General features: G+C 42.5%; 4 protein-coding genes across 9 annotated transcripts; 3 read left to right on the forward strand and 1 right to left on the reverse strand.

Moving 5' to 3' along the window:
- The first annotated feature begins 26,701 nt into the window (after positions 1 to 26,701).
- On the forward strand, positions 26,702 to 62,582 carry PAQR8 (progestin and adipoQ receptor family member 8). 4 transcript variants are annotated; one of them, XM_037519861.2, is made up of 3 exons: positions 26,702 to 26,776; positions 46,829 to 46,971; positions 58,428 to 62,582. In XM_037519861.2, exon 3 carries the CDS (start codon positions 58,454 to 58,456, stop codon positions 59,516 to 59,518), a length of 1,065 nt encoding a protein of 354 aa, XP_037375758.1. In that variant the 5' UTR covers positions 26,702 to 26,776; positions 46,829 to 46,971; positions 58,428 to 58,453; the 3' UTR covers positions 59,519 to 62,582. The 4 variants fall into 4 exon arrangements, with proteins under 4 accessions (XP_037375758.1, XP_054554837.1, XP_037375757.1 ...); XM_054698862.1 differs by lacking the exon at positions 46,829 to 46,971 and adding an exon at positions 29,981 to 30,045 and having other exon boundaries at positions 26,737 to 26,776; XM_054698861.1 differs by lacking the exon at positions 26,702 to 26,776 and adding an exon at positions 35,094 to 35,566.
- A 10,359-nt stretch (positions 62,583 to 72,941) lies between these two features.
- On the forward strand, positions 72,942 to 73,590 carry LOC119251440 (non-histone chromosomal protein HMG-17-like). The gene is made up of 2 exons (XM_037518729.2): positions 72,942 to 72,948; positions 73,262 to 73,590. The coding sequence occupies exons 1-2, from the start codon at positions 72,942 to 72,944 to the stop codon at positions 73,555 to 73,557; spliced, it is 303 nt and encodes a 100-aa protein (XP_037374626.1). The 3' UTR covers positions 73,558 to 73,590.
- Positions 73,591 to 78,010: 4,420 nt separating this feature from the next.
- Positions 78,011 to 122,644, forward strand: EFHC1 (EF-hand domain containing 1). The gene is made up of 11 exons (XM_037519862.2): positions 78,011 to 78,201; positions 85,681 to 85,902; positions 88,864 to 89,151; positions 91,564 to 91,713; positions 92,855 to 93,047; positions 97,978 to 98,198; positions 102,895 to 103,035; positions 108,007 to 108,220; positions 108,623 to 108,770; positions 120,822 to 121,032; positions 122,402 to 122,644. Exons 1-11 carry the CDS (start codon positions 78,139 to 78,141, stop codon positions 122,471 to 122,473), a joined length of 1,923 nt encoding a protein of 640 aa, XP_037375759.1. The 5' UTR covers positions 78,011 to 78,138; the 3' UTR covers positions 122,474 to 122,644.
- Positions 122,645 to 129,985: 7,341 nt separating this feature from the next.
- TRAM2 (translocation associated membrane protein 2) lies at positions 129,986 to 222,911 on the reverse strand. 3 transcript variants are annotated; one of them, XM_054698864.1, is made up of 12 exons: positions 222,803 to 222,911; positions 219,040 to 219,150; positions 166,566 to 166,629; positions 144,823 to 144,932; positions 144,269 to 144,385; positions 137,592 to 137,650; positions 136,374 to 136,458; positions 135,712 to 135,782; positions 132,906 to 133,010; positions 132,473 to 132,616; positions 131,475 to 131,638; positions 129,986 to 130,284 (listed from the first exon to the last, which is right to left on the reverse strand). In XM_054698864.1, exons 4-12 carry the CDS (start codon positions 144,919 to 144,921, stop codon positions 130,211 to 130,213), a joined length of 918 nt encoding a protein of 305 aa, XP_054554839.1. In that variant the 5' UTR covers positions 144,922 to 144,932; positions 166,566 to 166,629; positions 219,040 to 219,150; positions 222,803 to 222,911; the 3' UTR covers positions 129,986 to 130,210. The 3 variants fall into 3 exon arrangements, with proteins under 3 accessions (XP_054554839.1, XP_054554838.1, XP_037375760.1); XM_054698863.1 differs by lacking the exons at positions 219,040 to 219,150; positions 222,803 to 222,911 and adding exons at positions 195,921 to 195,983; positions 207,013 to 207,049; XM_037519863.2 differs by lacking the exons at positions 219,040 to 219,150; positions 222,803 to 222,911 and adding an exon at positions 207,013 to 207,279.
- Positions 222,912 to 274,907: the final 51,996 nt, after the last annotated feature.

Raw genomic sequence — 274,907 nt, forward strand, 5'->3', positions numbered from 1 at the left:
CCTTTGATTATTTTGATTAGATAGATTAACATTCTTGTTGACTACCCACTTAGCCCACCTATCTTGCCCAGAGGATGCCTGATTCTATTAACCATCTTCATAGCTTTCTATTGGTCAATCCCCTCCTGCTGCCTCTCCAACCTCGCCTCCACTCTGCAGTGGAGATGAACATGCAGTTTTATTGAAGGGTACTCTTGGACCAATATCTGTAGGGGCATGAAAAAGCAAGATTGAGAGCTTAATGTGGAGGGTGTCCCAGTATTGGGCTCAGCAGATTCAGGACCTCTGGAACTAGAATGTCCCTGAGGAGTTGTTCTCAAGTTTGTTTCTATGGGTAAGCACTGCCATGTGACCTCTAATATCTCAGGCTTTTATCCTCATTATAATCAAAGAACCTAGTTCCATGCATTCTTGACTATAAAGGAAATCTACTAATAATACACTTCTCAGTGATGCTGATATCCCTTTCACCAAGTCTTTTTTTTCCCAAGTCCCTTCTGATTGCTTTGGGAAATGGAGTGTCCCCTGGGTCCTTACATGGAAAATAGTCATCTGGTGGCATTTTCTTCCTCATATAATATGTTGACTTAAGCATGACCCTTCTATGAGATATTTTGTTACTTTTTTCACAATCTGCAAAAGAAGTTTGGGCATTTACTCCTCACTGAGTGTGGGAATCACTTTCTCCAAGTACGGAAAAGCCATCCCAGCTATGTGTGCTGGAGTCCTTGCCAGGACCTAATAATCCTATGTACCAGGAGAATGTCACCATATCAATCAACACTCCCTTAGTCAACTTTATATTCAACTTCCCTGGGTTCGAGATCTTCAGATTCTGATCCCAAATATGTTCTCTTTGTTCGGCTGGTACATACTGGCCAGGTTCCTGCAGTTCCTTCAGGATCTAATCCCTTTCTTCCTTTATTTTTTTAAAAAGATTTATTTATTTTATGCATACAAGAACTGGGGTGTAGGCCAGAGGTGCGGGGGTGGGGTAGTGAGAGGATTCACAAGAGACAGAGTGGGGAGCAGAACAGGTGGAGAGACGGAATACACTGCTGAGGGGAGCAGCGGGTGAGACAGGAGAGGTGTGCTATGCTATGTGGGTCAGCTCCCTGGCCAGGATCGAACTCGTGCTGCAGTGGCTGGCGATAGCTTGATGGTGCTGTGTCTTTAACCCCTGCACCACCAAGGAAGCCCCCTCTTTCTCCTTTAGTAAATACAACACATCCCTGACTGGGTTTGTGTGTGACTTGATATGTAATCTTTTTGACGGTGATGGGCTATATGAGTCTAGTGGCAGGAAAGGAAATGGTGGCAAATCCTGATGGAGACACAGGTGATCTTGTAAGGCAGGGGCCTAGGGCACCATTCTCAAGTCAGTGATGAGAGCACTAACCTTTAACAGGGAAGAGAGGGTCCTTTCTGTCGGTCTAAAGGTTTCAGAGAAATATGCAGGTTTACAAGTTTCAGTGCACCAATCCAAACATCCACATTCCATTTTCAGAGCCCCGCTTTTTTCCAGTTGGAGCTTGGACCTAGGTAAAGCAGACTTGTGCCTATCCCCTACACTCTCCCAACCTCCCTCCACCCCCACCCCTCCGCCCAAAAGTCAATCTTCTGAATGTTGCTTCCTCCGTACTTAAATCCTGAATCTGAGATACAGCTTCATCTGCCCTCCAGCTATAGGAGATGATCGTCTCATTGTACTATGCCAAGAAGCCTATCTGGCTTATACATTTAGCCTTTAATTACTGATTAATCACTCTCAACCTTTCCTTGTCTTTCTCCAGAACATCTTTTGCCCCCAGCAACAGCCACCTGCTACCACTATGCTTATACTTACTAATTCCCTCTTGCTTCATTCCCTTCCAAAATTAAGCCATCCCAGAGAGTGCTAACAATCACACTGCCGCTGTGTTGCTGGACTTTATCCATGCTTTATCAACCAGCTGCGATGGGGTTCTTATTTCCATCCATGTGGTGGGAGAGTCAGATTCTGCATATGCACCACTCCTGCACTCACGGGAAGCATGAACTGGGTTTCCTGAAGGCAGACTCTGCAGTGGAGATGAACACTCAGGATTATTGAAGGGTACTCTTGGACCAACATCTGTAGTGGCATGAGAAAGCAAGATTGAGAGCTTACTGTGGAGGGTGTCCCACTATTGGGCTCAGCAGATTCAGGACTTCTGGAACTAGAATGTCCCTGAGGAGTTGTTCTCAAGTTGGGGACATTGAACAATCATTGGATGTGGAGTGCTAAGGATTTCAACCTTGGATGAAGCTGCACATTCATGGGAGGAAAATTTCAGGGCCAGGAACTTAGCTGGGATCTATCAATCATCATTTTCTCCACAGCTAAAGGACTATAGGCCTGAGAGGAGCCAGATGTGGGCAGAACAAGACAGTATCTACTACGCTCATTTTTAAGCTGTTATTGTTGTAGTTTAACAATAAAGGAAATCAAGTCATTAAAAAGCCTCAAGCAAAAATGGTGATATCCTTTGTATTCTTTTTTACAGAGACCTATTGGTTTGTCCTGAGGAAGTTTCCCCACCTGAAGAATGGCCCAGACCTCCTAGAAAACAAATAGAAACTTGGAAGCAGCCTGGTCAGTGAAACTACTGATGGGGGGGTCAGCGTGCCTCTTATGACACATCAGCCCCCAACCTACCCAACCCAGGTTGAAAACAGGTGTGTTGGGTGGAGACGCCTGCTGATCCAGAGTAGGGCAAGTGGCAGACCTGCGCAGCCTGAACAAACACATCTAGGCCTACGTGCTTCTGCTTGGAGGCCTGTTACCACATCACACCCACACTAAACAAACATAAATCTGATGCCTAGGACCTTGAAAAATCATTTACGTCTTTACTGAAGCCTGGTGAAAATGTAGCAAGTGTTTAGTCATACTTCCTTTAAAAATTATATTTCCTCAAAATCCTGTTTGGACAACACATGCCTAGGTTTCATTCATCCAAGCTGCTGCTTTCCAGAGCTCTCTTTTCTACTGTTGGCAAGACTTCAAAGCACCCTTGCTTTCCTCCACCTCTGGATTTAGTCCTTTGTTCACAAGTATATATGCAAAATCATTTATGTATGTGAAACAATTTAGCCTTTCTCTGCTCTTTTCTATTCTCCAGTCCTTATTACCCTCAACAGCATGTAAAGGGCAAAGACCCATTAACAGAGGGGGTGGGGGAAATGTAAAGCTTAGCCCTGTCACACTTGAATTGGTAAATACGTTATGTTTTTAATGCTGTATTTGATGGTGACATACTTCACCAGAGGAGAACAACCCAATAATAAATTAAAATGTGTCAACCAGCCCTTCTTTCCAGCTGCCATCTTATTATTCTGATCACCTATCCCCTCCTCAGTGTTCTCAGTGTCCATCAAAGTGTGGACATGATCCCTTACCTCATTCTGTTAGGGGGAAAGGATGTCCTGAGCAAATTCCATACAGGCTTTGTGGACTCCACCCCCACTCCAGACCAAAGCCATCAAGACACTGGAAATGACAAATCTCATCATCACCAAAGGGAGGGTTGCTGGGACCTGAGGACAGAGTTAAGCTGCCAGGTTTGGTATAAAACCAGACACGTGGGCCTTGGGTCTCTTTCTTGGCCTCACGGCTCTTGGCTCTTCACCAGCTCTCAGCTTGCCATTGGGAAATAACCTTTTATTCACCTTTTGTGTGTGCCTGCAGTTGAGTATTAACCCATTTTATACTGGGGTTTCTCTGTAACAATTCCACTTCTTTCAAAAACCCTTGTTGACCTGCCTCATAAGGGAGAACACACAAATGGGACATGCAGATTTGCACATTTACACAAACACAATTTTGCATACTACTTCTGTGAATTCAGACTCCTGAATAAGTACCAGTAAATGACTACTTATTTTATTAATAAAAGAAATCAAGTCATTAAAAAAATGACTTGCCTAACTCTTGGTTCCTAAACTTCTTGCCCCCAAATTTGAGCTAAACTAAAAATACACTTACATGTCCATGACAAGGTGCAGAATCCATTCTTTTTTCTAATATTGGCAAATGAAGTATCTTTATGAATCACATAAAATAGACATAAATTGTATACTAGCAGAGCCAATTTTTTATACATTCCTTCCTTCTGTTTGTTAGTCACTCATTCATGTGACGAACACTTGTGTACTAAGTGCTTACTATTTTGGAGTAACACGTTTATGTAAAATCAATTTCTGACTTTAGGAACCAAACCATTACTGTGGAGAAGTGATATACAAATGGAAAATTCCATGAGTGTGCTATGACAGAGGATTCTAGAAGCTTCAGAGAAGAGGTGAAGGGAGGGTGGCAGTGGGGAGGGCAGCTATTTCAGCTTGGGAGTTGGGTATGACCAAAAGTAGTTTTAGGGAGAGCTTTTGGAAAAGTGGCAAAATTCTTAGAGTTTTCAGAAGACAAGAGTGGGAAGAGTATGTCTTCTCCAAAAGAACTTAACAAGAAGGCAAGACAATAAGGCTTATGATCAAGCACAAGGGAGGCAGCACAGAAAAAGAAGTTTCCAGACTGGGCCCCTGAAGGTAGAAAAGGGTCTTATGGGGCTTGTCTACCAGAGTGGGGCAGAGGAGAACAGAGTCATAGTGTGTTTGGGGCTAGACTACATGGGCATGTACACATGGCTCACATGCATCTTCATATGACACAGTCTCATAGCATCTAAAACCTTTACCCAGGGGTGAGCATTTTAGCATGCTAATGTGACCTTGATTCCTCTAGGTCAGGATTTTTTCTGCACATGCGGGGACCCTCAGCTATTTGGCCTTCTGGAATACAGTACAACTATTAGTTGTTAAAACAACACAACAGCCTTTTATCAGCATATATAAATTACCTTTTATCAGCTTTTTATCAGCATATATAAATCAGCATATTATACATTACCTCCTGTAATGATATAGTTAGTATGGTGTACCATATGTCAGATGTGGCCATTTGTTAGTCTGGAGGGATGTATTAAGCAGGTGGTTAAAAAAAGATGTTAAGCATCTCCTGCCAGCTGTGATTTAGCCCATCTGTATAGGCAGGATGTCAGGCAGCTGCCTCCTGCTGCTTCACAATTTAATTCACCTATCTTAGCTCACTAAGGCTGGAGGGTGGACAGAGAGACTGTCACAGGAAGTGAAGCAAGACCCAGTCCACAGAGGGCCTGGAATGTGGTCTGATGAATTTTCCCTTATCCTCAGTGGGATGTGGAGCCTCCAAAAGCTATTTAGGAGGCAGGACATCATCAGGTTGCAGGTAGCATGGTCAGGTACGGTACTCACACCCATAGATGGCAATTGCTTCTACATCAGTTGCTTTTAAAATTTGAAAATAAAAATAAAGAATAGAAATTGTAAGTGATTTGCTTTTAATACATTAAAATAGGTACTTTGTTATACCTTTATATAATAGCATGCTGAACCATTTGCTTTTAAATGTTGTTTTGAACCCAAATTCACAAAAATAGATGACTGGTTCAAGAAGATGTGATAAATATACACAATGGAATACTATTTGGCCATCAAAAAGGATAAACTCTTGCCATTCATAGCAACATGGCTGGAGTTGGAAGGGATTATGCTCAGTGAAATAAACCAGAAGGAAAAAGAAAAATATTGGATGGTTTCACATAGGTGGAATCTAGGGGAACCGAAGAATGGATTGGGAAAAAAAATGATAATAAATAACAAAACAAAATTAGCAGGCAACTATAAATCAGAGACATTCTACAGGAGAGGGGGGAGGGAGAAGGGTCAAAACAGGGTAAGGAAGAGCACAAGGGACTATGGTGATGGTGCAGGGGTGAATTGGTGGTGGGAACTCTTTAAGAACTACACCTGAGAGGAAAAAGCATACATTGTACAAAGATGAACAATGATGTAATATATAAATAAATTATATAATAAATAAATAAATGGTTTGACTTGGAGTCATCACCAGAGCTGTGGGAGTAGCATGCATAACTCACATCCCAGCTTATCTGTTCCATATTTCAGAGAGGTACCTGATACAACCTCTAATACCAGTAGAGATTAAAATAATGCATACGTATATAATTTTCTATTATTTTATCTTTTTTAATCTTTTCTCATGATGATATTTTTACTTTAAAAAGAAGAAATAAATATAATGAAAGCCTGCACAGAGCATCAATATTATTAAGTGGATACTTTACATACTCATATATTTATAACATTTATTTATTTATTTATTTGTTTGTTTGTTTGTTTATACATACAAGCACTGGGTACAGTCAAAAGCGCGGGAGGGTGAGAGAATTCACCAGAGCCAGAGCGGGGAGCAGAGCAGGCAGAAGGACCGAGGTACACTGCTGAGGGGAGCAGCGGGCGGCAGGAGAGGTCTGCGCGCCATGCGGGACCTTCCTCCAATGGCCGGGGAGCAGGCGGGGATCAAACCGGCGCTGCAGAGGCTGCGGGCAGCTTCGCAACCCAGTGCTCAACCGCTGCGCCACCAGGGAGGCCCTATTTATAACTTTTTTTTAATTAATATAATGCCCCTTGGACCTCCCTGGTGGTGCAAGGGGTTAAGTCTCAGCACTATGAAGCTGTCCGCAGCCACTGCAGCATGAGTTTGATCCCCAGCCAGGGAACTGACCCACATGGCACAGCAGACCTCTCCTATCTCACCTGCTGCTCCCCTCAGATGTGTAGTTCAGTAGATCTGCCTGTTCTGCTTCCCACTCTGTCTCTGGGGAATCCTCTCACCCCCACACCTCTGGCCTACACCCTAGTGCTTGTATGCATAAATAAATATATCTTTTTTAAAAAAATACCCCTTCCCCATGTAGTCTATGGTCTATTTGCTTTACTTTCCAGCTCAATTTTCATCAGAATTTAAGTTGACTTAATGATGTGTGTGAATGTCACTTGTTAGGGTATATTGCAACAGGAAAAAAAAGTTGAAATCTAACTAATGTCAGGGTAGTAAAAAAAAAAAAAAAAAAAGATAATAGTTCATTCCAATTCTGTTAGTTACCAGTGATTACCCAGGCTGCTCTTGGCCCTTTTGTGCCACAAAGAGGTGGAATTAAACTCCATTCTCTTCAGCTCCCTTCCCTTGTTCCTCCTCAGAGGAACACATCCATAAAGGCAGCTGCCGGTGGCCAAAGGACCTACTGATGCCACCACCCCACTCCTATGCAATCCCCTACTTTATTAATTTACTTTATAATTATTCCTGCTGGAAACTAAACACAGTGGGGGAGTGAGCTTTTCACTGTGGATAATTTTAATTTTTTAGTTCACTGTTGTTCTAATCAGCAATCGTCCATTTTCCCTGTTATCTCATTCTGTGATGTGAAGAATTTAAAACCTAGTTAAAGAACAAGGTTAGGGTGCTCTCTGCAGCTGGAGGCAACTGAGGCAGCCCTATGCTTTACTCATATGACTAGTACTGGGGAATCTGAGGGGGTGGGCAGAATGGGCATGTGGGCAGATGCAGTTTAACGAGTTCTGCCACATAGGTATCACTGCTGGCAGTCAGTCAGCTAAGAGGGTAAGCCCTGGTGCTGGCCCAGGGGAGGTTTAATAAATCCCTTCTGAGTGCTAGCCTCTAAGACCTCACAGCCTATAATTTCCTCAGACAGACCTGTCACTACAACACTCTACCTAATAATCACTGCCCAAGACCAGGTACTCTGCAGATGTGAGGTGTGAGCTGATATGTAAAAAGGAAATGACAAGGAGTTATTTCCCTGGCAAAGACATTGTTTAGAGCAGGTTACTTATATTCTTCATCTGGCTTCTCACAGCAACCTACCAAAATCCCCCCAAGCCACCAAATTAGGATTATATTGTAGCTGTCTGCAGGATTAACTCAAGTTTGATAAAAGATATTTTAATTTATTCAATTCAAGCTACTGAGAATAAACTATTCATTTATTTTACATGATGCATTTATTTAACTTTCATTCTATTCTTGGGTATGAAACATGAATTAAAATACTGGAGCTGTCCTAAGGTACACTCAAGCGAGTTAGAGAAAAAAGCGCCTTCACAGTTTCAGATTAAAACTGTATACAGATAGTAAAATTTCAGTTAAGACTGAAAGGAGTAGATAAAAGTGCTTTCAGTTTTCCTCCACTCCACTGCAGTCTTTGCAAAGATATACTGTCCACCTTTTCTCTTGCTTTGGGTGATGAAAATTTGAAACCTTTATCTAAGTCTTATTCCTCCATGGAATTTGAACCTCCCCAGGGATTTTATTTCATTCATTAACTTTTTCTATCTTTGTCATCCTTTTTTCACTTGCCCTAGAAACATTTTAAAGCTAACCTATCTTGACATTTCTTTCTTTGTTTTCCTTTCCTCCTGGGATACAGTTTTTTCTTTTTCTTTTCATGCCATCAATCATATACTTATTACTTTAACTAAAGCTGAGTGATGGACACCATGGGTAAGGTCCTCTCCTAACCTGCAGAATGAAACAAAAAGGTACTTGCCTTTAGGCAGCCAATTTTATAGTTGGGGAGGCACATATAAACATTAAATATATGGTTCCACATTTCTCCTTTTGGTTGACAGATTTCCTGAAGACCAGTCACCCATGAATTACCCAATCCCATGATCCTCACAGCTTTTCTGAAATAGACATAAAGATCAGCTTCAATTTCCAAAGGGACTTCAATTTCCAAAGGTCTAGTCTTCATCTTAGTGGCCACTCATCCCAGCCCTCTTGCTGGGTTTGACATCTTGCTGAATGCTTCATGACATGATCCTCTGGAGACAAAGAGCTGCTCCAGCTACACCAGTTTACCCAGAGACTGTCAACTGGGAATTTAATAAGTGTATATTAGGGTTATGGATTAACTGAAATATTGTTTAAAAAGTTCCTATCTCATGGTAGATGCTACATAAATATCTTTCTCTTTCATGACACTATACATGCTTTTTAGTTATTTGTCCCTTTTAATTTAGAGTTTTTTGTTTTTTGTTTGCTGGCTATTTATCCTAGCCCCTTGAATTGTAGGCATTGCTTAGCAGATATTTTCTGACATGAGGGGGGTGGGGAAGCAAACATTGTTTAAAAATGAACAATGATGTAAAAAATATATAAAATTAATTAAAAAAGAAAAAAAGAAATTTTCTTACATGAGCCATTCAATTCCCTTTTTGCTTAAGCATAAATCCCTTTTTGAATTAAGTTTTCTGATACTTTAAACAAATGAATTTTAGCAAGGAAATGTGTTAACATGTCTCCTTATTCATTCAACAAATACTTCTGTGTGCTAGCAAGTAGAGATCACAGTGTGGGCTAGACCCCATCTCTGCCTTTAAGAAGTGTGTTAACTAGAAAGAGACAAGTAGATGAAAATGAAAACAAGGTCATGGCATTTGAACTACAGAAAAGTTTTGTACAGCATGCTCTAGAAGTACAAAGAGGAATATCTAAATTGTCTCAGGGAACAATGGACGTCTTTCCAGGGGATACAATTTACTCGAATATTCAAAGGATGTAAAGCCAGGGAATGATGGAGAGAGAAAGGAAAAGTGTTTCATGAAGTGGGAAAATAGAAAGCAAAGATTCAGGAAATAGAGGGCAAAGGACATTTTGGAAGTATGTGAGGAGTGTAAAAGTTCTGGGAAGAAGGCCTGTTAAGGACCTAGAAAGATAAGCAAGAATTAAGTCTTGAAGCAGCTTGCAAGTATAAGGATTTTGAGTGGAAATGTGAAAGGCTTTTAGCAGGGAAATATATGGGCTTAGTAACCTATTCCATGTACCCAAATGCCTCATCCATTCCCACAGCTATCTATAAATGTCGTCTACTTTCATACTGATGATGTACAAATCTATGTCTGAAGAGTGTTCTGAGCTCCAGGCACATAACTCCATGTGGACACTCGATGCGAGCTTTACGTGAATCTCTTCATCTTCGTCATCTCTCTCATCCTACTTAAGTCCCCAGATTCTGAAATAACATTGTCCTCTTTCCAGTCACTGGTTCTAAAACTCTGAGTCATCTTTCTCCCATTTCCTATACCATCCTCAATGATTGCCAAATCTCAGAAACTCCATTTTCAAAATGTCTCTTTCATTTTTATGAGAACTGAAGGAAGTATTTTTTTAACTTCTCAGAAAGCTTCCCCACCCCCCTTTTTCTGGTAACCAACCCTGGCTATTCAGCATGTCGATGGCAGACAGATGATAGGGTGACCCTCTCATCCTAAACACGGATATGCACTGAAGACTTCGCTTCTTTCTCCTCTGGATCTTGTTATGTGAGGAGATGATTCTTGGTAATGCAGCAGCCATCTTGCCCTTGAAAGAAAAGTCAAGAGAATAGGTGAGAAATCCACTGTGATCCTGATATCACTTAATCACTATCTTAACCATCAGTAACCTGCTTCAGAATTTCTTATAAGTAAGATATCATATTATCCCCATGATTTAAATCACTTGTAAGTGGAATTTTTAGGGTTTTCAGTGAAAAACATTCTACCTGAAACCTTATAAAAGGTTCAGAACAATTGGGCATGTGACCAGTGCAGGCTCCTGGTATGATTTTCTGACTCCCAGCAAAGTCCAGAAGGCTGGCCAAACTTAGGGAGCAGATTGCTAGAAGCTGACAACCTCAGTGCAAGAAGGAATGAGGGCAAGACATAATATTCACGAGTCCCCACACTGTCACCAAAGCTCATACCCTTTAGTTCTCTAATCTCATATTCTTCCTATCTGTGTTGCCAAAGAAACTTTTGATGACCTAGATTTGAATTGACTATCTCCACTTGTACTGAAAGAATCCCAACTAATGCACTCTCTTCTGCCCATATACTAGTACCTGCCTAATGTACTGCCTGCCAGTTGGTCTTCTTGCTCTTCAATCTGTTTCTCCTCTGAAAACTCCCCAAAGCACCTCAGGGAAGGCAGATTTAAGCCAGAATTCTTCAGCTTGACATTCACAATCTGACCCTCGCCCTTCTTTTCACTATCTTCTATTTCAGTGTTCCTTAAACTTTTCACTTTCTATCATCACCCAAGATTTAAAAATTATATAAATAAAATATGTAATTATAAATATTCTATATAATATATAAAAAAGAAAAGAAAGAAATATAATTTACTTTATAATATATATTTCATATACCATATAATACATACTTACACGCTATACATGTATTACCTTATGACCCAACACATAAAACTAAAGCAAGTGTTTTCAAAACAATACTTAGCCCTACTACATACATATGAGATCTTTTTTACCATTCTTTTTTAAAATGCTGGTTGCAGCCCAAATCTTTCTCTCCTCACAAGAGCGAGAAGCGTAATTGCTTTGTTGCTGTGAGTTGCAGTTGCTGTGGCTATAGGGGGTTCAAGATGTTTTACACCATAAGGAGGGACCCCAAGAGCAGGATTTTTCTTATAGGGACTGTATCTAGAGCCTAGGTGTCCTGCCACCCCCATTACAGGAAGTTTGTTAAGACTTTGCAAGGCTCTGTGAGCCCTGAGGGCTCAGACATGGATAACAATGAGCTAGGGAGGGTTCTAATCCACTTCTCTTAGCCACCCCCCAACCAAAGGCCTACCCAAGATACTCAAGTGCTGACATCTGCTCCTTAGGACCCTCCAAACAATTCTGGATAAAAGGAATGCAGAGGAGGCCATCTCTAGGAATCTCTCCCTAAAGGACTAGTCTCAAAGCAAGATAGCACTTGCCCTCATATCACAGGCGTCTACCCAACTTCGATCTGCCACTCTCCAAAGGCTTTTAAAGGAGTTCGCAAATGTACTTTTGACTTGAATGGAGAAATTCATTTGAAACAAAAAGCAATTTTTGAAGGCAGAAAAGTAGACATGTAGGTGCCTTCCTGGTGGCACAAGGGATTAAGACAAAATCTATGAAGCTATCCGTAGCCACTGCACCACAAGTTCAATCCCTGCCAGGGAGGTGACCCACATGGCGCAGGAGACCACTCCTGACTCGCCTGCTGCTCCTTTCAGCAGTGTCCTTCAGTCATTCTTCCTGTTCTGTTTTCCACTCTGTCTCTGGTGAATCCTCTCATCACCACCACCCCCCCACCTCTGGCCTGTACCCCAGTTCTTGTATGCACAAATAAATAAATCTTTAAGAAAAGTAGACATATATACTGAAAGGTTTGGTGCGGTAAAGAAAAGGAAAGCCAGGCTAAATTTCTCACAGGCAAAAAAGTTTCTTGTGCCCCAGTGAAGTTCACCGACCCCAGTGGGGGTCGGAGAAGTCAAGATCCTCAGGGGATGAAGGTAAACTTTTGTAGGACAGGGTCTGGCCTTCATGGGGGGGTGGAGTGAAGTTGCTTTTCAAAGAAGTTGTTCTCTCTTGGAGCTTATTGTTCTTTCATGGCTGCTTATCAGGCGCCTTGCAAACCTGGTAAAGCCAGCTCCTGGGATGCAAGTGGCCGGGATGCAGGTGGCAGCAGTTTCAAGTTCCTCCCTCTGTGCATCGCTGCCCCAGCCTCGACCTTACAATACAATAATCCCAAGTGAAAGCAAACAAGTGACTTGGGGAATTATTAGAATTATCAAATGAAAATGAAGAACTTTGCAAAGCACATCAAATAAAACATAGTATCTTCGGCTAGAAAAGATCATTTTGTATACTGGTATGTCATTCTTGAATTCTTTTGTATTTAAGATAGATTATGAAAATACCTCCTTAGACATAAACATTTTCCCCATTTTCTTAATGGGGGCAATTTGAGCTGATATTTAACATCATCTAAAATCATTGCTTTAAATTAATGATGGTCTAGAATAATGAGAAATTTTGGAATTTCATAGGAAAGTCATAGAATAACAAATAAAAAACATCATAATTTTTTTTAATTCCCTATGCCGTCAGTAATTTTGATTACTAAAGTTGAAAAAACACACAACTTCAGCTTCTTCACCTAAGAAGGTCCTTCAAGATGATGCATTAGTGCCAGCATTTAAAATTTTATATTCAATCATCACAAGAACATTAAGAGAAACTGCCTTGCTACCTTACCTTGAGAAACTCCATGATGTTTCCCCTTTATTTTTAATTCCCAAAGTCAGCCTTTTGGTGACTTATATAGAATATTTTTACAAGAGTCTCTTTTTTGTCTTTTACATTCATGAATGGGAAATAAGTTAACATACCCAATATAAATTAGCGCATTGGTAGATACACAGTTTTCCTTTGAAGAGTTTATTTTATAATGTAATTCAAGGGAAACCTGTAGAAGATGCTCTGTCAAGTTTGAAATAAAAGAGGTCCTCAAATACTTGAAACAGAATTAATTGAACATGCAGGAAGTTTGCAGTCCTGTTGATTCCAGTTGAAGTGATTTGGATTGCAAATTCAAGGCACTCCTCACCTTTATTATGAATAAATTGCTCTTTCTTTAACATCTGGTATCCTTTTCCCAAAGACTCTGTCAAGCTACTATGCTCTGTTTAAAATATTTTTAAATTTTTATTTTGAGATACTTGTAGGTACATATGCAAAAACCCACATGTTAGAAGTAATGCAGAGAGATCTTTATCCTTTACCCAGTTTCTCTCAATGCTAACATCTTGCATAACCACAGTGCCCTATCACAATCAGGAAATGATCATGAAACAGTCTATCTGCTAACTGCAAATTTTGCCAGTTTTTGTACGGACTCATTTGTGTGTGTGCACTTTGTTCTATACAGTTTATCATGTAGGTCAGGTCAGGTGGCCACCCCCCACAGTCAAGACACACAACAGTTCCACTATGGGGATTCCTCATGCTGCCCCTTTCCAGCCACAGCCACCTTGTGCCCTTCCCCACCCTAACCCTGTCACCTACTAATCTGTCTCCATCTCAATAATTTGTGAATTCAAAAACATTATATAGATGGAACCCTTCAGTGTGTAACCTTTTGAGATTGTCCTTTTTTTCACTCAGCCAAATGGCTTTGGGCTCCACTTAAGCTGTTGCCTATATTGATGGTTCATTCCTTTGTCCTGCTTATTGGTGCTCTGTCATAGAAACATATGATAGTTTGTTTAACCTCCCCTGGTTGAAGGACATTTGGGTTGTTTTCATTTCGGGCCACTATGAATAAAGGTGTTACAAACATTTGTAGGAAAACAAAACCAATTACAAAAAACTGGAGCAGCCAGTTGATTTCAGGATCCCACTACTGGATTATGACATACAATTGTAAAGGATGTCTTCAATTGCTTGGCCCTACTAACCTTGTTCTCAAACCACAACAGGGGTCTTATTTTCTTCACATATGGCTCATTAGCTGCTGTTTCTCTACTCTTGAGTCTATCATCCTTGTGCCAAAAATGTTCTCCTTGAAACATCTTCAACTAGTAAAGTTCTACTTACTAGTAGTGTTTGGGAATGTGTTAGTTATAAATAACAGGAAACTTGATAACAGCATCTTCACTAAAAGTGGAAAGGGGTTTGTTTTTCCCCATGTTGTAACAGGTATTGCCTAGAACAAGGACTGTCAAATGCTTTCTATAAAAGACTAGATAGTTAACATTGACTTTTAGACCAGAGGCTTGGTAGTCTGGAGAATATAAATAACAGGAGAGAAAACTTCTGTCCTGCCCCATTGGTTTAGGGTGGGAAATCTGGATGGTGGCATGGTTTGCTTCATTGCTGTTTGCTGCAAAAATTCTTGAGATAAAGGGCTTGCAGGGCCCCAGGGAGAGAGCCAGTCTCGGTGGGTAGTGAAGATGGCAGCCTCCATGGCCAATGTCATCCAGTGCCCCAGTGGCATCAAGAGAGAGTCCATTATTTAATCCTGGGAAACCCAATGTATCAACTTGTGCAGCTGGTTAGAAGTAGGGCATCTGGTATAGTCATCAACCTCCACACTGAGTGTCCATCAGTTGCCAACAATGGAGTCCCCCAGTGCTTTAGTGGCAAAGAGTTGGGCTCTGGGCACCAACAATACATAACTGTCCACTGGCCTGAGAATCAAGTACTGGGATCAGAGGGAGAAGAAGGAGCAAAGGAGGAAGCCTGACTTGGCTGTCTACTACTTATAGTGCTAGCCTGCTCAAGCAGTGCCCGCTGACACATACAAACACAAATCTGACCTGGGAATCGTAGTTTGCCAGCTTTTCACTAGAGAAAGATAATTGCTAGTTGTCTGGATGGCTTGAAGATGTCAGTACTGACTTTTTGTGATTCTCTTTGTTTTTCCTTCATGGTCTCAAGATCACTGCTTGCAATCATCATATTCATTCAAGTGTGGAGGGAAGAAAAATAGAAGGGACTGTAACTGTCTCCCTTACTAAAAGAAGTCTTCTCAGAGCCATTTCCAGCAGATTATCTTTAAGTTGCCTTAAGAACTGAGTTCATGGTTTCATTCTCAGGAGATACTCTCAAATTGGTGGTCAGTATCCAAAGTGCAGCACTAGATTTATATGGTTTTCATTAAAAAGATGATACAGAAAAAAGTATATCTCTTTACTAATGATTCCTGCCAGCCCCAGAGAAAACACCAAAAGGCCCACTTACATACTCATCCCTGTTGTCAATGGGCTATGGAACTCTGAATGACCGGCCTGGGTTCATTCCTCACCCACAGGCAGTGGGGTAATGTGATTGTTAGCAACGCCATGTGAGCAAGGGTGAGGTCTTAAAGGAAAAGGTGCAGCAGAAACAAATATCTACTACAGAAAGGCATAGTACATTGCTGCTGGATTGAAATAGCTTTATGAAGTAGCAATATTCAAGGTTTTAATAGTTTTTTATTTTTTTAAATTCTCTTTCATTACTGTGTTCTTTATTTTATTTTATAATTTTTATTTTAGCATAAAAAAACTGGAGTGTAGGCCAGCAGTGTGGGGGGTGAGAAGATTCACCAGAGACAGAGTGGGGACCAGAACAGTCTGATCTACTGAAATACACTGCTAAGGGGAAAGGAGGATGAGACAAGAGAGGTCTGTTGCGCCATATGTGGGTCAGCTCCCAGGTTGGGGATTGAACTCAGGGAGGAAAGGTGATAGTGTGATAGGGCTGAGACTTAACCCCCTGCACCACCAGGGAGGCCACCTTTAATTGCTTTTTAAATGCTGCTATTCTGGCAACATTCTGGGCAGTATATAAAATAATTGATAATATTGACAGTGTTTGCCTTCAGGAAGTTTACTACCTTGCATAGATAATAGTCATTTGGATAAATATAGTTCTTTGGTGACAATGAAAACATATTTAACAAAATACATAACAGACCAAGCCCTAAGAATTCTGAACAGCACAGACTCAGAAGTAAGTCAATACCGTACTCTTATATAAACAGACAGAGAGACATTTAAGTGATGTCCCTACAGCTGCACAGAAAATAATGACCAAAGTGGAGGAAAATATTACCTTGGAAGGGTCATTTAAACCTCCTGAGTTCATGTAGCTTGGTGTTTTGACCATGTCCTTAAATGAGAGGTGCTCCATCCTGGCAGACATGGGACTGTCCGCAGACAGGGGGAGTATCTCCCGACTTTGATCATGTTGCACCTCAGCAGACTCAAAGCTGAGTCTGGATCTAGATGTGAGGCATTTTATGTGCTTGGCAGGACACAGGCTACCCGCAGCCTGGCTGGGATTCAGCCAATCAAAGAAGTGCTTGACAACCAGCAATACAGGACCTCGATGACTTAAGACAATCTAGGCTTCTTCACTTTCCTTAGCCAAGTTTGGACCAGACAGAGAATGCAGAAAGTAGATAATGAAAAGAGAAGATGGTTGCTGGGTTCTAATATGATGGAGCTATCATGATGAACATGATTTGAGTTGTTGGCAGTTGCCTAGCAAAGAGCAGAAAACCCTCTTGATGTGTCCTAGCCAGTTCAGTGTTGTGTTTATTTGATAATTACTGAATTAAACCACCATTCCCCAGCATGCATCAATTCCTGTTTGTCATTCATGGTCAAACTCTCCTCAGAAATCAACATGGTTGGATTCAAAATGGCCACACATTCTCTCTAAATTACAGTTATACTCTTCTTATCAGTGACAACTATCAGGATAAGTAGTACAAGCACTAATCAATATTTCTCCTTCCATTAAATAATCCAATAAATATATGCATAATGCCAGAAGTGTGTGACTGAGAAGGACAAAGAATGTTGAAGGGAAAGTCATCTAGACTGAATACAAGGCCTATCATCTTCACTCTGACATGTCTGGGTGATAGCAGACAAGTCTGGATCTCAGTTTCCTCATCTTTCAAATGGTGGAATGATTTCTAATGTTTCTTTTAACTCTTTTTTTAAAATAGTGTCTATATGAAAAAACTCTGAAATAGAATTCTTTGGATTATTCTTACTTTGGATTATCAAGTTCCCAGGAAATTGAAAATAATTATGAATGATGCAGCTCATCTGAGAGTAGCCTATTAAGCGAAAGAAAAAAAGTCAAACCCATTTTAAAAACAAAGTAATAGAGTTCCTGGAAACATTTTCACCATTATAGAAATTATTAAGATGCTTTTTTGGATTCTATTTGACCATAAGTAAAAATTCCACAGGGCAGAGAAATTCACAGACTTAACCTAACAAGTCACCAAAGTTTTGTTTGCAGACCCTGAGGCCAGTGCATGGGCTCTGTGCCCCACCAAACACATTTGAAGCTCTGACCTAGTCCAGTAGCAGAAGCGGGAAGAACAGAGTGACTCCTAAAACTGAGCACAAGAAGAGGTGGAACACTAGGCTGCACAGGAATGGGGGGAAAGAAGGGGTTTAAATGGCCTAAAGAAATGGGGCAGGAGAAGAGGAGGCAGAGAGGGAGTCCCAGGAGGAGAGATGAGTCCTGAACAAGCCCTTGCTTATTGAGGGTGCAGACCAAAGGGCCTCTGTGAGCTGTTTTTATGAGTTGGCACACAGCCAAAATAAATGACCGCCTTCATTTTCTTTCATATTCCATGTATGTTAGTGGTGACTAACAGTAAAATATTTGGTTACAGCCCTCAGCCTGGGTTGCTTCCCCACCAGCACCTCCCCACCTCTCCCCCACTCCAGCTTGTCTGCTGTTAGAGCTCATCCTTTACCATTCACATGGGAGCTGGTGCTGACCTGCCCAATGTTCTGGTGGCACAGGGGTTAAAGACAGCGCTATCAAGCTATCTCCAGCCACTGCGGCACAAGTTCGATCCCCAGCCGACCAGGGAGCTATCCATGTGGCACAGCAGGCCTCTCCTGTCTCGCCTGCTGCTCCACTCAGTATATTTCAGTATATCTGTCTGTTCTGCTCCCCACTCTTTCTCGCGAATCCTCTCACTCCCTGCACCTCTGGCTTACACCCCAGTTCTTGTATGCATAAATAAATAAATCTTAAAAAAAAAAGAAAGAAAGAAAGGAGGTGGCCAGGGAGCCAGGCACCTCTCTCACAGCCCTGCAACACTGCCTCACAGTTAGGTCTCTTCCTCTGGATAGGAGGGTGAGGATTGCATCAAGCTCTCTCTCTTCATCCTCAGCATTTAGCAAAGTACTCTTTTCAATAAATGACCTGTCTCAGGTCATTTTTAATAAGTATTTTCTGAATAGATGAAAGAATTAATAATAGAATACTGCATATTGTGTAATAGTCGATATGTTCCTCTATCCCTAGACAAAATCGTCTTTAGTGTCCTCACAGCAGCCTAATAAGGTGCTTCCCTCCTGACCTAAACAATTGGTTGTCCCTCCTCCCCCTGCCCTTGTCAGAAATGTAGAAGGATCAGGGCTAATTGGATTTGTCTAAAGAGGAAGAGAGAGAGACATAGAGCAGCCAGGCCTCATCTTGTTGCAAAGGTTACTGTATTCAATCTCAATAAAATTGGATCAGCTGGCAGAGTCCTCTTCCAGCCCTGATTGAATAGAAGGGACAAGAGATGTTGAATGTGCCATTTAAGAGGAGTGTGGGAGGAAGGGAGACAGCTCAGATTTGAAAGAGCTGGTTGAGGAGACAGCCATGCCCATTAATGGCTGCTTGGAGAAGGGGCACATTGCCCATCACACTCAGAGTCCTCCAAGAACCCAGGCTTCCTGGAATCTAAGCACATGGGGTCTGACCTCCCTGCACCCAGGCTCTTCCGTCCTGCTGATAATGGGGCACCTCTGGCGGTTCACAGTTGCCTTCAGCAGGTGACCTCCTTCAACACCGACTTTAAAAAGAGAAGAAAGATTCTTTTTTTTTGTTGTGATGAGCTTAGAAGCACAAGGCAATCACAAAACATCCCACACATCACAATTGCTATAATTAACCTCATTATATTTTTGTCCTGCGATGATGTATAATTAGAGTCCATTAGAATTATACTTAGGTACAGAACAGTAAATAACAGTCAGTTTGTTTATGTATTTATTGCATGAAGGACATTTTGGAAAATATTAAAGATTATAAAAGAAAATTTAGTTTTGGAATATCACCCTGTCGAAATAACCACTATGGTTATACAATTCTCTCTCTCTCTCTCTCCCTCTCTCTCTCTCTCTCTCTCTCTCACACACACACACACACACATACACACACTGTATACAAACACACAAATATATATTTAAAAACTGGATCACACCGCATTCTATCCTTGTCTGTTTTACTAAACTACAGAACTGTGGAATGTTTCTCTATGCCATGTGTTCTGTATGATTTTTAAAGCCAGTACAATATTTTATCCTACATATAGACCCTAGTTCATTTTCTCAGATCTCAATCATCATCTTATTCCAGGGACCACTTGCCTTGCAAGCTTCCTGCTGGAGCTTCCAGTTAGCCCTTCCAAGATTTTAGGGCTCAAACCCAAATACCCAGTTGTTGGATAATTCTTAGAAGTTCTCAGGAACACTTTGGGGAATAAGACCCAGTAAGCTGAGTCTCTATTTTCCAGAGTGTCTCTTCTCAGGGCTGGAGGATCCCAAACTGGTCAGAAGAATAATCAAAGAAATGTAATATAATTGACACCAAGGCAGAAATTGGAGTGAGGCAAGAGCGGTTCTCTTCTGGAGCTTCCAGTGGGGACATTTTGACACCTTGATTTTGCTCCAGTTAGTACAGATTTTGGACTTAAGGTCTGCAGAACTGGGAAGGAATAAATTTCTGTTTTTTGAAAAAAAAAAAAAGAAATGTAATATAATTGTGAGGGAAAATGAAAGAGGAGAATTTTACTTTAGTTTGAACTTTTTAGGACATCTCCTTTGTAGGTCAAATTCCTGCAACTCAGTTTACATCAGTTTAATTCAATTTTACACTTTAAAAAAACTGAATGGTCTATTTCTGTAGTGCCTCCTGTTGGGGACCCAGAATTACCCTTGCTCATTCTTTTTCCTTCCCTCCATCCCCCTCTCCCAGATGGGAAAATATGCTTTACCTCCATTGCTTTACCTCCATTTCCTGTCCTCATTATTTCCACCTCTGGGTTATATTCTTTTGTAATCCATTTGTAGATAATTCTAGCTTCCTCTAAAGGCTCCAGAGTAAATGACCATGGACTCCTGGACTAACTGCATTCTGAGTATTCTGTGCTTTCACATTATTTGGTTCATTCATTCAACAATACGTTTCAAGTACATACCCTATGCTAGGTCATGGCAATGAAGCATCTACACAAAACTTTTCTTTCTAGGACATTACAGCTTAGTGGAGAAGCCAAAGAAGTGAATGAGGAACTATAAAATGATGCAGTGATGTAACAGGTTGACTTAGGATGCTATGTCTTATTCGACCAAACTTACAGTCCTGAGTCCATTCAGAGAGGTATAAATATGAATTGAAAAAGACTCCAGTTTATCTGCTCCGGGCGTGAGGTCTGGGCTGGGGAATAGACAGTCTTATCCATTCTCAGAAGCCTTCCAGATGGCCACATGGACAGGCTAGTTCTGGCCCCCTAGCTAATCTCTGTGCAGTGAAAACAGACTAGTAAACATGGGCTGAATTAAACTGGTCAATTGTAGTATTGATTTTGCTCCTTTTTAAATCATTAAAACCCTGAAAACAAGCCAGAGTCAGGCATAAATAATGCAAATGCTACTCATCTTGTCCAAGATTGCCATTTTCATCTTCCTATCCTATCTAATGGAACCAAGAGTCAAGGCAAGTCTCCTCCTGACAGACTTCAAATAAAAAGCTATGGTCAGAACACTCTGTTCTGCAGGGCATTCTGAGCCCCAGCTGTTCAGCAGAGGGTGGTGTATCTCTTTGCCCATTAGCCTAAATTAGATGATAGACTGAAATGGGATATAAGAGGTTGTGTACTTTCCTTTGCAACATACCAGCAGAGGGTGTGTCCAGAGGCACAAGTCTCAGTTTTTCATTCTGGGTAAATCCATATGGTTCTCCTTTTCTAGTTCTCAGTCTGAGAAATTTCCCTCCAACATCTTCCTTGATTTTTATTTTTCAGTTTTTTCAAAAATAAGCCCAGATTGAGTTGCAGACTGAAAAATGTTTACATATTAATTTTTTGACATCAGTCTTAGAAATTTAATTCTGATTTTCCATATGTTCAGGTATTACCCACCTCTCTTCCCTCCCACAGGATACAAAAATGAAGGATCAGGAGCAAAGTGAATGAAGAAACAAAATTGTCAGGACCTTTAAAGAGGGCCATTTACAATGAGGTTTTTAGCTGCAAATTTTGGCAACAGGAGAAGCTGATATTTTAGTTTTTAAGGAGGCCTGATATTTTAGTACCCACACATTTATTTGCCATTAAATTGCTACAATAAAACTGTGGGATAGATCCTCAAAAGGAGTCGGATGTCCAGAATAGGCCTTTTCCCCAATGCTTGTCACCTTGGCAGTTAGGACTAAGGGCCCTGAAGACTTAGGAGAAGTTCTTGTCTTTCCCTTAAAACTTTATACCACACCTAATCAAAGCTGTGATTACTGCTTCCTCTAATGATCTAGAAGAATGTAGATGGGGTGGGGGGGCTTTCATACAGGGGTAGGTTTAGCAGCGATTTTTCCTATCTGAAAAACTCATCTTTTTACCTTTACAGTAAAGACAAAGTCATCCCCTCATCATATGTGAAACCTCCTCCTTTTTTTTCTCAATGACCCAGGTCCCTTAGTATAAACAACCAAACTGGGTCTTTCACTCTTGCCCAGAAGGCCAAACTGTGAATTATGAGACTGTCTTTGCACAGAGGAGTTTATTGTATGAGATGGCTACCCAGGGAGTCAGCAAGTGGAATAGCACCCTAATGAAGCCAGCTCCCCAGATGGTGGGTGTGCTACAAATAAGAGGGGGAGGAATGTGGGGGAAGTGTGGGGCTTCTCAATCTAGGCAACATGAGTCAAGGTGTTTGACTTTCCCAGCAGGGTGTTTCACAGCAATCAGCAGATTTTTGTTTCTTATGACACTCAGAAGAGCGCAGTGAATTTTTATTAGAGCTGTAACACAATCCATTTTCAAAGTACCCAGGAATGGAGTTGGAGCCAGTTAATGGTTAATCAAAATGAAGAGGTAGGGGAAAGCAATGATAAAGGGTGTTTCCTAATTTTCAGTCTAGGGGAGTGTCTTTGTTGCTAACTGCAGGAGATCTGGCCACATTAGCATAGGATATAAACCCTGGGTTCACCCCATTTTATGTATGTTATTAAAATGGGTCTTTTTCTCCTATTAATCAGTCTGATGCTAATTAGTCCAGCTTCAAAAGAACAGAGGGGTGAGGGAATTTTGCTCTGTACCCCAACACAACTATATACTATGTTTTCTTAAAAAGGTATTGTTTAGAAAAGAGTGATTAATTAAAATGTTGTGATTTAGGAATTCATATTATTTTATTAATAATATCAAGGGTTCCTGGAAGGTCATTTTTTCATTCATCCAGGAAATTACCATCTGAAACTTCAACCAACAACTAGTTACTCCAGAGAATGGGGAATCAGATGCAAGGCCACAGAACCTCAAATTTGCCCAAATTTATTGAGGGTCCAGGAGCAATTCCCACAGCTTATCTCTCTTGTCTACATGTGTTCATTTATTTGCTTCCTAAATTGTTAATTGTTATTATTAAGACATAAAATGAAAAGGCATGAACCACTTCAGGTGAAATTAAATTACCATGACCCTTACCATTCCATCCTTAAATCAGATAACATAGACACACAGTACAAGAAACCCATTATTCTTGGGTTTACTTTTCATCTGAATCAACCTCAACTCGTTAGTCCTGTATGTGAAATTGATGAAACTGGTGTCATGGTTATTTTCCCAGTCGGGCAGTTGCCAGGGGGTCAAGTAGAAAAGTTAAGGTGGATGACTGTTTGATGGTGAATGTCAAGGAATGGATGGATTTGACTTTAAGTTTAGAAAATAGAGACATTCTGGACCTCCCTGGTGGTGCAGGGATTCAGGCTCAGCACTATCACTGTGACAATGGCCTGAATTCACCCCTGGCCAGGGAGGTGACCCACATGGAGCAGCAGACCTCTCCTGTCTCACCCGCTGCTCCCCTCAGCAGTGTATTTCAGTAAATCTGCCTGTTCTGGTCCCCACTCTGTTTCTGGTGAATCCTTTCACCTCCCCCTCCACCTCTGGCCTACACCCCAGTTTACACATGCATGAAAAAAAAAAAAGAAGAAAAAATAGAGATATTCAAGGTTCTTTTTATTTCTCACATACAGTCCCCTGGGATAGCACATCTTTTCTTCAAGTAGAAAGGGCTGGAATAATGATGTTACAAACAACCATTTATGTGAAGTTATTGCCTTTTTACCTATATTCGTCAGCCCCTCATTATGTGATAGGCACAATGCTGAGTGTTTAATTTATGCTATTTCATTGAATCCTAGCAATAACTATATAAAGTGGGTACAATTGTTATTTCCACTTTACAATAAAGACCCCGAAGCACAGAAAGGTTAAGTAACTTACCCAAAGCTCTAAGTGGTGGTAGTGGATCTTAGACTCAGGATGGTCTGACTTCCAAGCCCTCACTTTTAACCACAAATGCAAAGTGCCTCTGCTTTTCTCTTTCAAGATAATGAAGAAATTAATGGCCTCAGTTTTTCCGTAAAATATGAAAAACCAAAGTACAAATAAATCCCCCAAATCCCAGTAGTAACTAGAGTTTTTTTAAACAACTTTGTTTCTTGTATGAGTTTTCACATAGGTCTTTCGTATGTTTTCTTTAAAATGTATCATTATAAACCAATATGCCAAGATGTTCTAGGCAAAGGGTTTTACTACATCACACTTATGCTTCTCCATGTTACAACAGTTTCTGCTACTTTCTAACTTCACACAAAATATATGAAGCTTAGTAATATGATGTCATCACATGGGCTTTGGGTTTCCTGGAAAAGCAATGCAGTGTGAACACACAGTAGAAGTGATAGAAAAACAGTGTCAGTGTGGTATGTATACAATGTGATAGGGACCAAGTAATTTTCTTAGAGAGTAGGACAAAAATAACTCCTTAATCTTGCATCATATCTATTTTTTAATCTCATTGCTTATTGTCAGTGTCTGTGACTTGCAAGGGCAATCTGAAAGGGAACTGTGCCTGATAGAGTATTGATTGGATTTGCAGTTTAGTATTCTTTTAAAGGAAACACTGCCATATCCAAGATTTTGCCTGTCTCCAGCTTTTGGAAAAATCACAAGTCAAAATTTTGTTGCCAGATGAGTGTTCCATGGAGAGGTATTAGCTATGAATTTTCATACACAAAAGGTCATCCTGACTATCCTTTATGAGAGATCTAAGAGTCTTACGATTTAAAAATAGTAATGTCATGTTAGGGCTCTTTTTTTCCAGAGTTACTAAAATATCACTTGTACTGGCCAAACTGAAGTGGGCCATCATTTCAGAGTAGACAGTGGAAGAAGCTAGTGTAAGAGCCAAGTAGTTTTAAAAGGCATGAAGGATGTGAGTGTTGTTAACATTAATGAACTGTTCATCTAAAAAATGGTAAATTTTATATTATACATATTTTACCATAATTAAACCTTTTTAGAAGGTTAAAGTGGGAAACATTATGTGTACTTTATCAGGCATGTGCACACACACACAGAGAAGCACAAAAGATAAGAAACCATCACACACCTTGTCTCTGGACAGCACCATGTGTAAAGCACACCTTGGCCCCCACTTTATGATACTTTATGACCCACCTTACCCTTAGATAAAGGATTTAGGAAGGAATATTTACCATTTTCTGATAATGAGAAAGCATTTAAGGACTTGCTGATCTTCCTTAAGACAAGAGAACTCTTCTCCACACTCCAGGCAGATGAACTCTCAGGGAAAAACAAGCTTCAAGAATGATTAGCATGCATTTCACAGACTCACCAGCTCTCATCCAAGAACTTGCTTGAGTTGGATGGAGCCTGTTGTTGGGTCTTCATATTTGATGATTTGTAATTTTGTTTCTAGAATGGCAGAGAAAGAAAGGAAAGCAATTTTCACTTCTTCCCATTAAGTTCTATTGTACAATATGATCTCTGGCTGTAAAATAAATGCCTGTTAATATCAATGGCTCAAATTTTTGTGAATACAGTAGAATTCCCTGACATCTAGGGGTGAAGTAGAGCTAGAGATGGCAAATCTGCCACAGATCTGTTAGGACATTTCCACCAGTATGTTTGTGTACCTGGTGGCAGTAACCCTGAAGATCAGATCCCTGACTCTTTCCTACCTGACTGTTTCAAAGCCGCAACTTAATAGGCCAGAGTCTAAATGTCTTCATATATGGAATTCAAATAACAACACTGGTTACTGTCTTTGCTTTTTGATGTTTTGCTGAGAATACACGAAATAAATGACTTTATTACGTTTTGAATAGTGAAAAACAAATGTGAGGTGTGGTTAGACATGTCACTAAAACAGAATGGATAATGACAAAATGCTGGGTAGCAACTTATCAGAATTAGGCCTGATTGTCTTAGAAAAAGCAATGAGATGAATTGCATGGGCCCCTTACAGTGGCATTGCTGCAGGCTATCTTCCCAGGATCTGATCGGTTGCTCTTTCTCCAGATAATGAAGACCATTTTCAACAGCAAAGCCAACCTAATTTGTTAAATGCCATCTTCCGTGTATTTTTCTTGTGGTAAAATATAGACAGCATTGTGGGCGAGGAGCAAGTCTGGGACCAAACTTGGAATTTCCTCTTTCCCCTTACTGCTTTTATTGTTATTACCACCGGATGCAGTGCTGCTGCGGCTTGGGGACTTAGGGGTACAGAATTGGTTCCTGGCCTGCCAGCGCAAGAGGGGTGTTGTAGGGTACCTAAGTCATGGACGAGTCCTTCGCGATGCATCTCAGGAATGTGAACATGTGTGAGTCAGCAAGCACCCTCGTTGGTGAGCTAGAACATGCCTTCAGGAGCAGAATGACCCGGAATGTGCAGATGTGGGTGGTGGGGAAAGAAGGCCAGATTTGAATCAGTCTTGGAACAGATGAAGTTTGGTTTTGTTTTTTCTTTTCCTCCAGAAAGTCTAGGGGCCTGCACCTAGGGCCCCCTGGGGTGCGTTCTTAGAAAGGAAAGGACCAGGGCTTACGGTCTCTTTCAGTCCCAACCCCTCGACCTTTTAGCTCCTGAAAGGGAGCTGTCTGGGTCTGCGCCCTGGGTGGAAGGAAGAGGCGTCAGTCAACTTCCTCGGCCGCAGCGGCGGGACTGCAGCGGTGGGTGAGCGGGTCGGCGCATCTCGTCCCCGGGCCGGGAAGGGGCGGAGCCGGGCGGTGCCCGCCCCCGGCGGTCCCCTCCCACCCGCCTCTCCCCCTGGCTGCTCCCGCCGCGGCCACAGTCGCCTGCTGGAGGCTGGTCGCCGCGGGCTGGGCCGGGCTGCGCTGCCCGCAGAGGCTTAGCTGCCGCGCATCGGTGAGTTCCGCCGCGGGAGGCGCGGAGCCGGCCGGGTTGGAGATCCGGACCGCGATGTTGGGGAGCCCGGGAGGGCGCGCACTGGGGCGGGGGGCGGGGAGGGCTGGCGGGAATGTCTGGATCGTGAGGTTGGGGGGACCCCAGAGCCCAAAACCAGAGGAGTGTCCAGAATCGCAATGTTGAGGAACCCGAGCCAGGGGGGCAGGAGTCAGTGCTCCGGTGTTGGGGACTCGTAGTGCCGGCCCCCGAGGGTGAAGTGACGGGTCGGGATCGCGCCGCTGGAGACTCAGCGAGCCCGAGCCTGGAGGATGCGGGGCGGGGGGGTGCGGGGTGGGGAGGGGGCGGTGTCAGAGCCGCGGCGCTGGGGAGCCGGAGCTGGAGGGCTGGGAGGCAGCGCTGCGACTTTGGGAAGCTCCGGTGTAGGAGTCTCGGAAGGTGGAAGGAAGGGGTGCCCTATTGGCATTCTTGGGGCGCCCTCCGCAGGGCGGAGGGTACAGAACCGGTAGGGCAGTGCGGAGGAGGGGAAGCCCGAGGTGGGCGGGGGGGAGCTCGAGGGGGGGGCAGTCGTGGGAAGGAGGCTTCTCCCACCCCAGGGGTGGGCTCGGGAAGCAGAGTTTTGCGGGGCGCTGGGCCAGCGGGGCGCTGCGGGGGGTGGGGGGGTAACTGGAGCGGGTTATGGGAGATAGGGGGTTGGAGGGATGGGAGAGGTTGCGGGGCGCGGTGGGGGGCGGGAGAGGTTGGGTGGGTGTTGGGTCAGGCACCGGGGAGGTCTGGGCCAGGGATCGCAGCGTCCTGGGTAGAACGGGGTCATGGACACCTCGCGAGGGCATCCACTCGAGAGACCAAGACCTGGCAATCCCAGAGCAAAGACCCGGCGCCCAGTGAGTCCGGGAGTAATGAGAACTAGGGGGTGGGAGGGACTGGAGAGGGAAGCGCCTCTGGAACACGAAACGGGGACCTGCAGGTAGCGGGGAGAGCAGCATCTTGTGCAGCCCTGGACCCTCAGGCCCCGACCCAAAAGGGGGAGCTCGGAGGCCCGGACAAGTTTCCCTGCATCGCGTATATTGCTGAGCTGGGATAGAAGTGATTTTGTCCAGGGACCTGATGAGGAGAATCTGGGCTTAAAGGAATAGTTGTGGAGGGTGATTTCAAATGTACAGGTGAGATCTATGTGTGTGGCAGGAATACCTTATAATAAAGGCGTTTGTTATTTCTATTTCCATATGTGTTGCCTGCTCCCTACTCGCCTTTACTCTAAGAGGTTTTTCTAAGTGAAAACAGAAGGAAATTTAGCAATGCGCACAGACTGCCCACAGATGCACCGCATACCCACGTAGAATAATGTACAGTTTTGAATTGTGTTAGTGAGGCCACCCTTGACTGAAGTTATGGAAGTTACCTGAATAGAAAATGGCCTGCCCTTGACTGCCCTCTTAACATGTCCACAGCCCTACCCGTGAGCTGCTGCACCCTTGCCCAGGTCACACAGCAGGAAACTAGGCTGCCAAGACTTCAGTGGATGGATCCAAGTGTGTCTAAAGATAAACAAATGACCAGTGCATTGTCTGACTTTTCTGTTTGTCTTGTGACACTGCTCCCTTTGATAAGTTGAAGTGTTGAGTATTTTTTATTAACTTATCCAATATGATTAATTATGTAAAATAAGTTTATTTGTCTTAAAAGTTTTATCAGGGCTTCCCTGGTGGTGCAAGGGGTTAAGCACAGCACTATGAAGCTAACCGAAGACTCTTAAGCATGAGTTCCATCCACTCCGGCCAGGGAGCTACTCATATGGCGCAGCAGACCTCTCCTGACTTGCCCGCTGCTCCCCTCAGCAGTGTACTTCAGTCAGTCTGCCTGTTCTGTTCCCCACTCTGTCTCTGGTGAATCCTCTCACCCTCACACCTCTGGCCTGTACTCCAGTTCTTGTATGCATAAATAAATAAATCTTAAAAAAAAAAAAGTTACAACAGGAAGATCCAGGGCCCAGGAATCCTATTAAGTGAATTTCTCCATTGGAAGGTTCCTGGCTTTGGGGTGCAGGAGGGGAGGAGGTGCACCCCCCTCCTTTCCCTTGTGTTCTAGATATAGGTTCCTCTTCTGACAAACATTGAGATTTGAGCTTCCTGGGAGGAACAAGTACTATAATGGTGGCCCATTATAATTCGTTGGACCCTTTCTTTTCTTCTGTCATTAGTTATGCAAGTTAACAGAAAGATGATTTGTTAATTTTACAAGTATCATTTCAGGAAAAACTTTTTTTCATTAAAGGGGATATCCATAACCTAATTGAATGGTACTATAAGGAGGGGTTGATAATCTTACTGAGAATCTTGTACCAAAATCTGCATTATCTTTATTGCTGCAGCATAATTATTCACTGGGATATAAAGCTAGCTGATTCTTCCAATTCTTTATCCAAATGTTAAAATAAATATGCCAGTATTTATACATTCAAATGAGTATTTCTTCCTCTCAGAAACCTCATCTTGGCAAGCTGTGCACTAATTCTAGTGATGCTGTCATTGCTGAGAATAATTTTGGAGCTCCTGCTTTGGAGTTGCTTTCAGACTTTGCGACACATTTACTGAATTGCCTCCATGATGGCAAGCCTTCCTCAGTTGGAAAAAAGCCAAACACCATGTGTGGCCAACTTTGGCTTCTGCGGTGGGGAATTGAGGTTATAATGGGTCATGCCCATTAAAGTAATGAAAGTCCTCTTGAAGTGCTGGCAGTGCTTAAAGGGGAATCCAGTAAAAGGTATGGTGTATGTACAGGATGGAAAGTAATTGCTTTGAAGTGCAGTCTTCATTTGGGTGTTCACGCACTGGCATGTGTGTAAAAAAAATTGGTCCTATTACCTTACTGGTTTTTGGGGCTGGAGAAAGTCGCTCTTTCCTTCCCCTTCCAGGTACTCTTGACCAAGCAGTTTCCATCAGTGTGCATTTTTACAGAAAACAAAACAAATAAACAAAAGACTTGTTTTTGCACAAAAGATTACCCAGACGGTAACTTACCCCGTATGTAATTAATACTTGGTTTTTGAGTTTTTATGGGAAAAGACCTATACAGAAACATGGAGAAGAGAATGATTTATGAAAATCCATTGTGATTTTGGGATTCCATGGTACACATAGTTAAAAATTAACATTAACATATCCCTCTTATTTCATTGTTTTCCTAAATTCTCATTTTTTTTTTCAGATTATATAACATAAAGCTTCAAGCAAACATGACTTGAAGCTTGCTTGATCTAGCTGTGATGTCAGGCAAGTTATTCTATATTTTTGGAGCTCAGTTTTCTTACCTTAAAATGTAGATGCTATTGAGTATGTACTTCACATGTGTGTGATGAAGTGTATATAAAATTTAGGCCCATAGAACACCGAGTTCAGTGCCTCACATAAGCGTTCAATATTTCAGCTATTTTCGTTCTCAATAGCTTATGATAGTTTTATGTTAAAATTCCTTTGAAGCCATGTGCATATTTAAACTTTTCTCAGATAATGATATTCCCTTCAGCTGGGCTTTGCAAATGAATATGTGAGAGAGAACATTTTGTTTTCAATGGTTCTTAGGAGTGTCAAAGAGTGACCTTAAAAGCCACCAGAGCTAGCTACATTATTTGAATTCAGATTTTTAAAAAATTAACATTCCTGTTTTGATTGTGTGTTAGGTAAAAGCTTATTGAAAATCTGCAGGAAAAAAGTTTAAGTTTCTCCTATAATTTTTCCTTTACCCAAGAAAATATTACTTTAATGGAATAACTATAGTTCTCTTGGCTTGTGTTGAAAAGGAGAAAAATTTGTTTCCATTAGACTTGAATTTTGCTCTGCTTTGTTTTTCAAGTGATGGTGAAAAGTAACTTGATACTCAGCTCTTTTATAAATATCAACATAATTATTTTTAGATTTAGAAATTTTATTAATTGCAAACTGGGAAGATACAAAAATGTGGGGAAATAATTTTATCTTCATTTTAATCAAATGGTTGGGGTCGCTTTGAAATAGGTTTTTCATGAAATGTGCAACATTTAGTGAGAATCCTCTGCTTCAGGCAGGTAAGGGCAGAAGACCGAGAGAGGAAGAAGAGGCAGACTTTGTCTCCTGAGCTTCACGTCCTGTGCTCTCCTGCATTCTGCCCTGGTTCTGCTTGGCTGCTCTCTGTAGGCTGCACATCACTCCAGCCAGAACAGGACAGTCCCCAGACTGCTCTTGTGTAGAGGAACCAGATGCTCAGAATGGAGAAGCCCAGACATGGGCTCCTCCTCTGACTTGAGTCTATCTCCAGGCCCAGCGTGGTCAGGGCTTCCTCTGCTGCCTGAGCAGGCAGTGAGCTAAGGCAGTTTCTCTTTACTTTTCCTTCACCCCGCTGACTCTAGCACAACGTTCCTTTAAGGGTCCCTTCACTCTTAACAAAATACTCCAAATTCACTCCAGTTTTTACCCTGCATGGGGTTTCCTGGCCATCTGGAAGGAGAAAGGAGGCCTCCAGTTAAGCCCAGGGTCCCCTTTGATCTTCATTCCTTTCTGTGTTTTCCTCATGCTCGCTGGAGCCACAGGAGTGAGTAATACACTCCAGTAACCAGCAGCAGAGCAGTGGGGTGGCAGGGGCAGCATTCCTGGGGTAGAGTGTGTAGCAGACTGATGTAAATAATGCAGTGGTGTTTCGGCTGTGAGCCAGAAACCATTAGTTTTGTCATTTTTGGTGCTCACTGTACTATAGGCTCACATGGACTAAGAATAATGATGCCCCCACTTCACCCCAAACCATTGATTAAGAATCTTGGTAAGCAGGCCTTGGGCAATGGATTTTTTTAAATGGCCCTCAGATGTTTCTGATACCCAGTGAGAGTTGAGGGTCAGGACCATGCATTGTGAAATCAGTGACCTATATTTTTAACAAAAGAAAGAAAAAGGGGAAAAAAAGAAGCAGATCAAATCTGAAATATCAAAATAACCTAGGTATTGTTTTGGTTTTTTCTTTTAGTGATGACTGTCTGTCTGCTTGCAGTGTAAAATGTTTCTTCTAATGGACTGCAGTCCCAAATGTTTGAAAAACATTGTTCTAGAACCTTTTGGGTATTTAATATCTATTGATAACTTTTTACCTCTTTCTGTATTTCTTTGCATGCATCTGCAGAATAGTTTTCTACAAGTTTTTATATGCCTTGTTAAATAAGACTTTTGTAATACAGGGAGATCTAGAGGGCAGATATTATCATGTAGATTCTTTTGACAGATGAAGGAAACTTGGAAGGGAAGAGGGTAAAAAATTGTGAAAGTCACAATGAGAACATGGACTCAAAAAGGACTCAGATCTGGGGTTTCTGATTACTGCTATGGGTTTCTGGCCACCACATTTTTCTGTCCCTTCTGAGTAGCAGGTCCAGTGAAAATGTACAGCATGAGCATAAAGCAAGTTCAGCATCATAACTATTTTTATCATATTTATTATATCATAATTATTTTTTTCAACATCATAATTATCATTTTTATTACTATAATGACCGCCTGAGCAGTTACTAGTGTTAAGAAATAGATTCACATCATCTCATTTAGTTCTCAGAATAACCCTATGAGATGGGTATTTTTATTAGCCCCGAGCAGAACTGGCTTCTGACAGCAAGTCCAAATTCTTTGCTTATTGCCTCGTCATTGTGTTTGTTATTGCCTTGATACTGAATTGGTGGCATTTCCCTAGCTTCTAGACTTTCTCGGGCAATTTAAATAGGGAAATGGTTGCATGTCTTTTTTTTTTTTTTTTATGGTTGTATATCTTAGTCAGCTTATGGTGCCCCCCCCACACACACACACACACACATACAGCCATAGACTGTGTGTTTTAAAAAAAACTGAAATTTATTTCTCACATTTCTGGAAACAAGGAGTCTTTGAGTCTAAGAGAATACCCAAGATCAAGGTGTCAGAGATTCAGTTCATGGTTGCCTTCTTGCTGTGTCCTCACACGGTACAGGGAGGGAGGAAGGGCAGGTCCTGAGAGCAAGAGAACTCTCTTCCTCTACTTAAAAGAACACTGATCCCCTCAAGGGGACCCCACCCTAATGACCTCATCTAAACCTAACTATTTCCCCAAAGTTCCCTTTCAAATACCATCATACTAGTGGTTAGGGCTTAAATGTAAGAATTTAGGAGGGACACAAGCATTTAGTTTCTATCATCTTAGTACTTGTAGCTTTCAGTCAGTTTTACTTGTGGTGTGGCTGGAAGCCTCCACCTCCCAGTGGCTAGGGAGGAAATCCCTCTCTGCTGCCCAGATTTACTTTATGGAACACTGTCCTAGCTGTTTGTGATACTTAGTGCCATGAATTGCTGAAATTTGTGGCATGGCTTGAGAAGTCCTGGATGAGAAGGAACCTGAGCACTAATCCTTGTGGAATGAGAGCTTGACGGACTTCTTGGTAGTTGGGGAACCAAAGGCTGTCTCACGTTCATTCATCAAATTTTAAGGGCGAAATCTGTGTTAAATACCAGGGTTAGAATGATGAGCAAAAATGCAATCCCTATCCTTAGATACATAATTTGAAGGTAAGTTTTGGAGATGACTCTGCTTCAATGGTAAGCAAGGAAAGTGTCATGGTTTTGTAGCCTGTGCACAGGGTTAAAATCATCTGAACAAACTCAGGCTGTGTATGAATGCTAGTTGGTTATTTAACTCAGAAGCTTAGAGTGGAAGAACAAGATTTCGCATTATCCCACTTGACATTGAGAAACCGTATTTCCCCAAAAGTGGGCAATCTGTTGTAAGTCAGCTGGATTAGAGGGTCAGGTTGATGTAGCCTAGGAATTAAGGAAGACTTCTCTATGTGTCTGGAAGGTACAAACTTCTGAGCCATCTACAGAACTAATAAACTGTCCCTTTCTTCTTGTGTGAGGAAGATTCAATGCAGTATTTGTTGAATGAATGAATTAATAACTATGATGAATGTGAATCTATAATAATTAAATAAAGGAGACTTCAAGATTTCAAGAAGACCACATCTTGAGAAGGACCAATTCTGGTTTGCTTCCTTTTCTAGACTGAGCTCGTTCCTGGCTTTAACCAACACCCCCAGTTCTTAGGACTGTAAGAATTTGAAGGAGGTCAGAGGTGGGGTTATTGACTTAAGAGGTTTTGTTGATATGGAAATACAGCTAGCATTAGGCAGTGACATTTATCCTTCTAGTGTGATATAGTCCAAGATTAAGAAAAGCAATGAAGAAAATTTCTCTATTCTCGTAGAATGGAGAATGTATTGCTTTTCCTCAGCAGCTTGAAGCTGTGTATTTGCTCAGTTCTTAACACCAGATATTTGAGTCTAAGAGAATACCCAAGAGATTTGGGATAAATCTACATTCAGGAAACTGTAGGACTACACATCCCCAAACCAGTTAAAGAGGGAATCAAAACACACATACTTTACCGAACATTGCCTGTAGATTATACTTTTGTGAAAAATGAAACTTGTTGGTGAAAACTATCTTCTCATCATTTTCTTTTTAGACTTATTCTAAAGAGAATTGCTAATGTTGTATAGAATGTAGGGGAAAACAGGGCCTTCCCAGTGGTACAGGGGATTGAGCGCAGCGCTGTGAAGCTGATCGCAGCCTCTGCAGCACGGGTTCGATCCTGGCCGGCCAGGGAGATACCCACATGGTGCAGCAGACCTCTCCTGCCTCACCCATTGCTCCTCTCAGCAGCGTACTTTGGTCCATCTGCCTGTTCTGCTCCCCACTCTGTCTCTGGTGAATCCTCTCACCCTCCTGCACATCTGGTCTGTACTCCAGTTCTTGTATAAATAAAACTAAATCTTTAAAAAAAAAAAAGAGTAGGGGAAAAACAAAGGATAATATAAAATCAGTGTAGGAGTTAGAGTGGCTCTTGAACTAAGAATTTATATTTTTTATGGTGTATCTATATAACTCTGTCCAAATAATTCAGTCCAGGAGTCCCATCTTAAGTTTTTTATTCCTGTAATTAAGCAAGATAAAAGCATCAGTATTTTTTTTTTCTTGAATTGCCAGGAATCCTAAGTAATTTAGAAAGTGGATTTAGCCAGTCTCATGCCTGGGCTGATGCCAGGATTGGAACTGGCTGCAGGACCAGAATGTCACCCAGCAGACAGGTTCAGGTAAGGCCCCAAGAATGTCACTGAAACTGGGTGGCATTTCAAGAAGGTCGAAACTGATTTATTAAATCTTGGGTTAGTGAAGAGATTCAGGTTAATTAAAAATACGATAGGTATTTCTTGGATTGCATGGTCTTTCTTTCTTTCTCCTCCCTCTTTAAAACATCCTGAGGGCCTCCCTAGTGTCTCAGGCAATTGAGCGCAGCGTTGTGAAGCTGTCCACAGCTTCCGCAGTGCAGGTTCGATTCCGGCCAGCTGGGGAGATACCCCCATGGCGCGGCAGACCTCTCCTGTCTCGCCCGCCCTCCCTTTAGCAGTGTATTTCGGTCCTTCTGCCTGTTTTGTTCCCCGCTCTGTCTCTGGTGGATCCGCTCACCCTACTGCACATCTGGCCTGTACCCCAGTTCTTGTATGCGTGAATAAATAAAACATCCCGAATTTTGACTTATTGCCTATGGTTCACATTCCCAGAAATAATGTCACATTCTGTGTTTCTGGTGTCAATTCCCAGGATTATGACAACTTTCTACCACATCCGGGATGTTCACATTCTAGATCTTGGCACTGGAGAGTCATTTTGACAGGAATACTTCAGGAGAAGCAGGAAAAAAAGGAAATAGATGTTTGGGAGGAGTAAATGGAAGCATGTCAGAACAGCAGAGGTAGGATTCAAACAGGAAATCTGTCAGTTCATTATTGATAGGAATTTTCTGACCACTTAATAAGTGCTTAAAACCCTGTTAGTCACTTTGAGAGATACAAGAGAAGTATATGGTTTTTGTGTTTAAGGAGCATCAAATACATTTGCAACATCAAATTTTTTCTTACGTGAAGGGGAAAGAAAACTTCAAACCATGTATAGTGTGTGCTGGGTTGTGAAGCACTGCTGGTAGGTATAGGGCCACTCGGTTTAGAAAGGGTAACGTTGGGGCCTCCCTGGTGGTGCAAAGGGTTAAGCATCAGCACTACGAAGCAGTCTGCAGTACAGCATAAGTTCCATCCTCGGAGGTGACCCACAAGGCACAGCAGACATCTCCTGCTTCCCTCAGCAGTGTATTTCTGTCAATCCTCCTGTTCTGCTCCGCACTCTGTCTCTGGTGACTCCTCTCACTCCCACACTTCTGGCCTGTACCCTAATTCTTGTATGCATAAATAAATAAATCTTTTTTAAAAAAAAAGGGTAACATCAACGTGAGCTCTAAAAGTCAGAGTGGGATTCAGAAGAAACAATTTGAGAGAGATCTTGAAACAGGGGTAACATTTAGATAGAGAAGCTGGCATTTTCGATGAGAAAAATGGCTTAAGCTGCAATACAGAGGTCAAAATCAGAATGTGTATGTAAAGGCTCCAAGGAAATTGCTCCATTGTTCTTCATATCACATGACCTCACTTCATATGTTATGTGTTTATACTGTCTTCTGTCCTGAATCATAGTGGACAGCTACATGAGAATTACCCAGGGCAGGGTTGCAACTCTACATTCCTTTTTTGCAGTTGGATGTTTGAAGAAAGGAAAGAGAAACTAAATCATTCATTAAAAATATTTTTCAAGGGCCTACTATAACCTTGACACAACTGTTGTAGGTATTAGAGACACAGAGATGGTTAGGATCCCTGCTTTAATGTAGCAGATTTTCTCTTGGGGGAGACAGACCATAAAAAAGTCAATCAGGAAATAATATCAGGTAGTGAACAATGCTATGAAGAAAAATAAATCAGGAAAAAGAGTGTGTGCTGAGTTTAGATAAGGTTAAGGATAAAGATTTCAGAGTAGAAGGGAGAGATCTTATACTTCCAAAATAGTAACTACAATGTAAACTACTTCCATAAAAAATTTACTGAAAAAATAAAATAAAAGATTTTAGTGTGTCCCTAAACTTCCCCCAAGAAGCCTGGATTTCAACTGAAGTTTTTGCTAATAGAATTCCAACTTCATTGTTTACACTCATCTGTTGACCCTCTCAACTACACACACACACACAATTATTCAGTAAATGTTTCATAATGGTAATAACACTGGATGGCTGAATGGCCTGGTTAGATTTGAATTGGACTTCTTTTTATAATTTTGTTTTAAATTTAAAAGATGATGTCATCAGACATTTATGGAAGGAGAAGAGGGAATCACAGGTACTGTGTAGGTACTGATGTCAATAACATAGTTTTCTATCCATCAGCAATATGGAGGAGAAGATTGAATGCAGCTGCATTGAAACTGTCACATGAATGAGAAAGAAAATATTCAGCTGTTTATAATTATGTGGCTGTGCTACTTCTCATGATTTGGAGAGCCACAGAGTCTAAATATTAACCAGGTTCCACAGGAGATAATTATAATATATTCATCCTACATAGAGGCCTACAAAGATAGAATAGCTGTTATATATTAAGCAATTACTATGTGCCAGGCATTATGCAATGCTCCTTGTTTACATTGTCTCTAACCCCTGAAACAACTTTAGGAAGAAGGTATCCTAGTTTCCAACTGAGAAAAGAGATGTAATAGCCCAAGGCTATTACAATTTGTAATATCTGAGCTGGGATGGCAGAGGCCTTGTTTGTGAGAAGGCACAGGACAGATGAGCTTGGATTTAATTAAGGGCTCCCATAAAATGGAGATCTAGCCTGAAATTGTCCAGGGTGGGGTATCCTGTCCCTCCTGGTATCACCCAATGTAAGGAATTCCTTAAGCTAGGAGTTTCTAGCTGAAATTATGAAATTATGCATGTAGTTGCCTGAACCTACTGGAGGCAGAGGGCTGAAGATGGGGGCCAAGGGTGAGGGTGAGGGTGGGGGTGTGCATTGAGCATTTTTCATTATTTCATGTGGCTACAAAATTGTCAGACAGCTGCACAGGCCGTCAAAACTAAGAAGTGCTTTGCTTTCAGCTCAGTTGAGAGCTGCTGCATTTGGAGACATCCACCAGCTTATCTGATTTGAAATTTGACTTGTGATTATGTGTATCTGACTAGTATGGAGTAATTAATTTTGAATGGATGTGACTGTTTTAGAAAACTTCCAACGCATAGAAAACTAATAATAATCAGTTTGAAGCAGTTTTGATGGTGAAAGTTTGGGCAGTAGCGGATCATTTAGGGTTACAGTGAAGTTAGTGTGTCGGCCTTTCCTGCTCCCCCCACCAAACACTACTGGCCCCACAATGCACCCACAGTGCTCCTGAAAAGCAGACTGTGATCTCAGCGTTTGCCCCCAAGATCCTTTCTGATGTAGATAGAACCCATCATATTTATTGAGCACGTACCATGTACCAGCAGCTTGACGTGTATTACCTTCTCTCTCAAACTTTCTGTTATAGAAAATTTTAAAAAGACCGTGGTGGAAGGAAAGGTATAATAAAACCTTTGTTTTTATTAAGTGCTTATCAACCAGCTTCAACAATGATCACTTATGGCCAACTTCCTTTGATAATACCTTATCCAAATGATTTTGAAACAAACCTCAGACATCATATCATTATTAATGAGCATTTCAGAATGTTTTTTCAAAGATAAAGACTCTTCTAATTCTTTAAACTTCACGACAGTATTAGCCAGGTAACATTGTACCCTTATTCTACAGAATAAAGACAGAAAAGCACAGGAAGTTAAATTACTTGCCTGAGGTCACCCAATCTGTAAGTGTCAGAGTCAGGATTCAAACCCAGTTTACCTTAACTAAGGAGCCCATCCAGTTATTATATGGTTTCTACTCGACCTCTCTGCCGTAGTTAATCCTACACTGTGGAATTGGGTCCTGGGAGTAGAAGAAACTCCCAGGGACATGACTTTTGGTTTCTGTGACTTCAGCCATGTAACCCTTGCTACAAATTGGGTCTACTTCGGGCCGCAATGACTGTGAAAGGCTTGGTATTGTCATCTCCAGGAACAAAAGCACTCACCTGAAATATTAGTGGATTGTATTTGGGCAACACAACTGATAAAGCAGTCAAATCACTATTGTGATAGTGTTTGAAATGTTGAATCAATGCAAATGAAAAGGACCCGGGCAGAACACATGCCAAGCATTGGATGGTGGCTGCCAGGGAAAGTAAAAGGTTTCTTTTAAAATGAATTTTCCTTTGGTTTTTTCTTTTAGCTGAAAGCAGCAGAGTCTTCCCACTGAGTCTTTTCAGTTTGTTTCTAGCATAGCTAATTGTGTTTATTTGTCTTCAGAATCACATGCCTGCCTCCTCTCCCTTGCCTTTTCTTGCGGTCTCTCGCCTGCTGTGTACGACTGTGCTGCCAAAAGTGTTCTCCTCACCTGGGAGCCAGTTGGCTGACAACACAGAGTAGATGCTGGGAAGCCAACTCGAGCTCTCCAGAGAGCTGACCTGGCCTCTGGTGCCCAAGTCTATCTCAGGGGAGAGGGAGTGAAGCTATATAAACTGGCTATGAAAGGAACCAAGTAGGCACTCACTTGGTGTCCATCAGGACTAAGAACAGAGCAGAAAGCAAGTGAATATTGTGGTTGATTGATCAAGAGAGCTTTGCCAGTTCAAGTTCAAGAAATCGACTCTCCATTGTTCCTATCAAAATGAAACATCACACTGACTTTTCTGCTTAATACTTTCCTTTATCTTTGGGACCATGGACATTTGTATGACTCTCAAACCTCAGTTTCCTTTCCTTCCCCCTTACCTGTACAGTCGTGCCTCAGAAGCCATGTAAGTCCTGGCGAAGTACCCAACCCTTTTTTAACCCTTTCACCTGTGGAGTTACCAAAATGTAGCGTGGTGCTTGTCAGGTTACTGTTGAGGCAGAGCCTAGAAATTCCACCAGTGGCTCTTCCAGGACATGCCAGCAAAGATATCAGCCAGTTCCCTTTTCAGGGAATATGTATTGGTTGCTAAAAGCTAGGGACCAGCTCTCCTTTTTCACCAAAAAGCATTAGGGAGGGGAATGTTATCACCCAACAATGCCTTTCTGAAAAGCAGATGACAAGAAAGAACACTTTAACTGCTAGTTTACAGAAGGACTGGAGGTTATGACTCTCCCTTTTAACCCATAGTAGGTTTGCAGATTGGGTTGTTGATTGGTTGGTTACTCAGTAAGACTAATTAAAGACATTCTTTTCATAGGAGAAACAAAATGTTTAATGCTCATGGGTACTATAAAGGAAATGGAAGCCCAGAGCCTGTCCTTAAGGAATTCCTAATCTGGTCTAGCAGTTGTATTAAGCTGAATTTAGATTCAGTGTAGTTTAATGAGATGTGAAAGCAAGAGAAACCTAGTGCTAAGTTGTAATTAACTCACTCTCAGTTGACTAACCATTGCTTTACTGTTGAAGGAATTTGGAGGATTTTAAGACAATGTCTATGAAACTGCAGGACTTTCTTGACAGAAGATGTTCTAAGTATTCAGGACCCTGTTATAGATAATGTTCTGGGTTGTAAGAATGGCTTGGGTCAGTTATAGTGGCCAGAAATCATTACAACCTCCCTCAGGCCTAGCTGTCTTCAGGAAGATTGTCAGAGGCTACCAAGCTGCTGTCTGAGGGGTTAACATCAGGCTGTGCATGCCATCAGTGTGGTTTTCTCTTGTCATTTGAATAAACAGTACATTCTTTTGCAAGAAAGTCAAACCAAGACTCACTTTGTGACCCTTTCATAGCAAGGACCAACAGAGGTACCTTTCCTTTTTAGAAGTTTCAAGGGGAAAGAGTGGTGGTAGGGGTCAGGAGAGAGATATCTTATAGGTCAAAAACAGTATTAGATTGGCCAAGTACTTTGAAGATTTTTTTTTTTTAAATTGGGTTAAATTTAGAGCCCTCTTTCTTAATTGTGCACATTTATTTATCAATGCTTATATAAAATTCATACTTAGGCTGAAATTGCTTCTGACTTGCTATATTTCTTTACTTACTCTATTTCGATGTCCTGTAAAAAGAGATCAAAAACCTAATTAGCTGTTTTTTGGGAATGCCCAAAGTAATTGAATTCTCTGGGGGTGAGAGGCTGATAAGGCTGAAATAGCAAGATGGGGAATAATGGCAACTTCTCAGTACATACTACTGTTCTTTGTGGAAGGGGGCACAGGCACAATGAAAATGAAACTACAAGTACTGACCTTGACTTTTCTGGTAACAATAAGTGCTTGTCTCTTCCAAGGACCATATGATCTGTGAAACTTGCTGGAATTGCTGCTGGCTGGTGCTGCATCTTTTGTTTTCTCAAGGCACCCTGGGGACTTTAAAAAATACCCCTTTGGCTACAAAGTCATCTTATTTTGAAACATCTTATTTGAATGTTAACTTGATGGCAAACATATAATATTGGTTATTAGACACTGAATGAGCTTTAAAATTGGAGATGACACTTTCTGGACTTACGGTCATCTTGTCCTAGACTTATACCTATATATATGTATACATATTGAACTATATTCAGATATCTCGAGTTGCCTGCCTTTATTATTCTCAGTTTACAGATGGTACTGCTGGTGCCAGAAGGATTGTGGTTTAAGAATGGGATTCATTTAATTTGATGAGAGTAGGATTTGAATCTTCTGCCTTCCAAATCACTTTGTCTCCAAGATCAATACAACCTCAAAAAAGAGAAAGTTGTCTGTCTTACAATGGTGTTTATAATGGATGTGCATTGTTGATATTAATGACAGAGTATTTAGTACAGTATAGCTTCAATAAATCAAAGTCTTCAATTAAACCAATTGTAACTGACATACTCTACTTTGGAAAAAAAATGCAGCAAAGTAAAGTCCTATTGCAATTTTAATTTTACTTCCAAGTAAGTCCCTAGACCTCTTATAGAAACCATTCAATCTTTTGACCATTGGTGCTTCCATCTTCCAAGCTGCATAGAGATCACTAATATCCAGAGGGCAATGAAGGACTTGACAGCACTGAATTATCAAAATTATATGCAATTACACACTTAGGAAAATGCATGTTAGAATGATTTTCAATAAGTGATGTTGAAACAAAGCATTTTGTGAAAAGCGTAGATGTTCAGGGCGTGGCCACTGAAATAAAGTTCTTTGGTACATACTCTCTACCACTTCCTAGCTAGGTGACTTTGGACAAAGGCATTGGTCTGTTTCCTTATCTGTACTTCATTTCATAGAGTTATGAGGAGTAATGTGCAAAGAACTTGAAACTTCTCTTCACATCATAGAACAAGCATTCAGTATTTGTTAAGTCCTTATAATAACTATTATTGGCAACAGGATAATGAAAAATACCAGATTAAGGTGAAGGAAAACTATATCTCTGATGTTAACACCTTGGTGCTGCCATTTGCTGAGATAGAAGCAAGGCAGATGGGACAGAAGCAAAAGAAGCTCAATTCTCTTTTGGCTCTTTTTCAAGTGTCTTTGTTACAGCCAAGGAGAGATATCAAATAGGCATTGGATATATCCTATTCCAGATAATAACTAAGTTTTCTGTGTACTACAGATTATCTCCTTGACTTTCTTAAAGAGTTCTTGTGAACTCAAAAAAAAAAAACCAAAACCCCACCTAAATTCTATGTGCTTCAGAATTTCTATCTGAACAATATAAAACATAATTATGGCACACAGTGAACATTCAGTAAATATTTGTCAAAGGGATAATTGCTTTCAAAGGGTCCTGAGTAGCTTGGATAAAGGTAATGTGTGTGTGTATGTGTATGTAATGATCAAAGCCAGCTAGAGATTTTAACATAGAAAAAAGGAAATTAAATGCCAGTGTGCTTTCAGTATGTCTTTCTTTCATCTATCCATTTATTCATTCTTATAATGGATTTTGCTGAGCATTTACTGTATGCCAAATACTGTTGTAGGTGCATTAGTGAACAAACTAGACAAAGATCCCTCTGCTAATGGGACTTACATTCTGGGCCAGCAGTGTGAGTAGGTATGTAAGACAATAAACAAATAAAAAAGAATAATATATTAACCTCACACCCAAGATGGCTACAATTAAAAATTATAAATGTGCTAACAAGGAGCAATTGTAACTCCTGTGCATTATTGGTGGGTATACAAATGGTGCAGCCATTATGGAAAGCAGTGTGGCAGTTCCTCAAAAAATTACAAACTAGAATTACCTATGACCTAGTAATTCCATTTCTGAGTATATACACATAAGAATTGAAAGTAGGTCAAATTCATAGAGACAGAAAGTAGAAGGGTGTTTCCCAGAGACTGGAACAGAGGGAAATAGGAATTGTTTAATAGGTTTTGAGCTCCAGTTTTGCAAGATGGAGATTGGTTGCACAGCAATGGAAATGTCCTTAATGCGACTAAACTGTACGTTTATTTTTTTTAGATTATTATTTATTTATTTATGAATACAAGAACTGGGGTGCAGGCCAGAGTGTGGGAGGCAAAAGGGTCACCAGAGACAGAGTGGGGAGCAGAACAGGCAGATCTACTGAAATACACTGCTGAGGGGTGCAGTGGGTGAGACAGGAGAGGTCTGCTGCACTGTGTGGGTTATCTCCCTCGCTGGGGATTGAACTCATGCTGCAGTGGCTGGCAATAACTTGATAGAGCTAAGACTTTAACCCCTGTGCCACCAGGGTGACCCTAAACTCTACCTTTAATAATGGTTATGATAGTAAACTTTATATTGGGTGGATTTTGTACAATTGAAAAAATTTTGAGAAAGAAAATAATATAAGCCACAAGGTGAAAAGCCTACCAGAAACAAAAAGTAGAGCAGAATAAAGGAGCTCTAGGGTGCTGGGAAGTGCAAAGGTGGGATTGAGTCAACAGGGTGGTGGGGAAACCACCTGGAGAAGATGAGGTTTGAGCAGACTGGAAGGAGCTGTCTCTTGGCAACTATTACCGAGATCTAAATCTTTCCGGACCCAAAGGTGGTGTATGGCAGTGCCCAGGCAGTGATCAAGTGATATATATCTGTGAAATTGACATCCCTGGGCAGCTGAGGCAGAAACTGAGGATACTGAGCATTTCAACTCAATTGGAAAACCGATCCAGGCACTCAGGTAACACTGGCACAGAGTATAATCAGATGTCATGTGAGACTTGATTCTGTTACAGTACAGAGATATGGTTCTTATCCTTGGTCCTTTCTAAAATCAAACTTGGTAAGTTAGAGGCAACAGCACTTTGATTTTGTAGTTATTCCTAAGCTTTCTTCTTGTTGTTTAGTCCATTTCCAATGTGCATTTCAAACTCCATCATATGACTAGGTTTCTCAGGACTCAGGCTGAACTTTCTGTCAACCCATAACGAGGGAGGGCTGCTCGGGAGTACTTATTCAGTTATTCTCTATCTGGTAGATCATATGGCATGGAATGGTGAGCTGCTTATAAAAATCCTGTGACCCGGGCATGTTTTATTACTAATTTATAGGCTGGTATAAACAGGTATCAACTTGCCATCATTTAAGCCAATTCTTTGTCCTCACAAAAAAAAAAAATTGAAAGAGGTTTACAGCTTTGGAGGCTTTTCAAAAACTGATTTTTCAACATCTCATGTTTTAACTTTTCCCTTGTCTAATGAAAAATACATATCACATAATGAACATGAATCTCTACATTGGAATTAGGAAGAAGTCTCTCACCAAGCCCCCAGCCCCACCCCACTGAACTTGAAGGGGAGATGAATATAGATGGGTAGACAGGCACCTCTGTACCTCCATAATCCTGTCCCCTGGCCAGGGATCCTGAAGTCACACCAGCAGCCATTCAAAATGCACATCCCGCTTGTGACTTTCTCCCCAACTGTAAAGTTGTTCAATAATTGCTAAAATCGTGGGGACTAGGTAATGGGAGGAGGAACAGATTCCTTCTATAAATCCTGTCTGTACTGATGGCAACAAGAATTGGTTTATGTCATGTGACACAGTAATTGCCCTTAATAAGCTTTGGATCTGCTAGAGATATAAAAAAAGTACCCAAACAACTTCAGGTTGGAGCTAGAGGTGATGGTATCCTTTAAATGGTACAACTGCAGGTTGCAGGAGGACAGACAGACATACAGCTTTGACTGGGTGCAGTGGAAAGCATAGAATTAACATCCGAGAGGTCCCTTCAGGTATGGACAAGGTTTTCAGGAGGTTGACCTAGAAAAGAGGCCATTCCAGGTAAAGGAATAACTTTGACAAAAACCTGGAGAGGAATCCCCATCTGGGCATGTGCCCAAGAAGACGTGTAGGAACTGCACAGCTGCCTTTGTTTGTCATAGCAAATAACTGGAAACAACCTATGTGTCTGGGTTGGGATGGTGCACTGCTTATAAAGCTCAGAAGGATGAACAAATAAGTCATGGTATTTGAAAAATCTTCAGTGGAGAAGCAAGTAGGGAATCACATCCGAATGTGGAAAAAACATTAAACATATTAAATGAAAGAGAGAAGGCTACAGAATGTTAAGTGCAAAATTTATATAAAGGTTAAAAATATCCAAAACATACATGTTGTTAATGGATATTTGATTTCTTGATGTCTTTATTATATCATTACATGTAGTTATCTAATTTTACAGTGTCATAATGTTTTCATGTGAAAAGATTAATGGATACAAAAATTGCCAAATTCAGTGTAATGTGAATGGTGCTGGAGAGGGAGGGAGAGGAATGGGTAGACTTAGCGGGCTGCTGTTTCTGTTTTATAGCCCTGGAGATATGCATGCATACACACATGACATGCATTCATATACATGTCACATGGACATACATGCATGCATATATTTTAAAATCAGAAATATGACATGTTAAGAGCTGACAATTATTTATTATATTATCCTTCATACTTTTCTGTACTCTTGAGGTATTATAATTTCAAAATGAAAGTCACAGGACATGGTTAATAATAGCAAATGGTGTAGATCAGTGGTTTTCAAACTTTATCATGACCCGTGGTAAGCAATAGATTTTATTTTAGGAACCAGGAATTTCATGACTCTACTTATCCTTGATACGGGGTGTGCCCTGACGTGTTCTATTTGTTCTGCATGAAAACCCGCACTGGGTGATGTTGAAGATGCGCATGAGGGCCCAGGCTTGTGAGTCTTAGCTGGCAGTGAGGAGAGCTGGCTGCCAGCGACTTTGCAGTTTATCAGCGTCAGAGTTGAATTTTAGCCAAATGAAATAAGAGGGAACTGAGGCCAGAGGTTGGAGGATGCAAAGTTAGTTAAGAGGGTATCACCGTAGTGTAGCTGGGGCAGTTTAAAGGCCTGCAGGGGAAGTGAAAAGAAGGACTAAGGTCTAGCTAGGCCACAACTGAAAAAATAAAAAGATTAGATGGCTGAGATTTGAGGGAAGGAAGAGAAAAAAGAAATTTCAGTTTGATTTCAAGGTATATTGACTGGGAGATTGGTCACAGACCTACGTACATCAGAAGTTTGGTTTAAACACTGCTTAAAGCAGGATGCATACAGTGTCTGAGGTTGAGGTTCAAAGGTCTAAATTCCTAGTGATCTTACTTGCATTGTGACTCACTGTCACAGTACACAGCACCTGGGGAGGAAGAGAGAGCAGACAGGTGTAGACGGGGTGACCCTAACAGGTTGACCCAGGAAAGGAATGGAGGGAGGGGAGTCCTAGTGGGGATAGAAATGAAATGGCTGGTACTGGGCCCAGTTTCTGTTGGGATGGCAGCGGGGCCAAATGATTCAGGTGGACTAAGAGAAAAAAAGCTGGAGCTGGAGTTTCTGAGGCGCTCCAAGTGTGCTCGCAGGTGGGAGGAAAGGACACAGAAGTCAGGGGTGGTGTGACCAGAAGGGAAGACTTTCAAATCTGAGATCTTAGAGCTCAAGGAAGCCTGAGCGATAGATAGTCGCTACCTTTGTAGAATTTGCAGGCAAGACAAGTTCTAATGTAATGGAGATAAAAGCCAGTTATGCTTTAAAGTTATTCGTCTCAATTGGATAATTAACTTTTCAAATGAAGCTCCTCTATGGAATAACTAATGCTTTTTAACCAGATAAGCTACTGACTAAAATACTACTTCAATTGTAGGGGAAAAAAAAAAAACACCACACTGGGAAGTGAAGAGGACTCTTCAGGGTTCCCCTTAGTAGACTGTCCTGGGAGAAGAGGCTGGATAACATGCTCAGGATGGGCCAGGATTCCTAATCCATCATCAACTCAGAGGCAGACAGGTACCCACTTCTCATCTAGCTGCTCCTTTTCCATTCATGTTTGATGGACTTTCTTTTTTTTTAAGATTTTTTTACTTATGCATACAAGAACTGGGGTACAGGCCAGAGGTGTGGGGGGTGAGAGGATTCACCAGAGTAGGGAACAGAACAGGCAGACTGACTGACATATACTGCTGAGGGGAACAGCGGGTGAGGCAGGAGATGTCTGCTGCGCCATGTGGGTAACTCCCTGGCCAGCCGGGGATCGAACTTGTGCTGCAGAGGCTGCAGATATCTTCACAGTCCTGTGCTTAATCCCTTGCAGCATCAGGGAGGCCCCTTGATGGGCTTTCTTTTTCTGAGCCGTAGGTGACTGGGCTCTTGGGTCACAGAAGTCAGAAGCAATGGGGTCTGCTTAGACTTTTGAGATGATTGTTGTAGGGCTTCAGCTAGGTTACTCTGTGCCTCATTTATTCTCGCAATCAAGTAAAATAAACAAAAAATGAATTTATTTAATGTCTCGAGTAACTTTATGCAACTCAATGAATTTCACAATTTAATGTACAACCATTTACAACATAATGCTAAGAGAATATGACAGAATATGATTAATTCTGCTTGGAACTGTTGCCAGACCTCACAGAGGAGGTTATAGCTGAGCAGGGATTGGAGAGAAGTAGCTTTGCCAGACATAGAGGGGTGCCATGAACACTGGCGAGACAAAGCGTGTAGCTTGATCAGGGAACCAGGACAGTCTGTTCTGCCTCTTTCTATGCAACAAGAAAAAAAAACTAGGTCTCCTAACTCCTGCTCTGGTGTTATTTTACTTTAGTTTTTTCTGCCTGGCCTCTATTTCCTGTATCTTTCCTTAGGCATTATTGGGCACAAAAGTACCAATTGTAGGAGGAGATAGACCCAATGGGAGCTGGTGGTTGGAAATCCAGTTAGCACTCAAGTATTGTTATGGATACCTACCAAGTAGGTGAACAACACAAACAACAACCAACTAAACGTTTTCTTTTGAAAAATACCTCACATTGTCATTATCAGCTCTTGCTGGCTTCATTCACTCTCAGAAGCAAAGTGGTGTAGAGGAGAGTCTTCTTTCCCTTAGCCTTTGAACAATTATCCATTGATGCATTCTGGGGCACATTTACTCTGATAGTCGCTGATAGGAGAAACAAAGGAGGTAAGTCAGTGTTCCTGTCCCAGGTAGCTTGCGGCCCAGCAGACAGAGGAGATCGAAATCTCCAGACACACAGCAGTGAAATAGTGTGCAAATCCAGATATTCTGCTTACCCAAACGTGTGGAATAAGTAAGTGTTCATGGAGAAAAGCAAGCAGGATGACCTGGAGTAGCCTTCATGGCCTTGAAATGAGGCCTGGAGGGTATCTAAAGAGAAACTGAGGATGAAGTGACTTGCTGCATTCTTGGGCACAAAGGAAGGGCCAGATCTCCACACTACCAGAGGAGTGCACAGTATCAGCTGCAAAAGGTTAACGTTTCCTGGCTAGAAAGCACTGCATGCCTCCCGAGTGCTCCAGCCCGGGTTTAATTTGTCATCAGATTCTTCTGCTATGGAAAGTACATTTCCAAGGTTGACTTCCTGCCAGTAGAAATCTGCAGCCCTCTTCAGGCTTCACCTGGGCTGGCCCAGGTCCCAGCAGGTTTGCTCATAGATGAAGCTTCCTGCAAGCAAGAGGTTAGATTAGGCTGAGAGTCTGCGTGACTGCAGGCAAACCACATCTAACAAAGATGATAGTTAACATGCTTATGGAAAGTCCAGGGAGACGCCTGTCCCTAGGCTTTAATTAACAAGCATTGCAGACAGCAGCGCTTACCTTTACCCAAACAAGAAATCTCTGAAGAAAAATAATCGGCACACCCAGCTGCCTGTTGATTGACCTTAGACTACTCAATGTGTCTTCTAAACTGTTCCCAGCCCCTCCAAATGCTCCCACTCTGATTAAACAAGATTCTACTTACTGCAGTAGAAGAGGAAGTCTGTGTCTGTAAAATAGTATCTGCACATGAAATAGCAAGGAGATTAGCTGAGGTGTAGAGGGTATAGGAAGGGACAAGAAAGGAAATTCAGGAATCCCAGTTAAGGCATTCCAGCTGGAGAAAGAGGAAAAGACAGACGGAAGAGTGATGCTCCGTCCATGTTCCCCAGGACAGGGCAGCAAATTAAGCCTGTTTTTTCTCCCCCTATCAGTATGATGGGGAGCTGCCGAGGGAGGGTCAGGTGGAGAGGTCCCTGAGCCAGGGTTGCATATATGGTGGCACATTTATGGCATATGTTATAGGGTAGGCAGGGCTCAGCTACACGGGTTACCCACATAGGTAAGGTCATTTGGGCTTATGTGCTGTGGGAAAAATCTTTTGACGATATCGTGTATACTGCCTTTCCCAATCTAAGAGAACATGATTGCTCCCTTAATAGTAGCTGTGACATAATTTTTTCCCCTTCATCTTCCCTATAACCACCAGCTTACATAATGGAAAATATAGCTAGGTTATTCTTAATAATGATTTTATTAATATGATATCCTAACCAGTTGAATACAAGATCCACAGAATAATGCAAATAGTATGTATCCCTTCATATGCTGGAATTTTTTTTGGGGGGGGGGCGAAGGAAGATATGTTCATATCCACTGTCCTAATTAATCATGTTTTACCCATTTTTCATATTTATGTCAAATATTCCCATTAGTAGAAAAGCAATAACTTTATTTTCCAATTATAAGGTAGTACATGCTCACAGTTTAAAAAGTATTTTAACAATAGTATCTGCTCCTGAGGAAAAGTAAAATTACCCCATAAATCCTACTGTATAACAAGTATGAGGCATGTACTTTTCATTTGCTTCCTCCTTGTGACAATGTCTTTCATTCACTTTTTTAGCTAATTTTTGTAAGCACCTACTGTGTGCTAGACAATCACTATTTTAAGTGCAAGGGAGACTATGGTGGTGAAAAGAGTGGAACACCCATATATATTATTATATTATATATTATATATTATATATTATATTATATGTATCTTTCTATAACAATAAATGCAAATATATCTATGTAAGTATTTTAATAGGTATGTAGTATTCTATTGTATAGATTTATCAATTTATTAAATCAGATCTCCCATTTTTGGGTAGTTGGATGCTATTTATGTTTGTTCCATTTTCTTAAATATGGAAAAGGATATTATGCATTGACTGTTGATAAATATGAATCCACATTAAAATTATCTCTGCTAATTCTAGGATTCTGCTAGTAGCGCCACTCTTTAAAATATGACTTTATAAACAGTGATGTGGTACTTGGCAGATGTGGCCACGAAGATCCATGTGGGCCCAGCAGTCGCTCTTGGAGGACTCTGCAGCTCTGCGACGTCTGGGGCTGCTTGCAACCCCATCTCTGTCTCTGGCCAGACCACCGCTGCTGAATGCCGTTCCAGGCCTTATATATGGCACCAAGCTGGCATTTGGCAGCTGTTTCTTCTCAGCTGTTTATGGTTCTGTAGTAATTTGTAAGGCAGGGGGTCTGTGGATTCTGGAAGCATTTCTCCTGCCCTCTTTGATGGAATCAGCTTCCTGCCATCTGTGTGAGATGAGGTGTGATGTGAGGTGATGTCACAGGCTCTGTGGGTGATTGCAGCACACTGCTTGATCTTCAACACAAAGCAAAACACAGTCCAGATGAACTGTGGAATGTTACAGTGTTATAACTTGAAGAGGTTATACTCCCATTTTATGGACAAGGACAGAGGCATAGAGGTTGAGTGATTGTCTAAAACCCCATAGTTAGTAGTAAAACTAATTCTTCATGGAGTGCTTTTCCAGGCTATTCCAAGTATGTGGTCAGTTCATATGGGGTCCTTATTATAAATCAGGGAACACTCTTGCTTTGGAGGGCTTTTGTTTAGCCTCCAGATAAAATGACATTATTTCAATTTCCCAAATATGGAGATTTTAATTTTTATTTAAATAGCAAACTTCAGATATAAAACTAGTTTTAAAGAAACGTCTGTGGTAAAACTTTAAGACTGGACCCCTAATAATCCAAGACATAGTGTAACATTTTGTGACACTTATAAATATGAATAGAATTCTTGGTGAAACTATCATATGCAATAAATAGAACTTTCAATTCCATTATAATTATTTAATTAAATCTCTTTATAAAGCAGCTGGAGCGATATGAGATTCCTAAAAATGTAACCAAAATTTCTTTTTGGTTTTCAAGGATTGATTAAAGCAATTACAAGGTAGAATATGTATACACACACATAACTAAAATATAACTCTTTTGTGAGTTCTTAGTTCAAATATTATTAGTACTTTAATATGCATGTTTTGCTTCTTTAAAGTACTATTCAACTCTTGCACATTTTATTGTTATTTATTCTCTTTTTTCCTGAGAGGTAGAGAGACAGAAAATCACCTTCTCCCACCTATCCTTAATTATGGGGGAAAGTGACACTGAATAGTTGACTTTCTTGGGCATGGGCCCACAGCTGATTGGCTAGAGAGCAAATATTAACAACCAGACCTCCCAAACCATTCTTTATACCCTCAACTTTGCAGAACAGAAAAAAGCTGGTGCCATTCTTCTGGGCCTAAAGAACTATTTATTCACTAAATAATTATTAGATGTAAAATTGTTCTATATACTACATACCATATCGACATGGCATGACACAGTGTCTGCCCCCAAAGGAACTGGCCTAGGATGGGAAAGTGAGCAAGTGAACCAGTGATTGTGGTGCCAGGAGAGAGGCACACTGGGGAGGTGAGGCCGGGGGAAAGGGAGCTGGGGAGAACCCTAATCCCAGCCTGGGGGTTAGGAAAGGCTTCTTGGCAGAGCCGGCTGCTGGGCAGGGTGTTGATGAGCTGGAGTTGCTGTGCCAGAGGGTACTGAGGTTGTCACCATGTGCAGAAGCACACAGGAGTCACAGGGGACATGGGCCCTGGGAGAGGGGGCTGGGACTGGAAGGTCGACGAAGGACCTGTTTGCATGTTGAGGGCACAGGGTCAGTGCTGTAAATAAACAATGGTGAGCTTGTTAAAAGATTTTGAGGAGGACAATAGTTATCAGATTCCCATTTTTGAATTATCAAAGTGGTTTGGAGCAGAAAATGAGGGTTTGGGGGGTGAGGCAAGGGAACCATCCCTTGAAAAAGAAAGGTCAGTTGTGAAATTGCTATTTCATCATCAACGTAAGTTTATTTGGAAGGCCTGAATGAAGGGAGAGCTGTAGACGTGGAAGGATGAATGGATTCCAGAAATGTCGAGATAAAATCAATAGGTCTTGAGGACTGATTGGATGTAGAGGAAGGGTCAAGCCTGGGCCAAGTTTGGAGATGTGTTTGAAGTGCCCATGAGATGATCATTTGGACATCCCATAGGCACTAGAGCAGTTGCAATATCTGAATCAAACCTCAGGAAAGATCTGGCCAAAGACGAATGTTTGGGAATCATCTGATACAGGTCCTTGCTGAAGTTGAGGGAATGAGAGAAGTACCCATGTGAGAAGTACTATGGATGTGGAGGAGGGGGCAGACAATAGGACCCCAACACCTCAGTTGATATGGTGGTCAAGGAAAAGAAGACAGGCAAGGCCAGGAAGGGAAGTGCCATGTGAGCTGAGAGAGGAGGCACCAGTCAGTGATTAGGTGAGATAAGGATTGAACAAGCTAAAAGCTTCAAGGATAAAAATGAACTCCTGTTTCCTTCTGCAACATCAGTTCTAAACTCCTTTCTCTAAGGTACCTACCCCCCTTGCTTTCTCATTCCTTCCTAACAACCCCTTGAAAAGCCATACCATTCCTAAGCTCACATCTTCTCCTTTCCTGGAATGTCCTGCAACTGACCCCCTCACTTGTCTAAGTACTGTCCAGCCTTCTAGTCCAACAAGCCCTGTTTTCCCCAGGCCTGCCCTGCTCTGGAAACACCCGTTTGGATTCCACTCTATTTAACACTTGATTAGGTACAGTCTTAGGGTGTTGGCTGTTGATTCGTAAAGTTTAACTTTACTTGTGAGTTGTTTACTTCGTGGCCTGGCATATTGTTGACAGACAATCCTCGCTCTGAAAGTTTTCTGGTTGATCAAAACTATTAAGTCTTGAGCTTATCCAGTTCCTGAGACTCTGAAGGAAGATCTACATTTCAGCTATCACAGGGTTGGCATAGACCCTGCACAAAGGAACCCATTCTATTTTTTTAAATTATTTATTGTTTACATCATTGTTCATTTTTAAACAATATTTGCTTCCCCCACCCCACCCCAGGTGTAGACCCCATAGAATTTCCTTCACCAATGCACCCCTGCACCTCTTGGTCAGAGGATAGAGGAGTGCGTGGTGACAGGGGCCAGGCAAGAGGGAGGGGCCTAACCCTAACCCAGAGCAGCCACCTGGAATGTTGGGAGGTGTGTGCCTGCACCACCATCATGATGCCAATATGTGCTTTTGTCAAAAACATATTTTTAAACTTTACAGCTGGCCCTTTGAAGTCTATTTCTGGATGCACTGGTTTGGCAAATGTAAGGCCTATCTGGGGGGTGGTCAAACTCCCACCAGACAGTGCCTCTGAAGTTAATGGTAAAAGAATGACAACTCCTCACCACTGCTGTGGCCATGGTGCCTGTCTTTGGACTAAGGGAGAATTTTATGGCAGGGGAAGCAGAAGGAGCTAAGAAAAGGGCAAAGAAATAAGCCCTCTTTCTGACTACTAGTTTAGGTTTTTCATGACTATGAACTTCCAAAAGGAAATTTAAGTCTCTTTTTAATTGACAGATAGAGAACCTACATCTTTGCAACATATCGCTAAAGGTCATATCCTGTGTTGGAGGCCCTGGTGGCTGAGTCCCTGGAACTACAGGCCCCTCTATGGGTGTCAGGATACACCCTTGGAAGGGTGGGGCTATTAAGGAGACCCTGAGTCTGCTATGCTGCCTTTTAAAAATCTTGGGGAAAAGGAGACTTCCTTTTTTCAAGGAGAACAATGATTCTGCTAGGCTTTTTTTCTCCTATATACCTTTTCCTTTGAAGTTAAAATCTTTTGTATTGTGGGCCTCCCCTGGTGGCGCAGCGGTTGAGCACTTGGCTGAGAGGCTGCCCAAAGCCTCTGCAGCGCTGGTTCCTTCCCCCGGCCGCCGGCAAGGGTCCCACCAAAAAAAATAAATAAATAAAATCTTTTGTATTGTACATCTCTGCTTAGTTTTATAAACCTCTCCCTCATTTATTTTTTGATGAGTAGGAGAGTAGAAATAATTTTCTGAAAAGGACTTATCAGCATGAAACCATGAGGATGGGTAGGTGCTGCAAGGCCAGAGGAAGTGGTTGGGTCAGACCTCTGTAGATGGGGCGTCTTCTGGAGACTGACAGTAAGTGGCATCATGATATGCCTTTTCTACCTGAGAACCAACAGATGCCTCCCAGGTCTCTGCTCTACTTGATTCCAACAATTTGACAAGCAAAACCCAAGGCTTTAGGCTTTAGAAAATACAGTTGTGCTGTCTATTTATAAGAAGCTGCTATTGTACTAGGTACCTTTATTTTATATTTTATTTTATTTTATTTATTTGTCAGACTTTTCACTTTATTTGAAGTTGAGCAGTTGGGATCAGGGTAAGAAGCAGAAGGCTTGAGCTCTGGATGAGGCCTGAGTTGGCAGTCCCCCTGAGGAGGGCCTGTCAGTGTTGGTTGAGCAGCTCCTAGTGGCTAAAACCACAGCACATACTTCCAGAAAATCTGGTGTTCCTTTGGGATCTGAGGAAGCAGGACTCAGAGGCTGGGGTACACCGTTGGCAGGGAGCATGCAGGGCTGAGGCTGAAGCAAATAGAGACCAGGGCTCCAGTGCTTCATGATAGAAGACTGAAGAGGAATCTTTAGCTATTCCATCACCCCTCACCTAAAAGTTCATGCTGACCCTCATATTCATCCATTCTCAAAATCAGAAGGCCCTCCCCTTGGGAGCAGTTTACCCCACTGCTTCCAATTAGAATGGAGACCCTACTCTCCACATGGCTGTGGGGGGCATCACAGCTTTGATTAGCCTTGCTCCTCTGGGAGGGTGGCACACTCCAGGTCATTCACAGCCCAGTCTGTCTGCAGACACGACTGGCCTCCATTCTGTCTCTAGGAGGTCTTCCACGCCTCACCCACAGCTGTCCCAAGACATTTATTGAGGGAGGTGTGGAGAGCCTGATTGACCCTTACCTTGTACTGGAAATACAAAGGGCTTTGGAATCAGGACTCCCAAGTCATTTTAATCCTATTTACTAGCAACATAGGCACCATATTTTAGAGGCTACAAAGATGAGCAGAAATTGTGCAGTTATATGTTATTTAATTCTGGGTGCAAAAGGTCTCTGACAGTTGTGGGTACTCTGAAGCGATGGCACCCATAATCTTAGACAACAATACAGGGGGGAACGGGGGGTGCTACTGGGGACTGATCTTCTTTCACACTTTATGTTCACAGTGACTGACTTCTCTTTCTCCCAGCCACAAATCAGAAGGATACTTTCCTCTGGTTCCCTTGTCACAAGAGACAGTAGTTGTCTATGTCCAAAGAACAGAGCCCTTTAATTCCCCAGAGCTCCAGCAAGCCCAGCTTCCCCAGATTATGTGCTTTGCAGTCAACAAGAACAAAACAACCTGAAAAGTCATCCTAGATGCTGGGCCCTGCCACCCAGTCGGTCCACCTGATCCTAGAGCCAGTGTACCCCAACCTGTTCCCAAATCCCCAGTCCCTCTTCCTTACCATGCTATGCGTGCTCCATCACCAAGTGTCACCCACATCAGTTGGAGGAGTCTCCATCCAGAACTTGACTCCTAGGTGCTAAGTCCCCTCTGCTGGCTGAACTCAGAATCACTGCTTTGCTTTTGCTTTTTTTTTTTTTTTAATTAATTAAGGTATTTTGTTGACCATTTTCTTTCTCCCTCCCACTCTCCCACTCTCCCACTCTCCGCCTTTCTGACTGCCTCCATAATCCTTGCTAAGTTTCTTCTGGTGTCTGTTATTCCTATTGAGGTCTATTTCTGCTAGGGGACCAGGTCAGTGCTGGTTAAACAAGTGGCATGATGTAGGGTTACAGGGGCCCCTGAAGATGTGGGTACAGGCACGGCGGGGCACACATCTCCACACCTAAACCTTCCTGGCCTCTCCCACCAGCAGTTGTCTCAGAAAGACAAATGTTGTGGCTTGGAACAAAGCACTTATTTATAAACACATTGCAGGCATTATGTCATATAGTCCTTCATCAGGCCGTGAGGCAGCTTCTCTTTATTGCTAGCCCTGTCTCTCAGGTGACAAAGACCAGGTTGTTGGTGGCCTCCGGGCCAGGGTTCCCGTCTCTGGCATCAGCACCATACTATGAACCACGCAGGGCTTCTCAGGCGTTCCAGACTTTCCCAGTCCTATCTGGGCATAATTTCTTTGGCCTTGCTCTCCTCATCTTCTCTTGAGAGTTCTGACCTTTTATTTTTTTGAAGACTCAGTTCATGGGTTACTCAGAGAAGACTGCACACCCAACCCGCTCCTGCCTTCTACTTGGTTGTATTTGCAGAGACCCCTAAGCCAGTGTTCACCTCCAGTGGAGCAGTCACACCATGTTGGTCATGATTTCCTACTTGTCTGAGTCCACAGTGGCCTCTGACCTCCTTGAAGGCAGAGAGCATAGCTTCTGGGGCTCTGGAGCCCTCGCACAGAGTCTAACTGGTAGTGATAAACGGAGCAGCAGTACTTAGCATTTACTGGACACCTATCTTGGACAGGCAGAGTGTTAAGCACTTTATTTGTTATAGTCTCATTTAACCATCACAGCAGCCCTTCAGATATGTAATGTTATTACTCCCATTTTGTAGATAAAGAAAGGTTTCTTGCCCAGGGTTGCCCAGTAAGTGGCCAAAAGTGAGCTTGATTCCAGGTCTCTCTAAGCTTTTTTCACATCTTATTAATTTACATAGCCTACATTTTAGACCTGATTAGACATATTTTCTCTTGCCATATTGATTAAGAAGTACTGTAAATGACCAAACCACTTCTTTTGCTAGCTGCCCAGAAAGTCAAACTCTGAACCACTAGAATGTCTTTTCACAGAGGAGTTTATTCGAGGTGGCCAGCAAGGATTTGAAGGGCTAACACTCTAAAAGCTGGTTCCCTGAATTGTGGGAGTGCTGTGATTCTATGGGGCAGCGGAGACATATGAGGAGGCGCCAGGGTTATCTATAAGTGTTTATCTTCCGGGGCGGGCGGGTTGGGGTTTTTCCTTTGGGATTAACAGCACTTAAGAACAAGCTGATGCTTGCCCTTGAAGAAAAATGCTTTAGTTAGTATCAGGGAGAGAACTTGGGAGAAGGAAGGGGGAAAAAGGTTGGTTAGAATTTAATTCTGCTTATTTCTACTTTTCTAACAAAAAGTCTAATCTACGGGTTGGTGGTAAGAAAGATCCTGCTACAGTATGAATAGGACGATTACCAATTACATTTCCTTCATTAAAACTAGCAGTGCCTGGAGAAGAACTTGCTATATCTCTCCTAGCTGAAGGGCTTTGAGGGAAGGAGGCCATTTAGATAAACCAGGTTTTAAACTTTTCTCAGGAGAGGAATTTGGTGGGGCAGGGGGAGGTAACAGTAGTTAGGCTGAATGTCCATTTCTTCACCCACATAAAAATTTGCAGATTTTTTACAAAATATTTTTTGAAATAATTACTGTCTTCATCTGGCTCATGTGCCAACTAGAAATTGCCAGTGTAAGTTAAGTGGTTTTGAGGCCTGAAATTAATTAAGCACAAATTTAGCTATCCAAGACAGACAAGTCCACAATTACTTGCTTTCCAGAGCACAATTTATAAACAAAGCACACCTTTGCAATTAAATTTTATGATAAATTTAGGCCACATTTTAATTTTGTTTAACTATTAAAATATGCACTGATCTTTACCGACCTAATTTGTCTATCTTTACTTTGTGGTTCAAGTTACTATTCCTTATTTCAGATGGTCAAGTTACCAGTGAAATTAGTGGACAATGTACGATTACGTGCTAAAAAAGAAAAAGTAGGTTAATCACTTGTATTAATATTTATAATTTTCATATTTCAGTATAATACTTCATAATATTAGTGTCTAGTAATGTATTTTAATAATGTCTAGAAAACCCCAGACCCCTTCAAAGTAGCCTTCGAAGTATCACTGAAACAGGGTGGGTAACACCCGCATTTTACAGGATGTGACTTTGCCTCACAATGTGGCGGGGAGCAGAGACAAATTCAGAACGTCAGGGCAGTAAGGCATCTCAGTCTGCTACTACAGGTGAGCCTGAGGCTCCAAGAAGCTCTCTGCAGTTTCCTGCCTGCTCCACTGCACTAAAAAGCCACATCCATTAGGGAAGTCCATAGTACCTTCACTACCTTAGTTCAGTGCCCCTCTCAATGGATTTTTGCTGATTTTACTCTCTTACCCTTAGGTTGCATCCCCCTGTGCTGCACAGCCATGACGACCGCCATCTTGGAACGCCTGAGCACCCTATCTGTCAGTGGGCAGCAGCTGCGGCGCCTGCCCAAGATCCTGGAGGATGGGCTCCCCAAAATGCCATGCACCGTCCCCGAGACAGACGTGCCCCAGCTCTTCCGGGAGCCTTATATCCACACTGGCTACCGCCCCACGGGACACGAGTGGCGCTACTACTTCTTCAGTCTTTTTCAGAAACACAATGAGGTGGTCAACGTCTGGACCCACTTGCTGGCTGCTCTGGCCGTCCTCCTGCGATTCTGGGCTTTTGCTGAGGCCCAGCCCTTACCTTGGGCCTCTACCCACTCCCTGCCCTTGCTCCTCTTTATCTTGTCCTCCATCACTTACCTCACCTGTAGCCTTCTGGCCCACTTGCTGCAGTCCAAGTCAGAGCTCTCCCACTACACTTTCTACTTTGTGGACTATGTTGGTGTGAGTATTTACCAGTATGGCAGTGCCTTGGCCCACTACTTCTACAGCTCTGACCAGGCCTGGTATGAGCGGTTTTGGCTTTTCTTCTTGCCAGCTGCTGCCTTCTGTGGCTGGTTATCTTGTGCTGGCTGTTGCTATGCCAAGTACCGTTACCGGAGGCCTTACCCAGTCATGAGAAAGATCTGTCAGGTGGTGCCAGCAGGGCTGGCCTTTGTCCTAGACATCAGCCCCGTGGCTCACCGTGTGGCCCTGTGCCACCTGGCTGGCTGCCAGGAGCAGGCAGCCTGGTACCACACCCTCCAGATCCTCTTCTTCCTGGTCAGCGCCTACTTCTTCTCCTGTCCGGTTCCTGAGAAGTACTTTCCAGGTTCCTGCGACATTGTGGGCCACGGGCATCAGATCTTCCATGCCTTCCTGTCAGTGTGCACGCTCTCCCAGCTGGAGGCCATTCTCCTGGACTATCAAGGGCGCCAGGAGATCTTCCTGCAGCGCCACGGTCCCCTGTCTGTCTATGCAGCTTGTCTCTCCTTCTTCTTCCTGGCCGCCTGCAGTGCAGCCACTGCCGCCCTCCTGAGGCACAAAGTCAAAGTCAGACTGACCAAGAAGGATTCTTGAGGCTGGCAGGTGAGGTGAGGTGTCGAGGGGAAAACTCAATATAAGAATAGGAATTGACTTTTTGTTTTCAAGAGTTGGCTTAAATTACTACATATTTCCAAGGATCTGCTATGCCTGCAGCACTGGAAATCCTAAAGGATTCGTGAGTTTTTATAATTGTCATTAATAAAAGGAGTATTCCTTTTCTCTGTCATCCTAGCCTTACAAGGCACAGGAAAGGAAGGAGCCTTTCACAGAACACTGAGTAAAAGACAACCATCTTCACACCTGAAAATTTCATAGAATTCTGACCGTGGTCTCTGGGACAAGTCCTAGAGCTGAGGGACAATGAAATTGGACTGGAAAATAAGTAGGTGGCTGGTCCACACTGTATTGGAATAACCATCTTCTTAATCTGCTGGTATTTGGTAATTGACTATTTGACCCAATGACCTGATTTCATTTGGACTTCAGGTTGCCAGGGTGGAGAAGTCAGAATCTTCAAAATGATTCTGTGAAGCCCTTAGATGGACAACTCAGTTCATTTGATTTCTGGTCCCTCCTCTTAACCCACTCTTAACACTGACCTATTCTCAGAATGACATCTGCCTGTTTGAAATGCTCTTTTCTCCTACCTGTACCTTGCATGGTACTCTAGCGGACTATGAAGCAGCTACACTTCCAGAAAATGCTTGGATTCATGTGAACATTCAGGAAAGTTCTCTCCTAAACCAATAGAAATTATATCAGAAAATACAGTGCCAAGAGCCGGCAGGAGGCCCAGCCAAACACAGATGCTGTTGGTGTCAAGCCACCCTTCTTTTTCAGACCAGTGGATATAAAATGCACAGGATGCAGGCTGACTAGAAGTCTGTTAGAGCTGCCTTACAGGCCGGGAGACATGGAGCTTGCTCCGGGGAATGTTTTCCAAATTTGGACCAGCGTGTTCAAGAGCTACTGGTAAAGTGAATTAGTTCTACGAGTCCTTCTGGGAACATGATTCTTTCAGAGGAACCCAAGGTCCATGCTGCCCCATGCAGGACCCACAAAGGTACCTGGTTCAGGGCCCTCAGATAGACAGCTGGGTCTCAACTTAGAGCAGAAACCTCAAAATAGTCAAGTCCCATAACAAGTGTGCCTGTGTGCTCACTGCAGGACATCCCTGAAGTCGTCTTTGGGTCAGAAGGTGAACTGGAGCCAAAAAGCTCCATTTGGAACATCGCCCGCCGGCCAGCAGCTTCTATAGAGGAGGGAGTTTGTGACTGATGTGTTCTGCCCACACAGCTCGTCTGAGGACCGGCTTCTGCACTAATCCAGTGAAGGAGGCTGTGTTGACAGTAGGGTCATGGAAGCCTTCTCCGCAGAGGCTACATTTCCTATCAGTATAAAATCCCTAATTACTAAAAAGGGAAGTAGTTTGCTTTCACTCTGATTTGATGAACGCTATTACTAGATTACCGTCTTGTCTTCAAATCTTTTTTTTTCTTTCTTTGAGAGATGTGTAGATTTTGTGCCTTATAAATGGTAATGTCTGAACACTTACTATGTGGCCATGTGAAAATTTCAGTTTTGGATTATGGGATAGGAAAAAAGAATTCGGTTTCCAACCAGTAGATAAAGACACTTCAGAAAACTAGAGTACCATTGCATATCTGTCACACGACTTTTTCAAATTATATTCCCCCAATCCTAGAAAATGCTATTTAACAAAAGTTTTCCTATAATCTTTATATCGAGAAAGCATGTCTTGTCAGTTTTCCTGGATGGATTTCTAATGTGACTCCTAAAATCCCTGAACGTCTGTACTACTCAAGTGTCTTACACAAGCTTCTGGTCTCCAGGCCAAATTCATGGCACATAAAGTAAGCAAAACTGAACTGCATCGAAATAAACAAGAGAATGAAAGAGCTGTGCATGTACATTGCAAGTTTCAAAGGCAGACTAGAAAGTGTTTGAAATGTTTGTAATGGTGGATTCAGGATATATTCTTTTAAAAGTGGGAAGGATAATGTAAGTCAAGATCTTACATCTTGAATATAACTAGTGGTCTGATGGACAGAGATCTTAAAGCCAAAAGCAGGTTGTTGTTGTTTTGAGAGGCAAAGAGAAAGTAGAGCAGTGATGTTTAGATGCAATGCAGGGACCAGGGCTGGTTGCACAGTGCCCGCAATCTGTGGTGCAATAGTGCAGAGAGACTAAACTTTTAGATATTGGTCCCAGAAGTGATTGGAATTTAAAAAAAAAAAAAAAGGTTCTTCACCAGAGATATTTGAGAAGCATTAAGATTGGAGACTTTCTCATTAAAAATACCAGTATCTCATTAGAAATATATATAAACAAAACCCAGATGTCTTTTAACTACTGAGATTCTTGAGGGGTTAAATACTCCTTTTAAGATATGTAAATTAATGGGGTCTTGGTAATGTCAGATCTAGGTTATTTAAGAGGAATAAATTAAAAAGTATTTCATAAAGAAGATGGTTGTCTTACTCCATCACAGCCCACATTTGACATCTTTCAACCTACTAAAATGTAAATGGCTCTACAAAAAACTAAAGTATCAATCATTTACATTTTGTGAATGAAAATTCTGATGGAGTTGTGTGTGGCCCTACTCAGGGGAGCGGAGGGGAGACAGCAGGACACAACAAATTGGGGGCATATCTGCCCTCTTTTCCTCATTCCTAGTACTTCCTGACTTGTATTTACTTAACAGCTAATGTTAATGCTTTTCAGATGTTAGGGTTTCAGTCCCGACTCAGCTGAAAGAACCTTACTCAATAACTATTCTCAATCCTCTACTGAAAACAGTAGGAACCCAGGCCATGAAATAAAGATTGTTCCTGCCTCTGTTGCCCACCTGTTCACAAACTGTACCTTAAAGCTTAGGGTTCGGTTCTTCTGTTGCTGCACTGTAGTTTCAAGTAAGTCCTCCAGATGGCACTCAAGTTTTACTCAGAACAAGGCATGGCCTCAGTCTACTAATTGTGTTGATCCTAGTGTTTTGCTTGATTGCTTGACAAATGGAACTATTTTCTGTTTATATAAATCTACTTATATGAATGATCATTAAACAGATTTTGTATATGAATTGTTGTACTGTCTATAATTATCTTTGACAAGGCCCTCAACAAGGACAAACTTTGAAAGACCCATCTTAAAGAAAAGTTTTAATCCAGACAAACCTGGCCAGGAGGAAGGTGTCAGGACACTTGACATCCACCTAGGAGTAAGAACATATAAAATCTTGAAGAAATAAAACCCACCCACCCCCAATCTCCATACCCAAGTCCCTGAAATATATACATACACACACAAACACATACCCCCAAATCCCTACTTTTATGCAGATTACATTGTCCAAAAGAAAGCTATGGAGTTGATTTCTCTGAAGACTTCAATCTAACTGAATAAATATTTCTAATTTTATGGGCAGTAGTGTTAGAGAGTTCAAACTTTTGAAACCTTGGGCTACCTTTACTGAAATCAAAAATTATTAATTACACTTTAATTGCAACCTAACAGGTACTGTAGTGCACATGCTGTGAAATGTGGAACCTGTCAAAGGATTTTGTAGCATATTTGGTTAAAATACCTGGGGGGGAAAGCTAACTAGAGGCAACTCCCCCTTCAGGCGATTGTACTTCACAGTAACCAAGAAAACAGCATTTCTCTGACTGGAGCCTCCAGAGGTAGAATTATAGATATCCTCTTACCCAAAGGAACCGGAGTGCCAGCACAGGCCCTAGGCAGTTTGCAAATGTTTGTTTTGTCACTGTTAATAGTTTAACCTCTTCAGTGATTGCTTCAGCTGTTTTTACGAGCTCCTGTTTGTAGCAGGATCCACACTGGTGCTAGAGACACCATAGTGAGGAAAGCTCAGGAGCCCTGATGGGGACAGCCGGAGGCGACTAAATGGGGACCAGCATTTTTCCACCCTGACCATGGTCTTGTTCCCAATCACAGCCCGATGGCCGGATGACCAGACCCACAGGAGCTGGGACCTGCCTTGGGCCAGCATGTTTTCTAAAGGACTGAGCTGTCTCTCTTCTCCCCAAGAGACTAGAGACATTTCTTCCAATAGCGAGATTGCCCCAATGACCTCCTCAGCCTTCCTCGTTACTCCTGCTGTGTCTCCAGCCTACTCACTGCCCTCTGGTTGTTTCCATTCCAACTTGGGTTTCTTTGACACTGAGAGAAGCCGGAAGAGATGCTGGGTTCCAAGAGAGTACAGTCTTCTGATTTGTTCAGTTGGATCTGATTTGTTCTGATTTGTTCAGGATCTGCTTGCTGCCCTCTGGCTACCTCCTATAGAAAAAACAACCACCTTTCCCTTAGGGGATTCTCATGAAAGTAATATGGAAGGAAAAGTATTGTATTTAAAAGAATTCATTTAAACAATACTGAAAACTTGAGAGCCACGTCTAAGTTTAGGGCTTTTCTTACCCATCATGATTCTTGTGGAAAGAGATATTCATTGTTAGACTCTAGGAGCCTTAACCAATTCAAAGGCTACAGAAGAACACCTCGGATTTCATCCTGTTTTATGCTTTCTAAAACCTTCAGTATCAGGCCTCCTTGATAGCGAAGGGGTTAAGACGCAACTTATAAAGCTCTCCATAGCTGCTGCAGCCCCAGTTCGATCCCCAGCCAGGGAGCCACCCACATGGCGCAGCAGACCTCTCCTGGCTCGCCTACTGCTCCCCTCAGCAGTGTATTTTGGTCAATCTGCCGGTTCTGCTCCCCACTCTGTCTCTGGTGAATCCTCTCACCCCCACCCCACACTCCTGGCCTGCACCCCAGCACTTGTATGCATAAATAAATCTTTGAAAAAAAATAAAAATAAATAAAACCTTCAGTATCCATTTCAGCTTCTAAGTAATCACATGGGGTAAAAGCCAAAAAGATATCCATTAAACTAGAAATCACACTAAGAGTGGAGTGTGGTGCAGTCACACAACTAGTTGTAATATTTGCACTCAAACTCCTGTTCCTTCAGGTAAATTCAGGATCCACCTAATCAGAAACATCAACACCAAATATTTGCAGAGTCCTGTGCACTGTAAAGCATTTTACAGTGTGTAAACTTCGGCCTAACCCCATTTTAACTTTTGATCCCAACTACCTCGTGAGCAGTCAGGGTTGTAGCATTTCCTTTTGGGTCAAAATGACTATACACCATTTCCCTGGGTGCCAAAGCATTCTTGGTGCCTCAAGATCTTCTCAAAAGCCTAAAAGGTCCACTGGCTGGGTCCTTTAGTGGCCTAGATTATAAATTCAAATCTCACTGTCTAGTTGCTCCTGCTTGAAAATACCTTTGAATCCTTGAATGAGAACCTCATCTATTATTGGTTATTTTGAGGATGATACAAGCTCCCTTGTGTCTGGGATTGTCAGTTCTTCAAACAGTTGGCTCTCCCACAGATTTTAACAACGCGATTTTTTTTTAAAACGTTTTTCTGTCTTATAGAAGAGCTATGCAGACTTAGTAGAAAGTTAATAAGGGCCTCCCCTGGTGGCGCAGGTGGTTGAATGCCGCAATGTGTCGCCGTCTGCAGCCTCTGCAGCGGGGGTTCGATCCTGGCCAGCCGGCAAGAATTCCACGTGGCGAAGCAGACCTCTCTTGTCTCTCCCGCTGCTCCCCTTGGCAATGTGTTTCAGTCAGTCTGCCTGTTCTGTTCCCTGCTCTGTCTCCGGTGAATCCTCTCACCCTCCTGCACAGCTGGCCTGTACCCTGGTTCTTGTCTAGATAAATAAATCTTAAAAAAAAACAAATAAAAGAGAAAGTTAATAAAAAGTTATTATTATTCACTTTCAAGTTATATATGTGTATTAAAGGACATGCATGAAAATAGAGGGAAAGGATTGTCTGTGAACCCAACACTAAAATTAATCCCTCTAGTGGAAAAAAGTTATGTCAAAATGTTATCAGTGCTAGGTAAGTTAGCAGGATCATATAAAACTTCCTGAAAAACCAAACTCTGGGAACCAAACATTTTAGGCAAGCTGATACTTTCATTCTATAAAATACAAAACCAATAGTCTTTGGCTCCATTTACAGGAATGCTGACATAGTTAACATTAGACTCCATTTCTGACATTACATTATGTAGGTAATTTGATGCTGTGGTTGAGATATGAGCTCTTGAACAAGCCAATGATCCATTATCTCTTGTTGAAAGAATTTTGTGAAATGCTTCTGAATCAACTCCTCAGTACTCTTCTAGAAAGAACTTCACTGGAGACAAGGCCCAGCCTGTTGAACAGGTGAGTATGTGGATTCATCAATAGTCACTCCACAAACACTAAATGCTACTAGGTACCAGGTCCTGTTCTAGGTACCAGGGCACAGCAATGGAAGAAACAAATCCATGCCTGTAGGGAGCTTATATTTTGGGGTAGAGTGAAGCAGAAGGAGACAAAAGTTGAACCAAATAAATCATGCAACAGGTTGGAAGGTGATGGTGCTAAGGAGAGATGAGAGGAAGGAAGAAGGATAACCCTGGGGTAAGTGGAGTACAATTTTGAACAGGATCAGGGAAGAGGACCACAGAAAGAGGTGAGGGAGCCAACTGCTTCTCAGGCAGAGGACGGAAGTGCAAAGGCCCTAGGGTTAGAGCACTGACAGGAATAGCAGGAGGCCAGCAAGAACTGAGATGAATCCAGTTCATAAGAGACTTTGTAAGGACTTTGGCTTTTACTATGATTTCAGGAAGGAGCATGATAGGGAAGAATTCTACCCAAGGTAATTCAGGGTAGCTGTTTACCTATAGAAACTGACTACTATTTACACATTACTCTACCGTTAGAAAATAGAGTGAATTCTGCTTTCTGCAGTCTAGATAAAGGAGATTATGGCGAAGTGATTATTTGTGGGCCTGGTCCCCTGGAGTGTGTTTCTGGGAACATAGGCTCCTACTAGCAGGACTTTTGTCAGAATCTCCTCAAAGAGCCTGTTTCAGGGCCTGGAATGTGACCTCCACTTCCCAGACAGGCTTTAAATGTTTCCTTGTTCTACTGACAATGGTTTGTACTCTCGGTAATCCTCTGGATAGAAATGCAATGAAACATCCAGAACAGAGTCTATAAACTAGAAATAATAATATTAACAATTTACATTCTCTAGTGCTCAATCCTTGCCAAGTCTTTAGCTGAGTTTTTTTCTCAGATTCTTTCATTTAACCCTCACAACCCTAGGGGGGTAGATGCTATTATTGTCCCATTTTACAAGTGAGAGGGAACTGGATAGACTAGGTAAATTTGTCCAAGACTCCTTGGCTATTAAATAATGAAACCTCACAGAAACTCAAGCGTTTGAATTCAGAGTCCATATGCTTAACCACCAAGAAGAAGTGAAAGTAAAAGTTCCTTTAATCTAACTTTCCCATAGCCAACTGTGTGAACCAGAAAGAGCATAGGGTTGGGGGATGTGGGGGGTCAGGGAGAGAAATGGGTTTTTTTTTCACTCTGATAAATAAAGGTGTGTTCTCATTTCATTTCTAGATATATTGACCTAGCAAAAGTCCTGTTGCTGTTGAAGCAGCCCCAGTAATGAGATGCTTAAGTATATTTTGTCCCAGAATTCCACAGGGACCTAGATATAGTACAAAGATTAGTCTCCAAGGCCATCTATTATCAATGAAAAGAACTTGGGGGACTCAAGGCCACCCTTAAGAACCACTGACTCTCAAGTTATTTCCCCGTACTTGTCTAGTGAATTCTTCCTCATCTTCAGGAGCAATTAAATATACCCTATTCCTCATTAAAATAAACCTGAGCATTATTCCAGATTAAACAATTTCTTTTTCTCAAAGACCATTATGTCAGCAAGTAAAACTTTTCCACTCAATGTTTTGTTTTGTTTTTTTCTCTCTAAACAAGAACAAATTATCTTGGAATGTGATTCATTTTACTATGGAAAAAATACTTCAGCATAATGTTTGTGTTCAGCCAGTGCTAATGGCAATTTAGCACTATTATTTCTATCATTTCATACCAAGTGGGGTGCTCTGGGCTCCACACAAACATGTTCCCCTCTATGTGGGCCCCTCTCACCAGAGTGGAAGCCCTCTGCCCCCGAGAGGAATTTTTCTTCACCCATAAAAGGTTAAGATGTATTTTATTTTCCCAGAGAAATGGTGGGGAATCCTGCATCTGTTTTTGGTAGGGAATTTCCTGCTTTCCTCCACATTCCTTTGTTGACTCTCTGTCTACATGTCACAGATTATCGAGACATCATGTAGAAAATAGCTACCAAGCACTTACAATGTGACAGACACTAGTCTTAAGCTCTAATATATATCAATTCATTTAACACTCACAATAACCTTATGAGTTGGGGAGAATTATAAGTATCTTTGTTTATAGCTTAGGAAAGGGTTAGGATGCTCCCACAGGACCCCAGAGTTCATAAGTGATAGAATTAGGGTTTATACTTCGGCAGTCTAGCTCCAGAGTCCACACTTTTAATAATTTTTTTTAGATTGTTCAAATATATACAAGAGTAGACAGAGTTGTACAGTGAACTCCCACAGAACCACATCAACAATGATCAAGCAATGGACAATCATTTCATCTATACTTTCATTCATTTGTTTCCTCCCATATGACTTTGAAGCAAATCCCACACATTTAATCATTTTCACCACAGTACTTACTTGGGTATGTCTTTTTAAAAGATGAAGGCTTGGGGTCTGCTTGGTGGCACAAGGGGTTAAGACACATTACTATGAAGTTATCTGCAGCCACTGCAGCATGAGTTCATTCCAAGGCCAAGGAGCTATCCACATGGCACAACAGACCTCTCCTTTAAAAAAAAAAAAAAGTGCTTTTTAAAAAAATAAATAAAAGACGAAGGCTTTTGTTTCTCAAAACCACACTATTGTTATCATGTCTAAAATTTGAAGAACAATTCCTTAACATTATCAAATATCCAGAGTTTGAATTTCTGGTGATCTCATAAATATCATTACTTTTTAAGCATATATCAGCAGTATACAGCAGGGCCCACACATTGCAATAGGCTGATTAAGCATCTTTTGAACTTAGGTTCTCCTTTCTATGCCATTCTCTTCCTTCCTTGAAATTCATTTGTTGGAAAAAAGGGCCCTCTGCCCCAAGAAGCTTCCTATAAATCATGCTTTCAACTATTACATCTTTCTGCCTTTGGGGTACTATGATATGCATTTTTCATTCCATAAGATTTCACAGAAAAAAGACCATGAGACCTTAGACCCTCTCATTAACTTCATGCAATTGTAAGTAAAATCTGCATATGTGATTATGTGTATTTTGGGGAGACAGGATCTATAACATTCACTAGGCTTTCAAAACAATTTCATGGTACCCAAATGATTAATGATCATTAATTCTGGTCCAGGATTCTCATTTTCAAGATTAAGAAAAAGAGAGAGACTTGTGGAGATAAGTCACCCAAGCTGTCCAAGTTTTCCAAATGTTCATAACACACCGAAGACATTAAAAATATATCTCTAAAGGCCCCCAACTTGGTGTTTCATTTTCTCTTCCATGCTGCATATGTGAAAGGGGAAAAGGAAGAGTGGTTTGAGATGTGTGATGGGAGAGGAAGTATCAAAGGCATTTCCCCATCATTTCAAGGTTTCCATTGACGTGAATAAATGGATTCACTTCCTGTTCACAATTGGAATCTGAAACTGCAGTCAATATTAATGCCATTACACTGTCAGTAATATTGTTTCTTGATTGTATGGAACAGAAAGGCTTCATACAGCTAAAAGATTTACTAGTCCAGAGATTTCTCAGAGGCAGATGCCTCATTCAATGTCCCCTCCTGTGACAAAAAGGGACATCATCCCAATCTGTGAAAGGATTGAGAGACTGTTAAAAATACTCACTGACCCATATTTTCTTTTTTTTTTATTTTGAGGAATATACTTTACTTTGAATGAAGACAAACAGCTCTGCTTTAGATAAATATTAAGCCTAGAACAGAATATCAACTAATGCTGGGCCTAATCTGTAGACAGAGCAGGTACAAATCTAAGGAAAGATTTCTAACAACAGACAGAAATGGAAAGAAATAGGGTAAAAGAGAAAAGCATATTTGATCATTCAAAGGAATTCCGACTGTGAAGACAGCACAGATAATTCAAAAATAAGAAAAAAAATATGACTCTGGGAATGTTATAGCAGAAAATAACATAACCTAACTAGTCAAAAAAAGAACCACTAGTGAAAAATAATCTATCAGTAGCAAAATAACAACAGGAACTTAATCTCCATCTGTGCTATTATCCTTCTTAAGCAAATTCAACAGGTAAAGCAATGTTCAATATTGTATTCCTCTATATGTTCTTTTTAAATAAATTTTATTTTTATATTCCCCATACAATTGCAATCCCCTTATTTTGACCCCAATCCCTCCCCTCCCCACCCCCCAACTCCCATAGAGTGTCTCTGGTTCATAGTTTTTTGTTGATTTTGATTTTCACTTTCTTATAGTTTCACTTTCCTTGACCCATATTTTCTTAACCTCTTTTAGTGAACGAGGGGCTAGAGCGTGTCAATCACTTTCCAAGGTTTTTGATGGTGACCACAATAAGAAATACCTACCCATACGAATAGGTACACACACACACCCCTTGGAAATGTTTTCCCTAAATTATTCTTACCCACAAAGACCATAGAAATGAGGCATCTAGGGTGGGGGGGAATTAAGAGGGGAGAACATAAGGGAATGTGGTGACGGATTGTAGTGGCAGGATGGCCACAGGGCAGGTTCTCTATGACCCGGGCAGACGGGGTAAAGGAGAAGTGAGTCCTGGAGCCCTCAGTGGCTTTTCAGGCTTTTATTGGGATTTACCAGGTACATGGCTAGCAAGGGAGGCCTGTCAGCCCCTCAGCCCCCAGCTCTTTCTGGGCTCTCCTCCGGTGTTCTTTGGTGGTCTCTGCTTCTCTCCTCTCTGCTCCTCGTGGTTCTCTCTGCTTCTCTCATGGTTCTGCTCTCGTGGTTCTGCTTCCCGTGGTTCTGCTTCTGCTGGTGTCCCCGTGACACCACCCTTATAAGCCCAGTCTTAGCCCAGGTGAATCCACTTACGCATGCCCACACCCTACTCCAGGTGCCCGGCATCAGGCATGCATTCAGGACCGCAGGGATCCGTCATCTACCCTGATGGCGGGAGGGCAGAAAAGCCTGATATCATTTTTTACCTTATCCTACACGGATCATGGGTGCTTTGGTGGTGGGAGAAATACAGTGACCATACCTGAGGGGAGAAATCATATATTGTCCAAAAATTAACAACAATGTAAGAAAAAATTACTACATTTAAGTTTTTTTAAAAAAGAAAAATTAAAGAAAAATTATTCTTACTCAAGCAACATAGGATGTATATTCCATTCCTTTTTTAAAAGTTCTTCTTGGGGCCTCCCTGGTGGCGAAAGGGGTTAAGACACAACCTATGAAGCTATCCACAGCCACCGCAGCACAAATTCAATCCCCGACCAGGGAGCAACATACATGGCGCAGCAGACCTCTTCTGTCTTGCCCGGCTACTCCCCTCAGCAGTGTATTTCAGTCAGTCTGCCTATTCTGTTCCCCACTCTGTCTCTGGTGAATCCTCTCACCCCCCCCCCACCTCTGGCCTGTATCCCAGTTCTTGTATGCATAAATAATCTTTAAAAAAATAAAAATTTCTTCTTGTTGCCATCATCAATTACATGGATTTTAAGGGCTACTAATGGGATCCACCAATAATTAGCAAAACACTTTACTGAGTGATATCCTACTCATTATTTATTCATTGACTTGGTCAATTATTTCATAACCATTTGCTGAGTATGAGGCCAGGCACTGTGATGGGCAATGAACAGAACAAAGAACCTGCTGTTACAAAGCTTATATCCTTTGAAAACTCTAATTCAGTGGGGTCATGTTAGAGAGGCTTTTTTCAGAAGGAATCAAATTCCAACTGAATCAGTGAAATTAATCGAATGGGTTTCACTTATGAGGTAGGGAGGGCAGAGTAGCAGAAACACGAGTTTTTTCAACTCCCTAATAAGAGCCCACTGCCAGAATAAAATATTCTAACCCCAAATTGTGTGATTTTGTGTCAAATGAAGATTTCCTGTCAGTCCTAAATTAGTATCAAAATCTGCTTGGAAATCACTGTGGATCCTTCTTTCTCCTTTTTCCATACTTTGCAAAGATCAAAGTGGTTGACAAGGCACTCGTTTTTAAATGAAAGATTTCAGAAACCAAGGAATCATGGAAATGAATGCCATAGAGCACTTGGTCTGAGGAACAGTCAGAAACCAACGCTCACATGCCAGCCTCACACCAGCACTTTCAACCCCACGGGTCTGTAACTGGGCCTTTCAGAAACCATGTAGTACCATTTTTATCCAGCAGGGAGAAGTAGAATACCAAACCAAGGATATTTGACTGCAGAAATATCCTTACAAGCAGGATGGGGACACACACACACAGACACACACACACACACACACACACACACACACACACACGCCTGCCTGGCATTTGTTCTGTGATTTTAGTACAGAAGAATGTCACAGTATTGAGAACAAATTCTGGGGAAAGCCAGCTCTGGCAAAAGGTTTTTTTTTTTTTTAAAAAAGGAGGTGCTTTTTAGGCTACTTCTTATAGCCTCTGGCAATCTGACGACTCCCATTAAGAGCCCTAGAGAGACAACATCCAGCATGAGGCCCTCTTTGGGGCTGGCAGTCTGATCTCTCTGTTTCTTCCATTATTCAAGCTTCGAAACACCTGCTAAAGTCATGCAATGTCTCTGTGGTCTTTTGAGTTCAGGCTTTATGCACAGACTTCAAGCCAGGGTTCTTTCTACTTTACCTGTCAAGGATTGTCAGGCTCCTGTGCTCTCCTATATATTCTACAGAAGGGCAATCCAGCCTGAGTTGTCATGTTTGAGAGCAGTGGGATATAAACTCTTAATTATATTATATCAGGATGTAAGCAGTTGTTCAAAGTCAGCCTTTTTTTTCCTTTCCCCACCCCTACCCCCTTCTTCACAGAGCTGTGCTGTTCAAGATTAGTGCAACACTACATTGCTTCCCTGCCTCAGAGGTGATGGCATTTTTATGAGGCTATAGACTAAGAAGAGATGTTTTCTTCACCATGCATTTCTAGGGACAGAATGTAATTAAAATACACTCTGTTAACCATTTAACTAGCATGCTCTTAATGGAAAGAAAGGTATTTGAGCAGAAGGCACTCCTCAGATAGAAACAGATGCCACAATTGACAATAGGCTTAGGAATGACTCATCCTTTCCAGTCTTCCTTACCCAAGACTCCTTCCCTATGGAACCCAACCCAGGGAATATAGCCCGAAGTGCAACCACGAAGTTAGTCAAGAAGGGCTCTTCCAAGTATCTCCTAACGCTACGGGATTTACTTTAATTAAGAGAGGGGAGGGAGGGGTCACATGACTGGTAAGAGTTTAAGGTTATCACGAAAGTTGGCAAGGATTATAGTTAGTAATTCAATAATGTGGAAGAACCTTCTCTTTGAAGATTGAACTTACTATTTTGAAATACTCTCCCAATGGCTGGCTTCCACCCTAGAAAAGTGGCTAAGATAAAATTCAATGGACAGATATGTTTAAGGGTTTTCAGTAACTCAAAAGTTAACCAATTCATTACTTAAAAAAAAAAAGGGAGCAGTGTGAAGAAGAGGCGAGAACGACCCCCACACCGGCCCCCCGGTCCGACCAAAGCCCACCCACCCCTGCATCCCCGTGTCCAGCACCACATCCCGCCATCACCACCAGGCCCAAGAGAAAGGCTGAAGGGGATGCTAAAGGAGATAAAGCCAAGGTGAATGACGAACCACAGAGAAGATCCACAAGGTTATCTGCTAAATCTGCTCCTCCAAAGCCAGAGCCCAAGCCTAAAAAGGCCCCTGCAAAGAAGGGAGAGAAGGTATCCAAAGGAAAAAAGGGTAAAGCTGATGCTGGCAAGGATGGGAATAGCCCTGCAGAAAATGGAGATGCCAAAACAGACCAGGCACAAAAAGCTGAAGGTGCTGGAGATGCCAAGTGAAGTGTGTGCATTGTTGATAATTGTGTACTTCTGGTGACTGCACAGTTTGAAATACTATTTTTTATCAAGTTTTATAAAAATGCAGAATTTTGTTTTACTTTTTTTTTAAGCTATGTTGTTAGCACACAGAACACTTCATTGTTGTTTTTTGGGGGAAGGGCATATGTCACTAATAGAACGTCTCCTAAGCTAGATTGATGTGGGAGAGAAAACCTTTCCCTTCTAGTTTTGAGAGACTTCCTCTTGGTTCCCAGGAGGAGGGATTCCTTGATGTTAATGCACATTAGCCACCTTGGCACAGACGCCATGTATGGAAAAACTAAAATTCATTTTTATGTCCTCCCTTTCTGCCTTCAGCATAGACTTGACTCCCTTACACCCTGAGACCTGACCAAAAAAAAAAAAAAGTGGTTACTGGTATCAGGCAATCTGGACTTTCCACTGAGATGAACTGAGACTTTCCACTTACCACTGGACACCACTGAGACAGCACCCCTTAAAAGAACAGCAGTTCCTTTTTTAGATTGTGGATCTTCAGATCGATAAATCTGCCATTTTCATTTCATTACCTGAAAGTCAGGGTTAGCTTGTGAAAAGTTGTTAAACAACATGCTAAATGTGAAATGTCAGCCCTCACTCCAAACTTTCCCTGCTCAGAGCATTAAACGAAGACTTCATAGTGGCTTTCTGATTTTGGTAGTCCATTGAAGAGGGGAGTTTGAAAGTTGTTGTATACTGTTAATGATTGTCCATATCCTGCCTGAAATACCATGATTGTTTATGAAAAGTATCTTTATTCTTTAATCTTTATTTTTTGTATTAATTTTTTATATCATTGTTCATTTTTAAATATTTGCTTCCCCCCACCGCCTCAGGTGTAGTCTCCATAGAGTTACCTTCACCAATGCACCCGTGCACCATCACCTCAGTCCCCTGTGCTCCTCCCTCCCTCCCTCAGATCCCTCTCCCTCCTCCTCCCCTGCAGGATGTCTGATTTATAATTGTCCATTTTGCTTTGTTGTGTTTTGTACTGTTATTATTTTTTTTACACTGACATCTTATTTGGTTCCCCTATATTCCTGCTATAAGTGAAACCATCCGATATTTTTCTTTTTCCTTCTGGCTTATTTCACTGAGCATAATTCTTCTAGCTCCATCTACGTTGCTGCGAGTGGCATGAGTTTATCTTTTTTGATTGCTGAGTAATATTCCATTGTGTATATATACTACGTCTTCTTGATCCAGTCATCTATTTTTGGGCATTTGTGTTGTTTCCAGGTTTTATCTATTATAAATAGTGCTTCAATAAAAATAGGGGTAGAGATGTTCTTTTGAATAAATATTTTTCTGTCTTTGGGTAGATCCCTAGTAGTGGGATTGCCAGGTCGTATGGTAGCTCCATTTTTAGTAGATTGAGGAACCTCCAGACAGCTTTCCATAGTGGTTGTATCAGTTTGCACTCCCACCAGCAATGTAGGAGAGTTCCTTTTCACCACATCTTCACCAACATTTGTTGTTGCTTGTTTTTTTGATATGTGCCATTCTCAATGGTGTAAGGTATCTCAGTGTGGTTTTGATTTGCATTTCCCTGATTATAAGGGATGTTGAACATTTTTTCATATACCTGTTGTCCATTTGCATTTCCTCTTTGGAGAAATGTCTTTCAAGTTCTTCTGCCCATTTCTTGATTGGATATTTTATTTTGATTTTGTTGAGTTGTGTGAGTTCTTTGTATAGCTTTGTGATCAGTCCCTATCAGTTGAACAGAGTGCAAAGATATTTTCCCAATCAGTGGGATGTCTCTCTGTTTTGATTAATGTCTCTTTTGCTGTGCAGAAGCTTGAAAAGTATCTTTAATAAAGCTGGATACAGTTTGGCTTGGAAAAAATATTTTTAAAAAAAACATTGAACACCTGCACTAAATATAACAAAAAACAAACATTTTAAGTTTTTTTTAAGACAATGAGAGAAAGAAGTAAAATTAAGACAATGGGAAAAAGAAGTAAAATGGTAGAGGAAGTACTAGAAAAGAAACTCTTTGAGCAGAGTGTGGGAAACAGCCACCGATAACTGCTTTAGGTGCCACTAGTGGATTTGTGTTCCTGGCCCTTTGAGCTTCACACCCACTAGTGAAACCCAACAAGGGGATTTGCTCTGACAAGTAGCAATAAAACTTAAGCTGCTGACTTTGTTGGTGGTAAACTGCCCAGATCCTGTAGCTATGCCTTCTGTGTCAGGTCTGCAGCTGTGTCATGTCTCTAAAATTGGTACATTATCAGAAATAGCTGTATAAAAATCAGATTCCGGAGCCCCATTTCAAATCTACTGAATTCAGTCTCAGGGCACCTGGGTGTTGTTTGCTTTTTTTTTTTATTTAAAGTTCCTCGGTGCTGGGCCTCCCTGGTGGCGCAGCGGTTGAGCTCTGGGTTGCGAAGCTGCCTGCGGCCTCTGCAGCGCCAGTTCGATCCTCGGCTGCTCCCTGGCCACCAGAGGAGGGTCCCACATGGCGCGCAGACCTCTCCTGCCGCCCGCTGCTCCCCTCAGCAGTGTACTTCAGTCCTTCTGCCTGCTCTGCTCCCCGCTCTGGCTCTGGTGAATTCTCTCACCCTCCTGCGCTTCTGACTGTACCCAGTGCTTGTATAAACAAATAAACAAATAAACAAATAAATAAATAAATAAAATACTTGCCTCTTTAAAAAAATAAAAAAAAAAATTAAAAAAAAAAAAGAATAAAGTTCCTCGGTGCTGATTAATAGTTTTTCTTTTTCTTTCCAAAAAAATGCTTCAGGGGGGCCTCCCTGGTGGCGCAAGGGGTTAAGCACTGCATTATGAAGCAATCCACAGCCATAGCAGCATGGGTTCCATCCCCGGCCAGAGAGCTACCCACATGGTGCAGCAGACCTCTTCTGCCTCACCCACTGCTCCCCTCAGCAGTGATTTCAGTCAGTCTGCCTGTTCTGTTCCCCATTTTCTCTGGTGAATCCTCTCACCGACCCCACACCTCTGGCCTGCACCGCAGTTCTTGTATGCATAAATAAAGCTTTAAAAAAAATAAATCTTTCTATTAAACTTAAATAAGGGACCAGGAAAACGAATAACTATAAGAAAGTGAAAATCAAAATCAACAAAAAACTACGAACCAGAGACACTTTTAGGGGGGCGGGGGCGGGAGGGGAGGGATTGGGGTCAGAATGGGGGGGCTGCAATTGTATGGGGAATATAAAAATAAAATTTATTATTTAAAAAAAAATAAAGAAAAAAAAAATAAATCTTTCTATTAAAAAAATGCTTCAGGGACAGGATTAATTTCATTTAAGGAATTATAATTTAAGTAAGTTTTATAAAAAGCACCAAAGGTGAGAATACCTGTGACGCTGCTGACAAATAGTTCAGGTATTTGCTTCTTTCTTATGACTTAGCTCTCTCTTTGAAGGAACAGCCTTTGTCCTTGTTCTGAACTCTACATTGTAGTTGCAGGTAGGTATAAACTAGATTGGGGGAATTGAGGTGAGCTCCCTCTAAATCTTCAGCTGACAGATTTTGAGATAATCATATGAGGTAACTATCCAAGACCAGTCTTTTAAAACAGAGAGGGTGTAGAACTGCAGGGATTGGCTATGGAGAAAAAAGGAAGGTGATAGTGGAAAGATATCGAGACAATAGAAGAATTAGGTACCAGAAGGTTGCTCTGGTTCACTGAACATCACAAACACTAATACAAATACTCTGCAATCCCTGCCCCCAAGAAGCACTGGCCTGGTGAAGGTAATACTTGCACCAGGAACCAACCATTCGCACTTTAGTGTGAAACGCAACGGGAGTCATTTTCCCAGGGCCTGCAGAAAAGGTTGCCTGAGCTAGGGCCTCCCTGGTGGTGCAAGGGGGTAAGCACCGCACTATGAAGCAATCCGCAGCCTCTGCAGCACGAGTTCGATCCCCCACCCGGCCAGGGAGAAACCCACATGGCGCAGCAGACCTCTCCTGTCTCATTTGCTGCTCCCCTCATCAGTGTACCTCAGTCAGTCTGCCTGTTGTGCTCCCCGCTCTGTCTCTGTCTCTCACCCCTCCCATCTCTGGCCTGTACCCCAGCTCTAGTATGCATAAATAAATCATTAAAAAAAAAACTGTCTGAGCTCACAAGGTAGGCGGAGCCCCACGAGGACTGGGGTGAAAGAGAGGAAGGAACACTTCCCTTCCTTTGTAACACATCTAAGGTTGGGCTCCGTCTCCAGGATCCCTCAGAGGGTGCTACACCCTCTTCATACACGCCTCCGCCCACCCAGCCTACCACTTCCCAAGGCGTAGGGAGCGCCGGACGAGCGGAGGGGCGGGGCCAGGGGCGCAGCACCCACTAACCACGCCCCTTTCCCGGCGGCCACTATACCGCGAGACCATGCGGCGTTCCTGGGGGCGCATGCGCAATACGGGCCAGCCTGCGCCTCGGGCCCCGCCCTCCACTCTGGAGCGCACGGACTGTTTGGCGTTGCCATGGAGCTCTAGGAGGCCTGAGAACGCGGCCGGTCGCCCGGGTAACCCGGAGCACTAAATCCCACTGGGGCGGTGGTGGCTTTAGCGGCTGCGATGGTGTCCAACCCCGTGCATGGCCTGCCCTTTCTCCCGGGCACGTCCTTTAAGGACTCCACGGTGAGGACTTACCCGCCCAACCCCGACCTGTTCCCAACTCCGGGCGGCCTCGGGGGGCGCCGCTTAGTGCACCTCCGTTCTCCTCCACCCACGTTTGTCCTCTCTCCTTTCAAATCCTCTCTCTGCCCCGACCCTGTACTCTCTTCCCCGCCGCAGTGATGTCGCCCTCCACCACCCAGCCTCATTCTCTCCCTCTCATCCTTTGGCCTCTGCTCCCTGGTAGTCTGTGGGCCTCTTTCGTTCGACCCCCCCCCATAGGCCTTGAGCTCTGCTCCCTAATCCCTGCTGCTGCTTCTACGTCACTGTTTCCCCCACTTCACTCCCAAGTGCGTTCGATGTCTTCTCCCACACCATACCTTTCCGTGTCCAGCTCCGTCCCTCAGCACCCCTTAACCCGACCCTTCCCGCATTCAACCTCTCTAAACCTTCCACCTCATTCATTCCCTCCGCTCTAGCCCACCCATTCTCCCCAGCCCCTCATCCCCACCCTGCCTCCTTCCTCTTTTGAATCCCGGACCCATGTCCTGTCTTGTTTAGCATTCCCATGCCATGTCCTTTTCTGCAGTGTCTACCCTTCTCCGTTATGCTTCTATCCAGCTTCATCCCTTTTCTGTCCAGCACTTCTGCCTTTTCTACAATTTAGTCCCACCTCCGCATTCTTTTTTTTCTTTCTTAATTGCTGTTTTTCAGGAAGCTAAACTGTCCTGTTGCCCATCTTCCTCCCAAACTATCCTTCTCTGCTTTGTCGGAGCTAGGTAATTCCATTCCCTCAGCCTCAAGTGATTAGTTGTTTTTTCCCCTAGACCTATTCTTTTCTCTCTAACATTTTTTAAGTTTCCTGTTTAGATTTTGTTTTGCTCCTCGCCTAGGTTAAGTGTTTTTAGGTGCATCTTCTAGACAAAATTGAATAGGAGAAAAGAAAGCTTGTTTTTCCCCCCTTCTATCTCTCCTGACATAGTTTAGTCCATGGCAAAATTATTTAGTATGTCTTAATTCTAATAGGACTATTGAAATATGTATTAAAAGATTAACACCGAAAATTGATAGAGTGACTATCATAGATGAGAATTTGTTTTCATATAGTTTAATTATTTAAACTGAGTTCCTCTCCATGGTCATAAAAGTAAGGTAAAAATAGTAAATTTGTTTTCTTTGGGAGAATAAATTGGAGTTGAAAGTTTGGTGAGGGAATTTGGATTCTGAATCTATTTTTTATAATTATTCCTGCACTAAGACCTGGCATCGCAGGTATTTTGCTTCAGTGGACTTTTCAATTTTATGTAATTTATAAGATGTTCTGAGCATGTTCCTGCCCTGTGCAGGAGCAGTCTAAGCATTTGGTGACGATGAGTGTGGATACTGAGGAGGTAGGTTTGAGCTGATTTAGAAGATCACAGAGGTGTGGATTGGAGTGCCAGGCTCCGAGAATGTGTATTTCTATACTACAAGTAAGATGAACTGTTTCTTGGACGTATTTCATATATTTTTTAAAAAACTACATTAAAGTATTTTTATTGAGATAACACTGGTACAAGACTATACATGTTTTATGGAAATAGGTTCATTTACACCTCTTCAAATGTATGTTATCACACCATGTCCACCAGCACATCACCAGTAATCTTCTACTATCGCCCACTGGGCTCTCCCATGTCCCGGCTCCGGTAACTTCAGTCCTGCAGTCAGATTTCAAGGTTGGTTTTATCTAGTCCTTTTTTCTTTATATTCCAAGTATGAATACAATTACCCAGTATTTGTCTTTGTCCCTCTGATTTATTTCACTTAGCATAATCCCTTCCAGTTTCATCCTTTTTGTCACAAATAGCAAGATTTCATCTCTTTCAGCAATTGAATAATATTCTATTGTGTATGTATACACTACATCTTTATCCACCCATCTGTCTCTGGATACTTAGGTTGTATCTATAAGTTGGTTTTTATAAATAAATAAGAGTCCATATATACTTCTGAACTAATGTTTTTATATTCTTCAGGTAGATACCTAGGAGTAGAATTGCTGGGACACATTGTTGCACTGTTGTTAGTATTTTGAGAAATCTCCATACTCTTTTCCTTAGAGGGAGGACCAGTCTACATTCCCACCAACAGTGTAGTAGTGTTCCTTTCCTTCCCATCCTTCCCAATACTTGTTTCTGGTCTGTTTGATGTGGGTCATTCTCATAAGTGTGAGGAGGTATCTCAATGTGGTTTTGATTAGTATCTCCCTGATGATAAATGATCATGAGCATTTTTTTCATGTGCCTGTTGACCATCTGTATGACTTCTTTGGAGAAATGCCTATTTAGCTCTTCTGATCATTTTTTGGTTGGGATGATTTCTTCTTGTTGAGTTGTATGAGGTCTTTGCAGATCTTGGATATTAGCCCCATGTTGGCTATATAATGAGTAGATCTTTTCTCCTGTTCAGTAGGGTGTCCTTTCATTTTAATGATAGCTATCTTTGCTGTGCAGAAGCTTTTTAGTTTGATGTAGTCCCATATTACTTTTGTTTCCCTTGCTTTGTGGTCATGTCCTGAAAGACATTACTGATGCCATTGTTGTGGAGTGTTTTGCCTATGTTTTCTTTTAAGTGTTTTTTGATTTCAAGTGTCACAGCCAAATTTTTAGACCATGTTGATTTTGTAGCCTGCCTCTTCACTGATTTATTGTTCTAATAGTTTTTTTTTTAATGGCAGCTTTAGGATTTTCTATGTATATCGTCATGTTGTCTGCAAATAGTGATGGTTTTACAGCTTTTTTTCCAATACGGATGTTATTTCTTTCTCTTGCCTGATAGCTGTAACTAGGACTTCCAATTCTGTGAGGAGGAGTAGTGATGAGAGTGACTATCTTTGTCTGTGCCTAATCTTAGAGAAAAGTCTTTCAGGTTTTCAAGACTGAGTATGATGTTAGTCATGTGTTTGTCATATATGGTCTACATTATGTTGAGGTCATATTTTATATTTTAAGTACACTGGCCAAGTATTAACTAATTTGCCTTATTTGAAATTTGAAAAGCATGGGCACTGTCTTTAGTACTTGAAGGACTAGGTATGTTTAATTCTCAAAAGATGAACCATAATGGGGGCCTCCCTGGTGGCGCAAGGGGTTAAGATGGAGCACTACGAAGCTATCCGCAGCTGCTGCAGCACGAGTTCGATCCCTGAACAGGGAGGTGACCCACATGGTGCAGCAGACCTCTCCTCACTCGCCCGCTGCTCCCCTCAGCAGTGTATTTCAGTCAATCCGCCTGTTCTGTTCCCCACTCTGTCTCTGGTGAATCCTCTCATCCCCATACCTCTTGTATGCATAAATGAATAAATCTTTTTTTTTTTTTTTTAAAGATGAACCATAGTGACTAAAAGGAGTGGTGAGACCTGAGGGATATCCATGAGTATCCATTAGTAAGGTCATGATAGTGTGAGTAATGATAGAGATCTGTCTAAAAACAGGAAAGGAAATGAAGTAGCTTCTGTCATTAGAGGTGGGAAAAGAAAGGCTTAACGTTTATCTAAGTTACCCAGTGAAGAAGTCAATTCAGACTATTTTTTTCTGTCTTGTGTGTTAGGCCTCTGGGACGACAACTATCAATTGACTTGCAGTCCTGAACATTTGACCCTTAGTAAAAGTCACGGTCAGTTATCATTCTGTTAGCAAAAGAAGTTTACTGTACCTTTCATATTATTATAGATCTTTTTTTTTATTATAGATCTTTTTACTTTTTCATTCCCACAAATATTTGTTGAGTGGCTGTATGCCAGTGTGAAAGAGCTGATCCCTATTCTCATGAAGCTTATGATTTCATTATTTTACTATTTGACTAGACTTTTAAAAAACTGCAATAAGCACCTGTCTTTGTCTAAACATCAGGAGCAGTATTTGAAGCAAGTTTTTCACATCATTGATCACTGGCACATGACATTGTGAATAAAACGGAATTATCTTTGAAGTCTGTAGGCATACTGATGACATGATATATAATAACCAGCAAAGGCAAATTTACAGCTTGATTCCTCATCCTCATATTTGAGAGAGGTCTATTGAAATAAAATACAAATCAGGAGGGAAAACTTTAGTAACCACGGTCTTTAGAATACCAATGTAATTTAAATATCAAACTGCTGCGGAACTCTAGGCAGGGCAGGAAATTATTTCCTGCAAAATATGTGAAGAATAGTGAGTTTAATCAGACCCTACAAACCTTATAACAAGACATAATCACTCACAGCAAGTAAGTGGATTTGCCTTTATGACTTTATGGATTTAGGGGTGCATTTATTTTTCAAAGCTTTGTAAAGACTTGTAGCACAAGAAGCACATTAAAATTAAGTGAAAACTGCTTTTGAGATACCTAAAAACTAAAATGACACTAATGTGTAATTTTACTCTACATTTATAAGTGCAGAGTTCAGAATTCAGATAGCACTTAGCAAAGTACTAGGGTTTTCTGAATTAAAAAGGGGGAATCTTTTGGTTATCAAACCCCCAAAATCACATTATAATCTTCATATAGGACCTCCCCAGTGGTGCAGCGGGTTGAGCGCAGTTCTGTGAAGCTGTCCGCAGCCTCTGCGAAGCTGTCTGCAGTCTCTGCAGTGGTGGTTTGATTCCCGGCTGGCCAGTGAGATTCCCATATGGCGAGGCAGACCTCTCCTGTTTCACCTGCTGCTCCCCTCAGCAGTGTACTTTGGTCCTTCTGCCTGTTCTGCTCCCCGCTCTGTCTCTGGTGAATTATCTCACCCTCCAGCTTCTCTGGCCTGTACCCCAGTGCTTGTATAAATAAATAAAGCTTTTTTAAAAAAAAGTGACCCAAAGCAGGTGAACATTCTATTTTAATTAATTAATTAATTAATTAATCTTCATATAGATCTTCTAAGAACTAATGACAGGCACTTCTGCATGTCAGCCAGCTTCATGGGCCATCACCTTTAGATGTCTCATTATGGAACATTCAAAGGAACAATTCTTTTTACTACATTGGCAATACTTTTGAAGAAATAGTTTCTATCAAATAACCGCCAGCAATCTGTTTAAGCATACAGATCTTTTGAAATGAAAAGAATTTAGAAGGTAGGTAAGCCATTTTTTCATAAATGTTTTTTATGACTAACCCCCAATTTTTTATATATATATATACACATAATATACACATATATGATTTTGAAAGTAACCTAACATTACCAAAAGCAGAAAAAGGAAAAATATTCTATCAAATTAACATAGCCTCTAATTTTCCTTTCCACTTTTTCCCAGCTTTACTGAGAGATAATTGACATACAACATTGTGTAAGTTTGAAGTATATAACCTGTTTTGATACATTTATATTTTGCAAAATGATTACCACCATAGCATTAGCTAACACCTTTACTCTGTCACATAATCTCCATTTCTTTTTTGTGGTGAGAACAATTAAGAACCATTCTCTTAACATCTTTCAAGCATATAATATAGTATTTTAGCTATGATCATCAGGCTGTGCGTTAGATCCCCAGAACTATTTCATCCTATAATTGAAGAAACTGGAAGTTTGTACCCTTGTAATTTCTCCTTTTACTTTGCCATTCTCTGGTAACCACCACTCTATTTTCTGTTTCTGTGAGCTTGGCTTTTTAAGATTCCATGTATAAGTGATCTCATACTGTATTTGTATTTCTCAGGATATTTCTCAATATCCTCACATTTCATCCATGTTGTCAGAAACAGCAGTCTTTCTCGTGACTGCATCTTTAACTTCTTTGGTTAAGTTCCACCCTCAATATTTCATATTTTTATGTTATTGCAAATGGGATTGTTTTCTTTATTTCTTTTCAGATATTTCACTATTGTTTAGAACTGCAACTGATTTCTGTATGTTGATTTTGTACTAACTAGCCATGCTGTCTGCTGACAGAGGAAATTTTACTTCCTCCTTTCCAATTAAAATACCTTTTATTTCTTTCCTTGCCTAATTGTTGTGACTAGGACTTTGAGTATTATGTTGAATAAAGTGATGAGAGTGACAACATTGTCTTGCACCTGATTTTATATTTATAAGATCATTATATTTTGTCAAACATTTTTCTGCATTTATTGACAGGATCATATGATTTTTTATCTTTCTATTAAGGTGGTTGATCAAATTTATTGATAAGCATACGTTAAACCATTCTTACATCTCAGGGATGAATGCTACTTGATTATGTTATCATCCTCTTAGCACTAATACATTCAGCTTGCTGATATTTTGTGAGAATTTTTGTGAATATATTCATCAGGATTATGACTTGATATGTCATTATCTTTTCTTGTAGCATCCTAATCTGGGTTTTGTGTCAGGGTAATTTTGATATTTTAAAATGATTTTGGGACTGCTTCCTCCTCTTAAATTTTTGAGAGTTTGAGAATTGCTATTCTTTAAATGTTTGGTAGAATGCATTAGAGAAACCATTTGGTTCAGGACTTTTCTCTTTTAGGAGGTTTTTGACTACTGATTTAATCACTTTACTCTTTATTGGTCTATTCAAATTTTCTACTTGATGATTAAATCTTGTTAAATTGTATGTTTTTTTTGTAATTTCTTCTAGATTAGCCATTTCCTCTAGGTTAGCCAGTTTGTTGGCATGTTCTTGTTCGCAGTAGTTTCTCATGATTCTTTCTATATCTGTGCTATTGGTTGTAATGGCTCCTTTTTCACTGCTGATTTCCCTAAAATTGGATTATATCTTAAAGGATCAGGGTAGAATTACTGAGTTTAAGTCTTTAAATATATAATATACACTTACTTTCCAAAGACATATGAATATATCAGTGTTGCTGTAATAAGAAGGTCCCTTCACTTCTGGCAAAAATTCATTTCATGGCCCTCCTTGGTGGCCAAAAGGTTAAGTCTCAGAGCTATCACTTCTACAACCTTAGTTCGATCTCCAGCAAGGAAGCTAACCCACATATGGTGCAACAGACTTCTGTCTCACGCGCTACTCCCTTAGCAGTATATTTCAGCAAATGTCTGTTCTGCTCCCCATTCTGTCTTTGGTGAATCCTCTCACTCCTCACCCCCACTTCTGGTCTACACCCCAGTTCTTCTACACATAATTAATTAGCTAATTTAATAAAAAATTTCATTTCATAATCAAATCATCTAGGCTCCTCAGTTCATGATCACCAGATAGAATGAAAAGTACAAGAAGACTGGTGAAAAAAAATTAAAGCATATAGATTAGATAGTATTTTAATTTCTTGTGAAAAGTGAACTAGTAGTTAAATTGGGTATTCCAGAGCAGGGCTTTAAATTTTATTTCAAACTCAGTCTACTGCTTCCCACCTTGTCCCTGGGCAAGTATTTTAGCTTAAATATAAGAAACTTCTAATACAGGTAAATTTTTTGATGTAAGGTTTGTGATGTTTATAAGCAAAGGTGTAAGTTATGGTATTTTTGTTAGCTCTTTTATCTAACAAATATTTGTAAGGCATTATTAATGACATACTCTTTTTCTTCTTTAGAAAACAGCCTTTCATAGAAGCCAGACACTGGGCTACAGGAATGGCTATGCGATTGCTCGACGTCCAACTGTGGGGATAGGCGGGGAGCGGCTCCGCTTTAACCAGCTGTCCCAGGCTCAGCTGGATGAGTTGGCCTGTAAAGCTCCAATTCTAACTTATGGAGAACCCAAGCAGGCCCCACCTGCACAGTTTATTCCTGCACATGTGGCTTTTGACAAAAAGGTATCATCTGGGATTATGAGGTGCCCCTTGAATTAAAATTTCTGAGAGCCAACTGTTTGCAGGAAATTTAGCAGTAAACCCCAGGTTTTCCAGAGTGTTCTGAGGAAAAAAAATTGTTCAGATGCCTCAATCCTTAGTCATAGACAGCTGAACTCAGGATTCAAAGAGGCATTCTTTACTCAGCAAGCCTATTACAGAAAATAATTCCCCATAGATTTCCCTGGACTATTTTCCAAATACAATTAAAGAAAAAATGGATGAATTCTGAATTTTTGAGTTTATATTGCTCTATGTTTACCTGATCTGTGTTATCTATTGTTTAAAAATCCACTATTCTGTAATGATAACAAATCTTTGAGTTCTACAAAATGTAAAATGTAATTATGACAACTCCATTTATTGCCAGTTTTCTCCAGGCTATCTCAATTAGTTTTTCTTTTTCAGGAAACATTTCAGATTTGACATAAAATAACTTAAGGGTAATATAACATTTAGTTTGTATCTGTCTTACTTTATTTCCACTCATTAACATTTCTACATCATCCTTAATTTTCTTGTCAATGAGCCTCCTCTTTTCACTAAGGTGAGGTAGTCCTAACCCTAGCCATGTAGAAAATCATTGGTGGGAATTTTTAAAAAATTATGTTTCCCCATTCTTCATCAATTATAATTTCCACATGACTTTTATGTATCACTTAGACTGAGAACTATTGACCATTTCTTTTTTTTTTAAAGATTTATTTATTTATACAAGATTGATTGATTGATACAAGCACTGGGTACAGTCAGAAGCCCAGGAGGGTGAGAGAATTCACCAGAGCCAGAGCAGGGAGCAGAGCAGGCAGAAGGACCGAAGTACACTGCTGAGGGGAGCAGCGGGCGGCAGGAGAGGTCTGCACGCCATGGGGAACCCTCCTCCGGTGGGCCGGGGAGCAGCTGGGGATTGAACTGGTGCTGCAGAGGCTGCGGGCAGCTTCACAACCCAGCGCTCAACCGCTGCGCCACTGGGGAGGCCCACTATTGACCATTTCTTAAGTTAGCTTTCTTACTTTGCTGCTAGCCTATGTTTTCTCTCTCTCTCTTATCCTTCTCTACATCTTATTATATTTTTATTATATGTCTGTAACATTCTCATCCAGCCAGTCAACACTTTTTGAGTACCTATTAAAGACAGAGACTAGAAGACACAAAATAACCTGGTGATTAAGCTATCACTTTATATTAATAATTACTTAATTTAGAAAAATTAATTTATTAGCCAGAATCATATCATTCCCTCTTCCCTGTCCCGATTATTCATTTGATAGGAACAAGGTAATATATCCATTCATGCACTAAACACTATCCATTATAGGAGTGGGCATTTCTTTACCTCCTTCTCGTTTATTTACTTTTATAACAGACAATGAAAAATCAGTAGATGGGCCTCCCCGGTGGCGAAGCGGTTGAGCGCTGGGCTGTGAAGCTGCCTGCAGCCTCTGCAGGGCCGGTTCAATTCCCTGCCACCAGCGAGGGTCCCACATGGCGCGCAGACCTCTCCTGCCGCCCGCTGCTCCCCTCAGCAGTGTCCTTCGGTCCTTCAGCCTGTTCTGCTCCCCGCTCTGGCTCTGGTGAATTCTCTCACCCTCCCGTGCTTCTGACTGTACCCAGTGCTTGTGTAAATAAATAAATAAATAAATAAATAAATAAATAAATAAATCTTTAAAAAAGAAAAATCAGTAGATAAGGGAGAAGGGAGAAAATACAAGAGAAGAGTGGCATTTAACAGGCATAATACATTTATTAAGATGTAAATACTAACTATTAAATGTAATACTATTTTTTGCTAATTGCCTTTGCATAATTTATTCTTTTTAAGTATTATTTATAATTTATTTTTTTAAAGAGAGGTGACATGAAGAACAATACTTATATTTTTATTTTCATATTAATTTTACTTGCATCATTTTTCTAGATAAATCATATTTACCATAGATAACAAGGCATAGAGAGAGTAGTTAAATGCATGATTTTAAAATGGAGATTTTTTTTGTAATCAGGGAATTTTAGTTTTTCTAAGTTAAACCATAGTTTAAATATTTTAGGAATATTCAGAGGTCTGCTTAATAGTGAATATATTTGTCCATGTTTTAGACATTCTTTGCACTGTTCCTCATCCTTAGACTATAATTTAAGTTCTTAGTTAGGTGGTAATGACCAGGACCTCTCCTTGAGTGCCCTCATCTTTACCCTTTGCTCCCATATTCTCTTTATCATCACCCACTACATCCTATTTCCCAGGCTAACGTACCCACTCCTCTGTCTCACTGATGTTATTATTCTTTCATCTTTTAAATTTTAACTTTCATGACACTTCCATTTCAAATACTCTAGTGACTACTTCTTACCTAGGCTTATACTATTCTGTCCTAAAAAAACAAAAAAGCTTATTCCAACTTTGTGGTCCTTTAAACAATAGCACTTTATTCCTCACTTGCCTCTCAGATCACTCACCATCTGACTTCTCTCCACTCTCAAGCCCAAAGCCAATTTTTCCAAGATAGCCAGTGTTATCCAATTTGCCAGATCACATAAAGAACACAATGCACTGTAGTTTTGCAGTTTTCAATTTAGAAGATAGAAATGTTGAGCAGTCAAATCTCCCTGAGTGATTCTCTTTACAGAAGGGTACTTGATTTTTTTTTTCATTTTTAATTAATTTTCTTGTTGTTGATATGATTTTTATTACTTCCCAATTATGATTACTGAGGTAATATTGGTTTCCAACACTGTATTTTTCTTAGGGTTTATCAGCTCAGATCTCTACAAATGTTGGTATGTTTTCATACCATGCCTACCACCAAAGCCCCAATAATCCTCCACTATACTCCACTCTGTCACTTCCCCCTTCTGGTTGACTAATTTTGCTATTTTTTGGAGAAACTCATATAATGCTACATCTCCCTCTCCTATGTGTTATAGGTGCTGAAATTCGATGCCTATTTCCAAGAAGATGTTCCAATGTCAACTGAGGAGCATTATAGGATCCGTCAAGTGATTATCTACTACTACCTAGAAGATGATAGCATGTCTATCATAGAGCCCATTGTGGAAAACTCTGGGATCCCTCAAGGCAAATTAATCAAACGTCAACGGCTTGCAAAGAATGACCGTGGAGACCATTACCATTGGAAAGACCTAAATCGAGGGATAAACATTACAGTTTATAGCAAAACTTTCCGCATTGTTGATTGTGACCGATTCACCCAGGTATAGTATATATTTGGAAACTGTGGTGTCTAAAACATCATTCTAATTCATGAAAGGATACATTTCATTTTATTAGGGTAAGGGAAGGACACAGATAATCTAGCCTATATTTATTATGTAAGAGTCAGTTTGGTATTTATGTATATGCTGATATGAGCCAATATTATGTAGTGGCATACAGATATATATACATTTAAATAACATTAAAATCCCATCATAGATGAATCATTTGATAAGAAATTTGTTGACATGCCAGTTCAAGAACAGCACAGGTATCACCCTTAATGGAATGAAAATATGGAACAGGACTTCAACGAGGATGGAACTGGAAAGTAAAGTGAATAAAGTGAGTCAGAAGGAGGAACATAAATACTGCACTGGGCTGGTATTTCTGTTCACTCTAAGCTTTACCAAAGTTTCTAAGTTCTAAGAACAAGGAAGCAACACCCCCCCCAGATGTAAAGCCATCATACAGTCAGTGTCCATAAGTTGCCAGTGACCAAGGGCAACATCCTGATGCTGTGGTGCTGGGTAAGGTTCTGGGACTCTGAATCCCTGAAATTGAATGTGCCTTTCTGGCTGCACATATGTCTGACCACCCGTGCCGAGCACATGTAGAATCTGCTATTTTGAGGCCCACCAAATTATGTCTATTTTCCAGACTGGAGGAATTTCCCCTTTCTCTCTTCTTGCCTTCAGAGATATTCCATTCTCATCTGTACTTCTAGTACAATCTAGAATAACCTCTTCAAAGAGTTTAAACTTTACTAAGATTGGGCCTCCTCTGGTGGCGCTGCGGTTGAGCTCTAGGCTACCCACAGCCTCTGCAGCTCCGGTTCATTCCCCAGCTGCCAGCGAGGGTCCCACAAAATAAATAAATAAATAAATAAATAATGAACTTTACCAAGACACAGAACCTACTCCACTTTAGGAAGCTTCTACATTCCTGCCAAAATCTCTAAAGTAAGGTTAACAAAGGGCCTGGTTATTTATTGGAAGCAACAGAAAGAAACAAAACGCTCATTAAATACCTCATTCAATGAGCCTACTATGTTTAAACATTCTCTCATGAGAGAGGAAGATTTTATTGCTAGTCATTATCTACAACTCAATTGTTAATATATGTTAAGATCATAATATTTTAATATTGAAATGATAGCAGCAACTGCCTAGTAAAACTTTAAATGCTAAGATCACAGCTAGTTGGCACAAAGTTCAATATTAAAATCCAAGTATTTTCTGTATATTAGTTCTGTGTATTTTTTTATTGAATTTTCCAGAAGCAAACCACAATTTCCAAAAGAAACCCAAATTTCAGGTTAATTTCCAGTTTGAGAATGTATACAGATTCCTTGAAATTGTTTTTTCCATCTCTGATGATCATAAAAGATACATTAATGTGGTGCTTTTTAGAGGAAATGTCAAGTTGTATTCAAAGTTATAGTAACTCTGAAAATAGTGTTTTATTTACTCATAATTGGCAAAATAAGCTTCAAGATCATGTCACATCCAGTTATTTTCCTTAACTTTTTAAAAAAGATTTTTATTTATTTTTTAAAGATTTATTTATTTATACAAGAACCGGGGTATAGGCCAGATGTGCGGGAGGGTGAGAGGATTCACCAGAGACAGAGCGGGGAACAGAACAGGCAGACTGACTGACATACACTGCTGAGGGGAGCAGCGGGGCAAGACAGGAGAGGTCTGCAGCACCATTTGAGTATCTCCCAGGCCGGCCAGGATCTAACCCACGCTGCAGAGTCTGCAGACAGCTTCACAGCGCTGCGTTCAATTGCCTGTGCCACCAAGGAGGCCCTTCCTTAACTTTTTCTGATGAGATCTGAGCATTTGATTTATCTTTCCTGTATTGCTAAAGTATTTTCTGATCAAAAATAACCAGTGTGCTATCTTTTCTTTTTTTTGGAGGGGGACGAGTTAATCATATACTAGTTTTAAGTGAGCTGAAAAATGAGGATTTGATTTCAGTTTAACTCCCGTTGTGCTGCTTGTTCCCATAGTTGATATGAATCACACATTGTTTGAAACTATGGTTAGGTTCCAGATGTGCTGAAGTAAGGCATCCTAGACTGTCTTCCTGGGCATCTAACTAAATTTAATGCATCTGAATTGATATTTGGGACCAGTCACGTTACTATTGTACCTTCCAACTAGCCTAGCATATTGTCTAACAATTTTATAATATAGAGTACTTATGGTAATTATCAGTTATTGGCTGTGCTGTAGATTTGGGTCCTTTGGAGTCTTAGTACTGCTAAGACATGTTCAAGATACAAATTAGTGGTTAACTTGTACAATGGAATAGAAATAATTGTTATGCTTATTTTTATACATCAGTTAATTACTTTTAAAAGCTTTAAAAAAGATGAACATTTTAAATTATAAATTATTTAGGAATTTTTGGAAAGTCAAGGAATTGAGTTAAACCCCCCAGAAAAGATGGTTCTTGACCCTTACACTGAACTCCGGAAACAGCCTCTTCGTAAGTATGTCACCCCATCGGACTTCGATCAACTCAAGCAGTTTCTCACCTTTGACAAACAAGTAAGTGAAGTAGACATCTCAGAAGTTTACTCATTTCCAAACATGTTACATGTTTATTGTTAGCAAGCTCTATTGGTGGTTGTGTGTTTTGAAACATTTTATCTATAATTTAGCTTTTCATCTAGAGTTAGAGACATAAGAGTGTCTTGAGTTTCTTATTGAAGAACTAAAGAGTATTGTGGGGTTAAGTCTTGGGGGTTCCACCAAACATTTAAATCTAAAAACAATTTCTAAGCTGCATCTGCTTCCCACTTAACATTTTCAACCAACTACTTTTTCTCCAAGTATGAGTTAATCTCATAAAATCCTTTGGGAAACCTTAAATGAATTATTGGAAAATTTCAATGTTATTGAATATATGTAAGTTTCTGTTAAAATAGTAATTTCACAGAAATCCCATTGCAGATGCTTCCTTTTTTAAATTTTGCATTAATTTATGAGTACAGAATGTTCTGGGTATTTTCCAACTCTGTTCCAATGTTCATATCCTCTCCCTGTGGGCTGGTACGTAGAAGCAGATTTGAGTCTTCTTTCTGTACTAAAGGAAAAGAGAGCAGGGGAGATCACCCTTAATGCTTCTTTGCTGTTCTTTTGCTCTCAAAAATCTGATCCTTTTTTAGTTCAGAAAAAATTTACCTACCACTAACAAAGTCTTTTAAGGACATTATGTGAATCATATATGTATTAATTATTATTATGTATCTAAATAATGTGTTGTTGATAGTGTTGCTAGAAGATGTGTGTTGATGAATCTTTGAAAAGTCAATAAGTGAAAATTCTTTTGTTTTTATATATGAACCACTCATGTTACTTTTATTAATGCATAGAAGTCACTGTATAAAGGACCCAATGTTCTTTAATTTAGCTTCTCCTTCACTAATATGTTGGATCAAAGTGAATTTTTCTCAGCACAAATGTATAAGCCTATTAGTTAATACTTTCCAGCTGTTAACATCTGACTTATAAATTTCAGATATTTCTGTATCTTCAGTGAATATTTCTTCCTTTTTTATTTAACCACAGAGATTACTTCATAGTCTAACTAATCTTTTCATTATTGTCAGATATATAAATGCCAAAGTAGCCTAGTTAAACTCTCTACTTGTAGGATTCTTAAGACACTATTTTGGATTTCTCAAAGGTTCTTCGATTCTATGCAATCTGGGATGATACAGACAGCATGTTTGGTGAATGTCGGACCTACATTATTCATTACTATCTCATGGATAATACGGTGGAAATTAGAGAGGTCCATGAACGAAATGATGGGCGAGATCCCTTCCCACTCCTGGTGAACCGCCAGCGCTTGCCTAAGGTTTTAGTGGAAAATGCAAGTATGTTAGACTTAGTCTATTCTCTGTTAATCGGGACCTTTTTGGGAACACAAAAGAGCTACTTAATCAATGTAGTCATTCCTTTTATACTTGGGAGACTTGTGCTGTGTTCTCCTAGGTATTTAAAAAGTGGCTTTTTCCCACAATTTCCCTCCTTTACTTGTTGGTTAGTCCAGGCTTGCCTCCAAAATGGTCTAGTGGAGATGACTGATACCCAAAGCAAGGAAACAAAATCAAAACAGCAGTGGAAGATTTGTTAAAAATATGGAAGAGCAAGACTTCTGAATTGAAGCAACTTAATATCAGATTTGTTTTCATTCAAAGATGTAACTTACCACTTACATGCTTTCCTGACTTTGCCTTTCACCTCAATTATTGCCTAAAACTGGAATTTTCTATGTGGGATTGCTTAATAGTGAAAAAGATATGCCTGTGATTCATAGAACTTCATTGTGTCGACCCCTGCTCTTTCTTTGCTGGTATAAAATAACCTAGCACAGAGAATCAATAAAAGTTTATTAATTTGAAAAAAAGGCATATGAAGTGAAAAGGAAGAAATAAAATAACCTAGTGGATTAGAAAGTGAGATTCAACAAAATGCAGCTGATACTTGGCATCCATCAATATTTCCCTGAGATAAGTAGGCTTATTTAATTATTGATTTAGTAGTTTTAAGAATTTTCTCTTACGAAAATTATCTTGGTCACAAGTACTGACATCTCTCGGGCTTAGGTGTCTGCCAGTAGTCTACGTTCATTGATTTTTTTTTTCTTTTTACTTTATCCTTTGGAACTAGGAGATAAGAAATTCCAAATATTGAGCAAGAGGCTTGTCTTAGAGCTTATAAACAAATTGAGATTAGAAGTTATAAATAAATTGGCAGTCTAAAGGCTAACTTCAACCTGCTCACATGCATTGCTTGGCCTGCAAGTATTTTTTTTAATGCAACATTTTTTGGGACAAGAAGTTGAAGATTTCCATCATAGAGCACATGAGCTACAAAAAAAAAGTGGTAAAGGTACATTTTCATAAACATGAAGTAGCTAAAATATATATATATATATGCAAATGGATGCTTCTTTAAACCATAGTCTCATGTAGAAAAAGGAAAATGAGATGTATATGAAAGTAACATCTACATAAAATGCACACAAACAGCATACATGGTACCTGTATAATAAATGAATTACCCAATAGAATCTTTGCACAGAAGGGAGGTAAGAATGAGATTAGGAGAAGAGTAAAAGGAAGTTAAAAACTGGCATTTTAAAATTAAGAGAGTTAACTTTAAAAGTCTCTTTTTTTGAGAAAGGAGACTAATTGCTATTAGAGCTTGTATTTTTAGGTAACAACAACTGAATGCACGTCCTTCTTCAACATGGTCTGCCTGGTGACGCCCATATTCTTATACTTAGTTCCTATAGAAACTTCTTAGAGTTCTATGACACTGTAACTAATGTACTAATTTTGCCTTTCCAGATGCTTAAATAACCTGAAGTTCCTGCCATCTGGAGCTGACAAACATTAGATATATAGTAGTTAAAAGAAAAAAATAGAAATGTATTCAAGGTGGTGTGAAAACTGTCACTAAAACCAAATTCTTAAAATCTCAGGTTCCATGTTTGACTCTGCCTTATCAATGTGGCATCATTCTTTTCTATAATTCTCCAAATTTAAAAATATTTCATTATATGTATAGGGAGAGATAGTCTGTGACACATGGAGGCTTCTTGTAAGAGGTAGGAAATGTATCTTTTGTGAAAATTTTTGTTAGTCATGCAGTGGCAGGACAGAAAAGGCTAAACTTGTACTATCTAATTAAACCTTTAACTAGAAAGAACTGTGGTGGTAAAGAGGTGGCATTTATCCAGTGGGTGATTGTTATTAAATTCAATTAAATAAGACCTAAATGTCTACTGTGGGAACTATTTCATAGGGAATTACTGTGGAGGAATAAATGAAAATGTATCTCCCAGACCTGGAATCCCTATCATTCTGTCAATTTTAGTAGCAGTAGAGGAAAGTCAGATAAATACTCAAAGCTGTTAAACAATAATGAAAGGGTCCAGGTTATCTGGTTATGCAATTTACTATGTCATGTAGACAAAATTTCAGAAGAAGAAATGTAAGTTCAAAAGACTTAAGAAAGTTCTATAGAAAAGCTGGTATTAAATCCAGAGTTAGAATAATAAAGAACAAAGGAAAAGAGCACTTTAGAGAGAACAAGAAAAAAATACATAAAGTAAATAAAACAAAATCCACTGAAAACAGTTGCCAACAGTGGCATCTACTTTCTATTTCTGGTTCAGTAAAGGCCAAAAAAAAAAAAAATCATTTCTTTCATTAATTGCTAGATCAAAAGGACAATGAACATATATAAAATTTGAACAATGTAAGTGTAATATTGATTTAATAATATGTATATGCAGCAATATCTGGAGAATTCCCAGTCTTTTCAAGCACAAATTGAATACTTATTAAAACTCATTTGTCTTAACAAATTTTAAAGTCTAGTTATCATATACCATTATCAGATATTAACACAATTAAGGTAGGAGTCACTTTTGGAAATATAGCTCAAAAAAAATCTCATGTATTTACAACTTGAAAAACACATTTCTAGGGGCCTTCCTAGTGGCTCAGAGGTTAAAGTCACAGCACTATCAAGCTATCACCAGCTACTGCAGCACAAAAAGAAAAAAACACATTTCTAAATAATCTGAGTTAAAAAAAATTCTGAGAACTAAATGATAGCCAAAATTCCCTCAGAACTTTTAGATATATCTAAAGTAACACTTTGGGAGGATATTTATAGCTATAAAGGCTTATTTGAAAAAGAAAAAATGGCCTCCCTGGGGCGGAAGTGTTTAAGCACAGCACTGGGAAGCAATCTGCAGCCTCTGCATCATGAGTTCCATCCCCTAGCCTGCCAGGGAGCTACCCACAGGGTGCAGCAGACCTCTCCTGACTCACCCCACTGCTCCCCTCAGCAGTGTATGTCAGTCAATCTGCCTTTTCTCTTCCCCACTCTGTCTCTGGTGAGTCCTCTCACCCCCCCCCCACCCCAACACACACACCTCTGGCCTGTATCCCAACTCTTGTATGCATAAATAAATAAATCTTTTAAAAAAGAAAAAGAAAAAATACTAAAAGTCTAAAAAGGCATTTTTCTTTTAAAGTTAAAGAAGGAATGATAAAATAAATCTAGAGAAATTGAAAGGAAGTAAATTATAAAATAAAATCCTCAAAATAATGGAATTGAAAACAAAAGTAAAGAGTAGATTTCCATATTAAAAGTTGTTTCTTTGTAAGGACTAATAAAATGACAAGCCATTGACAAGATTTATCAAGGGAGAAAAGAAAGAAGGCATACATGTACAATATTAAATATAGAAAGAGGAGCTGTATTTTTAAATTAATAGGTATTAAACAGAAAATAAGAGACTAATACCAAGAACTTTATGCCACTAAATTTGAAAATTTAGATGAAATGAGTAAATTTTTAAAAATTAACTTAAGAAGAAATAGAAACCAGCTGTTTTTAATTATTAAAATAGTATCAGTTAAAAAGTCTTCCACAAATTAAACACCAGGTCCAGAAAATTTTCCAGATGAGTTTTGGTAAACATTTAAAGACAGATAGTTCTAAGCTGAACACAAATTCAGTGAAAAAGAAAAGAAACAATTCGTTCATTTAAAAAGACGAGTAAAACCAAAAGCACCAAGAGAAACTCAATCCATTTCACTTATGAACATATATGCAACTAAACAAAATGTCAGTAAAAGAAATTCAAAAGTATGCAAAAAACAATTGTTGAACAAACAAAGCTGAATGGCTAGACAGTGCATGTGCACGCACAAATGCGATACTCACACACACACACACACACACACACACACACTCTCCCCAGATCTCCTGGCACATTGTTTACTAAGGAAAATTCATGGAGTTAGAGATGTGTCCCCCTTTGCCCATCACTTCCTGAGGCAACTCAAAGGGATCTTGTAGGGTAGACACTGGGAGAAGGTTTGGAGGCTTAAAAAATGCTTAACTGGGAAAATACCAGCTCTTCTTTTTGTGTGATTAACCTGCCTTCCTATTTTCCCATCTTGGCAATTATCAACTAGAAGAATACCTGTGTACCTGTCATGCTCCCTGTGATTGGGATTCTGGGGCCAAACTTTGTGGTTACAGGTAGGCAATGTGGCACTTTACCAGAATATAGCTACAGAGAAACCATCTTAAGCAAATCAACTCTTAGTTTTAATAAAATATGGGACAAAATTGGATTTACTCCCAAAATGCAAGGTTGATTCTACATTTGAAAATCTATTGATTTTCCAGATTTCTGTACTCTCTGTCCCTTACACTTCCTTCAGGACTAGCTCAGACTATTCTATTAGCAGTGATCACAATTGTTTAGTACCTATCCCCCTAAACAGTGTTTTTTCCAAATAGTCTGGAATTCTGGAATTGTGTCTGTATTGTTAATGTCATCTCAGCGTTTAACAGTGCACCTAGTAATGAGAGATGTGCTCACTAATAATTTGTTGGATGAGTGAATAAATGGATGGGAAATTAAGCTAGGTGACTTGGATCCATCCCTCTTGTCTGCTTTGTAGAAGGACATTTATTCGTTCCTCCTGTAGTGATTTCTTCTAAGCACTAATTCTTCTAAGTGACCTTTAGTGATCATTTGAGCTGAATATGGAAGAGAGACTTTATGAAAACCATATGGGATATTATTTATGTGTCCTGTCAACAGATGGAAACGCTGTACCATATGTTCTGCTGGAAATGTAGAAGAGTCCCTGGCCCTTGACCAGATCAAAAGACTGTACTCTCTCAGCTTCTCAAGAATGCCTGGCTGTTGTGTGTCATTATCTGCCCATCTTCATTCCTTTCTCTTACTCCTCTGTCCTATATTAGAGAACTTCCCTCAGTGTGTGCTGGAAATCTCTGATAAAGAGGTGTTGGAATGGTATACTGCCAAAGACTTCATTGTTGGGAAACCTCTCACCATCCTTGGGAGAACATTCTTCATTTATGACTGTGACCCATTCACGCGACAGTATTACAAAGAAAAATTTGGTATCTCGGATTTACCTTGTATTGATGTGAGCAAGAAGGAACCACCTCCTGTAAAACAGGTAATGGAACACTTGTTCTAAGTCTAGTGAGAGAATTAATCTTTTGATGGAGAAATTTAAGGGGAAAAAGCAAAAACTCTGATGTGAATACCCAATTAAAAATGGCAAACGAAATAGAATGGCATATGAAATAGAGCAGTTCACAAAAGAAGAAATACAAATGACTTATGAGCATAGAAAATGACCTTCAATCTAACTGATAATCAAAGACAGGGGAGTAAAATTAATGAGGTTATAGATCTGTTTGATTTAATGACTCTCAATAGTCAATGTTTGCCCTGGTGTGAAGAAAAGGGCATTTTCATATGTTGTCAATAGGAGAGTCAATAAGAAAAACCTTCCTGAAGGGCAGATTGTCATCACTTTTAATTTTTTCAAAATATTACATTCATACTTACCTAGAAAACCTGGTTTAGGAACTACAAAAAGGTATGTGTGAATGTATATTATAGCATTATTTATTATAAAGTGTAAGGAGGATGGCAAAAGAAATTATCAAATATCCATTTCATACCATTAGGCAGCTACAAGACTGGTTAAGAAGAAAAAAGAGAGAAAATAAATCTGTGCATATTAATATGAAAAATTGTCCATAACATTTTTAAGTGAATGTGTATACATGACATGATGCTATTTTTGTAAATTACTGCATGGAATGTCTGTTTTTCTTACTGAGAAAAAGACCTGAAATAATATCCACCCATACTGTTAACAGTGGTTAACAGTCAACATGTGGGAATGGGGTGAAGGGGGTAGGGAAAGAAGTGGTAGATGAACAAGAGAGCTTTTTGTACTATTCGGTGTAGTTTTAATTTCATTTTTATACCAAGCCTTGTCTTATTTTTATAGTATTTTTAAATTTTTGATTTCAAAAATCTCATAAGATTCCAGACCCCTGCACAGTTCATTATTCCTATCAAACCCGTTCACTTAAAAATTGATTGGGAGGAAAACAAAAACTAACTAATTGACAGTGTTGGGAAATGGCTTTCTATCATTGTATAGCTTTTCTTAAAATCACACTGAACCACAAAATTCAATTCTTTGCACCACAAAAGTCCCTGCTCTCTGAGAGTAAGTACATGGTGCTTTTAATGCACTGAAATAGTAATCCAATAATCTTGAGCCTTGAGAATTTTAGCCAAGTCACATATTTTAGTGTTTCAAATGAGAACTGCATGTTTTAAAAAGCATACATTATACATCAAATTCAAGAAGTATCTGAAATATAATTTCATGGACTGAATGCATAGATGCTTGTTATACTTTTGCCTATTCCCCGTGATTAAATAGGGTATTAGTACCAGAGGCTCGTCTTTATATTGCCACTGTGTGTATAAAATAATGTCACTGGGCTCTTTTCTCAAAAGAAAGACATGAATAATGGATGGAATTATTGAATTCCTCCAGCCCAGACCCATGCCGTTCTTCCATCTGCTGCCCGTACTACCTCCACTTAGCTTCAGTTATCCTAAGTTATCTTGTGTTTATACTAATACAGTATCCTACTTTCCTGGGCTTTTCGTGATGTTCTTTCACCTGCTTAAAGTACTTTTCCATTATTTCTTTATATGTCTCTTTCTCAATCCTTCGAGACTTAGTCTAAGTCTCCTCTTTTCTAAGAAGACTTCTAAAGTTCTAGGCAGGGTTGACCATCTTTCCTGTGTTCCTGGGGGGGATGTGTGTGTGTGTGTGTGTGTGTGTATGTATATACACACAGTGTAACTTGGGCAGTCCCATGGATGGGACTGCACAGTATCAACTTTGGTTCATGGCAGTTTTGTTAGATATCACTCATAGCGTACTAAAATTCAAATCTTTCTCTGTCATTTTTTATGAAATGTTGGTTCTAAAAGACTTGTCTAACATATCACTTGACTTTGTATTGTAAAGTACAGGATGGGTCTATTAAATGTAAAACATTCTTACAAAAAGGGGTCTTATCTAGTCAAGAGGTGGGATAGAGATTGCAACTTGGTGGTGCACTCTTCTTACTGGAAATGAGTAGGAGCACCCTACTTACCAAACAGCAAAAACTTTTAGCTCTCTTTAGTCATTGCATGTCAATCATTTAAACCTTGAGCTATGAAGTTGGAAAGCAGGAATAGGAGACCATGGCGGGGTCTAGAGGGATAAAGCTAAAGTCAATCCAGTGGTCAAGGATGGAAGCAGATATGAAGGGAATATATTCAATATCAGAATCATGACAACCATAGGCCCGGTTAATTTGCTAGATCAGGAATAAGTTAGCATAGTTCCAATGGCCAGATATATCTTATCTCAGGCTGGCTCCATCTGGAGACATGCTGGTAGAAAACGGGAAGACTCCAGGACTAGGAGAGCTAATCTGCTGTGGAGCTGGTCTCTGAAAACAATATCTGAAGGATTATGGACCTCTGACTCCATGTGTCCTTGCTTTGTTAAGATAGGTGGGCAGAAATTCTAGTGGAAGGATCATCTGAGCAGGAGTATCTAGAACTGATAATGTATTTAGTCAGAGGAGTGGCTCACCTGGCTTAGAACACGACCCAAGTAGCAGCTTGGAGTATGAGCAGCAAGGTGCCAGGACCCCAAGGCATATAGGCTGATATTTTGGGAAGGTCTTCATTCTAAGCAGGGGATATGAGGTGCCATTCAGGAAAAACAGGTAGAAACCTGTTGAAACATAAAAGGAATTTGAAAGGATGTTACTCAGAGGCTTACCTCCCAGTTTCAAAAATCCCTCAACCTCCACCCCATCCCCCAAACAGGCTGCTTTCATTGAGTGATAGTTCTAGTATAAAGCAAGTTTAGGTGCCACCACTGTGTATTTCTGCCTAGCCTCCAGACTACCTCCAATGTTAGCTGGTCATGTCTCACCCAAAGTCCCTTTGTGGCAACTTGCATATTCATTGAATAGTGGTTTTGCTTTTAGAGCAAATTAGGTCATTGTCCATCTACTGGATCCATGTCTTGATGATTACATTAACTACAGCTCCAGGAAGTAGTTAAGGGGTCAGTGTTCCAAGCACTGTACCTTAGATGACCATGGCAGCCACTGGTTTTTGAGGAAATACCCAACTTGTGACAGATGTATGGACATTAATATTTAGAGTCCTATTTGAATGAGGTCAGGAGGCTAGAAAGGGTTCCCATACTTGTATAAATCATCAGACTATGGAGCCCAACATCAAATGACAGATATAAGATGCCCTGCATCTCCCACTGCTTCTACCTTCAGTGGAACTGAAAGAGAGGTCCTCAGGGGTAACTTAGGGGGCTGTTTTTCTTGGATTCCAGAAGTGCACATGGATCTCACCATGAACACCCTCTCCAATCTGTACTTTCTTCTGTTGTTTTGTTTTCAAATAAATCCTCTTTGTGGTTGGAATTACTGACTGCTTTTATTTGAGGTCAACAGAAGCTATCAGGGATCACATAGACTGACTTGTTGATGTGCCTGAATACAGTACATAAAAAGATTTGGAGAAGGTAACTACAAGTGAAAAGTATGATACAAGTTGAGTTTTCTGTGAAACCATAACAAAAAGGAGTTACAGAAAAAGAATTCTGCTGTAGTCTGCCTAACATTGGTGAGACAGAGGAAAAACTAAAGTTTTAGGGAAAACAAATGCTAGCATCCTAGAGTGATGCTTTTAGCTCCTCATAAAACCTGAATGAAAAATTTAAGTTCACCTTATACTTTCATGTAACTCACCAAATTTACCTTCTGCATTTGAAATTTGCTTTGGTTTCTTGAGTTTGGCCTTTCACAAAGAAGGGAGAGTCCTGTGAGGACACAGTGTGAATTCCTGGTAAGATATGGCTGTCAGCTCTGCTTAGTGAGAGAAAATCAAGAAATAAAAATGCTAGAAAATGTAAACATTAATATACAGAAACCTCATTTGCATGGGGTCAGAAGGTGAGAAGAGAGTTGTCATCAGCTCACTCTATAGAATCCAAACAGAAGTGATGCTGCTTTGCTGCCCTAGTGGAGGAGGAAGAGACTCTTTCCCAAGCAACAGTTCAACCGATGAGAATACCCTTCCCAACTTCATAAAGCTCTCGTTTTTTTCTTCTGGGGAAATGTGCGTATATTTCTCCATGAAACTGCACTTTCCAACTGCTTTTAGGTGATGTTTATGAATAAACCCATTTTGCTGGTAAAATAATTGGTTGCTTATTTTTCGAGGTCAACAGAAATACAGAGGTAAATATGAAAAAAAAAAAAAAAAAAAGTAGCTTGAACTCAGTCCAGACCACCTCTTCCAGAATTCTAACAGATACACATACACATTTTGGGTGAGCTGAGAAAAGTTGCCAGATCTGCCAGGCTGAGGCCCACACCCTCAGCCCAAAGTTATAGGCAGATCCATGGGCTTCACTGGGCAAGGAACAATGCAAGGGCAGGAATGGGGACCTGGAGTAGGGCCAGTCCCTGCTTTGGCAGTAAAGGGTAAATGCACATCAGCAATAGTTTCAGTCTAGCTCTGGCGGTTACTTTGGAGCATCATTTGTCATTTCTTTGACCACTTAGAGTGATCACCATGTAAAATCCATAAATACAGACAGGTTATTCCATGTTTTTTTTCTGACATTTGTATATATAGAAATTGCTTTTGAAAAAATGTATTCTAGATTTTTTTCAAAGAAACTTTGTTACCTTTAATGTAATTTTAACACAAATACCTGTTTTCTTGCTTTCTTCATTCTTCAGGAATTACCTCCCTATAATGGCTATGGATTAGTTGAAGACTCTGCTCAGAATTGCTTTGTTCTTATTCCAAAAGCTCCAAAAAAAGATGTTATTAAACTGCTGGTGAATGATAACAAGGTTCTTCGTTATTTGGCTGCACTGGTGAGGATAATTTTAATTTTAAGATTCTGTACTTAAGACTATGCACAGGTATTCATTTTGTCTGTAAGCTGTAGAGTCAGAGCTGTCAGAGTTATGTGTTTACTTTAGAAGCATTGGCAGGTCAGATAGTAGTAAGTATGGTGCCCCTGAACCAAGACCTATCTCAAGTCCTATCCTCCCCCTAAATCTTTCATAGATGGTTAATCTCTCCCATTACCCTCAAATTTGGCCACACCTTTTTTTTTTGGCCTTTTTTATTTAGCAATTGTGAATCTTACATATTTAAATTATTTGTATATTTGTATGCCTTTCCCATGTGCTATGCTTTCCTTGAGGGCAGGAACTATGTCTCACAAATTTTTTAGTATTACTTAGGATATCTAGCTTGATGCATCTCATAGTTATTAAATGTGATATATGCAACCATACCAATTTAATAGCTGTTGCCTTTAAGAGCACATATATAGTTAATGGTTAAGAGCATGGAGTTGGAAATAGACATAAATTCTAATGCTGAATATGCCACTCACTAGCTGGATTACCTGATAGGATTGAAAGTATGATATCTTTAAAATAGGGGAAAACTAAGTAGAAATAGGAATATAAGCATTTTATTTAGAAATATGGACAAAAATAAGAAATATGGAAGTAGGTTATTTCTGGGAATAGAAATTGTGAGTGGAGAGGGATGGGTAGGTGATTTTTCAAACTATAAATGTATCAGAAAATTTTTAAATAAAAACATGATTGACTGACATATTTTAGAAAAATATTGAACAAAACTTAAAAAGAAATGAGTTCAAACAAACTCTAGGCCAACTAGAACACTCCGTACCCTATGAATTCTGATTAATGAAGATTTTGCATCACTGTTAAGTTCTTTGAGTTACCATTAAAATTCAAGATACTTAATAAATTTTTGATATAGTAACTACAAACTCCTTAAGGGCAAGATCATGTCTTTCTAGATTTTATAGGTTCAATAAAGTTTGAATTAGTGAATTAATTTATTTAAACATATTTACAAATGTACTCTCTAATAGTTGGTAATATGATATTATGCCATTTTATGTTTCAAAACATAAGAATCAGAGAGGCTAATTGACTTGCTCCAGTTCTCAATGATGCTAAGGCAGAGGCAGCGCCAGAATTAAGCCTTTTGACTATTTACCCAGCATTCCTTTGATCAAGAACCAATATAATGCTTAGGCTATGAAAAGGGCATAGGACTGGCATGAGTTTATAAATTATGATTGTAAACTACCTTCCATACCTAAAAATCCTAGAAAAGTTATTCTATAATCAATTGTAAAAATTGCTACTAATTATGTTAGATATTGCTAAATAAGGAGAAAGAATACATTGTATTCACAGCTTTCTTCTATGTGTGCAAATAGCATGGGCAAATGTGATCTGTACAAAAGGGTGAAGAGTTGGTGGTAGAGGACTTCTGTTTCTGACAATGATAAACTAGATAATTTGAATTAACCCTCTTGCTTAGGACAACAACTGGAGAGAGAGAGAGAGTGTGTGTGTGTGTGAGTGTGTGTGCACGCACACACACTGCATGTATACTACTACTTGAAGGTGCTGAATAACAAGTTGTAAAGACTCACTGAGCAAGAAGCAGGAGACTACTGAAGGCCAATGAAATGAGCCTGGCAAATGGAACTATTTTTCCCTTGGAATTATTTGCTGATTCTAGAAGAAGTACCCGTGAAGGGAAACATTGCAAACTAGGGTCTATCAAGGACAAACCTTAGTAAACTCTTTGTGCTTTAGTACACATATGGCTAATCCTTGAAAGGACTATTTGTCTGACTTTGAAATATCTAAGTCCTGAATTATCTCAGTTCCAGAATCAGGTTAAAATAATCTGGAAGAGTAATACCCCCATGTGTCTAGCAGATGCAAATATAAATTCTCTAAAGATAGCATCACCATAGATTTCAAATTATTTCTGTAAACAATTTAAGAAATACAATGTATGTTACTTGTTCAAAAAAAAAAAAAAAAACTATTATACAATGTCCAGACACAGGGCATTGAAGGAAAGGGAATAGAAACAATAGACAATAGAAGTAGATTCATAAGGGTTTCGAATACTGGTTTAATCAAAGTCAGACTTTAAAAGTGTATTTAATTTGGTCCTTCTGCCTGCTCTGCTCCCCGCTCTGGCTCTGGTGAATTCTCTCGCCCTCCCGCGCTTCTGACTGTACCCAGTGCATGTATAAACAAAACAAACAAAGAAACCAGCAAACAAATAAATAAAGCATGCCTCTATAAAAAAAAAAAAAAAAAAAAAAAAAAAAAGTGTATTTAATTTGTTTAAGGAGATAAAGGCAGAATTGAGAATTTCAGCAGAGAACTAAAAGCTAAAAAGGATTTCAGCTTTGAAAGATTATCATAGTAATGGAATTAAAGAGAAATTAGGTGCAGAAAAGTATTTGATAAAATTTATCTATTATGGTTTTAAAATAAAACTCTTCGTAAATAGAGCATAAAAGAGAATTTCCTTTGTCTGATAAAGGATATCTACCAAAAATCTGCAAGCGGCACGCTTAGTGGTGAAATGTTGAAAGTGATTTCTCTGAGATTAGGAACAAGGCAAAACGGCTCTCTATCCCTCTTCTAGTCATCATTGTGCTGGAGGTCCTAGCTAGAGCATAAAATAATAAGAGAAATCAAAGGAATAGGAATTGAAAGGATGAAATAAAACTGTCACTTTTTAAAATGAGTGATTGTATATATAGAAAATCAAATAGAATCTACATTATATATTGGTAAAGTTAATGTATAAATGGCAACATACAAAAAGTGAAGTCAGAAAAATGCCATTTATCAAAGCATCAAAAATATTACATTTTTAGTAATAAATCAAACAAAAGGTGTGTTGTAACTAAAATGTTATTGAGAGAAATGAAAAAAGACCAAAATAAATGAAGGAATACAATGTATTCATTGGCTAGAAAACTCAACATTATAAAGATATTCACCCCAAACTGATCTATGGTTTCAGAATATTGTAATTACGGGTGATATTGGTACAAAGATAGAAAATTGACCAATGGAATAAAATCAACACTTAAGCTATATGACAAACATGGTACTGCAGAGGGACTGACAAAGGAAAGTCTTTTCAATAAATGATACCGGAACAATTAAAACATCCCTATGGGGAAAAAAGAAAAAAGTTGCCCACTAAAAATAGAAGTCAGTTTTGACTGGATTGAAGATTTAAATGTGAAAGACCAAACTATAAAATTTCTTAATGGTAATAAAATGTATCTGTAAAATTAAGTTAGCTGTAGCAGGGAAATTTTTTTTAGTGTGATACAAAAAGCAGTGCTTGTTTTAAAAACTGATAGTGAGAAAACCTTTGAGGAGAACCAGGATTTTCATAGTTTCAGATTATCTTCCTCAAGATATTTAACTGCAAAGGTGAAGGTGGTAGTTTACAGGGGAGAAACCCATCAGACATCTTAACCAAGTGATCAAGGGCAACATCACACATGACATACACTGATACTGTGAACCCCTTATCTGGCTGAGAAGGTAGGATACCTTTTCTGTAGTATTTTGCCAAAGATGCTAAAATGAGCTGCATGAAGGATAGTCAACAAAAGAATTGCCCAGTACATTTCAAAAGTGTCCAAGTCATTAAAGTTAGAGGCAGACTGAGAAGCTCACAGATTGTAGATTAAACAGTAATAAGGACTAAATGTATAGCTTCCTGAAACAAAAGGACGAAAGTGTAAAACAGGTGAAATTGGAATAAGGACAGTAGTTTCACTCAATAGTTGATAACATTTGGTTTGTTATTTTCTTGGGTTTATTAGTTGTACTATGGTTGTGATGATGTTAATGTTAATGTTAGAAGAAGCTTGTGGAAGTATGAGAATTTTCTATTATTTATGCAGCTTTCCTGTAAGTCTAAACTTTATTGTGAACCCCTTGATATATACTGAGAAGAACGTGAGATCTTTTCTGTTGTATTTTTCCAAAGATGCAAAATAAAGAAAATTGAATTTTTTTTTTTTTTTCAGTTTAAAACACTCTTTCCTGCCAGGGTGAATGATTGCCCTGCTCAGGACTTTGCATTTTATTCTAAGTACAATGAGAGTCATCTGGAGGTTTGAGAGCAGAGAAGGGATATGATTTGGTTTTTATTATCTATAGTAGGGGTATGTGTTTACATTTTTTATTATCAAAATAAAGTTTAGAAACTTTTTTTGGTGATTATTTCACTAAAAGGAAACTCAGTTACTTTCTATGATAAACAAGAAATTACTACACAAGTAATTTCATGGTCTGAATGAAAGTATGTGCTGAAGTTACAATATGAAAGGGTTTTAGTTAAGAATAAGCATGTCTATATTAGGCTTGTTGTATTTGGAATTTATTTCTCAGGGATCCAGTGATTTGATTTATTACAGAAAAAGTCTTGTCTATGATTTTGTATTACTGAGTCCTTTCTTCACAAATATTCCTGTGAAAATTACATGTATAAATAGATTTGTTTAAAGAACCAAAGTTTGAATAACCATCTTGTTGCCGTGAAGTTGAACAAAATGTCAGCCAAGAGGTCTCAAACAGGCAGGCTCTGGGCAGAATGTAGCCCGTATACGTGTTTTGTTTGGCTACATGTTGCTTTGAAAGAATTGAAGTCAACATTTTAAAATCAGGGGTTTTAAATAGTAATCCAGATTTCTATCTTCTCATGAAGAATTGGAAGATCTCGCAACATTAGTCCTGCCTTCCCACAAGGCTACAACCAACTGAAGTTGAGTTGGGGCAGCCTTCATTAGATGAGGCATATACTTTCCAAGTCACGGAATCCCTCAAACCATTCATTTATATTATAATTTATATGTTGGGCTTATGTTTATGCCCAGTTTCTGTAGGCATTTACGTTTGGAAGCATCGAGATAGATCATGAACCTTCATGATATCCTCTTTTCACCTTTCTAGGAATCCCCCATCCCAGAAGACAAAGACCGCCGATTTGTCTTATCTTATTTTCTAGCCACGGACATGATCAGTATCTTTGAGCCTCCTGTTCGCAATTCTGGTATAATTGGTGGCAAGTACCTTGGCAGAACAAAAGTTCTGAAGCCATTCTCTTCGTTGGAATACCCCGACTACTATGGCCCTAGCGACTTCTTCATTGGTGCTGTGATTGAGGGTAGGTCTAGACTCAGCTTAGGCTTCCCTGCTAGCCAGGTAAGTGAAGGGCTCCTTCTTAGTTGGAATTTAATTCAATTAACTCAAGAAGCAGTTGGGCTGTATTCCAACTGAGACAAAAGTAATATTCTCATATATGTGGCAACATATGTTGTATGGTGTCTTTTTTTCCTTTCTTAGCAATTAAACTCTAAATTGGTTATATTTGTAAGCTGTAGATTTAACCCTGAGTTTCCTAAACACTGAGAAAACGACTATTTAGTTTAGAGAGCGATTGAAAAAGTTCATTAGTCTAGGTCATAAATGTGTGTGTGTGAATGTCACTGGAGGATCAGTATTATTTTACTCCTAATTGCCTGATAGAAACATAACCAAGCTAAACATGTTTCTACCCTCTCCCCAGTATTTGGCCACAGGTTCACCATCCTTGATACAGATGAGTATGTTTTGAAGTACATGGAGAGCAACGCTGCCCAGTATTCACCAGAAGCACTCTTGTCAGTTCAGAACCACTTTCAAAAACAGCAAGCTCCTGCAACAGAACTGGCAAAGTATGTTTGACCACCTAGGCTTTGGCACATAAGAGTTATTCAGGAAATATTTCTCGATTAAAATGAATGGATAATCCCATTTTAGATGTTTGAAGTTATTAGACATACACAGAATGTCTCTGGGTCCAATATAGTAACTTGGAACTTTCTCAACATTATTATATAAGTTGCTGCCCTCACAGAGTTGGCCTTCTACACTGACTTAAGCTGGCTGTATAACAACACAAGTAAGTTATATAGTTTCTTAGGTGATGAGTGTTATGCAGAAATGGAGCAAAATAAAGGTTGGAAGGATTTCAGGAGGCAGTTGGTAGATTGCAGTTACTGGGAGAGGTGGTTATATCTTGAGAAGGTGACATTGAGCAAATACTTAAAGGTAAGGGAGTTTGCAGTGTATATGTCTTAAGAAAGAACTTTCAGGCCTCCCTGGTAGCGCAAGGGGTTAAGCATTGCACTATGAAGCAATCCGAAGCCTCTGCAGCACGAGTTCGGAACCCAGACGGCCAGGGAGCTACCCACATGGCAAAGCAGACCTCTCCTGTCTCACCCCCTCCTCCCCTCAGCAGTGTATTTCAGTCGGTCTGCCTGTTCTGTTCCCCACTCTGTCTCTAGTGAATCCTCTCACCCTCCCACACATCTGGCCTGTACCCCAGCTCTTGTATGCATAAATAAATAAATCTTAAAAAAAAACTTTCTAGAAAGAAGGAATTGTGAGTGCTATCATGCCTAGATTACTTAAGGGACTGGCAAAAGGTAAGCATTTGAAACTGACTAGAATGGAATGAGTGACAGGAAAAGGAATAGAAGATAAAATTAGAAAAGTAACAAGGGACCAGATTGTGTAGGATGTACTAGGTCTTTGGGAAAATGTTGACTTTTCTCTGAGTGAAATGGAGAGGGAGACATTGTGAAGACACTGAGTAGAGGAGTGGCAAAGTTTGACAAATGTTTTGAAAGAACTACCCTAGCTATGAGGTTAAGAATAAATTTGGAGGGAGATTAGTTAGGAAAGCATTGCAGTAATCAGGCAACAGATGATGGTGCCTTGATGAGGGTCATATTAGTGAAGACTGGGGAAAAAGCTGATTTGGGCCATATTTTGAAGGCAGACCCAATAGGATTTAAGACATTATACAGAGGACATAAGAGAAAGAGTAGTTAAGGTTTTTGTCCAAGGTTTTTGTCTCAGCAATTGCCAGAAAGGAGTTGCCATTAACTGAGATGAGGAAGATGTACATTATGGGTGGAGGAAGGGTTTTTCTTGCTGGGTGGTGAGGTGGAGATTTCATATCTGGATATACTAGTTAAAATACCCGTTAGATATCCCAGTAGAGATATCAAACCATCTCTCAGGTATATTGATCTGGAGTTCAGGGGAAATGTCTGAGCTGGAGATATAAATGTGGGAGTTGTTGGTATATAAATTTCATTTTAAGTCATAGAACTAGGTAAAATCTAAGGGAGTTGGTGTACATGAGGAGACTAGCTCTAAGGACGGAGGCCACCAATACTAGTAGCTGAGATAGGACAATCGGTGAGGGAGAAGAAAAACACATGGGTGTCGTATCCTGGAAGCCAAATGAAGAAAGTGCAGACAGTACCCCCCCACACCCCCCCAACACAGCAATGCAGGACTTCAAAAATGGCCGGGTAGAGCCGTCCTAATCATTGAAGAGAAAATTTACTATTATTCTGTGACCTTTAAACATTTTTTTCACAACACAAAAACTCTGATGGTTACAAATATATAAAAAATGAAAAAAAATAGTAAATTTTATTTACTATTTCAATTAAATAAAATTTAATTTTTATTTAATATTTTTATTTAATATTTTTATTATTTTTATTTTTATTTAATATTTAATCTATAGTTTAAAATATTGGCAACATTGAAAACTATTTTATTTTTTGTAAAAATCCTATCAAGTATTATTTGAACAATCTTTGACTTCTTTTCATCATAACTTATGGTACAGAGCAGACATTTTTTCCACACCTTGACAAATTGTCTTCCTTTTTTTAAGATTGGATCAACTTCCAAGATCTTATTATTTTTTATTTCAAAAAGCAAAAATAATAAGCCTAGCCTTTCTTCAGTGATGGTGAAATATCTCTGAGGGGTCTTTTGGTGTGATATTTTTTGCTAGCTTGTGGGATCACGTCATCCTTTTCATTCCAGCCACTTCCCTCAGTTCTGTCAAAAGTTGACTGTTCCTGGCTGCTTATTGAGGTCTCTCAAATGCAGCAGTGTCTGCCTTTCCCCATTTGTTTCTTCCATACCTCCATTTTGCTTGATTTGAATTTTACTTCCAGCATTATTGTTTTTTGTTTCTTTACTGCACTTTTACCTTTCTTGGTCAATTCCCTGTTTCATGTATTCATTTTTGTAAAATGTCATGGGGGTTTATCCCTGAGAGATGAGGAGACAACATAGCTATAAACCTTGCAGTCTGTGTATGGATTGAAAAACAGGTGCCCTGTAGACTTTGGTATGATTGTCAGTAATCACTATGTGCACGTGTCAACTGTGGACTGATTAGTGGGCTGAAAATCTGACAGTGTATTTGTGCTTTATTAATAGATTGTGGTAACTGAAACTTGAACTTATTATTGAGGGACTAGGCCACTAAACTAAAAGGTGGTAATTGAAATTCATGCATATGGGAACCACGCAAAAGAAGAATTGCCTGTATATCAAGGAAGACAATGATTCATTGTGTGACAGCTGGATCTAGCAATGGGGGATTGAGGGGCGGGGCGGGGGGGGGCTGATGAGGTATGTCAGTGGAATGGGAAAAGTAGGAAAACATGATGGGATTAGATTTAAAAGAGAATAAGGAGAGGAATTTGAAACTGGAAATATAGATAATCCTTTAGAGCAGGTTTATTGCAAATGGAACAGAGAAATGGCGCAGTAGCTGGAAGATGAAATGGAGTCAAGAAAATGGATTTTTGGTTTATTTTTGAAAGAATAAATAACAGCATTCTTGAATGTAACTGGGAGTGAGTCTGCATAAGGGAAATAATGATAAATGTGTCTGTTGGGGGATTTATGAATATGTGGAAAAGAATAGGGTTAGTACACAACTGGAGGAATTGGCTTTCACTAAAAGCCTTCCTCTCTGGCAGTGGTCCTCAAACCTATGCTCTGTGGGGTTCCTGAGGTTCTTGAGAACCTCAAAGAGTTTTATAGCTATTGATATTTACCATTTTGGAAAGTACATGTGTTTTTTAAATTCTTTTAAATTTGCTTTAAAAAACAATAATAAACTCATTTTATGTTAATACAAATGACTTTTTTTTATGAAAAACAACTGGATTTCCAAAAAAAAATTAGTGAGAAGAGTGGCGATTTTTTTTTTTACATTTTTTAAGTCTCTTTAATGTCTGACTTTATTAATAGAAGATAGCTGGGTTTTCACCTGCTTCTGCATTCAGACTTCTATATCTAATGATATCATTAGTTATGTAACCTTTGGAACACTCCCCCCACCATGCATTTGTGAGAAAACAAGAGCTAAAAAGCAAATAACGATTTATTATATTATAATAGTTTTAAACTCACAGACCCCAAAAAGGGACTCAAGAACCTTCAGGTGTCCTGGGATTACCCTTTGAAACGTGATCTATGGTAACCATCAGGAGGGACAGGGTGGGTGGGTACAGATGCTGGTAGTTGGGTAGATACTGTTGAGGGGCTGCTTCTGCTTATGTCCCTATTTTTAGTGTAGTAGTGCAGTAGGGAGAATGAGGAATGGTGTTGGAGGTTTCATGAGAGGAAAAGCTGTGAAAGAAATGCTTCATTCCTTTGATTATATAAAGGAAGTAAATAATTTATAAACATAAAATGAAAATAAATTCATGGTGTTACTTTATATTAAGAAAGAAAAAGCTGTCAATTATAAATTATATTCACCATCAATTAAAAATGCATTCTAATTCCAGAGATGTAAAAAATCTGAAAAATAATTTGTCTCAGGACTAATGAAGTATGGCATCTGTCTTGGAAAGTGGGAGCCAAATGGTCTAGACAGTTTGTTGTCGAGGCAGCACTAAGGTCATATGGCCATACAATTAATTCAAGTACTTTTCAGAAGTGTGTTTCTATAATTTCCCCGTGTTTGTGCATATACCAGCAATTCTGGAAATCTTGCTTTAACATACTACCAGGTAGAATTTTCTTTTCCTTCCAATTTTGTAATGAAGGAAAGATAGTTCTATGGCACTTACAATAAGATACCAGTAAAAGTAAAGAAAGTCCCAGTTCTGAGTTGAGATCCACTGTTATTCTTGTTTCAATCTTAGAGATGAGTGAGAGAAAATGAAGATGATACAAACCTACATGTAATGCTTCCACATCTTCCAGCCATTCTGTCTGTGGTACCTAACATTCTCTATCTGGTTAAAAAAAAAATCTTGCTGTGAGAAAATACGAACCCTTTGTATGACTTCTTATTGCTTAGAGTAATGAAAGGGGATCCTGACTATTTGTCAGGACTGAGAACTTGTATCAAGTGTCAATTTTTTGTATCAGTTACAAGATGGTAAAATGTAGAGCTAGTAATTTTCTTCCTCTGAACCAGAAAATTAAAATAGTGCACTGGTAATTGAGTATTAATGTCATCTAAGTTCTTTTTGGGTCAGGGGTACCCATTACAGTATGTCAAAGTCAGCCTCATGGATTACAAGGGCTCATCAATGTGCTCCTCAACATGTAATCTCCATGTGTGAGTAGCATAATCCTCCCCCTGACCATGTGTTCATTTACAGTATTCTTGTTCTGTTAGCCCATTTGTGCTCTTCAGCTTGAAGAGGACCCTTCTCCTCTGTTCAATGACCCACTTCACTTCCACCCACCCTCCCCATGTAGACATTTCCAGATACTCTAATTTTTTCCCATTTTTTTTCAGCCCAAGCGCTTCCATATTCACTTTGCAGTCGGTCTCAAATATGATCCAATGTCAGCTTCTACAGTTTTCCCACTCTTCACCTTTGAGTGTTTCTGTACTATCACTCATCCTCTCTTTACCTTCTTGTCAGAGTAAGTAGTGCCCACTTCTCCAAATTTAATTCTTCTATTTTATGTTTGTAATTGCCTCCTTTCCAACTGCTCCAAAATTCAGACATTCTTCATAAATTGCTTTCCTAAAGGTCATTATTTCCCAACCTAATGATATCTTGTCATCATTATTTAATAATTCAACAGATGTTTCAGCTTATACCATGTGCCAGACCTTAATAAATGCTTACGGGAATAGTGAACTCGTTGTGTACGGCTGGGGTTGGGAAACTTGTTTTGTAAAAAGGTAGATAGATAATACATAATGATAGATAGTAATAATTTAGGCTTTGTGGGCCATACCACTCTGCTATAACTATTCAACTCTGTCCTTATTGGGTGAAAACCACCATGGGAAATATGTAAATGAATGCATATGGCTAAATTCCAATAAAACTTTGCATAGGAAAACAGGCTGCAAGCTGGCTTTGTGTGGACTAAAGTTTGTCAACCCCCTGGTCTAGTGGTTAGCCATTCTGGTCTATATGTAATACAAATTATTCTTTACCACTCCCTTTTTGAAACTCACTCTCTTCAGATCTAATAAGAGTCTGATTCTCCTCTATTTCTTCCTGGAAGCCTAATTTTTAAAAATCTTTCCCCTACTACTGTCTGTATGTGTGGTGGTGTTTCTCAAGGCTTGTGTTTTGGTCCTCTTGTTTGCTTTCTTCAACTCTCTTGATAGAGTGTTTAAATAACTTGTTCTCCCACCTGCCCATGCACCTGGTTGTACTCCTAGATCCTGCTTCCTGTCATGTGCTTCCATGCAACAGAGCCGCCAGCTCTTTGTACAATTAAAAACAAAACCATTCTCATCTTTCTGACACATTTACTGTTACTTCTTCCCTGTTTCCTTCTTTCTGTCAACCTTTCTCATAAAGTTGTGATAGCAGTGAGTTGTGAGAACATATGTAAAGTACCAGCATAGTATCTGGCATGTAGGAGGCAAGCAATTAATGTAATTCCCCTCTTGATCTTAGTCATATTTCTGTACCATTTACCTTGGAGATATCTTTGACCTCTTCTATTTTGCACAATATTCAATAAACTACTAAGTTCTTTTATTTTGTTCTGCAATATCTCATCTCCAGCTTCTTTTCATTTTCACTAATTTAAATTTAAATTTCATAATTTAAAGCACTCAGTTAGCAGTTGCATTTGTTTGCAATAGAAGCAAATTAGTTTACTCAGTAGAGTTTTATATTTCTCATAGAACACAATGTCTGGAGGTTAGCAGTCCAGAGCTGGTGTGGTGCCTTTACCTGATTTTTTCTCTCTTCTCAGATGTTCTTAGCAAGTAGCTTTGGTCCTTGCGCTTTTTACACCGTGGTCATGAAGTCACTGTCCCATCTCCAACATTGCACCTATATTCCACACAGGAAGACGGGAAAGACAAAGGGTTAAAGACTGAAAAATGAGTCCCTCAATTGTCTTTCCTGTTTTTAAAGGGCCTGATGGGAACCCCACCTAGCAACTTCTGCTTGTATCTCATTGTCTGGTCTGTAAACACAGCCAATCCTAATTCTGCTCCAAAGGAAATAAGGGTTCTGTTAGGAAGAAGGAAAGGATGAATACAAGGCAGGTGACCACCAGTGTGTGCCATACTCCCATTACTCCTACCTGGTATCTCACAATGCTCCTTACTCAGCACTCCCTCCACTCTCTTCCTTAGTTCCTTTCCCGCAGTGTCACCAGACCAGTTGTCCTGGGACTGGGCTCTGAATTCATTACACTATTTTCGTGCTCCCCCCATTTTATTGAGATTTAATTGACCAAATCTTATCTATTTAATAGTTTTGTAATGTGATGATTTGTATGTGTACACATTGAGATATGATGATCACAATCAAGTTAATTAACATATCCATCATCTCACACCATTAGCATTTGCATATGTGTGTGTGGTTGGAATGCTCGAATCTATTCTTTCAGCAACTTCTAAGTATATTGTACAATATTAGAACTATAATCACCATGCTGTACATTAGATCCCCCAAATTTATTCATCTTATGACTTAAACTTTGTACAATTTGATCAATGTCTCCTTCCCTCCACCCCCATGCCCTAGTCCCTGGCAATCACCCTTCTCTCTGTTTTTAGGAATTTGAAGTTTTTTAGATTCCACATATAAGTGAAGTCATTCAGTATGTTTCTTTCTCTATTTGGGTAATTTCACTTAGTATAATGTCCTTCAGCTTCATCCATATTGTTGCAAATGGGAGGGTTTTCTTTTTTATGGCCAAGTAGTATTTCATTTTGTGTATATGTATATCTGTGTGCTGTGTACACACATATTTGTGTATATGCATGCCATATTTTTTAATCTAATCATCTATCAGTGGACAATTGCGAATATGCAATTGTGAATAGTGCTTCAGTGAATATGGGGGTGCATATATTAATTTGAGATAATAATTTCTTTTCCTTTGGGTAAACACTCAGTAGAATTGTTGGATTATATATTAGTTCTATTTTTAATTTTTAAGACACTTGCATACTATTTTCCATAGTGGTATACCAGTTTACCCACCGATAATATACAGGGGCTCCCTTTTCTCCACATGCTTGCCAACTTGCTACCTCTTACCTTTTTGATAAGTATCATCTTAACAGGTGTGCCGTGATAGCCCACTGTGATCTTAATTTACTTTTCCCCGATGGTGATGCTAACGTTTTCTTCATGTACCTTTGGCCATTTGTATGTCCTCTTTGGAAAAACACTTATTCAGGATCTTTTGCCCATGTGGATTGCTTTTTTTCCTGCTACTGAGTTGTTTGAGATTATTATATATTTTAGATATTAACTCCTTATCAGATATATGGTGTGTGCTATGGTTGGAATATTTTTGTCCCTCCCAAAATTTTTATGTTGAAATCCTGATACTCTGTTGATGGACTTAGGAGGTGGAGACTTTCACAGGTGATTAGATCATGAGGGCAGACCCCCATGAAAGGGATTATGGGGCACATTATACAAGAGATGCCAGTGAGTTTGCTATCGTCCTTCCACAATGTGAAAAGAAAGAGAAGGTGCTTCTGTGAACCAGGGAGAGCCTTGCCAGCTACCATCTGGAATCTTCAAAGGCCATGATCTTGGACTTCCAGAATAGTGACAGCTTTCTTTTTTTCTTAATGTAGGCATTTGTCACTATAAACTGCCTTCTTAGAATTGTTCTTGCTGCATTCCGTAAGTTTTGGTATTTTATATTTTCATTCCCATTAGTCTTGGTGTGTTGCATTTCTATATCATTGGTTTTGATTTTTTTATTTTCCCTTTGATATTCTTTGATTTCTTCATCATTTTTTTTTTTTTCAAAGCTGTTATCACTTAAGTACAAAATTCTAAAGTTCTTAGTCTGGCATCAATGATCTTCCACAGTGTGGCTCCAAATGATTATCTAACTTAGTTGTTTTTTAGCTTACCTTTCTACTCTGCACTCAGAGAGTTTGGTGTATTAATATAATAAACCTCAAGAATTCCCTTCTTCATGCCTTTTCTAGGACTGTTTTCATCATCTGAGTTCCTTTATTTTATTCTATAGGTCCAAGTATTCACATCCTTCAAGGTCTAGATCTAATTTCACCTCCTCAATTTGGCTCTCCTTTTCTTTCATCCTCTGTATCGCTCTTAAATGGGAACTGTCAATTTATCTCTTCTTTGGTGGTTTTAAAGTCAGTATCTTATTGCTTCTCTTAAGAGCAAGGATTCTTAGTAGAGACAGGTTTCTTGTTAGACTCAATAGTTTATTATAATGCTGACATAATTATATTGCTGTATATTATATAACAGTATATTATAATGCTGACATATTATAATGCTGAGCCATACATGTTTAATAAATAGCTCAGTGAATGCACTGAATGTTAGTTGAGATAAAAGCACTGAGAAATCAGGAGTGTTGTTATTCAGAAAAGATGTCTGACTGTCTGAAGCTCTCTGGGCAAGTGACTGCCTGCTCTGGGACTGGGGCAAGGGGGAGGCTCTGGATATATCAAGAGCTAAGATTGGACTAAGAGGGCAACACGGAATCTTTGTAGTTGAAATGGCCACACATAAAATTTCTAACACATGGTCGGTATCAAAGAGTTGCTCACTACCCAAAACATAATGTAAGAAAGGAAGAACAAGAGCACAGACTGTTTGCTTTGTAAGAAAATAGGTGAATTCCATTTAATTCTTGCTAAATTAAAAAAAGCCTTTTCAGGGTACTTACGGAAAAGTATTCTAACAGCAGAGAGAAAACCATGGCATCCCTCTTACCAGTGGGAGAGAAATCAGCCTATAAAACTCCCATTTGCTTTTATGGAAAGTAAAGGTAGGGCAATGGAGGACTTGGCAGAGGCTGCACCTGGCATGTTGGGAACCCAGCCGTCTCGCAGCTGGCAATGTCTGTTAAGGATAACCATCCTCCTCTGTGTTCCCTTGTTAACCTGTGGAACAAGCCTTACCCTGGATCTTGCAGCTCTCCTACAGAAAGGATTCTGGCTTGAGCCCCTGCAACAAGTTAGGGGCTATTATTTTCACAAGGTCTGTCTTAAAGAGTACCACCTATTGCAGTCTCTCAGTGAATCTACTTATCTAGCTCACAGGCAGCAGACGCCATGGGTATTTCCCCTATGAAGAGGAATGGGTATCTGGCTTCTTCAGAAAGGAGGAGTTATTTTCTTTTCGCAAAATGATTGGGTAATCATATTGTATACGTGCTGGATAGTTGTAATTCCTGGGAAGATATGGGAAATTGATTTGACTGCTTTCTGCCACTAAAATAGCTCCCTGGCAGTCATTTATACTTTAGAATGTATGATTGAACTTAACCCCGTCAAGATAAACATTTTGCTTCTATGATAAATAATGCCAGATAGCATTTAGATACCGGAGATTTTTATAACAATTTTTATTGGTTTTGGCTTACTACCAAATTAACACATACCCATAATGAACACAATAAATATTCAAGGAGTAAAACTTTAGGAAATAGAAATAAAAATAAGCAAAAATACTTTTTAAAATCTCACTACCCAGATATGACTACTTCCAATATTTTGCAATATGCATATAAAATGGAACAATTCAATCATACTATTTTACCAGGTTTTTTTTTCACTTGCTAGTATAATCATGAACATTCCTAATGTCATGAAATATTTTATAAACCATTGATAATTTTTTTGAGTCAGTATCCCATTCTCATGGTTACATACACAAGGGAACCAATGAAAATTTTGTTCCCGCCCCATCTTCCATCTACCTATTCTCTACCCTCCATCCTCTATAGGTAACTAACTCTTCCTTTTTTTTTATTATCCTCCCAGGATTTCCTTATATAATAAGAGTAAATTTAAATATATATTATTATTCCCCCCACAACTTTAACACAAACTAGCATTCTTTGCATATTTTGTATCTAGACTTTCTCACTATCTCTTTCTACTTTTTCTGCATCATCAATAGTTGCATCATTATTGTATTGCCTGGTGATGGTATATGTTATTTAACCAATTTCCCATTTTTGGATATTTAGGTTATCTCAAAACAGCCTTATAGATGTATCTTTGTATGAAACTCAGGTTTATTTTCTTAGGGTAAAACATTTGAAATTCTTTGCTGAATTTTTGGTTCATGTTTCCAAATTATTCCTGAGAGGTTATACCACTTTATACCTTCCCAGAAAAGGTCTCCAGCAGGTCAAAATGGGAAATGAGAGACTCTTTGGAGTGTGAATTATTTTTACTGTTAGATATAAGAAAAATAGGAATAATAAAACAATGGTGGATTGGTATTATGAAGATATGAAAGGAAGTGTTCATACAAAGTGGTTGGCCATACTTGAAAGAACATGCTAGAATTTGAATGAGATGTTAGTTCTCATCTAGCCTCTAACAGAGATCTGGGATAAGCTATTGCCTTTTCTGGGATTAAGTCTTCAAGTCTGTTTTCTTATTATTAAAAAAAAGGAAGGAAAGCTAAACAGAGTTTATTCAAGCTCTGTTTTGTTCCAGAGTGTATTTATAAAGATGAAACACAAGAGTCTTTTCCAGTTCTAAACTTCTTTCATTTTTTATTTGTACTTTCATGTCCAGAGGAAATTGAAATGAGGCAATTGAAGTAAGACTTCTGCTATCCTTGTTGTGATTTTAAGAGGTAGACCTTCCTCTTCCTAATATTTTGGACTCTTAACTTCTCTTCGTTTCAGTAAATGTTAAGTCTAAACTTCTCAATCCATCACACAGAGCAGTCTCTTAACCTCCATAAAAAACCTTGCCAAGGGCCTCCCTGGTGGCGCAGCGGGTTGAGGGCAGCACTGTGAAGCTGTCCGCAGCCTCTGCAGCACAAGTTCGATCCTGGCTGGCTGGCGAGAATCCCACATGGTTCAGCAGACCTCTCCTGTCATGCCCCGCTGCTCCCCTCAGCAGTGTATTTCGGTCCTTCTGCCTGTTCTGCTCCCCGCTCTGTCTCTGGTGAATCTTCTCACCCTCCCGCGCCTCTGGCCTGTACCCCAGCTCTTGTATAAAAATAAATAAATCTTAAAAAAAAAAACCCTTTCCAAAAATTTGGGGTGAATTAGAGAGGAAAGACTAAAGTATTAAAAGTATAAGAAATTCCTGACTGCACTGTCTATATACATATAGACAGTGTTTTTATAAATGCATTTATTTTTAGATGATGTGACATGGATGCTCTATATCTGCAACAGTAGTGAGAGAGATGTTATTCCCACAAACACCAAACCAGAGATGGTAGCGATGTTAAACTTGACTCGTTGTAGTTCAGTGATTTAACGGATTCCAGTAAAGGAAACTGGGCTTCAGCTCAAAAAACTTCCCCCACTAATACCTTCCTATGCAGATGGTGGTCATCAGCTAGCCCCACCTCAGCATCAAAACTGTCATAGAAGCTTCCCTGACTTCACCAAGTGAGAATTGTGGTCACTGAGATAAGATTTGTCAAGGACAACTACTCCATCCAGTCATTTCTTTCCTGTCTCTATAGCAAGAACACTGAAGAGGACCCAGGCATGCAAGAACTGGAAGCTCTGATAGACGCAATCCACAAGCAGCTGAAAGATCATCCATGCAAAGAAAACATCAGTGAAGCATTTCAAGATTGTGACAAGGAAGCTTCAGGATTTGTGGACAAAGAGATGTTCTTTAAAATCTGTGACTCTCTAAACATCCCAGTTGATGACTCCCTGATTAAAGAGGTCAGTCAGTATGAGTACTCAGCTGGGTTGACTGCAGATGCTGAGAACCTTCATTGTCTCCTAAAGGCAATTTTGTGTGACTTCATTTTAACTAGGGAAGACTTAAGATGTTCAAATCAGATCTATACATTCTTGATTTCTGGTATTGGCATTCTTTTCTAATCTGTTGTAAGGCATCTCCTTCAGCAGGCATGGGGCTGCACAGTACACAGTGGCTGGTGAGCCATCTCAGGGCTGAAGGAGGTGATCCTGGAGTGGCAGCCACTAAGGGAAGACAGAGAGGCAGTTGGATTGGGCAGGATGGTGGGCAGCCCTTGGCACAGCTGAAACCTGCATTAGCCCATTATCTGGGCTAGCATGAAGAGGGCGTGACCTCTGTTCAAGGGTAGCCACATCTTTCAGTAGGAGTTACATGGCCAACTGTAAGTGGAGGAATGACATGGACATTCTTGTAGAATTTTCATGAGTGGGTTGAAGCGCATGTTTCAGGCCTTTTCCCCTAATAAACCCCTTTAGGCAGAGTTCCCTAGAAGTCAGAACAAAGTTTCTCCCCAAATTGCCAGCAATTGCAGCTTATCATTAAAACATTCTCAATGATTAAGAACATTGAGCTACTTCCTATAGATCTTCTAAAGGCTATGTGGCAAAAAGGGATGTTCGGAAATAAAGATTCATTCAGGAAGGCTTTTGTTTAGGGCTGGAGTGACTAGGTTGGAGATAAGCGTTTTTCATAGACAGATAGCAAGGAGTGGGGGAGGGAGTTAGAAGGGTATTCTCATGGACCAAACATCCATTTAGCTTCCCAAATCTCAGACTGACAGCATACCCAGCTTTGGACATTTTAAATCATTTGTACTGCAAGTTACCCGACATGGGTGAGAGGAATTGCAGTCAGTGGGAAGTGGGACAGGGAAGGCATGGGCATCTTATACAGGTAACCTCTGCTTCTGCTCAGTTGAATTTCAGCAAACATGATTTGAACATGTGGCATAACTAGATTCTTCTATTAGGCTGTGATAACAGCAACTTACTATTTTAAGAGCCTGTGCAGGCTCAGTGGACAAACTCTTGTATTTTAATATATAAACAAAAGTACTTTGGAAGTGACAATGCCTTTATAAATATAAATGATAATTCTGAAATCTTGGGCAGGCCATTTACTCTGTTGAGTTTTGAGTTCGTGAAGTGTGAGATGAGGATGAAATCTGACCTACTGACCAGGTTCTCAGGATCGTTTCAGAATCAACTGAGGATAATAAAATTCTGAACTGGTTAGGTCTAGGGGTCATTATTATTATGTGCACTCTGCAGATAAGCAGCAGCAGCCTTGCATGTCTGTCTCACTGGCTCTTTTTTCTCCCTTCTGCAGTTAATCAGATTGTGCTCTCATGGAGATGACAAGATTGCCTACTACAACTTCGTTCGTGCTTTCTCAAACTGACCTGGCTGAATAATAGTTTTTTGAGGTTGGACCTACACTTTGAAATGTACCTTGTACTCTATGTAGAGGCATTTGCAGGGCTCATGAGGTTTTCTTTACTTCTTACATTTTGCTACTACTGAAGTCTAAATTAAATCAGTACTTGTAGGGGCTTACGTTAGTGCCTTATTTAGGGAGGTAGGGGAAGGGTGTTCTGGTGGTTTATTTTATGTGTCAACTTCACCGGGTCATGGTGCATGTAGATATTTGGTTAAACATTATCCTGAATGTCTGGGAGGGTGTTTCTGGATGAGATTAACATTTGAATCAGAAGACTGAGAAAAGCAGACTGCCCTCCCCATTGTGGATGGCCCTGCTCCAACCCACTCAAGGCCCAAGAGAAGAGAAAGGCTGACCCTTCCCTGAGTAATAGAAAATGCTCACCTTCAACATCAGCTTTTTCCTGCCTTCAGATTCAACTGAAATATGAGTTCTCAAGCCTGGCCTGTTCTTCTCCCAGACCAGCTTTTTCAGTGAGTTCTCAAGATACTTTCCCACAGGAGACCTCTCCATTCCTTCAGGGGCAGATGGCCCCACTTCTGGCTGGACACTGGCTCCCTTGTCTTCTCAGGACGGCCTCTGGGTGGGAGCCCTTTAGGCTGACTCGGCCTCTCGGGGTGTTCACTTTTGCCCAATGTTTTCATCTAGATAGCTCTCCTGGCTGTGCCATTAGGCAGCTCAACCAGCCCCTTTCCTAATTGAGAACTGTTCCAGGTAAGAAACAGACACCCAAAATCTCATGCTCTCCAAACTCCAGGGGCACCTGTCAAGCTGAGTCAGTTAAAGTGTGCAAACCTACAGACTCTGACAGCCCCTTTCCAAAAATCTCCAGTGATTTCTCCATCACTGAGTCCTGTGGGAGAGAGAAGTTAGCCAAAGTTTTAGACTCCTCGTTAGCAAGTTTTTCATGGATTCACACTGGTCAGCAACACAGATACCTACCAAATTTTATCCTTAACAAAAATGGAGACATTAGGGAAAAAGCCTCATTTGAAATCTTCTGACCCACCCTTTGAAATCCAAGTGCTCATAGCCCTCCTAACCTCAGTTCTGACAGCTTTTCTCCTTTTATTCTCTTATACCTTTTCAACTGTAATGTGAACCAGGATTATGTCAGCCCCACTGTATTTGTTTTATATATATATATATATATATATATATATATATATGTGTGTGTGTGTGTGTGTGTGTGTGTGTATATATATATATATATATATATAAATTATACTTGCTGTCCACTCCTCAACTTGCACCCCTTTCCAGGTAATCTGAGATGGAAAAGTTGAGATATGCCAGAACCAGAAGGTGTAAGTTACTTCACAGAAGATCAGAGTCAGCAGGTCTGCATTCTCTGTTGACCTCTGCTTGTGTACATAAGGCAGCCAAGAATGAGAGCCACAAAACTCAGAACAAATTACTTTTCCTACTGAAATTCTGAACGGAAGTAGAGCTGTTAGATGTCACCTATGCTGCCACCTGCCACAGTCACACCTGGCCTGCATCTGGAGGAGTCCTGGTTCAGGGGGTAGAAGACAGCTGAGCATCAGCCTGCAGCAAGCAATATTGTGGAATGAAATGGACAACCATGGAATAGTCCACTCTCAGCATTTGCAGAGAAGGGAGGCACACTAGTAGCTAACTTAACTGAAAGGGTAGTTTAGAGTGAACTCAGTATAAATTCGGGGCCTGTAAAATCTGCCTTGTGAAGTTTGGCTGTGAGCTAGCCACTAATCAGGTCCTGGGGCCTGTACTCTGTTTATAACAGCAAGAGGCCTAGAAAACACCTTTGAATTAGAGAGTATCAAACACAAACCTAAAGATTTTGAGGGTATTTGAGACCAATAGATAGTGAAGACTTCTCTTAAATATTGTTTCCAGAGAACCAAGGGTAACTTGAATCTATTCTATAGACTCTAAACTAATGTATTCTATTCTACAAGGTCTCCTGAATCTATTCCTGCTGACACATAAGTATGCTCATTTAAAAAAAAAAATTAGTGCTTTATTTGTATCACTAACTTAGCATTCACTGTTCTTAATTCTCACCACCCCTCTCCTGCAAAAACAAGCAAGCAAGCAAACCCTCCCAACTACAGAACACACATGAACAAACAGCAGGATTAAGTGCTCAGGTCACCTGGCCACTCCTGGCAGAGCAGGACTGGAACCCAAGTCTGCACAACACTCACCCTCCACCAGCACCACTTCTCTCACCTCGAGATGTTCCTGCTTAATCCTCATTCCCCATGGGTGTCCTTGGCTCTCTGCCCCCTGTAGCTGCACTCATCTCCTGACCCTTCTCTGAAGGTGGTTCTGGAAGATGCTGCAGATGACGGACTCCAGCAGTTCCCAGTGCCCACCACTCAGCTGTCTGCTATTTGTACCTTCACTGACACTTGGTGGCCTTTACACACAAAGGTAACCCCATCTGCTCTGAGTCAAATGACTTCCTAGCACAGAGCTTATCAAGTGTGACATGCTCCTTCTGGAAGTATCAATCCACAACAAGACAATTCCTTTTCACCTTTATGCTTCACTGTTACAGACGTAAGTAAAAATCATGCACCTAGTATACCCAACATTCGATGTAACTACTCCCCCATCCACAATTCCAATTCTCTAATTCACATGCCCACAATGAATAAATGTACCTCAAAAGGCTATACAAGAAATGACTGATATAGTGAAAAATATTGGAAATGAGCCTAAAATTGACGCAAACTCATTTTTCAAGTAAAAGCAAACATAAGCATCAAGATTAAAAAGGAATATTAAGTATTATACCAGAGACAATTAGACTGATAATTCTATGCTTTTTATTGTTATTTCAAAAATATTTGATCATTTGCTTCAAAATGTACATTAAAAAAATCCATACAAAATTGTAATTTGTTTTAAAACCAGACAGAAACAGTGGAAAAGGATTTTGAAAAAAGTTCATTGAAAGTAAAAAGACCCCTCCCCCCCCAAAAAAAACTTTTAACATGAAAGCATAAATACGGCAGGTACAAATGTTCCTTGAGTTCCTTGTTGAAATTTGGTCCATAACATGAACAGGCTAAAGTAGAAAAACACAAAGACAATTTGTCCACATTTGCATTATGAGTTGCTCAGGGCACCAGCAGCCTCAGCTCACCCTTCGGATGTTTATTAAACAAGAGGAACTGAAAAATGAGGTTTATAGTCTCATCACATAAACACTTGAATCTATACCCAAGGACATGGTGGTAGTTACAACCACAGCCAGATGCTATCCAGTGAACAGGGCTGTCCACGCGTGGCTGATTCTCAGAAAAATCTCCTCCCTCTTCACATGAACAAGAAACTCCAGAACACTTTTTCAGGCAGAGCGATGGCAGTGCCTCGGGTGTCACAACAGACCTTATTCCCAGACGCTGACTTATTAATGCCCTATCATGAAGATGGTTGTTTTCCTTTCCAACAGATTTTTTAAAAAAAACATATGGACTTCTAAGATGATGCTACATGTTCTACTAGAGTGCCACGGAAACCCACCCAGGGGCACGAGCTGACGGCAGCAGAGGGAGAGTGGCTAATATTTCTTCTGAGGGATGACGATTACCCCTCCCGTGTGTCTCTTCCTCCCTAACCTCAGTGCCCTGTAAGGAACAGAAAGGCCTGGGAAGAGACCACTGGCTGGGAGGGTTATTGCACAACCCGGAAGAGCAAGACAAAGGCAGGCAGGCGGGGCGGGGCGAGGGGAGCTGCTGCTCACACCAGGTAACACTGAATGAGAAGCTCGAACCCACCGCCAAGCAGGTGTCTATGAGTTAGCACTTGTGATTGGGAAGTAAACACCTTTATCATATCAACTTTGGGTCCAATGGGAAGCAAAATACATCAGAAGAGGTTACAACCAAGGTGTCTTTTCTTTGTAATTTGGGGGGAAGGGGCACTGGAAGAGCACGGTCTACCATGGTGGGCCAGAGGCACAGGGGAGCTTAGTGTCCTGAAACCCTCTGTCTGTCCCTTAATAGGAGGTGCAGGTGCCTGCGGTTGGGCCCTCACAGGTGTCTGCAGCCACCAGGTGGACCAAAAATGTGACAATGGAGAAACCAAAACCAAAACACATGGGGCCCTAACATAACGCAGGAAGGGGGAAGCCGAGACAGATGAGGCTAAACTGTCACAATACATGTCCCTTTTACGTGGCACTGGACCAGGGCCCGGGGCTGCAAGGACAAATAGCCCCGGCAGCTGGAGGCTGGTCATACAGAGCAAGTGAGGCCAGAAGACCACAGCGAGGAAGGCACTTCTTACACAACACCAGTAAGGATCTGCTGCGGGCAAAAACTCGGTAGGGGTTGCTGAGCACTAGAGAGCCAGTAAGTCCCAGTGCTTTTCTGAGGACAAGCGGGCGGGAAGTCAGACAGCTGGGGACAGGTGATCTTTCTCAGCCTCTTAGGAGGTGGAGTTAATGTTCATGGTAGAACGGGGGTGAAGAATGAGAAGCTGGTAAGGGATTCCTCATTGGGCCAAACATATGCTAGAAAAGGATTCTATTTAGGTTTTCCCAGGTTCTGAAAATGACCCTGGTCTCCAGTCATGCTGAGTTGGGAAGGCCACTCAGCCATCCTGACTCGCAGACCTCTGAACATTCCCCTTTAGAAGATGCCTTCGAGATCAAGAATGGAGTCTACTTGCCATGTGGGATGCAAGACACTTGCAATTTAAAGAGGCATTCAAGCAACAGAATTTTTTGTGGTGGACTCTTGGGAGGGGGTACCCTCTCTGCCCATACCTCTTATTCACCACTTAGAAGACAAATCAAAGGGTACTGATGAAGGTCGCAAGAGAATCCAGAAGCGTGAACTCTTGGAACCTCCCATGGGGTGCCAGAGCACCAATGTCTATTTTGGTTTCTGAAATGTTGGTGAGTGCTGCCTGGGGACAGAAACGAAAAAGGTTCTGGGCAACAATAAAAGTCCAGCAGCCCAGATACGTGTAGGGCTGGAATCGACTAGCATGGGACAGCAGCAGCAGCCCTGGCTCAGCCGGCTCCCCGTTCCCCCAGAACCTTCCCCTACCTTCAATAGGAACATATGTAACTTACTAATAGTGCAGCTATCTGAGCCTGGATGGTAAAAATAACTTTCCCATCACCGAGCCTCCAAGGAGGGACACGCGAGCACAGGGTCCTGCCTCTCTCACGGCCTCCCTGCACAAGTGCGCCGTTGGTGAAGAAGTTGAGGTGGCGGTCGCTGAGGTAGATTAGCATCTGCTCTGCTCCTGGTGGACGGAACTGAGCTGACCTTCACAGATGGCTTGGCACTTTGGGAATAGGAGAGGGCTGAAGATAGAAGAAAATAGCCAAGGTGCCCCCACCAGGACAAGCCAGCCCAACAAGCTCACGAGATGAGTGGAACCGAGTTCTTTCGGCCCTTGGCAATACACTTCAAGCCAACCCGCCAGAGTCTTGGGTCCACTCTGAAATAAATGTGCCATTGATGCTGGGGAGGGCGACAGAACACCCTACAAGCCCTCCCCTCCAATCATTTCTGGGGAGATACTAGCCTTACGCCGGGTCTCAGGGGGTGTTACATAGCTGAGATTTAACTAACTCATCACTGAACCAGCCCGGGTCTTTAGGAAACAGAAGCCAGGCAGGCCCTGCGTTGGTGGCACCACCTCCGAGGCACAGTATACCGCAGCATGAAGGCTTGCAGGAAACAGAGAACAGCCACTTGGTCTCAGTCGATAGCAGTGAACACCTGCACACGTGGGAAGAGAGACTGGTGGCAGGACTCCCCAGCCGCGGCACACTGAGCGTGCAGTGTTCGTGCCAGCCAGGCGCACGGAGTGCAGGTTAGGAACACACCCCCAACATGGCCAGAGAGAAGCAGGAAGGGCAGCTAGGCTGATGCACAGGCTTAGGAGTCACTGGCATAAGCCTCCCTTTCACCAACATTGGCTTGGCAGCTCAGAGAGGTGTCTCTCCCCCCTCCATGGAGGAGGGAGAGAGAGGAGGGGAACAGAGGGAGAGATCAAGATCTCACTTGCTAAGGGTGATCAAAGGAAGCCAAGGGTGGTTCTTCCCATTTCCACACCCTTATCCTGGCCAAAGAGATGATGTCTAGAATGGCCACTCACTGGTAAATTAAATCTGATCTCTGAAGCAAGGAGCCTGGAGAAGGGGAGCTGCCTTGATGAAAAGCCCCATCTCCCCCTTTGTCGATAATAACGCAAGGTTTGGTTTCTACCGCAATGTCAGAAGACCAGCACGGGAAATGACACTGATACTCCTGTGCCCACCAAGAACTGCTCCCTACCACCTCAGAGTTTGGGTCTTAACTAACTCCCCTTCTGGAAGTCCTCACCAGGCATCATAAAGACCAGGGGGACTTGTCTTCGAGGGAGGGACAGAGAAAGAAGGTAAGGGAATTGGGCAAAAAGACTCCGGTCAGCACAGCTATCTCCTCAGGGAACCCACAGCATGACTCTGAGTCAGCCCTAGCTTTGAATGATCTAAAAGGCTCTAGATGTGCTCAGCGATCTTAGCAGATGACGACAACAATTCCAAAGAACACTCAGCAGTGATGCCAGAACCAAGTGGCCCAGGTAACCCTCCCTGGAAAGAGGGGATCTGGAGCGGGGGTTGAGAAGGGGAAGCCTAGTGTTCCTGCAGCAAGAGAGGAAGTCAGGTCATGAGGCTGGGCCAGGAAGGGCTGGCAGGGTCTGCATCTAGGACCAGCACATCCCTGGCTGGTTTGTTAACTGCAGTTTGATTTGGTTTTGAATGCTGGTGAATGGTCAAAAAAGCAACTGCAGTTGGGGGTGCTGAAGAAAGGCCTAGGTCAACTCCTCCATCATTTCCACCATGTTACCTTTCTAGAAGAGCCCGCTGCTCAGTACACTTTGCTCCTGCTCCAGAAAATGGGAGGACTGGTTCTCCGTCAGCGCATCCCCAACAGAGTGAGAGCGGGCTGATTTCCAAGCCTGGACCAGCCACTGGCTAGCTCCCGAGTCATGGGCCCCCACACAGTTAATGCCATCCTTCTGGGCCGAGTCGTCATGTCCCAAAGCCAATTGCCTGGGGATTTACACTAGCAGCGGCACCACTGGGCCTCAAGATGGTGCAGGCAGAATCGGATCATACGTCTAGTCAGTTAATCAGCACCTAGGAGATCATGATCCAAGGGGACCAGTCTTTCCTCTTCTTGACCACCGAGGGGCCTGCTATGGCCCCAAGAGAGGCTCCTTGGCACCAGGCTTCCAGACTTTGACAGGTCCTGGGGATTGACACCGGGTGTTAGATGGCCAGGACTGCGATTTTAGCTCCCTCTCGTTGTAGAATTCAGACACAGAAAAATTGCACAATAAGGTAAAACTAAGAAGTGAAAAAGAGGAAAAAGCAGCTGTGAAGAAGAGAAAGAGAAGGCCAGCAGAATAACCATGAGTACCTGGGCTTCGAGAAAACCCAACTCAGCAGAGGTGAGGACATGAGGTGGCTGAAGGGAGAGAAAGAGGAAGATTTTTGGTTTTATTGAGAATGGTTTATGGAAGAATAAGAAAAGAAAGTCAGGAAGCTAGAAAGAGGAAAAGCCCATCCAAAGACAGGTTTCTGCTGTTTGAGATGGAGCATCTTGAGCAGGAAGGGGGAGGCAGTGATGGAAGCCGGGGGTCCCAGACTCCCTGCTGGGTGCCCATGAGAGGATTCCTGTTCTCAGCACTTTGGCCTTAAGGAGACTTGAGTTTCTTAGTCCGTGGGGAGGTTCCATTCTCTGCTTTCACCACTCCATTTTCATGGTAACCTAGGAAGTGAAGGGAGACAGACAGACATGGTGTTTCTTCTGGAGCTGGAGTGGCAGAGGGGAAGGTAGGGCCTGGGTAAGCCTGTGCCGTGGCCACTGTACACACGCCAAGCCCAGGGGACGCACTGTGGCTCCCACAGCATGCGGATGCCAGCAGGCAGCTCGGGGAGCCCTGCTCTCCCCAGCAGCAGCTTCCAGGGCTCAGCTTGAGGTAGTTGATCTCTGACTGTCTTTAGCAGGAGGGAGCTGGGATGATACACGGCAACCCGGGAACAGGCAGAAGCCTGCCCGCCCATGCTGAGGCTGAGCCAGATCCTGGCTAAAATCACTTGGATGCTGCCTGTGGTGTCCTCAGTTTCTCTCATGGCCTGCCTCCTGGTGCACCGGTCACTTCAGATATTCTCAGGAAAGAGAGAACGGGAGGAAGAAGGCAGGCAATGGAACAGGCCTTACTCAGATGCCTGGTAAAAAAATGGTCCTGTCTTTCCTCTGTTGTCAAAAACATCTCCATGTTCTTGCTCAAAATCACAGAGGCCTGTCTAACTACTGCCTCCCACACCCCCAGCCAGGCCTCACTGTGTGTCACACCCAGCTGCGCACGTGTCTGGTTGAAATAGGCAGGAGCCCTTGCCAAGCAGGCCACGCCTGGAGAAAGGCAGGTGAGTCAGAAAGCAGATCCTGGAGTAGACAGGCCCTCAGGCTGGATAGAAAGCATAAGGCTGGCAGTGCCCCAAGACCTGGCGGTGGGTGGGTGGTTACTAGAATATGTGGCAGAGACCAAAGAAATGGGTGTCCCACCCCTGCTGCCCACCTGGCACTGTGTCACCCTGAGTCATTCCTGAAGACAGAGGAGGCACCAGGAACTGAGATGCAGAGTATGGGGGCAGGTAAGGACAGAGCCACTGTGCCGTATAGGGAACAGGCAGCAAACCTGGCTGGGGTCCAGAAACCATTCTGTGGACATGCTTCCTGCCAGAGCTGCTGCCCCACCCCACTGTGGCCAAGAGGGCACCCCACCTAGTTAGAGCCAGTTCCACCCACGCCCAGTCACGTGCCAGTCAGGCTTTGTTGGGATTCAAGGAGCCCCAGGCCCAGGGTAAGCTGTAAGACTCGTCTGGGTAGAGCCCAAGAAGCCAGGGCCTCCCCCATCCACACTGCACCCACTACCTGCCGCAGGCCCTGGCACTCACTGGATTCCCTCTTGATGAGCCTGGCTGGTAGTCGGGGGGCAACTTGGACTCTCCGCTTGGCACTCTGCTCGTTCCAGTATTCTCGCCAGTGCCGCAGCTGGGAGTGGATGAAGCGCCACATGAGCCAGGCCTGGGCGGCACACACCAGCAGCAATACACAGAGCCTGTAGAGGGGCAGACGGAGGGCTAAGGGTGGGCTGGGACCCACAGTCCTGGGGTGGTGGAGGAGGTGAGCTCAGGAACCCTGCAGCTCCCACGGCCCCTGAGCCCCTGCACTGCCCACCCCCAGCCTGCCACCACTGCAAGGAAGAGCTCCCGGTTCAGTGCAGCCCCTGCTCTGGCATTCTTCAGAGGTGGTGACAGGGCCCGAGAGGTGGGGGAGAAGTGACGGATGCCCACCCAGCCCCACAGCCAGCTGCCCCCAGGCCTGGCCTGTCTCATAACCACAGCACAGAACACGGCTCAAGTAACCTCATTCATGGTGGAAGAATTCAAATGAGTTGAATTAGGGTGTAGTGGAAATTATTCTAGTATTGTGGCTTCTGACCTAGTATGTGGTAAAAGTTGAACAAATCACACACCCGCCCAGGCCCAGGGGTCTTGAGGAAACATAATGGCTTCCTTGCTGCTCCCTTGCTGTGATAGGACACTGGTCAAGCTGTTGAGAACACGGCTGTAAACCAAATGTGGCTGTGATGTCAGTTAGAAGCTAGAAGTAAAGCTCAGTGTGGGATGGGATTCCCATCCAAACTGAGATCCAACAGCAGTCTGCGCCACCAGGCCCAGCAAGTAAAGATGATTTTAATGGAAACAGAAGACTGCTATCTCCTCCCCATCAGGTCTGACTTCCAGAGATTTCCAGCTAAATATCAGAGTGTGGGAGATTGGGGTCTGCTGCCTCCCAACCTCCTGCATGAACTATATCAAACTCAGGGGATGCCTTGCAGCACTCAGGGAGCCCTGATTTGTCAGCCCAGGCTGACTTCTGTCCCACTCACCTGCAAAGCAAGGTGTTGAAATTCCCTTTCTCCGGGTCAAAGGCCTGGTTTTCCATGCGAGCCAGTCCAAAGCCAATGGCCAACACAGCGAGGGTGAGAATGAAGAGGCGGGTGACCCCAAACACAGCAGCCCAGGCACTAAACCTGCTCATGGGTGTAGAAGGGGACATCAGCCTGTAGCATCCTTGAGGGGAGCTTCATTCACTTCTCCAGAAGTGACCCCAAGTGACAAGAGGACTCCAGAATAGCTGAGCAATGTGCTTGAGGGCTGAGATCCCTCAGCTCGAGGGCCGAGATAGCTAGAATAAGATGCTCCAGGAAAAAAAATAACCCAGAGGTGACACATACAGGGAAGGGACAGTTCCACCCAGGGCAGGACCTTCCCACCAGCCAGGCCTCATGGGAGGCCCCTGCCTCCTAGCGGACCACTTACAGCTTCTCATTGTTCTCGTCTGCAAAGTAGAAGAGCCGCGCCATGTGGAAGAGGAATTCGGTGGAGTACTGCAGCAGCAGCAAGATCAGGCCCAGGCGGCTGAGGCTGGGGAGAAGCAGATAGGCCTCACAGTCCCCTCAACATGCCATGAGAACAGAAGCCACAGGGGCAGCAAGCCAGGCTCTGCTTACCACTGCTGGCCCTGCCTCATCCCTTTAGCTTTAGTTCCACAGTCCCACCTTTAAGAATTTTCCCCAATACTACCCCTGGCCTTGTGTCTGGGTCAGAGAATTGAGAATATGGCTGCCGGCTCCCACAGAGAAGCTGGCTTATGCTCTTCACAGCACTTGTCACTTTGCATTCAGCTCCTGGTCTTGGACAAAGCACATAAAAGGTGCTCAGAACAGGTTGCTAAGGGGGGCTCCGTTTGCAAGGGGAGATACAAAGGATCCCCACTGTCTGATGTTCATCATTTAAGCCTTCACAGTCAAAAGGTAGGCGAGGAAACAAAACTCAACATAACGTAAAAAATATGTGCTAATGAGCCAACTTCTTAAAAACATGAGCACCCACTCAGATGTCTCTGGTTAATTCATCATGAAGCTGCTACTGGCTTTCTTACGCAGTTTCCTGCAGATAGTCAGCTGTGGTTCAAACAAATGTGAAAAGACTGCAGAGTGAAAATTAGAGCCAGTAAAACACACTGCACCTCAGAACCTCAGAAAGTCAATCAGATAATGGGAGAGTACCCCCACAGACTATGAGGATACATAACGATCCGGCTGATTCCACCCAATGAGACAGAAGAAGTGCACAATCAATCAGGATGGTCACTGAATCCTAAGAATGGCCAAGAGACTAAAGGAAAACCACCCGATGTCTTTACGTGGTCTAGAAAGTCTGACGTGATTCTATCTATGACCTCATCTCAAATCTCCTTTTCTATGCTCCAGCCACGCTGTGCTTTATGCCACCACCAACTTTGCACCCCCTGGCCCCCTGCTGCATGGCTGTCCACGTGCCTGACTCTCGTCATTCATGGCTCAAAGTGAATCACCTCCCCAGAAAAGCTTCCCCTCACCATGTCAAAGGTACTAAGGGGGCAGGTGGCTCCGTCACATTGCCCTGCTTTATTTTCTTCACTGCGCTTACCACTGTGGGAAACCATTCATGTATTTCCTCGTTTCCAGCTGCCTCTTTACTAGAATGGAGAGCAGGCCCGGCCCAGGGGAGGACTTGGGTGTGCTATCAGTGAGTGACGGCTTCCGAAAGCTCGGCTCTCCCCCACAAGAGACTCTGAAGCACTCAGCATTTCAGAAGTCTGTCTCTTTCAGGAAACCCTACAGCCAAGGGTCTCTCCTTTCCCTACTCATTTCTGAAAGCCAGAAGGACAGGGGGAAAGGAGGCAGTGCCCCCTAAATGAGCAGAGATGGCTGTACCTGGAGAAGGTGTCAGCCTGGCTGGGAATAGGGAGGATGTGATTTGCAGGAGATCCATTATTCCCTGTCCTCTCAGCTCTACTCTCACTCCAAGACAAGAACTCACAGGAGTCAGCCCAAACAGGGTCAGACACCTGCCCATCATCTTCCCTGGGACATGTCAGAGGTACAGAAGGTGGATCACGGGGTACCTCAGCCGTTCAGGTATGAAGAGGAAGAAGCGATGTGGCAGCAGGGAGCTGAGAGCAGGAAGTGCTCCCACATGGCCTGCACACCCCTCACACACAGCTTGGGTGGCAGCACAGACTGGCTTCCTCAGACCCATGACACAAAAGCAGCGCTGGCCCCACCTTTCAGTCTCTGCTCCTCTAAGACCCAGCCAGTAGGGGACCCTGCTTTAGATCTTCAGACACAGGACAGCAGACCTGAGAGCCACCTTCCTCCTGACCCACAAGCCAAGGCGCTTATTTTCACAGGATGCCAGCCGTGGGGACCCAGGGGGTAGAGGTTTTCTGGACCTCCAGGTACACTGGCAGAAAGTTAGGCTATGTCCCGTCAACAACATGGGGGTTCGAAGATTCACAAATAACTTACAGTCAGACCTCTGTCCTGCATCAGTGGTGTCACCCATCTGACATTCAGTTGGTTGACTGGAAATGCAGGACTTGCAAATAGGAAAAATTCTGCATAAAAGTGATCTGATGCAGAGTAAGCCCATGTTGTTCAAGGGCCAACTACACATTGCAAGTTCTCAAAATGCCATTCTAGAGAACGTACAGGGTATTCTGTAGCACACAGGTAAAGCTCAAGAAATCTAAATTAGCAAAGACATTCCTATTCATCAGTCTGATCCTTTTAATACAAGAGACACTCCAGGCCATACAACAGCAATGCTTTTGACTTCTGAACAGCCACGCAGCAAATTACTTTATATTTCATTACAAATCAAAGCAAAGGGGATCCCAGAGCCATGATCTCTGGCAGTGTCACACCAATGGCCACCCTGAGGCAGGAGGCAGCTTCCAGCTGCCTTCAATCTGCAAAGCCAACATCCCTTGGAAGGCTCCTGGCTCTGTCTTGGGTTGACATAGTCATCAGGCCCCCGTGGTAGATGACACGCACTGTAGTGTAGTGCTTATCACACTCACCTGTGCCCCTATTATGTGCACAACTGTCCCTCCTACAAGGCTCATAATGAACCACTAATGGTAAAGGAATCTTCCACTAGCCATCTTTGCATTTCCAGGTCTTAGCACGAGACTGAGCACATAGAAGGTGTCTAAAAAATGCACACTAATTGAAAGAATTAGCAGACATTACTGGGCGAAAGGGGTAGGGAAACCTGGCTGGCTGGGGGTCTTACTCACTTTAAGAGGTATGCTCCAGCTATGTGGACCAGGTACAGGCAGATGTACTGGAGCTGGCGAGGAATTTCCTCCTGCAAACCAGAGAAGCAAACAGTGAATGTGATCACTCCCTAGGGAAACAAAGGTGTAGGAAGAGAGCTAGTGGTAGGGCAGGGGAGGTCTGGGCCACCATCCCCTGCACAGTGCAGCACTGACCGCCTGAACACAGAGGGTCCCAGCTCACTCCAGAGGCTGCTGAGAAGCCTGTGGGCGAGGCAGCAGCTTTGGGACCATGGTCAGAGGGCGAGTTTGGGTTGAGAAAGAAAGACAGGTATTGGGGAACAGGACTTTTGGAAATAATTTGGAGGCAAACCATTAAAAAACAAATCACAAAACTGTGGGAAAGGCAAAAACTTCTCCATGTGAAATCCAGGATATGACAGTCAGATTTCCCTCAAAGCCACACGTTCCGCATGAGAGGCAGCAAGGCTGACGCAGTGGCAGCTCTCAGGGAGGCCTTGCTGGGGGCTTCTGCAGGGGCTGACCCAGCACAGTACTCCACCCGCCCACACACGCCACCCCCACCCATGGTTCTGTGCTTCCAGCGGAAGGGCAGCGGAAGGCTGGGAAAAGCAGGAAGGAGTGGAAGACCAGTAGCCTCCAACATGGGAGGGGGTACTCACCTTCCGTACCTTCTGGAAGTATAGCTCAGGAAGTGCGTGCAGCCAATAGGCCAGCTGGCACAGGTAGAAAAACTTCACCTGGAAGCTGGAGGCAAGGGATTGAGTCACACAGGAGGGGTGAAGAAAAATGTCCCTGTGGGGACAGCTCATGTGGGTGCTTGCCAAGCGGAGGGAGAGGCAAAGGCCAAGGCTGTCTGAGGAGCTGGCCCAGGGGCCGGGAGAGGCCGGCAGGCACCACACCCCAGTCTAGGGACCCTGCTACACAGACAAAACCACTGGAAGTTCATGGAAGAAACAAAAGTGATGACACGAGGATGTTGGAGGAGGGTTCTTCAGCCTGGAGATGGGAAGGCTGAGGGAGCTAATTCTAGAGCGGTGTCCCTGGGGACAATGGGGATGTGATGTGCTGAATCTGCAGAGCAGCAAAGGCAGGCTCTAACTCAGCTATAATTCAGGCCTTAGCTGCTGCTGTTCTAGGGTCTCAGTTAAGGCAAAGAGCAGTATCCTGAGGGAGACAGGCCCCGCTGCTGCCCTCCTGGTGTCTCATCCAGAGCAAGAGGAGGAGATGCAGCCTTGGACGGAGCATCAGCCATGGAAGGTCAGAAGGGAGGGAGTGCCACAAATGTGAGGGGATCACCACGAAGGCACAAAGTCCATTTGTGGGGATGTCCGCCTTCTGCAGCTGGCTCGTGTGGCTTAGGTACCTTCTACATACTAAAGTTCGTGTGCCCTCAAAACTCGTATGCTGAAATCCTAACCCCTCATGTGATGGGATCAGAAGGTGGGGCCTTGCCTTAGAAAAGAGACCGTAGCGAGCTCCCACTCCACTTAGCCACGTGAGGCACAGCGGGAAGGTGGCCATCTATGCTCAGGAAGGGGGCTCTCACTGGACACTGAGACTGCTGGCTCCTTGATCTTGGCCTTCCAGCCTCCAGAACTGTGAGCAATACCTTCCTGTTACTTCTAAGTCACCTAGTGTGTGGTGTTCTGTTACATCAGCATGAATGGACAGAGACACTCTTTCTGGGATAAGGGCTAGAGAGATGACATCTTGGGATCCTTCAGTCAAGCCTGGGAAGAAGCAGTTCCCAGAGCAGTCTGTCTTCCACAGTAATCTTGGGGGTGAGGGGTGCAGGATGTGTCCCCAGTCATTCAGGGCTGAAGGGATGAGTAGACCAGCTTATTCCTCCCTGGGGACCAAGTCCTAGGAATACTCACGGGAGGTACACGTGCGGGTAATCTTCCCAGAGGCTTCTTGGGTTTGTTAAATATCCTTCCTGTCGTGGGCAAGAAGAGACAGCTTGTAGAGGCAGAGATTTGAGACCCATGAGGCCCCAGGCAGGTTCAGGGTCAGGAACACACCCAGTCCCCAGCTGCCAGCAGGAGGAAAGAATGGCAGACATGGAATGGAAGGCCTCTGTGTAAGGGACCACCAGTCCAAACAGCTCTGCTCTAGACTCAGAAGATCATGTCTGAATATGGGTCTGACATTTTCTAGCTACAGCTTCTGAGCAAGTCGGTCTCCACAAACATCAGTTGGCTATCTGTAAAAGGAGGACAAAAATACCCTCCCAGAGTTATTGTTAGAAGTAAATGTGATCATTTATGGGACAGTGTCTAGTATTTGACTGGCATGTAGGCACTCAGGAAATGCTTGTGGAATGAATAAGCAAATGAGCTCTAGACTCACTATCCACTGGAAAAACTAAAACCCTATTTTGGCATTTTACGACACCATGAATAAAAAGAATGGCATGACCCCACCGCATCACCCATAGGCCTCATAAGTATGACAGTTCTCATGCCTCTTCATTATTGCCAGCTGCCTCCATTACTTCTCACTGGAGTCTTTTTGTACCTCTCTTTACAGTTCTAGCAACTAGCCCAGTGCCTCCACAGAATGGGGGAGGCAACCTGGAAACCCTCCCATCACAAAACTTTTAGAAATGCTGTATAATATCTAACAAATACCACTGAAATGCAAAGCTGAGCTCACAATAAGACAGGGAAAACCAAAGGCATAGGGAACTGAAAGCCAGCACAGTAAGTTGAAGCTGTGGTCCAGGGTTTTCGTGTCCAGGGCAAGCCTGGAGATGTGGAACCTAAGATCCCTGCACAAAACCAGGCACTGAAGGGCTGCAGCCTCAGAGAAGGGTAGGCTAGAGAGAGCTTGCCCACCAGCAGGGAGTGAAGCTGTCTGCTCACCTAGACCCAGGATGAAACAAAAATATTACCCCCTGAAAATGCATATCCTCAGGTTAGCTTTCACATGGGTTTGGAATTCACATTTATACCACCTGTATGGTCCAGGCACTACCAAGCTCAGAAATCATTATTAGTTTTGTAGTTGCCGATACCATTGGAACTCACGAGGATGCACAGGGTTCACACGGAAACGCTTGCTGGGATGAGCTCACAACACAGGATGACACACCACACAAGAAACAACCCACCACAAGCAACAGTTGGCTGACACTGCAAGAGTCCAATACAAACTTGTTGGCTGAACTAATGAGTAATGGTGGTATAGGTAAATTCGATCTTCTGAAGGGAAAAAAGGGGGGCTCTGAGGTATCACTCAGAGAAGACGGAGATGATTAGATTAGTACAACATCATTTTAGAAATAGGGAAATGAGCGAACCAACAGGAGGGATTTCCCGAAATGAAATGGCTCTTCAGCAGCACAGCTAAAACCTCAGCTAGGTGACTGACTTCCTAGTCCAATAACCTCAGGCCAGGTTGCTTCAGGAAGTCAGGAAAATAAATGGAACTGGCAGGTTCCACCAGAAGACAGAGAACCTCCAATGTTCACCCTGGGACAAAGGGCAGGACTCAGCAGTGCTCAGGAGGAAGAGGCCACGGGGGTGAAGGAGAAGCATTCTCAGTTACTGCCACCAGTATTACCAAGTGAGGGCTCATCCTCTCATGCTGGAGGCACTAGATGCCCTTGGACATTTCCCATCTGGTCCCAAACGCCCCCAAACCACATCCTGGGGTCTCATTAGTACAATGACTTAGCTGACTGCCATCAGACACATAAGCATAGTGTAAACATAGCACTCAGGTCTGAGGGAAAGGGTGCACCTAAAACTCCCATGGCCTCATTTCTGGTTTTGTGTCAAGACCATGGACACAGAGGCAGTGAAGAAGGTTCTGCAGCGTCTGGGGGCTGGGAGCAGAGCTCTCCTCCCCCACATCACTGCCACCCGTCTCTGTCATCCACTCTCCTGCTCCATCAGAACCTGGGGCCAGCACAGAGGGTCTTCACTCTTCACCTCATTCCAGAGAAACTGGAAATGTGAGGAAACTCCTTCCTGGAGGAAGCAGCAATGTATCTTAGGAGGAAAATGCACCTCAGAGAGTGAGGTGGGAGAGGAATTTCTGCTCAAAAAAAGAAAGTGGACTGGTGAAGAGAAGCAGCACTGAGAGAAATCTAAAGCCCGGATGAGCATGTGATTTTACACAGGAACCCTCCTCGGTCTGGCCTCTTTACTTAGGAGACAAAGGGGACGGAACTATGAAGCCAACAAGCAAAGAACACTCCCCTGAAAAATCTTGCCTGCTTGTGAAGGTCCAGTCCACGGGGACTGTGCAGGGAGGTGAAGGGCGGGAGCGGGGGAGCCAGAGGAAAATGACTCACTGCCTTTTCCAGACCTTGAGCCAGCAGCTGCCTGAGGGAGGCCTGGGGCTGTGGGTACCCTCAGAATCCAGGCACACCAAGTATCTGAGATGACAGGAGGCTGGGGGAGGAGGCAGAGCAAGCATTTGTCACCCATCCAAATCCCACCTGCCCCCAGACACTGGCAGAGGGTCTGGGAGCTTTTGATAGCCTCTGTTCGCTTCTGGTTCTTTCTGAGCTAAGCAAGGCCTGAGCAAGCTAGGACACCCCTCCTGTTCCCTCAGTAGTCTTCCCTCTCATTGTGAACAGAAAGAACCACAGAGACGGCAGAAACCAGTCAAAACAGACAATTGCTACCTAGATTTCAAAGAAACCTGTATCATTTGCCTTTTAGGAACTAAAGATATGAAAAATCTGCTCTAAGTGATGAGTTAGTAGAAATCAGTCCTGACCCAGGCACCAGTATCAACAGTATTCCCTCACCACATTCTCCCTGAGCACAGGACATCAGGTTTTAAAATATGAAGTGGAGGGGCCTCCCTTCTGGAGCAAGGGGTTAAGACGCAACCTATGAAGCAATCTGCAGCCTGTGTAGCACCAGTTCGATTCCGGGCCAGCCAGAGAGCTACCCACACGGTGCAGCAGACCTCTCCTGACTCAGCAGTATACTTCGGTCAATCTGGCTGCTCTGTTCTCCACTCGGTCTCTGGTGAATCCTCTCACCGCCCGCCCCCCCACCTCTGGTCTGTACCCCAGGTCTTGTACGCATAAGTAAATAAATCTTTAGAAAAAAATAAAAAGTAAAATACAAAGTGGGATACCCTAGGAAGTTAGGAAGGGAGACCAACTGCCCACCTACCAGCTTTCCTCAGCAGGGGGTTCTGGACCAAGGACTAGCAGTTCAAGAGAGACTAAAAGAAGGCAGCTGACATTCTTACAGTTACTGGTTGGCTCAGCTACACTGCCATCACTCTTCCTGTATAAAGGTAGGGAGAATGGCCTGAATCAAACACCAAAACAAGATTGGTTCTTTCTGGGGAGAAGGATTCACTTTGACTTTCTTTTCCAACTTTTATGTATTGCTCACTAAAAAAAAAAAGCATCTATGGTGTTTATGAGACTATTCATTATTTTAAAAATTGTTGAAGGCTGGAAAGAGAAGTGACATTTGCAGGTCTTCATTCTCACAGCCAAATCTAGCAAGCACTGACGATGTTGCTGGGCGGGAACTGCAGGGACTGCAGGGAGCACAGGCCTGCTCTCAAGCAGCTCAAGGCCTCCTGAGGGAGACAAACAGTTGAGAATATAAACATGAAAGAAAAACACTGTGGTAAGGGGCACAGGATATAAAATGCAAATTGGGGGGAGGGTTGTGGAATTTCCCTGAGGGGGTAACATTTAGGTGGTTTCTTGGATGGCAAGAAGGGTTGGACAGGGGCTGTCAGGGGATGGAGCACCTGAGCAAAGGCCAGGAGGGAGGGGAGCCAGAGTAGCAGAGGGGAGAACATGGGGCTGGGTGAGGGAGAGAGGCGCAAGGTGGGCCAGGCCCAGAACCCAGGAGTGAGAGAGGAAAAAAAAAAAATTACACTCTAAGTGGCAATGGTGCTGAGAAACGGGTATGCATGATTTAGTTTACATCAAAAAAGATCAGCCTGTACCCCATTCTTGTATAAATAAATAAATCTTTAAAAAAAAAAAAAAGTGAAAACAGCCTCCTTCTAGAAAGAAGATATGCAGTGATCCAGGTAAGAGAAGGCAGTGGTGAGGACTGCAGATCAGGGATCCTCAACCTTGGCACTACTGATATCTGGGGTTGAAAACAGGTGTCCCCCTTATCCAAAAGTAAGGTGATCCTCTTTGGTTACCTGTGGGTCTTTGAACATTCAAAAAAATTATTCCATATAAATGAACTAGGTAACAGTGTTCCCAGACCCCCTGAATATTACCTATCAAATCACACCAAAGCTCTACCTTCTAACAGTGGGCAGCACCTGTAATTCTTTATTGTGGGGACTGTTCTGTGTATTGCAGAATAGTGGGCAGCGTCCCTTGTCTATACCCATGAGATGCCAGTAGCACATTATCACATGTCCCCTGGGGGAAATTCTGCCCTGGAAAGAGCCGCTGGACTGGACATGGGGGTGTAAGCAGAAAGCAGCCAACAACCCCAATGTGCTGTGGAGGTGGAGTTTGCAGGACCTGCTTGCGAGCTGACTGTGGAGGGTAAAAGAAAGAAGAATCAATCAAGAAGAATGTGCTTCATAGGGCCTCCCAGGTGGCTTAGGGGTTAAGTTTCAATGCTATCACCACTGTAGCCTGAGTTCGATCCCTGGCCAGGGAGCTAACCCAAATATGGTTAGACAGGAGCAAACCTCTCCTATCCCGCACGCTGCTCCCCTTAACAGTGTATTTCAGTAGATCTGCCTGTTCCACTCCCCACTCTGCTTTGGTGAACCCTGTCACCCCCCACACCTCTGGACTACATCTCAGTTCTACACAAAAATAAAAAAAAATGTAATTTAAAAATGTGCATAACAGAAAAAAATGGTTATACTGCAGCAGATTAGTTTGTCTTCTCCTTCAATACTGTCTTTCCACATGCAGTAGGTGAGGACCGGGAGTTGGGGTCACTGGGGCTTCCCAGGATCCCTAAGCCTCCATTTCCTATTTCTGTTGAGTGAGGAACGGGCTCTCTGCATAATCAAAGCCTGTTATGAGCTTCCCCCAAAGAGTGTGACATGTTCCCAAACTAACGTGCTTCATCATCTCAGGCCCTTGTAGAACGGAGAGCAGCACAGACAGAGCAGCTCAGCACTTCACACTCTGGAAGGGTGTGAACTGCTGGATGTTGGCCTCCAAATCTGGTCTAAATGTGTCTCAGCTGGGGTGGAATGTCTGGGGGTAGAAAGGGTAAAAGTGATTCAGAGATGAGGCAATGGTTTTCAGATAAAGGTCTGGGTGCCCTGAGGCTTTGCTGCCTCAAAGCAGTTCATGGTGTCCCGAGGCAACATGACCCAAGAGGGCTGGGGGAGGCTGCAGTCCAGCAGTATCTCAGCTTCCCTGGGCCAGGATGCACACTGCACAAAAAGGGGGGTGCCACGACACAGACACTTGGAAGTGCACATCCCTCCACCCCAGACAGAGCAAGATGGCAGCCCAGCATCAGAGGACACAAGTCTCAGACTTCTTTTAAAATCCCTAGTGTTCTGTTTAGGAAAGCTGCTCTTGATGAAACAGTAACAGAAATGAAAGCAATGTACAAAAGGACATGCAGGTGCCTGTTTTGAGAATATGCATTTCGCTTTCAGCTCTGGAGACAGAGTTCCTTAGGAGGTGAATGTCATCACTGTTGCTGAAGAAAGAACGAAGAAGGGGGTAAGGGGTCAGTGGAAGGCAGGGAAAGAGATTTCTTAAAGGCCACAGGATTTTTCAAGCTCCAGGTCTGGGTTTCTCATAAGATAATTCTAGCTCATGAGAAAGAGACCAGGTTATAGACAGGGTCGGGGCGGGGGAGGGAGGGGTTGCTAATTAAACACTTTCTAGCATGACAGACCAGGCTGTGTTACGGTGAACCCCAAAGGACTAACATTTCTCTGTAGCAGGGAATTTTATTCTATCAAAGGTTGCTTGAAATAAGAGTCCTATTGTGTAGAACGGGGAGCTAGATAAATTCCTGCTCCTCTAGACATTTGTGGGAATGGCACGGGCTCACGGGATCTGGTGTGGGGACAAGGTGATGCTGGCCTTGCTGGCAGGAGGCCAATGTAGTAAAAAAGAAAGCACCCTAGACTTGGAACCAGGCCCCCAAACCCAAGCCCCATCCTAGCTACCTCCAAACCACATGACCTCGGACACATGCAAAAGAAGAACTTGGGGTTCTTCAATCTACAACACGGGTACCAAAACAAACATAAAATTCATCTGACAGGCTAGTATTTGTAGAAGGCCTAGAAGCTGACACAGTGCTATGTCAACATGTGGTATCATTACTGTCACACTGCATAATAACTACGCCAAGTGTTTATATTTGGACAAAATGACTCTCTCTAGCCATAAATTGGTATCGTATCATATCATTTGGCCTCTCTCTCTCACCGCGATACCATGGGGATGCAAAAATAGTTTCAGCTCTAAGAAAGTGCCCCAAGGTTCCCTCGTGCTCTTTATGCTTTTTCTCCCCCACTAAGCCCTTCCCAGTCAATTCAGTAGCAGCCCCAGGACAGTGACACTGCCTGGCGGTCCAGGCTCACCCTTCACAGCCCCAGGCCCACTCACCGTCACCACCACGTAGAAGCACCATATCACTGAGCTGAGATGAAAGACGACCAGCTGTCCAGACTCGTTGAACTTATTGTGTTTGACCTTGGAGAGATGAAGCCGTTTGCTGATTTTCTAAAGAACAGAAAGAATCCCTCTTATTAAAATGTTTGTCTTGGCAACAGGCAGGTCTCGATTGCCTGTTTCCTCCCCTTGAAAGGGCTGAAGTTTGAAGTGGTGTAGTATAAGCCTACTGTGTGTGTACAGCACTTAGTTTACAGCAGGCATTGTGAGAGGCGGAAGAGAATTGTGGAAAGAAAACAAAACATCCCACAGACCAGACGGCCGCGGCCCTGTCACATTTCAGGCAGCTCTCTCCCCGCATAATACTGGTGCCCCAAACGCTGAGTAAAGGCTGTAAGTGGGGACAGGTAAGTCCAATCAATAAGACCCACCAGGGTATGTAAATAAGGGGTAAATGGGTTCAGGGTTGCATATCCCCCCAAAGCGAGCTCCTCCAATGCACAGCACCTCCCCAGGCTTGGACCTCATACTCCAGACACGTCACTTACATCTAAAATGTACTCCTGAACCACAGCGTGCAAGATGATAGTGATGAAGATGTAGAACAAGATCGTGACCAGGTCCTTCGGGCCGTAGTGGTAGTGCATGGTCTCGCTGTCTGTGGGGGTAACCAGAGCCACATCAGCATCCTGCGGCGTGGAGATGCTTTGAGACCCTAACTGAAGAGACCTGAAGGAGAATGTGCATCAAGTGCTTCCTTTCTGCTGCATCCCTACACTCAGAAGAAAGAAATTTTGCCTGAGAATCCCCTCAACCTCTGGACCTGGCCTGAAGGAAGTGCCAAGAGAACCAAACACACCACATATCCCAATGGTTCCATCTCCCAAATTTGGGGAGAAGAGCACAGTGGTTAGGAGCCAGGCACTGGAGACACCCACTCTCCACCACTCCCTTGCTGTGTGAGCACAGGCAAGTGATCGACTTCTCTGAGCTGCAGTTTCCTCCCTGTAAAATGGGACGATAGCATGGGGGTTAATGGTGTGGACTCAGAAGCCAGAGTTTGTATCGAGTTCTGTCATTTAATTCCCATGTGACTTTGGGGCACTCTACGTGTAAACTTTTGGTGGCTTCTTCCCCTAACCGTAAAATGCACTGTCGAATGATTATGAGAATTAGATGACTTAATAAATGCAGTGCCTAGAACAGTATCTGGCACTAGTAAGCGCTCTATACATATTTGCTACCATTTTTGTTATTATTGGGTTATTGTGAAGATTAAGAGAGCTAATTTGTATAGAAGATGCTTATCACAGGGCCTATAGCCATGGTGAGCGTGGAGTAAGTGGTTGTTTATGGAAATATTATTTAGTAGTAATAAATTAAGCAGAATCCCTGCTATAGGTTTGTAATGCTCTGCCATGGCAGCCTCTTTCTCCAAGGACAGGAGACGATAGATGCCCTCATTCCATTTGTGGGCTGAGGGGCTGCCAGAGTTCCTGACGCAGCCAGCTCCCTGCTGTTCTGCAGCCTCCTCCCCATGCAGACACAGGACTGCCCTTCCTACCGCCATCGTCCTGAGTCACACACATGAGTCATCTCTCTTTGCTGATGCACTGGCCAGAGTCGGTGAGTCTCAGAGCCGAACCACACAGAGCAGACTGGGTCACTCTCTCAGCTCAGAACCTCTACCACACTGTGGGAGGGTGTGATGGGGGAGTAGGGGTGAGGGGTGATGGGATGGGGAGATGACAGGTGGCAAGACAGCAAGCACATGAACTTTGAAATCAAAAAAACTTTCCTTTTTCCTCACCCCACCCCCGCCCCTGTGTCCACTCTGTGAGAGGCCTGGCTAACTGATAAAATGGAGAGAAAGGCACTGCCTCTGACTTCAGAGTCCACAGAATAGTGAGGATATGACAGAAAAATGTACAACCACCGCACAGATCGGAGGCAAACAAGCAGCAGATGCAGTGAGGGCCGAGCAAAGGAGGTGAGGTGACAGATGAGGGTGAGGGAGGACATGGAAACTCAGGAGTAACTAGAGGAGGCAGGTGTGCAGATCCTTGGCTGAGGAGCAGCATCTTCAGAGGGTTTAAGGAAAGAGGCTGGAGGGCTGGGGGCAGTGGGTAGTCCTGGTGGTGAGTAATGAGGTCTGTGAGCCATGTGGGAATTTCAGGATAAAGTATGGACTTTATCCTGCAGGCAACAAGGAAACATCGAAAATTCAAATTCAACAGAAAATGATGAAATCTGTGTTTTAGAAAGTTTACTCTGGCAGCCATGAAGAGTGATACGCCTGGAGGTACAGACACCAGTTAGGCAGCTGCCATCACAACCCAGCAAGGAACAGAGAGGCCTGGCTAGAGGAGATGCAGAGGAAGGCTGGCAGGGCAGACAACTGCAAGATGAAGTGACTGACCCACGCAAGGGGCTGGGAGGTGGCAGGGGCACTCAGGCACCAAGGTCAGGAGAAGACACTGAAGGGGAGAAGAGAAACTCAGGTGCTCGTTTCTGCTCTGCCATCTGTGAAAATGGAATTACATTTTTCCTACTTGCTTTACAAGGAAAGATCATGCATCATATTCTGAAACAGTAAAATACTAAACATGTAATGTTTTATCATAAAGACCAGCATTTTTAGATAAAATGGGACTTAAGCTCAACCAAACACAGTGCAGACAGTGAAATAATACTGACAAGACATTGGCTTACCCATTTTACGAACTAGTCTGGGTTTCCTACCACTCTTCATTCCAAATACTATGGTTCCAAAAGATATGCCCAGGCCCTTGAATCTTCCTTGAAACAAGAAGGAATGTATGACTTCATACATCCTTTCTTTCCTTCACTGTTGAGAGCTACACACTTGATTCATCAACCACTAGACCAAGAGCAAGAGGCGTGAACAAGGTGGGCACGGCCCTGCCTTCATGAAGCTTAGCAGGTGCCGAATTCTCATCTATTTGAAACCCAGAGGCCAAAGAACTACAACTCAATAATGACAATGACAAAACCCAATTAAAACATGGGCAAAGGACTAGGATATACATTTGTCCAAGACATACAAATGGCCAAAAAGGAGCTCAACATCACACTCATTAGGAAAATGATGATTTCAAAATCACAATGAGACGCCACCTCATACCCATTAGGATGACTATAACTAGAAACAAAAAAATGACAAGTATTTGCAAGAGGAATGTGGGTAAACTGGAACTTTTGAGCATTGTTTGTGGAAATGTAAAATGATGCAGCTACTATAGAAAACAAGAGAGTAAAACCAAAATTACCAGGTGATGCAGCAATTTCACTCTGTACATTATCAAAACAACTGAAAGTGGGATCTTGTAGAAATACGGGTACAACCATGTTCCCAGCAGCATTTTTTACAATAGTCAAAAGGTAGACACGACCCACGTGTCCATGGATAGAAGGATAGAGAAGCGAAATGTGGTCCATGCATACAAGAGGAGATTATTCAGCCTTAAACAGGAAGGAAATCTTGGCACAGGTCTTGGTATAGATGATCCTACAAACCAGCCATAAAAAAGCATGACTGCTTCATGTGAGAGGCCTGAAGCAATCAAATTCCTAGAAACAGAAAATAGAATGAACTGGCACAGAGGGGAAGGGGAGTTTCTGTTGAATGGGTACAAAGTTTCAGTTTTGCAAGATGAAAAGATTTCTGGAGACTGGTTGCACAAGAGAATGTACTTAACACGACTGAATTATAAGTTCATATATGGTTAAGATGAGGAGTTTTATGTTCTATGTACTTAATTTAAAAGAACAACACACCAGGGGCTGTGAAAAGTGTTCTGAAGTGGACGGAAAACTGAAGGGAATAAGGAACAGAGGCCTCATTTACAGGTGCCAACAGAGGCTGGTTTGGCTGGCAGAGAGGGCAGAGGAGACCAGGTATGCAGGCGGAGGGATTGGTAAGGGCATAACCCCTTGGGGAACATCCAGGGGGACATTGGCACCAAGTTGAAGAAGAGAGGTAGGCAGGCTCCAGAGATGAGAGGATGTCACAAAGGACCCCCTATAGGTCATGGCAAGATCTGCATCCAAATGGCAATGGAAAGCTGAGGATTTCTGTCCCATATTCATAAATATCCTGCCATGTGGAGAATGGGTTAGAGGAGCAAGTGTGGAAGCCGAGAGGGCAGTTTGGAGGTGCCTCTGGGTATTTCAGGCCAAGGGGGAAGCTGGTGGGTGCCCTGAACTAGCTTTGGCAGAGCCACAGGGAGAAGACAAATTTGGATACACGTGAGGGACAGAATTAAAAGAACCAGCTGAAAGACCAGCTGTGGGGAATGATTCTAAAGTTCCTTCTGGAATCCCATCTGTATTCTTTAACCTTCCTTCACAGTGTCAGCATTATTCAGTGTATGCTATCCCTTTTGTTCCCCACAGTCATCTCATAAGATGGGCAGACAAGGAAAGAGGGCTCAGAGTTAAGGGCCATGGGCCCTTTCTCAGGGCTCCCAGGAACCACTGGCCCAGTCAGCTACCAAAGCCATCTCAAGGTCAACACAACTTCTTCCCTTTTTCCCTTCCCTTGTCCCTTATCCTTACTGTCAATAAGGCACTCCTTAGATCTCTTTCTCCTACAGTCATAACAAGCAGCATCAAACACAATATTCGAAAGCTATTCTTTGAAAAAAGGAATGCTTGCACACTGTTGGGAGGGAGAGGATTACACTGGTCCAGCTTCTATGGAAAATAGTATGGAGGTTCCTCAAAATATTAAAAATAGATCTACCATATGACCCAGCAATTCCACTCCTAGATATCTCCCTGAAGAATGCAAAGCACTACTTAGAAGGGACAAATGCACTCCCATGTTCACTGCAACCTATTTACAATAGCCAAGCTATGGAAACAACCTAAGTGGCTAAGGACAGATGAATGGGTTAGGAAAATGTGGTAATGTACCTGATGGAATACTATGCGGCTGTTAAAAAAATGAGATCTTGCCTTTTGTGGCAATGTAAGTGGAACTGGAGGGGGTAATGCTAGGTGAAATAAGTCAGAAGGAGAAAAATAAATAGCAAATGATTTCACTCACATGTGAACTACAGAGAAACAAAACAAGGGAAGAGTCAAAATGAAATCAAAACAAACTCTAGAAATCTGATTGCACAACTGAGGCTACCAGAGGGGAGGGGTGGGGGGTGGGGAGAAATGGGAGTAGAGGGCTCAAAGGACTATGGTGGAGCACTATTATGCCTTGGTGGTAGGTGTGGTGTGGTAACATACATCTAAAGAGATGTGAACCTGCACCCCCTAAATCATATACAGTGATGTAAACCCAAGTTACCGCAATTAAAAAAATACATATTTTTTTGGAAGCTGTTCTCTGATTCATGAATTATCTCTACTGCTTTCCCCTTACCTGCTATCTTCCTAATTTCGATCACACTAGGAAGGTAAACTGGTTTGCTGTCTTCTGCTTTCCATGGAGCTATGGAGGCTGAAATTACATGTTCTTCTAGGAGGCTATAAACAAAGTAATGTCTTTGAATTTTTTTTTTAAATATTTAATTGCTCACTAATTCTTATATAAAAAAAAAATCCTCTCCCTACAAGTGAGAGCTCTGTAAGGACTGCCCCTACCCAGCATGAGCTCTCAAAAGGAATGGCAATATTTTTCAGAAGCAGAAGCTTCAGCACTTCTCTCAGCCATTAGGTCAGTGACTGGTCACACAGCTACGGGGACCAGGTGGGTAACAAAGAGGAGCAAGCAAAGCGGTGCAGGGGTCTTAAGAGCAAGCACAGGTCTGCTGTGCTAGACAGATAACACTCCTAACTTCCACAACATGTTTCTTACTGTTCTTCTTTAAACACATTATCCTCTCGGTCTATCTTTCACATTTCTACTTTCAGGGAGGAAGTTAAGAAATATCCACTTCCCTTTTAACCTTAGCAAAGGAAAAACAACAGTTATTGCTAGGATAAATGGCAACTGACAGGTAGCCTCAGTGTCAGGGACATATTAGAGAGGAGTGCCAACTGCAGAACACTAGGGAGCACATGGCCCAAGAGGTGGAGGAGGAAATGGAGAAGGTGCATCTCAGCCACTGTGCCCAAGGGAAGGGTGCAACAGTATGTAGCCAGATTGCCAATATTTCAAAAGCCAAGACATTTTTACATGAAATCATCTGATTTTAAAATGGTGGTGACTAATTCAAAATTTTAAAAAACACTTTTTGGGCCAATACCAAATTGGCCAAAGAAAACACGTCTGTGGGCCAACTCTGACCATAAGCCACCAATTTGCAATCTCCAGCCTAGCCATCCCCTGATGCCTTGCCAGCACCAATATCTGAGCCTGCTTCTGCCATGCAACCCCTGGAGTATGTCCATTTACCCTCTGTAGAAATTAATCCAGCTTTGGAAGAAAGCACCTTTGATAAAGCTCCTCCCACTCCTGATGAGCTACCTATGTCCCATCAAAAGTCACATTTGCTTTTCTTATCTTGCATCATAGTTTAGAAAGACAGCTAAAATAATCAATAAGATTCCTGGCAATTTTGACAGCCTCTGTTATTAGCTGTTCCTTTTTGGGAGTAACATTCTTATTGACATCCTGTTTTCCTTCCTATGAGTAATAGGTGTTTTCCTGTTTCCTTTGGTGTCATCTGTAAGCAGCTTCTCCCTTCGTCTTTACATGTTCTGATCTTGTCCTGGTGCTACTCTGTGTCCCTGACTTCCTCCTGTCACCTGCGCTGGTTGCCATTGCTGTCCTATCCACTTTTCAGATCCCCTTAAAGTCCAGGCATCTGCCTTTGTCCGAAAGGAGTTTTATTTTATTTTTTAAAAAAGATTTATTTATTTATATCTACAAGCACTGGGTACAGTCAGAAGTGCGGGAGGGTGAGAGAATTCACCAGAGCCACAGCAGGGAACAGAACAGGCAGACTGACGAAATACACTGCTGAGGGGAGCAGCGGGCACGGCAGGAGAGATCTGTCACGCCATGTGACACCCTCGCCGGCGGCGGGGATTGAAGAAGCGCTGCAGAGGCTGGAGGCAGCTTCGCAGCCCAGTGCTCAAGGGCTGTGCCACCAGGGGAGGCCCCGAAAGGAGTTTTAAAGAGCCATACTGCCCGACATGGATGCTTCATTCCTGCCTGGTTTCTTCCCTAAGCCCTGTAAACCTGGATTTGTAAAAAATCTACTTTCTACTTGGTTTCTGTGCTTACAGCCAAGTCTGCTTTAACATTATTTCCAAACTTTTGCAAAATACATAAATCTAGAATTTAGAAGAAGGAACACCATAAGCAAAATCAAAAGGCAAATGATCACTGAAGGGAAAATACCATTCAGATCATAAACAAAGGACCAACCTTGTTAATATGGAAAAAGCTTCTAGAACTCAAGGATAAAAAAATAAAGAAAATTCCACAGAAAAATGTGCAAAGGATATGAACAAACAATGCACAGACAGAAGAAACACAAATGGCCCTTCTACATGAAAGAGATGCTCAACCTTACACAGAAGAGAAATACAAATTAAAACTACAATGAGCCACCATTTTATACCTATCAGATTGGCAAGACTCCAAAGCTTGACAATACACTCTTGCTGAGGCAGTAGGGAAAAAGGCTCTCTTTCACACACTGCTGGTGGGAATGTAAAAAGTACCACCTCTTTGGAAGGGCAATCTGGCAGTTTCTATCAAGATTAGAAATGCACTGACCCTTATATGAAGCAATTCCACTTCTGGGCATTTATCTTACAGCCAATACCTGCCATATTCAAAATGACACGCGTGCCATGTCAGGCAAGTCCTGGGACCCTGTGTTCAATAAACTGATGGAAACAATGTAAGTTGTTTTCACTTATAGGGGACTGATTAAATAAGCCTTAGTTGTGACTTAGGGGGCTGCTGGAAGTGTGGCTGTGGAACTGAGCATCAGCCTCATCTGTGAGTTTAGCCATGAACTTGGCTTACCTGGCTACCTCAGGTCTATGGGATCAGAAACTTAGAGTATGGTCCAGAAATCTGGGGTTAACAACATCTCCAGAAGGTTCTGATGCACTCTAAAATTTAAGAAGTACTGATGTAAACAATGGAGCTGTTTTTCAAAAAATCAGAGAGATGAAGAGCAAAAACCAGAAAAATTGATGAGGACAGTGGGTGTGGGGAGGGGTTCTGACTAGAAGGGGCAAGAGGAAGCAGGGGGTGCTGAGTCCTGATCGAGGTGTTGCTCCCCTGGCGTGCACCTATGTAAAGAGCTATCCTGAGAATAGGTATGCTCCCACACGTAGCAGATGATGCTCTCTACATGCTGATACGAAATGATATACAGGATACATTTTTTTAGTGGGGAAAAAAGCAAGGTACAGAGCAGAATATATAGCACTCTGACTATTTTGTGAGATGGAAGAAAAGAAAAATGTGCATTTGCATTTGGGTAAAGAGCACTGAAAGGTGAAATGAGAAATTCTGGAAGGGAACATAGGAAACAACAGTGACTGTCCACAGGGCCAAGGGTGTCAACTGCAGGGAGGACTGGTGCAAACATGACTTTCAGTCTGTGGCTTTTTGTACAGATTTGTGTCTGAACCATGGAGTTCATAGTCTACTCAAAAAGGATCTTTAAGCACATAAATCTTTGAATTCTTCTTACTTTTCTTCAGGGTGTCTTCCCTACCACGACGCCATATTTTTTTTCCATAAGGTCCTAGACCAGGCCTGGAAAGATCTAAAATTCATTTCTGGAGCTATCATCATCTATCATGTGATCCAAGGTCTCTCTCCATGTTTCAGGGTACCTCTCCGACAAAGCGATGGACACCATCTACAATTGTCCCCCCTACCTGAACCACAGTTTCACTTTCATGTTTCAGTTACCCTCTGTTAACTGCAGTGCAAACATACTATGCACAACAGGATATTTTGAGACAGACAGGCACATTCACATAACTTCTGCTACAGTTTATTATAATTGTTCTATTTTATTATTGGCTACTGTTGCTAATCTCTTACTGTGCCTAATTTACAAATCAAACTTTATCATAGGAATGTATGTACAGAAAAAAACAAAGTGTATATCAGCTTTCATTGGTATCTGTGGTTTCAGGCATCCACTGGGGGGATGGAATGCATCCCCTAAGGACAAGGCGGGCTCTACAGTGCCCTTACTCACAAAGCTATAAAGATGAAATAGGTAACTGACTTATTTATAAACTGTAGAGTGCCACACAAATATATGTGATCATTATAACTGTTTCCAACAGAAAGAATCAGAAGCTAAGGGAATAGAAGATAGTCACGGTGCAGTACACACGGTGCTAATTTAGAATAAACAGATACTAACAATGACTATACGCCATGGACTTGCTCCCTGCCAGGCAGAGTGGTGAGCGCATCTCATAAGTGACCCCATTTACTCCTCATGAGAATCCTGAGTATCCTCAGATACAGACATGGCAGCTGAGGCTCAGAGGTCAATAGTAACTGTGCCCCCAGGAGCTGCAGCCCCCGGGGGAGAGTTGAACCAGCACCCTAATCATTCTGCAAATATCAGGGGTCAAGACCACAGTCTCCCCACCAGGTCTCACTGATTCATGACTGTCCATCAAATCACACAGAGGCGCATGAACTCCAAAGGCTTGCCTAGACTCTGAAGTTTCAAGGAAAAGAGAGGGCGGGACTGAGGACGCTGCATCAGGCCTCCCAACCAGCAGGCTGCATCCCCAGGGTGTGAACGGCAAGCACCATCACAGGTCTCACATGCTCATGCACACAAGCTATTATGGGCTCAACTGTGGCTCCCCCTTCTCTCCTCCAACAACAAAAAAGGTATGCTGGAATGAAAATCACCAGTACTTCAGAGCATCGCCTACTGGAAGATAGGATATTTTTATTTTTTCCCAAATTATGTCTATTGAGGTTTCGCTCAAGGGTTAGATGTATCGCAGGTTTATATCTTTGTAACCACTCCAGGGGCTGTAGGTTCCAACCTCTACAAATGCATATTTTCACGCCCTGACCACCACCAGGGCCCCAAGAAGCCTCCACCATGTTCCACTGGGCCTCCTCCCTTCCTAACTCCCATCCCACCATCCTTCCCAACAGGTGGCCTGAATTTTGCAGTCAGATGTTAAAAGTTCATTATTGGTTTGGTTTTAACAGCTGCTTTGTCATGTTTCTGCATTCCACATGCAAGTGAGATAATCCAGTATTTGTCTTTCTCCTGACTTATTTTGCTTACAGAGGTCATCAAGTGAAAAATACAGCCATTAGGGTGAATCTTAATCCAATGTGACTGGTGTCCAAATTTCCTTATCAAGAGGGGAAATTTACACACAAGACTGGAGGGGAGAGGCTGTAAGGACACAAGGAGAAGACAAGACAGCCCCCTACAAGCCAAGGGCAGAGGCCTGGACCAGGTCTGTCCTTCAAAGGCCTCAAAGGAACCCACTCTGCAGATACCTTGACTTCAGACTTCTGGTCTTCAGGAGCGTGAAACAACACATTTTTGTTGTCTGAGCCACCCAGTCTGTGGTACTCTGTCATGGCAACCCAAGAAAACTAACACACAATCCTCCCTCTCTTCCCTGCCAGCCTGCCCAGAAATTAAAGATCTAGCTGAGGAATCTTCAAAGTTACCATTGTATCCTCATATTGCATGATTTGGAATATATGAATATATATTCACTAGTTTCTAGCAAGTCAAGAAGATAAGGAAAAGATAATTTCATGCTGTAAAAAGATGTAGCAAAAAAAAAAAAAAAGAGGATGCATTAAAGAGAATTTGGGGCCTCCCCGGTGGCGCAGCAGTTGAGCGCTGGGTTGTGAAGCTGCCTGCGGCCTCTGCGGCGCCGGTTCGATACCAGAGGAGGGTCCCACATGGCGCGCAGACCTCTCCTGCCGCCCGCTGCTACCCTCAGCAGTGTACTTCGGTCCTTCTGCCTGCTACTCCGGCTCTGGTGAATCCTCTCACCCTTGCTTCTGACTGTACCCAGTGCATGTATAAACAAGAGAATTTGGAAATAAGGGGGCCTACCTTCTAAAGAATTTTCTGGCTGTACTAACCCCTTTATATAACAAGAAAGACATCACACTAACTGCTAGGTGCCAAACACACACTCAGGTCCCCCTGCAGCTTACAGACCTGAGACCTTACTCACAACCCACTTGGACACACACCATGAGGCCCGTGAAGAAGGCCTGTGGCAGGGGGAAGCATGAACTTTAAAATCAAAATTCACTGTGAGCCATAAAGGAAGAATAATTCTTCAAAGGTCACAAACAAATAAATGAAAATCTAAAATCACAGCTGTTTAAAAAAAAAAAACTTGGATAAATATGAGAATACCAACAAGGCCACTATTGAATTAGAGTCAACAATTATTTCAGTAAAAACGATTGCATATGAAAAAAATTATCCTAGCTGGTTAGGAGAAAAGATGTGATCAGGAGACATGAGAATGTGAAATAGTAAAAACGTGGGGTGGGGTCTGGGTCCAAGGGTGCATGGGGAGAGGGAGAATGGACAAGGATCCCCAGAAAAGACCAGGAGACAGGGCCCTAGGAACCTAGGGCTCAGATGACAGACCTGGCTTCAGGCCACTGTTCCCACGCCCCAGGCTGGTTAACAATCAGCCACAGCAACTCAGAGGCTCTACTTACTTAAAGCCCTGGAAGCTCCACATCCAATGGGGTGCAATCTCTGGGCTGTAACCGGAAACTGGGTAGAAGTAAGTCTAGGCGCAAGGAGTCACTTCTCAGGTGCTGGTTACCCTGAACTCAAAATTCACTGAGCTGACTGCTACAGTGTGGGCACTTTTCTGCATGATTGTTTGATTTATTTGTTTGTTTGTTTGTTTGTTTGTTTAAGCATTATTTATTTATTTTTATACAAGAGCTGGGGTACAGGCCAGATGCGCGGGAGGGTGAGAGGATTCACCAGAGACAGAGTGGGGAACAGAACAGGCAGACTGATGAAATACACTGCTGAGGGGAGCAGCGGGCGAGACAGGAGAGGTCTGCGTACCATGTGGGGCCCTCCTGGCCAGCCAGGATCGAACCGGCGCTGCAGAGGCTGCAGACAGCTTCACAGAGCGGCGCTAAACCGCCTGTGCCACCAGGGGAGGCCCAATTGTTATATTTAAATAATAAGTGCCATGGTCTGAATTTTTGTACCTACCCTCCATCCCGCCCATTCACATGTTGGAATCCTGTGAGCCTAATGTAATGGTGCTCGGGAGAGAAGCTCAGCCCATGAGGAGGGAGCCTGATAGAGACCCACAGAGCTCCCTCACCCCTAGTACATGTGAGGATATAATAAGAAGTCTTCAGCCTGGAAGAGGCCCTCATCTAACCCTGATCTCGGACTTCCAGCTTCCAGAACTATGAGAGATATGTTCTGTTATAAATAAGCCTCCCAGTATGTGGTATTTTGTGAGTGTAGACCAAATGGACCATGATGTGAATTTAATCATAAGTTTCAGTTTACTGGAAAAAAAAAAAAAATGAAGTCCAGGGCTGACTATATTTCCTGGCTTAGATGCTCCCCACAATTTTCTAGATGGCCAACAAATGGGACCAGGGATACTGCAGACTCCAATTTTTCTTCTCTTATTTGTACAGACAGGAGGCTGGTGCCAAAGAGGCTCTTACTGGCTGTTTGGCCCAGGGCCCGGGGCAGAGCCAGGTCTCTGCCTGGTGGTGGGGTCCCCTTTCTGCCTGCTGTCCCATTTGACAAACCCAATCTTCCCACGGGTTCCCTGGGCTTTAGTGCCTCGTGGGATGTGAAGGGCCCAGCCCGTCTTCTGCCCTTTACTGGTTTATCCTTGAGAAGGTCAGTCAGTGCTCTGTGCCTCACATTTAAAGGATTGGCCCAGGCTAGATGAGTCTCACTGTCCTCTAGCGGGAAGGCCATAAGCCCAGGCTGGGTAGCCTTTGTCAGTAATCAAGTAAGGTTTCCAACTCCAGAGCCACTGTTGCCCACCTGTCTCTTCCCTTTTTTGTCCCCCACAAGCTCATCTTACAAAGAGGGGGCTCAGTGTGATATGTGATGCCAGTCTTTCAAGTACATGATAGAAGCAGGAGATGAAGAGCAATTCCTGCCAGCCAGGACTGGAAACAAAAACACACTCTGAGCTCTGGACAAAGGCCTTTGGCTGAATGAGGCTTTAAAACCATCTGTCCGCAGTTGTTTTTACGAGGCACTGTGTCTCATCCTAGAGGGGACTGTGAGACAATGGCCAGGCTATGGTGTGGGAGGTTTCCAGCCACCGCATCTCTGGCTGCAAAATGCCACCCAGCAGCTGGAGGCGCTAAAGCCAACTGGGGCCAACAGAGCCAGGGGATGAAGCCTGCTCATCTTTGGTTTCTGCAAAACAAACCCTTCTCTTGAAGAGGTCCCACATCTGCAGGTCTTCTCATTCTAGGGGTGCAGCGACAGGGGACTCGGGATCAAAGCTGCCACAAAGCCTGGTCTGGCATCTGAGCCCTGCAGTCCCGCAGCCCTGTCTCCTGGTCTGTTCTCCTGGAGCACCTTATTCTGTTCTTCCCCTTCTCCCCATGGATCCTTGGATACATGGGGGGATCCCCCACCCCACATTTTTACCTCTTCATATTCTCATCTCTCCTGATCAAATCTTTTCTCCTAATGAGTATAATTTTTTGTTGTATGCAATTGTTCTTACTGAAATAAATTTTTTTTAAGATTTATTTATTTACTTCTACAAGGTACAGTCAGAAGCGCAGGAGGGTGAGAGAATTCACCAGAGCCAGAGCGGGGAGCAGAACAGGCAGACTGATGAAGTACACTGCTGAGGGAGCAGCGGGCGGCAGGAGAGGTCTGCGCACCATGTGGGACTCTCCTCTGGTGGCCGGGAAGCAGCCGGGGATCGAACCGGTACTGCAGAGGCTGCAGGCAGCCTCGCAACCCAGCGTTCAACCGCTGCACCACTGGGGAGGCCCCTGAAATAATTTTTGTCTCTAATTCAACAATGGCCTTGTTGACATTCTTGTTTCTACCCAAATTTTTTTCCAAAAAGCTTTCATCTTAGTTTTTTTTTTCTTAATATGTGATCCTTGAGGTATCAATGTCAACACTACTACAACTCCCACCCTTCCCACTCTGCCTTACAAGTGTGTTTGTGACTTCCCAGGGAGCTGCAGCCCAGCTGGCAACCAAATCCACTCAATGCTATAATGCTATTCCCCACTTTCTTCCACCCCTCAGACCAAAGAGTTACAGAAAAAAAACAAAATGGGTAGAGAACAGAAAAGAGTTACTGGACTTAGTGGGTTTCCCCATCTTTCCTTTGAGATTAGAAACTCAAGGTCACCTGAAAGCCTACCTGGGGCTTTTCACACAGGGCGCTTAGAGCAGGGCCTCTGGTCTTTAATGGACCCAGGAATCACCTGAGAATCTTGTTAAAAAGCAGGTTCTAATGCAGTAGGTCTGCTGCGGGCCTGAGAAGCCATGCTTCTAATGAGTTCCCAAGTGGTGCCAATGGGGACAATTTGAGTGGCCAGCACTTACGATGACTCTCAGGTGTTCCTGTCTTCAGGAGGAACCATCACTCTCAATTTTGCAGATGAGGGTTAAGTGGTTTGCTCAGGACAATTCCGCAAATTAGTGGCAGCACTCAAAACAACCTTGAAATGCTTAGCCCATTTAGGGGTCACTTGTTACAGATCAGAAAGGAAGCCACAGGCCTTCAGTCTGTGGAAAGAATCAAACCTCTATTCTTTTCTGACCTTTCAGTGTCTTTATATTTCTGGCCATAATACCAGATGCTTTATGGTATTTTAAACAGAAAGAAGACTCACAGTGTCTAGTGGTAAGATCAGAAACCTAACATTTTACTCATTGCCAGAACTGGGCAGGGTGTATGGTTGCCAGATAAAATATAGGATAGGCAGTTAAACTTGCATTTCAGAGACACAAGAAATAACCTCCTAGTACAATTATATCTCAAGCATACTTTGGAATATACTCGTACTTTATAAAGCTGTTTAGCCTTATAAAGTTTTCAAAATTTTTTTAAAAAGATTTATTTATTTATGCATACAAGAGCCAGGGCACAGACCAGAGGTTTGGGAGGGGGGTAAGAGGATTCACCAGACACAGAGTGGGGAGCAGAACAGGCAGATCTACTGAAATACACTTCTGAGGAGAGCAGGGGGTGAGTCAGGAGAGGTCTGCTGCACCGTGTGGGTAGCTCCCTGGCCGGCTGGGGATCGAACTTGCACTGCAGAGGCTGAGGACAGCTTCACAGGTTGCATTTTAACCCCTTGTGCCACCAGGGAGGCCCTAAAGCTTTCAAATTTAATTGGTGGTCCTGGATTTTTATTTGCCACGTTGGACAACCCTAACAGGGTAGTAAGCAGGAACACAGAGAGTAGGGATTTGCTACCAGGGAACATTTCCTGCTTAATCACTGCTGACCTTAAAACCACAAGGATGCCAGCGTGGCAGGCCTCCACTAGGATGCACAACCCCTCTTCCAGTTCATCTCTCTGATGGAGCTTCATTTTCTTAACTAGCTCTTCATAATGTGACAAAAGCAAACATTTATAGCGGGCATTATGAGTTAAACTATGTCTCCGCAAAATCCACATGTTGAAGTTCTAATCCCCAGACCTCAGAACGTGACCTTATTTGGAAACAGGGTCTTTGCAGATGCAAGATGAAGAGGCCATAATAGAGTAGAATGGGCCGCTAATCCAATAGGATTGATGTCCTTATAAACAGGAGAGGTTTAGATCGGGAGATTGACAGGCACACTGAGTGAATGCCGTGTGAAGACTAGTGATCCCCTGCCACCAGCCAAGGCAGCAGCAGTGTAGAGGCCTTACAAGGGCCCTCCCTACAGCCGGCAGAGGGGGACAAAAGGGGACAGGCCCGCAGACACCTTCATCCTGGACTTCTCACCTCCAGAACGGTGAGAAAATAAACCTCTGTTGTTTAAGTCGCTCAGATTGTGGTACTTTTATTGCCACAACCCTATAAACAAATATTAGGAACTGGGAAGGAGAGATTAGAGAAGGAGAGGGAGCAAAACAAAGCAAGTAGGGCACTCACCAATATTACCACTAGTTACTCTCCACAGGACTTGAAGACCTCTGCTGAGGGAAGACACAGGGTTTTACAAATGGTAGGCCACTTGTATGAACAGCAAACTGCTCTAGTAAAATTTAAATTTTAGAAACCGAGTTGAGGAAGTTACATGCTATTTAAAGAAGGCTTGGGCCTCCCCGGTGGCGCAGCGGTTGAGCGCTGGGTTGTGAAGCTGCCCAAAGCCTCTGCAGCGCCGGTTCGATCCCCGGCTGCTCCCCGGCCACCGGAGGAGGGTCCCACATGGCGCGCAGACCTCTCCTGCCCCCCGCTGCTCCCCTCAGCAGTGTACTTCGTCAGTCTGCCTGCTCTGCTCCCCGCTCTGGTGAATTCTTTCACCCTCCCGCGCTTCTGACTGTACCCAGTGCTTGTGTAAATAAATAAATAAATAAACTTGCAAAAAATTTAAAAATAAATAAATAAATAAAAATTAAAAAAATAAAGAAGAAAGCTTGGCAATCAGGTTTTACAAAGAGGACACATTCTCAAGCACCTCCAGCCTTAAAAGAAATTTGGGGAAGGGTTTTATTTTAAAAATCTCAACCTCAACAGACCCATTATTGTGAACTGTTTTTTCCCATGAGAGGTTTGCTTTCCTCGGTGCTCACAAACCAAACCTTACCCTTATGAGGTTGGTGATTAAGGCCCTCAAAACAAAATTAAGCCGGCTATTCTCATTTCATTGTCTCTCTTGATTACTTATTTGCTAGTCATATTTTGAATAGTCCCAAATGGCAAAATTTAAAGACAAGATAGGCGACTTAACAATACTTTATCCTCTCTTTCTAAAGTAACTCCAACCTCTTGATTCAGTATGGAATATAATGTAACTTCACCTTTACACAGGCCTTGTTCTGGCCTGGAGGGGAAGAGCTCAATAGCTCCACCCTAGAAAAATGCCAATCCTAGCTGGCCCCATTCACAATGGCCAGCGTTCAGTTACTAGAAGATGCCAAATTGTTTGGTTTTCACTTGAGATCTTCCCCTGTGCCTACCTAGATTGTTCTTTCTTCTGCCCACAACCCCTCCCTATCACCCCACACAACTTCCCACACCAGCTGGGTTCAAACATCAGCTTCTCCAACATCTGTCAACCTCATTTAAATTTCCTTATCGGGGCCTCACTGGTGGCACAGGAAGTTGAGCGCAGCACTGTGAAGCTGTCTGCACCTCTGCAGTGCAGGTTTGATCCCGGCCAGCCAGGGAGATACCCACATGGAACAGCAGACCTCTCCTGTCTCACCCACTGCTCCCCTCAGCAGTGTATTTCAGTCAGCCTGCCTGTTCTGTTCCCCACTCTGTCTCTGATGAATCCTCTCACCCTCCAGCACGTCTGGCCTGTACCCCAGTTCTTGTATGCATGAATAAATAAATCTTTAAAAAAAATTTCCTCATAGCACAGTCTTGTCCTTTTCCTTCTCTTTCCACCACTATAATTATTTATTGTGTACTTGCTTATTCTCTATCCCACCTCCATAATGGTAAGCTCCATGTGTTACTATTCGCTTGCCATGTGGTAAGCTCAGATGTGTTTTAGAAATTACACTTCAGCACAGCGGGTGCACAAATATTTGTCTGAATTGATTGATAAATTAATTATTCAAAACAAACAAATAAAGGCACGATATGATGAACTGTGTGAGCCTCCAGAGCACAGTGGGGAGGGAGCTCTGACACTAGAGATTCCAAGTCAGCCATGTTGCATGAAGTCGCTTCTCCCACTGACTCTGAGATGGAAGCTTTTAAGATCTCACTTGTGGGCTGAATCAACCTTCTGATGATGGTCTCATTTTACAAGTTCATCCTACAATGAAGATACACCTGGCTTCATGCTCATCAACTATTGTGGTATCCAGGACACCACTACTCACTGAAATTAATAAAGCAAAGCTGGGTAATGATCTGGCATCCTACATCAATAGGCCTTAGGGAGAAATGTAATGGAAATACCAGCATAACAACTGACAGCTAGACGTCACTTTATAAATTAATAATTGGCATTCTGACATTTAAGAGAAGTGTATACATTTCATATTTTTTTTAAATTTAAGATCTATGGGTCACAGAAATTAGATGACAAGGGAGTATTTAGGCAATACACATATACAGTCTTTTAAGTGTATATACTACTTGACTCAGAAACTCCAGTAATAGGAATTTATTCTAAGAAAAGAACCATGAATTCATCTAAAAATTTAGTTACAAAAATGTTTACTGTAGCACAATAAAAACTGGGAAGATAAATAAGGTATTGAATAAGTAAATTGTGACCATCCCTACTCAAACATACCCTGCAGCTTTTCAAAATGTCTTTGAATGGAGTAATTAATGGCATGGAAAAAAGGTTCATCACACACTAAAAGCAAAAACAGTGGGTTAAGAATACTCCAAAATGTTAGCGGTAGCTCTTGCTGGGTGGTAAGATGATGTGCGATTATTATCTCCTTATATTTACCGGTCTTTTATAAATTTCCTCTGATTTTTATAAATTTCCTCTGATTGTCATACGCCAATTAAACATTTTGAAAAATATTTACTTAAAAATAAACTTGAATCAAGTTGGATTCATTCCAGGGGCACAAGGATGGTTTAACATCCGAAAATCAATCAACGTTATCCAACACATCAACAAAAAGAAATATAAAAACCATATGATAATATCAATAGATGCTGAGAAAGCTTTCGACAAAGTGCAACACCCATTCATGATAAAAGCCCTTGAAATTCTTGGGATACAAGGAACATACCTCAACATCATAAAGGCCATCTATGAGAAGCCAACAGCCAGTATAATTCTCAATGGTGAAAAGCTGAAAGCAATTCCATTAAGATCTGGAACAAGACAAGGATGTCCACTCTCACCACTGCTTTTCAATATAATACTGGAAGTCCTAGCCAGAGCAGTAAGACAAGAGAAAGACATCCAAGGAATCCAAATAGGAAAAGAAGAAGTCAAACTATCACTATTTGCAGATGATATGATAATATACATAGAGAACCCCAAAATCTCCACAGAAAAACTAATTCAACTCATCAGTCAGTTCAGTAAAGTGGCAGGATACAAAATCAACACGCAAAAGTCAGTAGCCTTCCTATACACAAACAATAAATCTGAAGAAGAAGAAATCAAAAAAACCACCCCTTTTATTATTGAAACAAAAAAAATCAAATATTTGGGAATAAATCTAACAAAAGAGGTAAAGGACCTATACAAAGAAAACTATAAAACACTGTTAAAAGAAATAGAAGAAGACACAAAGAAATGGAAAGACATCCCCTGCTCATGGATTGGAAGAATAAACATTATTAAAATGGCCATCCTACCAAAAGCAATATACAGATTCAATGCTATTCCAATCAAAATCTCAATGGCATTCTTCAAAGAAATAGAACAATTATTGATGAAATTCATATGGAATCACCAAAAACCCCGAATAGCCAAAGCTCTACTGAAAAAAAAAGAAGGAAATGGAGGCATCACACTCCCAGACTTCAAACTATACTACAAAGCCATAATCATCAAAACTGCATGGTATTGGAACAAGAACAGACATACAGACCAATGGAATCGAATAGAAAATCCAGAAATAAACCCACAGATTTATGGTCAACTAATCTTTGACAAAGGAGCAAAGACTATGCATTGGAGCAAAGAAAGTTTGTTCAATAAATGGTGCTGGGAAAACTGGGTCGCTACATGCAAAAGAATGAAGCTTGACCACTACCTCACACCATACACAAAAATCAACTCAAAATGGATTAAAGAACTAGACATAAGACCTGAAACCATAAAATACATAGAAGGAAATATAGGCGAAACACTACGGGATTTGCACATCAAAGACATCTTTACAGACACATCACCCAAAGCAGTGATAGTGAAGACAAAGATAAACAGCTGGGACTACATCAAATTAAAGAGCTTCTGCACAGCAAAAGAGACAATAACAAAAACAAAGAGAAACCCCACCAACTGGGAGAACATTTTTGCACCCAACACTAATGATAAAGGACTGATCACAAAAATCTGCAAAGAGCTGATGAGACTCAGCAACAACAAAGAAAATAATCCAGTCAAAAAATGGGCAGAAGAGCTAAAAAGAAACTTCTCTGAAGAGGAAATGCAAATGGCCAACAGACATATGAAAAAATGTTCAACATCACTTGCAATCAGGGAAATGCAAATCAAAACTACCATGAGATACCATCTCACACCAGTGAGAATGGCACATATTAAAAAAACTAGCAACAACAAATGTTGGCGAGGATGTGGAGAAAAAGGAACTCTTCTGCACTGTTGGTGGGAGTGCAAACTGGTCCAACCACTATGGAGAGCTGTGTGGAGATTTCTGGACCTACTAAACATCAATTCCAAAGAGCACCTGCACCCCTATGTTTATAGCAGCACTGTTTACAATAGCTAAGCTTTGGAAACAACCCAAATGCCCAAAAGTAGATGACTGGATCAAGAAGATGTGGTACATATATACCATGGAATATTACTCAGCATTCAAAAAAGATAAACACATGCAATTTGCTGCAACATGGATGGCGCTGGAAGGGATCATGCTCAGCGAAATAAGCCAAAAAGAAAAAGAAAAATACCGGATGGTCTCACTCATAGCAGGAATCTAGAAAACTTAAATAAGGGACCAGGAAAATGAATATAAGAAAGTGAAAATCAAAATCAACAAAAAACTATGAACCAGAGACACTTTTTGGGGGGTGGGGGGCGGGAGGGGAAGGATTGGGGTCAGAATGGGGCGTCTGCAATTGTATGGGGGAATATAAAAATAAAATTTAAGATTAAAATAAATAAATAAATAAATAAAAATAAACTTGAATCAGTTGCAAAAAGACAAATACTGTGTGATTCCACTTATGAGGTTCCAGCATCGTCAAACTCAGAGACAGAGAGTGGAATGGTGGTTGCTGAGGGGGATGGGAAGTGAGTGTTCAGAAGCAAAGGGTTTCAGTTCTACAAGCTGAAGACTCTGAAGAAGGATGGAGACAGCAGCACAGTAATGGGAATGCATTTACTGCCACTGCCCCCAAAACACACACACACCGTACATTTAAAATGGTCAAGATGGGGCCTCCCTGGTGGCGCAGCAGTTGAGCGCTGGGTTGTGAAGCTGCCCGCAGCCTCTGCAGCACTGGTTCGATCCCCAGCTGCTCCCCGGCCACCGGAGGAGGGTCCCACATGGTGCGCAGACCTCTCCTGCCGCCCGCTGCTCCCCTCAGCAGTGTATTTCATCAGTCTGCCTGTTCTGTTCCCCGCTCTGTCTCTGGTGAATTCTCTCAACCTCCCATGCTTCTGACTGTACCCAGTGCTTGTATAAATAAATAAACAAATAAATCTTAAAAAAAAAAGATGATTCCACAGTGAGAAAACTGGGTTTAAGATTCAATAAAAAAAAAAAAAGGTCAAGATGGCAAATTTTATGTTACGTGCACTGTATTAAAATTTAAAAATAAAAGTGTATCAGTAAATCCGAAATACAGCTGGGTTTAGTAGCATCTCAGTTACAAAGATTTTCAAGAGACAGGAATAGAGAAGGCTGAATTTGAATTCGAATGCATGGCGCTCAGCAAGGCAAGCCACTGTGTCCACCAGGGCCGCTGAGAAGAGCAGGCATCTGACTTGCCCGTCCCTCCATTCACAGAGTTTTCCTTCTCTCTCAGCAGTGTCCCTCAGTTTGAGTCTCAGTTAAGGGAACTGAGTTGGCTGCCCGAAAAGTAGGACTTCCCCCAGAGCCTGGCTACAGGGACTGCCAGGAGCAGATGAGTCTTGAAAAGATTTGAGACTATTTCCTCCATAGGATTTGCCTCCAGCCTGTTAGCTGTTGGTGGAGCTAGGCAAAGAAAGGAATCTTACCCTAAAGTCCAGACAATTCACCCCTCTTCTGCCAAATGAAGAGCAGAGGCCCAGACTCAACACAAGCAGGCACCAGCACTTTGCCATGGAGACAGAGGAATGGCCGTTTGGGTGATGCAACCTGAGAAGCCCCCAGTTGCAGAGCCCTGAAGCAGGGCTGGACATGGTTTACAGCATAACACTGTATATCTTAACAGTAGTAGGATGCTGGATGCTGAGTTTAAGTAACTAGAAAGATCATACATATACACAGGAAGAGGAAGTGTTCCAATCCTTCCCAGTTAATAGAGCCAGGGATGACACAGACAAGTGTTCTCCTTACCTGCTGTAGGCACGCTAACATTATACTGAGGTAAAATAAATAAGAAGGCAGTCTTGGCGGTGACCTGTAAAATAAAGGAAAAAAGTTCCAATTTAGCTTCTCAGTCACATCAAAAGAAACAAGTGGAGCTGCTACCAGCCCCGGGCAGGTCTACCTAATACAGCATGAACAACAGTTTTTGTCCCACTTTTCAGTAGTGATATCCATCCCAACATCTACATTAAAAACAAACAAAACAATCCTGGGTCCTGGAAGGTTTCTAGACTTACAGCCACTACAGATGGATTGAAACCACCTGTGTGGCAGACTGAGCGCTCACATGTCGGGGGACACATCTCCATTCAAGCATCATCCATTTATTCAAGTGCTTATTAAGTCTGACCCAGGTACCCAGCACTGTGGAAAGCAGAAGCTACCAGAAGACAAGAACACAAGCCTGCAGGAGCTGAGGCCCTCGCTGAGGTCTCCATAGCAGGCAGGTTACCTCCACACTGGATAGCAGCCCTGAAATTCTGAACCTGAGCTTCAGAAACAGAGTTCCAGCTGCTGGTTTCACATCTACTCTACTGTAGGGCAGGAGGCACCCACATTTGGTTTGCTTATTTTGAAAGCTGCCTGTAAAACTGTAGCTGCTCTGTGAAAAAAAGAAAAAAAGTGGGGGAGGGCTGGCACCTGCTTTTTAACAGCCAACTCAGTCTCTGATCATCCAGCTTGCAGGGGAGCAATTACAAAATGTGAGGAGACTTGAAGCTTGGACACAAGAATCGACTGTCCGGTTCAAATGCTACCTCTGCCATTTGTCAGCTGTGTAACCATGAGCAGAAAATCTTACACCTTGAGCCTCAGTTTCTCTGCCAGTAAAATCAGGCATTTGTATAGTGCCCCCAGCTGGTTTGGGTGGCACTGGCCCATCTGTTAGTGTTTTTTTAAATCTCCCCAGATGTTTCTGACACATAGCTGGATCTGAGAACCACACCCACAGTTTCTAGAACATGAGCAGATGCCAGGTGAGGGGGAGGCCCAGGTCTAGGCCTGTAGCAGAGGCCTCTGGAGAAACGTCATCAACAGAGCTTCTGCTTCTCCTCTACACAAGTTCGAGGGCTGCACTATCGGCGTGCAGGACACATACTGTGTGTGGCAAAAGCAGCCTGGAGACAGGTCACTGGGGTACTAGACACATCAGAGAGGTCACTGTCCTCAGCTACTCCAGCCATCGACAGCGCAGCTCCCCATCTACAGACCCATGGCTCTGCAGGGCTGTCCTTTGCTCTCTATACACAGCACCCACGAGCCCTCTCATCCGCGATGCTGTTGCCTTAGCCGCATCCTCTCAAGCCCACAGGGGAAAAGTCAAATGAGACTAGGAATGAGAAAGGGCTGTGGTAAACACCAAGCCCCAAGCAAAAAGGCTGGTCTTCCCTATGGCCACCCCAAATCCGGATCACCAAGACTTTGGTCCTCAAGATCTTTTTCAGTGTGTTTCTGACCTCTTTCCAGTTCAACTGCCTATATTTCTCTAAATTAGAAGGACTTTGTTTCTCCAAAATAAGCTACTCACTCCTTCCTTTGGGGGGTTTTGGCCCCTCTCATTCTGTAGGCTACTTCTATATTCCCTCCCAGAAAACGCTTGCAATTGATCAGAATCTCCCGTCATAGTCCAACTCAACTGCAAGCTGAGAAGCCCTTCCTCACTGGCCCCAGGTTGTGGGCTCTCCTGCTGAAGCGCTGACCATGCCCACGGCATCATCATGTCCACATGCCCATCTGCTGTCCTGCTGGGCAAGCTCTCCTGAGAAGGGCTGTCTTGTATTTTCATACTCTCTCACGTAACTAACCCAGATGCTTACAGTGAGTGCTCAGGAACTGCTCACGAGAGAAGAGGACAATCAAAAGCTGAGCCTGTGCTGCAGGCTTCATCAACTGCAATTGTTCCCACTCCCTCAGTCCTCTCTCTGTCACCACAAAGACAGCCGCTAAGCCACCTGAGCCCCACTTCCATCATGAGGTTCGCCCCACCACAGGAACTCCAACCCTGGTGGTCTCTGCCTGAACTCCCCTCGCTATGGTCATCCTTGACCCAACCACCTAACCGGTCAGCTCAGACTGAAGACTCTGCAAGGGAGGATCAGAGAAAACTAGAAAACATGGGAGAAAGGGTGGGGAAAGGCAGGGGAGAAGAAACATTTACGAAACACTATACCACGCCCTAGGTACAAACTCTCGTTCTGCTTCGTTCAGGAAACTGAGATTTTCAGGCCATGGAGTGGAGTGAGCCACCATGAGAGTCCGGCTGCCCAGCATTCACCCCACTTACTAACAGTGCCGGGGCTTCCTGAGAAGCACCTCTCCCCCGCAGTGAGTGAGGAGATGCTTCGGTGACCCCCTTCCTCCTAGAAAGACAGAGGGGTGAGACCCTCTCCTCAGGACAGACCAGCCAAATTGGACACCCTCTCCTGGGCTCTGAATCTTGGGCGAGAATGGAGGAAGCATGGGTCAGTATCTTGTGCCTACCCAGCTTTCGCTACCATGGTTCCCACGGCCTACCTCTGGAGCCCCCATCAACCACATGAACCCCCAGAGAACATCCTTAAGTTGGCCAGAGTACACTTCTAAGATACATTATTATTCAGTGTGTATAGCACTAGTGCTCAACCCTGGCTGCACATTAGAATCCCTAGGGCAGCTTTTAAACTCTCTATGCCCAGGTCACCCCCAGCCAATTAAACCTGACCCCGCAGGGCACCAGCCTATCATGAAGCTCCCCAGGGCATTTTGTTGTACAGCTGAGTCTGAGCCACTTTTGCAGAGACTGTCCTCATCATCCTCTCTAAGGAAGCTTCTCTGACCAGTCTGTCTCAACCTCTTGTGTATCCTTCGTAGAATCTATTTAACTTACATTTTTAAATAACTTTTTATTTTAACTTCAAAAGGAAAGACACAGCTTAAGAAACAGAAACAACTGAGAAATACATAAAGTAAGAACCTAATAGTCACTCCACTTCTTTGCTTTCCTCCCTTTCCCCAGCCTACATTTCTGGTTCCTTCTGCATGGCTGGTGCCAATCCTGAGCGTTTTCCTATGCATTTACCCATGTGGGATTTATTTTATTTTAACATTATACTTCGATGGCATATATAATATACAACTTGACTAAGGAAAGAGGAATGAAAAAATTCTTTTAAAGAGCTGCAACTTATTAAATATTATTTGACTGGCTTATGAAGCTCTGTTCATCAGTGGCTGTCGCAGTAACACATACATCGAGGCACAACTGTATTCGACGCACATGAAAGTATTCAAAGTACAGTCACATGTAAAAGGCATAGGTCAACCTAGGTTTACTTATGCCAACCTATCAATGCGTGCTTATCTAATGAAATCTCCCTTATACATACTTGAGCTTTTCATGCCTGCTCCCTATAGGGTTACTCCTAATGTTAAACACTAAAAGCTCAGCCAAGTAAAACAGGCACTCGCTGAGCATGTATGTAACTGCAGAGTCTGCCTGCTTACCTACTGAAAGGAGGTCTTTTTGAAGGAAGATAGCTATTTGGTACATAGGCTGTAAATATATTCTTGGCTTCTCCTGCATGCATAGTCAGTCCTTGTTATGCACAGCAGTCCTGTTCTGTGAAGTCCCTGTGAACACTGAATTAGGGCATGGTTGCTCCCAGGGGAGGTTGGGAGTTCCTACATGCCCCTGGGTACAACTGTGCACCAACCCATCAATGTATAACCTTGTTTATGTTTTGGAGATGCTGCATTTATTATATGTGAGCAGGACCACTGAACGCATGGCTGACAGCTCCTGCCTGAAGGAAGCTTATCTAACAGTCTGTGCTCAGAAGGGCACAGCACAGCCTCCTGCTTGTAGGACTTCCACACCATGCTGGAGGGACATTTTAAACAGAACAATCATCAACAAGCATGCAAAAAGCATGGTGCTAAGCAGACTGCAACAGGAGCTGAGGTGAGGAGGAGGCAGAGCATCATCTTGTTCGACCTCAGCTGGGCACATGATCACGGAAGACTCAAATTTTCCAATATTCCGTGCATGTCCACAGGTGGCTGCAAAAGTGCTGTGTGCTGATTTTGGGGGTTACAACTAAATTCAAGCGAGGAAGGATACTGGCAGATATGCAATCCCTGGGGAATGAGGAGCCACTGGGTTGGGACAAACCTGAGTGCCAGCTGCAGGACAGCCACGATTTTTTCATTGTTAACACCTTTATTGAGATATTACTTACACACCATGAAATGCACCCATTGTAGGTATACAACTTTGTGGGGTTTATCTTTACTCGCTTTTAAACTCTCTTTTCTATATAAATTCTTAGAAAGTGGGGGTCTTATTTGCCTTGAACATCCTCAATCCATAACTTGGAACAGAACCCAGAACACAGTGGCAAGCCTGCACTCAGCAAACACCTGTTAAAACGACTACAGCGATTCGGTTAGGGAGCCAGTGCTACTCAGTTAACTAGCCCTCAGCCTGCCATCTGCCCACATGTATACTCCTGGGCATATGCCCCACCCTCCCTGGGGTCCATCCTATTGATAGGCACCTGGAAGGCATCTCATAAATACCTATTTGATGAACTAATACTGCAAGTTTCTGTAATATTTAGCAAGCACAGATGAGTGCTCAACAAGTATTTTCTAAACATGATTTTAAGAGACTAGGATCTAGCACTCTGAATAAGGCAAAAATACTAAATTCCAGTATTTTTCCATTCTACACCCTGGGTAGAAGCAGCAGTTCATTCCAAAAACATTAACGTTTCTCTGCAGGCAGTCATGCTTGCTCCCACTTTGCCATGTCTCAGCAAGATGTCCGTTTCCCTGTTTTACAGATGAAGAAGCTAAAAATGGGGCACAGACAAATAAAGTGACCTCCTAAGATCTCAAAGTTTGACAAGCAGAAAAAGTAACATTCAACTTGATTTTTAAAAATTTCGTTCCCGGAGCAAATTTAGGATACACACAGTAGGGCACATAAAATAGGGTGGGAACATAGAATGCAGGCAAGAGGAGACCAGAAATAAAAAAATAAATATGTAAAACAAAAACAAAAAAGAAACACGGGAGGAAGTTGACCCACAAAAATGCATCCCAATGAAGTCCTGCTTGTTGGCCAATGGTGGCCAAAATTTGGCTCTAAGCTTTCTCAAAGCCACCTGAAGGAGAAAGAAGCATCAGCTCTCAGCAGCACTATGTCTGTTAATTAAAAAACAAAAAGGCCACTCAAAAGAAGCATCCCTATTTCACCAGCCTAAAAACCACCCTCTGTACTTTAAAAAGTGCGTTGGCACCCCAAACTTAGTCCATACCCTCTCCCAGCCTCAGACCAGAGATAAAACAACTAACAAGCTCCACTCTACAAGTGCTGGTTTGGCTGGCGTAACACAGGGGGCTGAGAAACAGGACCCTACTAAAAATGTCATTCCAATTATTTCCCATCCCTCTACGGCTGCTTATAGAAAACATTATTGAGTTTAATAGCATTTTAAATGCCAGGCTCAGTGGGTGAAAGGTTAAAAGTGACAAGGTGCTCATACATTAATGGAAAGGGAGGACACTAAATTATGTAGCAGGGGCCCCTTGTCTCGTCTCTTCTGTGTGAGTTAGAGAGAGAGAAATGTAGCTTCACTGAACTTTTAACTAAAGCAGGGCATCATGCACAAAGGCAGTGACATTGAACGTGCTGTGTAGCCATAACAAAACCACATGCCATGATCTATTAGGGGCCCATGAACCTGAGTTCTTGGTTGCAATTAGACCAAAGATGCTGGTGAAAAAGCTGCTTCCAGCACAGCCTAGTGAACTTGGATTGCAATCCCAGTTCTGCTGTGCAGGAGCTGGGTGACCTCAGGAAAGACATTTAACCTCTCTGAACCTGTTTTCTCATCTATGAACAACAAATAGGAGTTAATCTTATCAAGTGTTAATTAAGAGCCAGGCAGGGTTCTACGTGCTTAAATTACCTTATGTCATTTTCATAGCTACCCTACAAGGTAGATACTAATAATATCTCCATTTATGGAAAGCATGGAAGGGATAAGGTTCAATTGAGGCTGTCCTGCCCACCCTCAGTTCCAAAAGGCTATCATTTCCAACTGACAACTTCTGAGGGGTCCCCAATTCATAACTCGTGTTGCCATGGCTCTACCTTGAGCTGGCCAGGTCAGGGTTCCACCTGTGTCTCTAACAGAGCAGAAGCAAGGCCTTGCTTTTTTTTTTTTTTAAGGATTTACTTATTTATGCATACAAGAACTGGGGTGCAAGCCAGAGGTGAGGGGATGAGAGGATTCACCAGAGACAGAGCAGGGAACAGAACAGGGGGATCTACCAAAATACACTGCTGAGGGGAGCAGCGGGCGAGACAGGAGAGGTCTGCTGCACCATGTGGGTCACCTCCCTGGCCGGGGATCGAACTCATGCTAAAGTGACTGGCGATAGCTTAATAGTGCTGTGTCTTTAACACCTGCGCCACCAGGGAGGCCCAAGGCCTTGCTTTTTAGACTGGCTAAGCCACCAGTGTAGCACACCCCACTCTGTACTCTTTTTACCGCAAGTTGATATCTGGGCACCAGATACAAAAGCCAAGAACCATGATGAAAGCAGTCCTGCATTCCTTTCAGGCAGCACTCAATCCTCTGGTTTAGTTTATTCTATTTAACTCTTGGCAGACACAGCCACACACTGGCACTTGGACGGGGTCAGGCTGGCAGACGCCCCAATGAGGACAGCAGAGGGGATGAGGCTCTGTGTTCCCAGAAGCAGCTCTGCCCCACACCACTCCTGTCCCAGGAAACCACCATGGCCACCAAGGGCTGGAATACAAGAGCAGCATGTGGCCAAACCAGAACTCCCAAGACTGACATCCCTTCTTCCTAGAAGCATAGGTAAACCCCATGAAGCCTCCTCCACTTCAGCCTGCTCTCAGGAAGTCAAACGGTCTCTAGACTTGGGAAAGTCAGACTTTCCCAAAATTGATTTTGCATCTTTCTGCTGAGGCAGTGGAAGGAAAATTTCAGTCAGACAGGAAAACATTTGAAAGTCACGCCCAATTGGTGGGGAAGCATCTTTTTCTAATAAAAGAGTCTTTCAGCCCTTCTTTCCTGGAACGTTTGCTCCCAGGTTCCTGCTTCTTGAGAAGCCCTGAGCCGGGGATCACCTGCGCATTCCTCAGGGCAGAACTCCATGGATGTGGGGCTGTGGCGGAATAAAAGGCAGATACAGCTGAAACAAAGATGCTTTTCACCCTTGCTTTCTGAATTTCTCCGTTTTAGATGACCAGAGGCTGCCTGGGAGGGCTGAGCGCCCAAAACCTGGGGGCAGAGTTCTGACAGTATCTCTCTGTCTGGCTTTTAGCAATATCTGGGGCTTCTGGTTTTCTTATTTGAAAAACTGCCTTGATATAAGAATTAAGCAAAGCTAAACAAACACACACACAACAGATTCCTTACAAACCCGTGTTCACAATGCTGAATAGAGTCACTATTAACAGCCATCATCACAGTTTTACATTAGATTAAAAAAACCACAACAAAATGATAGGTGTGGTAACACACATCTAAAGAGGTGTGAGCCTGTACCTCTGAATCATATACAGAGTTGTAAACCAATGTTACCTCAAAAAAAAAAAACAAAACAAAAACAATAAAAAAGTAACAATGAGAAATTCATGGAAATAAAAAATAATGGAAGTAGTGGCAACAAAATTGTATTACTTGCTTTATTAATTCACTTACTCCAAAGTCTAAATTTATATTGAGATAAAGAGGGGTTCAGAAAGGATAAATTCTAGAGTTTTAAAAATCTTTGAAGTCGGTCTTTAAAAAATAAAGACACATCCAAAGACTGAAAAGGCCGGCTGCACATCCCTAATTTGGGAAATTCATCAGCATATCAACAGGAGGTGACTGAGGCACAGCCCCTCCCACTTCCTCTATACCCACAACTTAATTACAACTTGAAGGAGACTGCATATTCATACAATCTGTGCTTTCATTGATTGAATTGCTCTATTATGTGCCTTATGGATAGCCTTAGACAAAATATATACGATTGTATGAAATGCATTTCTTCTTTGAAGGTGTTTATATACATACCCTCATCATCTCCCTTCAAAAAGAGGCCTGAATCAGTATCTCTAACACTTTTACTTGATTCTATCCTTCACTCTCCTTCGCAATCGCCCCCTCCCCAATTGCTTTCCCCCTATTTGGATAGCATACTCATAAACCATTCCTCCTGGAAGTGAAAAACCAAATAAAGAAGAGCTTACACAAAATAATCTTTAAGAATATCAGAGTTCTAAAAAGTTTTTCTGCTGTACCACATGGCAGAGCTTAGTCTATGTTGTAGAAATTAAAAAAAAAAAAATTGGTCATGACAAAAATTCTAACTTTTGATCAAAAGTCACCTGTTCAGATGCAATATTATCTGGAACATTTAATTAAAAATCAAAACAAAAAAGAGAGAAAGAGTTCTGGAGTACAGAATTTTAGGTTGTGAGTAGGATGGGGAGAAATAAGAACAGGTGACATTTTGGTCCTGGTAGCAGAAAAATCACAACTGCACCAGAGCATCCAGTGTGCTCTTAAGAGCTGCAGGATTTAGGAGGCTTTAGCTCCGTAAGGCAGGAAGCGCAAACAGAGGGGTAATTCTAATGGTCACACATGTGTGTGCCACAGGCAGTCACTAATCATTGGCAACCATCAAGAGTAGATGACAGGGAGAATTGTCCCCACGATACTGCTGGCATTTGCTGGCATTTGGGGAAATGAAGGGATTATTCAGTGTAGCTGGACCAGGCCAAGCCCAGGTGTATTGCTTGTTCATACTGAAGGAAACAGACAGCAGACAGTGATCTACAATGGCCATTTTTAAATATTTTCTACCATCTGGAAAGTTCCCTCAAAACATCAGCATGACTATAGCCCACTAGAATAATGAACTACAAGTTCACAGGGATGGAGCAAAGTGAAGTTCTCTCCAGCGGCCATACATGGACTGGCCCAGGAAGCTTCCTGACCTTCTAGGTATCTGTGCAGGACATATAAAGAGAGGCCCTACCCAGGGTCTCCACCTCTGCCCATATTTAAACTGAGTGAACCAGGACTGGAAGGCAAAGAAATAGGTTTTAGGAATTTTAGATACATGATCTCTGTTGTCCCAACTTCTATACACTCCTACTTCACTAAGGGATGAAGGAGATGAAGCGATGGATGCAGTGGGATGGTCATGGCAAAAAGTCGAGGTCAGGGTGGGAGCTCTGTTCTGGGCATCTTGATGCAGAATCACCTAGATATCCTGCCACTCTGTCATAGCAATGCGTGTGCTATGGGGCATGCCTCATCACCCCACTCTGGGCCAGCATCTGGTCCATTTGGCATGAGTCTACAAAGTCCACCCAAGGAACACCTGCAGAGGACACCTGAAAGTAGAACTCAATGATGACTTGATTCAAGCAAATTCAATCAAGGCCAAGAAGGTTAATGAAAAACATCCAGAACTCAAATACCCCTCTTCATTAGCAAATAATATTCACAAGGGGATATTCTGAATTGTTTTCAAAGTGGAGAGAGATGGAAAATAACAACATGAAAGACACATGTCCCAGAAAAATGAGCCATAGATGAACAAGAAAACACAACCCAACTCCAAAAGTATGACCTAAAGTAAACACTGCCCATACATTGCTACAAACCAGTCACTCCATACCCCTAAACTGAATAAACAAAGTCTGGACAGACACTGATATTTAGTTAATTTCTTTCTTTCTCTCTCTCTCTCTCTCTCTTTCTCTCTCTCTCTCTCTCTCTCACACACACACACACACACACACACAGAGCTACACACATCACTACAAATTTTCACTTTACTAGTTGAAAGTGTTACTTTCAATAACATCTACTGTTATTGGGCTGCACTTTTTCTCAGCCCAGGAAGTCACTCTCCATCAGAGCCTCTCAACACCTCAGGAAGCTGACTGTGACCTCACACAGGATAAAAGCAGCCCAGGAAGGAAAGCAAACGTCAGGGAGAAAGGCTGGACCCACGTCTGAACTCACAGCTGGTCCTCAGAGGTTGACGGGGGTTACAGGCACTCTCTTTCAAGGTGAACGTGCAACACCCCACTTGCTGATAAATCCAAGCCTCAGAGCAAGAGGAGGGTGCCAGTTATCCCCACTCCAGGCCCATTTAACAACTCTATTTCAGGAGAATAAAAGAAGGAACAGGAACTGCCTGGGACACCAGTGATCTCAAGTTCTGGCCAAAAAGCACAGAAAATCTTTATGCGAGACAATCACACAGTGAAAGTTGAAGCAGGGGAGCACACAGAACACACACACACACACATACACACACACACACACACACACACACACACACACACGGTGGGAAGGAACACTTTCCCTTGCCAAGGCCTGGCAGGAGAAGGGAAGTGGTTCTGTCCTTTCGTTCTTCAATCACTGTCCTGTCCCCACACTGTGGGGGCAACACTGAGGCAGGAAACGTAGCCATGACCTGCAGAGGGCAGATTAAAACAGGATCCTCAAGTGTTGGCTGTGTCATCTCCCGACAAGGCGAAGACAGCAGATCCATCTTCCTAAAATGTCACGGGACCTGGTCCACAGTCCTCCACGCCTCAGAGCCTAGGGCAGAGACAAATCCTGGCATCCCAGGATGCCACACGTTCTCCCCTCACCTTTCCAACTTTGCCTCATCAACTCCTGGACATAGGAGTCCTCCCTTACCCCCACCCCAAACCATCCCAGGGAGAAAGACACCATTCAAATTCAGAGCCCAATCAGATAAATCAATTTATAAAAGCTTGTTTACAACACGACAGAATCATCACTACTAGGAGGCACATGGGAGGGGGGCAGGAGACCAGAGGGACCTGTCACTGGGAGGGACAGAGGCACCTTCCGTGGAGAACTCCACCAGGGAGGTGCTGCATGACCTGCACCCTAAGGGATGGACAGGCCAACAGGAGGCAAGAAGGGGCCTGCATGAACTATGGGAGAGGTGAAAAATGACCTCCTGGGAAAATGAATGGTTTGCATATAATGAGGAAAAGTAGTGAGGAACAGGGAGGCTGGCAGGAGCCAGGCCCTATAAAGGGCCCTTTAAGACAGATACAAAAATGGGATTTTTTTCAGGCGATACCACTTAATGATCTGTAAGCAGGGGCCAAAACGAGATTTCCACTGCAGAGAGCCCACTCTGCTTGCAGGTAGAGGATGCACAGGGGAAGGTGAGAGAAGCCAGGCAGCCTGGAGACCAGACAGGATGGAGGTTGCTGCAAGAAGGGACACGGCAGGCCAGGATGAAGGCCACAGCAACAGGGACAGAACAACGCTGAGGAATTTTTAGAAGACTCGATGGCACAATGAATGAAGGTGAGGGGGTGATCAAGAGTGGAGCTCCAGTCTTGTTCATGAAGCAAGTATAGTTCAAACAGGATGGTCTAAGTGTACGACAGTTATCCACAGAGTAGTGTGGGTCATGGCCTCACCAGCCAAGAGACAGAAAACAACAGCAATCAGGACTAAAGGGAGAAAGGGGAGGAGATGTAGAAGGCATGGGCCCCAGGAAATCCAGGAGGGCCCAGCGGCCCAGGCGGAGGGTTGTCAGGAGTGGATGTGACAGACCTCCAGGGAGGTCGAGTCACACAGGACTGGCCTGAGGGCCGCAAGGGAACAGTGCTCAGGACATGGTGGGACTTCAGTAAGTACTTGTGGAATGAAAGAAAGAATGAATGAATGAATGCATGAATGCGTGCACGCATCAAGTCCATAACCAGATTTGGGGACCAGAAGGCTACTAGGTACCTTGCTGAGTCAATGGAGGAAAGGAGGAGGCAGAAGCTGGTGAACACAAAGTAGGAGGGTGGAGACAGTAGACTGCTGTGGTGAGAGGTCAGAGGAAGGAGCAGGGGGGAAACAATCACCGATGGGTGGGAGCAGAAAGACCATGGAAAGAAAAGTGGTTGGGGATGCAGAGAAGGGGGAACACATCAATCCACGGGGTGCTTCCTTAGGAAACAGGATCTGGAACGGCAAGAGCGGGATGCCACAGGGAGACCCTACCACCTCCGGGCTCCCCAAGGTCTAACATTTGTCTAGATACAAACACTAGATTTAGAGAAGATGCTCGACCCATACACGCTGAATTTAAGTCATTCAGAGGAGGGGGAGAACAGGAAGTTGAAGAGGAATATGGGGGACCCATGGGGAGAAAGGCACAGATAAGATTAACATGCTCCACTGCCATCATATTCACAACAGAATGACAAAGTGCTTCTGCTATCAATTGAATCAATTCTTTGACATGAGTGCTACATGGCTTGGCCACGAGGACTTTACTTCCACTGACTTCTCAAAAGGGAGAAGGTCACATGGTGGTTTGACCAGAAGATGGGTTGAAGGCAGACAATTGTTATGGTGCCAGTTGGAGGGTCATCAGCAGGCCTCAGCTTCCTATCAGTCTATCAGTGTTACTGTGCCTGGGGGAACTCACAGACAAGCAGATAAGTGCCTGGCTCTAGGCCAGGGTCCCTGTTCTATGGCCTGCTGTGACCACCACCGCAGCCACGGGGTTCATTCTGGGGCCTTCTCCTGGACCTTACTACAAGGGCCAGGTTGGGTTTTCTTTTCTTTTTGTTTTTTTTTAAGATTTATTTATTTATGCATACAAGAGCTAGGCTAGAGGCCAGAGGTGTGTGGGGGTGAGAGGATTCACCAGAGACAGAGTGGGGAGCAGAACAGGCAGATGGACTGAAGTACACTGCTGAGGGGAGCAGTGAGCGAGCCAGGAGAGGTCTGCTGCGCCATGTGGTTAGCTCCCTGGCCGGTTGGGGGATCAAACTCATGCTGCAGTGACTGCGAATTGCTTCATAGGTTATGTCTGAACCCCGTGCGCCACCAGGGAGGCCCCAGGTTGGGTTTTCTAAACAGATGTGTCAAGGAAAGAAGCAGATGTGTGTGTGCGTGTGTGTGTGTGCACACCCAGTGCTCAAAACTTAGGTAAGACACATTCATACACCTGCAACATGTCTTTGTGTAGCACTGTCTCTAGAAGAACAGACTGTTAAAAAAATAACATTAATCCTTCAATCACAGAATATTTATTGAGAGCATAGTCTGAGCAAGACACAATGCTACAGGAGATACAAAAAACTGTAAGAAGCAAGACCCACTTCTTTCCCTCAAAGGCTCAAAGACCAAAATCAAGAGCTGGGCTACCTCCCCTATTTCAGAAATAATAAAACTGACCACCCTTCACTGAACATTTACGACAAGCCAGGCAAAGTTGAGGTCCTTCATATGATTGCCTCGTGTGAGCCTCAACAACCCTGAAAAGGACAACCTAAGTATGAGATCTTAACTAACATACGAGATCTTAATGCCAGTCTCCCTGCTAAACACCAAGCTGCAATTACCTCATTTAACCTTCAACTCTGGAAGGAACTAGTACTATTGCTGCTGTTACTATTTACTGACCTCCTCCCGTGTGCCAGGAACTGCTCTAAACACTTACAGACATTATCTCACTTAATCTTCCCAGAGGTCCTACTGTACAGAAAAAATGAGACTCCAAAAGCTTAAGAAACTTGCCCAAAGGCAACCGCTTATAAGCCCCAGAAGTGGGACTGGAACCCAAGATCTGACTATGATATCTCGACTCTTAACCACCTTGTTACCTGAGCAATGTGCCTAAAAACCAATGATCAAAGAGAGACTTTGTTTGTTGCAGAAAGAATTTTTAGACAAGAAAAGACATCACCACTCAAGGCAAGATTAGGCAAAGGACAAGTGGAGGCTCTCTTTCTCTGTCAAGGCAGATGCCTATGCACCCCCAGGGTCCTTGGTACACAGGAGGGATTCAATATATATGGGTGAGGGCTCTGTGTTGGGAGATTTACAGATCTGCTCTGGTAAGACTTCTGGGAGGGAGGGAGCTAAGCTAGAAAGATGTACAGAGAGTGGATAAGTAGAGGGGAAAGGCGAGGGTTAGAAGGAATTATTAATAACAGTGCTGACAAAGTACGGGAGGAGGAGAAGGAACAATCAGCTCAATCAGGAGCAGAAGGAACAATTGGTCATAGTGGCTTTGGGGACCATCTACTACATGGTCCAACTTTATAGCTCAGCTATTCCCATTTGTTTCAAATCTGCTAATCTGAAATGGGAAGAGGAAAGGAAATCCAGCCCTCAGAGCCCCTAAAGCTTGTTTGCTTTCCTTCCCTTCCTTTGGTTGTTCCTTCCTCCCCTCTTTTTCTTCTTTCTTTCCATCTTTCCTTTCTACCTTCATTCATTCATTCACACACTCATTCATTCATTCATTTTTTTAAAAGATTTATTCATCTATGCATACAAGAACTGGGGTACAGGCTAGAGGTGTGGGGGGGGTGTGAGAGGATTCACCAGAGACAGAGTGGGGAGCAGAACAGGCAGACTGACTGAAATACACTGCTGAGATTGTTAGGGGGAAAAGGATGTCCTAAAGCTAATTCCATACAGGCTTTGTGGACTCCACCCCCACCCCAGGCCAAAGCCAAAGACACTGGGAACTCCAAATCCCATCCCATCCCAAAATGGGAATCCCTCCCAAAGCCCACCTGTCAACCTGATATAAAAGGCAGACAGGTGGGCTTTGGGGGGGATCCCCATTTTGGGCTCTCCACCAGCTCGCAGCATCCGGCCAGCTCTGAGAGTGACTTTGGGTTTCCAGGTCGTCGGATCGGGTAGGACGCATTAAAGACTTTATTTCCCTATTTTCTCCCTGAGTTGTACATTTTCCTTATTTCCTTTTCCCTTGTAAATAAACCTTTTATTAACCTTTTGTGTGTGCCTGTAGTGGAGTATTCATAAGTCCCTTTTAAGCACGCGGGTGAGGACCCACAGCCAGGAACCCGTTCAATATAGGGGCTGCTCGAGACAGGAGAGGTCTGCTGCAACATGTGGGTATCTCCCTGGCCGGGATCAAACTCGTGTTGCAGAGGCTGCAGACAGCTTCATAGGTTGTGTCTTAACCCCTTGCACCACCAGGGAGGCCCTCATTCAATTATTTTAAAAGCTACTGGGCCCCAAGGTCAATCATCTATGTTTACCAATTTCATCAATGAGGATGCCATCTATTCCAGCACTGTGCACATTTCAAAACCTTATTTCCCAAAATGATTCAAGTCAAGATTATAAAGCAATTACTTCTCTCAAAGTGGGCGAGGCAACATTGCAACATAAACCCTTCATTCTATTTCCAGCCACAAAACTCTAAAGATTGACCCATATTTCATAACCTACCAACTAAATTTTATCAGTTACCTAATAGACAAGTGAGTCTGAGCTTTTCCATGTGAAACTGTCAAAGAAATCATTTCCTCCTGGACACAGATATTTGAAGACAAGTGGTAACTGGACACAGTGATTAGAATCCCATTTAAAATGTCATTCTGGAAACTCCTCTTGGTCCCAGAGTGACAAAAACACTGGGGTAAGAGGAGGAAATGCGTTTAAGTGGCTCTTGAGTTATCTGAACTAGTTGCAAGAGATGGAAGTGGAGGTACTGAATGCACTGCCACTTTTAAGAAGTAAGGTCGGACTCACCATCAAGTGTATGTGTTACACTAATTGGTATATCGCAATGAAAAAATGTCTAATCAAAATGCCTATGGGCAGAGTTCGAGTCTTTCAGGAGTATCAGGTTCACTTGGCCAGCCTTTCCAGTTAACTGCCTGTGGGGATAAACGAGGCAGGATTCAAATAGGATCTAGAACAGAATCTCTAAGTGCCACTGGGCTGGGTCATTCTCTATTTGCTCCTCCAGGTGTCCTGTGTCCCAGAACACAGAGCAGATGACCCTTGTGGAGTGCATCTATGGGCTTCCTGGCACTCTGGCTTCAGTTGACTCTACAGGAGATTAGAGGAGAGCATGCAATCCCAGGATCCCTCAAGACAAACCAGCACTGTAAATCCACAGCCACCTGTCTGAGTATCTCAGGGGGCCTTTCCTGAGGATGAAGGAGGGAACCAGGGCCTGAGGACACTATGGACCTCATGCCCAGATGGATCCATGACCATTCAATCACTGAGTTCTGAGTATTTATGGATTCTGGATAAGCCCAACCACTAGGCATGGGGACTGATTTTATATGACAAATCAGGTCTTTTAAATAATATCTGATCTGCTCCCATCAGACCATCAAAGGCTTTGCCGGTATGTGCTCAAAGCCCTACATAAAGGGTTACTTAGGCAGAAGGGATGAACCAGGCAGTTTCTCACCTAGGACCTCCGGGGACACAAAGAGATTCTTCTCCCTTTTATTTTTTCTGACTGGAGCAGAAACTGGAGTGAGGGTGGGCCAGAGGGGGAGAGCTAGTGAGGGAGGAGGAAAAGTCAGCAGACAAATGGGCCACTTATCTCTGGGATGTCTTTCTACCTTTTCTTACAGCTGAGTAGCCTGGGGGCAAGTTGTCTGCCAAGCCACCCCTCCCGTGTAAACACTCTGGCACCAGCTGGGGCTTGGAATCTGCTGAGTCTCTGCCAGCTGGCGACCTGAAGATGGGTCAGATTAAAGGAATGCGTAATGAGCATGGGGGTGGGAGACAGAGGCTATATTTACACTGGGGGAGGGGGGTGTCCGCAGGGTGTCTGCAGGCCCTGCCAAAGGGGGCTCTGAAAGTGATAAAGCCAGAGGAAAGGGCTTCCAATGTGCCCAAGCACCTAGCCCCACCCAAATGGCTCAAGAAACTTTCTTTCCTTTCAAGAAACTGACTTCTTTGTCCCTATTTCCCTTCCAGCCCCCACCCCCCATCTCCCAAACCAATTACACACAGCCCTTTGAAAGGTTCACAGCTGGCTGTTCGAGAAGGCTCAGCGTGATCAGACAGCACGGACACTCAATCCTCTGAGATCCCAATTTGGGAACGTTAACACGGAAACCCAAGCCACGTGCTGACAAGCAGGCCCCGGGCCATGGTCGGCCCCAGACCAGGCATTGGGGGAGGGCACAGCAGTCCGGGCAGCCATCCCAGCCTCCAGTCTGGAAGAGAGGCTTTGGGTCCCCCAGTCAAGGCTCAGAGGGCAAGGATTCAGGAAAGAGTCCACCGAACAAAACCACCACTCAGGACAAGCCCTGCAGAGGGTATGGGCGGGAATGGGGGTGGGTGGGGAATGACAGGGATGGAGACAACACAGACTGAAGTTTAAAAGTCCTAGTGTGCATGGGTGGCCACACCTGCTAGGAATGCCACCTGCAACCCAACCTGAAACACCTGCAAATACTGAAACCCCACAGACAGCTATATATATTACTAAGAGGAAGCAGGCAGCATTGAAGAGCAGAAGGAAAAAAATTTCTTAGGAAGAGGCAAAAGACCTGCTCTAGTGAAGCTCAGCCCCAAACCAGATGTGTAACCTCAGGCTACTCCCTTCCCCCTCTTAGGTCTCAGGGTTCTTATCCTTTAAAGGATACTCTCTGAAATCCCTTAGCTTCCAAGGATTCTTCCACATGCTTCTGGGTCAGAGATTCACCTCCAGGTGTAGGGTGCAAATTTCAGCCCCTCCTTGCTGCCTTGGTAGTGAATCCCTGCTCCAGAGGCCACTTCTATTCCTGCAACATTCCAATCTATTTTTCTCACTCAGATCTTTTCCCCCAAGGGATGGTCCTGCATCTTTACCTAAACAGTGCATCATCAATTCCCATTCAGCATGCCAAAACTCAAACTTTTCATCTTTGTTCCAAAAGGTAGTGCCCAGGAGACATCCTGTAATTACCCACATCCCGGGCTGCAGTCAAGCACTCCCCAAGTTCCCTTACAACCACCTGTTGGCTTATTCCCTTATTATGTTGTTAAATCCATTACTTCCACTCCAGTGCTACTAAAGAGCTTCACACCCTCATCTCTCACCAGACTATAGAAGAGGTTTCTTTTCTTCTTTTAATTTTCTTTATTATTTTTATATATTTTTTTTAATTTTTACATCATTGTTCTTTTTTTTTTAAAGATTTATTTTATTTATTTATTTATTTATTTTTTAATTGATTGATTGATTGATTTATACATACATGCATACAAGCACTGGGTACAGTCAGAAGCGCGGGAGGGTGAGAGAATTCACCAGAGCCAGAGCGGGGAGCAGAGCAGGCAGAAGGACCGAAGTACACTGCTGAGGGGAGCAGCGGGCCGCAGGAGAGGTCTGCGCGCCATGTGGGACCCTCATGCGGTGACCGGGGAGCAGCCGGGGATCGAACCAGCGCTGCAGAGGCTGCGGGCAGCTTCGCAACCCAGCGCTCAACAGCTGCGCCACCGGGGAGGCCCTCATTGTTCATTTTTAAACAATATTTGCTTCCCCCCACCCTCTCAGGTGTAGTCCCCATAGAGTTTCCTTCACCAATGCACCCGTGCACCATCACCACAGTCCCCTATGCTCCTCCCTCCCTCCCTCTGATCTCTCTCCCTCCTCCTCCCCTGCAGGATGGAACTAGAAGGAATTATGCTCAGTGAAATAAGCCAGAAGGAAAAAGAAATAATATAGGATGGTTTCACTTATAGCAGGAGTATAGGGGAACCAAATAAGACATCAGTGTAAAAAAATAATAACAGTACAAAACACGACAAAGCAAAAACAGACAATTATAACTGCAGAAGAGGTTTCTAACTGGATGTCAGCATCAAGGTTCAACCTCCCCCACCACCACCATCCCCATCCTAGCCAGAACAGACAGGCTACATATAATATGAACAATAGCCAGCCCTCTTATGGAACCCCACTGCTTACAGGATAACATTTAGTTCTTTAATCTGACATTTCTGAGCCTCCTCCCCTCTCCCTTTGATTATCACAACTCCCCAAAACAAAATGAGTACAGTGCCAGGTGTCCTGAAGCATATTCTAGATTATTATTCAGTGAAATACTCACCAGGGCCAACAGATATTTGTTGCAGATACACAATACCCATTACCATGCTGGTAAAGGCTCGGACAAGTCCTGCAGTATATCTAGCATTTCCCAAGCCCATCTGGCCCAGTAACTTTCTGTAGCATTACACTTACTAACTGCTCTTTCCAGATTCTCTGAAGCCTTTTTTTTTTTTTTTTTTTTTTTTTTTTTTTTTTAACCTGAACTCCAGTCTTCTTTTCTGCCTTATATTTGTGTGTCTGCTTTGGCTATCCTTTGAGGCCCATTTCTGGCTTCACTTTCTCTGGAAGTCTTTTTTTCCCTTCCTATCGTGCTGCTTCCTTCCCTCACACACAAAGCCACTGCTGCCCACATCCCCTGCAGAGACGCAGAGAGTATCATGGTTAAGAGCCTGGATTCTAAATTCAAAAAGACCTGTGTCAAAATCCCTCATTTACTCTAAGATGGAGCTGGTTCAGCTTGCTCAGTGTAGATAGAGAGGATTGTTGAGGGGATTACTGGGATTAGAAGATCAAGTCTAACATAAGTCCTAGGGCATCAGAAGTATTCAATAAGTAACAATTACACTTTTTCCTCCTTAGGTTTTATCACTGCTTTGCCATTTATCATTTTCTATGTATCTTCTACATGGGAAGTCAATGGAAGCCCCAGGGCCAAGCGCTGTTGAGAAGACACCACCATCCACAGCTTCTTCTAGCAGGTAATGAATACCTTGGGCAGGGAAGCAGGGATCCACCTCATTCAATAGCGCAAAGAAGAGGCTGTGAGTCCAAAGATTCTTCAAGGCAGCTAGTTAGGTCCCATACCTTCACAGAAGTCCCTAAATATCACATCCTGCCCTTCCCCCTTCACCTGTCTGCTTACTACACCTTTAGAAGGAGGGACCTTCAGAAACCAAGATGAACAGGTCTCACCCAAAAGCAGACTGGGTGGCCCATTTCCACAGTTCCACAAACAACAAGGGGCTGCTGTGTTGAGGTTTAAACTTCACATTTTCATTTGCTGTTTTTTAAAGCTTATATTTTCACCATAGGCCATTTCATGCATGTGACTTGTTCAGTTAATATGTGGAACTGAGAAGTTTTATTTCCACTTCAAGTCAATCCTGACTTGCATTTTTCTTGATGCTTTTGGATAGGCTTCTCTGAATGATTTTAAGTACCCCTATTTCACCCTCCAAAAGGCTTCCTAAAATCAAAGCTCTCATTTACAGTGGGTGGGAATGACAGCAAGATTATGGGCTTATCTTTAGAGCATCCCCTAACCCTAACCTGTCTGCCAAACTTTCTCCTCCTGCCTGCATGTGTCCCTCTCTCTCTCTCTAACACCCCCACCAAACCTTCACTCCACACCCCAGTCTCTCCCACTTCTCTTTATTCACTTTTCCTGCTCTTCAAGAAACAGGCTCTGTCACTAATCCAAACTTTCCATTTCCTCGATGAAAACAGATTTAATATGCCTTTTCTGATCATCAAAATTACATACATTCATTGAAACTATACATTCATTTATATGAGCAGACACAAGCATGGACAAAAAATAAAAATTACTTGAAATTCTATTATTACACAGAGAAAACCACTAATTATATTTTGGTGATTATCCATGTAGATATTTTTTTATAAAAATAAAACAAATCCAAACGTTAGGGGAAAAGGCCCACACCAACATCACTTTCTATAATGTGCTTTAAAACACACACATACACACACACAAAACCAAATATTTTGCACATCATTCTATGACATTACATACCAATTTATATTACCATTTACAGATCTATCCAATCCTTTGCCAGTAGACATTTAGGATATGTAATGACCTCATCTTTTAAAACTGATTCATCTCAAAATATTTGGATTCAACATTCAGTAGAAATTGGTCTGTGTCTTTTTATTACGGTCATGAAAAACCATAGTGCCGGGGCATAAGAATAGAGTAGAAATTAAATCAATTGTGTTAAGTGGAGGAACTTGGGGAAATCTATTTATTAAAGTAGTATTCAAACAGCAAAGGGCCTCCCTGGTGGCGCGGGCGGTTGAGCTCAGTGCTGTGAAGCTGTCCACAGCCTCTACAGTGCCCGTTCGGTCCCCGCCAGCCTCGGAGCTACCCACATGGCGCAGCAGACCTCTCCTGTCTTGCCTGCTGCTCCCCTCAGCAGTGTATTTCATCAGTCTGCCTGTTCTGTTCCCTGCTCTGTCTCTGGTGAATCCTCTCACCCTCCTGCGCATTTAGCCTGTACCCCGGCTCTTGTATAAATAAAATAAATCTTTAAAAAAAAAAAAAAAAGCAAAGAAAATCCTTCAACAAAAATCACTCAAAGGCCTCTCTGGTGGTGCAGGGGTTAAAGACACATTGATATGAAGCCATCCCCAGCCACCGCAGCATGACTCTGAGCCCCCAGCCAGGGAGCTAACCCACATGGCGCAGCAGACCTCTCCTGTCTTGCCTGCTGCTCCCCTCAGCAGTATATTTCAGTACATCTACCTTTTCTTTTTTTTTTTAAGATTTATTTATTTATACAAGAACTGGGGTACAGTCAGAGGCACGGGAGTGTGAAAGAATTCACCAGAGACAGAGCGGGGAGCAGAATAGGTAGACAGATCGATGACACTGCTGAGGGGAGCAGCAGGTGAGGCAGGAGAGGTCTGCCGCACCATGTGGATTTCTCCCTGGCCGGCCGGGAACCGAACAGGCCAAGACAGCTTCACAGCACTGCACTCAACCCGCTGCACCACTGGGGAGGCCCAGATTAGCCTGTTCTTCTCCCCACTGTCTTTGGTAAATCCTCTCACCTACTGTGCCTCTGGCTTGCACCCTAGTTCTCGTATGTATGCATAAATAAATAAATCTTATTTAAAAAAATCACTCACAATATGTAATATCCCCGCTAATTAAAAAAAAAAATGCTCAGCTAGGTCACCAAGGTATAAAATACTCCACATGGCTGATCACAATTTAATTCAACCTCATAGTTTTCTCCAAGTGGAAAAGGCAGAAAGCAGCACTGAAGCCAATAGGATCTTTGAGAAAACAGAAAGGTTGAGGGTGATTCTGGAGCCTGAGGCACTAAGGGTGGTGGGTAGGTAGAGGGGGATATTCACTGGGAGAACCATGAGCTCAGAGCCTCAGCAAATTGACTCAACCTGCACATTTGCTAAAGGTCTTGGTGGCCCAAGTAGCAATGTTTGATTGTAAAAGGTGTATCTGGTGTGGAATGGATGCATAGGAGGTCAGGCTGTTCGTAACTGTAATATGAAAATGAAAGGCACAGAAAAGCAGGTGCCTAGTGACAGCTGCAAGAGTCACAGAGATAATTACTTATATTCCTGGGTAAACTAGCAGTGATGAGTCCTGACTGGACAGCAGGCTCTATAAAGGTGCTAGTCATGCATGATCAGCTCCCTGGATCCTTCCCCAAACCCAATGAGGTAGGCACAGTTCTTCTCACTCCCATTTTACTAACCAGAAAAAGGGGGATGCAGTGAAGTAACTTCCTCAAGTTAGCCAGTGAAAGGAAGGTGACTATAAAGAATCAGGGGACTTGAATTCAAAGTCTGCATTCCCAATCCCTACACACTTCCTGGTATTTACAAGCCCAACACCACCCAGCAACATGAAACTCAGAGACAGGGCACCAATCCAGATGACTCAGGCATTGAGCTGCAAGCCTGCAGGAAGAAGAGACTGCAAGTTTATCTTCATAACAAACCACCTTCTCCGTGAGGAGGTCTGTGTACTGTACAAGAATGCCACGGCCATCTTTTACTCTCAAGAGGTCTCCATGGAAATGCACAGACCAAACATGACCCTCTCCAGTCTGTTCAGTTTTACACGTGCCCCTACTCTGAGACTCGGGTCACATCACCATGGTCATTTTCTAGAAGTAAAGGGGAGAAAAGGCACGTAGGCACAAACAGAACAAACACAGAAGAAGATACACTGAGGGTGGCTTGAACAGAAGGGTACAAGGTCGAGGACTCTATATTTGGGTAAACTATTGATTTGGGGCTTGGGGAAGCTGTGGTATTGGCAGCAACCCCTTCTCCTGTCCCACCCCATCCCCTGGCCACGTGCACCCAGGTATAGACACAGCTCTCACACAAGCAAACCCACTACTCCCCAGGCTCTGGAGAGCTGGGGCAGCTGCTCCAAGGAGTGATGGGTGAGAAACTATCAGCCAAAAGCCAATGGGAGGACAGGACAGAGGAGACCTGAAGCACTGGTGATCACCGGGTCTCACAATTCTGGCTGGAATCAGTAGCTTTCTCACCACCTTCCTTAGACTAAGCAGGCAGTGCTTCTTAGTCAAGTCCATATCCCAGGCAGCTTCAAGGGAAGCATTCAATACAGGGTCATGCAATGAGTTTTTAAAAGAGTTCTGGAGAATTGGTTGCACAACAACATTGAAAGTACTTAACACTACTGAACTGTGCACTTTTTACAAATGGGTAAGGCAGTGCCTCCCTGGTGATGTAAGAGGTTAAGACGCAACCTATGAGGCTGTCCACAGCCACTGCAGCACAAGTTCAGTCCCCGGCCAGGTTGCTATTCACATGGCGCAGCAGACCTTTCCTGTCTTGCCTGCTGCTCCCCTCAGTAGTGTGTGTTAGTCAGTCTGCCTGTTCTGTTCCCTGCTCTGTCTCTGGTGAATCCTCTCACCACCCACACCTCTGGCCTGTGCCCCAGCTCTTGTATGCATAAGTAAATAAATCTTTAAAAAAAAATGGGTAAGGCAGTTAAATTGGTGTTTTATGTTTTACCAAAATTAAAAAATAAAAAGCAACAGCACGTATTACAGGGGAAGTGGTGGGGGGGGGGACTCAGATACAGCTGATGCTCACTCTGCATGAAATTTGGAAGAGAGATATTTATACAATTTGAGTTGAAGAAGTATAGGGGAGCGTTTATATAGGTAACTTATCAACAGTGAATAATGATTTACTGAAATAGAAGTCATAAAGAGATGGCAATTGGGATGCTCTGGAGATTGTTCTGGTGTCTTAAAGCAGGAAAAATCAGGTGGTGAGAGATGCCACGTGGCCCCAAGTCCATCCAGTAAATACCACTTGACTAATTCCAACAAATACACGCCAACTCACACTTCTAACCCCAGACCTTAGAGCTGATACTCTTATTTATTCACTGAAAGAGGGGGAGAGAAAGATGTTCATGAACCCCTTCTCCTGCGTTCCCTTCTATGATGGGAGGGCAGTTTTTCACAGAATGAGATCAAGGGAAGTTACTAAATATTACTTGAAAAGACATGGTCAGAAGGTCTAAGAAGGGCCTCCCCAGTGGCACAGCGGTTGAGCACAGTGCCATGTTGCGAAGCTGTCCGCGGCCTTTGCAGCGCCGATTCGATTCCCCACCAGCCAGGGAGAAGCCTGCATGGTGCAGCAGACCTCTCCTGCCTTGCCTGCTGCTCCCCTCAGCAGTGTCTTCGGTCGCTCTGCTCCTCTGCTCCCCGCTCTGGCTCTGGTGAATTCTCTCACCCTCCCTCGCTTCTGACCTGTGCCCCAGTTCTTGTATAAAATAAATAAATAAATCTTTTTTTTTTTTTAAAAAAAGAAGGTCTAAGAAATGTTGGACTAATTTAATAAGTTTATGCAGTATGTGAATCTCTAAGAAAGGGGGCACAGAAGAAGACTTTCACAGGCTGCCCTGATCCAGAGCCTCCTAGCCTCCCATGACCACCCTGGGGTATTTCAACAGCCTGGAACTCTTATCAGCAAACTCAGTGTAATAGACACGATGTATTATTTGGACCATCCCGAGTTCAGATCCTGGCTCCCCAGTTTACTAGCTGTGTGCTCTCATAAATTCTCCAGACCACAGTCTCCTTCCATTTAAAATGGAGTATGGGACTCAGACTCTGAAGTCAGACAGATAGGCTCTGAATTCTGGCTCCAGCATTTATCACCAAAGGGAGCCTGGTCAGGTCTCTTAGTTTGTCTAAACCTCAGTTTCCTCATCTGTAAAATGGGAGTAATCATAACATCCACCCAGCAGGGTGATTGTAAAGACTGAAAGACTATATAGTCAAGTGCTTATTACAGTGCTCAGTACCAAGGAAGCAGTCAGAGCACATCTATAACTGTAAAGTGCCACATAAATGGTACCATCCTTTAAGGCCAATCTCACTTTTCTTTTATAAGGCTTTCCTGGTTGCCAGACTCCATGCCTCTGAGTCTGAGCTCACACAGTTTGTGAGAAGACTACTACATTAACCACAACTTTCTTTGGCATTTAGTCATATGCTAATATGCAGTATTACACCCTATGATATCTAGTGTTTCCGATGAAAGTCTTATCTCAAATTACTTGTATTCCAAAATAGAATTGAGAGTAATTAAATGAATTTAAAAGCTATTCACACCTACCATTAAAAATATTTAATGAGAAACATATAATGTTGAAAACTAAAGTAACTCCTAAAAATATAACTAATATTGACAGTCAGCTATGATCTTTCCCGATTTTGCCTATATATATAAAAACATGAAATTTTTATTAAAATGGCTCATCCTATACATTCCAACCTATAACATATTTTATTTTCTCAGACATCAGTCTGTGCCAACACAAAGATTAACCTTATCCTCTTTCAAACAGCTATAGCGTATTCCAATGTATGGATACGCTATAACTTAATCAACCAGTTCAATATAGATGGATTTTTAGATTGTTTCAAGTAAGTGATGACTGTAGGCCAAGAGTTGCGTCCTGAGTATTCTGGCAAATATATTCTGTCCTAGGTATTCTCCAAAGAGCACAGTTCACGTGCTACGAATTCAGTAAATTCTGTTATGGGAACTCTGACAATATTTGCCTCTGAATCATAGATGATTGTTGGCCTGCAGTCTATTAACTATAACTCTCAATAGCCAGCACTGCTGTGTGAAGCCTGGATAATAATGAACTATACTCATTAATCTAGCCTTGAGATGTAACTCTCAGATCAAAAAGACAAACTGTTCACTATAGTTTCAATGCTGGCTGCTTTCCCATATTAAAATTATCAGGTGACCCAGCAATTCCATTCTCAGGTATATAACCAAGAAAATTAAAAATAATATGTACACACAAAAACTTGTGTGAATGTTCACAGAAGCTTTATTCATGAGTATGGTGGAAACAACCCAAATGTCCATCAATCTATGAAAGATTTTTGAACCAAGTGAATGTATCACCAAATACATACACCAAAAGACTCTCCTTTTTAAGCTTTCAAAGGTTAAGATGATAGCCAGATGCATGGGCTAAAGGAGCCAGCATTCACAAGGGGCTCACAAGCTTCTCTTCCTGGTGATCTGAGAGCCCAGAGGACACAGAAAAGCAAAAGACCACCAGCAGCAGAAAGGCAGCTTCACACACACACACACACACACACACACACAGTCCTCACACACACACACACACACACACACACACACACAGTCCTGCAGGTGCTGCCACCAGCCTCCATCCATTCGCACCAACCACGTGTTCCACACAGAAGTCAAGCGGCCCCTTCATTATGGGGGGCAGGGGGTTGGGGGGAGGCTCATGGCAAGTGCAGACAGGCAGCTCCAGCCCCACTGCCTGTGATCTCCTAGCACAAATCTGATGGAGTCGCTCCTGTGCTTAGAATCATCAATGATTTCCTACTAGCCCAGCTGTGGAGCAAATCCAAACTTTGAACAAGGGCTTCCATGGCTCACACCCTGCCTACCAGTCCAGACTCATTTTCCAAAACTTCCTCCCTTACCCCCCACTCTACTCTGGCAGCATGGAGACCTGCCAGGACCCCTGCCCAGCTGCAGGCTTCTTCCTTTATACATGTCCTCTCTCTGCCTGGGACACCCCAGTATGTCTGCCTGGCCAACACCACTCAGGCCTCAAGGCCAAGCCCAAACTTCTCCTTTTAAAATGAACTGTCCCTAACCCTTCCGGGGGTCATGCTCCCTTCCCTATCCCTGTTCCTCACACACAAGAGCAGCAATGACAATGTCACCTCCCCGAGGACTCCTGGCTCCCTGACAGCAGAATCTTCGTCTTTTCATCTTTTATCCTAGCCCTAGAAACAGTGCTTGGCAAAGGAAAAATGCTGGGTCTAAGTCTAGCTGAATGAATAGACAAGGAAAACCAGAGGCGGGTGGGACAGAGGGGTGGACTCTATTAGGGGAAGTGCTTTGAATAGGTGGTGCCTGGGGGATATCTGAGGTGGGCATTAAGGGTAAACCAGAGTCAGCTGGATAAAAAGGGGAAAGAGAGGGTTTGGGCAGGGCGTGTGTGAGAACAAAAGCAGAGAGGGATGTGGGGGGAGGGGAGTGTTTGAGAACACAGGTGATTGTTCTGGGGTGCAGGCTCAGGGCACTGAGTGAGTGCAGAGGAGGACAGGGGCTATGGCAATCTCCAATGCTATGCTGAGCACCCTATTTTAGGTGAGCACCATGGAAGGATCCTAAGTAGGGGCTACCATGCTCAGAGTTTGAGGACAATCAGTCTTAGCACTCTGGAAAAGGGATGAGAGGAGACCAGACAAGAGGCTGGGGGCTGATGGGGCCAAAAGCAAGGGTCTGAGCAGGAAGGGAGAGAGGGGAGTTGGCAGCAATTCAGGAGGTAAAACTGTTAATGATGAGTCATGGGGGATGTGACAAGGAGAAGTAACACTATGGGTTTATGTTCTGACATACGCACTTGTTTTTATTTCTGCTTTTGGAGAGTATGTAAACTACAGTCACCTGTGGGGGGCCAAGTCCCAGGAGGTGTGAAATGGAATGGTGGGTGACCACCAACACCCTTGCCTTGGTAAGAAGACCCCCCCAGCTGTTCCACTAAGATGTGAGAAATCAGACAAGGGGGAAATCTCACTGCGTCTGTTTCTAGGGGTCTGGCAAAAGTCTGGAGACGGAAGCCATGTTCAGGCCAGCGAGTCCACATTTTGTCAGGTATGCTGGTAAGAATTATTTAACTGACACCCCTGTCAGGTGCCTCCTGACAAAACATAGGTAGACCCTAGGATACAGTGAATACCCAATAACTTAGTGAAACAATGCCTGCATCCTCGGCACAGTAATCAACCACACCATCTCCCTCCCACCAGATAAGTCCCCTCAAGAGAAGTTCCCCTCCCTCCACCTCTGTGAGCCCTGAAACAGCTTCCTTAGTTAAGAACTTAAATGCAAACCTCTTCTTGGCTATTTTTTTTCCCTTCTTGGCTTCTTTAGCTAAAAAATTTATAGGTGGTAGAAAATTATGTTCGATCTACCCAAGGCCCTACTTTTAAAAAAAATTAGAAATCACGGTGGATGAGGAAAATTCCTTTTTAACAAGTCTGAAGGACACTTCAGTGATAAAGTCACAAAAGCAACATAAGACAGAAGAATGATATTCATGCTCAAGGGCTATGTGGCCTCAGGATTATAATAAGGTCTCAGAAAAGCTGTTTCTTGCTCCCAGCTCTAACTACCCTAACAAGCCCCAGAGCACGGCCTCACTACTTCCCTGGGTCACATAAAACGTAGGGGAAAGAGGAGGCTCTGTGGGTTTCTGAATCAACAGGCGTGTGGGTCCCGGAGCACGCTTCCTGCTTGGGGGTGGAGAACGAAATTTCGGTAGGAAGGGGGTGCAGGTGAGGGGAGCTCTCCCGTGCATCAGGGCCACAGCCTCCAGATCAGACTCCTCACCTATCTCATCCTCCATGCGGTCTCCAGAGCAAACTCATCAGGTCACCGTCCTGCCCAAGTCTTCAAAGGCTTATTATCTCCAGGAAAAAAAAAAATCTCAGCTTCTAAGCATGACCGCAAGCCCTGTGTGATGTGGCCCCAGTTCTTTCCCTTTCCTTCCCCTTTGTCCCTGCCCATCCCTGGAGCACCCTATGGGCACTACTCTGCTGAGGACCCTGATGCTCCATGCCAGTCCTGCCCCTATTTACCAGGGCAGGCTGCTCCCTGCCTAATCCCCCTCCCCCTCGCCCCTAGACCTACCTAGCATCCACTCACGCTGATTCTAGGCTTGGGGCCCTCTTTTGTGCTCCCAAAGCCCCCGCTCTGGCAGACCATGAGTTAGTGGACATCAACGTGTGCTGGATATAGTGTTAGCTTAACTAGAGTACTCACTGCCCAGCAACTCACTTGCTTCCTTTATCTGTTTCCCTTACTAGATGGTGAGGTTGCTCCCTGTAATTGGGGAACATGTCCTTTCCCTGTGTTCCCAGCATCTAGAACAATGTCTCATATGAATGCACAGTTAACCGGTGCTTATAGAACGAGGGGGCGATTTCAGAACCAGTTTAATGCAGACCCACATCCCCTGGGCCATGTGAGTGAGAACCCAGCCAGTGGGAGGAGACTGAGAGGTGCAGTTACTCTTGGCAACAGCTGCAGTTAAAGGTGTGGTGAGTGGCCAGTGACAATCTGACAGGCCCTTACCTGTCATGCCTGGAGTATGCGGATCAGGGAACAATAGCTGAAAAACATCTCATTCTTGTCTTTCTGTACCTCCAAAAAAGGCCAAAAAAGGAAAGCACATGAAATAGGCTGCATTTCAGATTCCAGTGTCTTACACAGAGTAAGCATACTGACCGAATGATTTAAGAAAGAAAAAGAAAATTAAATGCCTGAGTGGCCAAAGAGTGTTGAATGAAGACATCTCCCAGGCTGTATGATAAGACTGTCAAAAATGTTTCTCTCACATGTCTTAGGTAATAAAATACCTAGTAGAGCAAACTGACTTTGCCTTTAACTTCAGGGCTATAAAACTGTGGCTCCCCAGAAATCTCAGGGGCCAGATCATTCTGGACAGTCACGTTTTTCATATTGCTAAAGATTTAGGTATTGAAATCTTAACAGTAATTGGAAAAGAGGACAAAAATCTTTCCAAAATCTTTCTGAGGATACTGCATATCCTTTCTTTTTTCATGAAACAATTGGTAATCATTATGTTCAAGTACAGCATTGTACGAGGCTATCATCATAACCTCAGAACCTACCGAAAGTGTTTGCTCAGGTACTAAAGGACACCAGGTCTTTGTGTTTTGGTTTTTATCTCATTATACTTAGGATGTTCAAGTATGTAATAATGGCTAGGCCTCACAGCCATCAGCTACTACCAGTTAACTACCCCAGCCACTTCCCATTTTATTTCATTTTATTTTTAAAGATTTATTTATTTATGTATACAAGAACTGGGGTACAGGCCAGAGATGCGGGGGGTGTGAGGATTCACCAGAGACAGAGTGAGAAACAGAACAGGCAGAATGACCAAAGTACACTGCTGAGGGGAGCAGCGGGAGAGTCAGGAGAGGTCTGCTGCGCCATGTGGGTTGCTCCCTGGCTGGCCAGGAATTGAACTCGTGCTGCAGGGGCTGTGGATTGCTTCTAAGGTTGCATCTTAACCCTTGCGCCACCAAGGAGGCCCCCACTTTCCATTTTAAATCACTCTTTTCTTCTATAACTCAGGAAGGAGACAACCCTGCTCTACATTATCTGTAAGTAAAGTAAGTGTGGACGGCTTTGAGCGGAGGCCTGCCGGAGTAGCCAAGATCTGAAGCAGAGTCAGGGCACAGATTTCAGGTCACTGTCAGGCTGCTCCCACACCTCTTCCTGCACCCTGCTTCTCAGCAAATGGATGAGACAGCCACAAAGGGGAGTCGCACACAGGCGAGGACTCAGTCATTCCAACTGGTCTGAAATATACTAAGGGCAATGGTAACATGTATGGGGCTCTGACCCTGGACCAGACCTTCTTCTGAGTGCTTATGGATTAATGTTTCTAACCCTCTTGATGACTTCATGACACAGTCTCCCCAGATTACTGGTGAAGAAACAGAGGCACAGAGAGGTTAAGATGATAATGAAGATTGTCAAGATGTTGTTAAGATTGTTAAGATTGTTAAGATTGCCAAGATGACAATGAAGAACTTGGAAAACCAAAATTCAAACTCAGGCAGTCTGGCTTCAGGGCCATGACCTCAGCTGCTGCAATCCAGGGCCTCTGAGGGTCCCCTTAATAGAAGCACACCACAAGGGTCCCTCACTATTTATTACTACAAAAACAAGAAACAAAAGTTCAGATAGCAGTGTGGAGACCAGTACCTTCTGCGGTGATGGAAATGTCCTGTTGAACATCTGCCATGTGGCCAAGTGTGGCTGAGGAACTGATGTTCAGTTTCATTTGATTTGAATGAATTTACACTTCAAGAGCCAAATGTGGCTAGTAGCTACCATCTCAGATGGCACAGGCGAGTCAATAATTATGACATTTCACACATTAACTATAATGAGTAATTCCTACTTGAATCTAGCTTTAGAAGAATGTAATAAAATCTGAATGGATCTCCTCAACAGCCCCACCCCTGTGCCACTTAAAATTCGTTCTCATAATTTTGAGGAAGAAGGCAAGCTATTTGGTCAGAGTAACTGAGGAGATCTTTGAGATAAGTAGGGGCTTGCAAAAGCCTTAAGAGTGCTTGGGGTCTAGGGTTGTAGAGGCAGATCATAAGGTAGAATTCAGAAAATGAGTTCCCCTACTGATCTGAAAAACAAAACCAAAAAAGTCAAGACAGGGCCCTCCCTCCTTGATAGTGCATCTCAGCACTATCAAGCTATCGCCAGACACTGGCACAACTTCGATCCCTGGCCAGGGAGCTGACCCACAGGGCGCAGCAGACCCCTCCTGTCTCGCCTGCTGTTCCCCTCAACAGTGTATTTCGGTCAATTGGACTGCTCCACTCCACTCCCTACTGTGTCTCTGGTGAATCCTCTTCTGCACCCCCCTCCCACCACCACCTCGCGCCTCTGGCCTACACCTGTTATTGTATGCATACATAAATAAATCTTAAAAAAAAAAAAAAGTCAAGCTCAGCATATGTGCTGAGCCCATCACTGAGTGTTCAGGGCCCCAGACATAATCAGAGGTCTGGTGTGATAAACCCAGTCCTGGCATGGGCCAGGACAATGACTATTTTTTTCCTCTTTCCGAGTCCCCTGGTCAACCTTGGAGAGACCACAGGACCTTGACAAGAAGGTCACAAAGCCAAGCCTACCCCCCTATCACCCCTGCTGATTACTTCCCAATATACAGTTTTTTCTCCTTCCCTACCACTGATCCCACTAAATTGTATTACATGTCAACCCATATGTAGGCCAGAACCTGATTTCAACAAAAATGAGAAATGGAATAAAGATTAGAAGTTGAATCCGCTAACCCAAAGGAGAAAACAATTTCATTCTGACTAACCCTAAATCTCCATTGGGGGGTGAGGGGGGCAGGTGTTTCCTTCCTTCTTCTCCCAATTTCTGGGTGGCAACTTAAGCTGGTCACATATTTGTCAGTCTTGTTCTGCATAAACATGTTAGGAAGGCCTGGGAAGCCACACGACACTGATACCCACATGAAGCAAGTGCAGACCAAAGAGGTAAAGGGGCTCTGGTTATTTAGTGGCAGAGTCTGGGGCAGAATCCAGGTCCCTGCAGGTCCCAGAGCTCACACCTCCTTGCCTCAAGGACTCTGGAGAGGTGTGCTTGTTCACACTTCATGCCAAACCAGAGAGAGACCAAACTGTTACTCATTCCCTTCCACCTTAACATCCCTCTTCTAAACAACAGTCATGAAATCCATGCAAACAAGTATTCCTTGCCCCCTGAGGTCAAAAGTTGACCCAGTGCAAAGTCAGACTACAAACTACACACACTCTAAACTCCAGAACCAAGGGGTCTAAAAAGTTCAATTCTGCTCCAAGTTCTGAGGAATTCTTCTCAGCAGGAAACCAGGCATTGTGAAGCAGGCCCTGCGACTTCCTGCAGGACTCCAGGAATTGCTGGAGGGAAGGACTGTTTATCTGAGGAGGACTGGCTCCTCTGGGTCAGGAGCCCCCAGACTGCTCTCAACCTTCCGGAAAGGCGCTGATAACACATTCCTGGCACCTCCAAACCTAATGCCACTTTTCTCTGTCCTCACTGACTCTCAAGGCTATCTTGTCTTAGATTCCAGCACCACAGCAGACATATAGACCAGACAGTAAACATTTGTTGACTAACTAGCCCTGCCCTGGGCATTCTTCAAAGCCAGGGGACGGAGGTCAGAAGAGAAAAGTGGGGTCCTTCTCTGGAAAGTACACCTTCATTCTTTGTCCTGATGTAGGCACATCCTTCTCCCTCCCCACAAATCACAAAAGTTTTTATAATGGTCACTAAAAAGTCCCTTTAAAGTTCTCTATAAAGAGTAAGGGTATCTACACCCTTATAATAAAAGTGTAGGGAATTATTAAGATAATAAGACTCCATTAGGGCAAAATTTAGGAGCTTTATTAAGAAGCCATATCCCAAGGCTGAGGCTTGGAGGATTATATCCTTCCTTCTCTCCCCAGGTCTGATGGCCACCTCCACTGACCCAAAAGCAACAGTACAGATTATGCGGCGATTCGAGGTTAAAAATCTTCAGAAATCACAAACAAGAGTTCTCCTAACCTCAACCAAGACTTCAATCATAATCATACAGGCCTCTTCACACTAGAAATCACACCTGTGCACGTGCATGTGCTTATGCACTCACTGCCTATGGTCAGTTCACTTACTTGCAAAGCTTTAATATTTAAGAGTATCGGTTGCGCCTCACAAGATGTCTAAGAGCAACCACCACTCTTGTCCTGACTACTGACAACTCCACGCTCAGGGTATGACGTGTCGATTCAATAACCTCCTCCCCACCCCAACAGCAATGGCTTGAGGCCAAGGCCCACCAGCCTGCACACCCAGCAGTCTGTATGTCCGTAGCTGCACCTGATATTTACATCAAGTTCAAGGTCTGACTTCTATCCAGTAGTGTATCTGCTTTAAGTGACCACACTGTGACCTCTTTAAGGACAGGGACCTGCCTTGTTCATCTGCATTCCCAGAGCTCCACACAGACACACAGCAGGCACTCAGACACTCAATAAACAGCAGCTAAATAAATGGACATAACAAACTTAAGAAGATATATCAGTTTCAAGGCTTCGTCAGATACACTAGCAGTGAAAGGTAGAGTCTTAGATTGCAGGGGGTAGAATTACAGAAAATACGCCAGACTTGAGTCAGAAGATGTGGGTTCAAGTCCCATATTTTCAAAAATTCATTCTATTGTCCTGGGCAACAGTCCCAAACTCTGGGGGCTTTATTTCCTCATCTATAAACACAGTAAATGACATCTGGTTTCCTTCTAGCCCTTGAACTTGTAAAATTTGAAGAAAAGATGTGCCCTTGAGCTATGGCCACAACATTAACTTGATAAGAGCAATGAAAATATAACAGCCAGGGCAGCTAATCTTACAGACATTGGCTAACAGAAGGCAGTAAGCTTAATAATAAGGTCTCTGCCCATTCACCTATGTTCACATGTGATACACATACTTGGGTCAGTCTCTTTCAGGAAGATGCAAATTTCAATGATTGTTGCAGGCTGAAAAGCCTCCAAGTGGAACAATGACCCACAGACATAGCTTCCAGGTAATAAACAGATTCCACTCAGACAAAGAAAAATAAAGCAGCCTGTGGCAAAATTCCGGAGCCGCCCCATTCACAGACGCATTGGGCCTGAGCTCTAAATGCAAGCCAGACGTGGCTGAATTCTTATTTTGGCTCCAACTCTAATGTGAAGGGGATGGTCTTTGGCCAAGACTCTCCTCAAGAAGCCAGGCTCTGGATGGGTATGTCAACCCCCATAAACCATGCAGATTACAGGGTGAGGCTAGTAAAGCATTTCACAGATGTAAAGTGCTGCCAACCCCTCAAGACAAATGAGGGAAGCCGTCAAGAGGCAACATGGCTCGGGCAGAGAGCCAAGAAGCAGCTCCTCACCTAACCCTGGGCTCCTACAAACTCAGTGGAGGGTTCCCGAGGTCTAAGAGCCTCCCATACAATCCGGCTCCTTTCTGCTGAAAAGCAAGGAAAGTTGTGAGAACCTCCCCTGGCCAGGGGAGCAGCTTGCAAAGCTCTTTAAACTACTGTTAACTCCCTACATTAACCAGCTGTGACTAAGTTAGGTTTCAGTCTCTTCGGCTGTGGGGCATTTGAGACAATGGAGGTAACCAAAGGCAAGTGACAGACTGTGCACAAAATAAAGGTCTCCTCATTAAATAAAAAAGGCTGTCAGGAGTCAGTAGTTCTACTGTTTTCTTTCCCTGCCCGCCACCCCCCCCAATCTCCCCCTCCTTAACTATTAGGTACCAATGGATACCAGATACGAAGCTCTGGATAAAAAGGTGAAAAGATAATATCAGAAAAAATTCCCACCAAAGCCTGCTAATAGCACTCTCACTGATTAGAAAGCACTCGTGGAGTCTGGGAACTCTAATCCTGTCTTATCAACCCTCTGGCTTCATCATTTATCAGAGTGGGAACAGGAGGGCCATCAGCTATGCCACGGAGTGATTTCTGGGGCCCCTGCCCACGAAGAAGCAGATCAAAAAAAGAGCTCATGCCTGCCAGAGTGAAGTTTTCACCATAGCAACACATGTTACTCTACAAACAGTCAGGACTAAGGCGCTCTGTTGTGACCAGTCCCAGCAATGCCCCCAGGAACCAGCGCTGAGGGTTCAGACAACAGAGCCAGAGCTAGCAAGCACCTATTTAGCCTGTGGGCTCCTGTGGGCCTCTGTGGGGCCCTGTGGGCCGGTGTCCTCGTGGTTCCTGCTCCTCCACAAAGCCAACAGTGACAGCACGAAGACCCTCCAGTACCCACGGCCGAGCTCTAATAAGATAGATGTCAGAGAGAAAACAGATGTTCTCACTTGAGCTGCCAGTTCCGGCGCTCACACAGGCTCCCTGGAGAAAGGAGGGCTCCGTGTAGAGAGAGCGATCGCCCCCTTTGGAGAGCAGAAGGCTAGCACTGGAGGACTTGGGGAAAGGTCTTCGGCAAAACATGTCACTTCTAAGATGAAATACAAGCAGGGCGCTCGGAGCTGCTGGCATGGCGGAGGGGTACTTACAGACCCAACAAGGAAGCCATCAGCGTGGTGGTTGAGACCAGGGAGTAAGTGCCGTGTGCCAGGCACAGAGCCGGGCGTTTTTACAGGTATTTCAGTCTTCATCCTGAAGTTAGGGTTAAAAACTCACTAACTGATCACATTTTTTGCTAAGAAAAGAAACAGGGATGGTCGCCATACCCTCTAGGAAGGGGCTATACTTGAGGCTTGACTAGGAGAAAATCCAAATGTCTGCTCTGTGGCTGAGATCGCTGAGTAATGCATGTAGAAATCCAACGACAGATAAGGGCACCCAAGAGAATAAGTGAGCCTTCTTGGTTTCCCCTGACTAATTTTTCTAAAATGCCACTGATGGACTACAACTGCGTCAGAGGCTGGAGAGGAAGATACATAAAGTCAGGAATTATAAACTCTGCCAAAGGGATGTATTAAAAGTGCGCTAGAAGTTAATCAAAGAAAGCTGACAAATGTCCACAGATGCAAGTCTGTGGGCATTTATATAGCTCTTTTATTAACACAGTCTCAGCAGGATTGTTTTATAAAGCTCGTATGAAGAGACAGGACCAGCAGCCTCATACCACACCTGCAGGTATGTCTGGGAGGACGTGAGCTGGTGCCAGGGACCCAATGGGCTGCCACTGTACAGGCCACACACACATCACCCTGACCAGTCTGTCGTCATGTCAGGAACAGAGAAGAAGAGCTCTTCTGGAGCAAAGGTAGTTCAATCACATCTGCCTCCCGCCAAACCACTGAAAAGCAAAAAAGCAGTCACTACCCAAATACTTTCTCTGGACCCTTAAGTCATCACAGACCAAACAGAAACCCAACTTACAAACATCAGGCCCAGGATTTTAGAAATATTTCCTTGCTGCATAGACTACTAATGATCCTTAAAGCAAACAAACAAAGTTTCTGTCTCAAAATGCCATTTTGGAGGTAATGAATAAATTGCTTCCTCTGTTTCCTCATACCCCCTTTTTCTCATTCTCCTCTTGCTCATGAGAGAGTTTTCCTTTTCCCCTGCCTGTTTCAGTTTGAAACGTGGCACTGAATGGGACACTGGAAAGCAAAGGCAAAGGGGAGGGGAAGGCTGCTTTCAAATCTGCACATACACACTCACCCCAACTGGCCGCCCACACCCTGAATGATGGTCAGACCAGAATCCACCTAAGACAGGGCTGAAGGGCCACGCTGAGGAGTAGTCAGCTCCCCCTCTCCAGAAAGCAGAGTTAAGAAAAAGAAAGCTGAAGGGAACGAGGGAGGAAATAAAGCTCCACATTCCTGACATTTTTTAGCCAAGTGCTGTGGCTGCACAGAACAGCTCTATTCCAAACAGCCTGTAGGATGGAAAGAAAACCTGGGTTCAGGGGGAAGAACATGCCCCCCTGCCTGGGAAATGGGAGAAGGAATCTCAGGATAGGCAGGAACCAAGTCAAAAGGTGGAGGGAGGGGAACCCTCTATCATGTGGAAGGAAGTGATCCCAAGGGGAGGAATCTGGAATCATTATCTCCCAGGGGACAGAACTGAAGTCTTGGGGTTCCCAGGGGGGAACGTAAGCACCTCTAGAACTTGTGACCTAACCAGTGAATTGAGGAAGGAGCAAGGCAGGGAAGGATGGAGACCAGTGATGATGCAAGGGCCGATGCAAGGGCCGTGGCCTGGGCTAAGAGGGGCCCCCCTCATGGGCAGAGGTCAGGCAGGGGACCCCGAGAGGGAAGAGTGGCCAGGAGAGTTGCTCTTTGTGGGAAGAACAGGACTAAGTTTTCTTGATTCAGCTTCTAAATGAAGCCTAAGTTCTTCTAAGTTCTGCCAAGTTAGAACCCAAGAGCCTGAAATCTTTCTCTCTGGCTCTCCTTTCCCTCTCCACTTCCTTCTTTCCTCGCTTCTAGGGAAAGGTATGCTAAGTGCTAGACTGACCTCCTGGCCATGTGCATCCATCCCTACATATGCACCACACCTCTAGGAGAGAATGCAGAAGACTTGAGTAACACCTAGTAAATCCAGTGCTAATCTCTCCTTACCCATTTTACTCCAAATGTGAAGATGCCCACCTGTGCTTCTCCAAAGAGCCGAAAAGCGATTAAGCTGGTTCCTATAAGGAAAGCTGAGTTCCCAGGGCCCCCCAATATACCTATCACTGTTTAGAGTCAGTCAGTGGGGGATGAGGAGCTACTATGGGCCTGGCACATCAGAACACCCAGGCTTCATAAAAGAAGTTGGAATGCAGCTTCACAGCTCACCAGCACAGGCCCACAATCCCCCAACACACCTTTGAGAGAAGACACCTGTGTATATGCCCAGCCATATGGCTGTAGGTCTCATTTTCTAGAAGTGAGTGTCAGAAAGAAGCCTTCAGGCATTTCAGCCAGGGCCCCTTCTACACTGCCCCAATCCAATTTCAGGAGGGGAAAGCACAATTATTTTGTTATTTTATTTCCCCACCTTGAGCCTAGGTCTACTGTCAGGTATTGGGAGTTAGGCTCCCAGCACTTGCAACTCCCACAGAGTGACTGGCTTAATGCACAGGACTTTCCACGACAGTAGAAGCATGGTGAGAAAGAGGTGCCAAGTGTACCCACTAGGCTGCTCTTTTTGAGCACAAAAAAAGCAGGTAGAGTCACAAACCCTAACAAATGCCAGAAGCAGCAGAGAGAGCCATAAGGCTAGGCAAGAGACTTTGCCAGCTGCAGAGCGTGTGGCTATGAGGTCTACAGCTATCACGTGTGTCTTTCCAACCACACCCTCCAAGACTGGTGACACGGCACCAGGAGGCTTCTTAGAAGGGAGGACAGCAAATAGATAGTGAGTGTATTGGCTGGACAAAACCATTCTGTGTTATTTCCTTAAGCTATTATTATAGTAAATAATAATAGGGTTTCAGGAGCAAGACTTTGGTTTCACATTTATAGACTCTGTTGTGAATTTCCTTGCTTACGTGACCTCTATTAAACCTTACAGTAACTCTCAGGGAGAAAGGATTTACTAACCTCTTTCTGGATGGGGAAACTGAGGCTGCAGTGAGTTTTCTACTAGACTAGGGGCAGAGCAGCGGGAAGCGTGGGACACAGGGGCAACCCTGATTTGACACAGCCCCTTCCAATATACCATGAGTGTAGGGGGTGGGAGGAAGCAGAGGAGGACTTAAATAAAAGAGCACTACCAAACACTAGAATGCAGACTCCAATCCTAGTCTCAGGTTTATTTCACTTAGACCCTAAGCCCAGCCAAGGAAACATTCACATATCCCATCCTGACTCCACCACCACAAGTATGTCCCAGCATGAGGGCATCTTCCCCGGACAAGGAAGATGCTTGCCATCCTTAGAGAGGAGACAGAAAACCCAGAGACAGGGGAGGAGAAATTAGCCAGGTCAGGAATCCCTCATCTACCGGGCAGTTTATAAAAGGTTACAGCTTCCTAAGGCATCCCAGGGAAGGCAGATAAGGAACCCTGTCCAGAAGGGAGGACAATGTGCTGCCTCACAGGAGACCACGGTGAGCAGGGGTGTCAGTCATGAATCTCACTTTTGAGACAAGATATACTACAGCAAGCCCTAAACTCAGTCACATTTTCCTCGCTCCAGAATAGGGAGATAGGGAGTCCTTCCATTAGCCACCTCTGTTTGGGGGGGGTGGGGATGGGGGCTGGGGGCTTACTAAAACTCCCAGTTTTATAAGGCCTGTGCCAGCAGCTGCTGCAGGGAAAGGAACCTCTTCTGGCTTGGAAACCCACAGCTATGAGAATCCTCTTTCCCCTCAAAGCAGAGAGTATCCCTGTCCCTCTCCTTATCTTGATAGAGGGGAAGAAGTTTTGGGTCTACCACAGATGGATCTAAAGGGACAGCCCAGAGAATGATAAAGGATAATTAAGGCAAAAAAAGAAGAAGAAGAAGAAGAAGAAGAAAAAGAAGAAGAAAAAGAAAAAAGAAAAGAAAAAGAAAAATGAGGGAGGGGTTGGGAACACAGTGGAAGGGCACGGCAGGCACAGGGCAGGGGCCACATGTGAACACCCCAAGCACGCTCCAGAGTTGAGGATGCAAAAGACCCAGAAAATCAGTGGGGAGATGGACAAGGGTTGGGGTCCCTCCCACTGGAAAAGCCCAGAAAGCTGGCAGTCACCGCTTGGGAGGGGGAGTTGTGCAATGACTGCGGGGCTGGGAGTCTCTGGGCTCGGCTCCCGGACACCAAAAAGGAAACCCCACTCATCGGGCCAGAGTGGCAGCGCGGCAGTTGGTTCGAGGCCAGGCTGGGGATTCAGGGCTGCAGAGAGAACTGCAGGACACGGTGGGTGCCCAAGGGGGCGGCAGATCAGGGCAGGGCTGGCAAGGCGCGGAGCTGGAGAGGGTGGTGGTGTCCGGACTAAGAGGCCAAGGGGGGGTGGGGAGGGAGGTAAAGTGCACAAAGCCGGGAAAGTGCACAAAGCCAGGGGTGGGGGGGTGCAGATAACGTACATGGCAGTCGGGCGCCCCAGTTCAGATGAGGACCCCGGGGCCCCGCAGGGGTCCAACGGCGGCGCACAAGAGGGGGCACTGCCCTCCCGGGCAATCTCGCTCACCTCGAACATAAGTCCGATGAGGACGCAGAGCACCAAGCAGAAGCCGATGTCCGCATGGTTGTGGATGACGAACTCCTGGCTGAAGAGCGGGTAACTTTTCGTCCTCCTGCGGAAAGCCATGGCAGCGGGCGCACAGCGGCCGGCGGGGCCCGCACCCTGCGCTCACGAGCCGCGGCGCAAACTTCTCCAGCCCCGGCCCGGTCCGCCCGCCGGCCCGCAGCCCGCTAGCGCTCCCGCCCGCCGGCCCAGCGCCGAGCAACTTCTGGGGCCCGCCCCCTTCCTCCGCCCGCCCCCGCCCCCGCCGCCCGGAACCGCCCCCGGCCGCAGCCCCCTCCCCACCGCGGCCCGCACCCCGCGCGCCCGGCTCGCTCCGGCCCCGCCCCCCGCGCGCTTAACCCTCTCGCCGCCGGGGTGCGGGGGGGCGGGCCGGGGAGGCGCGCGCCCCGCCCGGGTCCGGGTCGCCCCGCTCCCGCGCCCCGCTGCGCTCCCGGCTCTGCGCCCCGGGCGCCCGCGCGCGCAGGGAGGAGGCCGCGGGGGCTGCGGGGGCCCGCGCTGCCCGCACAGGAAGTGGGCCCGGGTTTCCCACCACTCGGCGCCCGCTCCTTCCTCCCGGGAAGGGGAAGGCCGGGGAGGCCGCCGGCCAGTGGAGGGATGGGCCGAGCAGCCGGATATTCCCGGGGCTGCGGACCGTGGCCCTCGGGGACTGAGAGCCGCGCCGGGTGGGTGGAGGCAGGGAAGCTGCTGGCCGGCCTGCGCGCTGGCCACGGCGCCCTGCACGGTCTGAATGAATGGACGGTTAATCAGGTATTTGTCCAGGGCTTGCAACGGGCTAGGCACGGCCCGGCTGGCCGGGAATTAGTGGCAAAGGCAAAAAGACCCAGCCCTCTGGGGAGCTGCGTTCCAATAGGGGGAGTGGTGGTGCATGGGTACACTTTTCCTTTCTGATGTTTGAGTTGCTAGTAACTAGTACATTTTCACAGCACTCCTGGAAAGGACAAAGTTATTTTTGATCAATTATTAGATTGATTAAAAGTAATACTTTATACTGGTAAGAATAAATATTAGATTTATTCTTACCAGTATAAAGGAGGCAGTCACTTTTCTAGAGGCACACAAATACAAAATGAACAAAGAAGTATTTCATTCCTAGTTCCTTTTTTTATTAGGGCCACAGTTATTTCACTGTTAAGCAGACAATTTATGTAAAATGCAGAGTGTGTGACAGTGATTGAAGTTAAGTTCCTAGATGAATTTTACATCTTAAATTTCTTGACTTTTCAGTATTTTGAATACAGTCTTGGTCTTTAATTCCTTTATCTGACTCAAGGAAATTGGAAAGCAACCCTATATTGTACTAAACTTCACTGAACTTTCAAGATTGACTTCTCTTAAGGTTGGATCTTAGTCTTGAGAATAGAAAGATCAAGAACTGTGGTCATCTCAATTTTCCATTTGTGAAAAGGTGTTCAGAATTTCAAACTGCAGCCACACCTGTTCGGCTGAACCCTATAAAACTGGATTTCTTATTGGCAAAAATTGGAATGTCAGCATTTCAGATGGTTTAACTTAATAACCCCCAGTTCCCTCATCTTTCCCATTACCATTTGTAGAGGGTGGTGTTATGGGAATTTCTTGCAAAAAGTGGGTGTTAAACTCTTAACATTGAGTGTTTAGCTGAAAGTCCTGGGAGATAGATTCAGGTATTATAACCTCCATATTTATAAATGAGAAATCTAAAATAAAGGGGATGGGTCACACAGTGCTCATACTGTGGATTGCCAGCCCTTAAAACTTTCACATATGATTGAATAACTAGACATAGGATTCTTAGATGCATAGTTTGATATTTCACCACTTTGAAACGCCACGGAGGAAGTACTCTATGCTTACTTCAGCCATGACAGCCAACTCATAAGTCCTAATTTCTAAACCATCTTCACCTCCAAATAAATATTTTTTTTAAGATTTATTTATTTATACAAGAACTGGGGTATGGGCCAGATGTGCAGGAGGGCGAGAGGACTCACCAGAGGCATAGTGGGGAGCAGAATAGGCAGACTGATTGAAATACACTGCTGAAGAGCGCAGCGGGCAAGACAGGAGAGGTCTGCCACGCCATGTGAATATCTCCCCAGCCAGCCTGGATCGAAACCCTCACTGCAGAGGCTGTGGACAGCCCCACATCGCTGCGCTCAACTGCCTGCGCTACCAGGGAGGGAGGCAAAATAAATCTCTTTCCAGCCCCTCTGATCCAATCAGTCATGAATTCTTACCTCAGGATCTCTCCCACCAATGCCCACCTCCACCATTCTTCACCTGGCCCACACTAATCACCCATAGGTCTCATTGCCTTCATATCTCCTCCAACACATTGGAAACATCTTGAGCACATACTAAGTGTCACACTGTACTAATTATTGGAGACAAAAGATAAGACACCCAGCGTGTGGTAGTTTTAAAATACTTGTGAGTCACGTTGGAAGCAGATCCTCCAGCTGCTATCAAATCCTCGGGTGACTAGCCCCAGCTGACCTCTTGGCCTGCAACCTCAGGAAAGACCCTGTGGTCTCAGAACCTACGGGGTACACTCTGTAATTCCAGACATCAACAGATAATAAAGCTTGCTGTTTTAAGCCACTTAATGGTGTTGTCATTTGTTACTCAACAAGAGTTAACTAACAGCCTAGATGAACCTAACAGTCTTTCAGAAGAGACATTGTTACAATTCAGTATCATTATAATTATGATGATGTGACTCTAGAAACAACTTGAAGTATACAGCTATGAGTACAAAGAAAAGTTAACTCTATTTGGGGCATAGGGAAGAAGACAATTCAACTGGAACTTTAGTATTGTAGAATTGTACTGACAGAAAGCAGGAGAGGGATGGGAAATGAATTTTAGAGTTTAGAGATGGGTTTTGAATGATATGACAATTCTGACTTTCATGTGTATGTGTATCAAATCAGGTATACTTTAAATATCTTTGCATTTTGTCAGTTATACTTCAGTAAAGCTGGAGAAAAATGTAAGGAACTGTAACTTTATTAAGCAAACTATGGGAAGTAGTGGAAATTTTTTAAGCATGGCCAAATCTATCTTTAGAGAGAGAACTATCAGGAATAGAAAAGATCATTTTAATTTAAACAGAGTGGGGTCAGGAAGACTTGGGAAACTTTTAACAGTTCACTAAGGAAATGAACACTTCTCAGAGAATATAGTGTGATGTGTATAAAAAAGAGATGAATTATTTCAGAAACATTTCAAGGGTAAATAATTGACCGCTTTGCAGATGTACAAGAGTTGAAAAAGTCAAACTCTAGAGTAGAATGATGTAAATGATGGTGGGAACATTAAAATATAGAGAGAGCAAAAGAGAATGGGTAGGCATAAGAGAGGAAAAGATGGCCTCAACTTTGAACAAGTTGGACTTGAGGAGGCAAAGGACATCCAAGTCAATACTCAGGTTAGCTGGAAGCTGTTGGATTGGATTTAGGAAAAGGAAAACCAGAATTAAAGGTGTTTGGGGTTCATCTGCCATGGGACCATTGAAATCATAGGTTAAGTATTCTTTGGAGAGGGATTGCTGATTGATCTAAAGTCTGAGTGGCAGAATCCTAGGCAACCCCAACTCTGAAATGGGGGGGAGAAAGGGAGAGAGTGGGCAGGAGGAAGCCACAGCATAAGCATTTCACACGTGCAGTTGAATCAGGGAGGGTGGGAATCACGCAGACATGATAGCCTTTGAGAGCCCACATTGAACACACTGGAGTGGGCTTAACAGTGGGTAGAAGATGAGAAAAAAAAGACTATTTTAAGAAATTTGGTGAGAGATGGGTGGTGTTTGGGGTATAGAAAGGATCTCAGGAAGGATCTTTATTTTTTTTTTTAAGATTGGAGTGTGTTTGGCAATGGAAGGAACACACGAGAGAGAGGAAACTACTGAAAATACTAGAAATATGGAAGATCATTGATGAGACCAGGGAGAACAAAAGGTCAGCCTTAACAACAGGAGGAAGAAGGAAAACTGAGCTGGGGCAAGGACCTCAAATTGGGCAGGTATATAGTTATGTCTGGAGGTGGAGGAAATAACCTCTCACGTTTATATTACACTTTATAGTCACCCTGTGGGGAAAGCAAGACAGTTATTATCAATCCCTTCTTATAGCTGTCCTGAGACACAAGCATGACCAAAGGCCACATAATTACTGGGTGGATGGACCAGGACTTAGACCTGCAGGTCAGCAGAGTCCCTTACAGGACCACACTTAGCCTTGCAGTCGTCCTAAAACATGGCACTGACCAGGAGGGCACCATCTGCCCTTCTCTGCATGTCCAGCTGTGGCTGCTGATAATTCTGCTACACCAACGCTTAATTAAAGTTGACTATTCTTTCCAAAACAGACCTTGTAGTTTCTAATCTCCGTGTTCCTCATCCCTTTGCCTAAAAAGGTAACTGTCCAAGTGAAAGACCATAAACTTCCTTCACAAAGCTGTCTACAGGGCTCTAGGCTGAAGGCATACACAAAACACTTGTGTACATTCTCAGGTAGCTGCAGCTCAGGTCTCCTGCAATTGTCGTATTTTTCTATGAGTTTTACCCCATTTTGGATGGTATGAACTTTCAAGAAAGGAATTCTGCCATTCACTGTCATAGTCCAATAGCACCAAGCCCCAGGCACAAGTGTGCTTACCAAGTGTTGGTTAATGAGAGATGCTGTTGCTGTGTCCAGTATAAATGTGCTCACTAACCCCAACAAATGAAAAAATGTCTTTTCATAAATAATAAGAAGTCCTGAGTTATTCATTCCAAGGGATAAGTGATTTATTGAAGACTAATGTCTCACCCCCCTCCCATTTTGCTATGCTGTGTTTGCTTTTGTCTCAGACTTGCCCTCCGTGGTTACAAAGTAGCTACAACAGCTCCAGGCATTCTGTCCATAAAACAAGATTCCACATTCAGGCAGAAGGGGAAGGGGCATTTTTTTTTTCTTTAAGATTTATTTATTTATACAGAACTGGGATACAGGTCAGAGGCGCAGGAGGGTGAGAGAATTCACCAGAGACAGAGCGGGGAGCAGAACAGGCAGATGGATCAAAGACTGCTGAGGGAAGCAGCGGGCGAGGCAGGAGAGGTCTGTAGCTCCATGTGGGTTTCTCCCTGACTAGCCAGGAATCGAACCTGTGCTGCAGAGGCTGCGGACAGCTTCACAGCGCAGTGCTCAACCCGCTGTGCCACCAGGGAGGCCGGAAGGGGCATTTTGAAGAGTAAAGAAAACTTTTGCAGAAACCCCAGGCTCCCTCTATGCCTTATTGGTCAGAATTGCCTCACGTGCCCATTCCTAAACCAGCCATTGACAAGCTGAGTGGAACTGACATCACTGGATTAACTTCATGAGGAAGGCATCCTTAGCAGAACACAGGCGATGTCTAGTTTCCTTTCAAGATGCTGGCTTCCCCTACCTGTACAAAATTAAAGGTCCAGTAGCAAGAAAAAGGGGGAGAATTGCTGTGAAGCAGGCACCCAGAAGTATCTGCACAGTGATGTTTTTGCAGGGCTCTTTTATTCATATTTTTGCACACAATAAGCCTTACTTTCTGGCTTCTGTACGCTAGGCACATGGACCTTGTTAGAATGTCTGGTTGAAAGACTTCCAACTTGACAAATTGTGTTGTTTGTCCTCTGACAGTCCAGTGTTTTATCTCAGCCTCAACAGCACCATTCACTAAAGGAAGACACTACAGTGCCAAATCTTAACTGCAATATCACAGCAGATTAGAGGAATCATTGGTGTGCCAGGCAGGGTGGTGGGTTCAGTCAGCACAAAGGAGATATGTGGTCTGTAAAAAATTTTAAAACAGTGATAAACCTCTAAATGCAGTCTGGGATCCTGGACTGAGCCCCAGGATAGAAAAATGACATTAGTAGAAACACTACTGAAATCAAAATAAAGTTTAGTTTAATTCACAGTATTGTATCACTGTTAATTTCTGTGTTTTGATAAATGTACTATGATTATATAAGCTGGAGAGGTTCATAAGGACTCTATAGTATTTTTGCAAATTCTCCTATAAATCTAAAGTTATTTCAAAGTGAAATAAAAATGATGAAACTTACTAAAAAAATGGTATTATCACCATGGCAACTCTAAACAGTGTCAGTGGTAAATATACTTGCCTCCCTCTACAAATCTTTTTTTTTAATTGTATTAATTTTTTATTGTGATAATATTGGTTTATAACATTATAATAGATTTAAGGATATAGGTTCACATCTCTTCAGATGTATGTTACTGCACAACACCTACCACCAAAGCACCCGTAATGTTCTACTGTGGTCCATTGAGCTTTCCTATTCCCGCCAGTAGCTTCAATTCTACACCCAGTTTTCCAGGGTTTGTATTTATTTAGTTTTGTTATCCCCTTGTTATTTTTCTTTATAGTCCACATATGAGTGAAATTATTGAGTATTTCTGTTTCGCCTTGTGATTTAGTTTGCTTGGATAAATCCCATCCAGTTCCAACAAGGTTGTTGCAAATGACAAGATTTCATCTTTTTTATAGCTGAGTAGTATTCCATTGGTATATACACCACACATCTTTCAGGCACTCATCTGTCATAGGGCACTTAGATTTTTTCCCCCATAACTTGATTATTGTAAGTAGAACCACAATGAATCTAGGAGTGAATATATCCCTTCAAATTAGTGTTTTTGCATTCTCTGGATAGAGACCTAGAAATGGAGTTGCTGGGTCATATGGTAGATTTTTTTTTTTTTTTTAATATCTTGAGAAACCTCCATTTTGTTTCCCATAGAGGCTGGACTAATGTATGAGGGTTCCTATTTCCCCACACCCCCATTCATATATGTTTCTGGTCTTTTTGATATGAGCCATTTTCACCGGTATGAGGTAGAATCTCATTGTGGTTTTGATTTGCATTTCTCTGATAAAAAATGATGATGAATATTTTTTCATGTGCCTATTTGCCATTTGTATATCTTGATTGGAAAAGTGTCTAGCTCTTCTGCCTATTTTTTGTTTGGGCTATTTGTTTTTTTGTTGTTGTATGGGTTCATTATAGATCTTGGATGTATGATGTGCAAATATTTTCTCCCATTCAGTAAAATCTTTTCATTTTAATTATAGTTTTTTTTGGTGCAGAAATGTTTTAGTTTGATATAGTCCCATTTGTTTTGTTTTGCTTTTTTTTTTTTTTTTTTTTTTTGCCACTGTAATCACATGTAGTACATGGAAGCAGCCTATATGTCCACTGGCAGATGACTGGATTAAGAAGATGTGGTATATCCACACAATGGAGTATTATATAGACATAAGGAAGGATGAAATGCAGCCATTTTCAAGGAAATAAAGGGAATTTGAGAAAATATGTGTAGCAAAGTAGCCAGAATGATAAAAACAAATACTGGAGATTTCCATACCAGACAATTTGATAAAGTAAAACACTTCAAAAACCAGTGAGTGTCAATGACCATCCTAAGGGCTCTGAGGTTAAGAGGAGTGGGGGTTAAGGGAGTGGGAGGGAAGGGATAAGGGTATAAAAGGGATGGGGGAGGATTAATGTAATGAAAATTAGATTAAGTGAAAGTAAGATAATTAAATCAAGCATGTAAAGAGCTTAATACATGGCCCATAATGAATATACATTAAAAGCTATTTTCTATTTTAAAAACAATTGATTCTAGGTAGTAAATACACTAAGTATAAGAGTGAGTGCAATTAAGATTTTAGGTATTAGCAATGTCCTTAGATCATATATCTACTTCCCTCACTTTAGAAACAAAGAAAGGAAAGCCCAGAACCTTGCTACACTAAATAAGGATTGTTGAGTTGGGCAAGGGTCTCTGTCTCCTGACCTGGTAGCCCAACACTGTGTCTGTATCCCACGCACGCTCTCCTTAGCAGACAGGCAGTAACTCAGAAAAACCAAGTCAGTTTCAGCTAGTGACTCAGTGGCAGAGTGAGGCGTGGGAACCAGGACTCCTGACAGCTCAGGGCTCTAACCACTGCCCCCTATTTCCTCTTTCCAGCTCACATTCATCTGGGAGACAGATTAATTCCAGACAGCTAATAATGATATTCAGATGGGAAGAGGGGTGCTTTTAAAAAAAAAGATTCACACTCAAATTGACATTAGAAATGAGTAATTTTTTCAGTCAGTATTCCCACAACCATAAAATACTGGAAGACAAAATTTGGGGAGCAAGGGAATAATTTCAGGGTTCTCTAATATGGGGGGCAACTTTTAAAGGGAAGTATGTTGGGAATGTAAGCTGTCCACAAATATGCTTATCTTTAGGTTTTCTATGTTCAAGGAGAAATAGATGTGCACTCTGATGCCATGACCATCACATTGCAGAAGTTCAATAGGAAGAATTCTGAAAAGGTTTTAACAAACTGCTGTCCTTGACTTTCATGCCTGCCTTCCCTGAGCAGCTCTCTGTACACTGGAGAGAAACACACTATCTTCATTAAATTTAAGCACCTTCTTATAAGCCTTTGTTACCAGTTCTTGAGATAGCCCATTTCTAAATTCAGGAATCATTCACTTGTAAAGTGTCAGGTATGATCATTACATGCAACTATTGGGTTCTGTCTTGCACAGCTCTCTACCGCAATAATTGGTTAAGTATGCCGTGCTCCTAATTGAGTTAATAATTGACCTCTTACTGCATGTTGGAAGGACAGTGGATGGGTGGAGTCATAGGTGGGTGGATGGATGACTAGATAGAGGGATGGGTGGGTGGGTGAAAGAATGAATGGGTGGGTGGATGGATGGGTGGATGGGTGGGTATGTAGATAGAGGAGTGGATAGATCAATGGATATGTAGATGAATGGGTGAGTGGATGATTATAAAGGGGGAAGGTTAGATATGTAGCAGGGTAGATGGATTAATAGTCAATATGCAGGAATCTATACCCTTTCTTCTTTAAATTGGTGTTCAAGGTAATTATACCTTACCTCCTGGGTTCTCATTGAGATTTTGCTTCCACACAGAAGGTATGTTCAAGATATACTCAAAACTATATTGAAGTCAGGTAGAGCTTTATCTTGTGATGGACATAAAAGCCCTGAAGGGCAGGAATCATAACTTTCCCTGCTCCCTCCCTGCCACATAGATGCTGGGTGTATATTTGTTGAACAAATGAGTGAGTGACTGAATCAATGATTTAGGAACACAGGAAGGCTACATCTGACCCTGAAATTCGTCCATTTATTCTGATTCTTTGTGCTTATATTCCAGCATTAAAAATTCACTTATGGAAAGTGAAAATCAAAATCAACAAAAAACTATGAACCAGAGACACTTTTTGGGGGGTGGGGGGCGGGAGGGGAGGGATTGGGGTCAGAATGGGGGGGCTGCAATTGTATGGGGAATATAAAAATAAAATTTATTATTTAAAAAAAAAAGAAAACATGATACGTTTTAGAACTTTCAATATTCTATAATAAAATTATATTAATTACCTAAAAAAATTCACTTATAAATTAGTTATGTATCTAGAAAGTATCCACTTATGGTGCTAAGTATTCACAGATGTTAAATACATTAAGTCCTTTCCATCTGTTGTGTCTTTGGCATCTATTAGCTGGTCACATTGCAGCCTTTCCTGATTCTTTGCTGGTGACGTTGGGTATGGGCAGGTCCAGAGGCTTCTCTGACTGACTGATCATGCTTGCTGACAAGTAGACGACAACTCTTTACACCCTTTACAGAGGCTGTGTCAAGGCTGTGAGGGGGAACCAGTCTCCTCTCTCATGACCAGGCATCCAGCCCCTGACCACAGTGCCTTCTCAGCAGCCCTCCCCCTGATATGATGGGACTTTCTCACTTGGTCCCAAAGGTTTCTGCAAGCTGGGCAGGATGCTGAGCTGATGAAAGAAACGAAGAGAGAAGAGGAAACGTGAGAGCAAGAACGTAAACATGAGACAAAAGAGACAGGGTAGTAAAGAGAGAAGAGAAGAAAAAAAAAGAGGGGAGGGAGTTGGAGATATCAAAAATAGATTATATTTGCAGGGAAGTATCTCTAGTAATAACATCATCATTGTCTTGCCTGAACAGGTGTGTAAGGGCTCTGTCTACTCACTATACAACATGAAAATGGAACACATTTCCATCAGCCTCATCAGAAATCTTGGCAGATGCTGTCAGAGACTGCGTACTTTCTGATACATGATTTTTCAAGTACAGTATACTGTACTTTTTTGATTGGGGCTGTAAAAAGGTGGAAAAGGAAGTTGATTGTACTTATTATTTTTTTTAATCTTGAAATTCTTTTCTCTAAGCTGGTTGTGCCTTACACACATTGAGCTCCATCAATTAGCTCATCAGTGTGACAATGTCTGGGGCTGGCCAGCTGTCTTGGGGGCAGACTAAAACCCCAGTCCTTTGAAATCACCCCCTCTGTCCAGCTTCAGAGCATGTCCTGTGTGGCTCTCACCTCCCCTTCCTTCAGCTCTTCGTAACTTCCATTCCCCTCTCTTCTACTTCTGCCCTGACCTCAGTGTCCCTGACTTGCATTAAGCCTTCTGAAGTGTGCAGTTCAAGCAAAGAGCATTTTGTTCCCGGCTGAACAAGGCTCGGGAGGCGGCAGTGCCAGAGATGGGAGTGGGCACCGTTCATCACCGAGCTAAAGCCATGCAGTGTGCAAGCTCCCCACGACAAACACCACCTTTCCCTGGGAAGGCAGCCAAGGCCTGGAGCCCTGGGTAGGAAATCCCCTGTGAGAGGCCCTTCCTGAGCTCCACAGAAAATGCTTCTTTTCATCAGCTCTGAGTCCCTTCCTTTTTAGTGCAAAGGCCCACATCACATCCCCGTCCTGGCCTTCTACCCTCCATTCACATGCCAAGTGCTCCCACCCAGGCACCTCATGACTCCAGCACCCCTCCACATGCAGCTGGCTCCCCAGCCCTTGTAAAGACTCCCCCTTTCCCCACTTAGGCTGCCGACTCTCCCTCCATCCAGCCTTCGGTGCCGTCTCTGGAAACTGTTCCATGTCATGACCTAACATCTCTAGAGGCTCCTCTCGGGTCAAACAGAAATGATGTGTTGACTTGGCCAGGTTAGCGAGGGAAGCTAATTCCACAGATGCCTCTGTGTCCCTAAGTCTCAAAGTCCAGACCTCCAGCGTGATAGCGGGAGTAGGGTGATGGAGGCAACCTGAGATTGCATGAAAGAATAATGACAACAGTCCCTCTTTATGGAGCAATTACTAGCTGGCAGGCAACGATCTTTGGCCACTTGTGCACCTTTTAATCTTCACGACAACCCTCTGCAGTAGGTACTATCATCAGCCACATAAACAGACAAGAAACCAGAAGCCCAGAGATGTTAAGGAACTTGCTTAAAGTTTGCCTAGGCTAGGAAGAGGCAGACCAAGGCGGGTACTGGCACCCTTGCACCCAAAAGACTGCCTCTCCTGGCATGCCTTGGGGATGGCAGGAGACTTGGATTCCAACCCAGCTCTCACTCCTTAGATGGATTCCTTTAGACTCACCATGTGCATTTCCTGAGTCTCCATTTTCTTATCAGAAAACTTATGGGATTGAGGTGGTTTCTTTCATCCAATCATGATGTGCTTCTCGCCTTCCCCCCACCTCCACAATTATAAAAGTACTCAGAAGAATGGGCCTCCCCGGTGGTGCAGCGGTTGAGCGCTGGGTTGCGAAGCTGCCCGCGGCCTCTGCGGCGCCGGTTCGATCCCCGGCTGCTCCCCGGCCACCGGAGGAGGGTCCCACATGGCGCGCAGACCTCTCCTGCCGCCCGCTGCTCCCCTCAGCAGTGTACTTCGGTCCTTCTGCCTGCTCTGCTCCCCGCTCTGGCTCTGGTGAATTCTCTCACCCTCCTGCACTTCTGACTGTACCCAGTGCATGTATAAACAAAAAAAAAAAAAAAACCCGAACAAACAAATAAATAAATAAATAAAACATGCCTCTATTTAAAAAAAAAAAAAATTTTAAAAGTACTCAGAAGGATCTCAAAATTTTCTGGACTTGGCACCAACCTCAGGTAAAGGGATGAAGCAGGTGGCAAAATGGATCTTCAGTGACCCCTAAATTCTCCTCCACTTGTCAACTCATATGAAGTCTTTGGTGCAGTTCCGGTTGCAGAGTCCCTGGGTAGGTACAAAGAGGGTTTGTCCATCATCTAATTTCTCAGAGGCCACAAAGACCCTGCACATCAGGATGGGCAAATCTGGGCAGCTTCTTTAAAGCAAGCTATCCTTTGAGTGCATCCTTTTTAATGGGGAAAAGCACTGACCAGTGCTAGTTAAAGGTGAGTCCAGCCCTTGGTCCACTCCAACCCCCTTAGACTGGGTGGCAGTGATATTCACGCTTTCATATGAGATGGGGCCATAAATCCTGTTTTAGAGACCAGGGGCCCTATGATCAGAGATGCACTCCCTTGCGAGGAAACTCTCAGGGACTGCCCACTGCCTGCAGGTGTCAGTCTGTATCCTTGGCTTCAAAGAGCACACTGTCGCCCCCCCAACTCGGCCTCGGGCAGCTCCACTGCCACTCTTGACTGGGCTGACAGCATCTTAAGAACGAATGCTATGTCTTTTGAGGAAGATTTGTGGCATCATATTAGGTTGATTCTAAACTGCAACCTTTTTTTCATTTTAACATCTTATTCATTTAAACCTGACCTCAAGATCAATGGCATGTCACTGGTTATCTGGCAGCACTATTTTTTCATAGTGGTTCATGAACTAGTGGTATATTTTACAACTGAAGGTGTCTCAGGAGGTGATGATGGAGGTTGGAACAAAGTTACATTTCTAAGATTTGAGCTCTAGAAGCACAGTCAGAGGCTGGCCACATGCAGGCCATTCTCTGAGTCTTTTCCTCCCAGTCAGGCCTGGTGTTAGAACTGGCCTGATCTCTGGGGGCTGGGCAGCCCTGCAGTGGTAGCCATGGGTGATATTTAATATGTTCTATGACCAGAGCAATCAGAAGATGGCTGAAAACAACTTGCATGGCTGTCCTGGAGGTTCCAGGATCCCCTACCCATTGGCTTTAACCTCTTCAGCCAATTTTTAAATTTCCTATGGTCCCTGCCTCCTTATTTAATGAACACTTGCCAGCAAACCCAGGGGACATGCCCTGTTACCCAGTCCCAGGGGACTAAGCCAGGAATGATTATCCCAATTTTCTTTGCTTTATTGGCTTTAGGCGATCATGGTGAATCGTGGGGGGTGTAGTGTGGTGTCTATACAAATTCAACAATAGAGCTATACTTTCAAAACTTAGATAGCATTGTAAACCAATTTTCTTTAGAAAGGAAATAGTGAAATGGAAGTGAAGGAACTTTAAGTATTATCTACAGTTTGGTGTGTTCAATTTTAAGTAATCTTTAACAATGGTTGCATTTAACAGACTTGCAAATCTCATGAAAAGTTTACAATTAGGTTCATGACTGGTGTGAACTGGCTTCAGAACACCACTGCTATGGCCTAGTAGTATTTTGCTCTTTTTTTTTTAAAGATTTATTTATTTATGCATACAAGAACTGGGGTGCAGGCCAGAGGTGAGGGGTGGGGGGACGGGTGAAAGGATTCACCAGAGACAGAGCAGGGAGCAGAACAGGGAGATCTACTGAAATACACTGCTGAGGGGAGCAGCAGGCGAGACAGGAGAGAGCTGCTGAGAGAGGTGGGCCGCTCCCTGGCCGCGGGGGATCGAACTTGTGCTGCAGTGGCTGGCAAGAGCTTGGTAGCGCTGTCTTTAACCCTTGTGCCACCAAGAAGCCCCTGTAGTATTTTGCTTTTAATAGGCCCTGAGGTGAGAGTGAGGATGGGAATAAAAAGAGCAAGACTATCCCTAGTGAGCTTTGACTAAGTCTGGCAACCCAGACCTCAGTATTCTTTCCTGCATCTGAAAATCTCTTAGTTCCATCCCTCATACTTAGCAGAAGACCAAATAACTGAAAAAGTAATTGAGGGTGGAGACCAAAGAATAACCAAAGTCCCAGTTAAGGGCTGTGAACACTGAACTCTGTTCAGTGTCAGGGTGGGGCCCTATGACTGCTTCCATTTCAAAAAGGTCCTTGCGATTGGACTTGAGCAAGCCTCTGAGCTATAATTGTCTTCTTTCCTCCCTCCCCCAACTACACCCACAAGAGAGAAGTACAGAAGAAAAAGCACCAATCATGATATTCTATTACATTCCAGAAAGGATAGTCTCCCAGGAACTGGGGAGCTCAGAAAGAAGCAAAAACTGAACTGAAGTGTTCCAAAGGCACAAAGAACTCTGCACTTCAGCTATCTTAACCTTTTGTTATGGGTGCAGTGCTGATGTCATTGGAAATTGGAGTGGGCAGGCACAGCTCAGGGCGGGAGAAGGACAGCTGGTGAATCAGCTGTGTTGCATTACACTCTGTGGCGCTCCCTGATTGTACCATATATGGACTCAGGCTCACGACAGCCTGCTAATTTGCATTGGGGCTCCCCTAACATTGCTTTTGGGAGTTAGGTCATAGTTACCAAAAAAAGGGAGACCCCAGAAAGGTTGGTTCAGCATAAAGAAATTGGGACCAATTTTGGTCTGGAAAGACAAAAGATGAGAGGAGAGAAAGCAGCCCCTTTCTAGTCGAGCTGCTCTCAGGAATGAAGGCCAGAGCCTGAGAAAACTGTGGGAGTGACCCTTCCTTAGCACTGGTTTCAAGGGGAGGGACTGGGCAGAGGACCAGCCCTCTTCTGCCTACTTCATTCTGTCTCTAGCTGGCCTGGGGCTGCAGGAACTTTCTCCTGAAATCTATTCAGACAAAGGGAATAAATCCAAAATTTAAGAAGCGAGAGAAAGCTTCTCTGAATGTGGATGAAGGTAGCTTTGGCGCTGCTGAAGGTGCAGGAGGCCTTCTGGCCAAGCCAGGGGTAGTCCAAGCTCTGAGATATTCTGAGGTTACTGCAGGATGACCCAGGTGGGTCATCACACACACAGCTAGTTAAGGTCCAGCTCCCATCCCAGGAGTCCATAGCAGACATGGTCAGCCCAGTATGATCCAGCTGGTGCTGTGGGAATCCAGAGAAACAGGAAAGGAAGGGGGAGTTGGAAAGTGGTCTGGGAAAGAGACTTTTAATAAATGGCTGATTTATTTAATTTGTAAAGATTAACCAACTTTTTGTCTGTTTTAGCAATTTGGTTGCTTTAACTTTTTTTTCTTTAAGGACGGAACTTGAATTGTTTCAGAACATTTCTCTCACTGGATACCTCTTGATTTGGTTCCAAAGGTCAGAATCATGCACTACTCTATCACAGTGAGAATGAACTACTCCATATGCAAAACACAGACCAATCTCACAGACATAATGTGGAACGAAAGAAGGCGGATACAAAAGAGCACTGTGAAATCCCATTTATATCAAGCTCAAAAACGAGCAAAACCAATCTGTGATGTTAGAAGTCAGGATAGTGGTTCCTTTGTTGGTGCTAGCCCCTAGGGGGCGGGGGCAGCAGGAGGGCTTCAGGAGTGCCAGTGATGTTATCGCTCTTTTTCTGGTGCTGCTTATATGGGTATAGACACGCTGAGCTGTCTAATATGACCTGGGTACATTTCAGTATATATGTTACATTTCCATCAGAAGTTTTCTTTAAAAAGAAAGAAAGAAAAGGAATCAGAATGTAATCTTGTGAAATAAGTGGTGATAGAGGAAATCCCTGCCTGCCAGCCGGAAAAAAGCCTCTGGGAGTAGGTGCGACAGAACAGCCCTACCACAAAGTTCAGGGTCAGAAAATCTTGTTTCCAATCCCATTTCTGTTACTCACTGGTGAAGGGTCTTGAATTCATAGCTCCCTGCTTCTCACTTCCTCTGCTGCAGAACAAAGGGGTTGGATTCAATTCAGTGATGTCAGAGAGAAGAGTCCTCTTTTCTACCTGTTTCAGTGGAAACAGAGTATGATTTAATGTTCATTTTGCTTCTCCTGTGATTTTCTTATAGAGGAAAACTCTTCTATAGAGGAAAGTGTTCCAGGCTTGGTGAGTCATGGATCAGTTTTAACACTGTCAAAATGCACAGTTGCGCGCGCGCGCGCGCGCACACACACACACACACACACACAGGCACACTTAGCATCAGCATCCTCTTGTCACCCATATCAGCCTTCACCTTCCCATATGTTCTTTTTCTTCACCCTGATCTCTAACTTCATTGATCTTGGTGTATTTGGTTCCTTGGGGCTGCGACACAAAGGACCACAAACTGGATAACAGGACAAGAGAAAATTTTGCCTCACAAGTCTGAAGGTGACAAGTCCAAAATCTGTGTGGCCATGCGCCTCTGCAGGCGCTGGGGAAGGTCTTTTCCATGCTTCTCTTCTAGCAAAGCAGCCTCAGGTGTTCCTTGGTTTGGAGATGACCCCGCCAAAGCTCCATCTTCAGTTTTCACTGGGGTGTCCCCCACCACCACCCCCTGTGACTTCCTGGGCTTTTCCTTCTGTGTGTGCCTGAGTCCAAATTTTCACTTTTTATAAGGACACCAATTACATTAGATTGGCTTGGATAGATGACCTCATTTTAACTGGATGGTCTCTGTAACACCCTATTTCCAAATAAGGTCACATTCAGAGGTGTTAGGATTTCAACATCTATCTTTTGTGGGACACAATTCAACTCATAACAGCCGGTGATTAAAAGTTATCAGGAAGCCTAAAGTAGAATTTCCACTTCATGCCCTGCCAGGAAAGGTTAGCAATACTAGTTGAAGACCAAACACCAAGAGACTTGGATAAATAGCAATGATTGCCTATGCTTATAAAGTGCTTTCCACCTCCAGAGCACTTTCCTATTCATCATAACATCTGTTTCTGCACAATAGGAAAGGTAAGTCAGGGGGCCTCCATGGTGGCACAGGGGTTAAAGACAGCATTATCAAGCTCTCGCCAGCCACTGCAGCACAAGTTTAATCCCCAGCAGCCAGGGAGCTACCACATGGCACAGCAGACCTCTCCTATCTCGCCCACTGCTCCCCTCAGCAGTGTATTACAGTAGATCCGCCTGTTCTGTTCCCTGTTCTGTCTCTGGTAATCCTCTCTCTCTCTCTCTCTCTCTCTCTCTCTCTCACACACACACACACACACACACACACACAGACACACACACACCATTCTTGTACCTCAGATCTTGTATGCATAAATAAATAAATCTTTTAAAAAAAGAAAAAAGAAAGGTAAGTCAGCAGGTTCTGTGGCCAGACGTTTCCTCTGTGCCTCAGCTTCCCCTCTGTCAACAGAGATGTGATGATGAGCAATTGAATTAGCACAAGAAAGTGCTTACAACATTGTGAGGCACACTTAGCATTTGATAACATGAGCTAAAAGAGAACCATCAGATTGTGTGACTCATTTTACAGGTAGAGAAGTAAAGATTCACAAAGCTATCAAAGGCTAATTCAAGGCAGATCTAAAACTGAAAGTGTGCCTTCTGCCTCTCACTTTTGATTTGAGGGCCATTCTTATGGAATCATGTAACAGCAGCTGCTACAAAGCACCAGGTACTGTGCTAAGTCCTTTGTATACAGCATCTCACTTAATCTTCACAATAACCTATGAGGAAGGAATTATCTTCCCCATTTTAGAGAAGCACAAACTGTGGCCTAACAGTTCCGAAGGCAAAGCTGGATCACCCAGCTAGTGACCAAAGAGCCAGGATTTGAATGCAAGTCTCTGCAACTTCAGAGCCAGAGTTTTCCACCACTTATGTTTAATAACAAATGGAGTGATGTTTATAAATCCACCCAGGGTCAGAAAGAAGTCATTCTTCACCCTCCTCCTGTTGCACCGAGCACCCTGCAGGTGTCCCATATGCTCCCATATAAGGATTTGCAGCTCAGTCTCCATGTTCAGGGGTAAAGCAGCACCAGCTGGAGGCTTGGTGGCCAAGTCGGAGCTGGGTGCCAGCAGGATTGTCTGATGTGAAGACATGGGAGAGGACCCAGTGCCAGAATCCAGAGGGAGCCACAGTGCTTGGGCACAGAGGCCTTGCAACACCTATCAAACTAGTGAAAGGGAGAGACGGAAGAGTGACACTTCACCCAAGGGCAGCCAGTCCTGGAGTGGGGGATGCCGCTTTTCCCAGCTGGCTTCAGAAGGCTGCCTGGGAACACCTTCTGGTTTGAGATTTCAAGCAAAGACTTAATTGAAGCAACCCTTTGGGGGCTCTGCCCAGGCTGGCCTGACATACATTCTAATGTGCACATAAGGTTGTGGCTGGCAGCCCAGACAGGCAAGACTGTTTTGGCTGCTGTCATTTCTTTTTCTCCCTCTACCGGCAGCACTGCACTCAAAGTCCTTGATGCCAGCTTGCCTGATTAGGGGTGTCCTCAGTGGGGGCCCCCTGGTGGACAAGCTAAGGTTAAATGAGTCATTTGAGGCAGGAAATGAAGGCCAGTATTGGTGGTAGAGGGAGTGGGGTAGAAGACTATTTTTTTCCCAACATAATTTAAAGAGCTTTGCTAGAAATCTCTCTCCTATCCCCAATGGGTAAATGATTTCTTATGACTTAAGGGACTGCCAACATGACAGCTCTGACCATGGAATCAATTTTGTGGGTAAAGAAAGGCAAACTAAAGGGTCGGCCTCTCTCCTTGACTTCTACTTGGAGCTCCTCACAACTCTCAGGGCATTCAGAAGGTAACACGTTTAGAGTTGTCCCAAAAGAACGCAGGTTGTGGCTTGAGCAAAAGGTGTTTACTCCCATGGAGGTGGAATTTTTATTGCTGGTTTCAACATCAAGGCGGTGTGAAAGTTATGTACAAACCCTTGACAATCAATACCACCTGAGGAAGGCCAGAAAGGGGTTCCACCACCAGTGCTTCTTCAACTTAAGGCATACAGTTTGGAAACACCTGGAAATCCCATGAAAATGCATAGTCTCAACCAGTGGTCAGGGGACGGCCCCTAGTATCTGGTTTCCAACATGTCCCATTGTTGGGTGGCTGGTAACTCTGAACTAAGAAATACCCCTATGTTAGAAACAAAATAAAACTGAAACAGAAATGACATCTCCTCGAAATGTTTTTGATACCCCCAAATTATTGGGAAGGGACAGCAATACTGTATTCATAATTTTAATCTGCTTCTCTTCCCCCACCAAGAATGGTCTTATAGTTGATCAGCTCAAAGGGTAGGATAAAGGATAAAGATTCCTTGGGTTAAAGGATAAAGGACCTTGGGAAATCTTATAGAACAAGCAGAAACAACAGTATTAAAACAAACTTTTTTCTCTAACATATTCTTAAAGATGGCTTTGGCATATATACATAAAAATTACTAGAAAGCATGGTCAAAGTCAATTTTTATTTGTTCTCTGATTTTCCCCCCAAATTTCTAAAAGTGAACCTGTTGCTATTTTTTTTTAAAGCTAACCTTGAAACATCTTATATTGTCAGAATTACACATGCCTTTTCCCTGATACCAGGAATAAGAAAGGAATTTTTAACAGCTAAGGACTTGATACTGAGTATACACAGATACTATACAGATAACTGAATCTCTGGTGACAGAATCTTCTGATATTAAGGAGACCAGCCAATGGGGTAGGTCTGGTTGAATCACTATTTGGCACTGAAGAAAACAGAGCTTTCTGAGGATCCCCCCAGTCTCTGCCCCTTGAGGTCATGCTGACCCCTTGCTGGCTCAAGGTCTGATTTCTTTTGGTTTCTTTGTCTGTGAGCAAGGTCAGTTTGCATACATGATGGTCTGGCCTCTTGATCGCTGTTTACAAATCAATGAGCACATGATCAAATCGACTGACGAAATATCACTTTGTTCCTTTTATAAATGAGAAAAAGCAAGTTAGGGGAAAGAAGTTAGAAAGGGTTGAAGTAATCATGGAACTGGATGCTTCATAACTCAGCTTTCCATGCCACAACATCACCTTTAACTCAACCAACCCCTATCTTTGGACTAGTGCAGCATGGCTTTGGAGAAACTCAGTCCTCTCCTGTTAGCACCTGCTTTGCACACAGAAGGTCCTCATTTTTTTTTTTAATGCACTATTTTGTCACAGTATTCCAAGCACAGAGCAATTTTAGGAAATTGCCATCTTTTCTCACTGATAGCAATAAGCTTGGCATATGCAGTCACCCAATACCTATTTGTTAAATAAAACAGAATATCGAAGCAACAAGATTAATAAGAACCGAAACAGCAAACAAATTACAAAGAAACAAGTAAAGGAATAACTAAAGATAGCAACATCTTTTATATTTATTCATATGATGGTTTTATAGGTTTCAAGCATGTGGTTCCCAGTGTTTGAGGAAATGGAAGTACAAGAGGGCCCCCCTTCTTAGGTGCCCTACCCTCTGTTGAGGAATGAAGACTGACCTTCAGTGACTATCTTGGCTGAGCTCTCTGCTGCTTTATTTGCTAGTCCCCTCAGTTCTGAATAACCTTTATCCTTCATGCTCTGGGCTGCAAAGGTAAATATAAGCAACATTTGTTCTTTCTATCTCCAGTGTTCATTCCTCCCTTTTGGCAATCTTGTCCTAACTCTTATATTTCTTCCCCTCTCACCATCTCATCAAAACTTCCCCATCCTTGTCCCAGCCTAAGGGATCTTTATCATAAAGTGACCAAATGTAGCATTAGGTCCCCTTACTAGTGAGAATTAGGGCCAAATGCATTTTTAAAAAAGATTTATTTATTTATGCATACGGGGAACTGGGGTACAGGCCAGAGATGAGGGGGTGAGAGTATTCACTAGAGACAGAGTGGGGAACAGAACAGGCTGATTGACCAAAGTACACTGCTGAAGGGAGCAGCGGGCGAGACAGGAGAGGTCTGCTGTGCCATGTGGGTTGCTCCCTGGCCGGCTGGGGATCGAATTTGTGCTGCAGAGGCTGCGGATTGCTTCATAGTTCAATGCTTAACACCTTGCACCACCAAGGAGGCCCCCCCAATGCATTTTTGACATGATAGATTTTCACATCACCCAGTGTAACAAACTCTGTCCTTTGGTCCAGGGCCCCAAAATAAAGGCTAACAGATGAGTTGGGTTGTGGCCTAAATGGTCTTCACTAGATCCCAAAGCACCCTTGTCTAGCTCTATGGGCTTGTATGACTCGCAGCAGTGTTGAAAGACCAAATTGCTCCATTAATAGAGCAGATAAGATAAAAACATAAGGTGGTATTTTCTGGGATGGATCAATGGCCTCTGGGCATGTTTGCATGGTGTACTTCTATCTAAGGTTCCTAGCTGAGCAAACTGAGACTTGACCAATTTAATTTTCCCTGTAGTGAATTCAGCACATGCCCAAAACTTCTGTCATAATGAAGTACACTCCCTGATTGCCTTACTAATGGTAAGTGGGTTCTGCAGCATACAAACCACCTTGGGAGAACCAGAAGAGCAGATGGGGGATCTGGGAAGACCTTTCCCTTGGCAAGAACTGGCCCTGAGCTCCTATAAGTTTGCCATATCATATCACTGTCTTATACCGAGCTCCATAATTGAAAGTAGTCCATCATAGAGAAAAGCAGCTGGGGAGACTCCCGGACCTCCTGGCTTCTGGGAGGTGCCAGCATCAGCAGCAAATGAAAACAGAGCTTCATTCATTTGCTGTCAGATGTAGCATGAATTCTCAGACCCAGGTCAAACCAGTACAAACTTGAGAAAGGACGTCTCTGTAAGCATGCAGGAAATTGGCCATCTTTGTTGTGGCAGGCTATGGTGGGATCCAGGCTGGAACTGCAAGATCTTGAGGTCAGAGGCTACGTTGGAAGCCTGATAAGGAGTTGGAGCTAGAGTGGGCCACATACCCCACTAGGGGGTCCTCCTAATGAACAATTATCCAGTTCTGACTCACTTTTAGTTCACCAAAGGCTACTTACAGGAATGGTTCCTCTCAATCTAAGTGAGGATGTTGAATTAAGGTAATTGGATTGGGGGGGGGGGGCGGTGAGGTGTGTATGTGGGGCAGGGTACACCATTTACTTCCTGATCTGGCAAAAATGTGATTGAACCAGCAAAAGACTCTAGGAAGGGTAAGTTAGAAGCAAACATAAATGTTACCTGTTTACCTCTTAAATATTTATCAGCCTACACTGTTTCACTTATCCTAAAAGGCCATATAGCAGTGGCAAAACACACAGATTTTGGCATCAAACATATCTGTGCTCAAATTCCAGCTATACTCATTGCATGGTCTCAGACAAGTCACTTAGCTAGTCTTGGTCTCAGTTCCCTTATCCATAAAATGGAAATGATATAATAATAGTTCCTTCCAAATAGAATAATTATGAGCTAATGCAATCAAAGCAGTAGAACAGTACATAAGTGCTAAATAAGTGTCATTTATAGTTTTGGCAATGTTGAAAGCTCATACTGTTTTTTTAGTTAAAGTCAGGTTTCTTTGAGTTCTAACTTTTGTACAATAAAATTCTCCCCTTTGGGTGGATTATCCCTATGAGTTTTAACAGATACATACAGTCATGTAACCATCATTACAATTAAGATGAAGAACAGCTCCATCACCCCAAAAAGGTTGTTGGAAACCTGCTGTTTATCAAACCCATTCTCTACTTCTAGCACCAGACACCCACCAACCTGTTTTCTGTCCCTATAGTTTTGACTTTTTCTGAATGTCATATGAATGGATATACAGTTCATAGTTGAAAGCACATCACTTTTACTTTATTTTTTAAATACTTATTTTAGTTTTGAATAGAAGAACAGGGCTGTAGGCCAGAGGTGCAAGGGGTGATTCACCAGAGACAGAGTGGGGTGCAGAATAAGGAGGATTTACTGAAATACACTGCTAAGGGGAGCAGCAGGTGAGACAGGAGAATGCTGCTGCACCATATGTGGGTTAGCTACCTGGCTGGGGATCGAACTCAGGCCATAGTGGTAATACCACTGATACTTGACTCCTATGCTACAAGAGAAGCCCGAAAGCTCATCATTTTTTAAGACTCATCATTTTAAAATTTGGAATCCAGTAAATTTCTAAGTGCATTTAAAGAGTCACATTACAATTTCATTCCACATCAAATGATATTTCCTATTGACTTATAAAAGAGTTATAATATTTTTGAAATGTCTCCTGAATTACTGCCTTTATGGGTATGTGAACCTTCCTCATATGCTATCTGTGTGTCATCACATCTCAACCTTGAGGCTGCAAGTGGCAAGAAAACAGTTATAACATAAGGGAAGTCTCAGGTATTCAGGAAGGGTCAAGAAAAGTTCCCCTTCTCATCTGTATGGATAATGGGAAGAGAGATACAGTTAGGTAAAGTGGGAAGTGAATTACAGGATTCACCATCTCTCCATTTTAGGGGAAATTTTTGGTGCTGTGGAGAAGAATGCCAAGGGCAAGGGCACTTGGCTTTTTGTTTGTTTTGTTTTGTTTTCAGTTCATGGCTTGGTCTGCAGGACTCTGCGTTGCCTTGCAGCCTGTTCTGCACAAGATTTAGGAGATGGCCACTCCTAAGTGAACCTGGACACCCAATGACTATCTCAGTTTCCTATATGGTATGGAGGGGCACCTGACATTCCCTCAGGGAGTGAAAGGAGAGAAAGTAGCTGAGTTAAGAGTGGCTTACTCTGAAAAGAGAGATGGCCCCACAGCAGAGAGCATGGGCTAATCACCTAGACAACCTCTATCTAGGAGCTAAAGATTGTGACTTAGAAGAGTCTAACACTGGCAAGAGGCTGGAGAATCTAGGCAGCCCCAAATCCTGGTCAAGAAGCCAAATGTTGAAGAACACCTACAGTCAACATAATTGACTGGGTCAGCAGGGAGGGCAGTAGGCAGTGACATGGGTGGGAGCACCTATACTAGAGGGGTTTAGGGGACCCCTCTACTCTAGTCGCATGGTGGTTCAGTTTAATACATCCCTTCTCCAATCCCATCTTGTGGAGGAGAGGGCAAATGCAAAATAGAAAAGACTGGAAATTTTTGCACAGGTATTGTTTGAATTATTGCAGCAGACTAAGGAAACTCAGTGGGCAAAGGCTTCTGAGAAAGTCAAAAGCTGTTTTATTCAGCCCACCTGAGCATTGTGTATGTAAATCTGCAGCCCCAGTGCATTCCCATTACAATTTCACAGTCACTTAATTTTAATTTGACTATGGTCCCTAATACTACAGCTTTCAAAGTCTTGGTCTTGCAAGTTCTGCTGAAGTTAGCCATTTTAAAAGAATAGTGCAACTCATCCCTTTGCAAATAATGTATTTTACACATTTCTAACTCAATTGGTACTCCGTAACTCATCTTTAAGTCCTCATTTCACCTTTCAGATTTCTTCAAATGGACCTTCTCCCTTTCTTTTTGGATACACACAAAGGTACATGATGCCAATAGAGGAATTTATGCTGCTCCATACAGCATATATGAGCTTTTTATAATGAACAATTGGAATGGCTGCAAGGAGATTAAGAAAATGATTATATATACCAGGAAGAACAAGTATACTTTGTTTGAAATCAAGTAAACTTTAAATGTTAGGGCACGTTTCAATGTCACCATGATAAAGTAAGTAGGAATGCCTATTGAAACAAGCTCACTGCAATGAAAGTCCATAAGCAATTATATTTCCCATGTGTAACTGGGCAGGGGAAGTATGAGAGTCATGAAGGTAGAAAAGGAACTTCTTTGCTGATCTCCATTAAAACTGATGTTGGAATACGAATGTACTCTGAAGTTTATCATTATTTTTTGTACCCTTTTATCACTCTGAAGCAAGGAGATCAATCTAGTGAAAAATGTGATAGAGTTGGCATTTTGAAATGTATTGGGAAATTATAAATTATGAAAGCTATTGATAAATCTGAAATTTCTAGCTGTACCAAGGATTTCATAATATTTACATCTGCACTATAGAACAGATGAAAGTCCACTAACCCATTTCAATTTATTAATGCTATTTCCATTTTCAAAGGTCCATTTTCAAAGGTAATTCTTCCATTCTATTACAACCAAATACACATAAGACAGAGACACTCCACGAGTCACTTGGGTCGAGATTTAAAACATAGACCTCCCAAGTGAGGCTCTACATGTTGATATAAATCAGATCCAAATACTTAGCATCACCAAGGATCTATTTGTGGTTTTTATCTACAGACACAGATTCTCGTGAGTGATATCAGATTGTGCCTGAGCAGAGGACGCTATCTAAAATTGTCCTCTCACCTGGTGAATTTCCGATTCTGAAAACCCAGAGTTTTCCAAAATTCCACCTTCAGGTTCTATAGCTGGGAGAAATATAATCAAACAGGAAACATTAACAATTGTCTTTGTCTTAGAATTATAATCCACTTCTCCCAAGTCTAAAGTTTCCCTTCCTTTGGTGAAATCTTTTTTGTTCATTCATTCTTTTGACTTATTTGTCTTAATATTTATTGCTGTGTAACAAATTGCTCCCAAGACTAACTGGGTTAAACTACACACATTTATTATCTCACAGTTTCTGTGGGTCAGAGGTCTGAGCATGGCTTAGTTGGGTCCCCTGCTTTGGGATTTCTCATAAGGCTGTAATCCAGGTATTGATCTTTTGCTAGGGTCTCATCTGAAGGTTAACTGGGGAGGTACCCACTTGCAAGCTCATGCAGACTCAGTTCCTTGGGCCTCCCGGGTGGCACAAAGGGTTGAGCATAGCACCGTGAAGCTAGCCGCAGCCTCTGCAGCACAAGTTTGATCCCTGGCCAGCCAGGGAGATACCCACATGGTGCAGGAGACCTTTCCTGTCTCACCTGCTGCTCCCCTGAGCAGTGTATTTCAGTCTGCCTATTCTGCTCCCCACTCTGGTGAATCCTCGCACCTCTGGCCTGTACCCCAGTTCTTATATGCATAAATAAATAAATCTTAAACAAAAAAAAGATTCAGTTCCTTGTAGGTTGTTAGACTACAACCCAACTCCTCCTGAGCTCCTTCCTACAACAGCTTCTGCAACATGGTAGCTGATTTCATCAAAGCATGTGAGTGAAAAAGGTAACTAGCAAGAAGGAAATTATACATTTTTATAATCTAATAACAGAACTGACACACCTTCAAAGTTGCTATATCCTGTGGTTTAGAAGCAAATTACTCAAGGTAGGGAGAATACACAGACTGTGCACACTAGCAGGCGGGGATTACTGGGGGCCATTTTAAAGGTTGCCAATTACATTCATTAAGAATTGATTGAACAGGCCTCCCTGGTGGTGCAAGGGGTTAAGACGCAACCTATGAAGCTATCTGCAGCCACTGCACCACAAGTTCAATCCCCGGCCAGGGAGCTACCCATATGGTGCAGCAGACCTCTCCTGACTGGCCTGCTACTCCCCTCAGCAGTGTATTTCAGTAGATCTGCCTGTTCTGTTCCCCACTCTGTCTCTGGCGAATCCTCTCACCCCCCACACCTCTGGCCTGTACCCCAGTTCTTGTATGCATAAATAAATAAATCTTTAAAAAAAAAAGAATTGATTGAACACCTCCTGGTGGTTTGATGCTGTGCTAAATACAGGGACTATAGTGATTAACATTTTCTTGACAGAACTCAGAACTTTTCTGGGGGGAACAGAACCAACATTAAACAGATAATTGCAATTGTGATAAGCACACTAAATTAGAAATACAAGGAATAAAGGAGCCAACCTGGTCTAAGTTGAAGGAGGTAGGATGTCCAGCAGGGACATTTTAATGGAGACTTAAAGCAGGACATGTAAGGAGGAAGAAGGAAATTTTCTAGGCAGAGGGAAGCCTATGCTTAGATTCCAAAGCACAAGCGATCATATATATTGGAGGGATGAGCAGGTAGAGCACAGAGTGAAGAAGTGGAAAGAGGAAAGAAGAGGGGCCTTGAATACTCTGTTATGGAATTTGGTCCCAAGTCAAAAACCAAAGGAAAGCCCTTGAGAAGTGACTCAGAGGATCCCTTTGGTTCTTTCTCCTGCAAGTCTTTTCTGGACTCCAATGAGGCTTGAGGCTGTGATCATGCTCCTTAGTGGCCCAACCCCTCTTTATCTTATAAAAATATCCTGCAGATAGTGTATGGTGTAGTTCCAAAGGTTCTTCTTCCACCTATAGGATTTTTCTAGCAGTTTTCAAACAAAACCAGATGTGAATCTCTAAACGTAAAACAGACAAAAGCAGCACCACTTGGATCAAAGACAGTTACAGGAGAAGGGCCACATGGCATCACCCTCGATGAATTCACTGCCATGCACATGGTGACTCACTCACAGCATTATCATAAGGTGTAAAATCATGGAGGTTTGGGCAGGAATGATGGTGGTTTAAAGGGGAACTAGTTAGGAAAGCCCTGGAGAGAAGATGAGGTTGAGTGAAGAGGCGATTAGAGGTAAATAAGAGGATTGATAGTATCTGTCTTGGAGGATTTGTCCTTAAATGTGAAGTTATTCCTTTTACTTTGCCCAACTCAGACTTCACTGTCTACATGGGACACCCTTTCTCACTTATACTAAAAACAACTGCCCTAGGTTTTAAGTAGAAAAGGTCTGTATTGGTCTCCTAGGTTCTGTAACAACCATGGTGTTAGAAAGCTTGTCTTGGATTTTTAATTTCTCATGGTTTCTGTGGTGGTCTAAGAGATGAGTATCCTTATACAGTTCCATATCCCAAACTTTCCCTGCATGTAGAAGGAGGGATTGAGCAGAGAAGGCTCTTACTTCTACCAACATTCTCCACAGAAGAGGCAGGCGTCTCTCTAGTTTCAATCTTAGTACTGGGATCACTCACCGATGTTCTGATGGTCTCAGGAATCTCCCTGATGTGCCTTGATGTTTCAGAATTCTAGAGTGAGAAGGTTTCTACTTGCTTTTTAATTAATCAGGGATTTCATAAATCTTTAATAATGACAACTAAAAGTCTATACCAGTCCTAAACAGTAAGTTAAGTAAATTTCAAGTCTTCAAGCAGTAAAGGATGCAATAGTTTAGGATGAGGCTATGAGTTATCAAAACACCAAGCCATTCAGAGGAAAAGGTTTCAGATGATGTGGGATGGCTGGCAGTCTGTAGTTTAATTGTTTTGTCTCTTGATGACTCATTCTGCAATATTAAGCTTAGCCTCAGGCCAGGTTTGGCTAATAATAGCTTCCTCCATAAGATCCTCCCCCATCCCACAAAATGTGAGCCCTCTCTTGGTGTTAGTGTTAGGGAGAAATGATGTTCTGAGCTAATCCCATATAGGCTTTGTGGACTCCACTCTCAGTCCAGACTAAAGCCATCAAGACATTGGGAAAGACAAATCCCATCACCACCAAAGGGAAGGTGGCTGGGACCTGAGGGTGGAGTTAAGCAGCCAGGTTGGGTATAAAAACAAAACATGTGGGCCTTGGGGGGCTCGCTGTCACTCGCCTCCTGGTTTCACGGCTCCTGGCTTGCAGCCAGCTCTCAGAGGGCCATTTGGGATTCCTAATTGGCGGATCAGGTAGGACTCATTTAAAACTTTGTCTCCCACTTTTCTCCCTGAGCTGTACATTTCCTCATTTCCCCTTCCTTTGTAAATAAACCTTTCATTAACCTTTCGCGTGTGCCTGCAGTAGAGCATTAATAAGTCCTTTTAAGCACACGAGTGAGGACCCACAGTCAGGCACCCCATTTTGTATCGAGGTTGCTCTATAACAGTTTGGCACCCAACGAGGTTTCCAAGTTACACCCGTGGTTGACCAGCCCAAAGTAACATTCCTTGCGTTGGTCACCATAAGCGCACTAGTTCTGCAGGACTGTTTGCTCTACATTAGTACTGCACTTAGATCACTTCTTGATATTCCCACACATTATGGAGTAAAATGGTAGTAAAAAGATAACATTTTATTGAAATGCTATACTTTTTGTCTTTTCAGGTAATGCACTTTATGAACCAGAGTAGACTGTACGCTCCTTTCAAGGTCAAGCAATGTTTTATCCATTGTTGTATTTACGATCCTCTCAGGTAGACTTAGCTCAGGTAGGCTTAGGTCTACCTCAGGTAGACTTAGCACAGTGTCATAGAAAGTATAGGCACTCAATAAATATTTGTGTGTGAATGGATAACCAAGGCATACCCCTCATATTATGCAGCCAATGTCATTGACAAGAGGTTGACCTACCTCAGGAATCTGTGAGAGAAAGGAGTTCTGGAGGCAGGCAAGTGGGCTACATATGGCTCACAGATGTCAGGCAATATCCACAGACCCCCAGATCAAGTACTTGTGAAAGTTAACATCATCATGCCTTAAAAAAAAAGAAGTCCTGGGCCTCCCCGGTGGCGCAGCGTTTGAGTGCTGGGTTTCGAAGCTGCCTGCAGCCTCTGCGGCGCCGGTTCAATCCCCGGCTGCTCCCGGCCACCGGAGGAGGGTCCCACATGGCGCGCAGACCTCTCCTGCCGCCCGCTGCTCCCCTCAACAGTGTACTTCGGTCCTTCTGCCTGCTCTGCTCCCCGCTCTGGCTCTGGTGAATTCTCTCACCCTCCAGTGCTTCTGACTGTACCCAGTGCATGTATAAACAAAACAAACAAACAAACAAACAAATAAATAAATAAAACATGCCTCTATTAAAAAAAAAAAGTTTAAAAAAAAAAGAAGTCCTATTTAAAAAAAAAAAAAATCCAGGCTCTAGGCTGACTAGATCCAGGGAATTATGCTGAGTAAAAAAAAAGCCGATCTCAAAAGGTTATAACTGTATGATCCCATTTATGTAACATTCTTGAAATAGCAAAATTTTAAACATAGGCAACAGAATAGTGATTGCCAGGAAGGAGGGAAGAGGTGTGGTGATAAGGACATCGGAGGGATCTTATCAGGGTGGAATATTCTGCATCTTGATTATATCAATGCCAGTCCTGGTTGTGAGATTATACTAGACTTTTGCATGATATTAGCAGTAGGGGAAACTGGATAGCTAGCTAGCTATTTTTTCTTACAACTGCATGTGAATCTACAGTTATCTCAAATGATAGGTTTAATGGAAGATAAAAAGTGTGGCAAGCAGGATGGTTACTTCTTATTTAACCTCAACTTGGGTTACACTAGGCCTCAACTGTACCCTTTCTAGTAGGTAAACCATTTTTTGAACCATTTATATCACATTTCACTTCTTTACCCAAGAGACCATTCCATAAACAAAAACCAAGCCAAGATTCTGCTAAGAGCAGCATGGTTTTTATTCCCTGTCTCTATTGCCTTTTACCCAGACTACAGGCGACTAGTGGCATCTTGTTAGAGGAACAATCTACTCCTGACATTTTTACGGACTCTACCTTCATCTCCAGGCTGAAGAAACCTCAGGAACCCAGAACTACAACTTCCCATCATGCCATGAACCTGACTTCCTGAACAGGAAAAGAGGCTGCTGGGAACTAGGGGTGGAATTAAGTGACTTTGCTTTTTTTTATAATTGAACACATGTATGCTTGGACTCGCTTGCTTTTCTGGCTTCGAATTGTACCCTAGTTCTCCTAGAAGAAATGTGGAGGAGAGACAGAGAGAAATACTTGCAAGAGATATTTAGAAGAGACATGCGCATGACAGACATGTGGGGAGGTTGTTCCTAGCTCCTGGCAGAGACAGTGGTAGCTGTTATCTTGACTTAATGTCAAGATAATGGTTGGATTATGTGGTATACTTTGAATTTTGAGTCTCTCTTTCTAGCCCAGCTCTCTAGAACCTGCCTAACCCCTTGTGCTTTCTTGTGGCAATCTTGTGTGTCTCAGTGATCCCATTTCAGGCTAAGCATGTTTGGCTGGGTATTTACTCACTATGGGATGGGTAATTTTCAGAATTTGCTGCTATTAGAAAGTCTTTGTGTATCTCTCTCTCTCTTCTGCACACAAATTCTATTAAAGATGCATCACACTAAGAATATGCTTCCTTTGCCTTTGTGATTGTGGATGACAGAATTCCTTTTTATAGTGTGCACCTCTTAACAGTTACCCCTGGTATGCACTAATAGTCTCCTTCAACCTAGATGAAGAGCTGAAGAGCAGACAATACAACCAGTGTCAAAGATGGGATTTACTTTTTAACAAATCATGTCAGGAAGAGGTTACGCTTCGGTTCTTAGTACAGTCCCCCCTGACTTTATGACTGAGGGCGACTCTTTGAACCATCTGGCAATTTTCATTCCACTAAAGGTGAGAAGGAGAGTAGAGATATTATGAATTGCTTCTCAGGCTTAAGGATATTATAAGAATGAATTGGTTTTTGTCCATCCCTTCTTGGAAAAAGATATACAGGGGCCTCCCTGGTGGCAAGGGGTTAAGACACAACCTATGCAGCCTTCCACAGCCTCTACAGCACGAGTTCGATCCCCTGGCCGCAACCCACATGGCGCAGCAGACCTCTCCTGGCTCATTCGCTGCTCCCCTCAGCAGTATACTTTGGTAAATCTGCCTGATCTATTCTCTACTCTGTCTCTGGTGAATCCTCTCACCCCCTACACCTCTGGCCTGTACCCCAGCTCTTGTATGCATAAATAAATCTTTTTTTAAAAAGATACAAAAAGTACAGATTCCTAGACACCTTTTCCATAACAGGATTCTCTTCCTGTCTCCCCAATGTTTGTCAGTAAATTCATTTTCTATTTAACACTTTTTCCAGAGATAACCAGTCAGGTCTAACAAGTCTTCCTTTCCAAATCCTGTGCCCTTTTTTATATTCCTTATTCATTCACTTCCTGGCTATTAGTGAGCATTAGTGAAATACAAGCCACTGAGTTGGTTGCAACTGATAAAAAGAGTAAGAAATGGGTGAATGTGAGAAATAAGACATGGTTCTCACCCTTTAGAAGCTTACAAAGCTTCTTACCTGTCAGAATTATCAATTATTTCTCAGGTTTTTCCTCACACATGAGAAGTTGATGTTATAAATCTAACCTCCTATCTACAATCTCTCTATCAAGCTTTCCACTGCCAAAATAAATATTCCTAAATATACATTTTAATTACATCATTTCCAGAGGGCTAAAACTTTCAATGGCTCTTCAATGCTCACAGGCTATAGATCCAACTCTTTATATTTTTACATCATTGTTCATTTTTAAACAATGTTTGCTCCACCCCCCAGGTATAGTCCCCATAGAATTTCCTTCCCAGTGCACTTGTGCACCATCACCTCAGTCTCCTCTGATCCCTCTCCCTCTTCCTCCCCTGCAGTATGTCTCTGATTTATAATTGTCTGTTTTTGTTTTGTGGTGTTTTGTACTGTTATTATTTTTTCCCCTGATGCCTTATTTGGTTCCCCTATATTCCTTAGATCCAACTCTCAATTTAAATCAAGTTCAAGAGCATCTAACATCTAGAATATTATCTGATGATACTTTCCACAACTCCTCATTATAAATTTTCTTCTTTGACAAATTGTTCCAATCACTATATTGACAGTACACATCTTTATACCACTCCAACACATTTATTCATTTACTCAAGAAATGTTTTGGATGTCTTTTCTGTGGCATGCTATGATGGTGCACAATTTCTGCCCCCAAAGAGCTTACTGTTTAGTCGAGGACACAGACAAATGAATTGACTGTGGCAACGAACATAATGGAGCACTGGAAGCGATGGCAGCCGCAGAACCACACAAAGTTCCACCTTGGAGAAATAAAGGAACATTACTCAGAGAAAATGACATCTAAAGTGAGACACTAAAAGAGTGTGGAAAGATGTCCCTGTTGAGGAGAATAACTACCATGACTTCCAGTGCTTTAATTGAAACTCAAATGCAAGGCCTTCTGCCCAAGCATCTTTGATTTCCTATTGTTGGAGCATCATTGCATCCCTGGGGGTTGCAGTTTTCTATAAATTTGCTGTGACTGAACTAAGAAAGAAAGCACACATAGATTTCTACAGAGATTATGATTCCATGGAAGATTCTGAGGAGATCAGAAAGGCTGGTATCTTTCAGAGTGCAAAGTGATCTTGAAACATAGAGGATTTCTTTGGCTTGACTTCCACGGAAGTTTCTCACTGACTTATGTTCCTAACTATGAAACATGAATATCTGGGCTAAGGAATAATTTCTCTTGATAAGAAATCAATTAAATACTGTAAAAAAAAATAAAGTGAGACACAAAGATGGAGTAGAAGTTAGACAATAAGCTAAAGAGAGGAAGTGTTTACCAGACAGAACAAATAGTGCTGGTGATGAGAACATGTGGGGTTTGAAAAACTGAGAAAACATGAATCAGAATGAAAGTGGAATATAAGTGTGTGTGTGTGTGTGTGTGTGTGTGTGTGTGTGTGTGTGTGATGAATTCAGGGAAATTGCAAGAGAGGTTGAAGAGGCATGCAAGTCTAGATGATTTGAGATTTCATACATAGGTTAATAGATTTAGCCTAAACAGGTTTGGAGTTGCAGAGTGTCATGTCCAGATTTGGTTGACATCCAGAGAATACGATATTCTAGTCCTGTAAATTAGAATGGAGTGTTTGGGAGAGTTCAGTTACCTTTCCTTCCAGGATTATTATTACTATTCTTGCTACAATGTTTCATCAGTTTCCTGTGTTAGCCCTAAAAGTATGAGAAATCCAGGTGAATCATTCCTACAGAATTGAGGTTCTTATATGACCTTAGAAGAAAGATAAAGGATATTTGCCAAAATCAACACAGAGACAAGTATATCACCAGATGGTATTTCCTATCAAACACTTGCCATAAAGATAATAGCTACTTACCACTGATTGTGTGTTCTCTATGTGCTCATATACTCATGCCTTTGTGTGAGATACACATTATACCCACTTTAGAGATAAGAAAACGGAAACTCAAATAATTTGTCTTAAGGTTAATTATAAATATTTCCTTATTGTGAACTAATAAAACTGGAAGCTGAACCTAGAACTATCTGACTCCAAAGTACAGGTAATGTTAAGGTTTTTAGTTGAAATTTGTTCTGTATTAATCAAAGATATCTTAGAACATTTCTTTGTCATAAGTCTAGGTATATAGATTACTCTGTCCTTTGCCTAGAGTGGTAGGTATGAAACAAACACATATAGCACTGGATTCAGAAATGAGGAGCAAAGAAGGGATATATGAGAGAAGAGGGTGAGGGGGCTTTAGGGTTATTTGTGCTGATAAAATATGGGAGAGCATGCAAAATGAGTAAGACCACTGTTTTTCTCACTGACTTCACCTCACACTTTATAGTAATAACTAGTGGGTTGGAGTGAAATTGCTTCTCTCCTATGGTCCATTTGAAAGATGTAATAAATGTTTCTTTACATAAGGCTCCCTTGTATGAGGGAACACAAGTACATAGAATTGACTCCTCCAAAAACACAGGCCCATGTCCAGGTTTTAAAAACCACCAACCAACCTGTACCCAGAAACAGTCATTCATTTAGATGTACAGGAACTGAACGACTACAGAAATGTTCCAAGTCAAATGGCACAGGGTAAAAAACAAACAGCAGCAGCTTGCACGCACGAGGTTTCCAAGAATCACCCTGCCCAACAAAGAAAACAACGACCAAAATTTGCTTGTTAACCAATTCTAGTCTGAGAGTATAACTCTGGGTCTCAATATTGTTTTACTATTTCATAGTGGAAAAAAATCAAGAAAATGATGTAAAATCTTGAAAAGAGGTTAGAAACTTAATGAAAAATCAAAATACTTCAGCTGATATTCCAATACTTGCTAGCTACCCTAGGAAGCAAGCACACAGATGCTTATTGAAACATTGCTTGTGATTACAAAAAAAAAAAAATCCCCAGAAAATAACATACATGCCCATTAATAGAAGATTGCTAATAAACATGTAACCATGTTGTGGAATATTATGCAACAAGGAAGAAGGGCATACCAATGGGTCATAGCAAGTACTCAGGTTCCCTGTCTTTGTCATCTAATTGAGTGAAAAAGTAAATTATAGAACAAAATATATAGTTTGACAATACTCATGAATTCAAATATAGAAAGTAAAACTGGACTTGAACAACTGTATCTTTTCTAAGAATAAATGCATTGGGGAAAGTTCTGGAAATAAACATAGCAAATTGATGAGTGGTAAGTTCTAGAGAAGAGGATGGGATGGATGGAGTTAAGTTTTATTTCTAATATTTACATTTTTATAAGCAGACATACTTATGCATTAACTGTATAATTATAAATTAGTAAAATTTATCAACTAAATCATTATAATTTAACTTGAAAAAGAACAGACTTTAAGGTCACTGAGGGTCTCACTTAGATATCTGCCAATTTCATGTAAGAAAAACAAAAAAATTCTTAAAGAAATTTAGACTTCTTGAGAGAGAACTTTCATTAGTGTTAGTGTATTGGGACTACGAAAAGTATGTTTTCCACTAGTCGTTGTCTTGAGACGATGAAACAGATAACCAAATGAAACTCTGAAGGCTTTCTTACTAAAAATTATTATCACTAGGCTTTCTTACTAAAAATTATTATCATTTTACTTAATGAACAAACTTAGGAGAAAAAAAGGAAACTCCCATGAATAAAGTGTAATTGAATAAAACTAGAGTTATGCTTAGTTTTCCAATGTGTGAGCAATTGTTGACTAAAAGATGCTAAAGGAAAACATATGTCCATAATAGCAGTAGAGAAGCATGAAACATCCTAGGATGTATAGGAACAATATGATTAAAACTTTATTGAAATATGTAAGTAGACTGAAATAAATAGAGAAGTAGGTAAAATTTCTGGATGAAAAACTGTTATCAAGGATGAAGAAATTCTTCTCAAATTAATTTGAGAATATAAATAATCTTAAAAAATCTCATATATGAATTCTTATATATAAGAATAAGGGTCCCACGGCCACCAGTCTGATCTTATTTCCATTTACCCATTCCCTCTATCACTCAACTCCAGCCACACTGGCCATTTTGGACCTTAAAACCCACAAACCTACTCTCATTCTTAGGCCTTGTTCTTTTTTTTTTTTTTAAAGATTTATTTATTTATGCATATAAGAGCTGGGGTACAGGCCAGAGATGGGGGGGGCTGGGAGGATCCACCAGAAACAGAGTGGGGAACAGAACAGGCAGATTGACTGAAATACACTGTTGAGGGGAGCAGTGGGCGAGACAGGAGAGGTCTGCCTCGCCATGTGGTTTCTCAGAGGCTGCAGATTGCTTCATAGTATGATGCTTAACCCCTTGCGCCACCAAGAAGGCCCTTTTTTTTTTTTTTTTTTTAAGATTTAATTTATGCATACAAGAGCTGGGGTATAGGCCAGAGGCACAGTGGGTGAGAGGATTCACCAGAGACAGAGCAGGGAACAGAACAGGCTGACTGACCAAAGTACACTGCTGAGGGGAGCAGCAGGTGAGTCAGGAGAAGTCTGCTGCGCCATGTGGGTTGCTCCCTGGCTGGCCGGGAATCGAACTCGTGCTGCAGTGGCTGCGGATAGCTTCACAGGTTGCATCTTAATGCTTGTGCCATGAGGGAGGCCCTCTCAGGCCTTGTTCATACTCTTCTCTGTGCCTCAACGTTTGCTCTTACTCACTTTCTTCAGACTTCATGTCACTTTCTGTTAGGGCTGCCTCTCCCAGAAGGCTTGCCTGATTTTCCTCCATGGTATAATCCCCACTGGCATTCTATATATTCATTTGTTTCTCTGTTTTCTGTCTCTCTGCCTCTTGAATGAAAGCTGCATGAGGTCACGAGCTGTGTCTACTTTGATCTCGCCTGTGTTTCCAGCATCTGGAGTAGTACTCACATATAGTATCCAGTGCTTGTTTGTTAAATGATTAAGTAAATATACTTATTAATTAGTGCTTTCTAATTATAAATAACAATGAGCCATTTGTTTTTTGTTTTTTTGGTTTTTTTTAAAAAGATTTATTTATTTATTTATTTATACAAGCACTGGGTACAGTCAGAAGCGCAGGAGGGTAAGAGAATTCACCAGAGCCAGAGCAGGGAGCAGAACAGGCAGAAGGACCGAAGTACACTGCTGAGGGGAGCAGCGGGCGGCAGGAGAGGTCTGCGCACCACGTGGGACCCTCCTCTGGTGGCAGGGGAGCAGCCGAGGATCGAACCGGTGCTGCAGAGGCTGCGCTGCAGAGGCTGCGGGCAGCTTCGCAACCCAGTGCTCAACCGCTGCGCCACCGGGGAGGCCCCATGAACCAATTTAAGTTAAAATTGACAGTGGGTGGGGAGGGAACTGCACCTCTGTTACCAGAACCAGGGCTAGAACTTAATCTGGATTTGAGAGTCCTCTCCCTCCTCCTTCTCCTGTCTCTTTTCTCTGCTTCATATTTCTCTCTTTCCAGAACCCTACCATTTTCTTCCAGAGTACATGGTAGGCAAATAGAACCTAGAAGCACTCATGTTTTACTATAACTGGTCCAGCAACTTAGAGAAAGAATGGCCTGCTTCTGTTGGTTGTGTCCAAATTTCAAGGCTTCATCTTACTCCTGGATCCAAAGGGAGAAATTCCTAGGACTAGGGATTACCATCCCTATGCTGGTGTGACCTTTGAAGAAGAGATTAAAAAAACAACTGGCATTATAGATTGTTAGACTGACACCATAGTTAATGGTTATGTTACATTCTTTGAAAATTTTTAAATGATCGTGGAGTACAGGTAAGAGAGGCTAACTGAATAGCACTGGGAAAAACTCTTTAAAAAACACATTATAATGTAATGAAGCAATTAATATATTCACTTGTTTATTACACTAGTGAATTCTGACACTGGTGGATTTTAGTTATATGCTAGACCTTTTCCAACCATCTGTCCTCATCAAAATTAACCATTAGAGCAACAGAGATCAAAGAATCTTGTTAATCTTGTCAATGAATTTACAATAAAAAAGATTGATGGTCTACTTTAATGCAGCAGGTTACAAACCGATGGTGCTTGAAAGTCACCAGGGAGCTTTCAAAAATTCAAATACCCAGGACTCATCCCCAGATACTTGGATTTGATTGATCTGAGTAAAGCCAGTCATCAGAACTTTCTCATAGAATTTTAAAATTGAGATGTAATTCATATGCCATAAAATTAAACTTCTAAAGTCATACAGTCCAGTATATTAACAAAGTGGTACAACCACCTCTACCACCTAATATTTTCATCTTCCCAAAATGAAACTACCCCCTTTAACAGTTACTCCCATTCCTTCCTCCTTCCAGCTCCCGGTAGTCACCGCTTTACCTTGTTTTTCTAATTTGCCTATTCTGGACATTTCATGATAATGGAGAGGGAATGGCCTGATTGGAATGGAATCATACAGTATATGTCCTTTCGTAACTAACTTCTTTTAATTAGTATAATGTTTTCAAGGCCATAGGCACTGTACATTTTTTGGTACATCCTTTCTTTTCATGACCAAATAATAATCCATTGATTAGTTATACCACATTTTGTTCATTCAAACGGACATTTGGATTATTTCCATTTTGAATATTATAAATGCTGCTGCAATGCACAAGAAGTTTTTGTGCAGATGTGTTTTCAATTCTCATGGTGATATGTTTAGGAGTTGAATTGCTGTGCCATATGGTGACTCTAGGTTTAACTTTTTAAGAACGGTCAAACTGCCAAAGTGGCTGTACCATTTGACATTTTCACCAGCAATGTTTGAGGTTCCAATTTCCCTACTTCCGCCCCAATATTATCTACCTTTTTGAGTATAGCCATTCCGGTGGGTATGAAAAAGTGGTATCTCATGATGGGTTTGATTTGCCTTCCCCTAATGACTACTAATATTAACATCTTTTTATGTGTTTACAGTCCATTGATAACTTTTTTGGACAACTGTCTATTAATATTCTTTTTCTATTTTTAAAGGAGTGTATTTGAGTTTTTGTTGTTGAGTTATAAGTAGTTATATATTTTGGATGCTAAGCTATAGATATATTGATACATGACATAAAAAATTTTCTCCCATTCATGGGTTATTTTTTTACTTTTTTATATAACTTCTTGATGCACACAAGTTTATAGCTTATTTAAAATTTGGTAAACTATTGATATATTTATTCAATGGGATTTCAAAAGAGATATTCCCAATATATTTATAGAAATAATAAAAATACCAAACAGGAAAATTTTAAATATATATAGTGGGTATGTTTTGAAATGTTCATCTCTTAAAACATTTCATTTTAACCTTAATGGGAAGAAAATTAAACATTTTATGGTTTCCATAATATTGGCTTTTGTAGCTTCCTATTTTTAATAATTAAAGTTTTTAATTTTGATGAAATACAGTTTATGTAGTTTTTCCTTATTGCTTGTGCTCTTAATATATAATCTAAGAAACTACTGCCTCATATGAAGATATGGACCTATGTTACATCTATAGAATTATACCTATAGCTTTATATGTTACCTCTTACATTTGTCTTTGATGTTTTTTGGGTTAATTTTTATATGCGAAATTAAGAAGGAATACAACTTCATTCTTTTTCAAGTGGACATTCATTTTCCTAATACCATTTGCTGAAAAAATTATTTTTTTCCTTTATCAGAGATGATATGGGTTTATTTCTGGGCTCTCACTTCTATTCCATTGATCTATATATCTATCCTTTATGCCAGTATCAAACTGTCTTGCTTAGTGTAGCTTTGTAGTAAATTTAAAATTGAGGAACATGAACCTATCACTTTGTTGTTCTTTGTAAAGATTGTTTTGACTGGGTCCCCTGCATTTCCATATGAATGTTCAGATTAGTTTATTGATTTAAAAAAAGTCATCTTGAATTTTGATAGATACTGAATTTGTGTATAAATTTGAAAAGTGTGCCATTTTAACAATATTAAGCCTGAGAAGGGTTAGAAACCCATTAACATGAGATGGTTCTATTGATTTGGGTCTTCCTTAATTTCTCTCAATGATGTTCACAGTTTTCTTTGTATAAGGCTTGCAACATCGATATTTTCATAAAACTCTTCACATAATTATAATGCATAGCCAATATTGAGGATGATTGCTTAATGTTCTGAAAATCGTTCCCTGAGTTCCCAAATTACAAATCTTAGGTTATTTGTCTCTGCGTGGCCCTGCAAAAGGGAAGTGGGGTTTACCCTGACCCGGATGACTCACTTCTGAGACAGAAGTCCATCTCATAGGACAAATTTGGTAGCAAAATTTAATTACACCCCACAGAGAATCCAAGAATTACAAAATCTTGAGAAGCCTGAGGATTCTTTGTGCTGGCTTAGAGCAGTGAAATTCTATCCTACTTTAAATTCTATCCTAAGGGTGAATGTTCTTTGAGCCAGTCATCAATAACCAACCCATTCCTATATTCACTAACTCCTTTGAAATATCCTCACCACTCCCTCTCCTTTCCTAATTATGACTAGATCTTTAGCTCCCCAGACTCTTCATCCTATCTGTACCACAATTATATGTCTAGATTCTGACTGTCACAACTAAAGCCATTCCTCAGTGTATTGGAGAAACAGCTACTCACAGTGTCAGTTTCAATCACTGGAGAGCCCTTGGTGTTTGCTATTACTGTTGGTTTGGTTTAGTTGTTTTGTTCTGTTTTCCTTTTGACTCTTGATTATTGCCTTGTCTGTTTGGCAAAATCACTATGATATCTAAAGGGAATGAAATGACTTCTCACTTCAATACTGTTTTGTGATCACATCAGTGGGTAAGACAGACCATGAATTGCATAGGTCATCCAGACAAATAGTTTATCTCTGAAGCAACTTTGGAATAAGGTCAAAACATTAAACCACTTGTGGCAATAGTCTGTTCCCAATTCTACATCTTGCCCCTTCCCTTCTCTAGATCTGAGGACCATTCGCACCTCTGAAATTTTAGTCCATACAAACTCTGGAGATTGAGGGGTCTGGATTTCTGAAATACCAATGGAGAAATGATTTCTTCAGGAGGGACTGATATGAAGGCTCAAGTTTCTCATATTTTCTTACTATAGCACAAGTGATAGATAATGTTCACAACCATTGTAGTCATTGATTATCTATCCAGATATTGGAAAACTCTGGAAATATTCTACAGAACTAATAGAGAAATGGAACTAGAGATTTTATTCTTGATTTGATATTGATAAAATCATTTTATCCAGCTGGTAAGTCAACCATTTGGAATTTCAAATATTATAATGCATTGGAAAACACACGGCTAGTCTAATTTCTAAATTTCATTCAAAATCTAAGACAAGTTGATTTTTAGCACATTTCTCCACAGGTATATTAACAGGGCAAGAAAGCATTATAACTTAAGAATAAGCTTAGATAAAACTTATTTTGTTATTTTAACATGCCATCTGTTGACTTTTTCTATTAGCATTACCATAAATAACGTTCATGAAGAATTTCATCCACTTTGTTGCTTTGGTTCAGCAATATAGATACATGTTATTATAATAGAAATGTTCATAGAACCATTCTTGTTCATAAACGACTGATGCATACTTTGCTTATTCTCTCTTTTTCTACTATACATCTACTCTTTTTTCTCACTTAGAAGAAAATAAGCAATTTTCTTATGAGAAAGTAATGCATTATAATAATTTTCAAATTTTTAATTACTAATAGTGCCTCAGTAATAAGGCCTAATTTGGAGTTGTGGAGAAATGAGGCAAGCTGTATGACTGTCTTTCCACTGGGAAAAAAATACTACACCGCCAACACCAAATACATGATCCATGAAAGAAATAATTGATAAACTGGACTTCATTAAAATTAAAAAACTCTGCTATGAAAAAGACCATGTCAAGAGAACAAGAAAGACAAACTATAGACTGGGATAAGATATTTACAAAGGACGCATCTTGTAAAGGAAAGTTATCCAAAATACACAAAGAACTCTTAAAACCCGATTAAAAAATGAACCAAGGGTCTTAACAGATACCTCACGAAGAAGATCTGCAGATTGAAAATAAGCAGATGAAAAGATTTTACATCACATGTCATCAGGGAATGCAAATTAAGACAGCACAATACGATTACACATTTATCAGAAAGTCCAGCACCAGAAGCACTGGCTACACTAAATCCCAGTGAAGGTGTGGAGCACCAGGAACTCTTATTCATTGCCAGTAGATATGCAAAATGCATACCCACTTTGGAAGACAGTTTGGCAGTTTCTTAGAAAACGACATAGATGCTTATTATATGATTCGGCAATCATACTACTTGCTATTTTTTTAATTGTTGCAAATATTTTTATTTTATTTTTTTCTTTTTATTTATATATATTTTACATTATTGTTCATTTTTAAACAATGTTTGCTTCCCCCCCTCAGGTGTAGTCCCCATGGAATTTCCTTCACCAATGCACCTGTGCACCATCACCTCAGTCCCCTGTGCTCCTCCCTCCCTCCCTTTGCAGGGGAGGAGGCGGGAAAGGGATCATACTACTTGTTATTTACCCAAAGGAGTAGAAAACTTATACCCAACAAAACCTGCACACAGAAGTTTATAGCAATTTTATTCATAATTATTCAAACTTGGAAGTAACAAAGATGTCCTTGAGTCAGTGAACAGATTAATAAACAGTGATATATTCAGATATTGAATATTATTCAGCATTAAAAAGAAATGAGATATCAAGATATGAAAATATATAGTGATAGGCATTTAAGCTTCCTCCAAGTGAAAGAAGAACATCTAAAGAGACCACATACCATGTGAGTCCAACTATATGACATTCTGGAAAAGGCAAAATAATAGAGACAGCAAAAAACAGGAGTGGTCACCAGGATTTGGAGGGCAGTGGGAGGGATGAAAAGACAGAGCACAGAGAATTTTCAGGGCAGTGAAAATGTATATGATACTCTGTATGATACCATAATGATCGATACATGTCAGTATATATTTGTCCAAACCCACAGATTGTACAACTTCAAGAGCAAACTAGTGGAAAGATTGGACTAGGGGTCACTATGATGTAGGTTCATCATTGTAATAAATGTACCAATCCAATAACTGAGGGATGTTGATAATGAGGGAAACTGTGAATATGTGGTGGCAAAGGGTAGATGAAAAATCTTTCTGCTTTCATCTTAATTTTGCCATGACCCAAAACCTGCTCCTAAAAAAATACTTTAAAATTAAAAAAGACTTTTAAGCACACTAGCAATGAAAGAACTGAGAGTGGCAATCTTGAATTTGTTCTGATTTTTAAAATCTATAAAACATTCATTCCAATATGCTTCACAATTAATTGAGGCTAAAACCTTCTCCGTCTATATTGTATAGACTGAGGTCTCCAATATTTTTTTTTTTTGCATGCACCTTTACCACCATTTAAAAAAGCATGAGAGTGCAAACTCCAATATATGTATTACATTTATTTTAAAATTTTATACATGTATGTATATTAAGCATGCAGAGAGAATAGAAATTATTGAGGTAACATAAATATAAATTAAGCTCTAATATCTTCTTACTCTGCCCACATTGATTTTGCTGCCCAGACCTTGACAAGTTGACTTTTCCCTCTAACTTCCAACAAAAATAAAGCAGGGGCCATCAGGGAACACAGTTTCTGACCTCGTATTTTGCTCTTTGATAAAGAACCCTGGAGCTACTAGAAACCAGGTGTTTCTGCTTGTTCATGTACTCTATGTTATATGGGTGTTTGGAGGACTTGGAGTCCCTCCAGAGCTTCCAGATTGTTTGATCTCCTATGAACTCTGGGAAAAAGATGAATATAAGGCCTTGCAGAGAGGGTCTTTTTTCTTTCATTTCCCCATTTAGTGCCATTGAAGGATTAGCACAGACTTTTACACAGCTTTCACGGTCTTTTCCTTTTGACAAAACATTGAAATGGTGTGCCTTTATCAACTGTCTGCAATAGAAGGTATGTTATGAAATTCTTCATAGAATCATCCATCTGATTTTTTAACTATTATATGTTGTATTGTTTCCATTATGCCAGTCTCCAGTGTAAATTGTATGAAAATTGCAGTCAACCATGGGAAAGCTTTCATGTTATCCTCAAAGAAACTGAACCAGTGACAGCTCATTGACATTACCTGTTTGCTTTTTTAAAACAAGGTTTTCTACTGACTATCAAAGAACTACATGCGATTATAAAGACTTTTTGAAAAAGCAAAAGGAAGAAATTAAAATTACCTACATTCCTATTAACTATAAATAATACCAAGCTAGTATTTCTTTCCAAAAAAGACATTTTCAAATTTAGGATGATACTGAATTTCCATTTTATTTCATCTTTATTAACTAATCCCTAACCATTATGAGTATTTTTTCATGTTACAAATTTTTCAAGAATCTACTTTTCAGTGACTTCAAAATATTTCACCAAGTGGATACATTATAATCTATTTACTTACAATGGCCACTTAGACTATTGCTAATTTTTTATGTCCTTTGTTTCCCCCCAAACTTTACTGAGGAATAAGTGACAAATATAATGCTTATATTTAAATGTGGTGATCTGATGTCAAGATTACCAAGAGCTGGATGTGTGAATAGTCTGGACTGATGATGCCGACTCCAGGGTGACTCACTATGACTGAGATGCAGATGGGGGGTCAAAGATTCACTGTAAAAGTATGTTGCCCTGCTCCAGCCAGGAGGATAGAGGAAAGGGCAATTGCTAACAAGGAGTATTAGGCAGATATGCCAACAATGTTTACTACAACATAAAATTAATGCTTTTCCATTAATGATTAAAAAAAAGTCAACGCCTAATTTAACATCAATTTAAATTTTTTATTAGATATTTCTGTCCTATTATTCTATGCTGGAATAACTTGTACCAAACAGCTCTCCTACTGTAAACAACCATAAAACAAGATATAATTTATAAAATAGCTGTTTTCAACCACCGAACAGCAGTCAGGGAGGGCTAATTCTGAAAGAAGTGTGTCTAACAAGGGAAGTTACACACACACACACACACACACACACAGGCTTTACTGATGAATGATCTCAAACAAGGAAGAAATAATAACAATCAAATCTTTTTAGAACACTGAGGAGGGGGGTGCACTTACCAACCCATTTTCTGAGACCAGAATTACTCTGATACTAAAACCATAAAGAGACATTACAAAAAAGAAACCTACTGACCAATATTGTCATAAATATAGATATTAAGTCCTTCAAAAAATTTTAGCAAATTGAGCCAACAACATAAAGAATAGTCATCACAACCAAATGGAGTTTCTCATTCCAGGGATGCAATATCAGTTTAAGGGTTTCTTGAACATTAAATATGCATTTTCAGTATAGTTTGTATTTATGCTTTAGTGTCTGGCTTCTTTCACTCAGCATAATGGGGTTTTTTTAATATTTTATTTTATTTTATATATTTTTTACAACATTTTTCATTTTTGCACAATGCATCTTGTTTATAGTCCCCATACAATTCCCACCCCACCTTGTTTTAATCCTACTCCCTTCCCCTTCCCCTGTAGTATGTCTCTGGTTTAGTGTTGCTTGTTGATTTTGATTTTTACTTTATTGTAATTAATCTTTTTCCTAGTCCCTTATTTAGGTTTTCTAAATTCCTGCTATGAGTGAGACCATCCAGTATTTTTCTTTCTTTCTGGCTTATTTTGCTGAGCATTATCCCTTCCAGCTCCATCCATGTTGCTGCAGATTACATGAGTTTATCTTTTTGGATTCCTCTGTATATATGTACCACATCTTCTTGATCCAGTCATCTATTTTGGGGCATTTGGGTTGTTTCCATAGCTTACCTATTGTAAATAGTGTTTCAGTATAATGGTTTTGCATATACATCATTTATCTGTAATTTGTTCCTGTTTATTGCTGAGTACTATTCCATTGTACAAATCTACACCATATTTTGTTATCTACTCACCAAGTGAAAGTTATTAGGGTTGTATCCTGATTGCGCTATTATGAAGAAAGCTGCAGTGAGCATTCATATTTTAAAAATGAGGGCATAGAAGTATATTTATTGATAGGAAAAGAAATTTAAGACCATTGTCAATGACATAAAATAGGTTACAAAATAGTTTATACAATATGACCCCACTTTTCTAAAAATGTATTTGTGAAAATAAGTAAATGCATAGTAACATAGTCCAAAATATTAATGAAGGGTACCTCTGGATATTGAAATAAGTTTTAAGTTAAAAAGCAAAGTGGTCAAAAACCTGGGAAAAGTAAAAAACTTCACCAAGAAAGACATTGCAATGGGTTCACAAAAAAGTGCTCAACAACATTAGTCATCAAAGAAATTAAAATGAAAGGCACAATGAGATGCCACTAGTGATAATGCCAAATATTGGCAAGGATGGAGAGCTCACATATGGCTCTGATGGTAATGAAAACTGTACAACCACTTTGCAAATTAGTCTTGTAAAGTTAAACATGAACCCTGTCCTATGGCCCAGAAAATACACTTCTAGGTTTTGACCCATGAGATATGGAAAACATTAACACCAAAAAAGACCTGTGCATGAATGCTCACAGCAGCTTTGTGGTAACACTGAATATTCTGGGAAGAAAATCAGATTTCAAAAAATTTTAGCTTGTTTTTTGTTTTCCCAGACTCAACTCCACCACTTAAAATAGCAGCAAACTGGAAGCAACTCAAATGTCCATCAGCAGGAGAACGAATAAACAACATGGGTACAGCCACACAAAGGAATGCTACTCAGTAATAATAAAAAACAAATCACCCAACATCTGGTACACACAATATGTGGATGTGCCTCAATCATTATAGTGAATGAAAGAAGTCAGATATAAAAGGTAAATACTGTATGATTTCATTTATATGGAGTTTTAAAATAGGCAAAACCAATCTATGGCAAAAGAAATCAAGACAGTGGTTTTGTGTGGAAGCAGGGGTGAGCAGGGATTGACTGGGATGGGGCATGATTGATATTTTGGGGGTTATGGCAGAATTCATTTTTTCAACTATGTTAATTTCTTTATTTAAATGGTGCTGGGAACACTGGGTTGCTACAAGCAAAAGAATGAAACTTGACTACTACCTCACAACATGCACAAAAAAACAACTCAAAATGGATTAAAGAATTAGACATAAGGGCCTTCCCGGTGGCGCAGCGGTTCAGCACTGGGTTGCAAAGCTGCCCACAGCCTCTGCAGCGCCGGTTCGATCCCCGGCCACTAGGCGAGGGTCCCACTTGGCAAGCAGACCTCTCCTGCCGCCTGCTGCTCCCCTCAGCAGTGTACTTCGTCAGTCTGCCTGTTCTGCTCTCAGCTCTGGCTCTGGTGAATTCTCTCACCCTCCCTTTCTTCTGACTGTACCCAGTGCTTGTACAAATAAATAAATAAATCTTTAAAACAAAAAAACAAAAAAAATAGACATAAGACCTGAAACCATAAAATATATAGAAGGAAATATAGGCAAAACACTACATAACATGCACCTCAAAGACATCTTTACAGACACATCACCCAAAGCAGTGATAGCGAAGGCAAAGATAAACAGCTGGGACTACATCAAATTAAAGAGCTTCTGCACATCTGCACAGCAAAAGAGACAATAACCAAAACAAAGAGAAACCCCACTGACTGGGAGAAAATTTTTCATACAACACTAATGATAAAGGACTGATCACAAAAATCTACAAAGAGCTGACGAGACTCAACAAAAACAAAAAAAATAATCCAGTCAAAAAATGGGCAGAAGAGCTAAAAAGAAATTTCTCTGAAGAGGAAATGCAAATGGCCAACAGGCATATGAAAAAATGTTCAACATCACTTGTAATCAGGGAAATGCACATCAAAATTACAATGAGATACCATCTTACACCAGTGAGAATGGCACATATTAAAAAAACTAGCAACAACAAATGCTGGCGAGGATGTGGAGAAAAAGGAACTCTCCTGCACTGCTGGTGAGAATGCAAACTGACCCAACCACTGTGGAAAGCTGTATGGAGATTCCTCAACCTACTAAAGATAGAGCTTCCATATGATCCAGCAATTCCACTCCTAGGTATTTACCCAAAGGACACAGAAACATTAATTCCAAAGGGCACCTGCACCCCTATGTTTACAGCAGCACTATTTACAATAGCTAAGTTATGGAAACAACCCAAATGCCCAAAAATAGATGACTGGATCAAGAAGATGTGGTACATATACACAATGGAATATTACTCAGCAATCAAAAAAGATAAACACATGCAATTTGCAGCAACATGGATGGAGCTGGAAGGGATCATGCTCAGTGAAATAAGCCAGAAAGAAAAAGAAAAATACCAGGTGGTCTCACTCATAGCAGGAATCTAGAAAACCTAAATAAGGGACCAGGAAAAAGAATAACCATAAGAAAGAAAAAACTATAAGAAAGAAAAAAACCAGAGACACATTATGGGGGAGGATATTAAAATAAAATAAAGAAAAAAATAATTTATTTATGTATATGTTTTATATCATTGTTCATTTTAATTTTTTTATTTTTTAAAAACATTTATTTATTTATTTATGCAAGCACTGGGTATAGTCAGAAGTGCGGGAGGGTGAGAGAATTCACCAGAGCCAGAGCGGGGAGCAGAGCAGGCAGAAGGACCGAAGTACACTACTGAGGGGAGCAGCGGGTGGCAGGAGAGGTCTGCCTGCCATGTGGGACCCTCCTCCGGTGGCCGGGAGCAGCCGGGGATTGAACCGGCGCTGCAGAGGCTGCGGGCAGCCTCGCAACCCAGCACTCAACCACTGCGCCACCGGGGAGGCCCTTCATTGTTCATTTTTAAACAATTCTTGCTTTTTTGTCTCGGGTGTAGTCCCCATAGAATCTCCACCACCAATTCAGAATTCTATATTGTAATGGGTTATGGTTTTTAGAGGTATAGGGAACTGCTGAAACTCATGAACTGTATATTTAAGACCCATCATTTCACTGTATATAAATTGTACTTCAATTAAAAAAAAGAAAAATAAAGACAAACAGAAATCTTTTTGTGAATGTAAATTTTCAAACTTACCCCAAAAAGTAGAAATAAGGGCCTCCATGGTGGTGCAAGCAGTTGAGCGCAGTGCTGTGAAGCTGTCTGCAGCCTCTGTAGTGCGGGTTCGATCCCGGCCAGTGGCGGAGATACCCACATGGTGTGGCAGACCTCTCTTGTCTCGCCCGCTGCTCCCCTCAGCAGTGTATTTCAGTCAGTCTGCTGTTCTGTTCCCCACTCTGTCTCTGGTGAATCCATCTCACCCTTCTGCACATCTGGCCTGTACCCCGATTCTTGTACCCATGACTAAATAAATCTCTTTTTTAAAAAAAGGAGAAAATAACTATCACACCATCATATTTGAGCAATCATTTGGTAATGTCAGTTACTGGCAATAAATTGCGCAAGACACACATCACAACTGATGCCCAGGAAGTGTATTTTCCAATGAAAGACTTCCTCTCCCCCTTGACAGGTCACATGCTTTGAGAAACTGTAGTATTCTGTAGCCTTCCTAAGGATTTCAGTGGAATGTCAGAACTTGGCCCATTGACACCTACGGAAAAAATGTGGTCATTTTCAGATACCAGCAGGACTTCTTTTTCTTAGTGCTTTTAGGAGAAAATAATCAGGATTGACTGATGATTTTAAAACAGGCTGAATATTTTTTCTGTCTCACCAACTGAAGAATTATAGTGATGATCAATACCATACATCTCTCTCCATTCTTGTTTTGGAAAATAAGGAAATGGAAGGAATGGGATAGAGTGGAGTTAGAATGCTGTTTTTTTAACCAATTATTTGCTATGTGATCTTGAACACATTTAGTAATCATTTTGAATCTCACCTTCTATATCAATAAACAGAAGAATTTCTACCTACCTCAAAGTATCATACTGAAGATTAAATATTGTCTATAAAAATGCCTTGGCATGTGCCAGAGCTCAGTAAATAATGTCTTCTCTGAACCCCCTAAGAAAAGGTGGGAAAGGAGAACATTGCGTCCCCATATTTCAGAGGTAGCTAAACTCTGAAATATGGGCATTTTGGGGGAAATTTACATAAGCCTGATTTTAACTATTTTACAGGTAAAGTGGGGATGGCAGATCAAGGTGGGTATGGGTGGGAGGGCTGAAAGAACCTCTCCTCTTATTTCTCTAGAACACCGTGCACATTTTATAATGACTAACGATGACTTATTATTTGCAGATTCTATTCTTCTCTATGAAAGAGTACTAGAAAGTCATTTCTTGTGGCGGTTTGTTTGTTTTCTTATTCTGCTCTGGGAAGCACTGATCTGGGACTTGGCTGCTGAATGGGAGGCCAACTTTCCCATTAGCTGGTGGTGGAGCTTCTTGTTAACACAGGCTGCAATGATGACTCCAGCACTGAACAATGGTCCCCAGTGTGTGGTCAGAGAGGGCCAGCATATGGTGACCTCTCATGCAGCCAAATGCCCAGCTCTTTGTACTTCCTTAGGCTTTGTTTAAAGACAAGATTCATTTCTGCTTTTATTACCCCTACAAGGTGAAGCCCAACCAGATCTTTATAATAAGTTACCTAGGAGGCCAAGGATGGGAAAAGAAAAAAGATCATGGAAAAATGTTTGGATTTCTGACATTCTTCCTGGAGTATTGGAGGTTACTTATTCAGAAGGAGCAGGTTTGCACTAAGGTATGTGCTGGGAGGTTTGCAAGCTCAAGTCTGTAGAAAAAGTTTGGTTTCTTTAAGCCAACATTTACAAGTTTATCATATTAAGGGTGACAAATTTTCAAACTTAAAAAAAGCAAAAATAAAATGGGTTCAGAGTATTGGGGCATTTGAACAACATGATAGAAGTGTAGAGTTGACTAAATCTTTACAGTGATTCTGTGATATATATATAACACTAGTGTCCTTTTTTTTTAAGATTTATTTATTTATGCATACAAGAACTGGGGCACAGGCCAGAAGTGTGGAGGGTAAAAGGATTCACCAGAGACAGAATGGGGAGCAGAACAGGCTGATCAAATGAAACACACTGCTGAGGGGAGCAGCGGGTGAGGCAGGAGAGGTCTGCTGCGCCATGTGGGTTGCTCCCTGGCAGGGGCTCAAACTAGCGCTGCAGTGGCTGTTGATCACTTGATAGTGCTGTCTTTAACCCCCGCACCACCAGAGGGGCCCCTAGTGTCCTTCATTTTATAAATGAGGAAAGGAAATCTCAGAGAGGCTATGTGCATACTTAATATCGGACAGACGGGTAGGAATACAATTTGGTCTTAAGCCCTGCGCTCCTAACTCCAAAACTTCTGGTAGATGGGACATCAAAGTTGGATGCTGGTTTTAATTCTTTTAAAAATACTACTATACTTGGGGTTAGTAGTAAATAGTGGGGATCCAGAGAGTTAGGAGGAAAGGTGGAGGTGTACAAAGCAGAGAGGATACATAGCACATGAACATCACAGCAATTGCTTGCAAGGTGCCTGAGGTGGATGCTCTTGAATTGGACTCCCTTTCACACATCTCCTTTGTGAATTAACATCTCTTTTCCAGGTTGTGACCAACCAATGAAGTGTGACAAAGAAAAACAGAAACACATCATTTCCAGAGTGTAACAAGAGGATCATCAAAATGAGGAAGAAATTGCTGTATGTACACAGAATTTTGAGGCTAAAAACACTGTTCCCACCTAGTACAAAGCTTGTTCAATTTTTTTTTTTTTTAGTCAGCCCAAAGTATTTTGTTAGCAATGTTGACCGCTGAAATTATTTTCTTAGCAGAAATTTTCCAGTAAACCTCCCACATCATTGCAAACTTCCTGCTTCCAATTGCTGTTCCTCTTCTTAGCCCCTCATTACAGGCAGCAAGAGAGCTGATATTCAGCAGAATTAACTTGGCAGGGTGTGTGCTTAAAGGAATCAGCTTCCAAGGGAAGGAAGTTTTTATTTTGTTTGGTTTTGCTTTGTTTTACAAAGCAATGCTTTTTTACTTATAATGTGCCTTTTGAAGTTATGGATTATTTTTTGAAGACAAATATTTTGGCTTAGCACAGTTCTCAGCACCTAGAAAAATATTCAATACATATTGTTGAACTGGATGTTTAACATGTACATCCCTTTGGCCAAATAAAGACTATTTTATAGGTCATTTTTCATTTAGTTGAGTTATAGGAATATACAATCTTTGGAAACGAGGAGAATATTTGTGGGTACTGGAATTCAAGTTTGAATTTTGTTTCTTCTAGTACTCTTCTTAAAAATGGGCTTTTAACCCTTTATTAAGTGCAAAACAAACACAGAGCTAATATAAATCTCTTCCTAAACTGATTTATCAGGCTTGGATGCACACCAGAGTCACCAGGGGTGGGATATGTGGTACAATTTTTAAGAAATGCTGCTGTTAGGTCTCAGACCCAGAAATTCCTATGAAAATTGGTCTAATCTATATGTCAAGATTCGTGCTTTTTAAAAGTTTCCTAGGAGATTATAGCAGGCAACCAAAGCTGAGCATCACCATCTTACATGAACGAACACATTTCATTAGCACCTACCAAGTACCAGACACTGCACTAGGTACCTAGAATCCTTAATTTTACTAACATGGAAATCAGGGCACAGAGGTTATTTGCTGTCACAGAGCAGTGAAGTGTTAAAATTGGAAAGAAAAAAAAAGTTCTATGGCCTTAAATCTTTTGCCATATACATTCAGGAATTAAAGGATATGCTAGTGACTGCAAAAACAACTGCAGTTATGGACCATTGAGAGTGAAGGCACAGTTTAATGAAGGCTAATTCTGCTGAAGATTAGAATCACAGGCCTTGGGATGCGATGAGAAGCAAGTTTTGAAATCTGTATGACAATAAAATCTGGGTGCAATGCCTATTAGATAGAAATTTCCTTCTAAATGCCACATTCTATTTTCCAAAAGTCAGCAATGTCTCTTATTGAACAGGAAATTTCAGGTTAATGTTAAGAAGGGTCAAGAGTCAGCCCTTACTGAGCTGGGCATTAGAGAAATGTGTTTAACCATTGAGGAGCAGGATATGGGTGACCACCACAAAGCAAACAGAGCCAAGCTGCCCACTGAGTGGACCTCATGAGACATCCTATGGCAGTTCATTCACTGCCCCTGTTAGTAGGTTGGGGCACTGAAGTATCCATTACAGATATCCAAACTGCTTAGGAATCCAGAGAGCAACAATTCAGTTAAGAAAAAATAAGCTAGGAAAAATGAAACTTCAAACAAATCCAATGGTAACTATGATGAAGAAGCTCAGCGCCTGCTTGAGGGTGGTTTGTGACTTGAAGTGTGTGTGCACACATGTGCTGTGTAGTTTTTTTACTTATATGACCCCTTATCCGCAGGGCTACACCCCAGCTGTCCCATCAATGCTTCCTTTTTCTCTAATTTTCCCTTCCTTCAAGGTTTCTCCTCCTAGCCTAATAAACTGTTTACTGAGAAACATATGGATGTGCAGTACTTGTGAACATTTTAGCCCTTTCTGGAGCAGTGAGAACTTTCTATTTTAGAAAGAAAGAAAAATAAGAGACATCGGCAGATGAGAAAGGCAAATAGATATAAAGAATAAATTTGGCAGGTAGAGAAAGTTACAGGCGCATCCTTAAATGACAGAGAGGAGCAGACAGTCTAAGACAGAGAATATTGAGGGACGGAAAGAGAGAGAGAGAGGTGCCAGTACTGGTAAGGAGATAAACAGAGACAGGCAGGAGAGAAAATCAGAAAGAGATGTTGAGAGATGAAGAGAGAAAGAAAGAGACAGACATGCTGAGAGAGGGAAAGCAGAGAAGATAGAGGTGAACAGGGGGATGGAGGCGAGTGGGCAGGAGTGTGAAAAGTTATATATGGACCTCATAGAGAAATGAGAAACCAGACTGCTTTGCCAGGAGAGACAGTCTTTCCAACAGTCAGGGCTGTTGAAGGCCTGAGTTGAGTCATCCTAAATAGAAGCAGGATTTCTTCCTCCCCAATCCCAATTCATGCTCCATCTGGAGGGCAGTCTGGTGAATGTGGCTTTCTAAGCCAGCACTCTGGACCATGGGAAGACCTCACAGAATTACAGAAGGTTGGAACTGAGATGCTCGTGGAGGACATGTGTGGTTTTTTGGCTAGTGCCTATCCATTTACCCTGATTCCAGTAACAGCCTCTAATGCTTCTGGGGGGACCACCCTTCCCCACCTTCAGGCCTTGTGGTTTTTGTGGTGTGGATGGTATCTCCCGTCTACCCTCTTCCAGGGATAGTGTATGATCCAGAATGTCAGTTTCTCTTGTGGTCAGTGACTGGTTCAGGGGTGGGCACATAACTCAAGGAAGGCAAATCAGAACCAATCTCATCTGGAGGGGTTGTGTGGGCTGCTGGGTTTGCCCTGGGATCTAAACTTGAACCATGGAGACATGTTGGCTGGAGTGGGGAGTGCCATTTTGCCAACTTGCATAGTCTGAAAAAGAGGCCAACACAAAGAAAAGCAAAGAGGAAAAGAACAGCTGGTTCTTACGGTCTTTTTTGTTCTTACGGTCTTTTTTGATGCTGACCAAGCTATTTCTGAAGTCAGACCTCTAGACTTTTTATTTACAAAAGCTAATAGATTATTTTTTTTTCTTTAAACCAGTTTGAGTTGGATTTTCTGTGACTTGCAACCAAATCCTAATTGATACAATATCTTGGAGAACATATTTCACCAAAGAAACTGAGTTGAAGGAACTTAGCTAAGATTTTAGCTAGTTAGCGGCAGCAAAGGTACTCACCTACCATGTGTCCCTTTGAACGCAATAGAATAGTAGATGAGTAGAGTATGACAGATGCCATTGATGCTTTTATGTACAAATAGAACCTTTATCTTTTAAAAGAGAACAGTAAAAATATCCCAAAAGGGCAAAAAAATTCAAATCCAGGAACTCCAAAGATTGTAATATGTGGTTAGAGGGCATACTTTGAAGTTGCCAATCCTTCTTAGGATTCTCTGAACTGTCAGCTCTGAGCAGAAGGTCCACTCTTTATTTTATATGATTGTCAATGAAAACTTACTGAAGAATCCTGGAAAACATCTCCCACATAACATATATTTGGAATAGTGGCTCTTGAACCTCATTGTGTATTAAATCACTGGTGACTTGTTAAAACACAAACTGAGGACCTACCCAGAATTTCAGCTTCAGTAGGTCTGGGGTAGGGTCTGAGAATTTGCATTTCTAGTAAGTGAGACAGATGCTGTGGGTGAAGGTGCATCATACTTTGAAGATCAGGTTTAGATTTAGGAACACAAGCAGGTGACATAAAGCCTCAACACTGCTCTGACTTATTCCTAGAAGTTAAGTACCCCATCCCAGCCCTATCCCCAGAAGAGATACAAGCTAGATCTTGAGGTACAGTGTGCACAGTGGTGGGAGGGGTCCGCAGGTGAGTTCACCTGTGAATCAGATTTGGAACCACTGGCAGTCGCCTGTGAGTGCTAAGATCAACCGATGGTAGGAAAACATTTTTGAAATATAAATTCAGATTTTCTTTATGACAATTTCCATTACTCAAGAAATTTTCCCCATTGCATGTCTCCTACCCTCCCCTCTAATCCAGGCAACAGCTAGAATCGTTCTATTTTCATGGCATCAAGGAAGGGATGATATCATACAAGTAAAGACGCAAGAGCTCTCCTTCCTGCCTTTTGTGTATCTAGGCACACAGGCTAGCCAGATTCTGGGGGTATGTATGGTCAGGAGCAGGTGGACTTCAGGGGATCCAACCTAAGAAGGGGTAACAAGGCATGGCATTCTTAAAAGAGAGATGTTTAAATTGTCCATTAAAATAATTTGTTCTATTACAAATGCATGTTCCTTTTGTACTTTATTTCTTTAAATTATTTTAGCTAAGGTGATTTGGAAACAAAAATGCTGGTGCTAGAGGCGTCATGTGGAAGCAAGGGATGAACAATACTCGACAAAAGCAGAAACTGAGTCTCTGAAAGACTGAAAACAGTGAAGTGCCTGAAAAATCTGCTTCTTTTTTATTGGGAAACATATTTTCGATGTCCCTTTTTTTTCTTTTTAGCTATCCTAATTTTTCCTCAACATGCTCTACTTGTGCAATTTTTATAAAGAGGGAAGATGTCTAGAATGAAAGAAAATTGTGGGGGGAGCCACAATACTTGCAGTGCAAATGTATTTAGGATTCTAACCTGCCTTTCTCTGTATTTGGGAGAAGAAAAAGAAAGGAAGGAATAAAACACAAAGTTTCATTCATTTAACCATTAGCTGCATTCAGACATAAACGAAACAACAAACTTCCCAGGAAGCAACTAGAAAAAAAGTGGAAGTAAGGAGGTCCCCCAAAAGTGCTAGGTCCTTAGAGGACCAAAGTGCCCCCAGAGAAGTCCCCCTCAAGGAGTGACCTCAAATTAAATAGCAATCATCCTGGAGGGCATACCACAGCAGTTGTTGTTACTTTGGGGTTGTGCTGGCAAGGTCAGGGAGTAGATTCTCTAACCAAGCTAATCCCATGTTGATTTAAAAATTATTCTATAACCAAACAGGTAGTAGTAAATGATCAAAGCTCAGATACAACCCAAACCACTATGTCCAAAGTGTCTGAATGGTTTCCTGGAGCTCTGTGGAACTGGATTTGACTCACGGAAGCTTTAAACATCTTTTGGTGGCAAACCTGCCAAAAGAGAGAACAGAATTCCTGATGTCGACACAATTCATACCTGTGATAAACCAGAACAGAATAAGCCATTCTAAAAACCGAAGCATACCAAGAGAACAAAAAGGGAACAGAGAAAAGCAGGCTTAGAGAGAAATGGCATTTGATAACTCAGGGCAGATAACTGATTTGTGCTATGGAATCAGCTAGAGTAAAAAAGTTTCTTCAGAAGGGGTAAGTCCCTGACACATTTAAAAGAGGGTGCACCCTACTTGGCTGTGTGCCCTTCTCCACGGGTGTGGTCTCTATGTAAAGAGAAAAGATCCTGGTTCTCAGAAGCTCCTGTTTCCTCTCTGTCAGGGGTCCTGTTTAGCTCACTATGGGAATGTTGTCCTCATTGGCATAAGTTTTCAAATTCCTCACACGGATACAAAATTAAAAGGGAAGCAGAGTCCCTCAGGGATGCTTTATATCATGAATCATCAGGCCCTTCCTGACTCTCCTGGGAATCGCCTGCATGTACAGAGGTCCCATTGACTGCTGTGGTCCCTGTCAAAGCCAAACTCAAGAATGGAAAAGATGAGCTGGAGTTGATTTCATGTTGGATGCATCAGCCAAGTCTTGTTGTAGGCAGGGGTCAGAGCAGCTTAAGATTGAAGAGGCAGAAATAAAACAGCCTGCTATTCAAATACATGGGGTTTCTAGTATTCTCCTTGTAACTGGATCCAATAATTTACATGTAGACTATGTAAAAGAAGATGAATAAACAACAGAGCTCCACACTGTTCTTTTTAAACATACAGTTCATCCTGTTTTGGTGGTAACTAGACTGCAAACATGTGCAGTTAAAGGAAGTGCTGGTGTTAAAATGCTTTATCAAGTGTTTTTAACTTTCTTTTAATCCTAGGATGGGCAAGGGAGGAGCAGAGTTTAAGACGGTTCATTCAAATCTGTGCAATCTAAACCCTGTCCAGAGAAAATGAAAATTGGGGTTTTTTAGAACATTTATCTGATTTAAAGATTCAAACAGAAAAATTGTATTTTCTTTCTTTCTTTTTTTTTTTGCAGAGAAGAACTGGGGTGTAGGCCAGAGGTGTGGGGTGGGGGTGTGTGTGAGAGAGGATTCACCAGAGACAGAGTGGGGAATAGAACAGGTGGATTGACTGAAATACACAGATAAGGGGAGCCGTGAGATAGGAGAGGTCTGCTGTGCCATATGTGGGTTAACTCCCTGGCTGGGGATCGAACCCAGGCTGTAGTGATGATAGCGTTGACACATTTAAAAGATTGAGACTCAACCCCTAGGCCAAGAAGAAAGCCCAAAGATTATATTTTATTAACTTAGACTCTTTGTTTAGTATCCCTCACTCTTCCAGGAAGAGACTAGAGGAAAGTTGACAGCAGCATAGTTATCAGAAATTTGTTCTTTGAAGACATGAGAATTTGTGAATTATTTGTAAATAAATCATATGACTTTGGTTTGTTCACTCATTCATTCACCCATCCAGTGAATAGACAAAGGACCCTGCCATGTACCCGGCACTGTGGTAGGCATAGGTAAATGACATGAAATAAGATAGATTCTGGTTCCATGGACGATGGATGAAGTGACCTATTCTCCTCCACTGAATGAAGCTATAAAACCTGGACAGAATTCATGGAGCAGGAATTTACCATTACATGTAAATAGTAGCAGGTATATTTGTAAAAAAGACCACAATTTTAAATACCACTAAACTGATTGTGAGCTTACTACATTTTCCCCTCTGGTTTCCCCTGGTCTAGACTCAAGTCAGCCCCCAAACCTAGAAGTGAGCACTGGCAAGGACAGAGAGTTCCAGGGAAGCCCTTTTGTTTTGACATGAGTGGGGAGAGGGTCTCCTAATTCCCCAGTCTGTGAACTCCCACAGATACTTTAAATTCTGAGGGAGAGAAACCTTCCTCTGATTGGAAGAGCTGAGGTTAGAGCAGCATGAATCCCTATGACATTTTTTTTCTGTCTTTCAACCCCGGGGCCCCTGGTATGAAGAGTCTGATTCTAATTTTTTTGTATATTATTTTCATCTTTATCGCTGTGCAATTTAAGCTGCTGATTCTATCAGCTACCTATTTTTGCTATTGAGGTCCTCTATTGGATTTTAGTTGTTTTTGTGTTCGTCAAGTCTTTTAATTCTGTTTGAAACATACTCATGTTCTCTCTATCCTTGTATTCCTGCTTTTGTTCATCCATTGTTTTTCTTATTTTGACAAGAATCATTATCACTGTTCTGTTGAACTAGCTAGTTACTCACTTCTGCTGGATTTGGACTTCTCCCAGGATTTTGTTGTTTCATCATTTATGGTGTGTTCCTCTGTCTCTTCATTTTTAGTTTCTTATGGGTTGAGATAAAGAGCTTTCTTTCCTTGTCTTGGTGATTTGGCCATATATCATATCTATAGGTTGCAGGATATAACCCTAGGTTGCTTACCTGGATCCTTGGGTGTTTACTGTTTCATAGACTGACATATGCACCTAGTGCTGGTCGGGCATAGAAGACAGGATCTGGGGCAACAGGGTATCAGGGGTTCAAGCCTCCTAAAGGTGCTGTAGCTGCCCAAATTGAGTGTGTGTATGTGTGTGGGAGTGGGGGGGGGACTGTTCCACGATCACCCTCACCCCTCCCTGCCCAGACCATCTCCTCAGTCAAACTGTCTGGAATAACCTCAGGCTAGCACCAACCTCTCAGCTGCCATTCAGCTCTGGTATTCGAATCTGTGACTTGAATTTTTTGTTTTGCTTTGTTTTATTTTCCCCAGGGGTGTGGACAACAGCAGAATGAACTGAGAGCTGCTGGTTCACACTATGGATTGACTACTTTTTGGTTCTGATTACAGGTGAATGACTAGTGTGTGCTTCTCAAGGTTTACCTTTGCTTTTCACAAAAGACTGCCTCCCCTAAAGAACACTCTCAATAGCTGTAGTCCCTGGAGCAGACTATGACTGGAATAGAGTCAAGGCTGAAATTTTTTTCTCTTTGCCTTTCAAATACAGAGCTGTGCTCTGGGCTGCTTGCTCCTGTTGCCAGGGCCCAGGTGCATTAATCTCTGGTTAATGTAATTGTCACCATATATAGTTATCTCAGCTTTGACCCCAGGTGTTATTTTGCATAACACAGCAGCCAGCTATTAAGAAGAGCCTCTTTTGTACAGAAACAGAAGTGAGCAATCTAGCCTTCCCCACTGGTTCAGGCTCCAGCTGTTTATGTCTGGTAGCCCTAAACTCAAGCAGACAATCACCATCTTATGGAAGTCTCAGGTCACCATCACTAAGACTATCCATTATCCTCAAGATCCCCTGTCTAGAGGACTGGGGTATTGCACTCTGTAGCTCTGGGTACCTGGTTGCTATCTGGCAGTGTAGTGTCAGCATTTGTAGGCACAATCTACTACTCCAGCACTCTATCACAGATCTGTACTCCTCTACTCCTATACTTTTCCAGAAAGAATCTTCTCCTACACACTGACTATGTGCACCCTCCTGTCCCGGGCAGCCCCCAGGTTCCAAATTCCCAAATGTGGGCATAAGTCAGTCAGCAACAATAGAGACCATTTCAAAGTTGCCCCTGCCTCTCTTGGGTTGCGCTGCCCAAATACAATTAAATTTCAGCTTTTTCTACTCAGGAAGCACTAGGGAGCTCTCAGAGGGGAGGTAGCTGGGGGTGCTATTCAAATTGTTTATGAACTTGGGCATATTCCCAAGCAGTGCATATGTGTATCTGACCCTAAAATGTGTATGTGTAACAGACTATGAGGAGCGATCACTGCTCACGTGTCAGACTGGCCATTAGATGGCGCCACACAGATAGACCTAACTAGCATTACAGAAGCTTCGAAAATGCTACAGCTACTGAAACTATTGGTAGTTATACAACCTGCAGTAGGTTGTTCAAAACTTGCAGCCTGAAACCAGTTGGTTTGATTGCTTGCTAAAACAAGTGTCAACATTCCATAGAATTTGAACAAGACCAAGTCTCATACTATTCAAAACATCCAGGATACAATCTAAAATTATTCCACATACCAAGAGCCAGGAAGATGCCAACACTAATAAATATATATGTGTGTTAAAATGTCACAATTTACTATACAAATGTCACATTTACTATATATTGGTTTGTGGGGTTTTTTTAAAAGATTTATTTATTTATTTATACAAGCAATGGGTACAGTCAGAAGCATGGGAGGGTGAGAGAATTCACCAGCTTCAGAGTGGGGAACAGAACAGTCAGACTGACGAAATACACTGCTGAGGGGAGCAGCGGGCGTGCCAGGAGAAGTCTGAGCGCCATGTGGGACCCTCACCGGCGGCCGGGGATCAAACCGGCGCTGCAGAGGCTGTGGGCAGCTTCGCAGCCCAGCACTCAACCACTGTGCCACCAGGGGAGGCCCTAATAGTTTGTGTTTTTTAAATTGTGCCCTTTACTGACAAGAAATGCACAATCTAGATTGGAGATAGATTCATAAATCGATGACATCAACTCTAGTACCTATGAAATTAGAGCTATGGTTAGGACAATGTGGGAGCACAGAAGGGTATCTAACCCATTCTAGGAAGTGGGGAATCAGGAAATTGGGATCAGTTTCCTAGAAGAATAGTCTGAAAGAATAAATAGACAAGAAGGAGTTAGGTGAAAAAGTAGAAGATATCCATGTCTAAGTAAGGGGTAGCATGAATCAAAATTTAGGGCCAAGTAGGTCTAGGGAACTATAAACAGTTCTGTTTTATTAAAGAACTAGCTCCCAGGTGGTGAGTATCGTAAAGGATGATGGAATCCCTGGGACCAGGCCATGGAAGGCCTGAAATACTACCATAGACCACATTTAATCTATACGTCATCCTGTCTGGAATCTGTGAATATTAACACAACGGTTATAAGGAAATTATGGCACTTTTTTGGTTCTTGGTTTCTGTAGCATGAGCTACTGCTGTATACTTATATGTATCTGGTCTATTTTCCAGCCTCCCTTGCAATTAAATTGGTTGTGTGACCAATTCTGCCTAGTGAATTTGAGCAAAAGTGATACATGAAACACTCAATGTTTGGATGCCTAGAGCAGTCAGGTGCCTTTCCTAAGCTCTCTTCCCCTTCACACAGACTTTAGAGACCAGGCGTTGAAGGGCCATGCAACAAGATGGAAGGAAATGGATCATGGAGGATTGCTTGGGGAAAAAGGCGTGACTGTGAACAAGTTTGCAGAGGGACATTTGCACAAGGGAGCAAGTACCCACTGTAGGGTCACTCAGTAAAATGGAATGACCTAGTGGTCACTCAGCAAAATTGGAATGGATCACTCTCCCACCCAACATTTGGTTTGAATAGTAAGAACAATGATGCCACCCACGCAACAAGAGGGCATGGAGAAGTTTCTTACTGGCATGATGGAACTTTCTGGAGAGACAGAGAGGGTTTCCAACACAGACACACAGCATTAAACTCAGCTAAGAGCAACCAGTGAGGGCCTTCCTGGTGGCGCAATGGTTAAGATGCAACCTATGAAGCAATCCACAGCCACTGCAGCACGAGTTCGACTCCCGGCCAAGGAGCTACCCACATGGCACAGCAGACCTCTCTTGACTTGTCTGCTGCTCCCCTCAGCAGTGAATTTCAGTACATCTGCCTGTTCTGCTCCCCACTCTGTCTCTGATGAATCCTCTCAACCCCCGCACCTCTGGCCTGTACCCCAGTTCTTGCATGCATAAATAAATAAATCTTCAAAAAAAAAAAGAAAAACAAGCCACATACAAAGATCACCTCTCACTCCATGATTTTCCACACAGCAACATCTGGAGTCTGCTGAGTCCAGAAGATTTAAATAAAAGAGTCAATAGGAAACCCTAGTCAGCCCTGTTCTTGGTGAACACAGCTGTTGCTGAACCAATTCAACTCTCCTTCTGATTCACAATTCTCCAGCCCATCAAGTACTTTCATTTGTGTTCTCATGGAGCCATTTCCCCACAAAAGGCCTTTACTCAGGCCATTCCTACTGCTCAGAATGGGTTCCCCCAACTCCTTGCCCAGATTTTAAGTTTCAATTAAAATAATATCCCTTCCCTGGGCCTCCCTGGTGGTGCAGGGGTTAAAGACGGTGCTATCAAGCCATTGCCAGCCACTGCAGCATGAGTTCGCTCCCCAGCTGGCCAGGGAGCTACCCACATGGCACAGCAGACCTCTCCTGTCTCGCCCGCTGCTCCCCTCAGCAGTGCATTTCAGTGGATCTGCCTGTTCTGCTCCCCATTCTTTCTGGTGAATCCACTCACCCCACCCCCTGCACCTCTGGCTTACACCCCAGTTCTTGTATGCATAAATAAATAAATCTTTTTAAAAAATAATATCCCTTCCTATCTCCCTCATTCCAGAGTTAAGTCTCTGACTCAGCACCCTGCTTATTTTCCAGTCCAGGGCTTGACAAACAATAGATAAATATTTGTGAAATTAATAAATGCTTCCTCCAGTTAAAAAGATGGCCATCACCATTCTTTAAGAAAATTTTAATAACTAATAAAAATTGACTATACTTTTAATTAAACACACACAAACCTATATGATAATCAAACACAGAGAATGTAATGATTAACTCAAGCCATTCAGGCTCAGAGGCTGCCTTTCAATGACAAGCAGGTTGCTCACTCAGAATTTTAAGCAGGTGCCACACTGACCCAGACAAGACCTGTCCATTTTGTTCCCTCTCTATGCTGATTCCTCCTTTGAAAACTTCTATGTATCTATTGTCTATCCCTCCCAGCGCCCCCCAACCCCACTTAATACGCAACTCTACTGCTTTAATGAATCTTACCAACCTCTTGAACTAGAGTCTAAGCTCCTAGGGAGAAAGGGCCACTATTTTAATAATAATAATAATGACAGCAAACATTATTTCTTATGTCTCAGTCATAATGTTAGGTACTTTCCTGTATTAATATCAATGATAAAGTCATTGTCTGAACCCATTCTGAGGCAGAATGACCTCAGAGCCTGCACATACTTTTAAATCTGGTTCTGACACTTCTCAGCTCTTTGCATGACCTTTTGCAAATTGCCTCACTTTCCTTCTCTGTTAAAAGGGGAAAATAATATCTATCTACTCAGAGGGTTGTTGTGAAAATTAGGAGAGTTGACACTATAAATTATTTAGAAGATAAGTACTAGAAGGTTGGCATACAATAGATACTAAATGTTAGTTTTATCATTATGACTGAATGCCTGGAAAACTGCTTGGACTTTGCACAGAACGTCCCATGTCCTTGGGAAAAGTTCAAAATGAATTCAGATGGCAGGCCTAGAGCAGGCCCTGTGGTCTCAGTACCCTGAACTCTCTTCCAGAGCCTACTTCGAAAATTCTCCTTAGGCCCAATAGTCGATGACTCCCCGCAAACACACACGCACTGTATTTCAGAGCAAAAATCATACACCTTTCTCGTATATTCTTCTAAGACCATTGCCCTGTTCTCCCCACTTACTTTTAAATTTTATAACATCCCTGTTTGCCAAACGCAGTTATATGATCTTTCAAAATAACTGACGAGGCTGAAACACCTTGCCTCCCTCAAAGAAACTAGAGCATCTAGTGCCCCCTGCCGACTCTTCACAGCACAGACACTAGAATAAGAAAAGCGTGACTTGATGCTAATGGAAGTCTAAATAGACACCGGTATGCACATCCTAAATTCAAAATTAGGTTCACCTTTTTCTCTTTTCTTGAATTAACCCCATGAATTTTAGCTGTTTTCTTTGCATTTGCAAACACTGACGTTGGCTTAACGTTATTCTCATTTCTATTTGCTTTCCTTGACTTTGTTTCTGACTATTTCACTTTGGGGATTTAAACTTGTATTGTCTTACCCTCGGCTTTTTCCTTCCCGTGAAGCTTTGAATCGGGGCGAGAAGCTGCGGCCTACCTCGGAGGGTGGAGAGGGCATCCCCCGCTTAGCTGAGGCCTCACACCAGGAGGGGCCCCGCGGAGCTGGGGGACCTTCTGCGGGCTCCGCATCCACTGGTTCGAAAAGGACCATTTTCCCGGATTTAGAACGCGTGGCCTTGAGGCCAATGGGATGCCACTAAGACTGAGTGTCAGGCGGGTCAACCAATGAACATGCGCTTTGGGCGCGTTGGGCCCGCACGACCCGCCCCCCGCCCCGGCCCCTTGGGCCCTAAAGATGGGCCCCCGCGCTGATGAAGCAAGCATGTGGTTATGGGTGAGCAAAGTGCGGGCAAACAAGCGTCAGAGGCAACAGGGGGCGAGCAGCCCATGCAGACGATGGGCGCCTCCAAGAACTGATTCAAGGCCGACCTCGTTGATGAGGTGCCAGTCTAGGCCTGGGGTCCCCGAAGGGCATAAGGGGCACCCTGGGTTGGTGCAAGTGGTTAGGTCGATGACTTTGGTGCCATCTGGGCTCAGCCAGCGGAGAGGGTGGGTGACCAGGAGGAAGGTGCGTGCCCAGACCCAGGGTCCAAGTCTGGGCGCAAGAAAGCGCCCTGGCCAAGACCTCCATCCTCGCACCCGCACCCCCCTCGAGCCCCCTCGCTTCTCTGTTCTCAGGTCCTCACGCTCCTTCCTTCTCTCCCAGCCCTGCGCCCCGCCAACCACCTTCCTGCTAGGTTTGGTGTCACTGTCGCATCTAAGTCTACCTCCCTGGAAGAAAGGTCCTTGATCGCGAGATCAGGGCGCAGGGATAGACAGAGATGACAGCACTTTGATAAGAGGTGTTTTTTGTTTCTTTCTGTTTAAAATAACTTGCAGTTGTGCCAGGACCTATGCCTTGATGAGGTTCCTTGCTTTCCTCTTCTCACCTCTGGGCGCTGTGGTTTTAAGCTAGGGTCAGTGTGGAGCTGTGAATGGCAGCTAGTGGGTACTGGAAATGTATTAATGTCTTTTAGGGGTGAAATCTTTACTTGTGTTCCCACTGAAAGTTCCACTCCCCAGGCAACCCCTCACTTCTGGTTTTAGCACAGAAAGTCCCCAAACCGCTCTGTCCTGACAAACTTCAGGTACTACAGTACTACTGTGGAGGGCAGTGGAGGGCCCACAGCCTGAAGGGCTGAGACACCAATCCCAGTGAAGAAAGAGCTTGTGAAAAAAAATTTTTATGGGGGTCTGTACTCCAAAGACACTGAGGAGGAGATCAGACACCACTTTGGCAAGTTTGGGAGCTGGGGAGTGTCTCCCCAAGGTGTGGTTTATACTCCCCACTGGCAGCTGCTTCTTCCTTCCTTCCTTGGCTGGCTGAAGGCCTCTGGTTTGTCTTCTTTCTTCTCCTCTCTGGCCTTCAGGTACCTTTTTTCCTGTAGTTTCCTTTAGATCCAGGGTAAGGGGGTGCACCAGCCCTTAGCTTTGCCTGTGATTCCAGATTGAGGCCAATGAGCTTTTTAATGGCTCCAGAGACTATGTAGCAAAAGACAAGGTTCTGTTTTCACCACCTATAAAGAGGAACCTGCGGAACATATTACGGAGAAGTTTCACACCATCAGTGATAGCAAGCTAAGGAATCTTTAACTCAGTATCCCAGCCTTTCTACCTCTGGAAAGCTAGCCCTTGGGTTTTGGGGAAACTACTAGGGTAACAAGTCATCCCAATTTTAGCACTGAAAGTATCATGTCCTGAGAAATGCTTCCCTGGAATGTGAGAGGTCCTGGTTTTTGGGCAGCGGGGGAAGTTGGAAGAAAAATACAATACAGCACTGCCTTTAGTGTCAAATGGATATGGAATAGATTATCCACCTTCTGCAGTTGCTCTTGCCCACCTTTCCCCTGATCACTGACATTGGCGCCATAATTCAGAGTTTGCACTAATAATTTATCAATGTGTTGTTGCATCACTCAGAATGCTGGGACTTAAGTGTGTATAATTGTGAATATTAGCAGGCCATCTTTGACCTTGCCTGTGTATTTATTATTGTGCTTTGTATCAAGGTTGTGCTAGCTAATTTTATCACATCATGACTATTGTGACCATGCTTTCCAAGAGATCAGATAACAAAAATGAGGATTGTAATACCAATATAGCATGACTCCGTCACTTAAAAAGATGAAATGCCTGTGTTATTTTAATGACAGGTGGAAGGGAGGTAAACAACCAAAACAGCTATGGTACAACATGCAGAAAGAATTTTGAGTTAGGCTTGGTGGGAAAAAGGATTTGAAAGCAGATATGGAGACCGAATCTCACAAGTCCAGAATGACACAGGCAAGTACCTGTAAACCAATCCAAGGTGTTTTCATTTTCCCAAAAGACATCAATATTTAGTCAAAAATAGCAGCTGCTGAATTCACTTGGGTATACTGCTACTGACCTCTGAGAGTTCTTTTCTAACTTTATTAATGACATAAGGAAAGGAATTTAGAGAGAGACCCCATCAAGGATTCAAGCAAGGAATGTTTATTGTGGATCACTCAATAGGAGAGAGGCACAGTTGTCACGAGTCACACTGAGAGAAGCAGAAGCAGGGATATCCACGATTTGTGGGGCTGATCACCAGGGTGAGGCAGTGGGGAAATAGGGTACAGGGTCTTGTTTTTTCCTGTTATCCTGGGCACCAAACAACAGGAAGATAACAAGCAAGGACCAGGTTCCAGGACCCTTGAACAAACTTCCTCCCCTGTTGCATTCCATTCCTCATTCTTGAGGGGGTTTAAAGGTCTCCTTCTGTAGCTACTTCCGCTGAAGAGGACTGATGTTGTCAGAGGGCTCCATAGAAGAATGGAATTTCAATTGTGTTTCTAGGACCATATGAAGTTTCCAGAAGGACAGGGGCAGGGCTCACTTACTACAGAGCAAAAACAAGAAGAGTATGTAACAGCTTAGAAGAAAGGTAGCTACCAACCATCCATTCATCCCTAGGATGGAATTATCCTTCTGGTGTCTTTTTATTTTTTTAAGATTTATTTATTTATGCATACAAGAACTGGGGTGTAGGCCAGAAGTTCAGGGGTGGGTGTGGGTGGGAGGATTCACCAGAGACAAAGTGGGAAACAGTACAGGCAGATCTATTGAAATACACTGCTGAGAGGGAGCAGCGGACAAGACAGGAGAGGTCTGCTGCGCCATGTGGGTCACCTCCCTGGCTGGCCAGGGATCAGACCAGGGATCAAACTCATGCTGGAGTGACTGACCATAGCTTGATACTGATGTGTCTTTAAGCACTGTGCCACCAGGGAGGCACCCTTCTGATGTGTTTTAAATAGCAGCTGCTATTTATTATTGGCTCCCGGGAATACCCAGGGTTCACAGGCTTTTGGGTGATAGCCAGGGTTACTGGGGTACAGTGGATCCAAGATTCTACTCCCTGTGTGGATCGTTAAGATAACCATACAAGATGAGGGTCTTTTTGGGGTTTTCTTTTTTTCATTAAGTATTTTTTTACATCATTGTTCATTTTTAAACATATTTGCTCCCTCCCAGGTGTAGTCCCCATAGAATTTCCTTCACTAATGCACCCGTGCACCATCACTTCTGTCC

This window comes from Talpa occidentalis, unplaced genomic scaffold, assembly GCF_014898055.3.
Source record: "Talpa occidentalis isolate TD23 unplaced genomic scaffold, MPIMG_talOcc4v2.1 talOcc4.2, whole genome shotgun sequence".
In the NCBI taxonomy this organism is placed as follows: domain Eukaryota; kingdom Metazoa; phylum Chordata; class Mammalia; order Eulipotyphla; family Talpidae; genus Talpa; species Talpa occidentalis.

Coding starts and splice junctions, on each gene's coding strand:
- TRAM2 (XM_037519863.2), bottom strand. CDS start 207,132: ATGGCTTTCCGCAGGAGGACGAAAAGTTACCCGCTCTTCAGCCAGGAG. Junction 136,459..137,591: donor TACCCGCACGTGTACCTCCC/GTGAGTATTCCT, acceptor CCTTGCCTCCAG/CTTCCAGGTGAAGTTTTTCT. Junction 135,783..136,373: donor ACTTCCAGAAGGTACGGAAG/GTGAGTACCCCC, acceptor TCTGGTTTGCAG/GAGGAAATTCCTCGCCAGCT.
- PAQR8 (XM_054698861.1), top strand. Junction 46,972..58,427: donor ATCAACTCAGAGGCAGACAG/GTACCCACTTCT, acceptor TCTTACCCTTAG/GTTGCATCCCCCTGTGCTGC.
- EFHC1 (XM_037519862.2), top strand. CDS start 78,139: ATGGTGTCCAACCCCGTGCATGGCCTGCCCTTTCTCCCGGGCACGTCC. Junction 91,714..92,854: donor TTCTCACCTTTGACAAACAA/GTAAGTGAAGTA, acceptor GATTTCTCAAAG/GTTCTTCGATTCTATGCAAT. Junction 108,221..108,622: donor CATTGGTGCTGTGATTGAGG/GTAGGTCTAGAC, acceptor CCCTCTCCCCAG/TATTTGGCCACAGGTTCACC.